At 37.4% G+C, this 235,183-nt stretch overlaps 5 protein-coding genes and 1 long non-coding RNA gene across 21 annotated transcripts; 3 read left to right on the top strand and 3 right to left on the bottom strand.

Moving 5' to 3' along the window:
- Window positions 1-59,650: 59,650 nt before the first annotated feature.
- Window positions 59,651-96,058, bottom strand: LOC132126078 (transcription factor EB-like). 3 transcript variants are annotated; one of them, XM_059537095.1, is made up of 10 exons: window positions 96,040-96,058; window positions 78,995-79,087; window positions 71,066-71,361; window positions 67,608-67,877; window positions 66,350-66,442; window positions 63,321-63,438; window positions 62,550-62,606; window positions 61,957-62,032; window positions 61,679-61,826; window positions 59,651-60,435 (listed from the first exon to the last, which is right to left on the bottom strand). In XM_059537095.1, exons 3-10 carry the CDS (start codon window positions 71,294-71,296, stop codon window positions 59,899-59,901), a joined length of 1,530 nt encoding a protein of 509 aa, XP_059393078.1. In that variant the 5' UTR covers window positions 71,297-71,361; window positions 78,995-79,087; window positions 96,040-96,058; the 3' UTR covers window positions 59,651-59,898. The 3 variants fall into 3 exon arrangements, with proteins under 3 accessions (XP_059393078.1, XP_059393077.1, XP_059393076.1); XM_059537094.1 differs by lacking the exon at window positions 96,040-96,058 and adding an exon at window positions 79,968-80,117 and having other exon boundaries at window positions 62,550-62,597; XM_059537093.1 differs by lacking the exon at window positions 96,040-96,058 and adding an exon at window positions 79,968-80,117.
- A 1,610-nt stretch (window positions 96,059-97,668) lies between these two features.
- LOC132126485 (transmembrane protein 183-like) lies at window positions 97,669-101,602 on the bottom strand. The gene is made up of 8 exons (XM_059537742.1): window positions 101,360-101,602; window positions 101,165-101,254; window positions 99,999-100,169; window positions 99,528-99,687; window positions 99,170-99,350; window positions 99,013-99,093; window positions 98,785-98,940; window positions 97,669-98,288 (listed from the first exon to the last, which is right to left on the bottom strand). The coding sequence occupies exons 1-8, from the start codon at window positions 101,421-101,423 to the stop codon at window positions 98,103-98,105; spliced, it is 1,089 nt and encodes a 362-aa protein (XP_059393725.1). The 5' UTR covers window positions 101,424-101,602; the 3' UTR covers window positions 97,669-98,102.
- Window positions 101,603-103,202: 1,600 nt separating this feature from the next.
- Window positions 103,203-205,394, top strand: LOC132126262 (liprin-alpha-2-like). 11 transcript variants are annotated; one of them, XM_059537392.1, is made up of 30 exons: window positions 103,204-104,171; window positions 166,616-166,717; window positions 169,764-169,928; window positions 170,833-170,907; window positions 173,699-173,782; window positions 177,445-177,666; window positions 179,637-179,783; window positions 181,153-181,287; window positions 182,700-182,783; window positions 184,578-184,709; window positions 185,188-185,250; window positions 189,105-189,196; window positions 189,325-189,457; window positions 189,742-189,968; window positions 192,209-192,437; window positions 192,573-192,608; window positions 192,823-192,953; window positions 195,504-195,622; window positions 195,884-195,965; window positions 196,644-196,725; window positions 196,922-197,122; window positions 197,872-197,934; window positions 198,293-198,319; window positions 199,121-199,296; window positions 199,384-199,481; window positions 200,204-200,379; window positions 200,523-200,591; window positions 201,597-201,777; window positions 202,047-202,143; window positions 203,459-205,394. In XM_059537392.1, exons 1-29 carry the CDS (start codon window positions 103,923-103,925, stop codon window positions 202,106-202,108), a joined length of 3,642 nt encoding a protein of 1,213 aa, XP_059393375.1. In that variant the 5' UTR covers window positions 103,204-103,922; the 3' UTR covers window positions 202,109-202,143; window positions 203,459-205,394. The 11 variants fall into 11 exon arrangements, with proteins under 11 accessions (XP_059393382.1, XP_059393383.1, XP_059393375.1 ...); XM_059537393.1 differs by having other exon boundaries at window positions 202,050-202,143; XM_059537398.1 differs by having other exon boundaries at window positions 189,763-189,968.
- A 153-nt stretch (window positions 205,395-205,547) lies between these two features.
- LOC132126634 (myogenin-like) lies at window positions 205,548-207,775 on the bottom strand. Its single transcript, XM_059538010.1, has 3 exons — window positions 207,074-207,775; window positions 206,344-206,449; window positions 205,548-206,191 (listed from the first exon to the last, which is right to left on the bottom strand). Exons 1-3 carry the CDS (start codon window positions 207,608-207,610, stop codon window positions 206,073-206,075), a joined length of 762 nt encoding a protein of 253 aa, XP_059393993.1. The 5' UTR covers window positions 207,611-207,775; the 3' UTR covers window positions 205,548-206,072.
- A 10,747-nt stretch (window positions 207,776-218,522) lies between these two features.
- LOC132126302 (calponin homology domain-containing protein DDB_G0272472-like) lies at window positions 218,523-233,378 on the top strand. 4 transcript variants are annotated; one of them, XM_059537486.1, is made up of 5 exons: window positions 218,630-218,874; window positions 229,172-229,608; window positions 229,724-229,788; window positions 232,210-232,326; window positions 232,826-233,378. In XM_059537486.1, the coding sequence occupies exons 1-5, from the start codon at window positions 218,694-218,696 to the stop codon at window positions 233,049-233,051; spliced, it is 1,026 nt and encodes a 341-aa protein (XP_059393469.1). In that variant the 5' UTR covers window positions 218,630-218,693; the 3' UTR covers window positions 233,052-233,378. The 4 variants fall into 4 exon arrangements, with proteins under 4 accessions (XP_059393466.1, XP_059393469.1, XP_059393468.1 ...); XM_059537485.1 differs by lacking the exon at window positions 218,630-218,874 and adding an exon at window positions 228,563-228,859; XM_059537483.1 differs by lacking the exons at window positions 229,172-229,608; window positions 229,724-229,788; window positions 232,210-232,326; window positions 232,826-233,378 and adding exons at window positions 219,176-219,626; window positions 219,741-219,794; window positions 222,236-223,803 and having other exon boundaries at window positions 218,523-218,874.
- Window positions 233,379-234,198: 820 nt separating this feature from the next.
- Window positions 234,199-234,982, top strand: LOC132126303 (uncharacterized). The gene is made up of 2 exons (XR_009427374.1): window positions 234,199-234,333; window positions 234,555-234,982. It is a non-coding gene; the product is annotated as an uncharacterized LOC132126303 (long non-coding RNA).
- Window positions 234,983-235,183: the final 201 nt, after the last annotated feature.

The following is a 235,183-nucleotide window of genomic DNA, read 5'->3' on the forward strand; positions in this document are numbered from 1 at the left end:
ACAAGGTTGAGAACCACTGATCTAAGGTCCTTTCATGCTGGAAAATACATTTGTTCTCTAAACAGCGTCTGCTTTATTTGCTCATAACTGAATCACATCATCCACACTGGCATCTTGTTAGCATTTGTTACGCATAATCCTCATATTTTCATCTTATTTTGCAATAGTTAAAGACTGCTGTTTGGACAGGCATCGCCTCCAACCTCATTTATGTTGCCCAAGAAAGTTCTGTGAGGCTTGGGCAACAGAAAACAGTGCGGTTTAATAGGCTCCTAAAGGGCTGCCAAAGTTGTTGAAGAGGAATGTCTGTTCGAGGCAACAGTGCATTGTGTGATAAGACCTTCTCTGTTACATCTCTTGTTCACTTTGCCTCTCTCTCTCTCTCTCTCTCTCTCTCCCTCTCTTTTTGTCTCTCTTTTAAGTCTATGGTCTATAAATATGGTCATAGCCGGTTGTGGGTGGTAGATTCTATCCCTGGTTGAGTCTTAACCACACACATCTATAGATAGGGACTTGACCGTTTTAACCTGGTGGTCAGAACAGTTCTGGTCTCTAAATGTTTGTGTGAACAGAGGGTCCATTCAGGCGAGGGGAGAGGTTAAACACATTCTCCAACATCTGCATCTGTTTTTAAGACTCCAGTGTCTTCATACACGATGCATCTGTGCAGTTTCTCATTTTCTCACAAGTGTATTCATACTCGGACACAAATCCCATCCAGATATTCTCACAATCCAGCAATAGAGGACAAGTGGCTTTTGAGTATTAACTGTGAAATTACAAAGAGCGCATTATAATGGAGGTGAAGAGGTCACAAGCTGTGATGGGAATCATGGATTAATAACCCTGACGTGAAAACACCACTGGCCTCAAGCTCTGATAAAATTTGACTTTTCTTTCCTTCCAGAAGTCACAACGAAGCCAAACAGAAGACATACTGTCTGTTTTATTAATGCAGAGGGCAACAGCGGCCATATTTAGATTGTTTTTCCAAGTAATCCAGTTCATGCATGCTGTTCTAGAAGAGTGAAAAAAACCCTTGGTGACTTTAAATAAGTCATAATAAAGGGAAAGCTTGCATGCTGTGCCTCTTTTTTAAAGAATTTAGAAAATCACACGCACTAAATTTGCAACTCTGATGTTTCTGATAAAAATGTAATTGCAATTTTTATTAATATTATTACTGAATAAAAGGATCAAGCATCAATAAATATTAATATTTGTATATTTAACTGTAATTTATTTGCTCATTTTATTTGATCAAAATATTAAAATATAATTCTAACCCAAAATCTAAAGTTACTGTGCCTCTTTGTAGGGCACAAAAATAACAGTAGTAATATTTATTCTGTTGAATATTCTGTTTTGTAGTAGTATTAGTAGTAGTAAAAATAAATAAATAATATTAAACAAATTAATAAATATAACCACTGTAATATTTTACTGTAATTATATATATATATATATATTATATTATATATATATACACACACACACACACACACACATAAGAAAATGGACAAGATAAATTTAGTAGCAGTAATAATAATAATAATAATTTATTAAGTAAAATTAAAAACAAAAAATTTTCCTTAAAACTGTCAAAAAACTTCAGGGAACCTAATAATAATAATAATAATAATTTTATTTTAGTTAACAGTAAAATTACAAAATATTGTCAGAAAACAAGGAGCCTAATAATAACACTAATAACTATAATTGTTTTAATTAATGTGCCGGATAATAAGCTGCTTATGTGTAAATGAACACAGTGCTGCAAATTTTACAACACGCAGTGCACATACAAGTACAGGCTTCGCAAGTTGATTATTGCATTATGTTGTAACTTGATTTCAGTTTTGTTTCGATTAATCGTGCAGCCCTAGTTTTGCATGTGTGTGAAGTGTTCAGAGGACACTGGAATGCTTACTTGCTTTCAAACAATGGTCTCCTTATTACTTGCACAGTTCATCCAAACCAAACTGGATAAGACAGAGGAATGATTGGTTTTACTTAATGTATCCGGCCTCGCTAATCAAACGAATTGCAAATGTATGTCTAAGAGACTAGAATAAACATTTTGCAGAGGGAGTGGGTATATTCTGAGTGTAATATAATATATTGGTCAGGTTCTTTTGGTTTTTCTTAATGAGGACGGCTCTCAATCGACCACATCTCTCTGTTTGGATTTCACTAATACCAAAAGGTTGAGCACTGCCCGTGGTTTTATGATCATTTTGTGGGATTTGTGCATATGTACTGTACATGCACAACCACAGTCACACATACCACCAACCCACCCACACACACATACACACACACACAGAGAGAGAGAGAGCGAGAGAGAGAGAGAGCAGAGGGATCAGTGCTGCAGAGGCCTGGTGAGTCACCAGATATGTGGGACCAGAGCCAGTTGCTTTCTCTACAGTGCAACATCTTGTCCTCCCACAGTAAAAGAGCTGGCTTACACACTCCAGTCACTCTGAAAACTGTCTTCAAGACATCACTGTATCGCTAACACACATAATAGCTCAAGTGCACTCATGAGATTTTGCACGCAACAGCAAACAGACTCAAATGCACAGTCATAACAACGTGTGTTGCACTCCTGAATACAGAAATATCAATGACATCAGTAAATGATTCCTTTATAAAAACGTGGAATATATGTGGCAATATATAATTTCAAAACCATTAATTGCTTCATAAAAGGTTGCATCACATCAAAAAAAAATGTTTGGTCATAAAAGAAAAGAAAAAGTGTATACTGTATAATATATCAGACAGATAGATAGATGTAATTATGCATTCCACAATAATACTATTAAATTCTTAAATAACAGAAGCTTCTTTTATTCCATGTCACATATGCGCACTTAACAACCTTGCAGATGATAATTAAAGCAACCAACATGAAAATAAGCATGAGCATCCTACATGTATTTTCAACCAAAATTGAAGCAGTCAGGAAATCACTGCTGTATGTGCAGGATGTGAGCGAGATTTCACCAAGTTCCTGGATCAACATCAACATTCAACATCAACATTCCAATCAACCAATCAGAATTGAGATATAACTTTTCAGGAAATATCTGTTTTAGGCTTAAAATCAGGGTTAGGTGCTTCTACACCCTTGTTAATCAGCTATCATTTCCCACTGATTTGAGGAATAAATTATGGGTATGGTTAGGCTTAGGTGTAGGGATTGGGATAAGTCTATATTTTTGGACAATAAAGTTGATCCAGGATCATCACAAGATGTTGATCCAGGAACATGTCTTACTTGGCAAAATCACGGTGACCATGTGCAGGATACATCACAGAGATCTGCTTAGAATTACTTTGCACAGAATGGAGCTTATTACAAGAAATTCATATGAGAAAAAAAATGATTTAAAATAAGAGGCCAATGTGTACTTTATTGTGTCTCCTTTAAAGCGGCACAGTCTGGCAGACGGTGATGGATTTGATTCGGTCTGGATTTGTTTAACTTGCACAATGAAGCTTGAACATAACATGTAGGACTGAAATGGCTCCTTAAGAAATCACTTCTGCGCTTGTGTTCAATTTACTTCCAATAACAGGTAAATTGACTTATGATGAAACTATTAAGTGGATGTCTGGACGTTGGGAAAGTGAAATCACTTCCTATTAAACCAAGTTCCAGTGTTGTCTGCACCGAAAAATGAATGACATTAAATCTAATTCCCACCAAAAATGTACTTATGGCTTTTTCTTTTTGTGGCCCTTTACCATGGTACTCAAAAATGTAGTACATTATTATTATTATTTTTTTTTAATTGTAAGATAAATGATTTTTCTTTCGTTCTCATTCAGAGCTCACCTCAGCAGAAAGGACAAGAGCGTTCAACAGCGTCATGAAGCAAAGTTTATGAAGGAATTTGCAAGGAAATCATAAGCTTTTGCGGCATGCCTCTCGCTCTTCCTCCCCTCCCTTCATGGTTCTGTCGCTCTCACTTTTTTGTCTCTGAAATTCTGCGGTACAGTACAGCAGTCCTGCGCTGCTCTGATGCTTTCATCAGAAACACATGTTGAGCACAATGCTTCCCTTTAGTCCTGGGAAACAATGAGGCTTCTCCGTCAGCAGAAACACAAGCTCTTCTGACCGTCTTCGTGTGGTCAGTCAAACACATATTTGGCACCGCAAAAACACTTAAATGTAATCAGAGATGGTAGGTTTTTGTGTTTCTCACCCTTTCGATTTGCTCTGAATTATGCTTGAAATGATTGCTCAACCCAATGTTTCTGATGCCTGCTGATGTTCTTTTTTTTTTTTTTGATATGTAGGCCTAATCATCATATATCTTTATAGATGCATGACGGAGAGATTAATCAACCTATCCAAATAACTATGATGGGAGACGGATTGCAGAATAATGAATCAGTTGATGAATGCCCAGATATATTCGTCCTCTTTTAATTGAAGTTTGGTAGTTGGACAATGGGGCTACGTGACTGCACAATAAGAGCAGGGGGATAACGGTGCTTTGAAGATGAAGGGGAAGATTATTTCCGGTGGACTGGAGCAACCCAACACTGCAAAGTTAAATTAAAGGCAGAATTTGCACAACAGATGAGGGGGGAGCAGCTCGGAGCGGAGGGGACCGGCTGGGTTTAATGACCTCTCCTCTGTGTTGATTCAGCTCTCGCACCAGCCCCATGCAATTAACAGCCATATCCATCCCTTCGGCTTTTTATTTAATCAAAAACCAGAGAGAGAGAGAGAGAGAGAGAGAGGGAAGGGGAAAAAATTAAGAAGTGGGGAAAAAATGAAAAGATGGATGAGATTACTGTAAGTGGCTTTAATAATGAACCTGCCATACATACAGTGAATATTAGAGATAATGCAACAATGAGAGAAGTGTTAGTAACGCCGCTCATGAGCTTATAGAGTTCAGTGGCGCTCACTTTTTTATGAGACGTTTCTCATAAACACCCTCTGAACAAGATTATTATTCCTAAATTAAAATCTAACATACATTTAAAAAAATTATAATTTTGTAATATGTATAACCAAATGTATTTTTTTTTTATATATTTGTGCTTCTTATAATCTCAGTGATGCTCTGTTCACTGATGTACCTTCAGACATTCCACATATAAACACCTTCAAATAAAATTGTGTGATAAAATGTATAATAAAATATATATTTTTAACATATGTCTCTCATATTATGGAGACCTACAAAATAACCATCTAGTGCAACAAACACAAAATGATTGCTTCTTAAATACAGTCTAATCTTTCCTTATGGTATTGCAATAAGAGCACTGTAATACCTGAGGTGTGGAGGATGCTTTAAAAAAGAACTGATGACGTGTATGAAATCCATTAGAAAATACCTCTCACTGAATTTTTTTTTATTATTATTACTTATGCATCAATTTCTACATCCGCAAAGAACTCAAGCCATTAAATATGAAGTATAGTGTATATGATACTGATACTGGAGTTTGTATGATAAGTCTGCTGATTTTAAGTTTGAATATGATGAAAACGCTTTTGTTTATTTTTTTTAGACGCTTTTTTCCAAAGCAACTTAAAATTGGCGAATACATAAAGCGATTCTTCTTAAAGGACCAAAACAAAATCTCCAGGTTCTCTTATGAGAACCAGGCTGAAAAAATTATGTGCACCCCTGTGTATATCTATGGTATTGCTCAATTTTAGGTTATGAAAAAGCAGACACTGGTGTGTAAAAACAGACATAACAGCAGGGTGGTGACTTTGATCTTGGTAGGTGGGTGTTCTGAGGTACGTCTACTGCACAAACTTCCGCTCTGCGTGCCGCTCCAGTGTGTCTGTCATTAGCAGACATGGAAGACTCTGGGACAAAAAAAGCAGTACAATATGCACCCTGCTGTTTTATGGCTAGAATGTTACGCAACCGCTGGTCCACAGCCAAAACCACTGCATCAGCAAATGTGTGCAGGAGCAGCTAAGCGTCTCAGGTGCACTGCCCTCTCAGTTGGACAGCCACATTAGATCAAATAAAACAATAAAACTACATATTAAAATATATGCATATATTTTAATTTACATGTTTGTTTATATATTTGTTCATTGAAAACAAACCTGAAAAACAATAACAATAAATGCAACTTTTGAAAAATGCGCATCACTGATATCACATGACATCTGTATAAATTATGTAAATATTGAAAATGAAATATTGAAATTGTTCCATTTAAAAAATGTCCATTAACTACGTTGCGTCCTTGCTTAAAATGATCATCAAAGACAAAGTCAATATGAAAGCATGAAAGTGGCATCAGCAAAGAAATGCAAAACTGCTTTTTACTGTAAAAGAACTAGTATTTTTGTCACCGTTCTGCAATCTCATACAGTATCGTTGAATCAGAAGTGTGCTTTGTGAGTATCTAAGCCCAAAAGAACACAGCATTTAATGTATCAGAGCTAAATGTCAAAGGGGTGCTTGGCAGAGCATGAAAAAACAGGCCCCTGTTTAACCCACAGTGACTCAGTGCAGCTTGCGCAAACAAGAAGCACAGACCATGGCTTGTAGGACGTTGCAGCCCTTCATGGAGGCTTGCCACAAGTAAACATTTTTCAGGGCTAACTGGCTCTCCGATTTCACCTTGAACTTCAGCTCATCTTAAACACATGGAGATTTTTGTCTTCTCCAATATTTACCCATGCTTGATTTGAAATATTTCACTGTGCAGAACGATCACCGGGCTTCAAAACGGCAAACTAAATGTACCAGGTGAGTCAAATTAGCATCTATCTGGCTCGTTTGACGCACGGTCCTGTACGTTGACCGGAGTGCTGGGTATTGATTCTGGAAGCGTGAGAATGAGTTCATTTCTTCCAGCCTTGAGGTCCCTAAATGGTCTCAAAAGAAGCATGTATTTGCACAGCTTGGTCAAGATGTGTCGCAGATCAGCAGCATCTGCAGGCCCAGTGTCCTGAGACTACGAAACTGCAGTACATTCCAGGTCTGAGAAGGGTACTCATAAGCGCCCTCTATTGTGGCGGCTATGTCCTCTAGTCTCTTTTCCTGAGCCTGCCTGATGTGAATTTCTCAGTGGACTATTACCCAAAATGTCATGAGGCATTAGTTTACCAAAGTGAGGCGGACCACAAGGCCTTGCTTTGAAGAAAACTACTGTATGATGAAGGGAGGTTTGAGAGCTGAAGTGCTTTTCAGGGTCTCCCTTAAAAGAAATCTCTACTTTATACCTTGCCCCCCAAAATACTGCTCCCTCCTCTCAGATTTAGAGGGCCACTGGGAGACCTGAAGTGTTTGGGTCATAACACATCTATTTCCAGGGAGACTACAGAGACTCATTCTCCAATCAGACGTTGCAATAGATTCTGAAGCCCACCCACCTGCTGACTCCCCATTGTTTTGCAACAGGCTATAAATATGAATAAATTATATGTTAAATATTAAAGAGAATTTAACTACATAGTTGCCTTTTCTTATATCTATTTGACATCTTAAAATATACTTCTGACGTGTTAATATTTAAATATGTTCTAGTTTAAGGAACTACTTGCAGCATAGTTTCAAACTGAATTCCACCCAGTGTCAGTCAAAGGGGATGTTGAATGGTAATATCAAATCTTTGGAGCACTTTGTTCATTTTGAAAGCATGATCAATGTCTCAACGGAAGATTTAGTGGGAAAATCAAATAGCTAATGGCAATATAGCACAGAGAGTGAGACTCTGGGTAACATTGGCCTAAATATCGCTCTTTCTGGGAACAAATGTAATAAAATAAGACCTTAATTTTATTAGGCATCTTAAATTTTAGAGTAGATGTTTGTGGAAAATGCTGATTGCTGGCATCTGTCCATCTGTCTGTGTGCATATAAATGAATGACAGCTGGAAAGTGGACGACGGGGCTAGAAAGATGGAAAAATGTCACTTGGTCTACTTAAGTTTACAAAAGAGAAATAAACACAAGTTTATTTCTCTTACCGTCACGTGTGTCAGGTTTCTGTATTTGGCATAATGCTGCCAGACTAAAAGTGCAGAATTGGCAAATGTCTCGGAAATTGGGTGCTGAATAGTATTACCGAAAACAGTTCAACATCTTGTTTAACAAGAAAACTTGTTGCGTCTGGACAGCATAGTCAGGGTTTTAGCCCATATTCTTGTAGATAATATTATCAAATGAATCAAACAATGGACCATTTTTACATTTGTTCTCTTCAATGATTGTAAATCCAAACTAAAAATGGACCACAACTCAATTCAGCAAGAGAAAATGTGACAGCCACAGTAAGAGATGGACAAACTGTCAAACACGAAAAGCAGTGACTAATGCATTTATCACTTGAACACTACAACGCTGGTTAACTTAATTATCTACTCTTAAAAGCTACCATCCCTCAAGGAAGTTCACAAAAGAGCAGTCCATATTTTGTTTGCTAACTCATCCCATAAGTTTGGTTGCTTAAAGTGAGCTGTTTTTTGGGAAACACACAAATTTGGGAAGAACTACTCATTTTGTAGGGCCATATGAGGACTAAGGAATTCCAGGCTCAGGATTTTTGGCTGCACTATACTATGTCGAAAGTATAACATAAAAAAATATATTGCAATTCAAAAATTACATTTTACATTGCCTTATAGAATTATGCAGGCAACTTTTAAATGACCACGGCCATAGTATTATGCGATTCTGATATAATTATGAGTATCCCATGTGCTGAAAATCGTTTACCTAGGTTCAAGTTTATTATAAGCCCAAAGGATGATTATTGGTGCAGCACAAATACAAGCAAAACAAATAACAACATTCTGACATCTTACAAATTTAAAAGCCTTACAGCAGTGGGAATAAAAGAATGTCTGTACCGATGTTTTAATGTTTAGGCATACTATACCTTATACTAGAAGGAAGCATTTTAAACTCATATGGAACAGTGGATGAATACCTAATTTGGTGTTCCCTTTTAAACATTGCTTGTAACTCTATCACCGCCAACCATAAGTCTTCAACCATAAAACCATAAACCTTTTTGTTTCCTTTTAATTATATATTTTGTTTGTTTTTGGAACTAACTGATCTCATTGATCTGGGCTTGTGCACCTTATTTGTGCTTATCATTTGGCCAATATTCACTCAAAATATTAAATATTCGGTAGTAGCACAGCATAAGGAAAAATGTATAAGCAATTTTTGCAGGCCAGTTATTTTTGACCGGGACAACAACAAGTGTGGCAAGGTGTAAAAAAAAAAGTACAAAAAATCCCCAAAAAGTACAAAATTGATCAACTTTTTTTTTCTTTTCTTTTTCTTTTTGGAGAAGTTATTATAATGTGAGATTTTCAGGGGAAAAGACAATCCTCTCTGGGTCAAAATGACCAGAACACAACTAAGGTCAACAGAGGTGCAAAATACATTCATAGCTTTTATATATCCAGCTATACCGCATAAAGATGGGCACCATCCCCCATTCTGAAAACTCTGGCAAAGTCTTCAAGGTTGTCCAGAGGAGGAATGAGTAATGACTGCCATTGTCCAACTTCACATTAGAAATGACTCTGGTATTCAGCACTATCTGGGGCAGGGCGAAGAACATGTCCAATCTGTCCCTTTGTCAGGTGGGAATTAGGCTTTTCTCACCTCATAGAGAAGAGCTCCAGAGAGCTGGAGGAGAGAGATAATTCACATACCTCCCCACCAGAAGCCCTGACCCATGATTGTCTCTCATACGGAAAGTTCGAATGGATAAAAAAATCATCCTTAATTAAATATATACCTGTTTTTAGAAGCCACATCTTAAATATAATCATTTACTTTTTGCATTTTAATTTGCCGACATGATTTAGCTGTTTGTGTGATGCGTCACTGATGCTGATAGCAAATTAGTTGCAGTGCGGTTGACCAGAGGTTTTAAATTGGCCAGCGAGGGCATATCCCTACCTTTTAATGAGGTCTATATTGTTGCGGATGTCAAGCTTCTTGAAAGGTATAAGCCACTTTGTGCCAAACCTCAGCCCTCCCCAGCCCCGCTCTCGTTGGTTCAGGCTGAATGGTTCTGTGATGTGCTGTGCTCTAGTGTAGTACAGAAGAATTACTTTGTCTTATCTTCCAGTGGACAGGGGTGACCTTGGTGAGAAATGAGAGAGGCAATTAATACGGCAATCACTTGTGCCGCTCAGTGAGTGCCTCGCCGAGTCCTCTCTGTTAACCTTTTGAGAGAACAGGTAAAAACACAGGAAAAACAGGGTTGACGAATGCTCACCTTCACACTAGTGGGTGAGATTTATGGGGGTGTGGTAGGTTTTATGGCGTTCAGTGATGGTGGTGTTGCGAGAGGTGTTAGCATGTTTTGCTAAATCGGGGTAATATGCATTTTTTTTTTTTTTATTAGTGCAAAAATTATTTTGTTCTGGAAAAAAAGAAAAAAAAATCCTTCAATCAAGATAAATTTACTGGAGCAAAATGTCATAAAGTTGACTTGTTTTGTAAGAATGCATATTGAATTAAAAGTATTTTTCTTACTCTATTGGTATAACTTTTTTGGTTTTAAACATAAATATAACTACATTGCTTAAGGGTATTTTTCTTAAGATAAAAAAAGTTAAAGTCAACTATTTATACATGTATTTAGTATTTTAAGTGTAAACAGCAATTCGATATTTTCTTAGCGATAGATTCTATTTAAACTAAGTTCAAATAGCGATGAATTCTATTTACACTATGTTAAAGGGGTAGTATGATGCGATTTTAATTTTTCCTTTCTCTTTGGAGTGTTACAAGCTCATGGTACATGAAGAAGATCTGTAAAGTTGCAAAGACTAAAGCCTCAAATCCAAAGAGATATTCTTTATCAAAGTTAAGACTCTGCCATGCCCCACTAAAACATCTCATTCAAACACACCCCCATGTCTACATCACTGTGTGGAAATATTTGCGTAATGCTGCCCAAATATTCACGCAAAGAAAGAAGGCGTGGTTTCGGTAACCGCAGTTAGTGTTGAAGCAGCCATGTCAGGGAGATGCTGTGTGTATCTAGGCGAAAGCAAAAGCATTTCCGAAAGTAGATGCATTTACAAATCTTTAAGATTACTTACAACAGACCAGCAATGCATTTTATCGACAACCGTTTTTTGAACCTAAGAGAGGAGGTAATTCTGACTTTGCTACGACAATCAGGCGCTTCTGTATGGGGTTAGAATTGTTGCTTTATTCCAAATAAATAGATTATGATCCACAAATAAATGTAACAAGATTCACAAAAATATATCAAATTCACAAATAAATGTACAGAGTTTCACAAAAAAATATAAAACTCACAAATAAATAAAATGAGATTTGCAAATAAAAATATATATATTTACAAATGTGTTTAATGTCACAAACACAACTCTACCTGGTATTTATTTGTGAACCGCTGTCTGTGCATTTGTAAATCACTGCACGCATTTGTGGATCGGTTCCTGTGCATTTGTGGATTTGAAACACTTCTAGCGTCGACGTGCAGATAAATCCACAAATAAGTGGACTCCACCCACCGTTTACTCAAGCCAATCAAATAACGGCCACATTGAGCTGACCAATCGTAGCACGTTATCGCTTCAACCAATCACGTTTTGGCTTAAATCCAGGGGGGGGGGGGGCGTCTTGCCTGATCGGCCATGTTGTGCGTACTTGTCTGTAACGTTACTTGTGGACTTGTGAAATGTCATCAGTCGCTGCCCAAGTACTGTTTCCCTTTTCAAAGTTCACATCTAGCCAAGTCCAGTTCAAATCCCCGGATGTGTTCTTGCTCCGCTCCTTTTACCGAGGATGCATGGAGAGGTGACTTGTGCGGACTTGATACGGGCCATAACCCAGAATTCAGCTCGAACCAGGTTAGCATCAATGGCGGAGGAGAAAACTCACAACTGTAAGTTATACATTTCGAAATACTATTGTTGTTTTATCACAAAATGTAACGTAGTTCTAAGAGTTTTTATGCCAGAATGTTGTTTAAACTTCAAAGCTACCGTCGAATTTTGAAAATTTGCTCAGACTATTTCGTTACGAGTTGAAAAGTAGCCTAACCCTCGGCAAGTCCTCCTAAAAAGTAGCTAGGCCCTGTAACATTTTGTAAAATATGGGGCTGCCTGTGTTGATTCTGTAGTGGATAAACATTTGATATATTTTGCTTTGGGTATATCTAATGGGCAATTGTTTTGCCTGAGGGAAAAGTTTCCTAACTAACGTTTGCCTAACGATACTTATATCAAATGCAAACCTTATTTTAGAGTGCTCTTGTCATTTTAACCAAAATAGTTTGCTTGTCTTTATTTAAATTTTTTTTACAAATTCTTTTATAATTGTATTATTTTTCATCAACTTAAATTAAGCATTATTTTTTATCAAGGGACTGCTGAGGAAACTCGGGCCTTGATAGAGTGGCGGGCGGCCAACGAAAGGCTTTTCACCGGGAGGCGCAATTCCTCCAAAAGTTGATGGGAGTGAGTATTCATTTTGAGTGCTTGTATAATTCCCTGCATGTCTGAAGGTTTGGAGCTAGATTTGGACAGTCTTCATCCATAAAAATGAATACGTTATTGAAGTGGAATCATGTAAATCTTTATGGTTTTGTTTTGCCTATAGGCATTTTGTTCCACTTCTGGTTTGGCCATAACTGCCAAACAGGCAAAGAAAAAATTGAATAACCTAAAAGATAAATACAAGGTAATCTGCCTGTTTCTCTACTTTCTGTTACTGAAAGAGGCTTACCAAGATGTGTGTAAAGACTTTCCGGTCATATTTGAAACCTAACATAGATGCATTGGCCCTTACATTTTATTTTGTAAAATGTAGTTTACTCCGTTTACATTGTTTACTCTGAGACTGTAAAAAAAATAGTTCACCCCAAAATGAACATTCTGCCATTCACCTACAATTTTAAGTTGTTTCACACCTGTATACACTATTTATTTATTCTTTTTTTTTTTTTTTTTGCTTTACACAAAGGAAGAATATTTGTAACCTAAGAGTTCTGGGGCACCACTGACATGTGTAATTTTTTGGTGCCTCAAACTGTTAGGTTACAAAAATTCTTAAGAATATCTTCCTCTGTGTAGAGCAAAAATAAAAAATGTCTAAAAGTGTGGAACAACGTGAGGTGAGAACATGACAGCATTTTGCTTTATTTCAGGAGCTTAGGGACCCACCCACAGGAAAAGGGGTAGAGGCCGGTAGTGTGACTGCTGCCACCTGGCAGTGGTACACTGCAATGGATGCTGCACTCCAGGGGCAGCACTCAGTTACTATGCCCGTAGTTGTTGCATCAAACCCACTGCCACTACAGGTGGCTCAGTCAGCACACCAGGTTCAGCCCCTTCTGTGGAAGCCAGGAGTAGCCAGCAGTCAAGAAAGAGGCGACGGGACAGCCAGGCTCTTCTTTAGTTTCTAAAAGAACAGGCAGAGAGGGAAGAGGAGAGGGAGAGAGAAGCATTGGCGAGAGAAGAGGAGAGAGAGAGGGCAGCAACAGCCAGAGCAGAGACATATGTCTCTTTTTGAAAAACTTAATAAATTCTAAATTAATGTTGTATTTAATGATAAATGATTTTATATAGATTATTTGAATAAAAAATAATAAAAATGAATGTTTCAATTTCAACCCTGGCAAATCATTGTTATAGCAACAGTGTATTCTTTATATTTACAACAAAAACACAAATAATATAAAATAATGTAATATCCAATGTCTATAGTGGTATACAATTATTTACAATAATGCAGTTAAATCTCAAGAAGAACATACCAACATTAAGAAAACGTATAAATGTATCTATACCCATCTACTTGCACATTTATTCATACCTATCTTTCTAATTAATGTCATAGCTATTTCAACTGTTTATGTTGCTCTTTTAATGAACATGACAACATCTGGAAAAGTTTACTGTCTAGATGTAGTACTGTTCAGTTAGACACCCAGGCAGTTCCACGGGAGAAGAAAGCTGAGCAGCCAGACGTCCTCTGAGATGGTTCCCTGATAGGTCCCTCTCACCCACTGCTGCATTCTCACCATCCTCGCTGTCTTCTTGTCCTTGGCTTTCTTCCTCCTCCTCCAAGAGATCACCTCCCATCACACAGATGTTGTGGAGGATACAACAGGCACCAATCACCTTTGGGGCGAACAGTGGCCTGATCTCTAGGGCCCGCAAGAAAATTGCACGCCAGTGAGTTTTTAACATCCCAAAAGTGCGCTCGATGATGTTCCGTGCTTGTGCATAATGCCTGTTGTATCGGGCTTCAACTTGGCCTGTTAATCAAAAATCGTGTAGAAAATGTGTAGTGTATTGCAAATTCATAACAGTAAAAATTTGGTTTATCGTGTGTGTGTGTCTGTCTGTCTGACATAAAAAAAGTGTTCTTACTTGCGACAGGCTGGCGGTATGGGGTCATGATTGCAATAGGATGCTGCAAGCAAGGGTATCCCCCATCTCCCAAAAGATAGTATCCAGCTGGTGAATACAGAGCCTGCTGGTACATTGGTGATCTGCGCAGCACAAGGGCATCCTGTACAGAGCCTGGATTGCCAATATACACATCTATAAATATGCCTTTAGCATCACAGGTGCCCTGTAGAATGATGGAAGGGAAGATCTTTCTATTTATGTAGCATCTTTTTTGTGGCATTGCAGGAGGAACAATCCTGATGTGGCACCAGCAGCACAGCGGAATGCCTCATGGCCAGCAAGGTGAGCAAAGCCACCCCCCACCTCATCCATTTCCTCTGCTTTTGGAAAATGAATAATTTTGTGGAGGATGGTCATCATCTCCTCCACAACATTGTGAACAGTCCTACAAACTGTTGAAAGTGGCATGCTGAAGTCATCTGATGTGACCCTGTAGGATGCTCAACAGGCAAGCCAATAAACCGTAACAAGTACTTCAATTTCACGGCTCCATCCATGGGCTTTTTGACGGGGCAGCATCTGTACCAGCATGTTGATGCTGTTCCTGGAGAGCCTGAAAGCTGGCTTTAAATCCTCTCCAGAAAAAAACTTGACCAGGATTGGTACCTGGTCATTGATCTGTGAATACCTGCGAGTGGGACTTTGTTCCTGTTAAAATATATAGATAATATATTAAGAATGTTTTTACTTTTGTTGTATTATGTATTTGTTATATGTATTGCTTTTAAAAAGTTGTTACTATATGTACTGTCGTTGCATTGTATTTATTATATTTTTGGATTTAATATAAGCTATATACTCAGTTGTTTTAAGGATTTTGTCTAAAATTTACTAAAATCTGCCATAATTAAATCTCCCTCTAACATTTGCTCTTTTCGTGAAGTATTTCTTTATACTCTATTTCGGTTTCATTCATTTATTGATAAGCTCTAGCACAACATTCATCCCAGAGTCTAAAAGTTGTAGCCTATATGATTATTATAGATATTAAATTGTCCTGTTTGTGTTAATGCAGTAATATGATGTGCACCTAGCTATATAAAGATGATAAACTATCAACTTATTTGAGCACCACAAAGACAAATAAAAGGTGTGTGAAGTGTAAGCTAGTTAATTTAAATGTTATCAACTGTCAAACCTATTGTACTTGTCAGTTTATTTGGTATACTGAAAAATCTAATGTTGTCTCATTACATCCCTGCAATAGTTTACATAACTTTTTGTGAGATAGTACTTTGTAGTCTGTTGATAGGGTGCCTATATGATACATTATAATAAATTTTTATTATGACTTTTCATTTGGATATACCTAACTAAGTCCACATAAGTATATGGGCAGTTTATGAAGAAAGAATAATTAGAAAAACGTACAATGCTAGAGAGACATGCTAATATGGCACGTCTCTTCGCCATCCTCCGCTGCATCCTGGCTTTTCTTTGAAGGATTCGTCTCCTCCGTTCGGCAGCCTCCTCTTCAGCATCTTGATAAATAGCAATTGCAATGGTAATCCTAAGATGTTCCATTTTGATTTACACTTATTTACAATTGATTTACACTTTTCAACCGTATTATTTAAATTGTAGCTGAGTGGGTTTATTGCTAGATTGTTCTTAATGAAAAGAGGCAGTTGTTTCCACATATTTTATTTATTTTGAACGACGTAAATATAATCACAGTATTAATGTTACCTGAACCACATATTAATGTTTAATAGTTTTTAAAATAAAAAAGAGACAGTCGTTTAATATTATATTCAATTTCATTATAAATATAAAGTGAAAATAATCAGAGTAGGTAAATATTAGTTTTTTAATACTAATATATTTAATATATTGAAAATAAAAAAGAAGTTAATTCAAGTAAAACATGCATGCTGAGTGAAGCTATCAAGTACGCTGCCGTTCCATTTGTAGAATGACTGGACTCGCGTCCTCCCGTCCTCGAGAGTTCGTTCTTCTGAGTCCAACTTGGCATGTCCAAACTCGGAAGGACGGAAGTCCAGACTCTGCGAACTTGGTATTGAGAAATGCCCTGACTGTCTGTTGTTGGTCTCAAGTTCCCCTGGCTGTAAGCCAAAACGTGATTGGTTGAAGCGATAACGTGCTACGATTGGTCAGCTCAATGTGGCCGTTATTTGATTGGCTTGAGTAAACGGTGGGTGGAGTCCACTTATTTGTGGATTTATCTGCACGTCGACGCTAGAAGTGTTTCAAATCCACAAATGCACAGGAACCGATCCACAAATGCGTGCAGTGATTTACAAATGCACAGACAGCGGTTCACAAATAAATACCAGGTAGAGTTGTGTTTGTGACATTAAACACATTTGTAAATATATTTTTTTTATTTGCAAATCTCATTTTATTTATTTGTGAGTTTTAAATTTTTTTGTGAAACTCTTTATATTCATTTGTGAATTTGATATATTTTTGTGAATCTCGTTACATTTATTTGTGGATCATAATCTATTTATTTGGAATAATGCAACAATTCTAACCCCATACTTCTGAATCAGCTAATGTAAGTATGTTTTGTTAATAGTATTTGCTATTGACTGTTCAAATGCAGAGTTTTGTGCATGTGCGCTCACGTGTGTGTGTGTGTGTGTGTGTGTGTGTGTGTGTGTGTGAGATGAGAGAGAGAGAGAGAAAGAGAGAGAGAGAGACGGGGTGACACAGTGGAGTCAGCCATCTTAACCGTCTGTAGCTTGTGTACTGCAAACACATACTAGCTTCATCACTGTATCTTTCACGCGACTCTTCCCCTTTCGGGCTTGAACTGATGGTAAAACAAAGGACATTATTAACGGTCTTTGCATTTATTTGGAGAGATGAATCTCACGATTATGGAAAGGTGTGTTACATTTCTGACGAGTGCTTGTGGTGTTCAGCCAATCACAATGCACTGGGTCAGTTGTCCAATCAGAGCAGAGTGCGCTTGTCAGAAGGAGGGACTTTGTAGAAAACGACGTGTTTGAGAGAGGCGGGGCATAGAGGACCAACAATAATGTACAGGATTTGAAAAATGAATGTGTTTTTTGAACATTAAAGTATTTCAACATATTCTATTCCACCAAATACACAAAATAATGATCTTTAAAAAAGCATCATAAGACCCCTTTAAAATCACAGGATTTTCTGCTATTAATACTTAATGCAAATAGTGGCAGTTATCTGCAACCCAGAATTGTAGTATAAAGCACGTATTGAGTGTAAATTATCATTTTAATTCAAATTATTAAATGGATGGCGCCTTATTGGGACAGTAACCCCCCCCCCCACGTTACTTTGTTTTCAACTTACTGTAAATATACACTCTGATTTTCAATATGAAGTAATTCTAATAGGTTCTTGTTTTAATATTTTTACTGCAAAAAAAGACAAAGGTACAGACAAACGGAGAAGCTGCGTGCCAACAGTGAATACTGAGTACCATAATGCAGTCATGGGAAAGTTGTAATTTTCCAGTTGCCAGATACACCAAATGCTGATTTAAATTACCATGATCCATGTAATCTGTCATGTTCTCCATCTCTAATGCTGTTCAATCTATGTTCCACTATACTCCCTAAAACAAACACACACTCTCATTCAACAGTCTCTAAGCGATACTCCACAACACTAATCTCCGATTGCAGACAACACAGATCAGGTATGCATCGGCAGACACTGAGATTACTCCCTGTGCACACAGATTCAGTCGATTCACTTCAAATAAGACACAATCACACCAAGGGGAGAGAAGATGAAATGTATGAGAATTGAGTAGGTGCAATCTACCTTTCACGGCAGATTAATAAACCACTGATTTTATATACTGCATTCTGTTGGTTGAGATCTATTTTAAGTGCTGGCTTTGCTGTAAATGTAAATCTCTAACAAGAGAAGATTTTACTAAATGCTAGATATTTAAAATGTACCTAAAGTATACTTGCAATCCACTGCAGCACCATCAATTATTCTTCAGTATATCTTTAGTTGGACTTCAGCACATCTTCTGCACAATTAACGTGGATTAAGTGCAAAAGTAGCTTCAATTTAGCAGACTTTAAGTATAACAGTTTAGTATACCAAAACTATATTTGCAGGGTATTTTTATTAAGCACCCAAATACGTAAATGTATTTGTAGTATACATAGCATGACATAAATGCATTTCAGTATATTTATTTTTCACTGGAGAAATGACCACTAATGCTTATAGTATGCATTAAATGTGAAAACACAGATAAGAGTGATAAAGTGAAAAGTCCCAGTGCTATAACACACACACACACACACACACACATACACACACATATATATGAACTCTCAGACCGATCAGATTTAAGGTCCAGCAATAATTGATATATTAGAGTGGATCAATGGTAGCATTTGAGTAAAAGGTATGATACAAATACTCAATACTTGTTTGAATCTCTGGAAGCAATACAAGGCTTTGCATGCTATTTAAAAATAAATAAATAAATATGAGTGTGCTTGATTTTATGAGACTGATACATTACAGCAAACATAAACATACTTCAGAATCTGCTTCAATAACAACTGGGGTTGTTCTCCTTCCCGTGTAGTAGCTGTTTGGCTATTACTTACCACCATCAACTAAATAAGCATTAAGTATAGATATTTGACTATGAATTCAGCACTCATTGCTAAATTGAGCACAATTAGGTCTTCAGACCTCACATAGGGTCTCCTAACCCAAAGGCCACGTAAAGCTGAGCGAGGAAAGCCAACTCTCATTAATCTTGGCCCGCTGAGTGCTGGCCTGCAAGCGGAAGTGAGCGTGAAACCTGGGTGTCGAAGAAACACACTCTGGCGCTTTTGCGTGACTGAGGAGAGCAAGAGACTCAAGCCAATTATCCAGTCCCCACACTGCCTTTAATTTTATGCAACGTATGGAGCCCATGAAACTGCATCTCCCTACCAGGCAGACACCCAGGGCCTGTCTAGATGATTGCAATTAAAGGCAATTCCACTACATTGCTGCTGTTAGGTGGAAATGCTGTTTTGGAAAGAGATGGCGGAAACGCTCAGGGTGGTCTTAATCACTGACCAGTGTGACGGCTATTTTTGACATGCTTTTTCACACGCTTTAATAAGCCTCTATGAAGGAGAGAGATAATTCAATGCGAAATCAAGGGAGGATGGTAGGTAATAATGCTGGATCTGCTGATGAAGACAGAAGTGCACAGTGGTTAGTGCATAGTGCCATTGTTCTCAAGTTTGAATTCACCATATGACATTTCTTGATTATATTCTTGCTCATCTGTTTCCAACATATTCGTAACTTCCATAGATACTAAGGTCATGTCTCTTCATTTGTTCCCATTATTGGTTGAGCAATATCTATCTATCTATCTATCTATCTATCTATCTATCTATCTATCTATCTATCTATCTATCTATCTATCTATCTATCTATCTATCTATCTATCTATATTTATTATAATTCTTCAGTCTACATACATATGCCTGTTAGTACTTCAAGTTAACAACAACAATATAAGCAATGAGGGCAGATTTCATATCAAACAATTTCAGCTTCTGAGATACTGCTATTGAGTTAAAAGGAAATAATAATGCACAGCTTTGCCCAATTATTTTATATACAGGTATCTGTTATATTAATAAAACTAGTCTGCATAAAATAAAATAAGGCAAATATAAAAAATGTAATGAAATAAAATAAAACATATACAACTAAAAGAACAAAAAACCTTAAAAGGATCTAAATGACCATCATTTTTCAACTATAGACCTTTAAAGGGATAATCCACCCAAATTTGAACATTTTGGCATCATTTACACACATCATGACATTCAAAACAGAACACAGAACGGGGACCAAAACTTTTTCTTTACCAGTATTTTCAGCCATTTGAGTCATAAAATGGCATGAAGTTGAGTAAATGATGGCAGAATTTTCATTTTTGGTTAAACCCCATTAAAAGTGTGTAGTTGATATGACCCATTTGGTTTGGTAAACAGAAAATGCTAATGAGAATCTAAAACCCTAAACTCTCACCTACTAAATCTCTGATATCTCTAAGCCTTCTGAAGTTTCCACCAAACCAAATCACTCTTCTCCAGTGCCATTCTGATCACCACAAGCAGAGATACTGCTCCCCCTGCTGAGGGAAATACTGACTGCAGAATAGAGAAGCAGAGATGGGAGAGAAGCTGGATGAGGGAGATGAAAAACTAAAGGTTGCCAAGCCCTGTTTCAATATTCCTTCAACACACTGCCCCAGCTGTTTCATAATTAACACTGGTGTAGGGAGATGCTCTTCATCTGCTTGATTAAATAATTAAATAATTAATTAACCAGGGGCTTACACAACCTCTTCAGATCTGTCTTGCTCTGTGGAGAGAAAGTAGCGGGCGGGAGAGAGAATGAGAGAAGGACAGATGAGCTTGCACTGAGTTTGCCTCCCATCTGGAGAGCCTCTCAATGGACAGCAAATCATGTCTTTCTCCGGCACCTCATCCTCACTTTTCCACACACCTTAGTTTATAATAGGCACATTTATATTTTATACGTCTTTCTATATTTAGCTCATTCACCAACAATTTTTATTTAATTATTTATTTATTTGGAACGTATAAAACACTTGTCTTTTAATCTGATGTGTTTTTACAATTGAAAACCTAAATATATATATATTTGCACAAAAGTGCAGTTTGCAACTGACAAAATTCCAACATGAGATTGTGATTTTTTATCTTTAACGATCAAATACACCGCTAAATGTTTTTGATTGCTATCATGAAGACGGCGTGTAAGAAATTTCTCAACTGTTTTGTTTTCACACACATCTTAGGCTGACATTTATGGTTTCGACGGAGGATGTGACCACCGTTAGTTCCCTAAAAAATAAATATCAAGGCATGACCAATCTTCAAACTGCCAGATGCTTCCTGTAACAGACTGTCAATGCGAGAAGACACATGGTATATTACATACCTCATTGTTTAATTAGGAATGAAAGGGTGAAAATCAGTTTTGAAAGAGAGAGGAAAAAGTAATAAAGTCAATGTTTCTGCCTGGTTGTCGGTCTGGAAGCCGAAAAGCAGTAAAAATTGTAATAATAATAAAGAAGCCCAAATGCGGATGTAATGGCCTGTATTTATGCGTTTCATTTTATCTTCAAAGACGGGCTGAAATTAAACAAACGTGCAAGTATAAAGGGCCATTTTAAAAATAGCCCCTTTTTTCCGAGAACAATCTCATCTCGGGTCCCACAGAGAATATTGCTACCGTCAGCACTAGCACACATTAAGGGATGAATCAGAACAGAAGGAGAGCGAGAGAGGGGCGAACAGTGACAAAAAGACATTTTAATCACCGTTATTTCCGCCTGCGCCCAGGCGAACGAGGGCCGTGCCAGGGGTTGCATGATTGAACAGCACCCTGCACCTTTAAACAAAGCCCACACAACTTCCTCACCGGCTTCATTTTAAAGACTCCTTTAGCCATAATCATTTTCATATAATTCACTTTCATACAATTCTTTCTCCTAATCATTATCAGGGCCACTAACGTCTTAATGACTTCATAAATTTAAGCTATAAAAAGTAATGGAGAAAGACAAATGAGATAATTAGGAATAAATCTTAGTGGAAGCCCATTTATCAAAACATCGAGAGCCACTGAATATTCAAAATCATTAGGCCCTGTGTGTAATTAACAAAGCCCCTCAGTTATGAAGGAAACCTGTTTCCAAAGATATTAAGATCCAAAAGACTCCATGTTATTAAATTGACCGATGAATCTACGGTGTATAATATGATGTGGATTATTAGGATCCTTTTTAATTAAAAAGTGCGTTCGTTCTCTCTCTCTCTCTCTCTCTCTCTCTCTTTTATTATTTAAATTTTTTAACACTTTAATGGTTAGTTGAATTCAGGTCTTTAGTTACAAGGCAGTAAGAGACTTATCTCTCTATCTTTTTTCTTCTCTCACCCTTTCCCTCCTTCTCTCTCCCTCATAAATAGGCTGGAGATGATATAATGGACAGAAGCCTAGCCCTCAGTCCCAATATTTTATTCTCCTCCAGTTCTGTTGCATAGCACATGGATGGAGAGCGTATTTTAATTTAACACACTCTGAATTCCTATTATCTTAAAAACTATGTGTAATGAAATTATTTGCCCTGATTAGCTAAAGTGAGAATCAGACTCATGTTAAGTGTCTGTGGAATTAAAAACAGATCTTTTTTCTTCCCTAAGTGTCTGAGGACAGACCGGGCTTAACAGCTACAGTACATTGTTTTAAAAGCAATTTCCAGAATTTGAGCTACTAGTACCGTCTTAATATGATTAATATGCATATATGTATACATTTTTAGTGGTGTGATATTACTATATTTATGTGACCAGAACCTATCATTATTATTACAATTTAAAACGCTTAATTGATATAAGTAGTGAAGAGCAGTCCATCAACTCTTATTCTGTTAAATGACTTAAGTAGGGTTTATACACACTAATGTCCAAAAATTTAGGGTCAGTGAGAATTTTTATTTTATTTTTTGTCTTAAAGACCTTGAGGGGATGTAACTATCCATCTTCTGGGGAAATTCATTTTTCTGGATCATCAATGTGACCAGAGATTTTCAGAACCATCGTTTAACATCGACAGATGTATGGAAGTTTCTGTGCTGTTTGCGTGTGCAGACGCATGTGGTCACTGGTCATAGGCAGACTCGTCCATCTGGCTCTATTTACCTTGGTCAGGTGTGAAATATTATTTCTTCTCGTGCCATTATCTCCCCATCAGCCCCCTTGACACATAGATTATACATGCTTATCAGCAGAATACACAACAGTTCGTCATTAGAACATTAATTGAAAAAGTGTAATTAATCTGCCTGGGTCCAGCTCCTGGACTCCTGCCAGCATCGTCTGGGTAGGACTGAACGAACAAGAGGGGACGGCCACACAAACAGAAGAAACCATTGTGACTCAATACTGCCCCCTGTTGTCCATAAGGCGCTCCATCCATTCACCAGGGAGAGGAGGCTCATTTGTTCATCGACGGCAGTGAGACGCCTGCGGCGCGCGAGCAGGCCTCAGTTGGGCAGACTGACACCGCAACGGGCTGCAATTACCCCACAGCAAAACTTATTGTCTGCGTGTCACCCCCTGATGAGCGCACACTGTAAGCAATCGTCTCTTTTCTCTCGTAGCATTTGTACAAATAGCTTCCAAAGACACTGAAAGACAGAGCAATTTGGTATTTTCTGTCCTTTGACAGGTGAATAGAGAATGCTGGCGGATACACTAACAGAATAATTTTGCGTCCGTTTAAAAGGACAACGGGAAAAAGAGAGCGGGAAAAAAGTATCGGTGGAGAAATTAGTGTTGCTAAAACAGCGGTTCAGAAGACTTCAGTCACATGGAAGGAAGCTGTGATTAGTTCAATTTGTCATTAGTGTCTCACTGACGGACCCATTAGCCTTGCCTCAGAGGAGTAAAAACGCTGCTCGGTGAGATCTTTACATCAAATACGTCACCCTTCATCACTGATTCAGGACTAGCATATGTATCCCCAGGGAAATTCATTAAGGAATAGTCCTAAAAATTCAAATCTCGTCATTTACTCACGTTCTAAACTCGTGCTTCTTACTTTCTTCCTTGGAACAAAAAAAGAGATATTTTGAAGAATGTGCCAGTCGCTCTTTTCAGTGCAGTTACAATGAATGAGGCCGGGGGCTTACAAGTTTCAGTAAAGACACAAAGGAAGGATCCAACGCTATCTCATGACAAATTCGTACGTATTTTACGAGGTGACTAATTCGTACAAGATTTTGTACGATTTGTCTAGACCCCAGTGACGGGTAGGTTTAGGGGCGGAGTTAGGTGTAGGTCATTCGTACGAATTCATACAAATTGTGTAACTCGTAAAATATGTACCATTTAGCACAAATCGTATGAGTTTGTACGAATGAGGTAGTACAAATTCATACAAATTAGCCACCTCATAAAATATGTACGAATTGCCGTGAGATCAGGCTGAAGGAATCATAAACGCGCTCCAAAATACTTCTGAAGCCATATACTCTGAATTTTAGAAATGGATATGAATTATGCACAGATTCAAGTCACGTTTTCTCCATTTTGTAAAAAAATCATTCAAATTGCTTTTATGAACCATATGAACTAAAAAAGAGGAAAAAAGGCATCACGTCAGTTTAAAAAATGTCACCAACATAGTGAGAAAAATTTAAATAAAGAAGGAAAAAATGTCTGCACTAATAGCTTTGTAGGCAGGCCACCAACATACAGAGCTGTTGTGCTTCAGGTGCCAACTTACACTTCACTTCCTGTCAGATCATAATGAAGGCAAAAATGCCACTGAAAAAAATAAATCTAAAGAAAAAGAACAAAAATGATAACAAATACATAGAAAGAAAAATAAAGAAGGGGAGAAAAATTAACAAAAATAAAATAAAAAAGTCCTTGTATCAGTTTAATAGTAAAAAATAAACAAAAAATGTATGATGCCTGGCAGCAGTTTATCTGAGAACATTTTTAAAAAAAGTCGACAAATTCAAATAAAAAAAAGTGCACTAACAGTAAAACTACACCAAATTTAAAAAAGGCCTCATATCAGTTTACAACTGATAAAAATCTAAATGAATAAAATGGTGTAAAAAAAAACGAACCTCAAATCAGTTTTAAAAATGTCACTACTAACAGCAATGGCAACCCTGTGTTTATGGGCCTCAGATTCACTTTCTGTCCGTTCAGTGTGACATCCTCCTGTCTCCCTGGAGAGCCCTTCCTTACAGACGCATATAGATGAGGCTGTAATTGGCTGACCCCGGGCATCTTTCCCCAGGCTTAATTAGTCTGCCAGTCTGTCCACAGATTGTCCCTATTCTCACCCGTCCTCAGTTTCAGAACTCTGAAAAGAGAAGCCGGGATGTGTGGGATTTGACGCCAATGAGGGCACATTTAGAATCATTCTTAATGTAAGAGCTGTTTTAAGATCTCTTTTGCAGCTTTAGCGCATGAAGACATGTATTATCATTAAACAGAGCAAGAGTAAGTTCATCTAGTTAAATGCTTAAATTCATATCCAGCGTGAATGAAGGATCCTGTAGATGAGTGGCAGTTTGATCAGGTGCGGTGATGAGGTGATGTCATGGCCAGTCTTTATGGATACTTGCTAATGAGGTGTCAAAAGTAATCTGACACTTGGCACAGTCCAGCGGTAAATGTACGCTCTCATGAACTTATTGCAATCTACCTGAAATGAACAAAGTGAATGATTCATTAAAACTCACATTAAAGGATTCAAACTTTTTACTACTATCAATCTTTGTAATAAATCTTTTTTTTTTTTTTTTTTTACAAAGTAAGTTTGTCTAGATGGTTTCAGTGCAATTATACAGCTTGTCAATCCTTAAATAGAATAGAATAAATCTTAAATGTTTAGAATACCATACCATACCATACCATACCATTTTATTTTATTTTTTGCACCTTCTTATAAAATCCTAAAAAGATGTTTTGGGCATGAAAATAATTAAAATAAATATTATTTAATTGTGTCATAACAATATTTTAAACATGAAAATGATCAAATAAATGTTACTTAATGTTTTCATAACTTTTCTTTGATTGCATATTTCAAATTCTTAATTTTAAACCTGAGAAATAAATAAAATACTTCTTCATGAAGTCTTTAAAATTTAATCTTTCAAAAAACGTTAACATAAACCTGAAAATAAACACTTAAAAAAATATTTCTTTAGTTTTAGGTCTTTCAAAATCTTAAAACGGTAATTAATCTTGATGATATATAACTAAAATAAATATTTGATGCCAAAATGTTTCTTTGTTTTGCACCTATATAATAATATAACATTTTGTTTTCAGGTTTCACTTGAAATACATGTAAAAATTCCCACTATTTCGGTAGTCTCTCAGACTTTAGAATGTAAAATTCTCTACAACGTAACAGTTAAAATTATCATTTTTTTAGATAGTAAAAAAAATAATGAACATTCTTAAGGGAGAGTTTTCATCTGTGATTTGAATTACAGAATGACAGACAGAGAGAAAGGCAGAGGGAGAGAGAGAAAAGAAACACAAGAAGTGTTCTTTAGCCAATGTTCTGGAGTTCCTTGAGAGTAAATTAGTGAAAGAGCAGTATGGCTTACTTTATTATTGTAATCCACAGTGCTAGCGCCGTGACCTTTAGCGAGATGATTGTTTCTCATTTATGAGTTTGAAGGTGCAATTTACAGAACGGTTTGATCCATAGGACCTGACCTTTGTAAATTGACTGTTAAGCATATCAGGACTCGACCAACCTGCCCCACACATGCTCCAGTGTGAACACAACATCCACCCTCACCACGTTCCCACACACACTCACAAAGTTCAACTCGCTGTTACAGAGGGCAGTTTCTTCATGCTATTTCCAGTTAATTTAATTAGCATGCACAATTAAAGGGATTGCTCATTCAATTTTGTAACAATTATTTTGGAGAAAAAATAAGCAACCACTATGAGTTAAAGCTTTGGATTCAAAGCTTCATTATTACTGTTTTTTCTTCAAGTTTTCATGAATAATGCTATTTGATTTTAAATGATTAATTCTGAGTCAGTGGTTCACCTGTATATGTGAAATTTAGATTAAAGCAGATCATTGAATGCTGTAGATGTTGCATTGAGTAATTCGAGGAAAAAGGTTTCATTATGCAAGAATGCAAAATTATCATTATGCAAATCCATCTAGATTTAAATGAGTGCTCTTTTACCAACACGCTGTGGAGCAGAACATTATCAAAGCTGGGGGCTACCCATTTAAAACACTGTAGTGAAATCATTTAACTGAGCAATAGATTCAATTAACATCTGAGTCTCATTCCCACCGATCCATTCGAGAGGATGCCAGTGTCGGACCACAATGAAATCTCATCCCGATCAAGGCGGAATGAAGGATGGTGACAGTTATCCTCTTCAACCGTCTCTTTCTACTCATCAAAGTGGCGACTTGTCAACACCAGAACTTTTTTGTGATCCACACACCCTCCAGACTGTCTCGGATCTCACCTAAAGCCGCCAGCTCGGCCATCGCCTGGGATAAAAAGACATTATTTTATTATGAATCCATGGGTGTCAGATTTCATTTCATGGCTTAAATTTCACAGATTAAGCTGTTAGAGATATTCCAGTGCATCTCATTAATATCTGAAAGCGTTAATGTGTAATTTGTGGCGGTAATCATTTAAATAATTTCTGTGAATGTATGCATCAGTACAATTCAGGCTTAGGACGCTGCGGGACCCTTCTATTTGACAATTAACTTATAATTCCAAACAGGGATTTGTCCTCTGTCCACGGTTATATATCTCAGACAGACAAGAGACCCACGCCCGTCGACTGGGAGGTACAGGGGTTTTCAAACGGGTCTGCAAAAAAAAAAAAAAAAAAATTAGGACTGTATTAATATGTTTAACAAATTAAATGAGTTTATTTATTTATTTAGTTTGGATTTTCATCTTAACAGGCATGATTTCTTAAAACATAAACATCAAAGTCTATACTGTAAGAAATGAATAGAACTTTACTGGACTGGATTTAATATATAGTAATATTTAGTGAAATGCTCTAAAGAAAAAATGGTCAGAAATCATTAGACAGTATGATTATTTTATTCTTTTTACAAGTAGTTTAATAAATAACTTCGGATATGGTATAATTTAAATATAAATCAAATGTTTTCCAGAGAGTATTTTAACAGTTTGATTTATTGCAATAGCAATATAAATTCAATTATTTAATATTGGAAACATTTATTGTCATCTATTAGTTTAAAGGGGGTTTTAAACATCAAAAAGTCCCTGGCATTAAAACTTTTAAATCCCCTGTTATAGCTTTCTCATTCTGTATTCGCTGACATTGTAAAACTGTTGTCCTCTGACCATGTATTTTTGTGACCACCCTAAAGAGACCCATATGAAGGAGAGACAGACACATCACTGAATGACACTCATCCAAACAAGGTACATTTGAATATTCACACACCGACATGAACAGCTGCAGGCACATATCAGATATCCTCCCCAGACAGACAGACCTTAGGACTTCACCCCCTCTGTGACGTGACCCTCGTTTGCAGCAGAGCAAATCTTTTTCTGATGGCATCCCAGACATGAAGGACAGATGAGAGATGGAGAGAGGGCAGGAGGCAGGCGAGAAGAGGCAGGGAGGTCGCTCACTTGCAGGTTGTCTATACAGAAGCAAAGGCACATGAAATTAAAGATGATCATCCCGCTGTCAGAAACAGAGCTCTGCTGGTGTATTTCGGCCCACTCTGAGTCCCCATAGAGACCTGTTATAAGGCATATGCCTCTTGCCAATCAGAGCAGCCCCGAGCTCTATGGGATCACTGATGAAATATGGACAATGGCGTGCAAGGTGGGCACAAGGGGAGGCAGGCAACTTAATGAGGCAATTTCTCAGATAATAAGATTGGAAGATATGCTAATATTTCTACCTTAAGGAGATAATTATGATGTAGAAGATAGAATATTTTATCTTAAAGCGACAGTGGTCCCAATCCTGATGCTATCATGCAATCTTTTTTTTTCCGGTTGATGTTTTCAACGTGTGCGCTGGGACAAGGGAAAAAACAATGCTAGCAAGGCCAGTTTTTTTCCCTCTTTGTGCTTTCTTTGATCATTTTGATAGGGACTTTGTATTGAACGTTCGCTTGGGACTTAGAAAAATATGAAGGCTTATAAATATTTATGTCATTTGGGGATTAAGTGAAGAATTATAGCAATACATAAATAGGCTCATATACATTGATATTTATTAATTAAATGAATAATGTACATATTTTGGAAATGTAAAATAAGTTAACTTCTCAAAAACTTTTTTCAAACCCATTGAGATATATACACTCATGTGAAAAAGAAAGGACACCCTATTGAATGCCCTGGTTTTCTGTACCAGGACATAATAAAAAAAATCCTCAGATTTGTTAGGTCTTAAAATTTGGTGACGAAGAAAGAAGTCATTTTGACAGCCACTGTGCAGGTTTCTCTTTGTGAGGTTTGATTAGCAGTGACTGAAACGCAGCTTTACACACAACTGCCAGTCTGCATGGAGATGTCTGCTGCTCAGCAGTGGCTTTTTTACAGCTGCCATTACAATACAGTTCATTTGTTTGACAGAAACTTTCCTTAACAAATCTTCATCTAACCAAGATCTTCTGTGCTCTAAATCACTCACAAATCTTTTGACGGTTCAATAATCTCTATTTGCTTTTAGCAAAATATTGTTTGTTTTGATGCCTTTTGCAAGACATTGCACTGTTTCATACTTTTTCATCTACAGAAAGATCTTTCTTCCTCACCATATTTCATTGAGACTGTGACTTGCTTAATAATGTGGAACAACCTCTTTAAGTAGGGTTTCCATTTACCTAAGAAGACCTGGCAAACTTTTGACCAAACCAGTCTGAGATTAATACCAGTTACCTGAAATGATGTGAAAAACAACAAACAAATATCTGACTCTTTATTGTACCAAAATCCTATTGATATGCAAGTGGCATCATAGCAGGAAGCACTATATATATATATATATATATATATATATATATATTAGGGATGGGACGATAACCGGTTTTATTGATAACCGTGATAAAATGTGCTGAAGGTTAGTAATATCGTTTAAAAATGAAATATCATTAAAACCGTGTTTGATTATCGCGGTTTTAAATTAATAACTCACTATTAAATCATGTCCAGCCAGCAACAGTCTGACGCAAGCGCAGCGCACAATGTTTTTTTTGTTTTTTTTCGAGAAGGAATGGCGAAAGTCAGTGACTTTTCTATGCTTCTACACTTTTCATTGTAAGGAAGGAAATGCCACAGAATTTAATCTTTCTTTAAATTAAGTGCATAGAGTTGCTTGTTTTATTAGTTGTTTGTTGATTATTAAATATAAAACTTGCTGAAATGTTTTCAGTGAGAGCATCAACTATTTTTGAACACTTTCATCTCGTTTCAACAAAACCGTGATAATATTGATAATTGTGATAATTTTAGTCACTATAATAGTGATATTAAATTTTCATACCGTCCCATCCCTAATATATATATATATATATAGTCATAGCAGGAAACAACATACATACACATATATATATGTAACCCCTATCTACCAACCATTTGCATAGGCTAGAGTTTTTGATAAGGACCTGAGTTCTTTTATTTGTCTATACGGTCTTCTAGTATAGATTAACCTCCAAGGAATCACTTTATACAAGCAGTCGATTTACTTCTAGCGTATGAGTTGTTTATAAATTACTTTTAAACTGCAATAACCCACACACTGTCACGGCTTATGCTGCTGGAAGGAACACGGAGCCGAGGGATAAACGAAACAAGGATTTATTAAATAAAACATAAACAAGGTAAGTCGTAAATAACAGGTGGCAAGAGGCAAGTGGCAAGTAACAGGTGACAAGTAGACAAGTTGACATTTAGACGAGTAGACCCGACAAAACAGAACTGAAAGGACAAGGCTTTTATAGAAGGGATAATTGGGGAAACACAGGTGGATGGCATGACTAAATTAACAGGGACATGGAACACATGGGGAAATGACTAGACACACCTGGGAACTAATCAAAACCACACACGGAAGACAGAAACTGGGTCACAGGGGAAAAAACACACAAAATAAGTCCAGGTGTGTGACAATACTCCCCCCTCCCGGTAGGTGAGTCCTCGCACCGTAGAAACAAAGGGAGGCGAGGGTGGGAACTTGGGAGGAGGTTCCGGTGGAGGACAGCCTCCCAGGAGGGGGCCAGCAGACAGGGACTACAGAGGAAGGAGCCAGGGAGGAGATGACGGAGGGAGGAGCCAGGGAGGAGACAGGAAGGATGTGAAGCAGGAGGTACCCAGCAGGACCCAGGCCACAGCCATAACGGCCCAAGGTGGGGCCGACGGTGGAAGGAGCCATGGAGGAGGAATGGTCACTGACTCCAGGGACTCGACCCACGGCAACGGAGCAAGTGGAGGAGGAGCCCGAGGCGGAGATGGAGAGCCGAAGAGCCAGGGTGACGGGGAGGAGCCGGAGGTCCTAGGCGGAACAGATGGCTCTGGTGACTGACGCGGCGATGTGGATCCGGAAGGCCGCGGTGAGGCCAGAGTGACCGAGGACTGAGGTGTAGCCGAGGGGATGAAGGAGCCTGACGGAGCCGGAGGGACGGAGGGATGAGGCGAAGCCGGAGGAGTGGAGTCCCGAGGCATAGGATGGACGACGCCAGACCAAGGCGGAGCCGGAGGGATGAGGGAGCCAGGCAGAGCCTGCGGACTGCCGGGCCACGGCGGAGAGGAAGGAGCTAGGAGCCATGGTGGAGCCGACGGGTCAACGGGCCGAGGCGAAGTCCAGGCCTCAGAGGCTGGAGGCGGAGGTGAGGGAGACGCCGACCAAGGCGTCGCTGGAGGATGGCGGTCCCGCTGAGCTCGCACCACAATGATGGTAGGCTGAGGGCGAGCAGAGGGGCAGCCAGACGACAGCGGAGGAGGAGGCAGGAGTGGGTGGGAGGGTGGGAATTTTGGAGGAGCAGGTATTGGAGTAAGCTCTGGGGCTGGAGCCCTTCCTGGGCTTAACGGAGGATCAGGAGCCCGTCCTGGGCTTAAAGGAGGATCAGGAGCCCGTCCTGGGCTTAACGGGGGAACAGGAGCCCGTCCTGGGCTTAACGGGGAATCAGGAGCCCTTCCTGGGCTTAACAGAGGATCAGGAGCCCGTCCTGGGCTTAACGGGGAATCAGGAGCCCTTCCTGGGCTTAACAGAGGATCAGGAGCCCGTCCTGGGCTTAACGGGGGATCAGGAGCCCGTCCTGGGCTTAACGGGGGATCAGGAGCCCGTCCTGGGCTTAACGGGGGATCAGGAGCCCGTCCTGGGCTTAACGGGGGATCAGGAGCCCGTCCTGGGCTTAACGGGGGATCAGGAGCCCGTCCTGGGCTTAACGGGGGATCAGGAGCCCGTCCTGGGCTTAACGGGGGATCAGGAGCCCGTCCTGGGCTTAACGGGGAATCAGGAGCCCGTCCTGGGCTTAACGGGGAATCAGGAGCCCATCCTGGGCTTACAGGAGGATCAGGAGCCCGTCCTGGGCTTAACGGAAGATCAGGAGCCCTTCCTGGGCTTAACAGAGGATCTGGCATAGGTGAATTGGAACCCCCCTCATTTTGACCCATTTGGCGCTCCATATTTTGCTCCCTCGTGGTGGGCAGTGTCGCCGGCTCTCGCACCTGGTCTGACGGGATGCTCTCTGGCTCTCCGTCATCGGTGGGCTCGGGCTTATGCCTCGTACCGTGGGGAGATTGTAGGCTGGGCTCTGGGTCCAGAGTGGACCTGGCGAGATCCTCCATTGGGCCGACCGTGAGAGGGGACCCATTTCTCACCAGATTCCACTCTATAAATGCGGCGAAATCCTCCCGAGGACCATCTTCGGGCGACAACGCTCTGCACCTAGGGTTCAGGCTGGCGTGATAAAAGGTGCAGAGCGCGTGGTCCGGGTAGCTGGTGGCATTAGCTAGCCAGAGAAACCGTCTGGTATGGTCCTCGAGAGACAGTCCCTCCTGCTCCAGCAGGAGGAGGAGGTATTCGGGGCGATAGAGGGGATCCATGAAACACTACGAAAAGAAAAAAGACTGTGAAAAAAAACGGAAAACAAAACGGAGGGAAAACACGCAGTTTTTAACTTTTTCAGGTCGGGTCTTCTGTCACGGCTTATGCTGCTGGAAGGAACACGGAGCCGAGGGATAAACGAAACAAGGATTTATTAAATAAAACATAAACAAGGTAAGTCGTAAATAACAGGTGGCAAGAGGCAAGTAACAGGTGACAAGTTGACATTTAGACGAGTAGACCCGACAAAACAGAACTGAAAGGACAAGGCTTTTATAGAAGGGATAATTGGGGAAACACAGGTGGATGGCATGACTAAATTAACAGGGACATGGAACACATGGGGAAATGACTAGACACACCTGGGAACTAATCAAAACCACACACGGAAGACAGAAACTGGGTCACAGGGGAAAAAACACACAAAATAAGTCCAGGTGTGTGACACACACTCACAAATAAACGTTTAAACCAATAAATATTGTATTAAATATCAATGAAATTTAAACTTTGTATTTAAATGAAACGAAATGTATCAAGAATTTGAATTTGACAATGTAAATGAAAACAAAACAAAAAAACAAATAAAATATGTCAAAACAACCCTCTGTGATTGCCTTCCTTTTAACAGTAACTAAACACCTTTTTTTACAGGATCACACCAGTACTGTCAATTGTATGTCACCTTTCAGAATGTTTTTAACTCACTTAAGTTAACCATAAAAGGCATAAACCTTTTCTAAGGCCTGTTTTAAACTATCGAATTAACTTATAACTTGGTATAACTCGTGTGAGCTCAAATAAATCTTTTAAGCTTTAACATATTCAAAATACACTCAAATGGAAAGAGGGAAAAAACCAATCACAATATCATTAGTGCATTCAAATGTTTACACACATCCCACCCCGTTGCAGGCCTGATACGGAGCTTGAGTGCGTAGTGGCCGGGAAAATGAAACTGGCCCCTTCGCTCCAGAGAGCAAACAAAAAGATTGTTTAGATGGTTACCTCAATTGGGTTGCTAGTATGCGTTGAAACACGTCCGCTTTAATCATGTTGAAATGGTCCCGAGTCGCAATGTCTCCGTGTACAACAGGTACGGTGGTTGTTTGCGCGTCGGATTCTCATAAAGTCACTCGACAACGATCGCCGACATTTTCATCCCGGGAAACAGAAGTCTGCGTTCTTTTTCCTGAAACTCTGCTCGGTTTAAAGATGCCATGTGTAAAAATTGAGGTAAAAATATCCAAAAATTACCTACATGCATCAAAAGAATGAGAAGAAATAAGGGCGATGATGTCATTAAAAAAATGTCAAGTTATAGTGCTGCAGAGATATCAACCTTAATTAGCATTAGCATTACTAGCCACGGCCCGACAGGTGTCGTAATACCAGTTTCGGCCATGGGAGGCGGTATGCGGGCAACATAACCACCAGCCAACCTGCAATACACGAATAACTCGCACGGCTTGTGGGCGTACTTGAACCTGATGTCATGTGGAAAGTACAGCCCACCCACTACTTCATTTCAGTTCAGGGAAGAGAGCGGAAGGATGACTTAAGCCCTTGGCAAGAGACCACCACCCGCTACAGGGAAACAACCACACTCGGAATCACAAATCAAATCCAATAAGAAAAGGAGCCGAACCAGAGTAAACATCGGCACTGATTTCCATCGCTGGAGACAACTGATGGACTTGAAAGAAATGAGGTTCGACTCCGAACTTGCAACATTTCTTTTGGATTGGTAAGTAAGATGCTGTTAGTATTTCGCTAGAAGTTTGTTTTATATGTTTGCGTATTTTTTTCGGAAAGTTATAACATAGAAATGTATCGAAGGCTGTTCGATAAACGTGCTAATGTTAGCGATGGCTAACCGTAGCTGCGTTTGTTACTATAGTAGAGATGATCGGTTCGGATCGGTTTTTCTGATTCAGATAATCAGCTTGTTAGAAATGAACTCCGTGCATGAACTGTGTTCCAATTGTTCATTGCTCCCTACTCCATCGTTGTTTTACTTCTGATTACAGGAAAGATTCTCGTGTTAAAATATTCAAAGACCTTGTTAAATTCACGTCTTTTCTCACTCTTCTTTTCTCTCGAACTTTCGTATTCCTGCGTAGGACCGCAACTCTTGGACCCCAGCTTTAGGACCCTAGTTTTTTTTTTAAAGCGCCACCTACCGTACTGGATCAACACTAATTAAAGATGGACGACGTGGACAGCAATCAGACGGTGAGTACCGATATTTAATTAAGTTTTATTTTATAACGTTAAAACGGTGCAAAGTTTATATAGTGAGAACTGATAAATATGAATTAATAATTAATTCCCACCAAATTAAGAATTTGTGAGCTAGTTTTATTAATTACTAAGACGTTAATTCGTGGCCATGATTTCATAAATCCTTGTTGAGTTTTAATGACGAAGTATTATAAGTTAATCTAGCCTGCACATTAAATAAACTTATCAGATGACAAGAGCATGGTTGATGTAAGGGTTTTAAGATTTACCTGCAGCTTAATGTATTAGTGTGAATACTGGCTTAATAGTCGTTGTTTTACTATATTTATGTATAAAATATCTTTCATAATTAAACTGCACTGACTGTCTAGTTGCAGTAAGTGTTAGCCTGTTGTTTTGGCATTGTTTTGCAATGATGAATGAGGCGTTTGGCAATTTTAATAGCTTGTTACAATTTGGCCTAATCTGCAGGTCTACTCCACATACAGTCCATTGATATCATGTGTTAGTTTCTGTCATGTTCTGCATGGCCAATATGAAGTGATTTTATGGATTTGGTTAGGCTCATTGTAGGACAAAATATTATAACAAGTAGGCTCTCAATATACTGTATAATTCAAGAGACTGAGACTTTTAAGGTTCTTCATTTTTTGTACAATTGTTCTAAAATTGATATACATCAATTTTACAAAATTGATATTTCATTTATATTTTTTGTAAATTCATGTTTAAATTTAAAATTGTGACTCAAAGCACACTTAGTAATTAACCTCTGCTGCATTTTGAATAAAAAAAATCACATTTAAAAACAAATACTACTGAGATTAATATATTGATGCTATATACAAAGTAACGTGACTGCAAACTAAACCAACAGGGTACTAGTACTGCGGTCCTGAAACTGCAGCCATCGCTATATCGTCCAGTACGGTAGGTGGCGCTGTCACGAAAAACTAGGGTCCTAGATCTGCGGTCCTGAATCTGCAGCCTCCGGTTGTGCAGGAAAATACTATTGGAACTTTCTCCTGTTCTCTCTCGAACTTTTTCCCGTCTCCCGCTCATAGGAAAATCTGATTGGCTCACAAACTTGTCAGTCTCTTAGTTGTCCAATGCACATCAACTCACAACCCAAAATGATGTTTGCCACGTTTTTCACCTGTACTCCCCAACCAAACTCTAATAAAGGAAAGGAAAAAAATAATACATATTAAACTGTACATGCACTCCCCCCACCCACAATTCCTGCCGGCCCGGGACTCAAACTCACAACCTTTCGATTGGGAGTCCGACTCTCTAACCATTAGGCCACGACTTCCCCTTGAATATATATATATATATATATATATTCAAGGGGAAGTCGTGGCCTAATGGTTAGAGAGTCTGCTATGTTTCCTGTTTCCTGCTATGATTCCACACTATGTAACAATTGCAATAAAATATACCTTGTGCATCAGTGAACCTGTCTTATGCATATTAACAGAGTGAAATGTCATTAATTGGTCATTGATCAGAGTGCCCGTGCTAATATATGTGAACAACATTTGCATTGCAAAGAGGTTGTTTGCCCATATTCATGCAAGACATAAGGTTGCTGTATGAGAAGAAGGGCCTTGGGCTTTGGAGTATCCCACAGTTTTCTTCTTATTTTATTGCTCACTCTCTCTCAGAGGATAGAGGCACCTCCAATTACAGCCCATAATGAGCTCCATCAGATAATTACGAGCTCAGCTGGCCTGAAAAACAAGCTGATACATATAGCAGACCGTGGCAGTCACAGAGGAAGTTTCAGTGTGAACTTGCAAAGTCTGAGTTTTGTCCCTAGACAGGGAAACTTGAGACCTGAACAGAGATGGTCATCAGGAAGTGTGTTTAACCACATGTCACTGCTGAACAAAAGTAGGACACATCTGGAGGCTTTAAGCAGACAATCTACAGAATCCACATTTTGGCTTTCTGAGGATGGAGTAGTGATGAACGCAATTTTCTGTTGTCACTTTTTGCTAAGACATTTGCCTCTTAACTTTCCTCTACTGTTACCAATGAAGATTCAGCCAGAGATAGTATAAGGGGAGGAGAAAGACCACTTGGAAGAAGTCCTAACATTAAATAATATAATAAAATAGTTCTAGACCGATACGTCCAACATGAGGATTTTTAGCAGTTCCAATTACAAACAAAAAAATTGCATTATTTTCAACTGGCGCTAAGGCGTAACCTGTGTGTTAAAATTGTGTTTCTTTGTATCTCTAAAAGTATTTTACAAAATACATTTAACATAAACTGAGTGAAAATGGCACGCAACACTACACAGTTTAATAATACAAGAAAAAAATGATTTGGAATTTGTTTATTTATTATTTTTTTGAAAAAAAACAACAAATCTCATTCAGAAAAGTATTTGCCATTTTTAGCCTTCTTTTTTTAAATCCACTTGGTTATTCAGCCAAGAATGTGGTTAAAATGTATAATGTGCATGTTAGCTCCCTCTTTAGCATACTGGTTAATCTATGCCCAGTGTGGGCGTCATGGACCATATGAATGCTGGGTAAATACCATCTCTGGGCGGGCGTGAGTCTTTGTGATATTGCTTCTCTCTGTCAAATAGAATTCATGTATATTTTGCAATCTTTGCATCCTATTATGTGCAATAAACTAGGTACTTTATCCATGACAGCACCTGGCTGGCGGTGAAAATATGCAGAAGCCAATCTGCCAAACACACCCTTTCAAAATCAAATTTATTTAGTTAGAAACGGTCTCAAAGACACTCTTGTAAGCTATCATGTAACATTGTGATTAGAATACAGACAAGCAGAAATTTAATTCATTTCAAATTCAGACCTGCTCCACTTCCTATTATGCCGCTGTATCAGTAAATTGTAAACCCTCCGTTGCGGCATTACAATTCAAACAAGGTTAGTTTTCAAACACCTGATTTGAATACACTGAAAAAAGGGAAAGGAAAATGAAGGAAGAACTGCTTCGGCAGCCTTTGTGTCGATGCACGGCGAGAGATGAAGAAGTGAAGGCATGCGGGCAGAAGAGAGGCACTTTTGGATGTGATGGCTGAGCGATAACGCCCGAGGAAGTGTCAGCTAATTTCAATGCAGCACCTACAGCACAATTATTATTATTATCACCAAATCATGGAAATAAATTAAAAGAGCGAGATCCGAAAATAGCACATCTGGCCTTACACTTCACAGGTACACCCAGTGGGGATTCGGAAGGAGATGACTTTGCCTCATTATGTGCTTGGGTGGCGCGTGTGTGTGTGCGTGTGAAGGGAGATGGTGGACTTGCTGTAATGCCAGATCTCAACAGATGAGATAGGGGCTGTAATTTGAATGCCAGTGGGAGGCAATTTAAACACATGGCAGTCAGAGAACACGACACTCTGATCAGCAGCAAGGCTGTCCGGGGCTCGCCAAGGTCAGTCAGAGACTGTTTAGGCCTCCTCTGAGAACACTTTGTTGGTCAAAGAAGGAAAGACTTTGACAGGCTTTATAAACTGGCTTGAACTCTGACAGAAATTACACTTCTACATTTCCTCATAAATTATTTCAGCACTTGAAAGAATACCAAATGCATCGTAAAACGAGTTCATTGTGTCATCGCGGACAAATCAAGCTGAACAAACCGCAGGAAATGTGGAAAGTGTTGCGTTAGCCAAACTGTGCAAACAAAAACGATATCCCAGTTTATAATGTTACTCCCCGAATCATCTGCCAGGAAACCAGAGTGACAGGATCTTCCTGTAACTTTTGTGAGGAAATAAACCAAGTATCTGGCATGACACGGCGCGGGTTCCTTCCTTCCCTCTGAAACAATGCATATCTCAATCAGTATCAATAAAAGCTGATTAGAACATCACGAGTGCTACAGTCATATCCAAATGCAGATGATAACCAAAGTACAGTCATTTCCACCAAATGAGAAGCAGAACAAAAATCAAGTTCTTAATCAAATATGCTCAACGACCGACGACTGGAGAGGTGCAGTGGGGGCCCTCGTTCTTCTCCGTTCGGGAAAGCCAGTGACTCATCGTTCACTCTTTCCAGCCCTCCTCCTGTCCTGTGATTCATGGGCTCAGGAGGGGCCCCCATCTCCCTGGAGAAATTAACAGTGATTTTAATTGCGTAGACGTCTCCAATTCATTACTGCCCACTCGCACAAATTTTCACCCTCTCAGGTGTCAAATGGCACTTAACATCTCTGCCAATCACGGCAGCACTAGAGGAGAGCTGAAGGAGATGGGAAGCGAGTGGCGGGTGCATGAGGCCCCCCGGTGTGGAGTCGACATGGAGGACCCCTCTTATCCCCTCAGTTTAACTCTTGCAACCCTGCACACGTACACACAGTCAGAATGGTCATTGCTCCAGGTGTGTGTTCATGGTGTTTGTTCACTGCTGTGTGTGTGCACTTTGGATGGGTTAAATGCAGAGCACGAATTCTGAGTATGGGTCATCATACTTGGCCGTATGTCACGTCACTCATATGCATTGAATCAAAAGACACGGTGTGCGGTGCCTACTGTAGCATTTCTTTCAATTACATAAATGATTAAAGCTGTAAAAGAAGATGATGACATTAATTTTATTTTCAGTCATGAGGCAGACACGTGACTCCCTCGCACCCTTATTATCAAGATTCTGTCAGATCGTAATATCCAAAACTGAATATGAAAATGATGCGGGGCAGTCAGCTTCATGCAGTGAAAATCCCTGATGTGCTCGTGAGTCTATACAGCAGGCTGCCCTCAGGGCTTTGATTAATTTCAGATAATCAGCAGCAGCTCCTTGACCTTGGAGTTCAGTATGAATGCTCCTCATATTCTGCTTTACAGACAATACTTCCACAAAACACCACTGGATAATGCTAGTTTTTCAGGTGGTTGCATGCAAAGTTAAGATATCTATCATCACAATGACATGTAATGAGATGTTACATAGAACAAAAACATAAACATTGTAATATAAAACAGAAATTTCATGACACCTCAGCTGATGCGACTGTGGAGTAGAAAGAGATCAGTGGCCTAATTTAATTAATTTAATTTGCTGTAATGGGAGAAATATGTCACAAGAAAAAATGGCTGTCGACTGCTTTTTCTCATTTAAATGTAATTTTTTTTAGACCTCCAACCCCACCCCCACCCCATCCTCAGTTTGCCTTTCACACATATATATATATATATATATATATATATATATATATATATATATATATATATATATATATATATATATATTGTCTCAGTCATATTTTGAGTTACAACTAAAGTTTGGAACTGTTGATTAACAGCAAATAATTTTTTTAAGACATACTAAGTAGCTGTAATGTAAATGTTGCCATCTAAACAACTCAACCATCAAAGATGACTTATAAAAACCAGCTTTGTCCAGTCTTGTTCACAATATGCCTGTGAAAAACACTGAATCTCTCAACAAAATAGCAGCTGGATAAACAGAGCCACTCCCCGGGGCGATTTTTAACTCTTCTGACCTTCTGCAACCTTTAACTAGCAAACAGAATTTGCATCAAACTGAATACAAACAATCTATCTATTATTATTATTATTTTTTGTTGAATAAATGGGAGCATGCAAGACTGCAGAAGCAGAAGAAGAATGAGTGAACTTTCACTGTGGTCTCAACCACCTCAAAAGCAGAGGAAAATACACTTCTCTAGGGTGGCTTTGAAAGGTCATGAGGCATTTGTCTTGGAGACGATTTTATTATTTCCTTAGGAGGGTGAAGTATATTTGAGGTTCTCAAGTTAAACCTTCAGTTCTAATGGACAGAGATGATTCTTATACAGTTTAAATGCCTTTCATTTAAACAATACCGATTACCCTTTTTAAAGAAATTTAGTTTTCAAGAAACTTAAAATACAAATAAAAAGGGAAAAAGATATACACACATTCTGGATCTTGCCTAGTAAATAAGCATGCTATTGTCTGTCTATAGATGGTTCCTTTACAAACAACAGTACTTTAGTGGGGGATAATGAAAGATATGAGATCTCCTCAGTGGGAGGTAAACAGTAATAACTGGTGCAGCCAGGGCAGTGCAAGGGCATGCTGGGACTCATGAGCATATGGTGGTAAGTTTCATTATAACTTAATTGGTCTTTATTCATAGTTAAAGGAGTCTAGTAAAACATTTGTTTATTACATTTATTTTATTTTGAAATCTACTTTTAATTTGAATTATATATTTGAATAATTTTGAAATGAAACAATTGAAATGCTGCTTTAGACCCTGTAAAGTATCATGCATCCATAGAAAATGCGCTCTTGGATCATTATGACAACTATGCAGTCTGAATTTTAATCAAAGTACACAACAGCATCATTTCTGTCTCTCATTTCATTATCACTCTAGTCTGAACAAAGCGTGGGGACACGGCTGATTGTGCTATGCATTTATATGGCACTTCCCATTTGCCCTTCTAACCCAGTTACTGCCAGTCAATTACCGCATATGTGAATCCATTTACCCCTGAACCTCAGATGGCCTGCGTGTACATGACACATCAGTGTTCCTTAAAGAGGACCTTGAGGATTCTCTGATGGTGACCTCCCATGGGCTTAGCAGCTAAAATGTCAGACAATCTCACTCATGCCCCAAATGAGAAATGGCACCCCTCACCACAGCACGCACTGAGGGAGGAGCGCGAGAAGGAAGGCCTCTAAAGTCCACCAAGGTACATCACTGACAACAGACGGCGGCTAATTAACCATTGTGCGGCACTTTTACAATTAATTAGCCCCTTAAGCTGCTTTTGTCAAAAGCGGTAAACAAGGCATAGTGAAGTTAATGACTTACTCAGATCAAAGGATGACTTATTGTCTTTATTTTTCGGCAGTACCTGTGGGAGGTTCAGTTGCGCTCCAGCAACATGGAGATGTTTCCTTTCATCAGTTCGTCATCAGGGGCAGCGGAGCCACTTCTGGGGGACAGGGATGCTGGATGGAGAGATTTCCAGAGAGAGAGAAGGAACCAGATTTGAGATCAAGCTCAAGGGAGGATTTATGAAATCTTATTTTTCTCTTCAATCTAACTGTATCAATTCCCATGGGCATTCTTCAAGAGTGAGTTAATGATATGATGCAAATCATTTTTGATCGGTTCAAGTGAACGCACAAACAACAGCAAGGACACGCTGGCACATTTTCGGCAGAGAGTTCCTGAGGGCCGAGAATTTTTAATTCCAATGAGAGCAAATCCAAGGTCAGACTCTGAACTTCCTGGCCATTAAGAGATCACAAAGACTAGCAGTGAGAGTGCATAATATCCACACAGCTATTTTTGGCCTCAAATTAAAATATATGACATGTTGAAATGACTGCAATGTGCAAGAGAGGTATTCAAACTAGACACTAATGATGCTTATTAATGGCGTGAATGAAGTCTTGACAGGTCGTGTGTCATTTTCCAAGGAATGCTTCACTGGCATAATGGCTAATGTAAGTGGGTGTAATTATATATATTATACCCTGTCCTATTGTATTTTGGCAGCGGTTTGAGGGAGTCAGACAGTTAGGATGAAAATCAAAGCTGTTATGCGGACGGAACAGGAGAGCTGGAGGAATTGAAGGCCGTTGCCAATTTGCTCAGGTGGACTGGACCATGTTTAAACCAATAGCATCCAAAAGTGGTCAATTGGCGAGACTGGCAGTAGAGTTTTCACATATATACATGCATATAATTACATAGCATGTTGCAATATTAGTGGAAACTAAACAACACAGATTAATCTTCTCCAACAGAGAGAATACCACAAAAAAAGATCTCTAATTGGAGGCCCAGAGGTAAAGCCTTTCATTAATCATTAAGCTTTACAGTCTTGATAACAGATCTGGGAAGCGCCAACACCTCTCTCATTTATTTTTTATTTACATATTTCCTCTCTCTCTCTCTCTCTCTCTCTCTCTCTCTCTCACACACAAATTTTTTTATTAAAAGGGAACGAGGTAGGTGTATGGAAAACCCGTCAAAAGAACAGACAGGGAAAAGGATCAGAAAATGGTAACTTATGCTCACTGGGAATTACCAAAGCACTTAGTAATTAAATCTAAATTGACATTCTAGTAATTAGCCCCTTAATTACGAGGAATAACACAATTAGCCACTGAGTCTGTGCTAATTGTTAATTAGCCCAGGCAAAGTTATTGTGTGTGTGGCAGAAAAAGCCAGGCAACAGAACAAATGTTAATTTGTCTCATTCAACATCCCTTTTTTACTCTGTTCATTCACATATTCCATTTAAGTAGTGATAGAAAAATTATTATCATGACCAACATTAACACTTTTCATGTGTGTGTGTGTGTGTGTGTGTGTGTGAATATGTGTGTGTGAATATGTTTGTATATACACAAACATATATATAACAATCATAATGTAGATATACCTGTACATTTGTGGGTAGACTTTGGCACAGCACCACTATACCAGCATCCCATTGCAGACCCTGAGGTTCATTTTAAAGTGGTCTCAAAGAGTGGATTCAGCCCTATGCCTCATGGTTGAAGCAGTATTGGCAGTGCAGCGGATTTATCCAAATGCTGTTATCACCGGGTTCAGCATGCACACAACCTCCTGCCCTCCATGACTCCAGTATCCTTCCTTTCCAGTGGCGGCTTCAAAGATAAGTGTATGTACTCAGGCACAGATTACCCTGCCAACTCACAACAAATATTTGGCTGGCGGATGAGCCATCTTAGAATCCAACCGAACATGAAATTAAGCAGTGTGCAGACAGGCAGGGGTGCAGAGCAACCGAAAACACGATTTAGGCCTCGGTAAACACAACAGAGCAGAGGTCGAAGGTGTCATACACTCAGTAACACTGCAGTGGACTGACTACTGTAATATGTCATTTCCCCCTTTTTTTTAAGGCTTTAAAATAAAAATAGTTTTGTATCATAAAAATGCATTTCAAAGGACACTGGAGCACATTGTGCAAAACTAAGTGATTCTACTTCTTTATCTCACTTGCCCTCACCGCAGTCAAAGTGCAGTGCAAATCTAAAGCCCCCACTGCTCTTTTCCTACTGTGTCTTTAATTGGATCCTTATTACCATTCCAGCTCCCTGAGAATGATGAATTTGTATGTGTGAGAATTTCATTAATCATTCTTATTCACAGTCCACCCAGACGAGAAAAGAGACGGAGAGAGTGAGAGGAGATAGAGAAGGAAAAAATTAATAATTTTTTGAGACTGGGACAGATTTTGTAATGAATATTCATGCCTGTAGGATATTTGGGGTCAGCCATAATCAGGCAGGTAATTTGTAATTTGCAGTGTTTCACCCAGGACCTGCTGCATAGGTTAATATACAGCTATTTGAACAGAACTAGGGGGGTATTGAAGTACAACTACCTCACCTTACCTGGGCTTGTTATTTATTTATAATTTATAATGCAATTATGAACAATTCAATAACTCGTCATTTGACGTTTTCACGGAGCAAAAAAGAAAATCAAGAGAGGTTGCAACAACTGGACAGGTTTATATGTTGAAATGGCACAGAATTGCTTATTGTACAAAATCCATGATCCATTTTTCCATTATTTAGGCATAAATCTCCATAAACAGTATATTAACATAATGTTGCAGAAGATAACAGGATTTGGATATATTTTATATCTATCTATCTATCATCTATCATGTTTTTATAGTTTTTGTGACATTGAAGACTAGAGTAATGGCTTCTGAAAATTAAGCTTTGTCATCACAGGCATAAATAACATTTCAAAATATATCAAAAGAAAATAGCTATTTTAAAATTTAATAACATTAAATTGCAAAATCTTTTATTGTGTTGTCTGTATTAAATAAATGCAGCCTTGATGAGTATAAAAGACGTCTTTCAAAAACATCAATGAAAAAAATAATACCAGCCCCAAACTTTTGAACAGTAGTGTGTAGATATATATTTTTAAATAAAAATTACTAGAAAAATAAGTTTTTTAAACACTTTTTGTAAACACTTTAAAAAAAAATTATTAATGGAAAAACTCTAATAGACATTTTACGGCTTTTAGAAAAAGAACAAAGAGCTTTCTTTTATTTAAGCTTCAACAGTTCAAATGTAGATTTTAAGGACACCTTTAACTAATTGGGGGCAAAATCTGCTATCACGCATTTCATTGGGGGGGGGGGGGGGGGGGGGGCTAATGTAAGTACTCATTTCAGACAAGATTACTTTCAGACAGGTTCCCATATTCACATATTGGCTCTCAGTAGCACCTGTTAAATAGTACAACTCTGTCATTTAAAGCAAGTGCACTCAATTTTAAATATATCTCAGGGGCTGAAAGCGAAGAACTGGCGCTCCGTGCAAACAAGCCGAAAAAATATCTATAGTTAGTCTCTTCTGTCCAAACATGACCAAAGACCCACTTTAGGGAGGAAAAAAGTGTTTTGAACATGAAAGAAACCAAACTGCCAACACTTGGCTCATAAATTCACAGCGCCTGTACTTTAAAGTCTTCACCCCCAAAAGGATTTTTCCAATTCTTTTTGAAATTATACCCACCTGGCATCACTTAAAGTTACTTAATTAATAATTAATCGATACATTTTGGGATGATTAAAATTCATGATGAGAAAGTGTTTTTAAAATAACCCCCCTCCCCCCCCAGGGAGGCTAATCATTTTGAAACAGTCGCTAGATCTCGCTGAAATAATTAATTGCACCTGAATGTTTAGCAAGGTCAGAGAATGGTAGCACAATGCCTGAGGTATAGAGGGATGTTTATAACATCACTTGATTGTGCTAAACCAACATTTTCATCTGGAAATTAATTCAGGAACCGAAGCTAGAGGCAGCCGCATTGCCCCCTGCCCCCCTCCTGTGTGAAACGAGCATCGTTTTAATACGACTTTGATCATTACCGGTGGAAGAAACCTGAATTGTCAGATTTGGAAGGGGGAAGCGAGGATGTGTGAGGAGGATTTAAGAGCACACTCCCAACCATTTTCTACAAATGCTCATTAAAAGGAGAGCAGGTTACAAGACCGGGACATTAACCCCTGAACTTGGCGAGAGGATGTTTTAGAAAAATCACTATGTGTGACGTCATACAAACATCCTTCGCTCAGCAAAATACGGTTTCCTGTTTCAGCCCTTGGATCTGAGAACATTTTGGATAAACAAGTTACCAGAGATCAACAAAAAAAGCCCTGTAAATGATAAAGGTGGGCATGCCTCTAACCTTTTGCACCCAGCACAAATAAAATCCTGCATGACAACCAACAGAGAGATCAAGCTCAAAAAGAACGCCATGATGAGATGCCAACAGAATTTCGAACCGAACAATGATACTTTGTGATGGTTCTGTAAATTTGCAGAGCTGTAAAAAAAAAAAAAAAAAAAAAAAGAAGCCAAGCATGATTTCAAAAGCAACTGCTTGATTGACATATCAGTGGGTAGGGAGTGACTGACACATTTGCCAGTCTGAGAGGGAATGAGCGACGTTATTTTCCTGCTGGACATGACGCATTATGAGGGGTTGATATGGGACTGTTGGCAGCAGGTTAAGGAAGCTGTCATGTTGCAGGTCTTTGTGTAGCTCTCCCAGAGGCAAAGCAATTGACAGGAAAGGGGACCTGGGACAACACAGACTCCTGAAAACAGAGGGGAAAGAAATGGGGGTTTGTAGGTCGGAAAGATGGAAACATGAAAGCAACATCAAGGAGAATGCCGCATCTTTTTTTATTGAATGTGCCAGGCAGGAATAAATACATAGGCTAGAACAGTCTAGAATATTAAGTTTGATTATGAAATGGGTGATGAGTTTGACACTTTACCAACTGAATGCTAGATTTTTACAGATCGTTCCCAAAAGTCTATATAGGTAAGATATATAAAAATTTACAACATACTGTATGAAACTATTGACTAATTTGTTACTTTCTAAATTATTATCTGTTGATAACTGTATTGTTTAGTGATGAATTTACATAATAATAAAAGTATTTAATATTATTTCATTATATTTTTAATAATAATATTATTAATTATCTTTATTATAACGATTTTTCTTAACGAAAGTTGGAATTATGAGCCAAATATATTTTACATTTGATAATTAAGTTCTACAATTATTGTCAGTACAAAAAGAATAGTGTAATGTGGCCTGTCCACAATTTATATTAAGGGAATAAATGAATAAATGAAGGAACAATTTCCTAATTCATGGGAACAAACATAGGATCATTTTTGTTCGCATGTCGTGTGCGTTAGTTGTGTGATGAAAGTTATTATATAAGTTATGAACGCATTCCTAAACAATTCTGTCGGTCTCAGGTTCCTGTCCTAGAAAAGTATTTATTTAAGCATACTGATATAGAAACAAATTAATGATCAAGGAACTGTAAGTTTGTTCAGATGAAGCTGAAAGAGAGTTAATGGAGCAAAAGAGATTCGTACGAATAATTGTAGCATCTCTCGGATGAAAGTAAGATCACATTTATGTATATTATTTTAGGCTCATGCATTATATATAAATATATCCTACACACACTGGGTTCAAAGGCACAACACTCATGAGGGCTGAGGACTCTTTTAAAGATATGTGCTCGCTTAATCACTCAAGAAAGAGCCCCCATGAGTGAGCCTAATATTACAATTAATTAATTCAGCAAAAAAGGGTATTAAATTTCCTCCCTCTAAGGATATTATCTGAATTCATTGACCTTTTTGGAAATCACCCTCTAATTGTAACCAGGTTCCATTGCATTTACAGACTAACTTGTTTCCCTTCCTTGCTCTCTCTCCATATCTCCTCCTTTCTTTTTTCAAGAGCTGTAATAATAGTTGAGAAGAGCTTCTTGGTGCCTTATGTGGTGTTAAGATCTCTCCATCTCAAAGTCATTCCAGGGCTTTATCTCCAGTGAGCGGCACAGACGAAAGAAGAAACTTTTCTTATTACCTGGAAAGTGAAAATGGAATCCAACTTTAAGTCGCCACATATCTCAGAGGAAGACTGGGTCCAAACCAACACTTTCGGTACACACCGACTCTGACTGAAGTTCTGGAGGTTTGGGTTCTCGGCTCCTCGGCAAAGAGAGAGGGGTTTAAGTGGGATCCCAGCAATGGCAGCATTGTCCAAGACTTTAAATCGTCAGAAATAAGAAAGGGATTATGTAGGTGACTGTATTATTCTTCATTTTCTTCAAGGATTGGTACTCAAATAAGTGAGATTTATGACTGTAGGCCAACCTCAGATTCCAGTGCTAGTATCTAGGCTGAATGGTGTATTGACCTCTAAGAGTGTTCATTCTAAAAAAAAAAAAGGATTATATGAAATTACATTACATTATTGTGGAAAGCCAGTGAAGCATTGAACAGCTATTACAAAAAGTGGCTTGAAATATATACACATTTCAAGCAATACGAGCAAGAGGCCATTCGCACAGAACAAGTTTTTGCTTTTAAAAATGCCAGAGGAAGGCAAGAGAACAGAGAAAACACAAGGTATGGAGACCAGTAAAAGTTTAACTTATTTTAACTTGAGGACGGCGTTGGACGGATCGATCCTTAGCTATCGATACTTTCGATCAAGCCTCACATAAAAAATATAGCTTCTAAAGTGCATTTTTTTAACCATTAATTGTATTTATTGTTCAAGAACTTTGGTGCATAAAATAAGTTTCTAACTGGAAGAATAGACTATATTAGTGAATAATTGTGTTGGAAAGAACCATTTCTCCTGCTCATCAGAACATCGGAAAACAGAAACAATCAATTTGCTGCTAACGCATGGCTCACAGTGTTCATTCAAATAGCGCTGCATTTCCCAAAATCATCAGAAGCATAAGTAAATCTTAAGAAACTATGGCATTACATAACATTACATAACATTGTTACTATATATAAAATAAATTCTGAAAAATATATCACGGTTTCCACACAAATATGAAGCTGCAGTAATAATACATTTTTATTATTTAAGTTTCTTGAGTAGCAAATTATATTAGAATTATTTCTGAAGGATCATGTGACACCGAAGACTGGAGTAATGATGCTGCAAATTCAGCTTTTGCTCCAGATTCGAAATGAATGAAATAAGTGAAATAATTTATTTGTCGCCACCTACTGGCCTAACGATGTAACCTGCGTATCGTTTGTAACAGGTTTTTTTTTTCTTTTTCTTTTTTTACATGAACATGGCCATGGGCACAATTAATTGAATATTTTTTAATCCTTCATGCTAAATTAACATGTTTAATTGACAGCCCTAATAATTTAATATTTGTGTACGTGTTCCATGATAATCTCTCTCTCTGTGTTTGACAGTCATGAATTTAGTTCAGTTTGGACAGCTGTTTCTCTGTTCCATTATATTATGGCATATTAAGTAGTGTAAACAGTGATTATTACACAAGGCTTTTGCAACAGTATAACCGTGAAAGACATTTTGTGTGTTGGTGTTGTAGTTGGCAGAGGCATATTGTGTGATCATTTTCTTGCATTCTTCATGCAGTGAGGTCAAGCACCAATTAAATACATTTGTGCACTCTCTTTTTTCTTTCTGCTATTCTATCAATCCAACTTCGGGGTCAATCACATTTTGCATGTGCTCAATTGAGTTTTTATAGTTCTATATACATTTCAGTTCAATAAGATTCAAATGAAAATATTTAATGAAAACCTTTTTAAGTTTGTATCTTAGAGACCTTCTGTGACTAACATTTGTTTTGATTTATATTACAGAATCGAGGTCTCTGGCACCCCAAGCATACAGAAACTGAAGTCAGCATCAACAGAGCCTGAAATGTAAGTGTGTTTGTTTTCACCCAACATAAAACATTAAATAATATGCACAGAACAATATACAGGACACGATCTTTGCTATCAGACTGCAATATGCATTCAGACATCATATACTGACCGTGAAGACCTGGTGAAGTGCGGACTACTGCTTCCCCCTGTTGGTTCACTGGGTGCTGGTTTCTGTAATGTCTTCTGCATGGTTCCTATGATGGTGTTTTTAATCTCTAATCTGCATATTGATGTCCAGGTGAGGAGGTCTTTTAGCAAGGCCCACAGGGAGGAATTCGGGTCTTAATCAGACTCTGCTCTGGTTTATTTAGTTTGGAGATTCATTTAACTAGAAAGGGACCCAGGAAAACACAGCTGGAGGCTCACTGGAGTTTACACAAACATCTATCATGAAACATTTAAACACATGAGCAAGCAAACAGATGCACAGAAAAACAAAGTCAGGCACACTAGACTGTAAAAATTAAATAAATATATATATTTTTAAATAAATTATCATAAATATAAAAAGAATCCAAAATTAAAGACCACATTAAAGAGTCCTGATCTAATGTAAACATATTAAATACATTTCAAAATAAATCTTAAATGTATAGCATTACACCAAAAAAACAAAAAATAATAATAATAATAAAAAATTGATTGGTTGATTATTTCATTACAATAAATAAATACATACATTTTCAATATGGCATCCTCAGGCTTTTAGAGTTGCTTTATTTTCATTTATGACACAGGAACTTTTATTTGGAATTTTATATAAATATATATATATTTTTAAATCACTAAAACACATTTTCAATCTTAGAATATGTAAGGAAATATTCTTGTCCAAAAATATAAATTGCATTCTCTAGTCATATTAGAGCCAGCATTTTCCACAAATCTGTTGGGATGGACAAGTACCAATTCAAGTTTGATATCTGGCCAGTTCTTCCAGACAGATTTTGTACAAGTCGGTCACATGGTGCGGGTTTCAAATGATGGCTCAGACTCTCAGTTCTGTTTTACTGAAGTGTTCGCTGATTTTCAAAAACTCGATTTGAAGCAGAAAAGTCCTTTCATTATGCATGCACTTTAAAAACTTTCAGCCCCCCTCCTGTAAACGATACAGTGACACAGAGGTTGATCAGCGCGGGAGCTCACAGAGCAGAAGAGCCCCAGCCGGAGCTGCCATGGGCCTCAAAGGAAGCTCAGATCCATCCTTGAGGCGACCTAGATTGGTTACAATGGGACAGAGTGGAGTCTGCATGGGGGTCTAATCTTCAAGGTCATTCAGTGGTTTCAGATGACCTTCTGACTAATCCTTTATGGCACTAGTACTAAAAGAGGCCCTCGGCAGCAGAATCCCATCTTTTATTCTCACTCATTCCCTTGTTAATTGCCAGCGAGTTGATTTGATCTCTCCATTCTATAAGTTGTAAATTGACCTCTTATTTCCTGATTTTCAATCCCAGCTTACTTAATTAAGTCTATATGAAAAGAAGAAAGAACCTTGTGAGACATCAGCAGGTCACAGGCGGCGTCGCAAGGGAGAATTGCGATCTGTGCCGGATTAAAGAGCGACGGCATTCCCAAGGCTGAACAATGTCATTTTCCTACCTTCTCTCACCTATGCTCCTTTGGCCTCTACTCGCGTTCTCCAGACGCGAAAGGGCAATCCATCTCCCAACCATGTTAATGCAGAAGAGAATTATTCACCTTCTTTTCTCACCCCTGCCAATTTGGGCCTCCGTCTGATGGTGGATTGAAATAAGTCAGGAAAAAGTATTAAATATGTAGTGGAGTCTGCAGTGAGGGAAGAGAGAAAGATGACAGGGTAACTACCTGAGAGGAAGCTGTCACCGAACATAATTGACCTTTCGAGGAGGAAAAAAGAGCCCCCATTTACTTCTCTGACACAATCCTCCATGTGTCGATTGTCCAACTTTATTATTCTCTTTTTGAGGCTCTTCTCTCAGGACACAGAGTTTGGTCTCGGCTCCCTCATTAAAATAGGCCGCTGCAGACAGGCAGAGGTTACAATTGATCATCGCACCATAAAGAATACATAACCTTCAATTTAGCTCCAAATCCACACGTTTGGCTCTTTGTGTCACAGCAGAGAAAATGAGCTGTCAATTTCTCAAGACAAGCTCATAAAAAAGCCCCTGATGAATGGTGTGGTAATGGATAAGTGTAGGATCAATAAGCAATATCAGAAGTTTTAAAACAAGGCAGTATGCATAAACCTTTACGAACTTCACAATGTCACTTTGTGTTCATAAAAGTTTTTTTACTGTCTTGTGAACAAAATGTAATAAATTTATCCCAATCTGTCAGGTTTTACAGCCTCCAGCACCTTCCTCCTTACTAATCTTGACACATGACTATTAAAAAGACAGTGCTGCCTTCAGTGCACATGCATCATGGGGCTAAATTACCTCAGTCAGCAGATTTTTGCCCTCTGCTCTCTGCGCTTAAACGCTGATGATACACTCTTCTGCTGACGGTAGTCAGGGTTCAAGAGAAACCCTTGAAGGACCAGTTCAAGCCAAGATGTATGTGAGAAGAAAGAAGACAAGAGGCCATCCAGTGGATGTAAGAGTCAAAAGAAGAAAGCAAGAATGTTTTAAAGCAGCAAAACAACCCGGGGTAGTAGTTTGGTAAGATTTTATAAAAGGATGGGTGAATGTATCTGATCTTTTCAGCTATCTAATTTCATCAGCATGTTAATATAAAGGGGTCATAACATGAGAAATCAAATTTGTCTTGATCTTTTGGCATATAAGAGATATTTGTACCATTAAACATCCTGCAAGTTTCATAGCTTTAAAACATCCTCCTCATTATAAACAAAGCGTTCATTTAATCAAGCTTCAGAAACAGCTTGTTTTGGATCTGAGGTGTGTTCGCCTCTTCTTCTTGCTTTACGGCAGATCCAGGATTATAGGTGTATTACTGCTACCTATCTCTCCAGTGGACCATTGACACTTTATCCACAATCTCAATTAGGAGTATCAATGGTTCATTTGAGAGATAGATGGCGGTAATGCACTTATGAGTCTGCAATCTGACGTAAAGTGAGATGAAGAAGAAGAAGAAGAAGACGCATCTCACACACTGCATGAAGATGTAAACACGCTCAGGACAGTTCGGACATTGCGGTGAATCAGAGGTAAAAAACGATATGAATACTGTTGAGTTATTGCACTGATCTTTTCATGTCTTTACACATCAGTGTATCATTACAGGCCGCAGGGTTTAATTTGGTTCTGTTTGTGCATGTTTTTTTTTTTTTTTTTTTTTTAACTCTCAAAACCGTGTTTCCCATCCACTTCCATTATATGACTGACAGACTGCAACGGTTTAAATGATTTATGGAGTTAAAATTCTTTGTTGTTGTTCTACTGAAGAAACAAAGTCACCTACATCTTGGATGCCCTGAGGGCATTTTTGGGTGAACTATCCCTTTAAACAGATGACATTCCACTCAGAGCAGAATGTATGTGTTACTTGCCAAGTCAATTTTCCACCCACTATAATGATTAAAAAAAAAAGGCTGCCAACACTGATTTAGAAAAGAAAAGTGTAAGGAAGCTGCCCAAATAAAAGTTTGGAAGGTACTGAGGATAAACTAATCTGACGCAGTGTACAGCTCAGCAGCACATTTCCTTACATGAATGGATTCCCTTGTTACTTGTTTTTTTTTAGGGATGGAGGGATGAAAGCAATAAAATGACCAGTTTGATTATTTTCCTTTTGCGTGTTTACATACATGTTATTCTACTAAAGCCCACTTCCGCAGGCCATCCGAAAGCTCGACCAGAGCACCAAAAGAGGCTTTTCTTCCAAGCACCAGAGCAGGCAGGAAATTTACAGCCCGCCCAGGCCACCTCCAGGGCAGACATGCTTTAGCAGTGCTAAAACCTTGTGGCGTAACACAAGCCCTCCTGCACCTTAATTTATGTTTTCAAGTTTGATTTTTCTCTTCCTCACACCTACAAGGTTTTTCACCAAGAAACCACCAGGAAGTATGTGCTGGTCAGGCATTTTCACGTGTTTTGAGGAGCAGCGGGAGCAAAATGAGTCGTGGGATGAATGAAAAAGTATAAAGTGTATGTGTGTTGAGGGGGGTCGGAGGGGGGATTCCAACAAGCGAGCCATAACATCTCCACATTTCAAATCTACAGGGATTTATTAGATATGGAAGTCTATTAGCATCATAAAGAACAGGCAGAAAATGGCATTTTGCCAGGCTGGGGCCTGAGGAGGCTTAAAGATACATGGACGTCTGAATCTGAATAAGCTGATTTGTCTTGATTTAAGCCCGCGAATGGCTGTTTAACTCAGATATGCATCTTCAGCACTCACAGTCTGAAGGAAGGTGAATAATCATGGGGCAGGACTTAAGAGAAGCGAGACCACCAACAGTCCAGACTCGCACGGCACTTTCTTCATGCCAGTGTCCAATTTGATGCAGATGGCGGCTAGAGGAAAATGTGTGAGTTTGAACATTCGTCCATGTGCACAGCAGGAGCAAATATTTTTAAGTTTTAAGGATACAGTCTCCAAAAACTTCTAATTTTACAGATGAAGAATAGACCATACTTTCACATATCTAGACCTTTTAGTGAGAAGAAAACTTCATGCAAGCTCCACATTCAGTACAATGAGCCTTTTCCAACTCCATTCTCACTTTAAAGAGCTACTCTTTTACTTTTTTTCTTCCTTTTTTTAGGGGGGCATTGTAGACCACACTCCACAGGAATTTGGACAAACCGTGAGATTGCTGGGGTATGCCATTAGATTTTATTCTCATCATCAGATTTTTTATTGCTTAAGCCTGTAAAACTTACAGAATCGTTTCTGATATTTGAACTATGCATTTAAATAAGACATAACAATAAGACATATCATTGGGGATCTAATGTTATAAAAATATCATTGATTTACATTATAGGCTATCAGACTATAATTTTAACTTTTATATATACAGTAAATATCAACATCACCAAATTGCATATTTTTGTTTAGTTGGCTCTAAGTTTTTTTTCAGTTTATGTCCATATTCACACTATACCACTATGTGAACCAGAAAAGCCACAATGCCTGAAAACACATATGAAAAACCTTTACAAAAATATTTGGTTCAGTAAACTATTAAATATTAGTACTTTTTTTTTTTTGGTCAGGCTTTAAAGCTAATGGTCTTCAACCTTTTACAAACCTTCTCCACCTTTAATATAGTTAAAACAACCTTTTATCAATGTTTTTTTTTAAACAATAGTAATATTGAATACATTTTATTTAATATGTAGTATATAATAAAGAGCACAAATGAATAATAATAATAATAATAATAAGCTATAAATGCATTAGACAAGTCATTCAAGAGACAAGAGTGTGAATACAGTGTGTATTTGTATTCACTTAGCTTGTTAACCTCGGTCTAGATCAAGGCCTGCACCACTATATAGTGATAATTGGATGTGATTGTTTTCTTATATAAGCTCTGAGTCATGTTTATCTTTGATACGTGCTTAATTCTTGTTTGTTTTCTTTTGATGACATATCAAGAGGTCAGTTTAATTGACGCTGTACATTAAGAGAAAATTAATTCTCCGTCTCTGTTTACAGTTCAGTCATTTTAATGAAGCAACACAGTTCTCAGCCAGAGCGTTTCACATGCGTGGCAAGATGACTGCAAGCTAATTATTCCTCACCTCGTCCTATTTTAAGCCTCTCTTTATCTGGGATAAACTGCCCTAATAAAATTGTATTTAAAAATAGGTTAATTGCATCGCAGTGCTGTTTCTGTAATTGTTACAGGAAATAAATGAGGTTGCACTTAGGGAGTTTTATGGTTCTCTGGGGCCCCCTAGAGGATACAGCCTTTTTTTTGTGACTGCTTTTTTTTTTCTTTTTTTTTGTCATACTTCCTTCCCACTGAAGATAATCTATTGAATCATGAGTATTAAGTGTATGGGAAAATTAAGTGGTTATGGCAGATTAGTCAAAATTGATGCTTGAATTAAATAATGAGTCAATGTTCATAATCTTTTTATACCCCTAAAAAAATAGTAATTTGTGCCAGACCAAATGTTGTGCTTAAGATATCAACCTGCTGTTGATAATAAGAAATCAGGTTTAATATAAGGAAGTGGGTGGGTATTGTTGTAAGGCAAAAAAATAAAATAAATAATAATAAAATAAAAAAGTAGAGGTCAACTCATGAAAAACGATTTGCTCTAATATTTCATTTGTATAAGACCTCAAAGTTGTTTGCCAGGGTATATTTTTATTTCTTCCTCCTTTTGTTGTGCATTGTTCCTCTCAAAATCTATTTAAATTGTGTTCAGTATCATTTTTAAATAAAATAAATTATTGGCCTATGAAAAACCTAGAAATTATCTAGAAATAATAATAAATCCTATAATAATATATCAATAATGCCAAAGTAAGAATGTTATCTACTCCATTTGCTAAACATCTCAGTATCTATTTCTTGACTCATTTGATTGTTCTGCCAGAAGCTAATTTGGAAACAATCTGTATATAAAAAAAAATCATAATACTTTGAAATAAAATTACTATTTACTAAATGAATTAAACATGCAATGTGATACGATCATTTGACAATGTATCAAAACGCAATATAATGAGACTATGTGACAATGTTTTATTTGAATTTTTTTATCATAATGCGTTATAGTTAACTTACTATTTTTTATTAGTATGCAGTATACAGTCTATACTGTTCCAAATTCAGCCAGCATTAACAAAATAGTATTCCATTCCTAACATGGTTAGTCATTTACCTGTTTTAATTCAGTATGCTGGTGTAGAGCTCCCTCTCATGGCACCGTAGAGAATCGCTCACATCCTGACCATGAAAGCCCATTATAAGTGCACAAAACACACAAGCCATATACCATCAACTAAAATACATTTAATGTGCGGTGTCATTTTTTTTCTCCCAGAGATTAATGAAAGAGCACATAAACATGACACATCCACAGTACTAAAACATTCTCAAGGCCTTCAGGGGGTTTTGGTAAAACACATTCTCCTCGTATTTTCTTTCAGCATGCTGTAAAATGAAATGCCAAAGTTTTGTATTTTTTTCCCCTCTTTTTCTTTTTAATCATCAAGATATTTAACCAAACATACTCTTTACATCAAAAGATTTATCTCATTACCTTCTCATTCCTGGTGCATTGCTAAAAACAAGAAAAGTCACACAAGCAAAATTAGAAGCCCCTTCATGCTATGCTATGCAAAATGCCCTTGCTTATTTTGCTACACTATGCCTATTCTAGCTAACCAAGTCAAAGATTTGCATAGAGTAACCAAGTCTCAACAAGAGTTGTCGGCTGGTTTTAACTTGGCATGATCCAGGCAGTTTGTTATATACCTGTAATAATAATAATAATGCATAAAATACACATGTGGCATCTTTATTTTCAAAGCTAATTCATGAGGTTTAAACTCTGCCATTTCTACACCTATGAACCGTGCCTTTAAAACAACAAAGCAGTAAAACCGGGAGAGGTGGTTAGGCAATAAGACACTGGAGGTGCATCATATCGCTTCTGAGGACAGCGCATTGCTTCTATTAAAGCTCATGTTCAACACAGGCAGTTTACAAGCCACCTTGATTTAACTGTACAATAAAATTCACATTCTCAACATTTTAATTAAAATTGAATGAACAATGAATCATCACTCAACAGTATCACGTCTCCTCAAATGTCTTTTTCTTAAAAAAAAGGAATAAAATCAATACAAAAACAACATTACATATGTTCTTTTAATCTCATAAAGCCTAATGTGTTTTAACGATTTTGTACAAAAAAAGAAAAAAAGAAAAGAAAAGAAAAATATGGCTCTGCACTCATAATATAATGGCAAAAATATTTTTATATTTCAATGGCTCGGCAGTGATGTAGTAAAAATAGTTTTTTGAAAAAAATAAAATAAAAAAAGAGCAGATAAAGTACATTTAAGTGGCTTAGTGGCATAAAACATTTGAAATTAAACTCACTTCATAAAATCTTTATAATATCAATATTTTTTTTCCAGTGCTTTGGGAAGAGAAAAAAGCCTATAATAATACACATATTTTTTTCTACATATTCGACCACCTTCACTGTACAGCTCAAAAGATTTCAGGCTTCCTGAAAGGCACCTTGAGCTGTATGAACTTCACTTTGGCAAATGGGGCTCACAGCTGTCAGCTTTATTTTACCAAGTGCCAGCTTGGGCATTTGAGCCTGTGCTTCTAGAAGAATCTGGCCTTGGCTTTAAGGCATCTTAGTAGCAGTGTGTATGGCAACAGGACTAATTTATGGTTAATTCATACTTCATTCTGCTCCTCTGTACACTGAACATACTGTCACACTGGCACCTGGTCTGGCCTGTTATACCAACAGAAGCCTGGCATCATTGTTTTCTCTTTAACAATCACAACAGCAGCCACATAAAAAAATATGGGTAAAGTTAATGCTAGGGTGATATGTTAGATTCCTTTTGATACATTTCTTTCCAAGTCTCTCCATTTTGGTGAAGAGTCATACCTGAGTATGGCCTAAACCGACCTTGTAATATTTTTCATGGACATCACAGGGCACTTTCAGAGAGACCAGTTTTCCAGGACCTCAGTGTGATTAATGGATGAAAACTTTTAAAAATCATTAAAATTCAGACTGATTTGCAGATTAATCATTCAGACTGTTTTGTGAATCTTTTTGGCTGATACAAAAAAATAAAATAAAAAATCACAACTGACTAAAAGTCACATGACTTTTAATTAAGATTGTATTAATTTATTAATCTAAATTAAGAAAACAATATCTTGATATTTCCAGGTTTTCCATGGCTGTGGGAACCATTTCCTTCTTGATTTTTTGATAAACTATCTAAGGATAAGCTGCCTTTGCATATTGCTCTGATACAGCAAGCAGTGTGATGTGGCGGTAGCCTATATTTCAAGTGAAAAAAATAATCCTCCAAAAATTTAGAGGACAGTCTCACATGTGGGAAATGGCTGACATGTTAAAGCAGAAAAAAATATTATTCTGCAGATAAAGAATGTGAGAGCATAAGGATGTAGATGTTCACAGCCTTTAAAGGGATAGTTCACCCAAAATCAAACACTCGTCCTCATGTTGTTATAAACGAAAGAAGATATTTTGAAGGATGCTGAGAACCAAACAGTTGCTGGTAGCCATTTTTTTCATACTATGGAAGGTTGGGTAACCAACATTCTTCAAAATATCTACTTTTGTGTTCAACAGAAGAAATAAATTCATATAGGTTTGTAAGAGCATGAAGCTGAGAAAAATGGCAAAATATATTTTTTGTGTGAACTATGGCTTTATGTCAATCTGTATGCCTAATTTATTTATACAAAACATTCAATATGGGGCCATTCTCTGTGATAGAATTCAAGCATCCCAGTTCTGTTTGTTCAGTTAGTCTATATTGCATTTACCAACAAATGCATATTTTTATTTCTGTGACAAGTGTTGCATGATTTCACTAAAACCATGTTTCTTGTTTCGCATGTCAGATTTAAAAGATAAAAAGTAGCTAAACTCTCATTTCAGTGTGAGAGGGGGCATCAATATCATATCTCTCCCCATTTACAGTGTGCCAGACTAAATGCAACATCTGTGTGTGTGTGTGTGTGTGTGTGTGTGTGTGTGTGTGTGTGTGTGCATGTGTACATGTCGCATCATGTGCACGTCGTGCAGCGACACCTAAGGCTGTCCAGGTCACAGTATGTCTGAGTCCTCAATGCTAAAGCTGCTACGACGGCTGCTGTCCACAGAAGCTTCGGGGGACATGGCGGACAGCAGTGGGTCTCCCCCCAGCGGCGATAGGACCTCTTCCATCAGCAAGAAGCCCAGATCGCTCTTCTTTCCCATGGGTGCGACACCTCCGCCCAACGAGCTGAGATCCCCAATGCCCCCCATGCCATCTTGATATCCTGGGATGCCGCCATCACACAAGTCCAGGGATTGGGCATAGTCAAAGTGCTGGGAGCTCCCCACGGCCGGGTATTGCAGCGGGGGCTGGGGGTGAAGGTGTTGGTGTTGGTGCTGGTGGAGCTGAGTGTGGGGCCGGGGCTGCGGCTGACCCTGGTGCTGCTGATGCTGGGGGTAGTGAGGAGGGAGATGAGGCTGGTGTGACAGGTGGTTCTCCTCAGGGCTGTTCTCCTGCTTGATGAAGTGGTTTAGAAGCTCAGTGTTGTTCAGACCGGATGGAGAGTTGCTGGGGAGGCCGTGCATCTGGGCCTGCCTCTCAAGCTCCTGAAGAATGAACACAATAAAATGAAATAAAATAAAATGATCAGTTTACTATACCTCAAAATATCAGTTCTCATTTGTATGTATTTTAGTATAATTGAGATACTACTATAATATTCTTAATAGTTTGAATCAGTTTTTATTTAGTATTTTCCATTTAAATTTTCTATTATTTTTATTTCAGTTTTAGTTTTCGTTATTTTAGTATATCAGGTTAAACTAAATAAATATGTGAACTGCTGCCTTGGCATCTAGCTAAAATAAGTAGTTTATTTTATTTCTGAAAATGAAATGAATGATTGAAATGACTGATTTTAATTTTAAGTGTTTTCATTTTATTGACCATAACATAAAAGGAATGAACAGCCTAACACTTTCAGATTTAATTTTAATATTACGCATCCCCAATAATGCGCAAGAAATGTTTCTTATTATTGTTGAAAGCAGTTTTTTTTCAGTATTTTGTGATGAAGAGAAAGTTTAAAAGAAATACAGCATTCTGGCATGAAACTCTAGATGGCACAGTCCGATAGGTTTATCTCAATCTGACCAATTGATATCATCACATGGCACAGCTGATTGATTCTCTCCATTATCGGTAGCCAATGAACTCGCTGCTCAACACTCAAATATATGACTAGTGCTTGCAGTAGCAGTTTGCAGCATGCTTCAGAAACCCTTCACCCTCCCCAGCTCCACCTGTATAGATCTGCTATGAGTTGATTCATGTATGCTATATGGGGGTTATTTCATATGTATTATATTTGCAGCAGCAGTATTTCTTACATGCTCACAGCAGCATGTTGTGGAGTAGTGACAATAGCAAGTCTTGATACTTTCTCTGCAGCAGCAGATCTATTCCGCCAAGACCAAATACATTAACACTGTCATGTACATTACCATGCCAATCCATCCGAGAGTTGTCATGACAGAACAGCATTTATTTGAAACAGAAATCTTTTGTAACATTACAAATGTCTTTACTGTCACTTTTGACACATTCTTGTTGAAAAAACATTAATTTTATGGGGAGAAAACTGATCCAAAACTTGCATAAACATGAAAACAAAATAGAAAGAGCTAGGGAAAAAAAAGGAGAAAAGCCTTACACTAAAGACATGTTAAATTATCATCTTGTTGCTAGGTCAAATGTTTTCCATGCTGTAACAGACTATTATTCTTAGCGGATGCTCTAGGTTTTATTGTGTGATAATGGGTGTCACATAAATGCTGAATGAATGTTCACCTGAATGCGGAGCCACAGCTGTTTGTTGGCCATCTCCATTCTCCTGAAGTTGTTCTCCACCTCTCTGGTTCTCTGGATGTCCTTCTGCATGCGTTTAATATACTCCACGGAGGCCCTTAGAATAGTGCCTTTATTCCAGCGCACATCCCTGAACACAAGATATTCGAGACAGTAAAGTGTTTATCGATGAATGTCTTCAAACAGAACTGTCTTGCAAAATTAAAATCTGGCTAGAATTAAATGACAACATTTATTTGTTCAAATGAACAAAAACTTACAGGTCATTGGTTTTGGGGATCATGGTGCCCAGCTCCTTAATTCGATCATTGATGTTAAACCTTCTTCTCCTTTCAACTAAGGAATAAAAAAAAGAGGTTGTTAGTATGGTTATACTAATGATTAGTAGTATTAGGAGACTTTCAATTCTGCAGCATGATTGCTTCCATTTTGTCTGACCTTGACCATTATGTTTTTTATTTGTTTTCGGACTCAATCTTTAAATAATGATGGGAAATAAGGTAGCCGGTACTGCCTCTGCATGTAAACTGTTTATGATGCTTAAGATATGGCACTATATACCATTTTAACCCAAAGTATTTGGGAACAGGCCAAGCTTAGCAAAGCTTTGCAGAATTACTGTCTTATTGTACAACTCCAATGCTTGTGAAATGTCACAGGCAATTACATTTTAATGCCACGGCAGCAGGATCTGTCCTAGTTAACGATAGACCAAAGTGTAGTGCGCCGTCAGCTGAATTTGCCCGGAGGTGGTGGTGACAGGGGGTGTCAATGGCAGGGCACTAGCAGAGCAAGTGTACTTTAAACTGTGGACGGTTATAAACTGAAAGAAATGGGGGGAGCGCATACTCACTCTGGTTATGGTTGTCTTTCTTCTGCCTCTCTTTAGCCACTGCACGAGCTTCAGCATCTTGCCAAAAACAAAAGGCAGTACTGTCAACAAATATGATCAACAAGTTTTGCAATAAATGTAAATGCTAAATTTCTGATCTTTTGTAATAGTGGCAATCAGGGATATTTCCTTGGAACGGTGAAACTTTGCTTAAATTTTTACCCAGCAGAGTTATGTAATAATGTTTCTCTCATGTCTTACAATTCTAAAGCAATGTTGTTTACAGTAGCCTCTGCTCAATTTTCTGTTGTTTTTATTAGGTTAATGTGTCAACACATTGTAATTATTATAAAAATGATAAAGATATGAACCATAAAAACAACATTGAAATTTTTAAGTATGATCTTTCTAACTAATATCAGGTTTGCTTCCCATAATTCATGTCAGTCACATCACTCACAGTACAAACACTGTTAATGGGTATATAGTAGCAAGTAAACATATAGAGTATATTTAGGTACTCTAAATGTGTTTTTCATGTTATATACCATTAATAAAGATAAGATATTTATAATTTAACCCTCTCAAGGCAGGCGTTGCTGATTTGCAACAGTTAAAAACTAAAAACCTTATTACTCCAGATACATATGTTATGTATCTGGAGTACTAAAAACTTTACTAAATGTTACTAAAGTTACTAAGTTACTAAAACTTAATTTGAGCCTGAGAGGGTTAATAGTGTTTGTATATGCAGAAGTCCTCCAGTTTGTATGAATCTAGAGATTGTTCTACCTGACAACTCTCTCTTGATGGCCAGGTTGGCAGGGCAGGAGTTGCTGGTCATGGCGATAGCTGATCCAGACATACCTGGCCCCATGTACACATCCAAATGGCTGCTGGACAGTGGAAGCTAGAGTGCACAACAAGAGATATATGTGAGTCTTGGTGAGTTAGAAGACCTAATTTTCTTGACATTACACAACAACATCATGAGCACAGTGGGTTTTCAACTATTCTGACCAACATATTACCCTGTATTTGAAGACTATGCTGCATGTCCTTACTGCAAACTGCATTCATTGCTGCACAAGATACAATTAGTTTGTCTTGCAAATGGTATTTTTATGAAGCTGTATTCAGCGTAACTCTGGTAAATCATCACAATCACTATATACCCAATAAACACTCAGCTTATCTCTAAAGCAAAGCCATAAACACTGGAGATACCAGAGATGGGACACAAAAAATATCACACTCCACTATTGCTTCTGGGTGAGAGAAATGATTGACTATGTTCTTTCTTATCTAAGTCTTTATGGTTTTATACCAGTTGTATCTTTTATTCCATCTTAGTGTCTTAGTATAATTGTAAGCAAGCTGTCTCTGAGCTCCTAATGAGCCGTGACTGCTCAGATATCTTATCACAGAGGCTACTGTGAAGCACGAATCCAAACAAACACAAATCAACAGTAAAAAGTCTAAGAAGGAAGCCCGTTATGCAAAGTGAAGCTGTTACTTCTGGTCAAACGCATGTCTATCATCACCTTACACCTTGTGTTTTTCAATACTTCAGTGAAGCAGGCCATGCTGACACATTGAGAAAACAGAAATGGCTTTTTAAACATTTCCAATGTGATAAACGAAGAGGAAAGTGTATAAGAGAGGGTGTGAACTTGTGAACACCGCTTCCTGACAAACAATGGCGATGATTCAAAATATGTGTATGCACAATGCAAAGTGTCTGACAAAGTGTCTGAGGAATTTCATCTCTAGAGCCTTTAATCACTGATCAAAGAAACAGTGATCAAAGGAGTGACATGGTCAACAGGGTCAGAGGCGGCCTTTGCAGCCTCATTAGGAGTCTGAACCCCCATGTCTCTTTAAAAGGGATTTTAGGGATTAAGGAATTTTGACCTTTAAAATCCCTAATGTCCCTCTGAAAAAAATATAGTTTGAACATTAAATATTGAGCAAAGTGGCCAATGTCCCGTATATACACCAAACCTGAGATAATTTGTCACCATTATCCACAAGGATTAGGGATTTAATTGTTCTGTGGATACGCTTAATAAGGCCATTTTTCAATGAAAATTTTTGCATACAGAAAAGTTGGTAGGGAAAAATGGCAACATACAGGACTAATTCAGGTAAATATGCTTCTGGCAAAACAACAGCAGCATTTACTCATGCATAATGATTTCTATATTCGGAGACCAAATCAGAGAGTCTGGAACCAAAGATCAATCATTACAATGGAAAACAGATCCGCAAGAACGCTGATCAATCGGAAAATCAATCAGATGCACTTACTCCATACTGTAAAATCAATACTATTAAAAAGGCAATATAATAGAACTATAACAACAACAACAACAACAACAAGGACCTATGCTGTCTAATAAATGACAATTTTATCATCAATTACTTGTCTTCCTTTTTTGGAACACCTAATTTGAAGATAACAGACATACTTTTTTCTATATAATGAAAATCAGTGGGTTCCAAAACAACTTTGAACCCCACTGACTTCCATTGTGTGGATAGGCTTGGAATGCCATTTGGGTGAGTAAATGATGACAGAATTTTCATTTATGAGTGAACCATGGCTTTAACAGTTGAAACAGTTGCACTCAGTTGCTCTCCTGCAGGTCCGCATTAACAACAGCCATAAACAACGAGTCGTTTACCGATATATGAGCAAAGCATGCTACAAGCCTACGGCTAAATGTGTGTGGCAAGGTTACAGGTGTCCTTAAAGTCCCCAAGGCATGTGCTCTTTCTTTCTAGTCACTCTAGTTTCCAGGAATGCAATGCACAGAATGCAAGACTAAACAACCCCCTCCCACGCCACTTCCTACCCAATATCAGCCTGAAAGAAGGAGAGTGATGGGCCTTACCAGCTGAATCTTCTCTCCATCGATAACCTCTACGATGGCATAACTTTTATTTGTGTCTTTCATATTGGCCTCTGAATCTCTCATAGCTGCACACTCTTGTCGTTCACCCTCGACCTCCCCGGGGAGACTAACCTGAGCTGCACCAGGATCTTCTCTCTTCTACTTTCTCTTAACAACTAAACACTGAACTTTCCCCTATCTGGACTTTCAGCCTCCCCTCCCCAGGCCTCTCTCTCTCTCTCTCTCCCAAACCTCCCCCCTGCTTCCCCACCTTCACGAAATGCCTTGTAAACAAGTTGAACTCTAACTGAGAACGACTTAATTGTTAATGTCGGGCAGTTACTTTAAATACAAAGCACAGTGCTCCCACTTTCCTGATTCCCAACGCAATGTCTTTCCTTGAGTGAATCAGGCCACAATTTTAAGTCAATTATGCACTTTAAATACTTAAAAACATTTCCCCCGGGACATGCTGAAGGAAGCTGGCAAGGTCCTAATATCGGTTATCCAATAAATTGAGCACAGAAAATTCAGCTGGCAAAATTCTCGATGAGTCTAAACAGAAAAGAAGTCGCTTTGAGGCTGCATGAGAGAAAAACAGTTGCATCATTTTTCTGAAACGGTGCTTTGCTATAATTAGACGTGACTTTTGGTAATCAGACAAAGATGCTTTTCATCTCTATAACTCTGATAAAAAGCAGCACAACAAATGGATCCAGTATAATTCCTCCATTGTTAATGTACAAGGTTGCTGGGGTTTCAAAAATAGACCTATTCAGCGGCAATGAGACGCAGTCTGTACATCATAAACAGGAATTATTCACTCAATTTTCTACTTACCTCCTGGGATTCAGCAATCTGTATTAGTCACAGGCGGTAATGTCAATGGCTAAAAGGCCTGAACTGAGTGAAGCAGTTACTTACTGTGTTTGGCATCTGGACCATGGGGTCAATATAAGCCTGGATGTCATCATAACTGGACTGCAGGCTTAAGATGTCATCAAAAACCTCATCCATCTTGTCAAAAACAAACCCATAAGGATAATTTTAGACACCTTGTACATTTGCATTCTACAAAGTAAACTTTTCATTTGATTACTAAAGACTTTCTCTCTAAATTCTTCAAAATAAGACAATATCCAAAGGAAAAATTACCAATGAAAGATGTATTCCTCTTAACAGCCCTACAGACATTATCCTTGTGTAGTCTAGCTCACAAAGGTCGTTAGTATGCCACAAGCACACATTCACTTAGGATCCCATAGGATTTGGTGGCATTGGGAGCAGAGGTAGGAAGGAAGGACCAAAGTCTGCTCTGTTCCAAAGGGCCGTCCTGCCTAGGGTTCCCTGTCACTCTTTAATCCTAAATTATACCTCCACGGCCATAATTGGCCACTTAAACTCCAATGACAATGAAGTTAAGTTAGTTAACACCTTGACCTTTGTGTTCACTTAAGCAAATAACACCCACCAAAAAATCATAAATGGCATGTTGTATGAGAGATGAGCAAGACTTTGTCATTTACTAAACGTAAAATTTCTGTGAACTCAAAGAGGAACCATGGTGCTAAGTATAAAACTGCTAAATATATACTTAATGTAAATTAAAGGGGTGGTTGATTGCGATGTCACTTTTTTAACGTTAGTTAGTGTGTAATTTTGCTGTTTGAGCATAAACAATATCTGCAAAGTTGCAGCACAAAAAGTTCAATGCCAATGGAGATATCGTCTTTTAAAACTTAATCAGGCTTAAATTGATAAGCAATATAGAGGACGTAATTTGCTACAATACAACCAGAGCACATTCTGAGCTTGAGGGGCGAATCACAACACACTGAGCCACCTGACCAATCTCAGCCCATCGCGTATTTCTGTGGGAGGGGCTTCATAAAAACAGGAAATAATCGAGGTGTTTCTCAGAGAAAAGACAGATCGGTGTGGAATAAAGGTAAATTATGTGAAAAATAATGCTTTTTTTTTTTTAAACAAAGCATGAACACTTTAGACTGCACCTCATAAACAAAATCAAGCCTTGAAAAATAACTGTCAACAACCCCTTTAAACATCAAAAAACTGAATCATGATGAATGTAAGGACATGTTATGGGAAAAGTGTTCATATCAAACATGCCTAGACATGATTACAACCACAACCGTGTGAAACTGAAGAAACGCTGAACTACCTCATTCTCATGGCTAGAGCCGATGTTTAGCATGGCCATGGGACTGTTGGGTGCACTGTTCCCAGCAGAGTTTAAGAGCTGGGAGGACATGGATGGTGGGGCGGATCCTGTCTGACCATGGGGCATGCTGGGAGGAGAGGGCTGTACTAAGCTTGTGGCCGCATGTACAGCCTGCTTGGTGTTGCATGTGGTGGACAGGTAGTCCTTGAGCTGCTGCCGCTTAGTATGTATAATGTGGTAGTCTGTGGGGTTCTCAAGACTGGAGTCCACCTGTAAACATGACATAACATAACATAAACATCACATAATATAATACAATTCTATCCAAAAGTTTGGGGTCAGTATGATTTGTTTATTGGTTTATTTATACTTTTATTCAGCAAGCACACATTCAAATGATCAAAAGTGGTTGCTGAAAAAGCAGCTCTCACAGGAATGAATTACATTTAAATATATGTTAAATAAAGTTCTTATGAAATTTTAATAAAATTGTTGTTTTGCTGTTGTTTTTTGATCAAACAAATGCAGCCCTTGGGTGAGCATAAGATTTTATTTTTTCATAAAAAATGAAAATATTATACTGACTCCAAACTTCTGAATGGTAGTGAAAATATATTTTGACTGATATAAAAACTGTAAGAATCCAATGACTTGCATTTTCTAAACCCACACATTGAATATTAAACACAGAAGTAAAAAAAAAAAAAATGTGTGCACCACCTGGCACTTCATGTCTCATGATTTACTCTTCCAGTGGAAAGAACAATGTTTTAATGTCACCATTACACATTACAAATAAAATCAAGCCAAAGCCTCCAGGCTCAGCCAGCTATGTTTCAAAGCCACCGTTATAGATTGTTATGTAATTGTGGGGTTTAAATCTAGGCATGTACGGGGCACACAGGTGCCAGAAAGAGCCTCCAGAAGTTCACTGAATCATACAGGCACCTGCAGATGGAGGTTCAGAATGTTTACGAGTTATGTCTGACCGGACTGGCCTCATTCTTTCACTTCAAAGCAAGACTGACTTTCCGAGTGATTCAGGACACAAAACTGTGATTTGAAATGTGCAACAGATGTGCACTGATGAAAGGAAAATGGATTTAAGAGTTAATAAAACAACATATTGCCCTGTGCACGTATGTATGACTGTGCTCACATTCTAGCAAGCATGCATATCAACAAAACTGTGTCTGTATGCTGACGCAAAAATATTAGCCATAATACAACATTCCTGAATGAAGCCAAGACTCAGGATTAGTGGATGAAAGCCTTTACACTTTAGCTCCCATATTATTCACTCTCAGTTCAAGCACTTTCACTTTAAGATTTACACATATGTTGGAGCAAGTAAAACTTTTATGGGCAGTTTAAGTGAAGGATACAGGACTCCAATTTACACACACAAGCTGTAAAGTGGGGACACTGCCTGTGAAGACTTTTCCCTGGTGTTAAAGCCCTCTATGAACGCTATGTAAAGGCATTTCAAACAGGGCCAGTTGCTCTAAACTCTCAGAGGTGAAATTACAGAAGGTTAGTTGTGGTTAGAAGTTCATCTCACATGGAGCCCTTCATTACATACTTTTATTCCATCTCGGAACGGTGGGGGTAAATGTCCAGTTTAATGATATGGCACTGTGTGAAACAGGAGCTGCTGTTGCTCAATTCTGAGGTGACACATGGTTGGCTGCATGGGAGGGCAGCAACAACATGCTAGTGGAACAATTTATTGCCATTTACACTCAAGGGACATAACAGTGTAGCTATACATGCATTATTTCTATTGAAATAAAATTGATCACTACCATTAATACATTTGGTGTTAGTAACATTAATATTTTTTTTTCAGCAATGATGCAGTGAATTGATCAATAACAAGACATTTATGCTAGTCAAGATTTCGATTTTAAATAAATTGTTGTTATTTTGAACTTTCTAAACAAAGAATCCTGAAAAAATGTATCAACCACAATAAGAAGCTTAACTGTTTTACCAAGAAAAGTTGCTTGAGCACCAAATAAGCATATTAGGATGATTTCTGAAGGATTCAGCTGTACCATCACATGAATAAATTACATTTAAAACAGATTTAAATAGAAAACAGATATATTCAAATTGTATTTATATTTCAGACATATTTTATCAAATCAATGCATCCTTGGTGAGACTTGTTTTAATGATGTCTTACTGGCTTAATTTCTGATCCTAAATGATCTTAAAGTATAACAATAACAACATGCATTCTATATATTATTATTAATTATATTAGTATTACTTTTACCATTGTTTATGAACTAATCAAATTAAGTTGAAAATTCTAAATAACGATACAAAATGCCAGTCAAAATGATTGTCAGTCTCTTTCACTAATGTCAACACTTCTTAAATCTGAAGTTCAGTTTGAATGACTCAGTTAATTTGTCAGAGATAAATGTTTTGGAGGAAGTTGAACAAACCTTAACAATGTTTCTGGTTGTACAAACAAAGTTGTTGAGCAAGTAACTTGATTGAGAACAGAGACTGTTTCTGTCTATTCAAAGGAGCACAAGACGCTTTACCATTCCAAAAAACTGCGGGGCTTTTTCTCAGGCTTTGAAATCAGCTTTGAAATAAATCTGAAAAAAAATGTATGTAGGTGCAACACAAAGTTTCATAACATCACACAAACCCGAACTAAAAAAAATTCCACGTGTGCACGCTGAGCACAAAATTGCTTTCTTTAAACTAACTGATAACAATCTAGAAAAACTATGACAGAATCATACAGAAGTATGTCACCTGTAAGAATGTCTTCCTGTGTGTTATCTCTAAATAAGTTATGCAACACCAGCCCCTCTTTTCTGTCTTTTTCCTCTTACCTGGTTGCTGTTCCACCGCATTGTTCTACAAATATTCCTTGCTTTGTTTTTGATCTTAGTTTTAATGTAATCCAGCACACTAAAGCCGTAGTCAGTCCTGCATGACCCGCTGACTTCTGGACTTTGCCCACTACTCTTTCACCGCAACACGAGAGGAGATTACTGGAGGACCTAATCTTGCCTAATTTGGTCTTCGTGCACTCCTTAAAACCCATTCATCCTGTTGGGACCACTAGGGTGGCCAGACCGCTAGACTACCCAATGGAAGGCAAGATTAGAGTCTCATGGGGAAGCTCATTCATTCCCCGGAACAGAGAACCACATGATGATTAGAGGGACTTTGGCAAGATATTAGGGAGAGGGCACATCCCACTAATGATCAGTCTTAGCAAAGTATTTCCACAAAAAATAGAAAATCTCTTGCACTCATGATAGGTTTCGATGGATGACTAATACTGGTCACATGACCTGGCATTGTTGCTGGCTCTTTGATGATTTGTTTTCTTCCCCTTTTTTCTAATTTGTTTTAGATAAAAGTATCTGCTAAATGCATATATGTAAATGTGAGATACAGTCACATAAGCTGATGGATATGCATACCTTTAACACTTCGACAGGCACCTGCATGGGCGACTGGAACTGTGTTGGTGCACTGATGGCAGGCGAGGGTGCTGGTGGGCCTGGCATGTGATGCTGCATGTAATGCATGGATGCTGCCTGTTGCTGCTGCCGCCGCTGCAGCTCCCGCTCCCGCTGCTGCCGCTCCCGCTGCTCCTCCTGCTGCGCTTGGTCCCGCATGAGCTGCATGCGCAGGCCAATGCGTGACGACATGGCTGGGGGACGCGGGGGGCGGGCTGCTGTCACCGTGCAGTCCAGGCCGAAGAGTGGTGGGGTGTCTGCAAAGGAAATGGTTAGACGAAGTGAATATGAAGTAAATGGATTTCTAACAAATGTGGGGTTTTTCACTTTCTATTCACCAAAGAATCCTGAAAAAAGCAGTTTCCATCATCATATTATCCAGCAAAGGTATATTAGAAAGATTTCCGAAAATTCTGCTTTCCAGAAAAGGAATAAATTACATTTTAAAATAAATACAAATACAGAAAATTAAATTTTTACTGTATTTTATTATTACTTTTTTTTTTTTTTTTTTTTTACTGTTTACTGATATTTTACTGTATTTTTATCAAATAAATGCAGCCTTGATGAGCATAAAAAACGTATTTCAGAAACATCTTAGTAAAATATATTATAATATAAAAAAACAACTATTTAAAAATGATAACATTTCACAATATTAATGTTTTCTTTCTTTCAAAAGTTTTAAGTTTGTTTAGCAACACCAGCAGGGCTGTCCTTAGCTGACGCTCTGTCTGTTCACAGTTATGTTCACCACCGGGCCCCCTCAAAGCACTGGCCTGGTGCGACCGCACCAGTTGCACCGCCCAAATGATTAAACAACAATAAATGTATTTATATGACAAGAAATATTATAATTAATAAGTGAATTTATAGACTGTGGCTAGGGTTAGCCATTTAGGCATGTAATATTATATTCAAATGTGATATTTGACCACCAAATGATGCATTAAAATTTTCATTTGTATGTCCTCAAATTGCTCATAAGATTATCAACAACCTATGGCATTTTTCATTATATCTGGGCTCCATTCTACAAGAAGACTGATGGCTCTAAATAACTACATTCTCAGAAGTAACGATGAGTGTGATGGGGAAGTCATGTGAGGGTCAGGTGATGTTTTTCTTTTTTTATTGAAGCTCATGTGAGTAGCCTTTTCAATTTGGAAATGCCTCCAAAACCTCCTCACCCCACAAAACAGAAAGGCCCACACCCTAATTCTTCTGCGGTCCTGGGGAGTCCCTAAGTGAAGGAGTTCCTCTTTTTGGGGTGCTACAGAAGGCCAATATGCAAACAAGCATGACTTTGCTGTTATTGCAGACATTGCTGTTAAGATACAAAAAGGAACTTGAATTTAAGCGTACTTATTGAAAAAGATGGGGTGCTGAGTATGCACGCTATGTAAGACAAAGCCATCTGAGGCCTGTCTGGTGGATCTCAGTAGAACCACATCACAAACTATACTGTGGAAAGGGACTGGGCTGCCTATGGAGAAAAGCTTATTGTACTAGAGGTACAATAAGCAAAGCAGCTCCTATTGAGATGTCACTGAAGCAGTATTTAGCCCACAGTGTACATTTCAGCGGTGGAGGGGGCACGCACACTACAAGCTTTGTGGTTCACACTGGTCAGTGAACACTTTCAGGCTTTGTCACCAGGGCAGTTGCCAGAGATTGACTCAGTTCCAGGAGAGCAGAGCTTTGGGACGGACTGTCTCGCAAACGGATGGACTGATGTGCAACATAACCGGACCACCAGGGTGGTTGATAACCTGCTGGTATTTGATATCAAACTTAAATAGGCAAGATAAGATATGGATGTAGCACCAGAGCTATTTATTATTTTTCTAAAAACACTCTAATGCCAAATTTTCACTGCAAAGATGGCACAGAATCACAGTTCTGTTATGACAACTTGGAGAGTTCAGCATATTAATATACATGACAATGTTAATGTGTTTGGTCTTGTTGGAACAGGTTTGATGCTGCTGCTGCTGGTGCTGTGGCAGAGCAAGAACTGAGACCTGCTACTGACAAAACATACACAGACATGCTGCTGTGAGCATGTAAGAAAAAACTGCTGCTGCACATAAAACATATATTAAATAACCCCCATTATAACATGAATGAAATCACCCTGTAGTAGACCTATACAGGTGGAGCTGGGGAAGGTGGAGGGTTTCTGAAATGCACAGCAACTGCTACAGTGAGCACTAGCCGAGTATTTGAATGTTAAGCAGCAAGCTCATTGGCTGCTGATATGAAAATAACCAATCATCTGTGCCATGTGAAGAATGATGTCATTATGATTTGATTTGAACGTATCGAACTGCGCCATCTAGTATTTGTGAAGTGACATTCAGCCAAGTATGGTGACCCATACTCAGAATTTGTGCTCTGTATTTAACCCATCCGAAATGCACACACACAGAGCAGTGAACACACACACACACTGTGAGCACACACCCGGAGCAGTGGGCAGCCATTTATGCTGCGGCGCCCGGGGAGCAGTTGGGGGTTCGATGCCTTGCTCAAGGGCACCTAAGTCGTGGTATTGAAGGTGGAGGGAGAACTGTACATGCACTCCCCCCACCCACAATTCCTGCCGGCCCGGGACTCGAACTCACAACCTTTCGATTGGGAGTCCGACTCTCTAACCATTAGGCCACGACTTCCCCTTTTCATGACAGACCTTTGGATTTATCACAATTGTGTGTTTTACTCTGGCTTTTATCCAGCATTGCATCTTTACGCTGAATTTTGATCAGGTACAGAGCAGCTTTAACTCAGCTATGTACAGATGCACTTAAATATTCCCATTTATAGACATGACTTGTGTAAAGGTGTGGTGGTCACATTTACTGTTGTTTGGTGAATTTTCATTGAATGATCAGGAATTTTCTTTTCCCACAACAGGTCCAAGTTAGTCACACATATTCGCTGCATTGATTGACAATGGATCTTGTATTTTGATTTTTGCCTGAGGAACTTTATTAAAATTTCACTAATGTGACCACACCTTAAGAGTGTGGAAAAAAATTTACTCATGCAAGTCTGACTTAAAAAAATAAAATAAAAAATGGGTTAGACAGCTAGTCCTGCCCCCCAAACTCATACCATTGGTTGAGTCAGTGTTGTTGTGTCAAGCTTGGGTAAGTTTCCCAAAAGCAACTATGGTTGCAAGTTCCGTTGTAACCAATAGAGTTCAATTAAACTTGCAACCATAGTTAGCTTACAATGCTTTTGGGAAACACATCCCTGATTGGGATTCTCAAACAAACCGAGCAATGTTTTGACTTGATATTCACCGAGCCACAGTATTTCCACATTTGCTCTCTAATAGTACAGAACATGTGATAATTATTTTTATTATGATCTATAATAGTCAAATATTAAAAGTATGAAAAATATTTTATTTTGAGATCCTGCTAAAGAGTACATTTAACAGTGTCATTATATTAATATAAATGTAAAATATTAAATACTGACCAAAACCAATAACTTATCTCTAATATCTCTATACCATTATCTCTTATATCAGCCAGTAACTTATATGGTACCAGAATATTGGAATCAGACCATCAATGGCTTACATTTATTCATCTCTACTTAACTGAGAAAGGAATTGCAAATTTTTGTCACTTTGGTTTTAAATATGAGCAATAAATTTAGCAAACACCACTAATGAGTAACTGGTCAAATAACTGGTAAACATTTCTCAGCTCTTCCAGTGAAGAAACAAGCTGATAGCGTGGCTGTTTCTCAGAAGTACACTGAACAGTCAGAGTTAGGCATTCTTGTATCACTATTGTATCAACAGAGGATTTGAGGCTCAGCCCTGTACATAGTGACGTATTTACTCGGCATATACTGATGCTGCTCTGTGCATATGCCATCTCCTCCTGTGACGTTGCTCTCCCACACCGCCCATCGGCGAATGCCAGGCATACACTGCCCCGATGGAGATGCATCCAAACAAAGCCAGCAATCAAAGTGCCCTATTGTCACAGTAGCCATTGAATTCATGGCATATCTACATCAAAGGATGAAGAAAAAATAGAAAAAGTGGGCCACAAAGCTTATACACACATACAAACACACCTGCATGCTTACAAAGCCTTACAGCATTCAATATATCACTATACTTGTGTGTCTTCTTTTATATGTAAAACTATGTAAAAGTAAATGTAAAGGTTTGTACTATATTACAGTATCTACTTAGTAAATGAAATGAAATTATGAAATTAAATAAAATTTAAAAAAATGTAAAAGTAAATGAAATTATAAAATTATAAAATGTATTTAAATTATATGACAGAAATACGACAGAATGTCCATGTAATATTGCAAATTAAAAACCTAATTAATTGTATTACATTTTTGTAAATAAGAAAATTCTATAAATGAAATAAATGTGTTTTCCGGAAAATTTTACATGTATGCCAAGCAGACAGAAATAGTCCATTGTTGTTTTCTGAGATTTTCACATATTTTATTCCAGCCATTTAGAAGCTGTGACTGCAAATATTTATTTGCATAGTTGAAAAGTACATGCATTATTCTTCCTTAATTCAAAAAGATTGTGATAAAGGAGAAAGGAAACAACAGAGTGGGTACAGAATCAGGAAATTACAAGTACTCAAACTCACAATGCCTGCACGAGCACCATTGTGCAATGTGCTAGAGCACATGCACTAACCACCAGGCCAATACTCCAACAAATATCCTAAACACAACTATTCCAGGAAACATGCAAATCTGACTACTAATACACCTCATGGGTCAAAATTTGCCAATTAACTAGTACTAGGCTGTAGATAGACCAAAAAGCATCTTTATGCATTAAAGGCCATTCAAAAGTGTATTCAGACCAGAGTTATTAAATTTTACAAAAACTAAAACCACTTCCTATAATAAAACTAGCATTAGCCAAAGAAGCTAGAAGAGGAAACAATTGATTAGTTTGCCTCATTCAGAGGCATTTCAGACATGAGCTCATTCACTAATTTAGTGAAAAACTGCTCATATGCAAATATGAATATAGCTCTTGGGTTTCGGCGAAGGTTTGAAAACTGGACGGGTAGGCAGGGGTCTGGCAAAGAACCATATTATGCTGCCCACCCTTGATTTACCACCCACCCTGTCTAGCTAGGCAGTGAGGCAAGCGGAACCAAAAATAACCCCCACACTTTCTGTTCCTGTTTGCAGAGACACCCTGTTCCCTCGGGGGAACATGACTGCCGGTGTGTAAATTCTATGCCTCTGCAGCACACAGTGAACTTTCCATGCTGCAGTGAACTGGCCATCTTATCTGGCATGTTCTAAGGATTCACACAGTCGCTGGGATAACAATCGGTGGGATGGGCAAGGGAAGGACAGTTCTCAAATAGGAGGATGAACCTTCTGGCAGTGTCTTCACAGCACCCTTTTCCTTCCTCTTTTGCTTCAAGATAAGCAAGCGTGTCAGTTCTAGGAAAAGCTGCTCTTATTTGGGTTTTGATTTGGTACAAACCAGGTGACAAACATTACAAGGAATTCAACTGCAGCTGATAATGACAAATGGCAGATATTAAAAGTCTATTCTATTGCTGAAATCAATTAAAAAGAAAATAGTAAAAAGGGCTAAATGAAAAATGGCAAATGAACTTATGAATTACATGGAAGTTTATTTTTTTAGCTTAATGGCAAGATATAAACTAAATGTCCTCAGAATTGCAAGAAAAGTCACAATTGTGAGATAAAAATTTAAAATTACTTTTATATTTTTTTTATATCCTGGTGGAAATAAACATCTATAGCATTATAATGTATAGCATGAAATATTTATATTCATATTGAGATTTACATTTAACAGTTTTTTTAAATGAGAAAAAAAAACTTATTAAAGGGATACTTCACCCAAAAATGAATATTTTGTCATTAATTACTCACCCTCATGTAATTCCAAACCCTTAAAGGGATAGTTCACCCAAAAATGAAAATCCTGTAATTAATTACTTACCCTCATGTACTTCCAAACCTGTAAGACCTCTGTTCATCTTCAGAACACAAATTAAGATATTCTTGATGAATCTAAGAGCCCTCTGACTCTCCATAGACAGCAAGGATACTTCCACGATCAAGGCACAGAAACATACCAAGCATTGGTAAAATAGTCTATGTGACATCAGGGGTTCAACCATAAGTTAACAAAGCAGCGAGAATACTTTTTGTGTGCAAAGAAAACTATAATAACATAATTTATTCAACAATACTTCTCCCCAAGGTACCTTCTTCTACCATTTTGGAGAATACCCCAGAACATAATCAACATAATCAGCGTTGTTTACGTTCAAGCATGCATGCACTTTCTAATGAACGTAAGCAACACTGATTACATTGATTACGTTCTGGGGTAATCTCCAAAATGGCAGAAGACGGTAAACTTACTTTGTAAACTTTCATTGTAAATTTGAACCCCTGATGTCACATGGATTATTTTACTGATGTCCTTGTTACATTTTTGTGCCTTGATCATGGTAGTATCCTTGCTGTCTATGAAGGGTATGAGAGCTCTCAGATTTCATCAAAAATATCTTATCTTGTGTCCCAAAAGATGAACGAAGGTCTTACGGGTTTGGAACAACATGAGGATGAGTGATCAATGACAGAATTTTCTGAATTTCCCCTTTAAATATGACTTAATATTTAAATTAAAAAATATGATAAATGATACTGTACCGATATATTGTGCATCGTTTTGTTAATAAATACCTTACGATAAATTACAAAGATGACTGAGAAATCTTTTAAACGCTGTAGAGGACTTCAATTAAATCACTGAATATCATCTGGGGTCCCATGATTTCAAGAAAAAAAAATCCCCAAATGATGCTTGAGTCATGTGCAGTGTGGTCATGCTTCTTGTGCTCTCATCAAAACAGCGATTACCTCACTCTCAAACTCTTGCAATCAAGTAAATAAACATCACTCGAACTTCTGCTTTTACAGTCATTGATTCTGCTGTCCTCATTCCAAAAGTGATATATGCGGTTTTATTTAACCATGGACTGACAAGAAGAATGTAGAAAATGGCAATTCATTAATTATCAAAAGAGAACAACCACTTTTTTTGTTTTCCAGCTTTCACATGAACAAGACACATTCATGACCTTCCTTACTTTAAACTTAATCCTGTCACAACTGTCACAATACATTTTAGTTGTTTTCTTATTAGAACCGGTTTTTACTGTTTTTACTGATGTAACTTGACTATATAGTCTAACTTGATTATTTATCTCTCTTATCTAGTAAACACAATGACCCGTGGGTGACTTGTTTCAAAATGTTCAAAACACGCATAACACAAAACTACTTCATTTCTGCTGTCTTTGCCATGCCAATTACTGTCTGACCTCTTGGCTCTGAAGCAAAGGAAAATATATTTGTTTATTATTATTGGACAATGCTGCTATTGAGAAGTTTGTAAAAAGAATATATCACAAATGCTGTGGTGTGCAGTAAGAGCCACGTGCAAAGATTTTCATGGATTTGGAAGGACCATGAATAGTTTTAAGTCCTATGCCATACCCAGTATGATATAAAAACAGTGTCAGATATGCTTTTTATGCAGATTTTCTTTATATAAACCATTTTATACTGAGAGGGCACTTATTTACTCAACCCTTGTAACTGATTACTCACTCGTTCAACAGGAAATCACAACCTCATAACGATGAACTAATGCAACTTCCAATTTTGACGACGCTTACGGGAAAAATGTATAAATGACCCAATGGATTTTCTTAACAGACGGGCCCAGTTGCATTCAGGCACACACTGAATAGTGAATTCTCCATGGCTTTCTGTGCTTTTATTCATTTCTCTCTGTGAGAAATATCTCACAATTACCTCTTTGTGTAGAAAGTGCTGAAAGTGATCTGGGTGTCCTCCACGCGCTGCTCTCTACATGACTGGGTGCCTGCTCATGAGTGGGCTGAAAAACTGGAAAAGAGACACAGAGATTTGTATTAGTAACCATCCTTTGCCTGGTGAGTAACATGAAGAGGTTTCTGGTTGTGGCTGGATGAACTGGAGTAATGACAATGTTGCAGATAGCTGTGGTTGCGCTGTTTCTAGCGGTCAAAGTAACAAGGCAACAGGTGCATCATGGATATATCTATTTATGTGTACATCTGATATCTGGCTTAAACTGTGAGAATTAGACTTGTATAGTGCATTCATATTTACAGACCCAACAACCGAGTAAAGATTTCCTTCACATTGAGATGACTATCCATGCTAATGCTAATGAAAAAAAGCTACATTAATATATCCAAACACAATCATTCTATCCAATGTATCCAGTGAACTTCGAGCAACCACCTACATTACAGGAAATACATGCACGTTATGTTCATCTATAAATGAAGCGTATATTTTAGTTAATACTGCTAATATTTTACTGCCAATATTTTTTTCTCTCTTAATACAATAAAATATATAACATTTTACTAGATTTAAACCCAAGCTGCATATTTTTACTCTAAAATCAGCACAGAAAATGCCACAAAAGTCCACTTATTCCATCCAGGTTGGTTTATGGATGTCTGCCACTGATTTCTCCCACAATAATAGAGCATCCTAATAAAAGCTAGTCCAAATCAACTTATAATCTCCTTTAATTAGCTATACAACCATGTTAACCAAACATGCTTAACACGGGCCTACAATGACAAGCCAAGTAGATCCCAGCTAAGTGTGAGACTTTCAATAAAACTCATTCCCCAACCACTGAATATGTGCATCCAACAAAGTGAATATTCGTTATCTGTCGTTGAAATCAAATTATATATAAATCTCGGTTATGATTCACTCTCCATACCTTTCATGCAGTTGTAGACAGGCAGTGCAAACAAAGAAGGCCGGTCAATGATTATCTCGTCTTGTTCATCACAAACACAATCCCCATATAATTCCAAACCCCAGTGGTGTCCTAACAGAATACTGAGCCTTCATGTAGAAGCATTGGTCTTATACTAGAGGCTTTGCTGGCTGACAGCACCGCCACTCGTGACCAATAGCCACAGAGAAAAAGAGAGGGAGACCAATCAGCAGTCACAGGGAAGTCCTTAGTCATGATAAAGTCTTACAGTACAGTGTCCACAACTTCTCCTCTTCTGTCTGTATTACCCCTTCAGTTCCCCTAAATGACCCAAACCCTGTAAGCTTCCGTGAGAGAGGAACAAGGGGACTTCATTGTCCCTCTTCTCTTTCCTCGAGTCATCTTCTGTCTCATCTGACTGCCACTGAATGTAATGAGTCTGGAGGAGTGTGGTGAATCATTGGTTAGGCTGGGTCAGCAAAACACTCATGTGGACATGTGTAAACATGCTTTACACGCCATGTATTGATGCTTTTGGATTACTGTAAATTTTAATTGAATGCCCCCGAAAGCTGAAGCATGAAGATGCACATGAATGTCACATGAATGTCTAGGATTATATGCAGAGGCTTGCTTTCAAGGTACTTTTTTAACCTGGGAATTAATCCAGTGTCCCTTGATTTGCTATGGGACATGGTGCTCTGACATAGTCACTTGATGACAATGATGATAATGATGGTGGTCAAGCATTCAAAAGTTTGCTCACTAAGGCTGCATTCATTTGGAAAAAAAATACAATCAAAACAGTAATATTTATGCAAAATGAGAGTGGGTACATAATATATTCTGGCAAATATGCAGACCTTGAATGCAGTTTTGGATTAAAGTGTGTGCTAAACTGCAAATGCTTTGTTTTTGTCATTTAGGGGGTGTAATGGAAGGTGCATTGCTGGAAAGCAGGAAACATGATACACTGAGAGCTTTCCTAAAATGTAAGATCAAGCCAAAGTCCTTAGAAAATGTTACATGAAACTGGTGCTTTCAGAATAACAGCTGTGACATCGTCTCCCCCTAGTGATCATAAAAATAGACATTAAATATTATGTTTATATTCTGTAAAATGTTCCAAGTGCACTGGGTAAAGGGCAGATATATTTTAAGGAATGGCACCATTATTTGCCCTCAAGAAATAGTAAAATATGCATTCAGTAGGCCAGCGTTTCCACCGCTGTGCAGTGGCACACTAGTGTGCTGTGAGAGGTTGTCAGGCGTGTTGTGGAAAATGATAAAAAAAAACTTCCTTATCTCTATTATAATTAGTTATTATTATTATTATAAATCAGTGCTATTGGTAATCATTATGTCTGTTTGTGGGTTTTTTACAAATATTAAACCAATGCAAAGCTTTCAAAAGAGCTAGTGACTAAACCTCGTAACGCCATTTGATTCTCAAATTGTCAGTCAAACCTCATAACTCCACCACTCCTCCATTCAGAATGAAGTTCAGTGCCACACAGTTTGAACACAGAAGTCTATTTCTTCACAATGCAAGGGTAAATAAAGAACTGGGGCCTGTTGCATAAACATAGCCACCATGTTAATACTGTCTCTTAAAGGAGCACTCCACTTTTTTGAAAATAGTCTCAGGAACTTTGCTGCCATACCATGGGTGCAGCAGATGGAGTGATATTATGCAGTGCCTGAAAATAGTCCCCAGCAACTCTGCTATTGCTGCAACTACACAAACTAGCTCGGGACTATTTTCAGGTGCTGTGTAATATCATTGGGCCTGCTGCACCCATGGTAAGTTCTAATGCCAGACCTGGAGATTGGCTGAATGGATTCGAAAACGGTAAAACTCAACTGTTTAACTCCAGGGGAGTTGGAAAATGAGCCTTTTTTTTTTTTTTAAGGTGGAGTGTTTCTTTAAAAACTAGTTTGACCACCTAGCAGTTGTCAGGCTTACTTTTCCAGTAAAAATAAGAACAATCTACCTTTTTAAAATTAAAAAAGTTATAACCAGGTTTGAAGAAAAATATTACATAACTTTTTATGACTAGCCTAAACAGTTTATGCAACCAGACCCTGATGTTTGAATAAAAACAGCGTTTCCTTTTCCCTAAACCTTCAAAGAAATGATGTTTAGTGGTCAGTGTTTGATGACAGTCATTCGGTAATCAAAAACTTTGTTTACTCCATTTTAATATGATTTTCAGAAATTAAGCGCAAGGGTGTGATTATATTTAACGCAAAAATACCAACTTTATTTTTTTTTTATAAAAGCTTAGTGGTGTGTCTTGGGATTCTATATATATATCAAAACTGTGCTGCGGCAGATTAAAAGGTTGGGAAACACTGCAGTAGGCCATCAATTTGCTAACTGCAAATAATGAATTACAATCATCAGACAAAACAGAGACTGATGGAAGGGTAAGTTAAGAGGAAGTGAAATGTTAGTTACAAGAAATGAGTATTGCATTATGACTGAATAATTCCCACCTCTGCTTTAGATCATGTGTGCATAAAAAAAGCAATGATTTCTGCATTATGGGGTTCTGTGACCTTTACAGGATCAAACTTTATACCGATATTTAAACACTTACAGTTAACGAAGAAGAAAAATGTAACACCAATTTAAGGTGCAAAAAATCCTTAGAGAAACTGCAATATGTTAAATTAAAAATCACTTTCACAGATCTTTTCCTGGACCATTCCCTATCTCAATTTGAACAGCTGAGTCTTTCCACGTTTTCAAAATAACATCTAAAAGACATCTTTTTCGTCAGCACCTGACCAATTAATACTAGCACTTACCTATTCTATTCTATTCTATTCTATTCTATTCTATTCTATTCTATTCTATTCTATTCTAATCTATTCTATTCTAAACTGCTTGATTTATTTAAAAAAAAAACTTGTTTTGTGTACTGTGCTAAACTAACTGAGACTTATACTGTTGCTCTCTCATTGGCCTGATTGCTTTTATTGCTCTCCTCATTTGTAAGTTGCTTCGGATAAAAGCATCTGCTTAATGATTAAATGTTTAATTCAATTACTATGAACAATACTGTACCATTTTAGTATATTTTGTAAAGATGAATAAATTGATCAAAAGTGACAGTAAAGACTTTTATAATGTTACAAAAGATTTCTATTTCTAATAAATGTTGTTCTTTAAATATATATATATGTATGTATATATATATATATATATATATATATATATATATATATATATATATATATATATATATACACACACACACACACACACACACACATATATCACAAAAACTTTTATTTTGGATGTGTTTAATTGTTTGACAGAACTGAACAAAAGGTTTGTCGACCACCACCCAAATGATTTCTGAAGGATCATGTGAGACTGAAGACTGTAATAATGGTTGCTGAAAATTCAGTTTTGGGATCACAGCAATAAATTAGGCTACATTTTCAATATAAATATAAAAAAGTTATTTTACTGTTTTTGCTCAAATAAATACAGCCTTGGTGACTGTAAGAGACTTTCAAAAATTTCACAGACCCAAACTTTTTGAATAGTAATATCAGTAATATGCAGGCAGATTATCATAGCTTAAGTTAAATAGGAAATCTGAAAAAAATTTAAATGCATTAACAACAGAGGAGATGTGTTATTTACACACCTACACAAAAAAGGAAATGGCAGCAGTTGAGAACCACTGTTTATATACCATAGTTATGACAAAATAATTCCAGTATGTCGGTAATATGTGGGTAATTTCCAGGAAAAACATATTCTTAAGCACTGCTGAACATACCAAACAAAGAACTGCTTTGTAATTTTATGTTCGCATTACTTTCTAAAGGTTAAACATCAGTTCAGGGAAAAGAATTAAATTACATGCAAAACAGATTGGTTCAGCGTGGCCACAAAGTTACCAACATTACAATGAGAGCAAAACGTCTGTGGGCATTTATAGAAGTGTACAGATTGTGTTTCACCAAACTAATGTGAAGCTGCCTATCACAGCTCAGCTGAAGCTTTAATAATGAAGAACCAAAACAAACAGTTTATTTTCAAAAGCCCATCTCATTTATTCTCCCCTGTATATAAGATTAGCTTCTCGGCAGAGTTTTGCGATCAATTCAAAGCTCAGTTTTTTTTCTTCTATAGCTTTGTTTGGAAGGTGCATGATGGGTAATAAAAGCCTGGGCACCATGCATTTCCATTCAGGTGCTGTGACCTCTGAAAAGTACTCAAACCACCAGTGACCTTTCCTCCAAAAAGACCTCACTGGGGGGCTTTTGAAATGATAAACACGGACAGAAAGGGTTACACAGATGCAAAGTGTAGCAAAGTGTATTAAACAGCTTGGTGACATTCAACATGCCAGACAAAATCAGCTTTGTGTGCACACATTCAAGCAATTTAATAAACCAAATACAGACAACAATGTATTTACAGTAGTATTTTGGACCATAGAAGGAGCGCCAGAGACAAAACTGCATTTCATTGGTCCGAACAGCTGTGGCCTTTTGCAATGTGTAGGAGGCCATGTTTATGACCAAGAAACTGTTGTGTTCCTGACAATAGCCTATGGAAAGGAGGATATTTCTAGAACCTGACTATGTCTAAACAAGCTGGTGTGGCATTTCTATTATTTTCCATTAGCTTTTCTGATACTGAGCGAACTAAAAACTTGCCCATGCATTTTGCAATGACATTAAGATGTATGAGGGGAAACCCAAAGTTACATATCCCAGGTCTGCTTGTTAAAGAGTGGTTATGTAATAATGCAGAGGTTGCTTTAGCGAGACTACAGAGAGAGAGAAAAAATATCACCTCCATTCCTTAACCCTCTGGTGGTCTTTGGTCATTTTAGACCAGAATTATTTTTTTCCCCTTTATTTTTTATTTTATTTTATTGAAATGGTGACTTTTTTGTAACTTGCTATATGACCTTAGCAATGCATTATCAGTAAAGGCCAAGCTGTCTTAAAAATAATACATTTTGTGATGTTTGTATAGGAAATTAATGGAAAATACAGAGCATTTTTTTTTTACAATCTACAAATCAGCCAGGATTAAGTAGTCTTTGATATTGTCTAAAAATATTTATTAACCTTATATAAATAAGCAGAGGTGGGTAGAGTACCCAAAAACTATACTCAAGTAAAACTAAAAATACTTACAGAAATATTTACTCAAGTGAAAGTAAAAGTAATTATCTGAATAGTTACTTGAGCAAGAGTAAAAAAGTACTGGATTAAATAAAAAATAAAAAACACTTACTCATGTAGTTATTTACTAGTTACTTTGACACACACACACATCTCTCTCTCTCTCTCTCTCTATATATATATATATACACACACACACACACACACACACACACACAGCCGTTAATAAGATTTTTAATGTTTTATTAATGTAATTTATTTCAGTGATGCGAATTAGAATTTTCATCAGCCTTTACTTCAGTCTTCAGTGTCACATAATCCTTCAGAAATCATTCAATTCCAATATATAACTATATATATAACTACATATAACTGTATATAACTAATATATATATATATATATAATTTATTTCTGTGATGCAAAGCTGAACCAAATCAAAATCAAAATTAATAAAAACTGTGTAGACAATAGTAACCATTTTCTCTGGATTTATAGTTAAATATTAAAATGTTAATTTTCGTAAGGGTTGTGTTGTTGTCTGTCGTAGCTCCCCCTAAACCTAAAAAAAATCGGATTTTTTTTTCAGATAAATTACTACTGTAACATTACAACTGATAATAATGATGTCCTTTATATAGTATTTTGAGTGATGACTGATGAGTAACCTGCTGCTGCTGCTTGATTATAAAAACAAAGACAAAAAAGCATCTTTACAGATGAAACTGACCTGAAACCCTGAACAGTAGTTCTGCTTCTCTGCTCCAGCAGTCCACTCTATTCTCTCTCTCTCTCTCTCTCTCTCTCTCGCATTGATTACTCGGAGTCTGATCCAAACCGTTTGGCGGAGGCGCGGAGAGCGCGCGAGTCATGACTAATAACAATTCATGACTTATTAGAGATTTAATTATCAAATGGCGGATTCGCAAATGATCTTTTTTATTACATTCGGCAGGCAATTATACAATAATGATATTAAATAGTGTGGCAAAATCGGCTGCCAGGCCACCGGGAATTGTCCCGGTTCTCCCGGTGTCCAGTCCGCGCCTGATTTCCACAGACACGCAGAATGTGCAAGTCATAGCCTATATTGCATTTTTGGGGCTTAATATTCACAGACACTAGTCGATGTCATGTTTTGATTCAAGTGTACTGACCTACTTTTGATTTAGTCATCCAAAATGTGGCATATTCTGTCCACGTTAGGCATTCCGTTTTTATTCTACGAACCAGACTGTATTTCCGCATCCCGGAAATTATTAGGGCGTATTTCTCAGAATAGTCAGTGCAATTTGGGAAAGAAATCAGTTAAATCTGTATGTGGATGTGTGTAAATATTCAAATGTAATCCCCTTTGTAATCATTAAAAATTTCATAAGTAACTGTAATTTAATTACTCATTTTTTCGTAGTAACTGTAACTAATTACAGTTACAATAATTTTGTAATTAAATTACGTAACGCCGTTACATGTAACTAGTTACTCCCCAACACTGTGCATGGTAGTGGTCATGCGAGGAGTTTTCACTCTTCTCTGTGTCAGAGGTTTTATATATATATATATATATATATATATATATATATATATATATATATATATATATATACATATATATATATATATATATAGATATATCACAGGGTTAAAAAAAAAAAAAAAAGCAGTACAACAGTTTCCAGCACTGATAATAAATCAGCATATTAAAATGATTTCTGAAGGGTCATGTGACACTTCATACCGAAGTAATGAAGTAATGAGAATTCAGCTTTGCATCACAGGAATAAAGTAGATTTTAATGTATATTAAAATAGAGAAATTTTATTTTACATACTAATAATATTTCACAGTATATATATATATAAAAAATAAATCCTGTATTTTTTAAGCCTATATATAAACACTGTGACCCCAATAGTTACTCTTGTGAGGAATACAAGAGTGTTAATTTGGCTTAAACAAGAATGCCTGGAGATCAGCCATGGCCAAAGAGCTCTTTAGGAGATATGTTATGAGATTAGGAGCGTTGGTAGTAGCAGAACACAGTTTGCAATTGTCAGCGCTACTTCTGCTGCATTACAACTCAAGATCAACCTCCCTCTCTCCCCACTCAAATCTAGCAGTGTTCACTCGACGGTATGGCAACTATGCCTGCCTTTGGCCTATCTGGCATGTGTGTGCAGAGAGAAACGTTGAGAAAGAGAGGCAGGATGCTTTGGGACCTTAGTCAGAGTGTAAAGAAAGCAGCCATGTCCATGTTTAGACGTGTAAGATTTACAGGGTGATGCTGACATAAACATTGCAAATATTAGTGACTGACAATTTGGGGATGAGAACAAACACGTCTTTTCATTTGTTATTATTACACAGTATGTTAACTCATAGAGGACAAATGCATACTCTCACAAAAAAAAAATAATAATAATAAGGCACAAAAGCTGTCACTGGGGCAGTACCCTTTGAAAGAATGTTCCTGAAAAGGGTGCATATTAGAACCTAAAGTATACATATTAGCAACAAACTGGCCCAAACACAGTTTTGTTTTGCAAAATAGACTGGAACTCAAGATTAACCAACACTTCCCATTTCTGTATGCAATATGCATCAGACAAAGTAAGCAGACATATGAGTCATATCATGAGACTAGACTCTTTCTATCGCACTCTCTCTCTCTCTCTCTATGTATATATATATTAGTGCTGTCAAACGATTAATCGCATCCAAAATAAAAGTTTTTGTTTACAAATATGTGTGTGTTTACTGTGTACATTTATTATGTATATATAAATACACACCCAGTATTTACATATTTAAGAAAAATGTGTTATGCTTATATATTAAATACATTTCTATATATCAATTATATGAATTAAAATATTTACTTGTAAATAAATGTAAATATTTGTAAATTATATACTGTATAAGTGTGTATTTATATATAAATAAATGTACACAGTACACACAGATTTATTATTAAATATTATTCGATTTTATTATTAAATAAAAATATATATTTGATGTGATTAATCGTTTGACAGCACTAATATATAAAATATATAAAACACACACACATAAAATATATCTTAAATTGTTATATTCCACAATATTCCAATTCATTTATTATTTTTAGCTCACAAATAACATTTTCTACCCCACACATATTTTTTAGCATGGCATAAACAGATTAATAAAATAAATATAAATTATATTAACATTTTTAATAATAAAAATTATATTCATAATGCAAATGTGATTTATAAATGCATAAAAATTAGGCTTCCTCATATCCAAGTTTTCCAAGACCATGATAATTCTGTTTTTTTAATAAAAATTACATTTGAATTTAAAAGAAACTATTTAAAATTATGGGTTTATTACTTTTTTAGTTGTTTATTTTAATACAGTTTTGTATTTATTTTTTTATAAATTATTTCAAGTTATCTTGAGGTCTTCTTGTGGGCCCTGAATCCTTGCCCGAGAACAACTGGACTAGACATCACCTTGATAGCACCACTGCTATACAAAATCTTGAATTACTATATTTATGATGTATTATGTGCCTCCTTTAATCTTGCAGAGGATTATTCATGTAATGATACGTCTACAGATTTCTCTAATGTCTCTGCTCGGCTTTGCATATATTCCACATCCATTTGATATCACAAAATGACTTTTTTTTTGTTCTTTAGCATTAACTTTGTGTGTGTTCTAGGAGGATATGATACTGACTAGAAAATTTGTAGAGCAGCATGAAGAGGAAATTATTGGTCTGCTGGATAAAGACATTATGTAAGCTTACAATACATTTGTATCACTGCTGCCCTCTTTTAACTGTCCCAGAGCCAGAAAGGGGCAAGTACAAGATCAGGACTTTCTGTCCCTGTGTTATTCTGCACATTCTGACCTTCACCTTCACCAGTAAATTAAGTACACTTCACCCCTTACTGTTTGCTCACTCCATATACCTTTCATTTGTATCTTGAGGACTAAAAGACTAACTTAAAGAGCCTCCAAGCAGGGCAACCATTAAGCTCACTACCTGCTAATGCATACAGTGAAGATGAAGCCAGAGTTAAACAGGATTATGCCTGTATACATAAGAACAGGACCGCCTGGACTGGTTTCAGGTTGGATTGCACACCAACAGGTGAATGGAACTATTATGCAACTTGCACATTAATTACATAATAGATCAAATATGGTGCTTTTGAAGCATTTCGATCATTGTGCCAGCTTTTAATAGATGTTTCAAAGATAGTTCACTCAAAAATGAACATTGTGAAGTGTGGCCGAGTATGGTGACCCATACTCGGAATTTGTGCTCTGCATTTAACCCATCCAAGTGCACACAGTAGTGAACATACACAGACTGTGAACACACACCTGGAGCAGTGGCCAGCCAATGCTAGGGCGCCCGAGGAGCAACGGGGGGGTTAGATGCCTTGTTCAAGGGTCTCACCTCAGTCATGGTATTGAGGGAGGAAAAAAGGTCTGGTTATTCACTCCCCCCACCTACAATCCCTGCCAGACCTGAGACTCGAACCCATGACCTTCGGGGTAGTCAGAATCTCTATCTATTAGGCAACGACTGTCCTGTCGTTCTTAGCTTGTATGACCAACCCCCTTTCTTCTGTGGGACATAAAAGATGGACCCCACTGGACCCTACTCACTTTTATTTTATGGACAAAAAAATTATTGTGCTTGATATAAGGAAAAAGTCATACAGGTTTGGAACAACATGAGGGTGAGTAAATGATAACAATGCTTAATTTTTGGGTGAACAACTCATTAAAGACAACTACACATGGTCCAGCTCTGTCACCTTAAGCAGGTGTGCTTTTAATCCTTTATGATTTTTGCTTAATAGATTGCATGACATTAGCAGCCTGTAAAAAAGCAGGACTGGATAAGAGAAAATACAATGATGATTAATAATGATGAAATAAACTCTAAATAACTATTTTTACTTCATATTCAATAAATAACTCTTTCTACTTCATATATAAAAAATATGTTTACTTCTTTACTGTATTAAGTACAAATTTCAAGTATTAGTAGTTTTATTTTGGAAACATTTTACTTCATTCCAAACTAGGGGTGTGCACGGATAGTCGAACATTCGAATATTCGTTCTGCTCTAATTATTCGATAAATAAAAATGATATTCGAATTTCGCAAAAAAAAAAGTTCTCAATTAAACCGAATTTGGTCACTTTCTGTGATTCTCCACGGCATATTTGAAGATGTATGCAAGCAAAAAATAATTAATGAATGAATAAGGGCCCGTTCACATATCGCGCCTAAAAATGCATGGAAAACGCTAGGCGCGCCGCTTTCTCCTTCTTTCCAAAGCGCTCGGGCAGAAGCGCTCCTGAGGCGTCTGTCATTGCTAAGCAACAATGACGCGCTCTCTCCATGAAGATGCAGAAATTTCAGCAAAGGATAAATGGATTAGCAGCACAAAAAATCGTTTTCAGTAGGTCTGCTACTAAATTTATTTCAAAATGACAATCCATATACAGATATAATCAGCTGTTCCTTCATCTTGGCTGAGCTTTCAACGTTGTTAAGGGAAAGGATGAAGCTGATTGGTTAGTTCTTGTCACATGACCCGCGGTTTGCTTGCGGCTCTTTGAAAAGTTGAGATGTTTTTAACTCGATGCGGTGCGGACGCGCTCGGAAAAAACGGGTGCGTCGCACCGCGTGCGCATTGCGACCGCGTCGCTTCCATTATGAGCGCGCATACCGCGCGCCTACATTGGAAATAACGAACTTGAGACGCGATATGTGAACGGCCCCTAAGAACTGCGGTCTTCCTACTTCAAATATGCCGTGGAGAATCACAGAAAGTGACCGAATTCAAGAACATTGTTGCAGTATCTCTCAAGCAACGAATAAACACCGCTAACTTGGAGAATGCAGTGAAAACTCCTCTTCTCGCGTCTGCCCTAGACCCTCGGCACAAACATCTCAGGTTACTCGATGAAAACATGAGAGAAGTGAGTCCCGCCAACGTCTGTGCCGTCAAAGTGCTTTTTCTCCGCGGCCGGCCTTATTGTTAACAGACTAAGGAGCCGACTTTCCTCCGATCATGTTTGCATGCCTGTGTTTCTTAACAAGAACATGTAAAACAATAGAAAAAAAAAGCAAAAAAGATTTGCTTACAGTTTAAGTTTCAAAGTTAAGTGTAGGCTACGTTCTACAATAGCCTAATTGCTGCAGGCTGCTTTACGTTTTTTCTTTAACTTTTTCTTTTTTCTTTGTTAACTTTTTTTTTTTTTTTGCTTTTAATCTGTACTTTTGTTTGTTTGCACGCATTGATAAAGGTTTTCAGCTACAAAACACGATGTGTGATGTTAAAGCTTATTGTGTGTATGCTTGTTCAAAATGACGGAAACAATAAATGTTGCTGAAAAATAACGTCTGTCTCATTAAACTTAATTTAAATAAACGAATATTCGTTTTTTGTGAGCTCAAATATTCGAATGTGATATTTGCGGAAAACGCCCATCCCTATTCCAAACCACAATATTGTAATTTTACTCTAGTACATTTCATAAAAACACGTTGTTCCTTGTTATTTGGAAAAGCAGATTAAAAAAACGAAATTGCATTGATTAATTGTTCATCACAAGACTAGTCATGTGCGCTAACAAAGTAAACAATGTCATTTTTAAATTAATGCAGACTTTAAGGGCAAGATTAGATGCAAAAGGCAAGAAAACTTGACCATGTCATAAGCTGACCAAGATTTTTTTCACAACCACCAATGAAATCACCAATTCCTGAAATTGGTCTCAGAATGCAAACCCAAAGCCCAAATCTGTGCACTGAACTTTAGAGACCGAACAGGAAGCTGTATTTGTACATGTCCGTAATAGTAATGCCTCTGTCATTGTTGAGAACAGCTGTTGCATTAAATGGCCCACTGCTCTTTCCCTCTCTCTCTCTCTCCACGCTCCATCAGCTTCAAAGTATCGCCTCAGAGCAGCGTTGTGAAAAAAAGCAGAGAGGAACAAAATTTAGTTTCATATTTAAAGGAAAGGGTTACGGGCTTTTGGTGCATGATTTGGTGCAAGAGCTGGCTAAAAAGGCACATCTTGGCCTTTTTGTGTGTGTGGCCTGAACATAGTGTGCTGGGTATTCAACCAAACAATAGGCTACTGAATTACATCAAGTGTTGATACTAACAGTCAATTTTATTTTACTTTTCACGGTTACATCACATCCATTACGTGAAAAAGAGAATGAATTCAAACCATCATTCATTTGTGTACACCGACGTATTGTTTAGTGCTTCAGCAGCAGCTCATTTTCAGTCAGGATGACGGGGTCATGTCTAGAATTAATGCAAGTGTAGTTTATATTCAACTAAAATGCTCGACTCGAAGGCAGTGTAATGGAAACAAAGTAACAGCAAGCCAACCCAAACACCAGTGCGCAGCAACAAATGTGTTTACCGTTGTCCTCGCTGCTGGGTGTTTCTGTGTCCACGGGTGTATGGGAGAGGTGAGTGTTCTGGAGTTACCTTTTATCAGCCATACTGTCTTCCTTTCTGTTTATATCTGATTCAAGTCACTATTGCATGAAAACAAACACATAACTGCCTCCAAATGCCCTGACTTCGATTGGATTACACACCGGTCAAACGTGTCGACGCGTGTGATGGACAAAGCTGGGGTGCCACACCTGTGATAGGACCGTTTGTTTATCTCTTACCATCAGAGAGCAGAGATAAAACCTCCAGCTCTCGGCTGCTTTCTGATATAACCCGTGGGTGAACTTGATTTTCTGGCATGTCTGAGAATTTGTCTTATGGATGATTCAGCTGAACTATATAAGCAGCAGCAGAGACAACAAGTGGACAGGCCCATACAAAAAACACAAAGCACAATCCAGAAATTTCCACTTCTGTGGAAGTCAACAAGCATTATTAGCGTGGTTAGTCATTGTACAGAGCACTACTCAAAGTTTAATGCAACCATCCTTATGTTTAATTTTCATAACACGGATATTTTTATGAAAAGATTCAGATAAAACTGTGAATTTATAATATATATATATATACACACACACATGCATACATATGTTAGTGCTGTCAAACGATTAATCGCGATGAATAGCACCCAAAATACTTTTGTTTTGTTTTGTTTAAATAATGTATGTACTGTGCATTTATATTTATTTATATATGGGTGGGAGACATAACATGCAATTCTACCCGTCCATGATGTCATAACCTAATAAAAATGAGCATTTGTTAAAAATATATATCTTCATGTTGTTCCTCTGACAAGATATGATTACAGCATACCATAGCTGTAGTTGGTGTTTAAAGACCTCTACTTCAAATTTTTATCTAAACATCAAAATTGTCATGTGGTGTGACTGTCCGGGATATGTGTGACCTTACTAATATGAGAATATATATCAGCAAAGTATAAATAATTGATAGATTTACAGTTTAAGTAACAGAATTAGGAAAAGTGTTGATGTCTGTGTATGATTTTAAAGCAAGTTATGGCCAAATACATTTTGTCCGTAAAATGGGCATCATTTGGTGTGACACTGAAATCTATATTTTGAACGGCAATAATTTGGACATCATTATGATAAAGAGGTCCACACTCAACCAGGAAGTTGCAGTGTCATCTCTGGAGTGGTTTGCAAGGTCAAGAGGTGAGTTCTGGCTTTTTAATTTTTAATTAAAAAGCTCTGTATCTGATATGCTCACTAGTGGTCAATGTTTTGTGTCTTATGGTGTGACATTTTTTACATAAAATGAAACACTTTTATACAAATTTTACTTATTAATTCTTAAAAATCATTCCTGCCATGTGGCAATTTACATGCTAAGTATAAGCTAGCTGTTTTTAGTTAACGAGATTAGCTTAACTGAACAAAACGTCATATGGTGTGACACTGTATCATATGGTGTAACTGTTTTTCTAAGTCACACCATATGATATATTTGTCACACAATATTACATAGACTTTTTTTAAATGATTAATAAATAACTATTCAAAACATATTCAATGAATGTAATAGTGAACATTAAATTTCCTATACAATTAATGTATTTCTTTTAAATTTTATACTTAATTTAACAATGTTACACCATATTTGCAATGCTTTGTCTATTAAAAGATGCAATGTTTTGTCTGTCAGGCAGAAATGTAAAGAGAGGACAAAAAAATACAGGGAAAGACTCAATGCTGACCATGCAACTAGAGAGGAGGTCTGAAGATTCATTGGATAATTCATATGCACTATATAATTTGGTGTGACATTCAGAATTGTACCAGTAAAAATACTTTCTTAACTATAAATCATAAAGAAGTCAATGGGACAGAAGAGAAATAGTATCAGCAAGAGTCACAAGCATTTTCATAGATTTATAACCAGGTTTAAAATAATCTAAAATATCTGGAAAGGCTGAGAAGAGATGACTTACTTTGCATGATGATTTAGAAAAACAATACAAAATCTAATGAATCTGCACAAAATAAATGTTTAATCTTAAGATAGTAATGATAACGATTTATGTTCAAGTTAGTTTCTTAGGCAGAGTATGTTCCATTTTCATTTTATGTAGAATAACTTTTATATCACACCATATGACAATTTTTGGCACAAATGCAACAAATTGGTGAATAAATCCAATTTCAAATACAAAATCTAAAAGACCACATATATTTGGGGAAATGCAAGAGTCAGTACAACACAACTCAATATTTTTTATGCCTAATATTTGAAGTAAAAAATAAAAACTTTTTTCAGGCCTATATGTCTCCCACCGAGATATATATATATATATACACACACACACATACATGTCTGTATGCAATATACTGTATATGGGTATTTAATATACATATTAAATATACACAGCACACACACACACATTATGTACACAAAAACTCTTGGATGTAATGAATCATGATTAATCGTTTGACATCAGTATTTTCCATTTATCACAGCCTCAGTACTTAAATGTTTCTCATTTTCCTCAGTCAGGGTTTGTGTACTTGGATGACAGAAGGGAAAGACACACAACAACAAACAAACAAGGGATTCGCTTGATACTATCAGTTTCATTGAGCCAAAAACCTCCATACATTGTTCACTTCTTCGCTTGACTAAATCGGAATACAGGATTATACCATAACCATGTACCAGTTTCTATTGTCTGGGTTATCGGATTCTTGAATAAACTAAACCAATTAATGCTATCTAGCTACTACACCTCTCAAAAAGAGCATAATAATAACTGTGGTCAGAAAACAGTGACAGAATTAAGCACAGTAATTAGTGTGTAACATATTGAAATTGACTACTTTGTTCAGTATGTGATTTTTATTCGTAATATATTTTCAGTTCAGGCTAATATAATATATTAACATCAGGCTTAATGACACCTGAATGTTCTCTTTAATATTGATATGTATACATAGTCATACCCAAGTTGTCAGTTTGACTAGGAAGTACATTCACAGGCATTACTTATGCTGCCTATAATTATCTTGCGCGCTATATTTGTACATTATGTGTAAATAGCCAACACATTTATATGGGACACGTATGTGAGGGTTTGCGTTGCGCTGTTCGCATTACATAAGACGTATCGCTAACGCTGTTTATACATATTTAGAGTTTATGCATATCGGGTGTCCGTAAAACAGAAGTATATGGCTGTGCTCCAACAATAAAATAACATTCAACTAGAAAAAACGTCAAACTATAAATAAACTGACCTCGTGAACAGCAACGAAAATGTATTCAATATCAAAGACTACTGAACTTGAGAATGCATGATGATTTCAAGCATAACTGAGTTTATCATTATACAGTTTGAGTCACTTCTCTCTCCTAACAATTCAATGACTTTCAAAAAAAGTAAAAGCATACGCACCAACCGGAGCTCTGTTTTCTGTTAACAAGTAGACTATGCATGTAAATACTGTCGCTATGGAATAAGCTGGAAATGAATGCAACTCAAGCAGAGGCAGACTTATTTAGACACAAGACTGGAGCGCAATGGGCTGTATCACTTACCCGCTGAAGGTCAAAAGGAAAAAGTTGGGGCGTAGTTTTTGGAAAGGAGCTACAACTGTGCAGTCTTAAAATCAACCTGGTATCAGTTCCCTCTACAGTCTTATGGAAGCGAAACTGCAAAAGAGCACCGTTTACAACTTCTCGATAATTTTAACAGAACTCACTCCCCTATGTGATGTGCGGTTTGTTTTCTGACTGCGCTGTGTGATGTGACAGCGCTGTACACCAGTCACCTGTAGGCACTTGTGACAGCCGAAGCCACCAATCACAGCGCTCCTAAGAGCATTGTGGGAAATGTAGTTCGGCTTCCATGGTTTAAGAATTAAAAAAAAGGTCTATTTTTATAAAAGCTATAGATTTTTCAAATAGATTCTAACAGTTTTAATAAGTTCCATAGAGTTTTTACCTTGTCAGAAGGTATACACTTGTAGACAATTTTTTATGAGCTTTTTGTATTTAATTAACTTTTATGTGCAGTTACATTAAGCTATTTTATAACAATAAACATAAAATTAAATAATTATCCTAAGTTTAACTAGTTTAAGGTCAAATGTTTTTATTATAATCTTATTTCCAAAATTGATGGATAATATAAAATCAATCGGTTACTACTGCAAAATAAATCGTTGTGTAAAAAGCTGAAGCAAATGCGCCGCTGACTATATTATGTGACCATGCACCACTAAACCATAAGGGTTATAAGGGTTAATTTTCTGAAATTGAGATTTATACATCACATTAAAGCCGAATAAATAAACTTTCAATCGATGTATTAAAAAAATAAATAAATAAGAAAACTCATAAAAATAAAGTGAAGCAATGCATACATGTATTGGATATTGTGGGGGGGGGGGTTAATTTTTTTAGAGACAGTGAATTGGTGGGTTTTTGTTAAATGTGAGCCAAAATCATCACAATTAAAAGTACCAAAAGACTTAAACTACTTCAGTCTGTGTGCATTGAATTTATTTAATACACGAGTTTAACAATTTGAGGTGAATTAATGAAAAAAATTAACTTTTCCACAATATTCTCATTCATTGAGCTGCACCAGTTTTATCTCAACAATTGCACAGATCTCTTGAACACTGATTGGTCAGTCACAATATTCGGTGGTTAAGTATTCCTTTTATGCAATGCGGTTCTTTATTCCAATAAGTATATAATCATACATGTGTATTTTTAATAAATAAGCTCAGTGGCATTACAACCAAAGACATTCTACATAAACTGAAATAAAAAATTATAAAAATCAATTGCATTTGCAGATTTTTAGTGGTTGGATTCAGTCGTTTAAGATTGGCCCACAGGGTGTCAGTATTGATCCTATTCTTTCCCATACAGGAAAGAACCAGTAATAAAAAAATAAAAATAAAAACAACACACACTGATTATGGCCTGTATATATTATTAAAGTGAAACATCAGTGCCTTCGTTTTCCATTCTAAAACAAAAGGCAAACTTCAAAATAAAAAGAAACAAAAAAGTATACCATGTTCTAGGGTAAATGCCATACTTAATTTGAAAGGACTTTTGCTATAAAAACTGAGGGTGGCAAGCAGAGTCTGTTCAGAGGGCGCATTCTTGTGAATTAGGAATTTGACCATTAAGGAAGAGAGGGGAAAAAATAGGTGGACAATGGCATCATGACATTGAACTGCCTTCTAATTTGTGTACTTCTATCGTGAAAACTACCACTTTTTTTTTTTTTTTTATTAAATTAAATATGGCAAGTACCCAATTGCCATATACATTTTCAGTTTGGACTACAGATCAGCACACTATAAAAAGCAGCATACTAAGTGCAACGAGTAAAATTCTGCAGAAAATAAAAAACCTGCAAAGCCAGGGCTTTAGGGTTGGTTGAAACAGGCCTCAACTGTCTTCTCCAATGTTTTTGTGAGAAGATTGGAGTTCAGTCTAATTATATGAGGATGTGGGGTACTGTGGGTGCCACCAGTCCATGAGGCGCACGCTGTGGACAGGGTCCAGCACTACCTGCACCCCTTGTTCACCCCTAAACTTCTTCCCTCGCATGACTGGTGAATCCTGGAAATCCAGGCGCACTCGGTGGTGCCTCATGTCTGTGCTCACATTAATGGTGAACTGAAAGACAAGGAGCGAATGATTCATTGGCATTTATGACATCAGCATGACTTGCACTTTCACTGGAAGTAAAACCTTCAACAAAAAGAAATGTGGAAACCAGTTTGGTCTAGACCAAAAGGCAACATCATTAGATGACTTCCACCTTCTCAAATGTCCACCTTCTCTTTTGAAATCTGGAGAGATTTTCGAACACTAGGCATCATACATTTGCTCACTTTGTAAACAGTTACAGAGGAAAAAATGGGTGTCATAAACTAAACAACATAGCATGACATTCTGTTAGACTTGAAATCTGCAGACTCAAATTTTTGGTAACTACTGTCATCTCTTCCAGAAAGAAAATCAGGGTAAATATTTGGGCAAAAGTCAAGTAGTGTATTCCAGCTTTAAAGACCTGATTATTAGAAATCCAGCAGCAGGATTACACGATATACTCCTCCTGTAATTCAACAATGTAAAAATATTATGTGAAATGGATTCTCTCATCACTCACCAAAGTTAACGTCATGCCCATCACAACAGAAGTGAAAATGAAATTGAGGGTAGTGACCCGCAGCAGATAACAGTCCGAGTCTGGATTAGCGTGAACATCTTTATACTGCTTGGGCAGCTGAAGACTCAAACCACATCCGTTTTTGCCCTTGGTTGGCTGAAAAAGAAAATCCCACAGAATTAAAGCAATTAAATCTCATATAAGTTTATGCCCATGTAGTGAACATACCAGTTTCACAAACTTAAAGTTGAACTCCCACATCAGCTCTGACCTACTTCCAGACACTTTGTTGACCCAAAACAGCAAACACTGTGGGAACAAGAGAGGCATCAACACAAATATCTTCACATTAAACACATTTAAATAAGAGAGTATGTCTACAAACCTTGGAATTGAGCAGTGTGGTAGGTGTAGATTCAGGCAGAAGAGGATTTTTCGACACCCACAAGCTAAAGGGCTCATATAAGTGAAAAAGCGAGCGTATAACACGTGCACGAAGACAACGCATCTTTGCAATAGAATCAGGTTGAAGGCGATCGGGGAGGTCTGCATCAAGATTATAGTGCCTGGGGAAAAGAAAAGATAATACAAAATAAACAACATAAAAATATATAATGAAGAGGACTACTGTCAAGCATAAATACCCTTATTTAACACAGGGATGTCCAGTGGAGTTCAACAGTGCCTGCCCACTGTTATAAGAAGCCCCACAATACATTTAATACCAAATTTTGGCTGCCAACCTTTTGTAGAGTCGTGTCCAAAATACAGCTGTGCACGTGGCAGTCCAAGCATTCTTGCAGATCAAAGAGAATCTGCAGACGTCTTCTGGCCGAATATATGCAGCAAGCAGAAGCCAAATATCAATGGGATACTCCTCTCCATCTATGCTCTCACTGTTTTCTGGCATTCATAATGACAGGAGAAAAACAGTAACATCAGCTCACATCAGAACAGAGATTCCAAAACGTTTCAGTCAGCCAAAACCCTTTGACCTAAAATATTTACTTCAGTTCAAGTTAACACTTCAATATAACACATTTGCACATTCAGTGATATTGGTCAAATGGCATGCCGGTAAACAAATAAAATGTACTTTTTTAGAAAATGTTTTGCTTGTATTTTAATAAAATTTTTCTTCAGTTCTCTCATGAACCCCAGTTTTGGGAAATCTTGCATTAGAAAACTTACTGGGCTTAATGCTCTGCAGTTACCTTTGCCTCTTTTGTTTTTCTTTTTCTTTTTGCGGGACCCTTTGATTTCATCCCCTTCCTCCGAGTCCAGTTCATCACTGCTCTCACGGGCTGCATTACTCACACCAGCTGCAGAGGAGAGTACTTCCTGCACAGGACCCTGGGATGCCTCAAGCCCACAGAGTAATTTCACTGGAACAGAATAAAGATGAATAATTATTTTATTATTATTTTCAAGTGTCAAATGTCTTAAAAGAAACTTATTCTCAACATACCGGTTAAAATGATCCTCTAAATCGACTGAACCAAGGCCTGTTCATGCCTGCTTATGGAGATTTATGTTTAATTAAACACACCTAAATCAGCTAATTAAATGTGGTTGGGGTCATTGGAAAGTAGTGATGCACAGTCTGATTTGATCACGGGTCCTTTATGTCAGATACGACTCTCTGACTAATACTGACTGCCTACAACTTAAGATTCCTAAAAGTTTCACATCTACAGCACACATTACAGACATTGATGCACAAACGCAGATATACATGTCTACAGTATAAAGAATGAATAAACCAGTCTTATAAACTCCTTGATTTTGCAGGTTCTAATAAAATGTAAATTAATTTAACAGTCATAATAAGCATATTTCTAGTACGCGCTCAGGCTTGCACAGTATCGTCAACTCGCTCATCGGAATCTCCGGTAATCCTCGGGAAACTTCGCCAAGTCTATTCGGTTCTTGTTGAGATTTAGGTAATCCTCGGCAAACTTCGACCGGCTCAGCCGGTTCTTTTTTTTAGTTGGACGTGCTACTTCGGTTGTGCGTCCTGCGTCATCAACCCGGCACTAAAGTTCGATTCAGTTCGATTTGTGAACCGGCTAACGTTAGTCCGGTTACTTCCTGAGAACCGCCTCAAAAGAGCGATTCGTTCAAGAACCCAAAATCACTATTGTAAAGTACACGCAAGAGTCTGAGAGCGGAACTGAATTGAGGAGCTCCAGACGCCGGAATGAACATCTGCAGTCTAATTCAGGGTTTCATATAATTTCACATGAGAAGTTACACTTATGACAAAAAGGCTTAACTCATGGTTATGATTCAATATGGTCTAATTACCACGATATTACAATATTTCTTTCGTTATTATGGGTCGGAAATTAGCATTCATACATCATATTTCTGATTTTACCTTCTTTTTCAATTGCATTAACAACAGCCTTTTTAACTCTTCCCGACTTTACGATGGCGGGATCGGCGTTGGCATAGTCAGCCACGGTTACTGTAAAAAAATATAAAGGAACACAAGAAAACAAGAGAATGGATTTTGGCTATCATCCGCATCACACACACATCATAACATCAGCCCGCCTCACTCTGTTGTTACCTGACTCCGAGCAAACATCCTCGGCTCTAAATTTCAGCCGTTCTCGGTTCCCTTTCTTGGGCATGACGACAGCGGGGGTCTATGGCCGTTTATCGAGGCTGTGTGCCCTGCCATCTTTCCTGCAGAGGTAACGAAAAAACGATAAAAATGAGGGTGAAATTAAAGAAAGCTCCTCCAGGATCTTCAGCCATCATGGAACTGACTATGAAGGTCGCGTACATTCTCGCGAGATGAAACGACTCATCAGACTGGACGCTAATTGGACGCAGAAATCATATGTGAGCAGAATTGTCCAATCAGACGGTGTATATTCATAAACCCAGAGGCAAGTTCAAGCTCAAACCGGCTCAAACCCAGAGCCTGTCTACGGAGAGCCTTACCACTCCCTATTAAGTCCTATTGTACCGAATTTTGGTTGCAGTACCACCAGAGTTCCACTGGGGGCGATCGCCATGAATGCAAAATGAATGGGAGTCTATGGGGCTAGACGGCTAAATTTGTCCCTTTCACCCGATTGCCGTTGAGAAATCTCAGATCTGATTGTAGGTTTTGCAAGTTCAGCATGGGTTATAGGTCGAAAGTTGAATGAACGAGTACTTATGTCCTTTCGATTTCTTACATGTTGAACACGCTAGCATTCTGTTAATAAATGTGAATGTGTATGACGTCATTGACATTTTAAAAGACTTTTTAAAGCAAATAAGTGACTCTAAAAAATCTAACACCCAGCAATGTGTAATTTCTTTGCATCCCCTTTCGAATACAACATTCAAATTACTAGACAAAAAACTATATCTTGAGAAAAGTGGATTTTGAGGGGTATACCGCCATTGACCTCCACTCATTCTGCACTCGTCCTGTGAGCGCCCTCATATGGATTCAGAGTGGAACTGCAACCAGTTCAGAAGCCGGAAGTGTAGTGAGAGTGAAACTTCTCGCCATATTAGACATTCTCTGCTCAAACCGGTGTGCGCCGTTTTGCTACGGTTTCCGGTTTGAACGACATATTTCCTGGTAACGGTGTGCAGCCGTGTGCAACCCTACTATCTATGTGTGCAACGGGGTTTGAGATGCGTTTTCTCTTGTTTGGTGGGTGTGTCAAACAATCAGCGGCAACATGTATATAAACCACGCAGACAGCTCGCACAATGTTTTCACGTTTATTTACATTAAAGGCAAAATTACTAATATAATAAGAGTACAAGTATAGAAGTATAAGTCTGTCTAAATATCATTTAGTAATTGCAATGTCTTCTGATCCTTTCCTTTGGAAGGTGTGCTAAATACTGATTAATGTAACATAAAAATACTATACATATTTACTATTACTATTGTATAGTAGAGTGACATTTTCATAAACTTTTTTATACCTCTCTGATTGTATAATGGTAAATTTACAATAACATAGCACAACAATAGTGATCAGCAATAATGATAAGCCACAATAATGATACTCACAATAAAAATAATAAAGTCATATAGATCATAACACAGTCTCGGAGGCAATAAGTGTATTATACTTCATCTGAAATCTTTGTCTTTCATCCTGAAATGCGAGGCAAATGTTGTATCACAATAATTAGGAACCACATATATACTGTATAAGATGTGTGAAGTGATATATATACTCCTAGGGCCCGGCGAGGGAGAGGGGTCCCGGAACGCGATTTTTTTTTTTTTTACCGAGGGGGCAGAAATGTGAGATTTTCTGCAAAAAGTTAATGAGATTTCCTAATAATGAGATAAATTTCGTTTTCATAAAAATATGTAGGCACCTAATGATAGGTCCGTGGGTTCTATGAACCTGCCTGCCGCAGGAGGGCGCTGCGCGTGACACGATTTCTCACACTGGCGTCTCGTGCATGACAGTCATGTAGTCGCGTGGTGCTGATGTGAGGAACTCCGATTTTACGCTATTTGAAGAGCTTTACAGAGCCACGCCGGGTGGATACGCTTTTCTCTGACGACGAGAGAGACGTTTAACCTTCACGTAAACCAAAGCTTCGGTGCATTTATATTTTAAAGCATTGCCGAATGTTTGTGGAGATAGCGGAATCGCGGTGTTTCAAGCGGGAATGAGCTCGTAGAAGGAGGAGTGCTTCGCTCGGCTCGCCGTTCAAGGAGATGATGATGATGATGATGGTGGTGGTGGTGGTGGCAGAGGGATCTGGAGGATGCGGCAGACGCGAATGTCACCGTTTTCTGAAAGGTTAATGGCAACTGGTGGATGTTAAATCGAAGGGCGCCGAGGTTCAATCAGCTGAAATCGGAAAATGCGTGCGGCGAGCGCTGTAATGAGCTTCAAGCGAAATGCATTGAGTTCCAAGTCAAACTAGGTGGATAATGTCAGAGCGGAAAAGGCCGACAATCATGGACCAGAGAGGTCAAGGTGTGTTAAGAATCTAGATGCAATTAGTGAAATTAGAGGATGTATATGCATTTTAAATTACATGGACATGTGTAATGTGCATATGAATGGCATTAAATATTAGTAGTGCACCTCAAACCTGGAAAAAAAAAGCAATTTCTAATTTGACTTAGACTTTATAGAACACCGAGCAATATGATGTGTGAAGTGATGCCAACCATAAACGAGGGGGACTCGGTGAGTTCCCAGAGAGGCTCTCAGAACGGCACGGATGCCGAGTCTAATTTTGAACAGCTGATGGTGAATATGTTGGATGAGAGAGATAAGCTGCTGGAGTCTTTACGGGAGACACAGGAGACGCTCATCCAGTCGCAGACCAAACTCCAGGATGTGCTTCACGAGAGAGATGTGCTTCAGAGGCAGCTCAACTCCGCGCTACCGCAGGTAAACTCGCACACCTGACACAGGTACAGGGGAAGTTGCGTCATGTTTACGATAAAATGGCCTTTTCCCTGTAAACCCGTAGAAAATAACTGTTAGAAACAGTGCTAGAATCTAATTCAATGCCCCTAAAAATAACAGTTTAAGTCTGACAGTAGATTAAGCTCCCTAACTGTGAATGTGGTTTAAGTTATTTTCAGCCAATTTATTTGTTCAAAGACCATGGAAAGACATGACATCACATTAGAAGTGTTTTCTTTCTTTATGTGTCTATCTTTATGTTGATGTATTTCCTGGGAAAACGGGAAATTGGGGCCAGAAGGATGGAACCATTTTTTGTTTTGCTACCCAATTGAGTGCTGTGCAAACACACTCGTCTTCCTTGGTTGTGGAAGTATTATTATTATTTTTTAAATTATAAGACAAACATAACACATGAGGTGAATCACATTTCTACAAACTTTGAAGCTGGAAAAATTCCCATTAAGTAGGCCTATTTTGAATGGTGTAATCATTGCATGCATATCACATCTAAGTCGTTGACAGTGCTTTATCAGAATGGATGGGCACAGTTTGTTAATTGGTGGGCATTTCTTTGCAGAATCTTGTGTAATGTAGTTAATGTAGTGAAATGCAGGCTGATGGATGTAACAATGTACACACCATCGAATTACAACCTCGTAGCTCTCAGTTAGTCTGTCTTCACCAGTTTGTTATTGTCATATCCCCTAAAATGATTTACTTCTAGAACCTGACTGTGAACTTGAAAAGCGAATGAGTGAGTGAATTTAATGTGTGTGGTTAAAATGACTTGTAAATTTTGAAGCCGCTGTGTTTTTTGCAAAAAAACAAAAACAAAAAAAACAATTGTTGCGAAAGGTTTCACTGTAGCAAACTGGATATGGCAATAAGAAAACCGAAGGCTTTAATGTTTTCTCATTGTTTATGACTTAAGTAACCATTAATATGGTATTATGTGGAGGAAATGTCTTGCAGATGTGTAGTTATATAAACCAATTGTCCTCAGCAGAAATGTTTCCGGATTTGCCGTTTTGGCAAAAGAGCTAAAACTGATCTATGATTTATTTTGGGTTTAATAGTTTCTAAGACCTAGACCCCTGATAAAAAAGAGAGCAAGCCGAAGGAAGAGAGAGAGAGAGAGTTTCTAAGACCCACTCAATTATAAGGGATGCATTGTGAAGCTGCTGTTGCCGGGTAAACACTTGTTTTCACAAAGGTTCATCATTTACTGGAACTTCCTGTGTCCCAGAAACGTCAGGGGTGGTAATTGTGCTTGCATCCCAGTCAAATAATGGCAACAAGGTTACAATTTAAAGAAAAGTCTTACATTTTTGCAAAATGCATATCAAAATTATTTACTTTTTTTCCTAGTGAGGTATATGCACTGTAGGCACACTCAGTGGTAGGTTAAGCTTCAGTTCAAAAAACAGTCTAGTGTATTTTCTTCTGTAGCATGTTGCTCTTTTTGGTCTTTCGCCAAGGACACAAGTGATATTTATCGATTCATCTGAGTATCCCACCCTCATCCTTCCCCCTGTCTCCCTCCCTCCAATTTTATCTTCTGCACAAGTGATGCAAAAGAAGCTTACTTCTCAGTTTATGTCACCCAGCTCATCCAGACAGTTAATAGGTGGGATAATATGAATCTTCAAGAACTCTATTCCTGTGGGAGAATTTTAAGTCTGTTGCCTGCAAACTAGTTTTAAAGGGAGGTGACTGAACCCTGGAAACTAGCTTTTGTAGTTAAGAGATGCCTTATTCTTCTGTCGCTAGAGTAAATTGGACTTCCTCTCTCGCTTGCATGTGTATGACTGTTCAAAGCAAAATGCCTCCTTTCATCTGATGCTCTGAAGCATGTGAGACTGTTGCTAAGAGGCCAATTAATCTAGTTTACAGCCAGCGTTTACATTTAAAAACCCCTGATTTAACTTATTGCCTGTATGGTCTTATCCTCAGTTGACACAGAACCCCAGACCTCAGACTGGTAGCACTTCCTTGACCTGGCAAGCTCTAATCTTATTGGCTGTCTCTAAAATAAGTGAAATATGTTCTGCTAGGATGCATTAAACTGATGACACTAAGGACATTTAGAATAATATATATATATAAGTAAATGTATTATAGTTTCCATAAAAAATATTAAGCAACAGTTTTGTAACATTGGTAATAATAAATTTTTCTTGAGCATCAAATTAGCATAGAATCATTTCTGAAGTATCATGTGACACTGAAGACAGGAATAAATTGCATAAAAAAAGCAATCATATTTCACATACTATTGTTACTGTTTTTAATTAAACAAATGCAGCCTTATATAAATAATTTTAATTTTTTTTATTATTTAATTTATTTATTTAGTTTGACTGACCACAAACTTTTGAAGAGTAGAGGCCTATATCTTAATTATCTGTAGTTATTATTCTTGGATCGATTGAAATTCTTATCACAAAGTCTCACTTTTTAAAAATTGATTTAATTATGTTTTATTAACAATATTCTGGAGGAGCGCGTAAGATACTTAGCCTAATTAACACAGGTGGAGCGCACTTAAGAGAAACAACACTATGGTATAAATACAGCTGACTTACCTCTATCCTTTTGACGGTTTATCAGCATCCCCACTCAACCCCATCTCCTCCACTTAGAGTTCATTTTACACTTTTATATGGGGGGTACTCTAGGTTCGGGCCATTCCCGAGCTCGGAGCCCTTCCCTGAACAGCACGCTAAATAAGCATTATAATACTTCAGCTAATTTTTTGTAAGCATGAACTCGTGCAACACAACCAAACCAACCTATTACTGTAGTTTAATTCAGTTCTTGACTGTAGAATCAGGTCACATAGAAAATTATACAAATTCTGTCAGTTCAGTCTCTTGAGGATTCAGTTAATAATTCCCCATTTGCATTGTGTTGTGGTTCCATAGACCGCTGTAGGTGCAGTAGACTGTTTCACAAAAACCTTTTTTTTTGTTCATAATGTTTGAAGCTAATTATACCTTGCCATGGTTGATCACTTCTGTTTTGGTGGTCTGCAAATGCTGTCTGGCAGCTAATGCTGGTAGGTTTGCAAACACAAAGCTGTGCTTTAAATCCTTAAGTTAGGTCCTGGAAATTTACCTGCACTGTGTTATTGATTATGAGTGTATTATTAACGCAGAGCATGATGACAGTATTGATGATGGTGATGATACATGAACACTATAAAAGACTTGATTCTGCAGAGTCATCTTAAAGACAACTGGCGAGGACAGCTGACTGAAATATTTGTCCTGTGCACTCATGGGGTTTACCACAGTGCAGAGTTAGCATCCTCCGCTCGTTCTCACTTTTGAATTATAGTCTATCAGGGATGTTGGTTTCTCAGCAGTGTTGTCAATCAAACGTGTTTGTCCATTCAGGGAGAACTGGAGTGCAGATGAGGGCTGGTGAACTGGCCGAATGCCATTTACTGAGCGGGGAGAAATGCCAGACTGTCTCTGTCTACTGTAGGGAGGAGCTCTGTACCCTGTTTATCTGTGTGATATTCAGAGCAACTGGCATGTGGAGATGGTTCTTGAGTTGAGCAGTTAAATCCTGAGTCATCTGCCCGTTCATGTAGAATGGAGGTCAAGTGTGGAATTGTTTTATTTGTCCACCAAACCAAGCGGTTGTTTCAAGAAGTCCTTGAATGATAAGCAGAAGCAAAACGGATCCGTTTGATCACCATAGCACTGTGTGTGATCTGTGGTGGGGTGGATTCTGCAGCAGTGTATGTCTAAAAGACGAGAATACTCTTGTCAAATCCTGCCCGGGAGAGTTGAGACCAGCTATTCAGCGTGTCGGCTTTTTTGTGCTTTGGAATCTGATGAATACTACTTTTGATGTCTTTTCCCTTGTAAATTAGATAAAAATTGTAATTACAGTAGTGCCATTTTCAGCTTTTTGGTGAAATTTGATGTTTCATCTGATGGTTTAATGAACCAGCATTTTAAACAAACAGCCTATTAAATGTTTAATGTAAGAAGCAAAATACAGTAAAAATGTGGTTAAAATAGTGCATTTTCCCTCCATTTTTTCAAATGAAAATCCAGTAAAAAATATTTTATTTATTATTTAACTTGAATAATATCACAGCAGGCACAGTGATATTACGCAGCGCCTGAAAATAGTCCCCAGCAACTTTGGTATTGCTGCAACTACACAAACTAGCTCGGGACTATTTTCAGGTGCTGCGTAATATCACTCCGCCTGCTGCACCCATGGTACAGCAGCAAAGTTCCTGACACCAGAATGAGCGTATAGTTCCTAGTCATATCAGCCTAGAAAATTACAACTTTTCATTTTACATTGGTCTTAGTACACGATGTAAATACAGAAGAGTGAAGTTTTAAATAGGAAAAATATAGAAACTCTTTGGTCATTTTTGAGTGAGATGCTAATGGTATAATCAGATTCAATGATCTATGCTAAGATAAGCTAAAAGTGTTACCGCCAGACCTGGAGATCGAATGAATGGATTTGAAAACGGTAAAACTCAACTGTTTAACTCTAGGGGAATTGGAAAATGAGGCTATTTTCAAAAAAAGTGGAGTGTTCCTTTAAATTTTACATATGACCTAAAGTGATTATATTAGTACATTTTGAAAGGGTGAAGATTTTGTACCTTAGTATCTTAATAATCCTTACAAAAATTTATACTTTTATGATAAGAGACCCCCATGGAATATCATTAGCTGTACTGACAACACAACTGCACTTCCTCTCGCGTCATTGAGCGACTCAGCATTCCCCAGCTCAGTGATAGATGAGCCTGATCAATAGATGCTATTTTCTCATCACTGCCTCATTGGAGGATGTCTCAGTTTTGCAGAGTCTCTGAAAATGTACACTCTACCCACAGAGAACAGTGTGATCCAGCAGACAATTTAATTTTAGGCAGCTGGGCCAATATTATAGCGATAACATGATGCAGAAAATACCACTGCTGTTTCTCACACAGTGATAATTATGTTTCATCAAATGTCATCAAAATCTCAGTTTATGTTTGTTTATAATATGAGAAAGAAACCGTACTGGCTTTGTTTTCTTAAATGAAAGTATCCTCACACCATTGCAGACTGGTACCGTGCCAACACAGGTGTGAAAACAGCATCACATGTCTTTTGGCAGCTGCCGTAATATCCAGTATGACACCTCTGAGCCGCCGGACTCTTCCCAGCAGCTGCGGGCGATTTGTTGATTTAACCTCACACATGCAAACATTTCACTCTGTTTGAACAAAAGGATGTTCTTAAACTTTATTGATTTCTATTTACTGTAATTCCACAGCACTGTCAAGCATACATCAATCGATTTATGTGTTTTTTTTTTTTTTTAATGGTTTGGCTACCTTCTTCTTTTCTATGTGGACCACCTTGACATTATAGTATGTCAGGCATCTAGGACTGGAAGTCTTTTGGGTCAGCTGGTTCATGGTTTCTAATGCAGCTGGTTGAAAGCAAATTAAATTTGGATCCGCCCCTTCACATTTTTCTTCTGCTGTGAAATCATACAGATTTTGTATTTATTTTTTATTTTTTTGTGCATGTAATTAAATTAAAATGGAGCACCCTGAAGCATGTGGCCGGCTTCTGTCTGAAGTCATTTGTGCACTCGAGCTTGTAGTGCACAGCTGACTGTACAGAAGTGGCGGAGAAAAGGACAATATTCTCAAATGATCTCTAACAACACTTTCACATTAAGGTCTTTTACCCAGACGGCTTTACAAGTGCAATTAAGTTAGTAGAACCATGCTCCTGTGTTCCTAGACAAAATAACTTGTCAAGCTGATTTAATCAAGTCTAACTATGCACTCTTAAAAATAATGGTTACAAAAGGGCTTTTTTTTTGGGTTCCCCAAAAAGCTTTTTAACAGTTCTTGAAAAAAAATTCCACCGAAATTGCCTGGAAGATTTGTACCAGGAACTTTTTTTCCCAGGAACTTTTTCCCCCCAGACCTGTTGCTTTCTGCGTTTCCACCGCGGTGTAAAGTACCCGGAAGATTATGCAAATAGACTGGTGACAGGTCTGCGCGCGTTTCTCAATACAAAGTAAGCTGATTTTGGACGTGCATCCTCGGTAGTTCAGACTTTGCTCATTCGACTCAGGAGTGTGATGTCCGCGACGTCGCAAATCTGGTAATTCAGCAAACAGCAGCGTACTTGATAACTTCAGTTAGTTCGCCTTGGCTACTGCAAATTTCCTCTCTGTATATTTACAATAAAACGAAATAGGATATCAAATACCACTGCCTCCTTTCGTTTTCATTTAAGCATAATAACAGCTGCAGAAATGTACTTAGTTCAGGGATATGTGTATATATATACAGCCATTACAATGAAACGAAATATTATATAAATTTGCCTTTTTTATTTTCATTTTAACATATAGATAAATTAAATACAGACCAAAGATAACCTGTTAGAATTACCCAAAACAAATGATATCTTATGTTTAACCACTAAAGAGACATCAAAGCCAGCGGCACACATCAGAAGGTCTAGCCGAGGGGAGGCTGCTCTCGGTGGGTACATGAGCACTGCTGATCGCGTAAAGCTCACTGTCTCCGAGATCGGCGAAACACATTTTTAAATAGGCGCTGTCTTTATAAATAAACCACAGATTTGAGTTTTAAACAACTACATTCTCGCCTGAAATACTTTTAAAATTACATTTCATGACACAATAACAGTAATATTTTGAAAATGATCCGAATAAATGGTGGTTGAACTCAACCAATGCTGCGTGAACTCAACCAATCAGCATGTTTAGCGCCCAAGTCCTGCCCCCGAAAGTTCTGGAACTCGCCAGCAGGGACTTTCTGAGGGGCATTTTTTTAACCAGAACTTTATTTAGTTCCTGGTTCCTGCGGTGGAAACACACCGAGTACCAGGCCAAAGTCCCTAGTTCCTGGGTAAAGTTCCTGCGGTGGAAACGCGGCATATGATATCCCTCCTCCCACTGTTTCCTTCTGTGTATTGGAAAGGTTCCATGAAGATTTGTTCACCGTTTTTTCTTTATTAGAACAGATCTGGAAAAAGTAAGCATTACATCACTTGCTCACCAACTGTTTTGGACTGGTTTTATCTTGATATGTATATATTTCTCTCCTGATTCAGATGAATTTTTACTGGAGAAAGCCATATTATGGTTAAAAGGTTTGTTTGAAGTAAAAAAGCAAAAATTATGATGGATTTGTGAAGTGCTGCATGTTTGTAAAAAACAAGGCATTAATTAATGGACTGGCGTCATGTTGTATATTATTTTGATGTATTCATCAGCTGTTTGGACTCATTCTGATGGCACCCATTCACTGCAAAGGATCCACTGATGAGACAAGCCATCTAACTCTTGGATGGCCTGAAGATGAGTAAATCTTCTGCAAATTTTAATTTGAGAGTGAGCTATTCCTTTAAAAAAAAAAAGCCAATAAACCTTTACTTCTAAGAGTGTATATGTAAGGTATTATTTGTTGACTATAGAGCGCACCAAATGCAATAATGGCTGTTTCAGGCAGGTTTCCCAAAGGAAAGATAGAAAGGAAAAAGGGCTGTTACATGTAATACAAGATGGCTTTTCTTTGTCATGTTTGAGGATGAAAGTCATTTTGCTATCTATAGCTTTATATTAACATCAGCTGTGAGAAGAGACGAGAGCCCTTGATATAATAGAGGGGAATTGATTTGCAATTTCTCAAGGACCTTTTTCTTCAAGATTTTAACAGCCAAGGGCAGAGTCTGAGGGTTTCTTGTAGGGCATTATGAGATCTAGGGTTGTAGAACCAACCATATAAAAATCAGGAAGGTGACTGTGACGGTGGTCTGGGTTTATGATTGTCATGCCAAAGTTTGTCATGTACAGACCCATAGGGAGTTATAAGTGAAACTGGTCTGTAATCTTTGGTGTGTTTTCCTCCAGGCGTGATATGAGCGTAATGCCACTCAGATGCTGTGGCAGGGGATTAGGAAGAGAGATTTGGTGACTTGACAAATAGTGAAAGAGTGTAGCAAAGTGAGAGGAAGAGAGTCACAGAGCAAGCTAGAGAGTTTTGAGTATCTTAAGGGATTAGTCTGAGGACAGTTACTGTGTGCAAAGGGAAAAAAAACTGTGAAATGTTGGAGACAAGGTGAGAATTACAGAGGTTGGGAAAAAGTGCAGTTTGACAGCTTTTTCTAGGTCACGCTAAAATTTTGACTTGTGTCACGGGCTAAAAATGAAAGCGTTTATGTATATTTTAAGGAGACTTGTGCTGTATGGGCGAGAAGGGAGGAGAACGTGAGGAGTGCAGCCTCGCATGATTTGCTTCTATTTTTATTTTTCAGGATGCTGTGACTTTCTTGTGTGACTCATTTTATGCCAGCTTTTGTATAGATAGGTTTGAATAATATTGGTAATGATAATAAATGATAGTTCATGGAATAAACATTTAGGAAAATAATCCTGTTGATTTGATATATATATACACATTCTTTTCTAAAGAAAAAAAATAAAATCAAAGAACTTTAATCTATACACAACCAGTGTTTCCAACAGACCAAAACTCTATGTGTGGCGGCACTTCCCCTGGTGGAAATATATATATGTATATAATGTAAATATAAAATAGCAGACGGGCTTATTGAAAGTGCTAATTCATTCTCTGCCAGCAGGAGGCACTTTAAGAGCAGCAGAAACAGCGGTTTCCCTGGTAATGGCTGTAATCAAAACAGTTTTGCGCTTATGAATGCTGCTTTAACAGGCATTAAAGGAAAGGTTAAATGAAAATTACATCAAAACGTTTCTGAAGACAACCGGTTCCCTTCAAAAAAGATACATTTATATAAAAACACCCATGCCGTGTTTTGATTTTGAAATGTGCAGTGCTGGTTTATTCAATGGAGTCAAAGCATTTTTGAAAATCTATTTGTGGCGGTCAGTGTTGATATTGTGGTAGGCCGCCACAAATAACTCAGTGTATGAGAATCCCTGACAACTGTTTTCAGAATTGACTGAATGATTTCTGAATATTATGTGACATTGAAGACTGGAGTAGTGATGCAAAAAATTCAGCTTTGCCATCACAGGAATAAATGACATGTTAACATGTATGAAATGTATATAGTCTGATCATGTAGGAAAGTAACAGCAAAAACCTCTCTTCATCAAACCCAGTGGTTTAGGGTCAATACCAGTGAAGTTTTCATGGTTCTTAATAGGAATTTCAATGCTACAAAAAAAGCTATTGAAAACAGCACAAATTAAGATTTATAAAAAAAAAAATACAAACTATACAAGGATGCAAATATTATAAACTATCTTTTAGTTTTTTATATTTTAGGATCAGCTTCTTATCAAAGTACCAGTACTCCACACATCCCCATTTTGAGGGATGATTCATGTCTATAACACAAACAGTGCTGGCTGAGTTAGTCGCCAAGGTTTAATAGGAAAGGTTAAAGTGGTTCTTTGTTTTCTGTGCCGCTCTGCCACTACTGTAGCTCACTGCCACACTCACGGCTGGTGCCTTGTGATGTCCTCGCTGTGCCATGTATAACCCTGGCCAGAGTTTACTCCTTTGTGCGTTCACCTAAATATAAGACTCTTGAACACTAATCAAAATATTGCTGTGAGTGCTTTCACACAGCTTGATGCCATGTCTTAGCCTCTGTAGGTTTGCCAAACCATCTGCCACCAAAGGCTCTCAGCGCGATTAGCACACCGAGATGCCAATTTGTCCCTTCTTGCCATCAGATTGGTGAATATTAGTGACAACATGGAAGCTGTCACACTTGAATGAGGGTTTTTAATAAATTAGCACTTTGCATAATTTTTTAAGCACCCGGTTCGGCCTATTTAGCTTTAACAAAACATTGAATTTCTATTTCTTCATACAGATTTTCCCAAGCATGAATGAATGCAGACCTGTGGTGACTAATGCTTCGAGATAAAACTCCATCGCACTCCTGACACAGTGAAGATCCATTCATGACGCTTTCATCACTCAGCACTCACCGTTAATATAAAATAGTACCTGGATTTCTAGTAAAACCAATTTTCTTTTAAGAAGGGAAATATGCTGTGTCATTGTATGCCACTTTGCCTTCTGAGCTTGCGGTGTATGATCTGTCAGTAGAAGTGTCCAGCTCTATATTACAGAAACACATGTCAGGCGTGTTGATTTATGTGCAGTACATTAACTTCAGCTGTCTGTCACTCAGGCCAAAAACAAGAAAGAGTTTCCACTCAAGAGCTTAACTGTCAGTGCGACAGCCCGTCTCGAACCTTCTGCAAAGCTTCCGCAACATCAGTGGAGTGCCGAACCCTTCTGAGGCCCAGGACTCTTTAAAAAGTCATAGTGGTAGCATTAGTACATGATGAGGAGGCGGTATGTGGGGTATTTAAGGATAAGATGTATAATTAATGCTTATTTGATTTAGTATGAGTGTTTCTGAGAGATGAATAGAGAAATCAGATGAGGATATTGGGGAAATGCACACTGAGCTTTTCAGAGAGGTGGATTTTCTCATGTGCTTGCTCTTATAATCTCCTGTTTGCTAGGGAAGAGATACCTCAGAAATCTCATCTCACCTTGTCTCAATATACTGTATCAGTTCTTATCTTCCAATTTCTTGCTTCTTCCCATTTCACTAATTTCTCATTTTGTCTCTGTTGTTTTCTTGTCTTATGTCGTTCTCTTTTCTTCTCTTCTCTTCTCTTCTCTTCTCTTCTCTCTTCTCTTTTTTGTTTTAAATGTCTTTTATCATTTTTTTTCTTCTAATTTCATTTGGAAAAAACATTGTAAATACCTTTCAAAATTGTAATGGGTAAGTAAATCTCTTCATCAAACCTCGCCACGCAAACTGCCGCAAATGAAACTGAAAGTAAGTTGCAGATGCTTAAAACATAATCATCTTCATGAAAAGTAGTAAGACTAACTTATCTTTCCAGTGTTGATTCCACTCACTCGCTCTCCTGTTGTGGTCTTTGATCTTGAAATTAGCTAAAAATGTTTAAAATGCAAGGCTTATCTGTTGCTTTCTTTGACGGGAACTCCATAAAATTTGCAAATAGCACGGGAATTGAAGATCAGATTTATATCCGTTTTGCGGAAACACATTTATGTGGGCTAGTGTAAATGAAACCATTTAAACAAATCAGATAGATATCCGATCAGAAAAAATGCATGATGTGACCAAGTGTAAATGGGCCCAAATATGTTAGGCTGGATTTAATCTTCTTATCCCAAGATCTCAGCGATTTCTAAGATAGGATTGGCTTTGTTCAGATGTTAGACCCTGTGAGTTAATGTTGTGGAAATAGATGTGATCTATTTCTCCCCACATCTTTCTCTCCAGCTCTATTGTCTTCCAAACTGTCACGTATCATCTTATTGTAGAGCATAATTCTCCTGAAGCACAGATTCCATATCCTGGACTCTGTGATGTCTCTTTGGAGAGACACATCTGCCTTAAGCTCCACATTGTCTATTGCATTATTTATAATCTCAGATGATTACTCAGGATATTCACCCCACATGCCACATCAGACCCAGGCCTCTGGAGAAAAGTCAAGACAATGCACTGTATCTTTTGGATGATATCTGCTGCTGTGTTGTACTCGTATTTCAAGGCCAGCTAGAGGTGTATATTGACATTCTAATAATAGTAACTCAATCAATAGCTTATCAATACCTTTTGTGGTCTACAGTGTCATTCAGACACCAGTCAGTCCATTAATGTATTTTTTCTTCTAGACAAATTAGAGCACAGTAATTTGTGTACTGTAATCAAAACACCCAATTCAAAAGCAGAATCTGTCATTGTTTGTTTGCTGCTGCATGTGCACATAGTAAAACTGTTTCAGTGTTTGACAGGACTGTGATTAATCACTCAGTAGTCATTGAGGCAGTCAATTTGGAGTCCAGTTACAGTAATATCATCGGCCCTCACACCCGCCCCCACGGCTAAACCAAACATGGATGTGATAGCCTCATTTCATTGAGGAGCCAATGAGAGCATCCCCATTTGTTTCTGGACTGAGGCAAGGTGACAAGAATGATTTCATGCACAAGATAGACCATTTGAAGTTGCTTCGGATCCTTTTAGGGGCTCAAGCGTGACTCATAGTGGGATCTATTTTAAAACCAGATCAGTGAAGAGTGGGTCAAGGCCAAAAGGGGTTAGTGGGGATTGGGGAAAGATGTGTCAGTGTGTAAGCACCCCTAAATTTTGCAAACTGTGCACTTTTTTTTTTGTCAAATGACCGTTTGTATAGAAAAGGGCCCAAAATATATATCTAAATGAGATACTGTATGACAAAAGTGACATCATTTTGTTGTTAGTAGATTAATTTGTTTTTTACATGACAAATTAGTTTTATATGAAAGCGAATGTAGAAAGATTTAAAAGTATACATCTTAAATGCCAAAATGGGTATTGGGAATTTGTTTATTAATTATTTAATTAAATTAATTTAGGGAAGTATTTTTTATGGTCCTATGTTATAGATATTATCTTCTAATTTCAGTTGATGACAGACATCCTGAAATATCATTTGGATTATTTCTTTAACCTCTGTTTAATGTCTGTATCATTTCTCATTGCTTGGTGGACAACTTGAACACAACTCAAGACTTAAGCCCTATTCGCACGGGATTAGTATTACCTGGTGACCTCCAGTCATTTGTAATAATTGCGGAGGTTGTCTGTGATCTTAATCCTGTGTGAACCGGCCATGTCTGTAATTTGTAAAGTAAAAATTCCCCTGCAAATGACCTACCATATTTCACAGAACACAGAGGTGCTGTGATAATATTAGTCCCGTGCGAATTGACATCTCTGTGATTTGGCCTGGATTTGGTGGGTCGTATATAATTTTTCGAAGTTTTTGTTTCCTGTGCGCCTTTTTATCCATCTTTCGCGAAGAATTGAGCTGTGTTGGAGTGTTGGATAGTATTTTAGGTGCTGTCATCATATCGATAAACCAATTAATTTGCAGAAAGAGAAAGTTGAAAAGGTTTTGAGGTTAATGTATTACAAATAAATCAAGCATAAAGCTTGAGATGTTATTTTAACCTGGTGAAATATAAATGACACGGCGCAGGAAACTATATTATTTCTTTTTTTTAAATCCATATGGACCATAGAATGGGACTCTCAAAGCCTTGACATCCGGGTTTGAGTAATTTGAGTAAAATCACAGGCTTCGCTTATCCCGGGCGAATGCACCACACGAAATTCAGAATTTCTAAATTAGAAAAGATCCCTAGATGATACTAACCCTAATCATAATACTAATCCCGTGCGAATATGGCTTTACATACCAATTTTTGTTTGTTTGTTTATCAAGCATACTTTACTGAACTGTAATACTTTTACTCCTTTGAGGAACCGTTTTTTTCTGCTGATACTATAAATAAATAAAAAATGAAATGAAACCTGACTCTCACCATGAATGTAGCCATAATCTAGTATGGAATTAAAAATAAAATGCAACTTGGATGGCACACTTCACCCCTCTCTCTCCCCTAATACTCAGGCAGGCAGATCTCTTGTTAAGTTTCTTTTCTAGATAGCATCTGTGTTATTTTCTTGCACGTTAACAACCCCTCTCTACGACAAGCTTGTGTTTGTGTGTGTTTGCGAGTTGGTATTATCTCCCACCAGTCTGTCCTTTCACAGAGCTGGTTTACTGCGGCATGTCGTGGAAGACACAACAATTATAGGCAGCCACAGCTGAATATTCAATTAGTCGCTGTCTTATTTCCTTCATGACTTTCACGGGGAAAATAATCCAACTTAATTGCGTTAAGATGAGCTCCTTTTTTCAACTGTCATACACATTGTTTTGCTCACGCATGCAGTGGGAAACACGTTCACTTAATAATATTCAAGTGTTTGAAAGCATTTCCAAATCCTCGACTAATACACGGAGCTCTGGCATATCCTTGAAAACAACCTCAGAGACATCAAGACGCACGCGCATTGCCAAGAAGGTGCCAAGCTGGACTCAAAAATCAATGGAGAGGAAAATATCTCAAGGAGGTTCAAATAAATTTCACCTATGTCATGCTAAATAGGTCATCCACTGAGCAAGACGGCTCAATTTTAGCATGCCCAAAAGGTATAGTAAGAAATGAGGAGAATATGACTAGTCAGACAATCTCTGTTTGAGTAACAACTCGGTTTAGCGTAGCACTCGTGTGGACCATTATGTGGTAACATGGGAAGCTTGGAGCATGGCCTAAGATGTTCGATTATAATTGTTGAATAATTAAATTCTTTAAAGTCAGGCTAAAGAAATCAACTGAGGCAGGCGAGACTTTTAATGAAGTCCTAACTAAGTTAATGATTCCCGGTGTTAAAGAATACGTAGAGATGTTACCACTTCTGAAAAACTTTGAAAGCGGTTTTGCATAACTTTTGTTTTATTGTATTATGTTGAATCTTTGGCCTCAAAAATAACTTTGTGCTACCACATCATGCAGCATCTTCCCGGAGCACCCAGTGCCGCTTTTGCACTTATTGGCAAGAAAATGCTTCCCTTGCAGCCAGAGCCAGTAACACGCTGCTGACCCACCAAAGCTTCAACCTCCAACTGTCCTCGAGAAAAAAAAAGCACTTGGCAAAATGTAATGCTAGTTTTTCCACAATAAGTTACTTTCTCACAATTCTCTCACACGCACAATGATGGATGCTTCTGTTCATGCCAAGCAGTTCCCTGCGAAAAGAACTGCCAAAGTCCAACTTTGAGCTTTGCGATTTTCCTACTCACTTTTCTTTGAGCTCCGTCATCTCCTCTTCCTCATACTGTCTCTGGTATCACTCACCAAGTGGATAAAGACAAAGTCCTTTTTTAAGCAAGTTGTAACGATATATAAACTTCATAATCATCGGGAAGAAGGAGGTGGGAACCGGCGGACAATCAAATTACATTTTAATGAGAAAATAAAGACAAAACAGCGAGTCAGCCCCTCACGGACGACTGACGCGCACAAATAAAAACCAAACACAACTAAAATCCAGGCCTGGTCCTCTTTCATCCCTCACTGTCATCGCTCCGGTTTTATATCCCTCCATCTCCTCCGTGGGACTCGAGACCGGTGGGTCGAGCAGGTGTCGCTCATTTCCAATCACTCCACCGGCCTCGCTCCTGTTCCCACGTCTCTCGGCCCTGCCCCACTCGTCACACAAGTCATTCCACCCAGTGGCCATGGTAACGCTCTCAAGCAGCTATTTCCATTCATAGAAACAGTACAGCTGCTATATTGGGTTCTTGAATCGGCTGAAATCTGTTTCTGTTGAAACCGTTTTCTGAGCTTGTAATATGCAAGATGATTCGTCAGATGACAAAACCCCAATAAAATGCACCGTAGTTATTAATGTTTAATTTTAATTAATTAATTATATATTTTTGCGTACAAGCAAAGGCAAATAATTTCTCTTGATATTCTTCTTAAGTTTTCAATTTCTACATTGTTTTTATGTATACACGACACAAAAGTTTGGTTTCGGTAAGATTTTTGTTGAGGAAATGAATACTTCAAATATTCAGCAGTTATTGATGAAACGTGACGGTAAAGACATTTATATGTTACAAAAATTACTATTTCAATTTTTTTACTTTCTATTCATTGAAGAAACAAAGAAAAAATTTATTTAATATTTTAAAATATTAAGTATGATCACTTTTTTTACTTTAATAAAAAAAAAATGGTTCACTGTGACACTGAAGACTGGAGTAATGGCTGCTGAAAATTCAGCTTTGCCATCAAGAATAAATAACAGTACATAAAGTATATTTAAATAGAAAACTGTAACATTTTTATTAACATTTTACAATACTGGTTTTACTGATCAAATAAATTAAACTCATGTGGGTTCAAGGCCCTCAGGGAATCAAGCATACATAACAAGAAACTAAGAAATCAACTTAGCTAATGAAACTGTTAACCTGTTTCACTAAAGTCCATGAAATAAGCCATGTGATTCATTTAATTAGGGCTGGAATTGGGAGGTGCAGTGTCCTTTGCTGTGCTAGCAAGACTCACTGAATGTGCCCAGCACAGGGCTTGTCAAGAAAGACACTCTCAGTAAACAGTGAGTCAGGCCAAGTCATGTGCAATGGGAATTCAATTTGCTGCAATGAATCTAAGGGCTTTTTTTTTTTGGTCATAATTTGACATGCAGATATTATAAAGATTTAATAATAATAATAATTTAGATTAATCTAATAAAATTAACACCATAATTTCCCCCTCCATTGCTTGTTTTGTTGAGATACTGTATACCATGCAACCCCAGTCTGGACGTAAGCCATAAGCTTGTAAGCCATATTTACATGTAACTTTTATGAGATGTTTATTTTGGGTCTTCTCCATCAGTATGCTATTTTGGACCTCCAGGCATGCCCAGAAGATCAATACAAACCCATTCATTCACTGTCCGGCTTTGACGGGTCAATATAGGTCTTTTTACTTGGCTCCAGTCCTCGATGCGAGAGAGGGAGGCCAATACAGCCGTGAAGGAGATTAAAAGGTGGGAAGTAACATAATGGCATGCATTTCATAAATAACAAATTTTAGCCCTTGAATATTTACAGTAATCCCCTCATGTGACAGTTTCCCTGTCCTGTAGCCATGAATGTCAATGCTGTTTTCCACCGTGTCTCAGTCACCCGAGACGCTGGGCCCCTGTTTTTTATTTCTCAACCACCCAACACTCTTTTTAACTACCTCTTCAGATGTTTTGCTTTTAATAGAGGCACAAACATGACTGCTCCTGCTCGTGGTTACACTGTGGTCTCCGTTGGAAAGCACGCTTCAAACATTCTCTGAAATGTCATTATCATAATAATCATTAGTATGCTGCTTAATTGATAGTAAGTATCTATGAGGCCTTGTCCTCTTCTCATGGGCCTGTATATCTTCAAGCCATTGTCTAAGGTGAAACAAAAATCTTTTAAACTAACAAGCTAATAGTTATTAAAATCAAGAAATTTAAGGAAAATATTGAATGCAATCATTTCTCTATTATTATTTTTTTAAAATACACACTATGGAGACAAATTCCTAAGGGGCCCATAGGATGACTTTGTGAATTATATTATATTATATTATATTATATTATATTATATTACACAAAATTAACTTTGGTTAATTTACCTATGAAAACACAATGTAATAATGTGTTATATCGATTTATACTGTAGGTTACAGTACATGTGTACAGGTGAAATGGGTTGTTTAACCTGTGTGTGTGTAGTGCATTGAGTCAAAAATAACCTTAAGCTGTAGAATAGTGGTTCTTCAAAAAATTTAATGAATAAAATAACATTAAAATGATAAATTATAGAAATTTATTGAAATTAACAAAGAAAATAATTCAGTTTACGTATTGTATGCATTGTAGTAGCAGTTTAAAAGTTATATTACTATATATATATTTTTTATATAATGTGTAAATAATATATATATATATATTTTAATAATATATATATAATATTTTTTTTATAATATATATATTAATTTTTTTTTATAGTCATCCTGTGCTTAGTCTTGTGTAGCCAGACCTTAATAATAACAGCAGAAGGTCTGGGAACCTAGGCTGCTTTGAATGGTTAAGGCCCGCCCAAGAGGGCATATGTTTTAAATACCTGAAAAGTTCGGAAGGCTGTTATTGATGCAGATTATTCAGGGAAATATATAAAATGTCTGACCTCTACTGAAGACTGATATGGTTCAGGGTGCAATGCAGCAAGTTCTTGCCAATGGAAGGTTGTGAATCTGACTCTGACTCTGCCTTTAGATTTATTACATAAAAGTCACAGGAAATTCCTCTGTCTGCCAGCAATACCTGCACATGCGCACACAAGAACTTGTCATTCTTTTATTTCTTTTAGCTCTTTTACATTCAAAATTTTTTTTTCCCTCTGGCCATCAGGTTACATCCTCACACATACACACAGGGTAGTGCTCTTTAATTGTTCCAAATTGGATGCGGTCACTGGCATGTAAACTAAAGACACTGGCAAGGCGCAGGGAGGAATTGAAGCGTACCACTGATCAGTGCCATTCCTTTCCGCTCAGATTGCCCATCTTAATTGGCATTCATAAAACTCACGTAGCATGTGTGTGTGTGGTCCTATAACCCTTACAGTTGAGACTGAAATAGATGTGTTCTAATCTAAGCATATGTCTGTGTCTTTTTGCCCATTTACATATTCAAAAAAAAAAAAGACACCATCTATGGAATTTTAGTCTGGCCTGTACAAATAAACTTGGCACATTGACTGTTTGGCATAAGCACCTTTGCTCTTTTGTTAAAAATAGATCACTGTCTGATCCTCGCAATGCCAAACTGTTTCCATGGTAGCCATCTTAGGTTTAATATGGCTCCGGGCGCTCTACATGTCTTTTTTAAAACTAGGCTAAGAGTGACTACGAGATGCTTAGCACTTGTTGGCCCTTTTGCCTTCTGTCTGCGGTCCAGCTCACCCCTAAATCATCTCGATGGGGTTCAGGTGGGGTGATTGTGGAGGCCAGGTCATCTGGCGCAGCACCCCATCACTCTCCTTCTTGGTCAAATAGCCCTTGATGCCTTCAGTGTGACTCTACAATTTTCATAGTCATGAAAATAAATAAATGTGTTCAAACTTTTGGTCTGTACTGTATATATATATATATATATATATATATATATATATATATATATATATATAATCTGTGTGTGTATGTGTTACGATATAACGAGGTCATATTCAGAAACCAATGAAACGGAAACCTAGTACCGTTGAAACAGGAAGTGAAGTAAACAGAAGAGAATGACAAAATAACGATCCATATAACAGCACATAAACTTGACGATAAGATCGTTAGGCTATTGTTAGCCTATATGTTTAACAGTTCATTCTGATCCTCGAACACCTGCACGCTTTCTAGACATAAACCGCTTATTCAACTACACGTTCAAAAATGCTGATTTATTCAAAGAGAGACGTAATGAAACACACTGTTATAATCATTTTAACTTTAAGTGCCATGTTAGAAGATGCAGCTGACCAGCAGTGTGCTTATGCTAAGACAGAGATTTGGATTCCCTTGGACATGACTATCTATTTTCACAAATATATATGACTCGCAAGTAATCAAACATGCTCAGTTAATTTATTTCTCATTCGCTGTCTGTTTAGGCATGTTAGGTGCAAATCTATGGAGCCTCTGTACAAATCAGCATGGTAGTCCTACACATTATGTTATCATTACTAACTTATTTAATATTCAGTACACATCCATGAAGTGTAAAACAAGAAGGGCAAAACCCTATGAGTATTCTTCTGCAGTTTGCTCGTCAATAGCGCAGTGTTGCGATATTGTGGTTATCGAGGCAACCCCAGTTCCAAACCCGTAAGACCTTTGTTTCATCATCGCAACACAAATTAAAATTATTTTTTTTATTAAATCCAAAAGCTTTCTGACCCTGCATAGACAGCAACACAATTACCACATTTAAGGCCCAGAAACATAGTGAGGACATCGTTAAAATTGTCAATGTGCAATGTTGAGAAGGTTACTTTGGAAATGTAATAGGTTACAAATTACGTATTTACCTATAAATAACCCTATCGAAAATGTAATATGTAGTGTAACTATTTCAATTACTTTATTAATGTAACTGATTACATTTGATTACTTTTTGATCAATTCTTCTGAATTTCTAATGTTTTCAACTGTTAATCCTTTTCAAACATTTAAAGCAAGTAGGATTAAATCTTACAGTAGTGTTTAAATCTTACAGTAGTTGATTACTGTCACTTTTGAAATCCTTCATCACTTGGATTAAGATTATAATAATTTAATTTTAAAGCACCACAATGTCAGACTGTAGTAAGTTCGTGAGAGGAAAGGAAGAGGACAAAGGAGTCGGCTGGAATGCTGACGCATTTATTAACTCAAATTCAAACTTAAACTTTATAAACACCAATGGTGACTTTTACTCTGACATCAACACAGACACGATCGCACAACACTTCCGGGTTACTCGTTCTGGTTCCGTTTCTGGTTCGCGTCAGCAGTCCGTCTCTCTCTCGACTGCTTCTGTCTCTCCTGGCATTTTATACTCTCTCCGCGCCAATTACTGAAACAAGAGACAGGTGTTGATAGTTTTTGCCCAAACCACTCACTTACCGCTCGTCTCCTGATTCTCTCTCCCGCTGCAGACTTCGCTAAACCCCCCCATTTCTGGAGAGGAAGTTGGCCACCGCCATCTTAACACCCGGCCTGTCGATCACCTTGAACTTAAAAGGCTGAAGAGCCAGATACCAACGAGTGATACGCGCGTTGGTATCCTTGATGCGGTGGAGCCACTGCAGCGGAGCGTGGTCCGAACAGAGGGTGAACTCCCGTCCTAGGAGATAATAGCGGAGGGTGAGGACGGCCCATCTGATGGCAAGGCACTCTTTCTATATGGTGCTGTACTTAGCCTCTCTCTTCGAGAGCTTCCGGCTAATGTACAGCACCGGCCGTTCCTCCCCCTCTATCTCCTGTGACAGGACTGCACCCAGCCCCCTGTCCGACGCGTCTGAGAGTGTAACAACGGCCGCCACACAGGGCAGCCTTGACCTGGGTAAAGGCCTACTGACACGGCTCCGTCCACTGGACCGTATCTGGCACCTCCTTTTTAGTAAGGTCAGTCAAAGGGCTGGTGAGGTCCGAATAATTAGGAATAAACCGTCTATGATATCCCGCCAGCCCCAAGAACTGCCTTACCTCCTTTTTGGTCTTGGGACGTGGGCAGGTCGCAATAGCGGGTGTTTTGTCAATTTGGGGACGCACCTGTCCATGCCCCAAGTGAAAGCCCAGATACCTTACTTCCACACGCCCAATCGCACATTTCTTTGGGTTGGCCGTGAGTCCCGCCCCCCTCAGCGATCTCAGGACACCCCTCAGATGCTGCATATGCCGCTGCCAATCATTACTAAATATAATGATATCATCCAGGTAGGCAGCCGCATATGCAGCATGGGACCGCAGAATCTTATCCATGAGGCGCTGAAAGGTAGCCGGTGCCCCGAACAACCCTAATGGAAGGGTAACAAACTGGTGTAATCCAATAAAAGCTATATTTTCTTTGGATAATGGAGAGAAGGGGATCTGCCAATAACCCTTTGTTAAGTCCAATGTCGAATAAAAACGAGCCGTGTCTAGCTGATCATCAACTCGTCAACCCGCGGCATTGGATACACGTCGAATTTCGACACAGCATTCACCTTGCGGTAATCCACACAGAACCGGACTGAGCCGTACGTTTTCGGAACTAAAACTATCGGGCTCGCCCAGTTACTATTGGATTTTTCTATTACCCCCATGTCAAGCATTGCACCTAATTCAGCCTGAACTAACTTTTTCTTGTGCTCAGGTAAGCGATACGGCCGGCTGCGAACTACCACGCCCGGCTCGGTCTCGATATGGTGCTGAATCAGGTTAGTACGGCCCGATAGGGGCGAGAAGACGTCGGCAAACTCTGCCTGTAATTTCGTTAAATCAGTGAGTTTGGACGGCAAGAGGTGATCTCCCCCTGGGGCCAGGGCGAGGGATTGTGGTTTGACATTCGCCTCTGGTCCGAGATCATCCTCCCCGCCAATCACCATTGCCAACATCACTGATTCCGCCTCATTCCATTTTTTTTGGAGGTTGAGGTGATAGATCTGACGGGCCCCGTTCCTATCGGACCGTATTACCTCATAATTGAGATCTCCGACTTGTCGTGCGACCTCAAACGGTCCCTGCCACTTAGCCATTAATTTAGAGCTCGACGTTGGGAGTAATACAAGTACTTTCTCTCCCGGTGCAAATTTGCGTAATCTAGTTCCCCTGTTATACAGCTGGCTCTGGCGGTCCTGGGCTTGTAACAAATTCTCCATTGATAGCCGCCCCAACGTGTGGAGTTTTATTCTCAAGTCCAGCACATACTGAATTTAGTTTTTGCCCTGAGATGGCCCCTCCTCCCAAGTTTCTCTCAGTACATCCAGCACCCCTCGGGGCTGGCGTCCATAGAGAAGCTCAAAGGGGGACAACCCCGTGGAGGCTTGTGGGACCTCTCGCACAGCGAATAACAAGGGCTCTAACCACCTATCCCAATTCTTGGCGTCTTCTTGAACGAATTTACGGATCATGGATTTAAGTGTGCGATTAAACCATTCGACCAGGCCGTCGGTCTGTGGGTGATAGATGCTAGTTCAAATCGATTTAATGCCCAATAATCTGTACAGTTCGTGTAGCGTACGTGACATAAATGCCGTGCCCTGATTGGTGAGGATTTCTTTCGGAACCCCCACCCAGGAGATATAAAACGAAACAGGACATCCGCAACACTCTTAGCGGAAATGTTGCGGAGGGCCACTGCTTCAGGATATCGTGTTGCATAATCAACTATGACTAATGCAAAGCGATGTCCCTGTCGTGAATGCCCGGCCAAAAGAAACGGGTCATTAGGCGATTCAGTGTTGCTGCCTGTCCCAAATGGCCCACCATAGGATTAGAATGAGCCGCATTGAAAAGCATTTCGCTGCGGCTCTTCGGAATCAACAACTGGGTTGTATTCACTTTTGTCCGAGCGTCTTGGGTCACTCAATACAACTGATCTCTTAAAATGGCAAAATACGGATAGGTGAGCGGGTGGGCAGGTTGGAGAGGCTGGCCATCGATGGAGCGGACCTGTTGAAACGCGTGTTTTAATGTCTCATCTTGAGACTGCTCCAGAGGAAAGTCATCACGCTCCGAGAGAATAAGTCTCCCGATTTCACTCGGTTCCTCTGAAGCAGAACCCAGTGGTCCTGGCTCAGTTTCTCCCACCTGCACCCGCGCGGCCTCCTTCCGTACCTTATTTCCCCAAGAGGCATCCGCACATAACAACCCCAATAAAACCGTAAACGCGGGCCAATTCGTTCCCAAAATTATCGGATGCCGCACTATGCTTTTGTCCCCGGAATTAAATAACAATTGGGACCACCGGATACTCCACCACATCCCCGTGTACGCACCGCACCTTAACCACGCGGCTTGTATCCAATGCCCCCGGTTGAATCAGGCTTTGATGGATTGAGGTTTGGTTACATCCTGAATCCACCAAGGCCAGATATGTACCCCCCTTGATACTCACAGGTATTGTATGATACGCTAGCCTGACCGGGGGTGGCCTGTGGGACATCCGGGACCCAGATCATCGTCCCCACCTCCATCACTGGACACCTGTCCACGAAATGCTCCGGGTCCCCGCAACGCCAACAGGCCAGCCCAGACCTCCCCGCCGCCCCAGTGGCAGGGAGTGGATTGGAGAATTGGCGCGGAGAGAGCGGAGAAACAGAAGCGCTGGGGTGGGACACGAGGAGGGACGGGTGGACGGGACCTTGGGAGAGGGACAGATCGAGAGAGAGAAGGGGAGGAGAGAGAGGGAGAGGGAGAGAGAGATGTTAAGGGTTCGCCGACCCCTGGGCACGCCACCATTTGGTCCTCTGCTAGATGGATGGCCGAGTCCAGTGACGTGGGACGGTGGCACTGGACACACTCGCTGGTTTTCTTCAGTAGCCGAGCGATGAATTGCTCCAGCACCACGAGGTCAATGATGGGTTCCACGTCACTCCCCTCGGCCAGTAGCCACTTGCGGCTTTTTTTGTTATAAATAATGATTTCATGCATTATTTGCATTAAAGTTTTTGCATTATGATTACAATCAAACCTGAACATAACACGCGCATGTTCGTGTGTGTGTGTGTGATCATTTAGAGTGTCATACCTTAACTGCTGTTAGATTTTTCTGCATTATGACTAAATTATTGAATGGATTTCACATTCTCAAAACTTTGCTCTGTGTTACAGACACAGTAGTTCATAGGTGTCTATGTGAAATTATGTGTGTGTGTGTGTGCATCTGTGTGTGATTGGATGTGTCAATATCAGACTCTTGATGTTTAATAGTGTCATGCCTTAACAACTGTGCACCTTTTTCAGTTTTGTGATTGATTTGTAGATTGTGTACACAAATATTCTCTGAATTGTTGTGTTTTTATCTATATCCCATTCATTTCCTATGGCCGGTCATTTTTGACCGAAGACCCTGAGTGTTACTATTTTTTTTAAGCCCACTTAGACTGTTCGAATCATGCCCTCAATTTTTCTGTGTATTCACACCCCAAATGTCATAACAACACCAAATTTCATGTCATTCCGATGAAGCTGTGATTTTTAAAAATTTAAAATGTAAGATATTCCAGTCAGAAATGACCGAAGACCCCACAAGGTGTTAAATACATCAATATCACATGTTATTATTTGCCAGGCTTAAAATGCAGCACTCAGTTTTGTATAATACACTCAGTTGCTTCACCAAGGGGTCTATATATAAAAATAAATAAAAAAGTGTGAGAGCCCTAGGGTATGAATTACGTATACTTTATACACTATAAAAAGTGAAATTAATTGTTTTGTAGTTGGTGCTTTCCCTCCATTTCCCCTCCAGTTTGTTTTACCATTGAAGTTGTTAGTCACCTGAAAATTGTTGCTCTAAATCCTCCATGTTGCCCAATTAAACGGTTAAATACAGTCAGTTCTCTCGCTCTGCCTCTTCCTCTTCCATTCCTTCTTTCCCCAGATCTCTGTGACTAATGTTCTTTTACCACACAACAGTAATCTCCATTGTTGGTGTAATGGGCTCTTGTTGTGTATAACTGATAGTGGGTGTGCATCGGTGTGCCAGACAGGGACGGGCTGTAATTAAAAAAGGGGGCATGTGTGGCACCACAGGCTTTTCTGGAAAGGCCGTGGCTGTCTAGGTCGGTGCTCACTAGGACTCGATGACAGGGTCATGTCATTCGTGCTGCTTCTTGGAAATAGTGCAGGAGGTTAGGATGACGGCATTGCTCTGCCAGGGGCGTTTTCGGAGGAGGTTTTGGCTGGGAATTCAAATGTAGGCCGAGTAAAGAGTCATTAAAATTGGAAGCAGTTGTTGGTTTTGAAATAGCGAGGTGCATATATAGTCTAATGTTTTCTCTTGAGGAAAGCATTGTATTGTTTTGATGGAACAGTTGAGCACTGCCCTTATGTGCTATTTAAAGCTCAGGACAAAGAGGGGCTCATCTATTTAAGCGCACACAGTATGTAAACACGACCGGTATAGCTTGCTCGTGTTGACTCTGTGTATATTGGTTACGTATGCTGACTGTTTTACCATTCAGATGTCATATTCGGTAACTTGTGCCTTGCCTCTTTGCTCTCTGCACATTTGTCTCTCTCTTTCCTTGTTTTTTTCAAATGGCTTGTGTCCAGGGGCCCTGAAAAACCCGTCTCCTTGGAAACAGCGAGACGTGGTGGCAGCTGAAGTCAACTTTGCATCTCCCATCTACCCCAAGAGGTGTAAACAGTCAGTGACTTCCTTTCACAGATGCACAAACGAAAACACCACCTCACCAGATTTTACGATTGATAGGTTTGTTACATGTCACGTTGTTGAGCCTGATTCAGTTTTTTTTCTCATAGGGGCATACATAATTTCGATATTTACAGGGGTTAGTATATTATTTTTTTTGCTTTTGAAATCACAATGCCATTGTTTTCCCCCACCACCTGTATAAAAATCCATGGCCGAATTTCCTACAGTTTTTTCACAAACACAATTTAATTGCCACATCTTTTAGTTTAAAAGATGAAATCTATTCAAAATTCACTGTTTTATTCCTTTTTTGACCACTGCTGAACACTGTACAATAGCTGTAATTTGTATGGATTTTTAATACTGAAATGCTAATGAAAGTATTTACAAGAACATTATTTAATTACTGCTCCGCCACACCAAGTAGGAGCTGTTAAGAACAAAAAGAAGAAAAGCACGAAAACATTTAAAATTTGTTATTATTATTAAAATATGTATTCCATACAATTATATACATATAAATATAAACAAAGCAGTTTTATGTTTACCCTATGTAAATGAGAGGTTGCATTAACTTTCTGCGACTCTCCACATTTTTAATGACATCCATCATTTTGAGAGAAAATGCAAATTTCAAAAACCATTTCATTTCAAATACTCATATTTTTCATGCAGCTCTTTCCATACAACATCTAGGGACTGTCAAGCTCCAAAAACAAAAAGACCATAAAATGCCAAAAACAGTACAAGTACTCCATTCAACTTGTGGACTATTTCATGTCTTATCAAGCCATATGATAAGTTTTGTCTGAGGAACAAACTGAAATATCTGCATGCTTACTATAGAGAGCTTTCATAAAATAGACTGCGGTTTCTCATTCTATTTGATCAGTTTTTTCAAACACTGAAATTCAAACTCATCTCTGCTCATTCATTTTTCATCATTAAAGGTGAGTAAATAAAATCATTTTTATTTTTGATAAAGATTAGTTTTTTTGTTTTTTATATGTGTAAATGTCAAGTTTTAAGGCAATTCTGCATTATACAGGCAAAGTGAATTACATCATTCACTTCGTGTCATTGTCTGACTTGATCCTCAGCCAAATTCTGAGTGCATTTTTGGGACATGGTCGAAGTGAATTGCTCATAAAATATGAATGCTGCAGAAGAATATAGTTAAAGATGCATGAAATGTTTGATTCACACGTCCCAAATTGAATGCTTAACTTGGAGGGGCTCTCATGAATTATTCAAAGCTTAATTATTTATACTGTAAGACATTTTGCTCAAAGCTTTTTACAGCTAATGCCAAGAGTGTGTCGCATGCTTTTATGTACGTACTATGTTTAAAAAAATGTGTCGTTATAGCCCTGTTAGCCTAAGGGGCACAATTCTACATTTACATACAAACAGGAAAAAAAGCAAATACGAGACCATCTTTTTTGGATCCGTCTTACAATTAGGCAGACTCCACTTGTTATGCAGCATGCCGTTTGTGAGCATGTTATATAAGACCCGTTCTTTAAGTGGGATTAGTTTTTTTGCCATCCTATATGGGTAGTGGATCAATTCTGTTTTTATAGCTGTCCTGTCTGGACTGATATAGTCAGTCATGCATGAGTTGGGTGTGGTGTCTCTAGTTTCAGACACAAAGAGACAACACCGACTGCCAACTGCAGTGCCATGCCAGTCCATTAGGGAGTGACACAGTGTTCACATGTGCTCTGACCACACCTCTGTATCTCAGTGTGGTCTTGCTCCCAAACAGAGAAGAGAGTTGTTAGACTGAATTTTTGCCAGTGGATATTAGATGAAGAGATGCTTGAAGTTGCCACTCATTGATATTCCAAAAACAGCCTTTGTAGTTCCGATTTACATTATGTTGGAAATTTGGAAAGTAAACTGGACCAGATCAGGGCTGACAGAGGGAAATGTTCCTTCCAGCCTTGTGAAATGAAGACAACGTGGTACATAGTAAAAAAATACTGCTCCAGAAGCATTACATCATACTAATGCTAATCCACAGTCTGGCTGAGTACCACGTCTTTTCATTATTCATGGAGTGAGTGCAAGAGGCGCTAGAGCTGTGCTCATGGCTGTGCTGTCAGTACAAGCTATACCAATCCTGGGCCAAAAATACCATCCAGATGTCTCAGTAAAGACCTTGAAAATAGAAAGGAGCACACATTTATGACAGTGACTCAAAGATGAGATTCATAAGAGTTTCCATATCTGTTCTGTAATGGAGAGATTCTAACAGTTAATTATGTCATAATTTTAAATTGCACGAGGATTGCGTTTGCATATTAGATGTTTGTGACGAGTGGGGTGGGGCCGAGGGATGTGGGAACATGAGTGAGGCCGGTGGAGTGATTGGGAAATCAGCGACACCTGCGACCCACCACCGGTCTCGAGTCCCACAGAGGAGATGGAAGGATATAAAACTGGAGCGACGACAGTGAAGGACGAGAGAGGACCAGGCCTGGGCGTTATTTTAGGTTTTGGTTTTATTTTGTGCGCATCAGTCGTCCGTGAGGGGCTGGTGCGCTGTTTTGTGTTTATTTTGTTATTAAAGCTTCATTTTGATTGTCTGCCGGTTCCCGCCTCCTTCTTCTGGATGAATATGAAGGTTTAACTCATTACAATGTTGTTTTGAATTCATTCACTCTTAGCTTTCCCATTTTGGTTAAAGTGAACAGGAAATTAAAACTTAATTGACTCTATATTTACTTTCTAAATGTCCATACTTGGACTTATTGATTGTTGTTGATAAGATATTATCGAATATTTTTCTAAATTAGTGTTATTTTAGTGTTTAGTTTCACAGAATAAACCAGGATTAGGCCATAGATCAATTAGGACATTTAAGTAATATTTTATAAACGTGCCTTACATTACTGGTGTGCATCTTGAGACAAAACAAAGGCACTGATATTTTTAGAGATCAATCAATGCAAGTTATTTTGTTGAAACAGCTCAGACTTGCATTTTAGTCTGGGACTAGGCTTAAGCCTTGTCTCTGAAACTGGGGGTATGTGTATTTTTTTTCTTAATTAAAAAACAATTTTATTTGTTTTTCTATAAAGTCTATCGTTCTGTCGTTCTATCCATCTATGGATCTATCATTACAACATGATGAATATATCTGATGTATATTCATTTAAAGAGATAGAAAGGGAAAGAAAAATGTTTGATAATTGAACACCGTGTCATCAGGGTTGGTATTGTGGATTTATCAGACACTTGCACTTAACATTTTATGAAAATCAAGCTCTAGTGGAGGTTTTTGAGCAGAGAATGACAGAGAGTGTTTGTCTGTAATTGGAACGGCTGTATCTGAGTAGCATTGCATTTTTAAAATGTTTATTGTAGCTATATGGGTGCTTGTTTTTTCTTGTTTAATACAGTTGCCCATGATATAAATGATGAAGTGTTATGGGCACAGGATAATTAAAATGTACAAAAGTATATTGGCTACAACTGTACAGAAAATGCTTAGACTTTTCACTGCTCTTCAAACACACAAAAAACATTAGCCTTTACAGACATAAGTCATAAGTGTTTGAATAAAGAAAACACTGTACTTGTTCAAACATCAGTTATTTTTTTACCTTTGCAGTGCGAACAAGTGGAGATATGTCTCCAGGCTGTGCGCAGTGTGTCAATCTGAATGGAGGCGGGATGAAGCTATTAGATTTCGCTGACAGTTTGAGGATCCAGTGGCGTAACAAAGTTTTACTGACAAAGTCTTTTGAATGCTTTTCATTGGTTCAATATTTGTAAAACCCTCAAACAGGACCAATAGTACTGATTTAAAATAATAAAAGGGAAATATAATAGATATATGAAGTTTGGATTATTTTCCGTGGCACACTTGACTGGGCTAAGGTATGCAACTGCCAAATGGAAACACTGCCTCTGGTTATCAGCTATAATTTTTTCAGCCATGATTTTAATATCAGTGTGTCCCAATTCGTAATCTTAAATCTGCCCTCTAGTTTTGTTTTTCTCACTGGATATCCTGTTTCACTCTCAAATCCCAAAGTACAATTGTTATATTTAGACTATTTAGTTTTGAGGACATCTACATGTATAATAAAAACTGAACTGTACCTTAAAAATAGGAGATGTTACACAAATGTTTTATGATATGAACTTTTTATATTATTATTATTATTTAACTTGTAAATATAGTCTGTCAGTAATGAAGGGTGTTTTGACTAGACAGCCCTCAAGGTCTCTTCAACTCATCACCTGTCTTGAATGGAGAACTTCTCAGAGTCCCAGCTGCACCACTTGGCCGTCCACCAGAACGGTCCTGTAACAGTGTAAGGGTTTACAGGATCACATTGCACAAGTTCACATTCATATATGCTGTCATGAATGCAGAAATACATGCACACAAGCTCATTATGATCATTTTCTCTCCCCCATCGCTTCACTCCCACCCAGACTACTCCATCTGCCTCCCCCATCCTCCTTCCCTCTCCTTGGACAGACACAGAGAGAGCTGCAGTGCTTTAAATACAGCTCTGAAGTCATATGTCTCAGATGTCTCTGGGTGGCCGTGGTGGATCTCAGCAGCACGGCTGTGGCTCTCTCCCTCTCGGGGAGCGAGTCTGATTTATTTATGAAATGTGATTTTTCTCTTCCGGCTGGGGAACTGAAGCTCCTCGCAGGTTAACGCTGTTGTCTAAAGGCTGTCCGGTGTGAATGCCATTAAATCAAATAGACTGAGGTATGACGGGTGCTGTGAAACAGGAAATAGCCAGACTGTTATGGCCAGTGGTTTTATTCCCAGCTCTTTTCCTCACAAGTTACAGTTAGCAAGAGGGCCATTAATATTCTGCGCGCATCAACGTAACCGCTTTTTATTGATGTAAGAAAAATGATATGGGTTTTAATGAAGCAATTTTTTGACAAATGATACAGCTTTTTGTGTTCTAATAGCTTACAAAAAAATATGCCTGACTCAATGAGTAGGACGCCACAGTCACTGAAATAAATGAACCTTGTTCAAGCACATGCATTTTGCACTGCATTTACCATAAGTCAAGAGATTAAAGTGATAGTTCACCCAAAATATATGCCTACTTGTTCTTTCTATCTTTGGCTCATTCTTCACTTTTTTTATTGCTTGCTTTGTTTTTATAAAATCTGCTTTATGTATGTCTGTCTCACTTTGAATTTGAGTGAACATGAATGTGAATTGAGAACTTCAATTGGGGGAAACAAATTTTCAGGCATTAATTTTATATATATATATATATATTATTTTTTAGAATAGCTATAGATTCACCATGTCTGCACCACTGCATCGGAATAGCCTAAGCTACTCTTTCCAATCCATTTGTTGTTCATGTCAGAAGTGTCATAAATGGAACAGGGCAGCAGTATACTGTCGAAAAGATCACTGATCATAATAAGCTCTAGTGGCTTTTTTTGTGTTGTGTTGTGTCGCTTGCATCCAGTATAGACATGCTTTGGAGTGATGTTTGGCAGGTACAGTAAGATGGTGATGAATAAGTGTGGTCGTATAGTCATGACAGGACCAGAACATAGACAGAGATTGGAACCGAGGATGAGCAGGACCATGCTAGTGCTGCAATGTCCTAGAAAGGACACTCGGTCATCTAGGATGTCTCTTAGGGTTTTATTGAGGCGATGACTGAATTACTTTCAACCAAGATGGAAAGAGCATGAGAGGGGGATGTCTTGGCTGGGATGTAGAGGAGCTTAGTCTTGTCAAGGATAATCGTGAGGTGATGAGTAGTCATCCAGGTCAATATGTCAGGATGGCATGCCAAGATCGCCTCTGAGAATGTAGAGGAAGGAAATGAGATGCACAGTATCATCAGCTTAGCGTTGATAAGAGAATCCATACAGCTTGATAACAGTGCTAAGAGATTTAGCAGAGTGAGCCTTTCCAGTTAAGTGTGATCTGAACTAGTCAATAAACCAGGAAAAGGCAGATTCAGTTATACCCTGTAAGCTCTGAGTTCAACAGTTAATAATTGTGGATAGTGAAACGATCCAAATAAAGCACTACATTAAATTAAATTCTTAAGGGGCTAGTTCACTCAAAACAATTACAATTCTGTTGTTTAATTACTCACCCTCATGTTGTTCCAAACCCATAAAACCTTCGTTCATCTTGAAACACAAATTAAAATATTTTTGATTAAATCTGAGAGCTTTATGACTCTGCATAGACAGCAATGTAACTACCATGTTCAAGGCCTAGAAAGGTAGTAAGGTGTGCAAAGGAAACAAAAATAAAGACTTTATTCAACAGTTTCTTCTCTTCCTTGTAGTGTTGCCAAAAGAACCAACTGCAATACCATTTGATACTTAAATTATAAAAATGTTCATGTTCCTCTAGTAGCATTTGAGTGCTGTTGAGCAGATCCTCAAACAGCCCTGACTGTTCATTGTGTACACACGCTCAACAGGCATGACTGTGATTGGCTACAGTGATCATCGCTTCACCCTCTTCACCGAGCTCTCACACAGAAGCACAGAGGAGTGTTTGAAAGCTGTGTCTATCAGCAGGTCCGTCACTATCAGCGGATCTCTAACAGGGCTGTGCCAATAGACGATAGTATCATGTATCAACGATAGTCAGAGATATTGCCTGTGGCTGATGCCTTTGACGATAGCAAGACAATTATTATTAATTATTATAAAGCCTTACTTATTTGAACCAGAATATACAGTTGATGAATATAAGAGAGATGTATGTAAGAATGCCCGCTCCTGCTTAAGCAGCACCATACGCATGCATGGTTGTACTCTCGTGAGCGTGCAACAGAGACTGACATGGAGGAGAAGAAATTGTTTAATAAAGTCATTGTTTTTGTTTTTATTTGCACAAAAAAAAATATTCCCGTAGGTTCTTAAAATTAAGGTTTAACCACTGATGTCACTTGGACTATTTTAACAATGTCCTTACTACCTTTCTGGGCCTTGAATGTGTCAGTTGCGTTGCTGTCTATGGAGGGTCAGAAAGCTCCGGATTTCATCAAAAATATCTTAATTTGTGTTCCGAAGATCAGTAAAAGATCTTAAAAAGACTTAAGAAGTCTTACAGGTTTGGAACAACATTTTCATTTCATTTATACAAACTTTCATTTTTGGGTGAACTATTCCTTTATTTTATTATTTATTTTATTTTTAAGGAATACAGTATTGTTTATTATGAATGATTTATTCATTCACTTTTCTTTATTCATGTGTAATTTGTATCAAAACCTTAATATCCCCCTCCCTCTTATGATGATGAATCTGATGACAATTGCAAATCAGGAAATCCTCCCATCCAACAAGCTTTCACTCACATGACATTGCAGAAATGAGCAACTATCAGATCTAATATCAAGAACAATCCAATCAATCTACAATGGACAAAATGAAGACTCACCCAACTTTTTTTGTTTTGTTTAGTTTTTTTTCACCAGAGAGGCCATTTCACACTAATATACCTAAAAATATGGAAGAAAAGAGGGGAATTGTGATTGATAGTGGTCAGGATAGTGTTTTTAACAAAGGTTGGCATTTAGTTGAAAGCAGCATATTCCAAAGTTTGGACAGACTATCTAGCAGACCTTGATAATGAGGGAATCTAATTTGGGCTTCTTCGGCTTAAAATGTCATTCCATTAATAAAAAAAATCAACAGAAGGGTGGAATACCTGATTACATTAATGCAGCACATTTTAAGTGTTTGGAAGTGTCTCAAATACATTTAAGTCCTGTAGTCTACCGTTGTTCGATTGGACGTTATGTCATAAACAATAGGTAGAAGAGAATTTGAGTATAATTTTTTACAGTATATAGAGCTAAGTATAATTTAAGTGTTTTTTGTTTTTTTTAAGCAAAACATCTGGTCAGCTTTACCTCTGAGTTAATCATGCAAAGTAATAACCAATAAATCGACAATGTTAAAATTCTGTAATATTTTAGCTATATAAAATCTAACTTAAAATAATACATATTTTTAAATAATACAGGTGAATGTAGTAAGGCAAATGTGATTTACTAAGTAATACATTTTACAGTGTTGTTGAATTATTACTGATTATTGAAAGATTAAAATGAGTGGGTTATGCCAGGCTCAATGTAGAATGAGAATGTATGTAGTGTTGTTGTTGTTGTTTTGTAAGATATTATTACTTTTATTAATAAATGTCCGGTATATAAATGACAGTAAAGACTTTTAAAAATAAAAATAAACTATTTCAAATAAATTCTATTACTTTTCTATTCATTAAAATATCCTAGGAAAAAAAATAGGATAAACAGCGTAACTCTTTTAAAATAAATATTTTTTGAGCACCAAGTCAGCACATTTCTGAAGGATCAGAAGACTGAAGTAATGGCAAAACATACAAAAGATGGAGAATGTGTAGAATTTTGTAAATGACAGGATTTCCTAATCTGTGTAGTGCTTTTGGATGCAGATTGCATGTGATCCTTTCAATGAGGGGAAAAATGAATGAAACGTTATAGACCTCAAAAAGCATAAATGGGCATCTCGAATGCATTCCTTCACTCAGAGACTGTTAATGACGTGGACAAGCTCTTGAAATGGAAGGGGTGTCTTTGTGGTGTCATCTTGTCCACTGATAGCTTCTCCAGCATTGTTGTTGGCTTTTCAATGATAAAAAGGCAAAATTTTCCTATTTAGCTTTGGAAACAGATGAAAAAGATTCAGAGAAGGAAAGGAAAACACACATTAACACACCATTGATAGCTTTAATGTCTTGGCCATGTACATGAAAGCCTCTTTTTAACAGTTGACACAGTATATATCTATATATATATATAAAGAAAACAAAGCAGCCTGTGTAGAAATCGCTGGGCAGGTATAAGACGGTAAGAGAGAATGTGCACAGAAGGGGATGCACATGATGGCATGACAGCAGAGAGACGGTTGAACCGACTCTTGTGATAATTGCATGTGACAGCTGGATAGGAGGGAATATGTCATTTGCTTGGATGTGTCTGAGCCATTTTGACTTATATAGTTCATTGTGTGTAAACGTGTTTATATGTTACAGTATATGTATTCACCATTTGTATTAGTGGTTGGTGAATATACATTTATTGTTTAGTGATGGTATTGTAAATTCTGAGACTATGAGTAAATGTTTTTTTTTTTAAATAAAACTCTAATAGAACTTTTGGGAGTAATAGCTGCTAAAAATATATAGTTTGGCTACTACACTTTTTTTAGTGCAGATATCTACAGTATCATTATGGTAAAGTTTGTAACTACAAGTAAAAAAGCTAATCTGTTTTTGTAATTTAATAGAATTTTACTTTTGGAGTGATAACTGCTGAGTATTCAGATTTGGCAATGATACATATTGGTTGGCAGATATACATTATATATTTACTAATGTTCAATGCTAATATCTACATAATCTTTATCGTAAAGTCTAAGATTACACGTAAAAAAACTATTTGTAATTTAATACAATACATTTTTTTATTATTTAACAATTATGTTTCAAAGTGTCACCATTATGGGTTATGAAAGGTTCATATGTTAGTTTTAAGAGTACCCAACAATAAGGTTGACATGCATGCAAGGTCAAAAAACAATTTAATTGTCTTATAATAAGCCTATGCATTTATTTTTACCTTCTTTGCTCAACGACTCCCAAATGATTCAATCAACGTTTCATTTTTCCAAATGCCTCCTTTGCGTGATGCTAATCTGCAGTGATTGTTCCGATTGTTCGATTTCATTTCCATTTCATCATGCCTGTAATGCCTAATAAAACCTAACTTGTGAGCGCAGTGCTGCTTTGAGTAAAGCCGTTACCAGAAACTGCTATTTTGCCACTCCAAAAGCAGCACCTTGTGGCAAAGAATGAATTTGCATTTTCATTCAGACCAATACGAAAATCGAAAGATGGTCATATTTTCCTTGGTCTGCTTGTGCAATAAGTGGGCATTCAATATGCTAATGTTTCATGTTGACATCAACATGAAACGGCTTGGGATTAGTTTTAAAAACAACTCATTTCAATAATTCAAAGTCTACTCTTTTTTTATTTTTTTGTTTTGTTTTTTTTGAGAAAGAGACAGTAACTTTATACATAGTGCACTTTCAGATTTAAAACTTTGCAATATGTATTCATTCACTTAAAGCTGTGTTACACACTGCATGAAAGGTACATTTCAAAAATCCATAATAAGGTCACTTGAACATAGGGCTACATTTACATACAGTACAAGTTAAATGTAATTTTTAAATATTTATTTCAGAACATTTTAGTATTTGGATTATCTCCGTTTTGCTTTAATAACATCATAGACACCCAATAACCTTCTTGTGCTGAAATAAAATAACTCTCTCACATCCTGTTCACAGCACTATGGACTATGAGTGATTAATGGTTTGCTTATGCCATTTTGCAATGATGGATGGGAGCTGTTACTCAGCATCAGGTTAACCAGCATCTTTTCTGACAGACGTGATGCACAGAAATCATTATGAGAAGGTATAGAGCTTGAGTAGTCCCTGAAATCCCAGGGATAAGTGGGTTTTTTGGAGGTGAACTGACCTGACCAGAGCCATCTCAGGGTGTGGCTGCAGTTATTATGCGCCTGTAGTTTTATATGCGGCTGAGTCTCAGTTTTTGTGCTGATGCCGACAACCGGGCGTTAACATGCACATGCATGTACAGTATGTTCCTTGAGAACCGTGCTGAGCTGTAAAATGTCTTCCCAGTCATGCAGTCATCGAGTCCAGCATAAGCAGATTATCTGAAGAGGTGCTTTAAGAAAAGCCACGGGAGAGAAAGATGCGTGGTGAGGGGTAAAAGAGATGAGAAAGGGTGGGAACAGATGAGCGAAAGCTTTTTGCTGGAGCTACTGACATCATGCTGCCTCATGGGAAACTCTGTCTTTCTATCAGAAATGTGTCTCTTTCTTCACCTTATGATGACGAGACAGGAGTGAAGGGATTCTCACCAATGTTAATGCGACTAAAGCACTTACTAAAAATATATGTAAAATGGCAGTTAATTGGACCTTTTTTATCATTATGTGTGTTAGAAGTTGCGTTACAGATGCTGTATAATATTTTATCAAGACCAGTTGTCTTTCCTGTGCTGATGTTTTTCTTCTGAAACTGGATGTTTAGGCAGGATGTTTTTACAGCCCTTTTTTAATATTTAGTAACATATTACTTACCCCACCCACCCTTCCTGAAAATGTAAGACTTGTTTATCTACTACAAATAATTTTTTGTCAATGTTGAAGTGCACAAGTGTTTTCAAACTGTTTACTATTAATGGTTTGAAGTTATATAAAAATACATTTGAATAATTTTTTATAAGATTTTTTCAATGATGTTTTGGCTTTGGTACAATGACAACATAAATGCCAATTATTTAAATATATAATATAATATAATATAATAAATCATTTAATTGCTATTTTTATAATTTCACACTAAATATTTGTCTCACAAAAGTATTTTAGCAAGAGTGTCATTTTCTAAAGGGATCATATCCATAACCTTGGGAGAAAAAGCATATACATATAAAGGCCTCAAAACACCAACAAACAATGGACTTAAAGTCTTTTCTTTTAAGTCAGTATTTTTAAGGGCGTGGTTTAATTTTAATTTAATTTAATTTTTTATTTTTTTTGCTCTATGTCAAGCTCTTACTGAAAAATGCCTGTTTTAGAGCATCATGGGAAGTGCAGTCAGAAACGGTCCCTCTCTAGGTCAGCACTTGCACCTCCTAGTCACAAGGGGGCCTAGTTTCATCACAAATGATGAAGCAGGTCTCCAACAGTGGCTGTAGGTGACAGGCATAACTTGAGGGGAGGTTTTATATTTTTTTACTTTTACTCCACTGTTTTACAAAGTGAGGTCATGTTGATGTTCTCCACTCACCCATTGTCTTTGAGTGCATTACTGTACTGTGAGTGCCAGAGCCTCCAGCATTGGCCCAGTCTGGCCTCCAGCCCGAACATGCTGTTGTTGTTTCTCATTAGATAAGTTGCTTCACTAAAAGCTCTGCTTAGAATCTGTGGTTAAGAGTGCCTTATTCAAGCTCAATTATTTCTTCAGTGACTTTCTAGAGCTCCCACAAGAAATGCAGGATAAAGTTGCTCATTTAGCTTGGTACGTTCATTGTGTGGATTTTAATAGAGTCTGTAGCACTGCTCTCCTGTAATCTCCTCTTCTCAGAACCAGTTTCTTACCTAGCATAGTTTTTTTACTGTTTCCTTGACAACTGCATTTAAGTGCAATGTGTTTGAACCGACTCAACCAGCCAGGACATTCAGAGAATATAAGATTGGTAATTAGGTCTGTGTTGAACTAAAACAACCTTTTAGATTAGATTTGGCTCTTTCATATTGCTGCTTGTGCTGTGATCTTTTTTTCCCCCTAATTGTTTGAACATGTTTAGACTAGTTCCAAGTCATCATGCATCCGGATTGAAAGTACTATAATTTTGTGAGTGTAGAGCTATTTGTGAATTATTTATTTATAACACTTTCCATGTGGTAAATCAGTCAGACAGGCCTTCTTAAGGGGAAGTCGTGGCCTAATGGTTAGAGAGTCGGACTCCCAATCGAAAGGTTGTGAGTTCGAGTCCCGGGCTGGCAGGAATTGTGGGTGGGGGGAGTGCATGTACAGTTCTCTCTCCACCCTCAATACCATGACTTAGGTGCCCTTGAGCAAGGCACTGAACCCCAAACTGCTCCCCGGGCGCTGCAGCATAAATGGCTGCCCACTGCTCCGGGTGTGTGCTCACAGTGTGTGTGTGTGTTCACTGCTCTGTGTGTGTGCATTTCGGATGGGTTAAATGCAGAGCACAAATTCTGAGTATGGGTCACCATACTTGGCTGAATGTCACTTCACTTCACTTCACACTTAATTGAGTTCCGTCCCGATTCGTTATGTTACCTTACAATGCGTTACTTTAGGTAACATTAAGTTATGTTACGTTACATTGCAACACGTTGTGTTATGTTAAGTTGCGTTACGTTATTCATTTCTATCATATAAGTCTCAGATTTTTCATAACATTTTTGAGGAGACATAGATTATACAGATGTATGTCTATAAAATTAAACAATATAAAGTTAATATTAATGGGTCAGTTCACTCAAAAATGAAAATTCTGTCACGACTCACCCTTGTGTCATTCTAAATACGTAAGACCTTCGTTCATCTTTGGAACACAAATTAAGATATTTTTGATGAAATTAGAGTGCTTTCTGACCCTTTTTAGACAGCAACGCAACTGAAACATTCAAGCCCCAGAAAGGTAGTAAGGACATTGTTAAAATAGTCCATGTGACATCAGCGGTTCAGCCTTAAAGGACTGAATATTGTAATATTGGTCTTGGGTGTCCCTAGAATGTTTTTGTGAAGTTTCAGCCAATAGAACATTTATTATGTCAGCTGGAAAATTTAGTTTTTGGGGTGTTTCTAAAAAAGAGCTGTTTTGGAGTGTATCGCTTTAAATGCAAATGAGCTGCATATTCCCTGCCTGTCTCCAGAAGAGGGCGTTGCGTATATGTCTCTGCATTGCATATCTACAGCAATAAACAGCTGTTGGAAGCAACATTACTGAGAGTGAGAGAACAAGTGTTTAGCTGTACATATGGGAAGCCAAATCACTGAAAGTGGAACGAAACAGCACAATGTTATGCGCCGCCCTGTCATCGGCACAGATCAAGCACACTACCAAACGAATCTCACACTATGAATGGCACAAACTAATACTAATACAGTAAGGAAACTATAGCAATGCAGGCCCGTTCCTATACAATGTGACATCACACTTTATGAGAATCAAAACAGCAGGCCCAGTGAGACTTACTTGGTTTAAAGGGGATTAAAAAATTAGGAGCGGGTGGATTTTTATCATTGTAGGGTGGTTGTGTCCACTCGCTGCCAACACATATTTATATCCAAACACCATCTAAAAATGGATTTTGCATTATAGGTTCCCTTTAAAGTTATGAAGCTACAAGAATACTTTTTGTGTACAAAGAAAGCAAAAATAACAACTTTATTCAACAATTGCCTTTCTTCCTTGACAGTCAACGCATGTTCACAATGCTTGTGTGTGGTGCTTCTGATGCAGGAGCTGGCATAATGCAGAGATGGATCTTAGCTGGTATAAGGATTGCTCTTTTCTTGATGTGGATCTCCAAACTGGGAACTGTTGAGGCTGGGCTGGGACCCCCTTAAACTACTTTGGCTTTTCTCAATTGATCAGGTTCTAAGTGCTTGTTCTTGTATTGTCATGATTAGAATCTTTGTGCTTCTTTTTCTACCAGCCATTACCAGCCACATGTGGGATTCTCCAGGGTCAACCACCTGTAATAGCCAGTGCTTGTGCATCCCATTGGGTGTTTTGTTTTGCCATTACACTTCCTGTTCTTCTTCCTCTTCATCCAGTCTTCTCCACAGCGCATCTCTTAGGCTAATCATGTCTCCCACACGGTCCCAGCAGACGTCTGTCATTCTTCATCTTTTTTTTTCTAACATAACATACTGTTCCCAGATCAGTTTAGCCTTTTAGCACATGTAAGTCTGTGAATCTTCTCCTTACTTTTCCTTAAATATGCAGACTGTTCCTATTAATTTCAAAATGCTAATCAACTGCACAAAATATGGAATTCCAGTTCTTGACAGTGAGAAGAAAAACAGTAGAAAAAGTAGAAATGACACCGAAATTAAGGACTTATTTTCTGCAGGGTGAGATCTGCTTCAGTATCCATTCCATTCAGTATCCTTGGGACATGTTTTTTTTATTTATTTTTTTTTATTTTTTTTTTCTCTGTCATTGAAATCTTGTTCTTGGTAAGTCACTTTTACTCTAAAAAAAAGTCTTTGAGCTGTGTGTTGTGAGCTGAACAGTGTCTGTATGTCTAACCCAGAAACTGAAGAATATTATGCTTATCCATTTCCCTTTAAAGCAGCCTCTGTTTTTGTTTGGAAAAAAGTTACATTGTATTATTGGCTTGTATATCAGTATATCAGTATATGTATCCTATAGATCTACTGCATTACACCTTTTGAGGTTTTTATTACAGCAATTTAGTGTTGTGCATGTTTAGTTTCACTTAAGCTAGCGAACGATCTCAGCTTCAGCGTGGAAATTGAGGAACTTACTGATCTCTGCTTCATTAAAGTTTGCACATATTTGTTTTGTCGCAAACTTGGGTTGTGCTGATAGACGATAGTATCTTGTATCGACGATAGTCAAAGATATCGATGTAAGCAGATGTCTCTGTCAATAGCCAAGATGATATTAAGCTCATTCTCCTATTAATGTATTAAATAATAATAATAATGACTATTATTATTTTTATTTTTATTAGGCGGCCTATTATAATTCGGCTATCAAACTGCCCAGCTATTTCACTTTAGCACTGCATTTCACACACACACACACACACACACGTGTGCGCGCAGAGGATTAGAGCATGTAGTCGGTGAAGTTGTAACGCTTTGACTCGGATAACTCATTAACCCTCTGAAGTCGATTAACGCGGATACGCGTTATGAGTCATTTTCTCCTGATAACCCCGAAAAGAACTTAAATTACACTTTCAGTTTTGATCATACAGATGAGAGCAATACATCAATCGAATCTGTAAAGGGTCTACTTTTTTTGGGATACAGACATAATAACAACAAAACTTTGTGCACTTATAAAATAAAGATAACAAACAAGGTGTGCTGTCTGCAGCCTTTGTCTGCACTGATCTTCATTTACAAACACGTCATTTAAAATGAACTGTAACTCAGTGAATACTCAACGAAGAGACATGAGAGAGATATCTATAGAAAGATTGACATGTCTGCTTTTAAACTAAATAAGTGCTGCCGAGAACAGATAATCTGTGATAAAGTAATCCATATGAAAACAACGCGATGTCCGTTTTTCATGTCTCCCTTCATTATATCTAATGTGACCACGTCCCCGCGCTGAACGCGCTATTCAGATTCAAACTGAAGCGCGCGGCTTGAATACGCCCATAACAGAAGAAAAAGCAGCGAGTCTGTTCTTCAAGTTTTTATTTGACTGTTTGCTTCTTAATGAAAGGAATAAGACATAATTAACCCCGAAAAGATGTGATGTGGTTGAGGATTTGAGAAATGGATTTCCTCAGAAAAAAAAGAATGAAGTACTTTATTCAGCAGAGATCATAAACATGAGTAAGTCTCTTTTTACTGATTTATATACTTGTACTAGTTTCCACATAACGTGTAAACATTTTACTAGTTAGACTTTTTCCAAAGACTTTTTCCAAGTCCTGACTAAATGTATAATCAAGTGAAACATTATAAAGTTTCAATAACAATATACAATACTATACCATTCAAAAGCTTGATGTAAATAATATAAATGTAACAAATAAATGTAACTGTAACAAATGTAACAAAAAATGGTGTTCTTTTAATTTATTCCCCCTAAAAAACCTGAAAAAATATTCTCAGCTCTTTTCAACATTAATAATAATAATAATAATAATAATGATAATAATAATAACAATACATTTTTTTGTAGAAAATAAGATTGTTAAAAGGATTTCTGAAGGATTGTGTGACTGGAGTAATGATGCAAAAAATTAGTTTGAAAGTCAGCTTTGATTGTTCCTAATAAACTGTTTAACTGCTCCCCCAAGTGGATATTAAATTATGTTGTGGGATAATTAAATATATTCAAAATAAACTACAAACATAAAATTATATTGTCACACACCTGGACTCATTTTGTGTGTTTTTGCCCCTGTGACCCAGTTTCTGTCTCTATGTGGTTTGATTAGTTCCCAGGTGTGTCTAGTCATTTCCGCATGTGTTCCATGTCCCTGTTAATTTAGTCATTCCATCCACCTGTGTTTTCCCTATTATCCCTTGTTTAAAAGCCTTGTCCTTTCAGTTCTGTTTGGTCGGGTCTACTCGTCTACTTGTTTCTTGTCAACTTGTTACCTGTTACTTGCCAACTTGTTACCTGTTACTTGCCACCTGTTATTTGCTACTTACCTTGCCTATGTTTGATTTAATAAATCCTTGTTTCGTTTATCCCTCGGCTCCGTGTTCCTTCCAGCAGCGTAAGCCGTGACAGAAGACCCGACCTAAAAAGTTAGAAACTGCGTGTTTTCCCTCCGTTTTGTTTTCCGTTTTTTCACAGTCTTTTTCTTTCCGTAGTGTGTAATGGATCCCCTCTATCGCCCCGAATACCTCCTCCTCCTGCTGGAGCAGGAGGGACTTTCTCTCGAGGACCATACTAGACGGTTTCTCTTCCTAGCTAATGCCACCAGCTACCCGGACCACGCGCTCTGCACCTTTTATCACGCCAGCCTGAACTCCAGGTGCAGAGCGTTGTCGCCCGAAGATGGTCCTCGGGAGGATTTCGCCGCATTCATAGAGTGGAATCTGGTGAGAAATGGGTCACCTCTCACGGTCGGCCCAATGGAGGATCTCGTCAGGTCCACTCTGGACCCAGAGCCCAGCCTACAATCTCCCCACGGTACGAGGCATAAGCCCGAGCCCACCGATGACGGAGAGCCAGAGAGCAACCCGTCAGTCCAGGTGCGAGAGCCGGCGACACTGCCCACCACGAGGGAGCAAAATGTGGAGCGCCAAATGGGTCAAAATGAGGGGGTTTCCAATTCACCTATGTCAGTTTCTCAGTTAAGCCCAGGACGGGCTCCTGATCCTCTGTTAAGCCCAGGAAGGGCTCCTGATCTTCCGTTAAGCCCAGGAAGGGCTCCTGATCTTCCGTTAAGCCCAAGGCGGCTCCTGATCCTCCTTTAAGCCCAGGACGGGCTCCTGAACCCCCGTTAAGCCCAGGACGGGCTCCTGAACCCCCGTTAAGCCCAGGACGGGCTCCTGAACCCCCTTTAAGCCCAGGACGGGCTCCTGATCCTCCGTTAAGCCCAGGAAGGGCTCCAGCCCCAGAGCTTACTCCAATGCCTGCTCCTCCAAAATTCCCACCCACTCCTGCCTCCTCCTCCGCTGTCGTCTGGCTGCCCCTCTGCTCGCCCTCAGCCTACCATCATTGTGGTGCGAGCTCAGCGGGACCGCCATCCTCCAGCGACGCCTTGGTCGGCGTCTCCCTCACCTCCGCCTCCAGCCTCTTAGGCCTGGACTCCGCCTCGGCCCGTTGACCCGTCGGCTCCACCATGGCTCCTAGCTCCTTCCTCTCCGCCGTGGCCCGGCAGTCCACATGCTCTGCCTGGCTCCCTCGTCCCTCCGGCTCCGCCTTGGTCTGGCGTCGTCCATCCTATGCCTCGGGACTCCACTCCTCCGGCTTCGCCTCATCCCTCCGTCCCTCCGGCACCGTCAGGCTCCTTCATCCCCTCGGCTACACCTCAGTCCTCGGTCACTCTGGCCTCACCGCGGCCTTCCGGATCCACATCGCCGCGTCAGTCACCAGAGCCATCAGTTCCGCCTAGGACCTCCGGCTCCTCCCCGTCACCCTGGCTCTTCGGCTCTCCGTCTCCGCCTTGGGCTCCTCCTCCACTCCACTGCACTGCCGTGGGTCGAGTTCCTGGAGTCCGTGACCATTCCTCCTCCATGGCTCCTTCCACCGTCGGCCCCACCTTGGGCCGTTATGGCTGTGGCCTGGGTCCTGCTGGGTACCTCCTGCTTCAGATCCTTCCTGTCTCCTCCCTGGCTCCTCCCTCCGTCATCTCCTCCCTGGCTCCTTCCTCTGTAGTCCCTGTCTGCTGGCCCCCTCCTGGGAGGCTGTCCTCCACCGGAACCTCCTCCCAAGTTCCCACCCACGCCTCCCTTTGTTGTTTCTACGGTGCGAGGACGCACCTACCGGGAGGGGGGAGTACTGTCACACACCTGGACTCATTTTGTGTGTTTTTGCCCCTGTGACCCAGTTTCTGTCTCTATGTGGTTTGATTAGTTCCCAGGTGTGTCTAGTCATTTCCGCATGTGTTCCATGTCCCTGTTAATTTAGTCATTCCATCCACCTGTGTTTTCCCTATTATCCCTTGTATAAAAGCCTTGTCCTTTCAGTTCTGTTTGGTCGGGTCTACTCGTCTACTCGTCCACTTGTTACCTGCCACCTGTTATTTGCTACTTACCTTGCCTATGTTTGATTTAATAAATCCTTGTTTCGTTTATCTCTCGGCTCCGTGTTCCTTCCAGCAGCGTAAGCCGTGACATATATACATTTATTTTGTCTTCACATTCTTTCTTGTAATTCCTTCCTCTCAGTGGCACAGATGACTGAAAGGCTCATTATGCGGGCCTTTGTCTTCTCAGGTGTAAATCACAATGTTATTTATGATAGTTGATGCCTACTCGCATATGACTTTTACCAACAAAAAGTGTCTTAGAAAATTTAAATCAATATATTGTTTTCTGTTAGGGAGTAAACATGATGATTTTCACATAATTTAGAAAGAAAAATTCTAGGCTACAAGCTCCAGTTCTCAAAAATCCCGGGAACCATTGTTCTTTATGTGTTTTTTTGCCTTATTCAAGTGTTTTAACATTTTTAGTTTTTCACTAACCACGTATAAAAAATTTTTTTCTCAAAAACACAATCATGTACGTACAATAGTTTCACATATTATTACAGCCCAGTTTGTGCTGATTACAGTGAGATTAGACTTTACCCATTTATATATTTATAAGAAACTGAAAAAAGCACAAATGTCAGGGCATGACAAAACTTCTCCAGGCCCCAAAAATACCCTTAGACTCCAGAGGGTTAAATCCATGAAATGAAAGAGATAGAAAACGAGGAGTTGGTGTCTCACACATTTAATGGCTGGTACACGACAACATGCTCTTCTCATACATGAGAGATTAACTCTTTCTTGGCGTTACAAATGAAATAAAGACAAAATAATAACAAGGCGGCAGAGAAATATTACGTGAGAATGACTATGGATGATAAGTTCGCTCTGCCGCCTTATTATTTTCATGCACACTGCACTATAATGTGATGCATGCAAAATACATAGTTTTGGCCGTTATCAAACAGATGTACATTGTCTGCTGATATAAGGTATTTCATTGCACTGATGCATCAGTTCAATTCAACTTTACTCCAAATATATGGACTTACTTGTTTTGAATACTTTATATTTAACGTGTTAGTTTATGTCTAATATTAGTGTTAAACTGTTGGAGTTTAAATTAAATTTACTATTGATTTTCACCGTTGACTGATTTTGCAGAACATTTAGACTGATAACTTCTGTGTGCAGATGCGGCAAATTTGTCACAGGACACGCGATATGACAGTTGCGTCCGACTATGTATGAACTAGCTGTTTTAATACAGTATTTTTATGTTCAACTTTAGTTTATCAGAATGTTTGTAAGTATATTTTTTAGATTATTGGTGATTCCATATGCTCTCTCTCACGCACATGCGCGGTTTAAAACACCAAATAGTTATGCTATGACAAGAAAAAGAAATCTCTCTCTTGCTCCACCCATGCACGATAATATTGTTTATCGGCGATCTCACGGGCTGACAATATGACGATTTGAAAAGTGACCATATCACCCAACACTATCGCGAACGTTGATCTGCCTTCAAAACACTTGTTAAAAAAGTTGCGCGATAACGTGTGTCATCACTACGACACACCCTTTACGGCATTAGTTCTGGCTTTTGTTCACACAGTGCTTGTTCCGGGACTAAACCCGGCAATGTTACCAGGTCCCCGACCCTTGATCAATCCCGGCATCAATCCTGGGACGTGTTTGCTTTCACACAGAAGGCGACCCGCCAATGTTCCGGCAATTTCTGGGTCCAACGTGCAGTGTGAATGGGGCTCATGTTATCTTAAGGGTTTTTCCATTGTTTTAGTTTTAGTATATCTTTACAATACCATTCATATTTTTACTTTTTTATAATTCCGTCCAATTTTCAAGAAATCAATCCAATGTATAGTTGACATTTGAGGCTAAATACTATAGAAAAGCACTAAAGGTTTTTAATTTAGAGTGTTTTCTGCATGTTTATTTTCATATAAAAGTACAGCATGCAGTTAGACCATGTAAATATTGTGGTTCATTAAAACGGATAGTTTAGGCTTGCTCCAACCTCTCATGTATATTTTTTTTTCTTTCACAAAGTTTAGATGTCCATCACAGGAGGCTCTTTCTGTCTCCACGTGGCCTCACATGCCAGTAAATGTTCAAAACTGTGTCCCTCTCATCTTTATTCTCTGCTGCCTCTCTCTCCTCTGACACATCTTTATCTTTATCCCGTCCCTCACTGTATTTGCCTCCCCGTTTGCACTGTGTAGCATCCTTTTTCTCTGCTCCACTCCCTGTCCTACCCCATTTACTCACCCCCCCTCCATCTCTCACTCTCTCTCAGTCTCTTTTTCTCTTTTTCATGTGGATCTTAGTCCAGAGTTGTGTGCCGCTGTCTACTAAGCAGAGCCGGCATCGAAGACTTTAATTTGTTCTCTAGCTTACTGTCATCCATCAGGGATTTAGAGACAGAGGGAGAGTTCTGTTCTCTCTTAGTCTCTCTCTCTTTCTCTTTTCCCCCCTCCCCTTCTCTCCTCGCTGCGGGGGGCTCGCAGATCCAAACCAGGTTCTGATATGATTCTTGCGAGATGAACCTCACCTCTCCGAAGATCCAACTACACAATGGGATCTACTTTAGCACATACATGTATCAGGTAGGTGAGGGACGGTGACCCACCCTGCCATTGGCTGGCTGCGTGCAAGTTGCTTTCGAACGGTGTGTCAGATGTCCAAGGTGTTCTTCGTTTAATGTCTTTTTCCTAAATGGAAATTCTTGTGCGGAGTCGTTCCGAAAATAAATCGCAGAAGGGAACGCAGACTAAGTGGCTGTTTGACTTGCTTACATTGCAGGTTTAGGGAGCATTATTTAACTCAGAGCAGGGAAACAGGCCACTTTCAGTGGCGTATTTAAACTTTAGTGTGTGTGTGTGTGTGGGTACGTGGAAGCATATATATGTGTGTGTTGCTTAATTCCATTTTTTTGTGTGAGGTCTTCATTTTGTATTGTTACCCAGTAAAGATTTAATATATAAACAACATAAATTAACTTTAGAGGATAATAAATCTTGTATTCAGAGGATCTTCTTTTTTTTTTTATTGGATTGTTTGCCTAACCTCATAACTACATTTTTTTTCAAGATTTATAATTGAAATGGACATAATATGATATATGATATATACAGTATTCTTCTGAATGTCTATATATATTATGCAATTCTCTTTTTCAAGTGCATTTATTTTTAAGGATGCTAATCGAACAATACTGAGTAAAACAAAAAAAATTCAATTACACAAGATTTATACTGATAGGCTGCTGCCTGAACACACACACACACACCAACATCATCATCATCATCATCATCACTGCACTAATAAATGAAATATAATTAATTTATTATTATCTCCTCTATTATCTTAATTTTTAAGGGAATAAATACATTAAAATAATTATATGAACATTTATACATACACATCCCGTGTGTATGTGTGAGTGTGTGTGTGTGTGTGTGTATATATATATATATATATATATATATATATATATAATTTTTTTTTTTTAGTTTTTAATTGCTTCCATTGTCTAAATTTCCATTGTCTTCCTAATTTGTAAGTTGCAAAGCATCTGCTAAATGTAAATGTATGTATATATGTGTGTGTGTGTGTGTGCATGTGTGTGTGTGTGTGTGTATATATATATATATATATATATATATATATATATACAGTACAGACCAAAAGTTTGGACACACCTTCTCATTCAAAGAGTTTTCTTTATTTTCATGACTATGAAAATTGTAGAGTCACACTGAAGGCATCAAGGGCTATTTGACCAAGAAGGAGAGTGATGGGGTGCTGCGCCAGATGACCTGGCCTCCACAGTCACCGGACCTGAACCCAATCGAGATGGTTTAGGGGTGAGCTGGACCGCAGACAGAAGGCAAAAGGGCCAACAAGTGCTAAGCATCTCTCAGGGAACTCCTTCAAGACTGTTGGAAGAGCATTTCAGGTGACTACCTCTTGAAGCTCATCAAGAAATGCCAAGAGTGTGCAAAGCAGTAATCAAAGCAAAAGGTGGCTACTTTGAAGAACCTAGAATATGATATATTTTCACTTGTTTCACATTTTTTTGTTATGTATATAATTCCATATATAATTCCACATGTGTTAATTCATAGTTTTGATGCCTTTAGTGTGAATCTACAATTTTCATAGTCATGAAAATAAAGAAAACTCAATATATATATATATATATATATATATATATATTTATTATTGCTTCCTTTGTCCTAATTTGTAAGTTGCAAAACATCTCTGTGTGTGTGTGTGTGTGTGTGTGTGTGTATATAAAATGCCTTCTTGTGTATCTGTATTTATTTGTAATATTTATCACAGTGCCAGATCAACGTTTAGGCCCAGTTCATTGCCATCTTTCAGCATCCAGCATGCGTTATTGGTAATTATTGCTAATTAAAGACAAGCTGTTTTCTTCGGTGCTGTGCTTCTAAATGATAGCTGTCTGTCTGTGATGGTGATTGTTTGTAGGCTTGTTACAGTGCTTGTAAGACAATTAGCAGTTGGTCTTTTCTTTCTTAACCTTCTGTACCCAACCTTGCAAACTTCTGTTGTTGCATTATTTGTCATGCACAATTAAAACACGATGTACACTAATGAGTGTCATGTCAGTAGCAATGGATGCAGCATTTCACTTACGTAAAGCCAAAGCCTAATATTAGATTTATATAAAACTTGCTGGCTGACATGATGGTTTTTTGGAGATACTGATCCAGTACATACTGATATGTATTGTTGTGGGAATAAAAAAATCCCCCATAATTGCATTTTCTTTTTTTCAACTGAAGGTGCCCAAATTGTTCTACAAAAATATCACAGAAAGATTTTGATTTGGGACATTAACTGTGTCTTTTTCTTTGTCTTAAACCATTTAAAAATCTAAGAAACATTACTTACGGTTGAAGGTAGTTTTGCATTATGCTCTGACTCTAATCGGCTAAGCCACAAATGTCATTAATGTCTAGCGATGCCCCTGATTGTATAATTATGGATATGCTTGTATATAATGTTATACTGTAGCTATATTAAAAATAGTTTGACCATAAACCTTTATGCTGCATATTTTTCTGTACAAAGAGATGCAGTGTCCCGGTGTGAGACTCATTCTGAAACCACACTTGCCGCAGTGAACTTTTTGAGCTTTTTCTGTCACTTGGATCCCCAGAAAGAGAGATTTGGAGAGACTCCAAGATAGGATTATTGAGACAGAAACATTCGTTTTGTTGTTTAATAATGAGGAATACATGAATGGAGCTATTTTGGGTTGAGTCAGAGAACAAAAGGAACGATAGATGAGGTGAGCTGATGTGAAAGTAGTTGGAGAGAACTGACGTTGATTCTGTTAGGAGTTGTGCCTACACTGTCTTTTGTGTTCTCCAGAGTATCTGATGATGGATATTCTCTCAGTATTTCACCAAAGGCACTTTTAAACTTGTCAAAAAACAGAACGTCTGTGATGCATGAAAGAGCAAAACTCCAGACAATTCTGATGATGTTCCCTTGGTCATGTTGTGTCACATCACCTGATAGATTGTCTTTCAGCATTGGGGGCTCAGTTCTAGTCTTGTTACATCTTTTCCTGTAATCCTCTCAAGCAGAGTAGCTGTATGAGTTTGGTCCTGTTCTCGATGATCCTGATGACTGTGCTGGACGTTACTGGAGTTCATCGATGAGAACAACATCTGTCAGAACCTCCACAGCATCTGCCTTGTAACTGACAGATTTTGGTCTGATGAGAGATCTGTCCATTTTTGAACTCTGTGTTTCTCCTTCTCCGCCTTGTTTCTCTGTCTCACTGTCTATCTCACTCACTACATTTTCACAGCACAGATCCAATATTTTGACAAATATCCAAATTCATTCAATCTGTTTACACTCGTTTAAGTCTTAGGTATGCAAATTCATGGCTGAAAGCGAATTTCTTTACGCAATTGGATAAAACCAAAAGTGCTTATTTTTATTTGGCAAACTTTAAATTTTTTTTTTTTTTGTATTATATAAAAAAAATTACATTTACAAGAAAAAGAAGCTATGTAAAAGTTTTTAGCATCATCTTTTATCAATTTAATTGATTTATTATATTTAGATAGGGATGGTACAAAAATCTTGATTCCACTAGAAGAAGCTGAAAAATATGCATTGTACATAGAGTATAGCATATGCTAATTTGCATCTTCAAAGACTTTTCTTTAAAAAAAATATATAATACTAAATAAATATTATTATTATTATTAATAATAATAATAATAATGCAAATTACAATAACAATAAATGTATTACCTGTTGCAGGGTTACTCCCAGCCATGGCAACATATATTTAGAAAGAAAATCAAACAGTTATTTCAAATTTGTTAAGTATGCGTACAGCTCTGATTTATTTTAAGCCAGCACTTAAACATCATTGTAAAACACTTTTAAATGCATCCTTTCTGATTCAAGTATTCATCAAAAATATATAAGTAAATAAACAAACAAACAGATAACCCAACACACTGACCTCAAAATAACACTCAAACTCTTTATATATATATATATATATATATATATATATATATATATATATATATATAACACGAATATGTCTGTGCTCTACAATATATTGCATGAGCGGTTGTGTTAATTTCTGGCTGTACTGTACATATAATGCATTGGGAGATTAGGATATTTAGGTAATGCTTTGTGCAAAAACAGGAAACATTATTTATTATACCACCAAGATGGTCTAGCTTGAAAAAGGAAAATATTTGTAATATTAAGTAATCTGGTTATGTCAGATTCTAATTTAGATTTAGTCAGATAAGATCTGACCTCTGCCATATTTAGATTAAACTCTTGTTGTTTGACAGTGTGGCCTCTTTGGCCTATACGTGGTTTTCTGTTCTTATCCTCTCTCTCTAACACTATCTGTTTGTTTCTGTAATCTCTGCTTTGGGCTGGAGGATCAGGAACGGTCCCGCTGAGCCGTGTCCCCATGTCTGTGATACACTTCAGTAAATGTGCATCCTGGCACTTTGTCAACTCAGCTTTTGGTGCCTTTGCTCCTAATTAAATTTGTGTAAAACTGATTCATACACTGTAAAAAAAAAAAAAAAAAAACACCCCAAAAAAGGTGAGAAAACTCGCTAGTTTAAGGCAACCAGCTTCAGCATGTCTTTGCGTTTTTTCAAATTTTATTCACTTTATACTGCAAAAATCTCCTACAAAAGTAAGTTGAGAACTCAAAAATCTGCTGAAGCTGGTTGTCTAAACTTAAGTTTTCTCAACTTTTAATTTTTTACAGTGTACTTGAGGCCTGTGCCAAAATAGTAAAAAAAAAAATTATTTATTTATTTTATTATTACATTTCTTGGCAGAGCTGTAAAGGAATTCATTGACACGGCAAGCAAAGTTATGTGATGGGGAAGGGCTTGACCAGAATATTCGATTACTCGAATATTCGTTTGGTGGGTTGGCATTCGATTTTCAAATTTTTGAGTTTCGAATATTCTTTTCTTTTTTTTTCTCGAACACCTGGCATACCACGTGAAACAGTTCTCATTTGACCTTGAATATGAATCGCCCATGAGTGAAGATCCAGTGATCAGAATCTCCTTTTAGTACCTCAGTCCAGACTAAAACGTAGAGAGATCAAGCTTTTTTTGTGGTTGGGCATCGGTTATGGAACAATCTGCAGCTTGAGATTAGAGTGGCAACTTCCCTATCCATTTTGAAGTCCCTTTTAAAAATACAGCTGTTTGATCTGGCCTACTAATATCCCATTCTTATTACAATTTATTACAGTGCCTTGTTTATCTATCATTCCTTTGGTTTTAAATTAATATGTTTTATTCTTTCTGTTTTATGTGTTTATGGTTTGACTTTAATGTACAGCACTTTTGTCAGTCTTGTGGCTGCTTTTAACACTGCTTTATATATAAATGAACTTGAACTAAACCTTAAATTAACTTCTGTATTATGCAATTTTTATTTGTTGTTGAACAAATGAGACATGGGATGAGCGTTGCATCATCATTTGATGACTGCTTAGGGAAACTCCTGTTTAGTCTATTACTGAAGATTAATTGGTTAAAGTTTGTGTAGCTGCACAAACGAAAGGTGCTCGAGCCCGCCAGAAGGGGCGGAGCCAACAGCTATATAACTCGGCTGGGAGCACCCTCTCATCAGAATCATATGACTGAAGCGGTGCGGTGTGGGTGGGTGGGTTTTGGAATAAGCATAAGGCGGGTAAGACATGCGCTTGTAGGGCAGGGATGTCCAAATTGTACAATCTAAGAAAGGTAGATGCGACGACCTGCCGGTAGATGCAAAAATCTCCATTCAGAATTGAATGTTCTAAAGAGCCTGTTATATTTGATTTTGTAAATTATCTTTTTGGTAGATGTTTCATTGATGAACTGTGGCATCTGCTGACTCTCTAAGCTCAGTTGTATGTGTTAGGAAGTAGTTTAGTTATCTCTGTTTCTAACACAGAGAGTTCAGGGAGGAGTCACTCTCTGTCGCATTGGCGAGGCTAATATTAGCGGATGTGTTCAAGCCACCGTTACCATGGTACTGATACCACACCTCAGAGGGAAGTGGAGGTGCTGAAAACACTCATTTGTATTTACATATGCATCCTGTTTTCTGATCAGTTGAGTCTCTGTATTAGATCAGCAGTATCATGGTAAATATCTGATCTAAGACCAGCACTAGGATTCTCTTTGTTATCTAATACTTCATTTCATGGTAAACTGGAGGCCTATATTTGATATTATATATTAAATGTCAACAAGCATGTTAGATATGTGATGTTGTTATGGTCCATACACGTTTCAGACATGTAAAGCCGTGCATTCGTTTGCACAAGTTACAGAGAATTAGAGGCATTTAACCCTTAAAAAATCAATAAAATACTATTCCAGGTAACTTGCATGCGAAAAGTAATTTTTATTTATTTATTTAAATATACTGCTAGTATAAAATTGATGTTTCCCTAGGGGGCACATTGGGGAATGCCACCAGCATGACTGGTATCTGAAGCACGTGTGAAACAACGGCAATCCTATTTGTCCACATGGCCCATGACATCATAGGCAGGGTGCTCGCAAGTATAATAGGGCATCCGCTGAATATATCACCAGCTTTTGTTGTCTTCAGGCACACTTGTGTTTGAAGTGCGTGTGAGAGACCAAAGCCCCTTTCACACTGCCATTCCGGCAAATACAGGGGTAAAGTGTTCCGGCAATTGTTCCCGGTTCGCTAGATTTTGCACTTTCACACTGCCAGTGATTACCCGAGATATGTGCGTGCTTTCACACACAACCCGTAAAGATCCCGTAACGACACGTGACATCAGGGCGTGACGTGTAATGTACGAGTCAAAAACGTTAGGCACGTTATACTTTCACTGAAGCAAGTGAACGATCTCTGCGTCAGCGCGGAAAGTGAGGAACTAACTGATCTCTGCTTCATTACAGTTTGCACATATTTTTTCGTCGCGAACGTTGATCTTACTTCAAAACAGCTGGTAAAAGAGTCGCGCGATAACGTGCGTCATCACTTCGACACGGCATTAGATCTGGCTTTTGTTCACACAGCGCTCGTCCCGGGTCGAACCCGGCAATGTTACTAGGTCCCCGACCCGGGTTCAAAGCCGGAATCAATCCCGGGACGTGGTTGCGTTCACACAGAAGGCGACCGGGCAATGTTCCGGCAATATGCCGGGTCCGAAGTGCAGTGTGAAATGGGCTCAAGGCAGGTGAGCACTGTGGAAAATGTGTGCCTCTGTGCCCGAGGTTTCTGACACTTGAGGACACACACAAGGACTCAGATCGTGGGATTCGCATGTTTGGATTCTAGCGCTCGAGCATATTCTACTTTAGGGTTTGTCTCTGCAAAGAGCACACACATTCAGAGTTACACGCTCATAGCAGCTCTGTGGGAAGGCTACCTAGTATTTATTGTTATTCTGGTCTTCAAGCCTTCAGAAGATCTTTAGGACATAGCTAAATTACATTATATTGGTCCTATATTGTCATTAATATAGCCTACATACTACATACTTCAACTTGGGCCACTAAATAAATAGACTGCTATTGTTATGTAAGTATAAGAGTTAGATTATTTAGTGTACAGGTGGAAAAAATTTTTTTTTATTGCATCACACCTCCTGACTGCATTATTATTTGTAAAAAAAGGGGCTTTATGGAGTGTGTTTACATGGTTATAAGTATAACAGTTAATATTTCATTAATTTAGAGAAATAAACAAGTGTCTTAGCCCTCACGGGACTACTTGGCCAACCAGCTTATTCCTGCTTGAAAAGCAAAATGTAATAGAGTGTAAAAAACAACAACCTTTATTAAGTTGACAGTAAGTAATAAATAGTATTGAGCATTGAGTAGTTGAGTATTGTGCCTTTTTCCTTACCACTATTTTTTTTAATAGTTGTTTAATGATTTTAATGGAACCGGAACTGTAAGGGAGATCCCGAAACCGAAAAAAATGACCCTAGTGCAGCATCTCGTTCCCTCTCAGGGAACCATTGTTACATGTGTAACCCAAGCTAATTTATTTGTATTAATTTTTTTTTTTTTTATGGTTAACTATAATCACTGTGTAATCACTTGATTTATTCAGTTCTTTGGTGACATTTTGTAGTTTTCCTGCAGGTTTGATGTTACTTCATATTTTCACCCAGAGGACTCCCTGTTGCCAGTGATTAATAACTTTTCTGTGACCCTGACCTGAACAGAAGTCTTTGCGTCAGGTCAGGGTTATCATTAGCCCACATTTCACTGATCAAGGAGGAAAGTGACATTTCCTGTGCGTATTTTGCATGTTTTACTTTATATACTGCAGTGATGAGTGACTGGTGTGATTTTCACATCAGTTTGTCAGTGAAACCATCTGTGCTGCCAGCAGTCGATTGAGCATTAACTGCTCTGCCTTTACTCACGCCTTTTCTTTTCACATTTCACATTTGCGCCATGTCATGACTGAGCTGGCATGAGTTTACTTTCCATTTGTCAATGACTGTGGCACAAACTAGACATTTTTGTGATTTAGTTTGATTTTTATAAAGGCTGAGAATAAAATCCCTTTAGGAAATGATGGTGAAGTGAATAATGAATTTGCAGGATGTCTGAAAATTATTTTTAAAGGCTCTTGATCATCTGAAATAAATGCTATACGAGTATGGACCCACTGCAGTGTCATTCAGAATTCATTGGGACTAAGATGAGCTCATTAAATGCCATTCTAAAAGTCTAGCCCCTCGCCTTTACTTCACCTGTTCCAGTGCCCAGAGGCATCCTGCCAGCGTTTAGGCCACTGGTGTCCAAACCTCGCATGCCTTTCTCTGTGCTCTTCCCGATTCCAGCCCTTTAGTGCATGGCCCTAATCCAGTCTGATCCCATGGAGATGCCGTGTTTTAGAGGAATCAATCCATCAGCGGCTAATTAAGCACCAGGTTCTGCGTATTTTCCAACAATTCCCTCTTTGCACTGGGCCAAGGGGAAGATGAGCCAAAGACAGCAGCTGTGGTATGAAATAAACCAACATCAGACCTTACTAACCCGTCAACACCGAGCCAACAGATTCAGTCTGCTTTTTGTTCTATAGAATGCCCACTGGACCAACAAGATGTTTAAAACGATATTTCCAAAATATATTCAAAGTAATTCTAATGAAATTAGTCAAAATTAAGAGTACTGCAATGATTTTTATGTCATTGATGACTCCTTTTAATTGTGAAGATGCTTCAGTAGTGCCTTTGATTTAAACTTTAGTTATTAAAGTGTTGTTTTATTTGGGAAATTTGATTGATTTCCATGAATCAGTTTAATCTGTTTTAGTGAACTGATTCAGTTGATTCAGATACAGCAATCAAGCTATATCGCCCTATTTAATTACACACGTTTCTAACAAGGTCTACACTGAATGGATAGACCATGTGTTTTAGACACCTGCGCTATTACAGAATGATTTATCATATTTCACAGGCTTTCCAGTATGTAAACAAGCTAATTGAAGTAGATGCCCACTGAGCAAAATGAAGATGGAGTAGATTGCTAGTATGAGCTGACCGTCTGTGCATTGTGCCAGATAGCCATCTCACTGATAGTCTGAGAAGATTAATTAAAGCTAATAGCAATTTTCCCTCACATCTCCAGACATATTCACTTATTCAGTTAGTCTGCTGTTAGATGTTGGATTATTTTCTTTATTAAAAGAAATCATGATGAGTTTTTTTTTATATCCAGTTATTTGCTGGATATAAGAAAACGTTTTCTCAATATTTATAGGTCAGTTGACCTGTTGACTAGTTATGTAAACTAAATTTATAATTGGAGAAAAAATTGCATTGTGATTCTATTTACCGTATTTTCCGGACTATAAGTCGCACTTGTTTGGCTGGTCCTGCAACTTATAGTCAGGTGCGACTTATTTATCAAAATTAATTTGACATGAACCGAGAGAAATGAACCAAGAGAAAACATTACCGTCTACAGCCACCAGAGGACGCTCTATTCTGCTCAGTGCTCCTGTAGTCTACCACTGAGCAGAATAGAGCGCCCTCTCGCGGATGTAGACGGTAATGTTTTCTCTTGGTTCTAAATAAATCCGACTTATAGTCCGGTGCGTCTTATATATGTTTTTTTCCTCATCATGACGTATTTTTGGACTGATGCGACTTATACTCAGGTGCGACTTATAGTCCGAAAAATACGGTAGTTTGAAACACTTCATATATTGACATTTAATTTAATTATGTGATGTAGGTTGTGACGTTCTTGATTCCAGTTTAATGTATTAATTTAACGTATTAATTTAATTATATTAAATTATTATATTAACAATTTTTTTACTTAATTTTTTTATTAATTAAGTGCATTTACACACATTTAAATTTACATTTTACACTGGTTATGGTTAAGCCAACATTATATTATTTTATTGTAGAAAGATCATAAATAATGTACTAAAAACCCAGTGGACACATTTGTTGCTCATTTTCCTGATTTAGCTTTGTATTTAGCCTTATTACATATGCTGACATTTGATTATGACATCAAGACTGGAGCAATCTTGCATTGTTGGCTCAGTTAATTTCTATGTAAATAAAATAAAATGAGGTTGTTATAATGAGCTGATTTTTGTAAGTGATTAGCTTTTTGTTGCACATGTAAATGTGCTCAGTGAGCAAGAAGACTTGACTGATCTGTCTCAGTCGGCAACAGAGAGAGGCTAAAGACGAACAGATGTTTGCTGTTAGTTGTGAGGCCTTTCTTCTCAGTCCTTGATTTCTTCATTCAAAACCCATTTAATATAAGACAACAGCATTGTTATGGATTTGGGGTAGACTATTGAGAAATCAGCTTACTGTAAGCATGTCTGGAGGAGGTATGGAAATAGTTTAAAGCTGTTTGTGGCAGGTCAGGATGAGCATCTGTGGAGTGTTTATAGAGAACATGGTGAAGTTTGCAGACAACACTAAGTACTGGATTTTTGTTGTTAATATTACAGTATATTTTGCATGCCAAGTCTTTAATATTTCAGTTATGCATGTGCTCCACTGTCATATGACTTATTTAAGAAGCATAAATCACTTATCTACTAATTTTGTTTGGTGTCAAATCATGCAACAGTTTCTAAACAGGTATGAGGGTTTGAGTCTCGGGCTAGCAATACCATGACTGAGGTGCATATAAGCAAGGCACTGAACCCCCAACTGCTCCTTTGGCGCCGCAGCATAAATGGCTGCCCACTGCTCCGGGTGTGTGTTCACGGTGTGTGTGTTCACTGCTGTGTGTGCGCTTTGGATGGGTTAAATGCAGAGCACAAATTCTGAGTATGGGTCACCATACTTGGCTGAATGTCACGTCACTTTTTTTTTTTTTTACTCACTTTTACTTTACTTTTTTTTTTTACTTTACTTTTTTTCCTCTTTACATTTTATACCGTTAATTCTGTAGTATACTATGGAAATCATTTGTGGCATATTGAATAGTCTCTATAATATGTGTTTGAGTGTTGTCTGTTGGTGCTTGTAGTAAAGACTGCAGTATGACTTAATCCTGCGCTCAGAAACACTGCTGTATTTGGCAATATTCCTTCCATTCCTTAATCCCTAGACTTTTACCAACCAAACACAGAGAAATCCCTGGAGCTGTCTGAGCTCAACACTGCTCACCTGCCGACAGCCGACATCCTCCTCACAAGGTCACACTGCTGGCCAACACTTTGTGGATTTTTCTTTCTTTTATCAGTACCTCACATTTTGCCGGTTGTTTGACATTTTAGAAACCCCATAGTGTGTTAGTCTTGATTTGAATTCGTATTTTTTTGCCCTAGAAATGTTTTAAATAATTCAGGAAGGTGGTGTACAGCCTTCAAAACTAATAGATTTAACAGAAGAAAAAAAGATCACGTTTGTATCCAGTATTTTAAGAGCTAATTGCTAGCAGTGTTGGGGCTAACGCATTACAAGTAATGCGAGTTACATAATCAGATTACTTTTTTCAAGTAAATAGTAAAGTAACGTATTGCTCCTTAATTTACAAGAAAATATCTGAGTTACTTTTTCTAAAAAGTAACGCCAGTTACTTTGTTTTCCCATTTATCGCAAGTACAGAGGCGTTGTGTGCACTGTGTGATCATGATGTAGTTGTAGACTAAATGTAAATGTGAATTAATACACCATTCACAAAAAAACAGATTTGGTATCAAATTAATTAAAACCGTGAAATGCAAACTCAGAATATGACGCAAACTTGCAATAATTAAATGTTAAATAACACAAATGTATCTAGTCCCATTTTATTAACTTATGTCTTTGCTGCTGTCCTTTGATGATCCAGTTCAACCATACTAATAAGCAAAAATGACTTTAGATAAACTAACTTCGTGCTTCGTGTTTGCTGAAGAGTGTTGAACCTTCCTCTCCTGTGTTCTACTGTACAGATGTGAATTTACTTTTCCTTCAGCCTGAGGTTTATTCATTACACTTTAGTGTGAAGGGGCTTTTATATTTGCTATAAATATAACTTTTTATATTAAAAACAATCAAGTTTTTAATCAAGCCCTGCTCATATTTAAAAAGTAACGCGAAAGTAATGTAAAAGTAACTTAATTAGTTACTTTTTTTTACGTATTGTAAAATATTGCAGTAATTACAATTTTGTAATTACTTTTAAAAGTCACTTTCCCCAACACTGATTGCTAGAAATAGTGTTCTCATGAGACTAAAACATACAGAAAAGCATGCAGGATTCCAGACTGCAACCATTTTTTCTGCATGTGTGATTAAATTCTGTGTGCAGTGGCACTGGCGCGACCACCGCGTTGTTCTACAGGCATTTCATTAAGCACTGTATTACTGTATTTCCCCAATTTTTACAATGAGATTTCCTTTCCATTTTTTAACACTCATTTAAAGTTCATCTTTAATAGCACTAATAATTTAGTAACAGCATTAAATATAATCCTTAGGCACAATGGTGTAGAATGTTACTGTTGTTTATTTATTTGTTATTTAATCCCACATTTACACAGTATGAACATTTGTGGATTATTAGTAGAATCATATATAAGTGTTTATTACCGGATATCATAAATGTAACGAATTAAGAACCACTTAAAGTACCCAAAATCTGATTTCCTATCTATCTGTGCCACATTGTAGTTTAAAATGGCATTCTTGCAAAGATTTGTTGGGCTGAGCCGAAAAGTTTGTTGCAACCACATTTTATGTCAAGCCAAAAGTTCTAGATGAGAAAGTAAGTCAAATACTAACTGGGGGGATTTCAGCTTTTCACGCTCTCAAGTCACAATACAAATATAATCCTGGGTTTTAAATGCAAAACCTCAGCACAGAAAATCCTCTTGTGTTACTTCTAGAGTTGGGACACAGTTTACCTTTGAATTAAGCACTGAAACAGCAATCTCTGATGACAAACACCAAATACATGTTTTCAATTCCTTTTTGTATATTCTCAAGCATTTATTGAAGACCCATGGCAGATTGAAATAGAATAGCTTTTTTTGATACAACATGTTTTTAGTTTTAGTTTTTAGTCTTTTCCCAGCCATGTTCTGCTATATTAAAAAACATGTTTCAAAAGAGGTGGAAAGATTCAACATCTGTTTGTGGATTTGAACTTGCTTTGTGCCTATTCCTCCACTCCTGTGAAAAAAATCAAATGAACGCACTGACCCATTTTCCTTTTCCTCTTCCCCCTCCCGGTCCTTTCTGCCTCTACGTTTCAGTCAAGCAGCATTATTCAAAAAGCAGAAAAACAGCACACTAACACAATGTGTGACCTCGAAGGTTTTCATTTAGCATGGGAATCATAACTGACCCAATAGCCTGAATACAGTTTATTAATATAAACTAAGTGTTAGTGTGGTCATCAAAAATCGAGAGTCATTAAGACAGGTTAAAGAAGTGAGGCTTCCTTATGGAAGATGTGACATTTTATTAAAGACAATGATGATGATTTTTGTCATCATCTACTCATGTCATTCAAAACCTGTAAGTTTTTTTTTTTTCAAGTAATTTGAATGTTTTCTGTGTTTTTGTCCACATAATGAAAGTCAGTGGGGTAAATGATGACAGAATTTTCATTTTTGCATGAACTATCCCTTTAAGAATACATTTATCACATGTGTAGAATACATGTGATCCTGGGTCGTACATTTTCAGAGCTAATGTATTTTATTTAAGACATTATAAGATTTAAAACACGCCCACATGCATCCTCAGATTGTTAATACTCCACCATCGCAAAAGAATTTCATATCCCCTTGTTGCCGCTGCATAGACGACATTATTCTGTCCATTTCACCATCTGTGGAAAATCTTTTTTTTTTCAGCCCCTAGTATTTTGTGCACTTGAATTATAGAACATATGAATGCATGTATGCTGAAACAGGAGGGGGTGTTAACATGCGTCAACAGTGCCCTGAAAGTTTCCCAAAAGACTGTGATGAACAGCTGGGTTAACTGGGACTAGTGCCAGAGGCCCGGCCGGGGCACTTCAGAGAACAGAGCAATTGAGCCACGCAAGACTGCAGCCCGGATGCCAGCGGGACTGAGAGGCAGAACGCCGAAATAAGAGTGTCTCTCCCTTCATGCTGCTAGAGAAATGTGCATTGTTAATATTAGTTGGATGTAATGCGTAAAGTGGCTGATGTACCGTAATAGCTTCATGTCATTGATTTGAAGTCTTAGGCTAGTTACAAGGTTTTTATTAAAGGGATAGTTCACTCAAAAACAAAAATTGTCATCAATCAAGTTGTTTCAGAACTGTATCAGTTTTTTTTCTTTCTTTCTTTTTTCTGTTGAGCACAAAATATGTTTTTGTGAAGAATGATGGTTGAAAAAATTAAAATTAAAAACATGGCTTCTGTCAACTTTTTTGGTCACCAACATTTTTCAAAACATCTTTTTGTTAAGAGAAGAAAGAAACTTGGGTGAGTAAATGATGGCAGATTTTCTGTTCTGTTTTCTTGGTGTTTGTGCTGGCTGACCGAGGCGTATACTGTAAGAATCTGAAAATGAAGAATATCCATTTGTGTGGTCCTTTGTTCAAAATGTGTGTCCTGGTCAACAAAAGACCAGAAATTGTGGGAACAGGATTGTGAAGCTTTAGTACCTCTGGCACTCTATGGGCAGTGACTGTTCATTATTGTTGTCTCTTGGACCATTTAAGGGAGAGAGACTGTAAAGATGAATCAGAAAAAATAACATACAGTATGGATGAGTTATTCTCATTATGTGAGCAGATCCGTATAGAATTGAATAGTTCTGAATAAAAATAAACTTGTCAAACCACATTAAGAGTGTTGTGTGTTAGTTTGCCGTAACCATACCATATTAATGTGCATCATTATTATTATGTCAAATAAATGAATTCATCTCCTTTCTTCTCTCTTCTCTCAGGAGTTTGCTACCCTGACTAAGGAACTGAATTTGTGTCGAGAGCAGCTTCTAGAAAAAGAGGAGGAGATATCTGAGCTTAAAGCAGAGAGGAATAATACCAGGGTGAGTATGTGTTTGTGTGTTAAAGTGACAGGACATCTCAATAAAATCAGTACAGTCAAGACAGCTGTTTCCTTTCCCCAGTATTTTGTTTGGATTGCTAAAAGTGAAGATTTAAAATTGAAAATCACACTTTTTCTGTCATGGAAAAAGTAGCTGCAGAGCAATGTGAAAATTCTTAACAGTAAATATTATCATTAGCATAAATCAGCTTTAGTTAGGATTATGTCCACTACTGTTCAAAAGTTGCAGGTCAGTTTTGGGACATTTAGCAAAGTTCTGTCATTGATTTCTCCCCCTTATGTTCCGGACCCTTAAGACCTTCTTTCATCTTTGGAACTCAGAAGAAGCTTTCTGATCTTCCGTAGATAGCAATGGAACATCCATGTTCAAGGTCCTGAAAGGTACATTAGTAAGGTCATTGTTAAAATAGTCCATGTGACTCTTGTGAATGTCGAAGACACGGAAGAGAAGAAATTGTTGAGTAAAGTCATTATTTTTATTTTCTTGTAGCGCCATAAAATTAAAGGGCCAGTTCACCCAAACATGAAAATTAGACTGTGTTTTACTTACCCTTGAAGCATCCTAGGTGTATATGACTTTCTTTAAGACGAATCCAGTCGAAGGTCTATTAAAAATTGTCCTGGCTATTCCAAGCTCTATTGTTACAGTCAGCGAATGTTGCAGTTGAACAGTCCACAAGTCGTCAAATAAAGCTTGCGTATTCATAATAAAAAGTGCCGCAGATGGCTATTCATATTTCAAACGTAATAAACACTTTACTCTCACTTCCGCTGGCTGTCATACACTGAAGCACTTACGGCGGATCGTTCGAACCACTGATATCACAGACTAATTTTATTGATGTCCTCACTACAGAGCTCCAGACTGCAACCATTTTTTTCTGCTGGTGTGAGTAAATTTTGTGAGCGGTCACACCTAGCGCAACCACCACGTTCTTCAAGATATCGTGTTGCCATATCTGTTGCATATTAGAAACATCAAATGGCAAACATTTGAATTTGAATTGAAAGCATCTGAATTTGTCGCAGAATGAGTGAAGATTGCTGTGAGATCTACTAAGAAGCATTCAGATTCTACACAGAATTTTCTATTATAAACAGATCAAACGGCACTGATGTAGAAAACCACAAGCAGTAACGCTAACTGAAACCATGGTGTTGTGGCAGAAATAGTCAAATGGTATTACATTATACATTTCAGGTTTGTACAGACTTTTGAGAGAGGAATTTTCAATAACTGACCAGCATTTCACACTTTAAAGCTCCTAAATTTGATTTTTTTTTTCAATGGGATGACCAAAATATACTGTGGCAAACACAGTAATTTTACTTCTGTAAAATTATAAAATACATCAAATCACCATTATAACCTGTAGATGGCAGCAGATGAGCACTTATAGGCTTATTAGTCATTCATTTATACTTTTTCATTGATATTTTGTAATTATCTGTTAAGTTATTGGTCAGTTTCATATAGGACTATAGAAGGATAATGGTACATTTATTAAGAGCACAATATATACCTTTTCTACATAAAAAATAGATTTTGCACATGTTACTGTTGCTAATAAAATACATTCTGTAAGCTTCCCAACTCAAGCTTAGTGCTTTACTGTCAAATCTGTATAAAAATTACATAAACAAGAAATTAACATTTAATATTATTAGTAACTGCACTTCTTAATGCAAAACAATAGCAATTTTAATTTCCCTCTGAAATTAAAAGAATTTTGAATATTGTAATTTCTCTGAGTTAAGTATATTTATTATCAAAACATTTGTCAGTAATACAGTTAAAATGGGGAAAATATGTGAACGAATGCATTGCAGGCAGAATTAAGGTGTGCCCCTTAATTTTCTGCTTGTGCTCCTAAATATGTTCAGTCAGGGGCTACAGTGCTTCAGTGCTCTAAGTAAAAATAGTTAGTCTGGAGCCCTACCTTACTACCTTTCTGGACCTTGAATGTGACATGTGACAGTTGCATTCCTGTCTATGGAAAGTCAGAATGCTCTCAGATTTTTGTCTTAAGGGTATGGAACGACATGAGGGTGAGCAGAATTTTCATTTTTGGTTGAACTTTCCCTTAAAATGAACATTTATAATGTTGCTAAATATTTCTATTTCAAACGAATGCTGTTCTTTTGAATTTTCTATTCATCAGTGAATCCTGAGCATATGATGCCACGGCTGCTGAAAATTCAGCTTTGCCAACACAGGAATAAATTACATTTGAAAATAAATAGAAACTAAATAGAAAACAGTTGTTTAAATTGTAATTATATTCCATAAAATGACTTTTTTCATTATTATTATTATTTTTTTTTTATAAATTCTGCCTGAGTGAGCATAAGAGACTTTCAAATGCATAAAAAAAAATTAATTAACCAAACCCATACTTTTGAATGGTAAAGTGTGTTCTAGGAAAAGACTACTCATTTTTAATAGTCAGCAAGTAGTTCTCACGAAAATTAGTATGTGGGTAAATGTTTATGTAAATGCCTCGCCATACATTGTGCCGCATCAGCAGTCTTTATGTTTCTGGCAAGGCCGATGCTGCAAGATTGTGTGAATGGAGTGGATGTTCACACAGCTGAGATGCTGCGGGTGAGAAATGAAAGTGAGCATATCTCCATTGCTAGATTCATGCTGCCGCATTGTCATGAACATCGCAAAAGATGTTGATTCGCTTGTAGATTCTCTCAGCCCCTAGGCCACACTTGACAACCTTCAGGGGGATTTGCAAGAATTTGGGCTTTTACGGTATGAGAGCAGCCCAGAAGAACTCAGACCATCTATTGTCGCAGTGCCAGTTTGTTTCGCTTACAACATGCTTTTCCACTGTAAAGCACCCAAGGTTGACTCTTTTGAGTGATTCTAAAAAGATACTGGGCCATTACATGTTACTATGCAGAGCTAGTAATCAGTAGCAGTAATCACAACTGAACAAGCACAATTGAAATCATGTTATCCAGAATGATAGTCGATAAATGTTAACATTTGCTTGTTTGTTTCTGTTGTTCTTTAGCTTCTTTTGGAACACTTGGAGTGTCTGGTGTCACGTCACGAGCGTTCGCTGAGGATGACTGTGGTGAAGAGGCAGGCTCCTCCGCCATCTGGGGTTTCCAGTGAGGTGGAGGTGCTCAAGGCTCTGAAATCTCTCTTCGAGCATCATAAGGCTCTGGATGAAAAAGTGAGTTTTTTTTATCTTTTATTTTTTTTGTCTTGTAATCAGGGCTGCATTATATTGTAAAAAAAAAAGTGACATTCGGTGTATTTTGTTTTCCTGTGATATATATTGCGATACGATAAATACATTAATTTTCACCAGATGACTTAAATAGTTGAATCATTACTTAAATGATTTTGTTGGAGAGGGAATCTGCATAGAAAATTTTTTATAATAATTGTGTTCATACTTTGATTCCACATTCTCACTGTTTTTGACCAATTCAATATGACTAAAATTAGGGATGCTCCGATCACGATCGGCCGATCGTTAATGCGCATCTCATCAGTAAAGCCGGTTCGCTAATCAGCGGTAAATTCCCTCAGGTGCGTGGTTTCACATTAAGCAGCTGTTACTACACAGAGCCGTTGTTAAATGAGAAGATGCGCAAATAAACGCTGAAAATGAACGTGGATTTGCGCAGCTTCTCAGTTAACAATGGTTCTGTGTAGTAACAGCTGCTCTATGTGAAACCACGCACCTGATGGAATTTACAGCTGATTAGAGAACCGGCTTTACTGACAAGATGCGCATAACGATCGGCCGATCGTGATCGGAGCACCCCTAACTAAAATAATTCTTATTATAAAATAATAATCAACAAAATAAGACATATATTTCATGTATACATATCAAATATACATTTAATGAAATCACAGCCATTGCGATTTGACAGTTGCAATAAGCTATACTGCAATATATTATATATTAATATATTTTATTTTAATATATCTCGCAACCCTACTTGTTGTGACTATGTAACATTACCGGTTAACCACATGACTGGAATTGGAATGAATGCTGACAGGGTTTTGTTTGCTCATGTACATTCAGCTATTAAAGTATTTTTGGGTTTTAATTTGCACAGGTGCGTGAAAGGTTACGGGTGGCTCTAGAAAGGGTGACTACATTAGAAGGACAGCTTTCAGCCGCCACTCAGGAGGTATCGCCGTTTTGTGTGTGTGTGTGTGTGTGTGTGTGTGTGTGCATGTGTTTAGGTATGCATGCAAACTGGTATGGATTTGCTGATCTCATTAACATCTGTCCAATGAGCACCTGCCCCCCGCTGTCAACCCATACAGGAAATGCACACTGCCTGTTTCCATCACTCACATGCTGCTGAGAGTTCAAGATAAGCCAATGCACTTGACAGGCTTTAGATTTACATGCTTTCAAAACTTCACCGGAACAAAAACCGAGAGATTTGAAATGACAATTTAGAGTCAAACAGGCAAATTTAAAATATTATTTTATATGTTTAACACAAACAGTTTACAAAATAGAATTAAAGTTTACAGTATGGCAATAAAGTTACATTTTAAAGGGATAATTCACCCGGAAATTAAAATTAATTATTTACACTTCTATTTTGTACCAAATCCAAAAGACTTTCATTCATCTTCAGGAAACAAATAAATATATTTTAAATGTTCTCTCATAATTTTTCCATCCATTGAAAATCTATTCAGCTGCAGTGTCTGCAAATAGCAACTCAAATATATTCTCATTTTAAATAAAGAAGAAACTAGTGTTAAAACTGGATGATGAGCATTCTGTAAAAATAAATAAATAAAAAGGTCATTTGTTTACTGTAATGTTATAATGTAAGTTACAAATAATATATATTTTTCCACAAATGTTACATTAATTCAGTTAGCAAAATAAAGTTAACAAGTGTACGTATATATATATATATATATATATATATTATTTATTTATTTATTATTGTTTATCCACATCAACTCTGGGGACCCACCGGTGGGTCCAATATTGCATATGCCTAATTCTCAAAAAATCAAAATAACAGCTGAAGTGGTTATGAATAAATAATACAAAAATTGAGGCTACATAGGCAAGGCAAGTTTACAGTATTTATATACCGCATTCCATACAAAATGTTAATTCAGAGTGCTTAAAATGAAAAAAATAATAATAATAATCATAAAAAATAATCACAAAAATAAAAAAAAAATGTAAACTTAAAAAAATTATTTAAAGGGGTCATATGAAGCTGCTAAAAAGAACATTATATGATGTATATGTTGTAATGAATGTTTATGCAGTTTAAGGTTCAACACATTATTTTCCACATACTCCACATTATTGTTTCTCCTCTATGCCCCGCCTTCTGAAACGTGTCGATTTTTACAAGGCTCATCGTTCTGAAAAGCGAGGTGTGTTCTGATTGGCCAGCTATCCAGTGCGTTGTGACTGGGCGAATACCTCAAGCGTGTGATGGAAATATTACGCCCCTTAACATATTTTGATGCCCTGTCCGGCCGGAGCGACGCGACATAAACATAAAGCCCATTATAAACGTGACAAAGAACATGGTTTCTAGTCGTGTCCTCTTTTGGAAGGCCAAACAAAGTAGTTCGCTTTCTCAGCGAAACAGTGTCACACACCTTGAGTGATCTCTTTTGGAAAACCAAACAAAGTAGTATCACTTTCACAGTGAAACACACAGTTTCTATACGACATGGCGGCGGCAACAACAATACTACAACTGTAATAAAAGGTACGCCGCCTTTCTTTGCGTGAACATCTGGGCGACATTATGCAAATTCTCCCACATAGTGATGTAGAGAAGTGGGGGCGTGTTAGAACGAGCCATTTTAGGGAGGTGTGGATGAGTCGTTAACTTTCATAAAGAATATCTCTTTTGGATTTGAGACTTTAGTCTTTGCAACTTCTTTATGCACCAAGAGCTTGTAACACTCCAAAGAGAAAAGAAAAATTGAAATCGCATCATATGACCCCATTAAACTACACAGAGGCAAATCAAGGCATAAAATTATCCCATGAATTGTGATACACAAAAAAAAAAAATAAGTGATTCCGTAGAATGAATGTGACTCTCCAGTGCTACACTATTTAGGATGATCTAGTTGACTGCAATGAATAAAGTGTTCAAATCAGACCATTTAGGTGAGCATGATTTATCCCACAGCTCAGATACTAAAACAGAGATATAGCATTTGGTTGCATTACTCAAACCAAATTGGCCCTTGTGGTGGATTGTGTGTCATAAATGTCTTGAAACACAATCTTCCCTTCCTTCCAAACCTGATTGTATTGTCCTCTTACTGGAGATAAAGAGACAGTAACGCTGCGGATTCTTCACTATTTTTTGTAGCTGTATTGAATGTTGCACTCATGCAGTAAAATATTTTGAGGGATTCTTATGAAGTGTTGTCTCGTCAGCCTCCTCTAATGCTCTAATACAAACGATCTAGTGTATAAAAAGAGAGCCTTGCGAATATGTAAATCACAACCCTTCATCCAAATACTGGCATGCAAATGAATGTGTACATATTTTAATTGTCTTTCTCCAATTTTCACATTCAGTGGGTCTGATATGCAAGGATTCAAATGCAAATGGCCCACCAGTATTTCATTAATACCTTAATAACATGCAGCTTTTAAGCACAATGATAAGTTAATTCCTCAAAATGGGTAGTTCGTATAATCTCATCTCCCACAAGACTCCTAGCCTGCCTTAAGAAGACAGGAACAGCGCTCAAATGCTATTAGAAGGAACACTTAAAGTCCACTATCACCCAAAATGTACATCTTCATAATGTGCAATTGGAAAAAAATTCAAGTGCATCATTGCCTCTGCTGTGCTTCGTGAACAGTAATCATGTGCTATGCCACATTTAATGTAGCATGAATGTTGTATGGTACTGTAGTTTACTTTATAGAGTGACTTTGGTGTGTTTTTGTTTATCTAGGTGGTCATGTTGAGACAGAGAAAGGATGGACAGGCGGATGGGGAAGCTGTGGACAGAATGGACAGCTCTAAACCAACATGGAAGGTACATGTACTGTAGTGGGATTAGCCTTAGTTACATTGTGTACTAAGACTGACGGAAAATGAAAAGTTGCAATTTTCTAGGCCGAAATAGCTGGGAACTATACTGTCATTTCCGGCGTAACAAGGAACTTTGCTGTAGTACAATGGGTGCAGCAGGCGGAGTGATATTACGCAGCGCCTGAAAATAGTCCCAGGCAACTCTGCTACGGCTGCAACTACACAAACTAGCTGGGGACTATCTATTCCTAGCCATATCGGCTTAGAAAATCGCAATTTAGTGTATGGTTTTATTATTACTTACACCTTGCAGCAGTTTATATCTGAGGCACTGGTCCAAAAGGGATCCCTCCTGCTCTAATACCTCTCTCACAGATGGTATTTTCTTGGCTACTGAGAAATAAACTGCATTGATTATGCGCCAAGTGCTTTTGCCCTTCAACCTTCAACACAGGCTGCTAAATTGTCTCCTGTCTCTGGGTGTGACTCACTTTAAGCAGTCAGCAAGCCATCAGGAGTCTGGTCAATAGGAGAATTGTGAATTGCTCTCAGTCTTTGATACTGTGGTTCATTGTTTAAATATCACCTTATCTTTTATGTATGTATGTGAAATGCAATTTATTGATTTTCTGTAGTAAGAAATTTTTTTTCAATGCAGCAATATCGATTTGCTCATTAGTACACAAAATAAGTTTGGGAGCAGATATTAGATTGTGGTTTCATTATAAAAGTCTATACCCTATTTCTGTTTCTATCTTTTCTAAATGCTTGTTATAGAGCTTATTTTGAGTGAAAAATTGACCTTGTAATTTTGTGATCAGATATGCTGCTATTTTTGCTTTTGCTTTTTATGTTAACGTATTTCCTATTGAAACAGGAGGTTGTGACAGGATTTAAAGGTATTGCATTTGTACATTTAAGATATGACATATTTGTGTTATCTTTTAGGAGTGCTCTAGAATATAGATTAGGTTATACTTAACAAAATCAAAATAATAAAACACCACATTTGATTTCTTGGCTCTTTAAGGAGCTGATTGTTGATTGTCAGACAGTCATCGTTGTGTGTGTCAGCATTTTTCTGAAAGGTGACTGAATCTGAGACGGTAGCTAAAACTGCTCCTAATGAGGAAGAACATTGCCCTGCTGACTGTTTGATACTGCACACTGTCTGTTTCAGTGTCTCTTCAGCAGTCTGTGCGCGTGTGGGTGTGTGTGTGTGTGTGTGTGTGTGTGTGTGTGTGTGCGTACATGTGCATGTGAAGCTCTTTAATTTCTCAACTTGTGCAATTTATTAGTAGAGCTCTTCCAGATGTCATTCATGTTCTGGCTTTTCAGAGTTTATTTTAGATCATCACTGTCAGATATTATATATAAGTAGTCAGAAGGAAATCCGGACTGAGAAATATTTGTATATTTTTTTCTCAAAATGTAAGGGAAGAATAACTCTGGTGACTACTATTATAATTTCTATAATTGTATTTTAATAGAACAAGAGCAAAATATGTTTTGGTGGGTTTCTCCTGGATGTTGTTTTAGCACCTGAAAGGTTACGTTCCGTAATATCACACCTTTAGAGGAAGATAATGAAAATGCTTGCAGGATTTACCCAGACATACTTTTTTGGTGAAATGTGCAAGTTTTTAACAGAAGTGTCTTACATTTATGTACATGTACCGTTGAATTCAAACTGCATGTGTGATTAGTAAAAATGAATCATATAGAGAAGATGAGGCAGACAGACGTGGGCCAGACTGTGTGTGTCTCTGGAGAGCTGGCTCAAGCCTCCCTGGAGGGCAGAAATATGGATTATAGTCCCTGTGCTTCATGGCTTCAAAGGCCGACATGGGTTTCTCTATGGACTCCCAGTAGAGTGACTGAGAGGGTTCTGCAAAATTTCTTATCAAGCTATGAAAGTCAAAGATCATAGAATATGAGGACGTTTTGAAGAATGGGGACTTTGCACCATGTGGACTTTTCATATGGGAGTAAAACTCCCATGAAGCAAATTTTTCTGCGTAATTTCCACCACGTTTCAAATTATGTATTGCATTTAATAGCATTCCCTGGTAAAAGGTGGTTGAATTGACACATTGTGTCATAAATAAAGGCATCCTAGGTCTTGCTAAGTATAATTTAGTATCTGGCAATTTATATGTCCATAATACACACATAAATACGTACATGTATTTATTTGGGAATATGATTTTGAAAATAAATCTGATGAAGAGAGGGTTTATTCAAAGGTTTTAAATATGTTAATTATTCTCTTTAACTTTTTTCCAGTTTATCTTTATTATAAGCAAAATTGTTTGATACTGCTGGGTAAAACAATTAAATCAATCCATACAGACATTTGAAAATTTTTACAGCCACTTGAAGCACAAATAAACATTAAAATGATAGACAAAGGTCTGGTTGTTAGGTCTGAGTCTGTTTTATATATATATATATATATATAGAGAGAGAGAGAGAGAGAGAGAGCGAGAGAGAGAGAGAGAGAGAGAGAGAGAGAGAGAGAGAGATAGATAGATAGATAGATAGATAGATAGATAGATAGATAGATAGATAGATAGATAGATAGATAGATAGATAGATAGATAGATAGATAGATTAGATAGATAGATAGATAGATAGATAGATAGATAGATTTATTAGATAGATAGATAGATAGATAGATAGATAGATAGATAGATAGATAGATAGATAGATAGATAGATAGATAGATAGATAGATAGATAGATAGATAGATAGATAGGTATCTAAGCTATCTAAGGTAAGTGAAATCTAATTGTTTTAATAAAATGTGGTTTGTAGTTCAAGATAGCCTGCTAATGAAATAGTAGAATTATTATGATTTTAATGATGGGGAATTTAAGTGGCACTGAATTAAATTAGTATATTTTGAGCAAATTGCAAATGTAGATATAAGGGGTAAATGTTATAAAATGTGAGAGACAAGAAATTATAAACGAGTTGTCTTTGGCGGACTGCCTGCTGTGCTTCTGAATCTCTGAGCTCTCTCTGAAGAATTATTTAATTAACAGCATGTAATTCAGTTTAATGCTGAGAAGCACATCAGTGCCAATCAGCATTACTGACATCCACAAACAAATATGGCCAAAAACATTTCAGAAAGGCCTCTGTAAAAATCCTTTTGTCAGCTTTACAGTAGTGATGTAGAGTCAAGCACCCCCATGTGCCCTCATTAAATGTGCCTCTATGGAATTCTCCTGTCAGCCCTGAACTGGACGTTTCAGTTTTTAGAAAGCAGACAGTTTGGGGGGGAAAGATGCATCTAATCCAGGTTGTATTTTTGTTTCCAGCCTTGAATTTCAAGGCCTGCAAAATCACTAGTGTGGAGGTTTTATTTTGCTCTGCTGTATGAAGTAGGTGGATGAAATGCACGGTAACGATATGATGCATGCGGGAGAACCTCTGAACTCATGAGGCCATAATTGCAGTCAAGCTGTTTAACTTGCTGACTGTGTACGTCAGACTCTGACTCAGCATATTTTGCTTCTCTGAGAATTATTTAGAAGTTTATTTTGGCATTCTGAATCTCATTTAGGAACCTAAGTAGAAATCAGGGGACCGATAAACAAGTTTTAAAGTTCCCGACTAGGTCTCCATTGCATCACTAACATATCTTTGTGTTTGTGACAGAGGCTTCCCAATGGCTCCATCGATGTCCATGATGACACCAGCAGGTGTCTGGAGCTTCAGGAACTCCTGGATAAGGCCAATAAGGAGTTGGGCCAAAACAGAGAGCGGATCAGCAGCCTGACCAGTCGCATGTCTGAGCTTGAGACAGAACTGGCTACTGCACGCAAAGACCTACTGAAGAGCGAGGAGTTGAGCACCAAACACCAGAGGGACATACGCGAGGTTAGATTGATTGGGGAGAGAGGAAAGGGACAGAATGGGGACAGAGAGATGAGGGCTTGTCTCAGGGAACATCAGGCAGTGAGGACATTTTCTCAACAGCTTTATTTTTGCTGAGAAACAGAAGGTTGCAAATAATGCAATTATGACTAATTCCTTGGCAAGGTCTAAAGATTTAGGGTATTTAAAGGAGCTGTTCTCCCCAAAATAGTTTACTTTGCAAACTACTGTTAGTTATTCTGCCTGTGTATATTTACATGTATATGTATATGTGTATGTGTATATTATGTATATGTGACCCTGGACCTTTTTTTTTTATTGAGAATAAATTTTCTTCCCATTGATGTATGGTTTGTTAGGATAGGACATTATTTGGTCGAGATACAACTATTTGAAATTCTTGAATCAAGGGTGTCAAAAATCTAAATATTGAGAAAATCACCTTTAAAGTTGTCTAAATTAAGTTCTTAGCAATGTATATTACTAATCAAAAATGAAGTTTTGATCTATTTACGATAGGAAATTTACAAAATATCTTCATGAAACATGATCTTTACTTGATAAAAATGATAATGTTTACCCATACAATGTATCGTTGGCTATTGCTACAAATATACCTGTGTGACTTAAGATTGGTTTTGTGGTCCAGGGTCACAAATGTGTGTGTGTGTGTGTGTGTGTGTTTGTGTGTTTGTGTGTGTGAGAGAGAGAGAGAGAGAGAGAGAGAGAGAGGGCGTTGCCTCCTCATTTCAGGACACCACTGCACATTGCTTAGGCCTGTCATTCGAGTTATGACTTTCTGAAATATATATATTAAACATTCACAGGTGAAGCATTCACAATAGGATCAATAAGATGTATTAGGAAAATAGACTCTAAGGGTGCCTTCACACTAGGGCTTGCATAGACTAGTCGAGTGGTCGAGTGATCGATTACTTCAACCACTAGTTGGCGCTGTCGGAAACAATCGACTAGTCGAGCATGCATTAACCATAATGCGTACAAAAAGTTTGCAAATACCACATGAATTTTAGGATTACAAAATTGCATGTAGCTGTTACTTTCTATGACCTGATCTATGTTGCATGTAAAATTCAAATATGTAATGTAATAATTAGGGGTGTGCCTGAAGCGGAATTCCTTATTCGGAATGGCACGGATAATGGCTTCAAAAATTTATAACAGACAAATAAATTCAGAATAACTTTGCCTGAATACTCAGCTGAAGCTGACACAGTCTGGTGTTTGCTAGATAACAGTTGAGTCAGGGGATCAGCGCAATATTATACACAGACCTCTAAAGTCACGAGTGTGAAGTGAATGAATGTAAACTTTATGAGTGAAAAGAGTGCAAATCAAACATTGCATTGCTGTTGTCTCCGTATTGAAAATGTGTGCATTGAATGGATTCAGTCTTGTTCAAATGATCACTAAACGTTTGTCATGACATCTTTCTGCTTGCATGATAAATATTATTTTAGAAAGTAATAATTATTTTTAATTTAACACGACATAGCCTACTTGTTCAGTGATAACTATGAAAAAAAAAGATAACGGCCATAACGGTCTTATCAACATTGTATCCGAATGCAGATAGAATTGGACAATGTGAATGCTGTTTTCTGATCTCACATTCTTTTGAATCTTTAGAATCATTACAGTCACAACAATATAGACACATGAGCTGTTAAGTGTTTACACTTTACAAACAAATCTTAGTTTTCAAGACCCAAAGTACTAAAGTGAAGCGAGCAAGCATCCATTAATTTTGCCTACTTCTGCATAAACGCTGCATTAGAGATAAACAGTTGACACTTTGGTGACACAAATGTACTCTGGTACAGAACCAAAAAACTACTGTGTGAACCAGTGGTAATGGTTTCATTGTTTAGATTACTTTTCAATAAGTTGTTGTAGGGTTTTCAAACTTCCCAAGGGTTTTTGTTTTCTCTTACTATGTGCCTGTTTGACAGGCGATGGCACAGAAGGAGGACATGGAGGAGCGAATTACAACATTAGAAAAGCGTTACCTGGCCGCCCAGAGAGAAACCACCTCAATCCATGACCTGAACGACAAGCTAGAGAACGAGCTGGCCACCAAGGACTCACTTTACCGACAGGTATGCCAACCTTGAATCAGGCCTGTGCTGATTTGAAGTTCATTTCAAGTATGAGCGTTGTAGGTCTGTGCTGGTTGATATCCCATAATGCAGTTGAGATGTTCTGCGAGTCATGTTCCATCTGTGCCTGTGCGTATGAAGGGCCCATGTTAGTCAGAGGGGAATTAATTAGCCCTAAAGCAGCAGACTCATGCTGGAATCCTTCAGAATCCACACTGAGAAGAGGCATGCTGGGAGGAAGCAGGTACTGCCCAACTGTTTTAATATCCAGATCCATCAGCTGGAGAAAGAAAGAGGATTCCCAACTGCATTGTTCTTGGTGCCAATTTGGACAGAGTGTTTGTTAAGAATGCAGTGGGTATAAATATCTCAAAAGAGATGGTTAAATCAAGACATCTGCTCTTGTATAGACAGCATGTGTTTTGTGCTTTTACGCTCAAGGCAGGGATGTCGTCGGGGGGACAACCAGAAACCTTGCTTGGGTCCTAGCCCACTTATTGAGCCCAGGAAGAATTGGGCAGACCTAAAAAATATATATATATATATATATATTGTCCAGTGAACCTGTTTAAGCATATGAGAAAAACTGCATTACATCACATTGATTTTACAGTGATAGATGTAAACTACCCTTAAAAAGTTTGGGGTCAGTAGAATAGTTTTTTGGCTTTGAAAACATTCATAATGTTACAAACAATTTCTACTTCAATTAAATGCTGGTCTTTTGAACTTTCTGTTCATCAGAGAATTAATATAAAAAATATTATAACAGTTTCCAGAAAAATATTAAGCAGTACAACTGTTTTCAATATTGTTAATAGTAAGAACTATTTCTTGCGCAACAAATCAGCATATTAAAATGATTTCTATAGGATCATGTGACGCTGCAGACTGCATTAACAGATGCAGAAAATTAAGCTTTGCCTTCACAGAAATGAATTCCATTTTAAAATACATTAACACAGAAAGCAATTGTTTTCATTTGTAAAAATATTTCACGATATTACTATCAAATAAATGCAACCTTGGTGAGCACTTGGTGAAATATCTTAACGACCCCAAACTTTCGAACAGCATCATATAATAAAGATTTTGACTTTGAAACTTTATCATGTGTATGTACTTTGTGTGTTTGTACACTGGTGGTTTGTTTTTATGTGCACTTATTTATTTTGTGTTGTATGTGTGCTTCCTTTTTTTTAAATGTATGGTATGTTTTCGTTCACGTGTGTGTTTTGTAACCTCGTGTGAGTCTTACCTTTGTATCTCAATATCTGTGTGTTATTTTAAAATGGGGGTGTCTACGTGATCATACACCCTCTGTGTGTCTCATTTCTGTGCGGTTTGCATGCACATGTCTTTTTATCAGAGTGAGGAGAAGGTGCGACACCTCCAGGAATTACTGGAATTGGCAGAACAACGGCTACAGCAAACTATGAGGAAGGCGGAGACTCTGCCCGAGGTGGAGGCTGAACTGGCCCAGAGAGTGGCCGCCCTCACCAAGGCGAGTACTCAGTCACTTCTCCAGACAACAGCAGTAGAGAGAGTCAGTTCATAAGATTATTTTCTGTCAAGATAATGCCCTCTGAGATGGTGATGAAACAAGTGATAAGGTGAAGAAGGGCGTAAACTAACATGAAAATATAACACAGCAGGATTAGATATGATATGAACAACATAAGCTGTTCAAAAGACTTTTTAACCCACTGAGACATGATTTTTAGGTTGCTGGTATGTGCAAAATATATCCATATTAGGCAAATGCCAACACTGTTTAACCAAAGTATGTGTGGTACAATAAATACACCCCATATAACATTAAATATCATGCTATTTTAGTTTTGAACTTAAATTCGGTTTGATTCCAAGGCAATAGTTTTTATTTTGTTTCAGTTAATGAAAATGTCGTTGAACAAATTTAGTTTTAATTGAGACTGAAATTTGCTCAATAGGTAAATCACATTTGTGCTTTTGTTAATACAATGTTAATGATCTTTAATATTTTGCACCTATAGAGTTCATGGTACTGTAATTAAGATTGTTGTTTTCAATTTTGGTGGCTCTTTTCAGTGTTGGGTTTCCACTTGATTTCCAAAGTAAAATTAAGATCTTGAAGCAAAACCAGTTTAGGATCGCTTAAAAAAAAAGGGCAGAACTGAGGCCTAGTGTCAGGCATATGATGCTCATCTAAGTTTGAGTCTGGCATTATTTTTCATCCTGTTTCAACACTTTTCCCATCAGTTGTGTCCTTTCGCTTGTTATAAGTGTCAAAAAAGACTAAAAAATACAGCTGTACTGTATATAATAAAGCACTCCATTGCATCAGCCATCAGACATCCCCAGGTAGAGCTGATATTTCTCTTCTACAGGCTTCCATCTCCTTCTCTTGCCAGTTTAGATAATCCTCACTCTGTAGCAGTCACGTTTCAGCTGAACATCAGCTGGAATTGTGGATGACAGTGTTTTTCAGAGGCAGCCAAATGTCTTGTCAGAATGGCAAAGAGGCAGTGGGGTTTTGTTTATAGTCTTGCTAATGTAGTTAATAAAAAAATACATCTTTCGTCATTCTCAGTCAGTGGCATCCTGTCATACACCTCATACTTCAAATAACACAGATCAATGGCTGACCTTAAACCAGACTTTCTCCAGATCCTATTTATATGCCATCACTGGGCTAAAGAGAAACTGAATAATACAACAACATGCACTAAAAAAAACCCTATATTTTGATTTCTCATAGCCTTATTTACATTTTAAATATGGTTTTTGAAAACCGATTTGACAAGCACGTTCCTGTGACCGATAAAATGCAAGCAATTAAATCTAAATCTCTTTCTTGTTAAATGTGAAGTGTCTAATCTGTGAAGGGTTTAGTCCTGCTGTTGCTCTTTATACTAATGTCAGTGTTTCCTGTAGGCGGAGGAGAGACATGGCAACATCGAGGAGCGTTTGCGCCAACTGGAGGCCCAGCTGGAAGAGAAGAACCAAGAGCTGGGCAGGGTGAGGACTGGGTTGGGGTCATGACACCAAAAGAAAAAGGGTTGCTGGGTTTGTCACTGAATGAGTGAATGTTGGATAGAGGAAAGATGATTTATGAGGGAGTGTGAGAGTGGCTTTGGTTCATTATGCTGTGTGTGTGTGTGTGAGAGAATGCGACTTTGATTTAAGTGCACATAAGAATGAACACTATAACCAGTGTTTTTTTCATTGTTTGTTTTTTGTTTTTGTGAGTGTGTAAGAAAGTTCATATGCTTGGCCACAATGTCAACACGAAACATGCAATAACCCACATCAGATGGTTTCTGTTAGGGAAAAGTAAATATCAAAATGAAAACATAAAACGTTAAATGATTTGGCTCAGTATAATGTTTGTTTAGCCATATTGTCCCTAGCAGTTTGTATTACACACTCACACTACACAATAGTTACATTTGTTAACATTAGTTAACTACGTTATATTAATTTACGTATATTAATTTCAACATTTACTGGTACATTATTATTTCTTTTTTTTTAAGTGTAATATTTAATGGACCTTTATTAACTAACATTAACAAATATTAAAATATATATTTATATATTGTGTTACCATAATGGATTTTAAATATGTTTTTTTTTATAATATAATATAATATAATTATACATAAAATATATTTGAATACATCATATTTAATATACACTTTTGACAATAGAATAGAAATCAATGGACATGTATAACCATAATTTAACGACAATGTACTTCTATTGAAAAAACGTTTTCTTTTTTTATTTGGGTTTCAAGGTTACTCAGTAGTTATTTTGATTAGATGTAAATAAAAATGATAAAATTATACAGTCTGAATTTGGTAATAAATGTGTGTTTCTGTGTGTGTGTTAAGGAAGAAGTGTTAGCTGTTGCACAATAGGTCTTGAGCAGGCCTGCAGGCAGTGTGTTCGACCTCACTGTGGGGACTCTGTGGCCTGACCGCTTTGATTAGCCTGTGCTGCTTTGTGTCGTCTTCTGTTTCTTTGCACACACAACAGAGGCAAATAAAGATGGATAGGCTAGCACTCCTGTACTAACACACTCACACACACACACACACACACACATGCTGCTGCTCTGAGAATATGGGACATTTTTTCGCTCATCTTGCAGCTGAACTTCCCCACCCCCAGTGAGAGCAGAGCTGTAATTGGCTGCTTTATTTGGATTTTGAATAATTCATGCATGGTTAATTTCCTTCTGAGTGTGAGCTGATGGTTGTAATGACTTAAAGCAGTCAAAGAGAGTCCTTATCCTCCTTCAGCCTTAATTAAACCTTGATACTTACACCTCAGACCGTTCTTTCCGGACAGTCATAATGCTCTGTGTTGACTACATTTTAAAGACCGTTGCCACCAAAAGAAAATTAAGATTTTGTTGCCAGGCAACTGAGTGCCCATATCCCACCGCAACTGTGTTTAAAAGTCATCACCCCTACATTCAGCTACAAGGACTGTCATTATTCATTTTCTTGTGGGATTATCACAAAAATGCACACCAAACAACCATAGAAACGTGTGAGAAATTAGTTGTAAATGCTGAAGCAAAATGTGAACTCTCAAAATCAGCTGTGTGTTTTAATATCATGAACCTGACTTAAAAATCAGACATCGAATGCTTCAGGGTGTAATACTGCCCTCTATTGGTTCTACAGTACGTAGACTATCAGATAAACAGATTCCAGTCTAGTTGTACTCTTAAAATAAAGGATGTTGTTTCATACTTCCCTTTTTTTTTTTATCTTCTCTGCTCGCTGTCACTCTTTTTAGGCTCGGCAGAGGGAGAAGATGAATGAGGAGCATAACAAACGTCTGTCTGACACTGTGGACCGGCTTCTCACAGAGTCCAATGAACGGCTTCAGCTGCACCTGAAGGAGCGCATGGCTGCGCTGGAGGACAAGGTACAGATTGTACAATACCCACCTGCACATACTACTGTACCCACTTGACCATCTGATCAGCCGATCCTTAAAGAGTAATTAGGCAAACTCAGAACACACTGACACAAATTAAAATAAATAATTAAATAATTTACAGCTGTTTTTTTTTAATGTTTTTTAACATTTAATTTTCAACATTTAAAAAGAGCGTGCATGGCCATATTCTGTAAATCGCTTGTAAAAAACAAAGGTATAAAGGTTTCCTGTTCAGCTTGAATAAATAGGACCCAGTCCTTTCCTCTTTTGAGCTGTAAACTGAGATGACAGATGTGGCCAGTTATGTAGGGACAGGCTGAAGCACCACACATAGAGAAAGAGAGAGAGAGAAAATATACAGAGAATGTGCAAGTGCATGTGCATCTTTGGCACAACATGCTGCTTAAATCTTATTCTTAACTTTGTTTCGTTTGTTTTTTTGTTTTTCCATTCCCCCATCAAGAATGCACTAATCCATGACCTGGAGAATTCTCAAAAACAACTGGAAGAGTTCCATCACAACAAGGTACAGTAGCACTGCGCATTAATATCCCACAGATCTGCAGAACATGAGCAACGGCCAGGAGTGTTGCAGTTTCAAGAGATAACCAAAGACCATAACATGTCCATGGACTTTTCTTAACTAACATCAAGTGTTGAAGTTAGGATATTTCTATGAACGTATAAAGAAGTGTGTAAGTGTTTATCCTATAGATCAGGGGTCAGCAAGTAAGTTTGGCATCAGGCCAAAAAAAAAAAAGTCAAACATAGTCATAGTCAAAGGATAATTTAAGAAATTAATTGATGAAAAATGCAACTAGATTTGCCTGTGACAGACTGTTATAGTTTCTTTTGTAACTGGTAGTGAGCTGTTACTCTGTTAAATCCTGTATTTGGACAGTCATTAACAAAAAGCCCCATTTCATTCCAGGTTTCCACATTATGCACATTCATGTAGCCTACTTCTGTTTACTCTGTCGTTTCAGGAGTATAAGCATATGCACCCCCAGCTGTTCTGCATCCATGATCAAGAATTTTTATTTTGCTGATTGTCTTGTCAATCTTTTTGATAAAAAAGTAGCTGAATTAGCTTTGTTATTGTTCATGTGTTGGTGCTGAGGCCCAGCGTTATAAGGAAAGGTTTCAATGGTTCACTGTTAGTTTTTTATACCACACATTTCATGGAGGCTATTTTAGAGTGATTGTCTTTCAGAACTTTTCAAATTAAAAGCTCTCAGTTCATCTCAAAATAAAACATTGCTGCAAAAACGTTCTTGTACATTTATTTTGAAGGCAAAATCACTAAGGACGAAGTGATTGTGAGTAACTGTTGCTGTCAAAACAGATCTGTTTTAGAACCAGCCGCTATCAAAATAATCTGGCGGCGGGCGCGGACTAGAATTTATTGCTGGAAATTATTTTCTTTTCTTTTCGTTTTTTTTTTCCTTTTTTTTTTTTATTATTTTTGTTTTGGCTTTTGTATGTTCATTTTATAGAGTCCTGAAACATGAAAATGTAAATTCTAAAAGTGTAAATATTTATATTATATATTATATATTATATATTCTATATATATATATATATATATATATATATATATATATATACAGTACAGACCAAAAGTTTGGAAACATTACTATTTTTAATGTTTTTGAAAGAAGTTTCTTCTGCTCATCAAGCCTGCATTTATTTGATCAAAAATACAGAAAAAATGTAATATTGTGATATATTATTACAATTTAAAATAATTGTTTTTAAATTTATTATACTTTGTTATTATTTATTTCTGTGATGCAAAGCTGAATTTTTAGGATCATTATCACATGATCCTTTAGAAATTATTCTAATATGATGATTCATTATCAAAGTTGGAAACAGTTCTGCTGCTTAATATTTTTTCAGAACATGTGATTCTTTTTTAGGATACTTTGATGAATAAAAAGTAAAAAAAAAAATAAAAAAAGAAGCTATGTTTTTAAAATATAAATATTTTGTAATAACAATATACACTACTGGGGTGCGTTCTCCGAAACTACCTTAACGCTACGTCGTTCTTAAGTTGTACCTTAAGAAGTACCTTATCGTTAATACGTGGTTTCCGAAACCTTCTTAGTTAAGTATACCTTCTGTAAGTCATGCGTTCGTAAGGTTGGTCTGGAGCGCTCTTAGCTATACCTTATCGCTGCTTACGGTTCATACCGCTAGTGGCCACCACTACGCAAAAAGATTTTTTACATCGCAGTTTAATTACACATAGAAAATTTTATATGAACTTTTAATATAAAATCTGATTTAGAATTAAAATTACATTTTTACTTTACTTTAAAATTATACACATAAAATACTTAAGTTGTTATAGCCTACACCCAGTGTATGGAAGTGTTTTCATTAATAAAGTTTCCATACACTAATGGTTGTTAGCTTTTTTAATTACTATCCTAAGGCACATCAGCTGGCGAACCATTTGACAGAAAAGGCTTAGGAGTCTATATAAAAAAAGATGAGTTTACACAAACTTTATAGCTATGGCAGCGAGACTTGTTTTAAATCAAAGACGGCGGCGTCCGCGGAGCCAGTTAGTGTATGTCAACTACTTTATAAGAGAACATTTTAGTCCACTGACTACCATGTCAGAAGAGACCATTGTAAAAAAAATTTGCCTGCCACGGGAGCAAATTCTGCAGCTCTTGCATCTTGTTGGCCCAGATTTGTCAAGACAAACTCGACGGAGCTACCCCCTCAGCCCCGAAATTCAGCTGCTGGCGGCTCTTCGTTTTTATGCTGTGGGGAGTTTTCTGGAGGTTGTTGGGGATGGATATGGGCTGAGTAAGACCTCAGTGTGGCTGGGCGATCTCTTTTTGCGGACTTTTTTCCCCGACATAGTGAATGTAGGTATGTCTCTCATGTTTGCGCTTTTATTGAGGAAATCATCCAATTACACAAATGAGCGATTTACGCCTATAATGTGATACGGCTGGTGGATAATCAGCATACGTTGTGGAGAACATTAACACACTTATGGCCGTGAGGGTTTGGGATTGTACACTTGCTAAATTATAAACACATACTCATATTTATTTCTTCATGTACGTATTTCAATAAGCCCCGATAAATGCAGTTTGTACTATTTCTAAAACGCTTCTTTATAAAGAACATTGTTTTCTCAATACTTTACCTATACCGCTGTGAAGGAAAGAGCGCACAATCGATCATCGAGGCGTCGATATCAACCTATTCAGCGCCTCCACCATGGACAGCAACTGCTAAGGTCGAACTTAAGAAGGTTTACCTTAAGCTACATCCTAAGGTATAGTTCGGAGAACACACGTAGCAAAGGTATACCTGTAGTTAAGGTGTAACTTTTGAGTATTCGTAGCGCGCTAAGAGACAACGTTATCGGAGAACGCACCCCTGGTCAGTAATTTGGGGTCAGTAATTTTTTTTCTTTCTTTTTTTAAATAAAATAAATACTTTTATTCACTTGTTAAATTGATAAAAATTTATAGTAAAGAAAATATATTATTAGAATATATATTATTAGAATTTATATTTTGAATAAATGCATTTCTTTTTAAACTTTTATTCATCAAATATATTAGACAGCAGAACTGTTTCCAACCCTCATAATAAATCTGAATATTAGAATGATTTCTAAATGATCATGTGATAGACTGGATGTTACATGTGACACTGAAGGCTGGAGTACTGATGCTGAAAATTCAGCTTTGCATCACAGGAATAAATTATTTTTTTAAAGTATATTCAAATAGAAAAGTATTATTTTAAGTTGTAATAATATTTCACAATATTACTGTTTTTTTCTGTATTTTTGATCAAATAAATGCAGGCTTGATGAGCAGAAGAAACTTCTTTCAAAAACATTAAAAATAGTAATGTTTCCAAACTTTTGGTCTGTACTGTACTTTACTGTACTGTGTGTGTATATATATATATATATATATATATATATATATATATATATATATATATATATATATATATATATATATATAGTTTTGTATTTTAATATATAGTTTTGTATTTTAATATATAGTTTTAAATGTAGTGTATTCCTGTGATGGTAAAGCTGAGTTTTCAGCAGCTAAAGAAGCATTTGTGTGTTAACATTTTTTAGAATTCTTTGATAAAAAGAAAGTTCCAAAGAACAATCTTCATTCAAAACAGAATTCTTTTGTAGCATTATAGAAGTCTGTACTGTAACTTTGATCAGTTGAATGCATCTTTGAGGAATAAAGTGTTCATTTATTTTTAAAGACCTATTATAAAATTATTATTTTGATCTTAATTCATTCGCGTTCATAAAAGTGGTTTGCATAATAATGAAAGAATTAACTAATCAAGTGTTTTTTGGTTGTTTAGGAGAGGCTTATTGGGGAGATTGAGAAGTTACGGGCTGAACTGGATCATCTGAAGCGCAGGAGCGCTGCGTTTGGAGACGGAACACATCCTAGGTGACATCCAGATTTAAGATGTTTCTAGTACTCTGTTATATAAAGAGCCCTATATTTATTCGCTCATTAAAAGTGATGTGCTAAGTAAGCCTCTTTATCTGCCTCTCTCTCTTTTGACCTGATCCTAGGTCTCATGTTGGCAGTGCCACAGACCTGCGCTTCTCAGTCGTGGAAGGTCAGGGAGATCACTACTCCTCCACAGGGGTCATACGACGGGCTCAGAAAGGTCGACTGGTGGCACTCAGGGATGAGCCCACCAAGGTCTCAATGTCACACCTACTGTACATCTCCATCTGTTACTGTCATAAACTTGTAATATGTACTGTACTGTTATAACTGTAGTCACTGACAGACCTTGGTCTTGTGAACTAATTTCTCCATATTCTTTTCTTTTGCCTCGTTGGATGTGTTTATTGTAAGTTCCGGGTTCTCTAATCCATTTTACAAATGATTAAAGCAAATCAGATCTTACTGAAACATTAATATCTGGAAGCCTGATTTTGTAAACGCCACAAAGTAACCCTGATCCATGTGTTTATTTCCAGATCCTGCCGATGGTGGAGCAGGATTGGGATCGCTCTCAGCCCTCCAGCTTGCGAGCCAGCCGTACTCACCTGATGGGAAGCGACACTGAGCTGTCTGACCTGGACGATGAAGACCGTGAGACCATATTCAGCTCAGCCGATATGCTGTCTCCCAGCGGGCACTCAGACGCCCAGACGCTTGCCCTCATGCTGCAAGAACAGCTGGATGCCATCAACGAGGAGATCAGGTTGGGATACAGACTTTTAAAAGTGACAATATGGAAATCTTGTTTTGTGTTCTTGTTTTTTTTTTTTTGAACAGCTGCACAGCAACAGCCTGACACTGAGTTCTGCATGAGCTAGTGCCACTTACAGTTTGTTCAAAAAGATTTTTAAAACCGTTGAAGCATAAAGTTTATGACTCAGGCTAACTTAGCAGCATAAATGGGTCGTTCAGAGTGCATCAGTTCTGATGTCAGAACTATCAACAAATTAACATGTGGCTGTCTGTATTTATTTATCATCAACTGTTTGGTATTCATCATTATGATGGGGGCGTTGTTACTCATTTAACTTGTGAAGGCATTAGCCAATCAACAGAAGTCATTTATGTAAGTCTTAAAAATACAGTAGCTAAAATAGGCTGTTTAATTCGTTTTTGGTAGACGAAACATTGACTAACATTTTAAGGAATTTATAATTAGTATTACATAAAGACTCTTTAACTTACTGCCAGCTTAAAGACCCCCTTAAAAGAGTAGAAAAGCACTTTAACAGTTCAGGGTTACACTTTACAATATTTGCTTTAGTATATGAATGCTTTAAATCTGACATATCTTGTGACTTGTGTGAAATCTAAGCATTTGCCTCGAGTATATCATCTTAAATTCTTAAAAAGTCATGTTCATTTGTCTTATTGATCCAAGCTTGTGCTCTAAACTCATGCTTAATTGAACAGTCTTCAGACGGGTGGCCAGTTACATCCAGAGTCAACTTTCTTCTCAAACTCAATGACCTTTTTTCGATTTCAGAATGCATTGACCCTGCAGGCAGACTAAAAGAGCACCTGTGTGTCTCCGTGTTCTGGCGGCCCACAGATATAAAAAGAACAGTAACAGAAACTGTCAGGCAGGCCAAAAACTTCATTTTAAATCCAAACAGTACTCTGAAGCTTGTCCTGATACTGAGCTGTCTGGAATCCTTTCAGCAGCACAAAGCGCTGGAGGTGGACCATCTGTCATATATGACAATATTTGTGAGTCTGTAAGTTGAATCTGCCCATCACACAGATAGATTCTGAGTTGTGGATGAAAATAAATGCCAGACAGTAGCAGAGCTATCACCTGAAATGTGCTGCAGTGTGCAGATAGCAGTGACTCGTGACCTGAGCTGTGGCTTAAACTCATGAGGGTTCAACAGACTTCCAGGGCATGAATATTAACATATGTGTGTATATATATATATATATATATATATATATATACAGTAAGACATTTTCTTTGAAGGCTGAATACATAATGCCTCATAAAGCTGTTAGTAGTGCATTTTATGGTTTCACAATGAATTCTAACCACTGGTATAATGTATTATATGTGCAGTATAGAATATACACACGGGTGCACATAAGTGGTATACAGGTGCGTGACCAAAATAAAAGTGCACTGTTTAAATAAGTTCTGACCACTAATTTGCCTACCGACATGGTTGACAGCTGTTTATGCACAATCACTGTTTTAGATCAACAAACTTTAATACTGTATAAGGTGTCAATTCGAATTTAAAAAATTAATCTAAACTACGCACTGCTGGTTTCAACTTTGCAGCACTAAAACCGGCAGTACATATACATATTTCCTGGCAACCCGACAAAATAAAAGCTTGCCGATTTTAGATTTGAAAATGTTGAAAAATTGATATAAAATGAAAAAAGTAATAAAGAAAAAAAATGAAAACTTAAATATTAGCATTGTTTTTAAAGTGTACGATACAATTTTGAATATAATAGTATTATTGCACTGCCTTTATGCATTTAAAAGTGCAATAACACTATAATTATTATTATTAGTTATTTTTATTTTTTTATAGTTATATTTAATGGGTCACATTGGTCAGGTGCAATGTGAGCACCAAATCAAATCTCCAGGTGCCCTCATGAGAACACAGCCATTCTTGGCTTCAGATTATCCACTTATAATTTATTAGAAGATTTATGATAAGGCATAACATTTAGTGTTTTATAGGTCTTAATGCAGTATATCATTTAAAAGTATAACTATAAATATGGATTAATGGGTAGCCAACATTAAAGCCATCATTAAATAGATAATTAAAATAGATTAAAAACATCAAAAAGTCTCTTCAGACACACTTATGATTTGAGTTCGGCTTTGGTTTGCAGTTTATTCTTCAGAGAGCACAGTTTGGGGATGTTTGTGTCTGTTTTATATAGGACTTTTTTTTTTTTCATCTCTTTCTCTTTCTGTTCTAGAATGATCCAGGTAGAGAGGGAGTCAGCAGAGCTCCGGGCGGATGAGATCGAGAGTCGAGTAAACAGCGGCAGCATGGACGGCCTGAATGTGACACTGCGGCCACGCTCCTCCATCCCCACCTCCGTCACCGCCCTCTCTCTGGCCAGTTCATCACCCCCCGTTAGCGGCAGATCCACACCTAAACTGACGTCCGGTTCAGCAGCCCACGAGTTGGGCGTCATGACCCTGGTGAACCTTGCTTCACATTGCAATGCTTTTATTTTGTGTTAACCCCATTAAATCACCTTTTCCTAACACTGATGCCACTTAATCATCTGTCACCTTGCATCTTCCTTTGTCTCTTTCTTCCTGCTAACACTTCAGCCTAGTGATTTAAGGAAACATCGCAGACAAGTGGCTGTAAGTGTGTCTTCATCTCTAAATGACTAAACTGAAGACTGGATTGCTTGTGCTTATTAAGTGTGTGTGCATTAGATGAGGATGGGAATGTGAGTATGTGTGTTAATTTATAGATGACTTTGTGTTCAGCGTGTGTGGGAAATGTCATTGTTGTTTTTTTGTTTTTTGCGAGAGGCGATGTCATGATGATTTTGTTTGTGTGTTTTTGTCCCAGTCTCCTGTGGAGGCCCGAGAAGACAAGGCCACCATCAAGTGTGAGACGTCGCCCCCTTCCTCCCCCCGCAGTCTCAGACTAGACCAAATGAACTTCGCTCAGCTAACAGGAAGCCTTGAGGATGGCCGAGGGTAAATGCACACACAAATCCACAGACGATCACGTCTCAGGTGTTAATAGATCCTTCTCTGATTGAACTGGATGAGACATAATTTTCCTAGCAGGTACAATTGAGGACAGATGGGAGTTTGCTATAGGCAGAGATTCTCTCACAAACGCTCAACTGCTCTTGAGACTATGGGTCTATAAACTAGTTAATTACTGTCAGCTTGCTTTTGTTTAAGTCATGTGCGATTGTTCTTGATTTGTGAGACAAGTAGATAACTTAAATCTTTGAAAATAAGCGGATTATTGTAGGTTAAAAAAAATGGTCTAAAACTAATTTAATCTCTTCTGTTACCTTCTGCAGATATTTGCTTTAAAATAAAATTTGTGTCATAATTTACCTGTGTTCTTTTTAAACTTGTATATTTTATATATAGTGGAACAAAACTTCAAAAATGCTGTTTTCCATAGAGCTTATCCAAAAATGCTGCTGTTTTGAATTTTCTATTCGTCAAATAATCCTGAACAAATGTATCCCGAAAATATTAAGAAGCACATCTGTTTTCAACATTAATAAGAAGAAGAAATAAGAAATGTTTCTTGAGTACCTAATCAAATTGATTCAGCTTTGGCATCATGGGAATAAATGACATTTTAAAATATTTTTAAATAAAACTTTTTCTGTTCGTTTAATCAAATAAACTTTAATTTGCATAGGAAACTTGCATCTCTAAAACTTTTGAACATTAGTATATCATTTATTTCATAAATAATTGAATACTTTATATAGACAATAGATAATATATTTTTTAGAATATTATGTATATAATTTATCATATGTTATTTCAGGATTTGAACCTAGGACCACTTTTAATGCTAAATAAAATCACTGTACACTTACTTATACAGATAATTTCTAAACTATTTTCTGGTGGGCAGCATCATATTTAGCTATCATGCTGTGTTTTTAATTATGTTGCTCCCAATGTTCTCTCTAGAGCGTCATCTACTATTTAAGCTTTGTGAGGATTTAGCTGGTGTGATGTTTTTATATGGCTAAATTTAATGATGAACTACCATGGGTATTGTGGAGAGCAAATCACACTTTTGTAGAATTTCAGAAGGTGTCCTGCAGACTCAGACTAGTACACATTGATTAGAACCAAAGCAAGAAATCACACCAGATGTGCATTTCTCCTACTCCCACATCACTGCTGGGGAGTTATTCTGCATCTCAGAGCCGTCCAGCTCTATTACCATTAAATGTTTCGCGCAGATTTATGGTGATGTTAGGGGAGGAGTGATTTCATTACGATTGAATTGGCTTCGATAGAACCAAATAAGAGTTTTTCTCAGCAGGGCAGGCAGTTAGCCTGATTAAAAGATTGCAAACAGAAGTGATCCTGCATATTATATAGTGTGAAGCGTTGTTCACACAGGAAAGGTTTCTGTGTTCGGTCTTATATACACATACTTCAGATAAATGTCTTTATCATTTGTGTCAGGTCTCACTGTTTTTAAAGCATTTCCCCTTTTATTAAGGGCAAAATTCCTATAATCCTAAAATCTTATTGTCTTATTGCCTAAAATCTAAATTGACTGCCGTTTCTGCCTCCATATTGCTGCACTTCTCAGTTGCATTAGGTTAAACTTAGCTCAACCTAGTTTTGCTATTGGTAATTGTTTCTAATTCCACCACAAATGATAAAGAATTAATGATTTCAAATTTTTTTTTCAAATTAATGAATTAAAATGCTGTTATCATTTACTCATTTACATTTACATATTAACTCACTCTCATGTCTATGACGGCGTTTTAGTGCTACGTTGAAAAAAAATAAAAATCTAAGATTACGAGAATAAAGTCGAAATGTTTTGAGATTAAAGTCTAAATATTATGAGAGTAAAGTCAAAATACTTTGAGAATAAAGTACTAATACTACGAGAATAAATTTGAAATATTTAGAAAATAAAGACTTAATGCTACGAGAATAAAGTCGAAATATTACAAGAATAAAGTCGAAATGCTATGAGAATTTAGTGGAAATGTTTAAAAGTAAGCCTTTATTGCGCATGTAAATGTCCCGGATTGAGAGCACCGGGAGAAGTTGCAGGCCTCAGGGATTGGTTTGAATATTACAACTTTATTCTCGAAACATTTCAACTTTATTCTCGTAATATTTCGACTCTATTCTCATAATCTTAAGAATTTTTTATTTTTTCAACATGGCACTAAAACGCCGTCGTACATATCAATCCAAATCTGTAACGTTTTTTTTTTTGTGGAATACAAAATAATATATTTTGAAGAATGTTGGTAAGCAAACAGTTTTGGTTCTTTTTCAGTGAATTCAATTGCAATTTTTGCACATTTAATGGAAGTCAGTGGGAACCAAAACTGTTTGTCAACTAACATTCTTCCGCAGAAGAGAGAAAGTCACACAGGTTTGGAATGTCATGAGTGAGTAAATGCTGACAGACTGTTCATTTCTGCGTGGACTATCCCTTTAAATGCTTTACTGTAAGTCACACAGTGACTCTCTATTTCCTCACTTTCTCTTTCTCTCTCTGCTTAGGGGCAACAAAAAGAAGGGCATAAAGTCCTCTATTGGCCGTCTCTTTGGTAAGAAGGAGAAATCGCGTTTAGATCAGCCTTTGAGCAAGGATGGCCAGGTGACACCACCTGTCATTCCAGGTAGTGTGAAACAAAAACGCATACATTACATGCAGGAAATGTCATGTTTTTATTACTACTACAGAGTATCACTTAAAAAGCCTTAAATTCAGTTTTATCAAATTTTAGGCCATAAAAAGTTTTAAATACTTCATATGGTATAAGTAAAGTCTTTGGTTTATCTGTCTTAAACAAGTAATTAAATTAGATTTTTCATACCGTGTAGTGAGTGAAGATTGTATACTCCTTAACTAACTATTTTAATATGTTGTTACACTTCAGATTTCGAGATGGGCATTGGAGATACCATGACCTTGAGCAAACTGGGCACACAGGCAGAGCGAGACCGCAGGATGAAGAAGAAGTAGATGTTCTCTGCTTTATATATAACTCACACAGCTCCCTTCACCCTGACGCCCATTAAATCACCCTGGAACATTCACTAATCTGACCTAATCCTTATTACCTCATTACACAGCTCAATTAAAGCAAATGACCAATCAGTTGGATGGCAAAGTGCCATTTCCTGCAGATAAACAAGTTACAAGTAACGCTTAATAGTAGACTAATAACATGGCCTCATTTGAGTGTACTTTACCATCTCCTAGAGTCTATCCTCATCTCCACATCTTATCTCTATCCCCTCACCATTAGTGTGACAAAAAATAGGTTTCCTAATTAGCACCTGCCATATGGATAAATTTGTGTGTGTGTGTCCATTCTTCGGCACTGTGCTAAGAACAAAACGTGCTTCTTGCTTGGGTGTTAGATGAGAAAAATAATGGGATAGCCTTTGCATTCTAATGAAATAAAGGATGTTAGAAGAATAGCCTAGTGCTGTTCTCTAATAGAATGAAAATCTGATTCAGATAAGTTAATATTGAAAATCATATTATATTTTAGCCAGAATAAATGAAATGAAGATTGCTGTTAAAATCCCCATATCATTTAACCAATACACTGTCTGCTTCATATGTTCAGACTGATGTGACTCTAGGGTTGTGTTTCCTCTAAGCTCTGACCTTTCTTTGTCTTGTATCAGACATGAGCTGCTGGAGGGTGCTAGGAGGAAAGGGCTTCCTTTTGCTCATTGGGACGGCCCAACTGTGGTCTCCTGGCTCGAGGTACAAAGATATTAGCCACCATCCCTCCCACAGAGCAGTAATGAGCACAGCACTCATGATCTCCATGATTATAATCACACAAATCATATGGGGGTGGGATACGGATGACAATAATTACGATAATTACTTACTCGCTCTGATGATGATGGAGATAACAAAGATGCATCTTGACGGACTTCTCTCTGGCATCCTCCAGCTGTGGGTGGGCATGCCAGCTTGGTACGTGGCAGCGTGTCGTGCCAACGTAAAGAGCGGCGCCATCATGTCGGCACTGTCGGACACAGAGATTCAGCGAGAGATCGGCATCAGTAACCCGCTGCATCGGTTGAAGCTGAGGCTGGCCATTCAAGAAATGGTGTCACTGACGAGTCCGTCAGCTCCTCTCACCTCACGCACAGTAAGAGCCTGACTGTAAACTGCTCACACAAATTGATTTTATTTTATTATAATAATTAATATTAGTAATTCATATTTTATTAAAATAATTAATAGTGAGTTATAGTAATTTCATTTAATTCTTATTTTATAAGTGAAAGTTTTCATAATAACAATTTATGTAAAAAAAAAAAATAATATTCAATATCTTTTTATGAATTAATTAGTTAATAATTAATTATGATAATTAATACAATTATAGTATTTTTTATTTTTTTAATCATTGTTTAAATACAATAATTACATAAATCTGGTTATAATTGTATAAATGAAAATCTTTATAATAATTTGTGAACAAAATATTTAATATATTGTTATAAAATATATTTTTATTTTATTTAAAACTATTAATTTACAAATGTTTCATTATTTATAATTATGTTTATTTATAATAATTTGGTAAATACATTATAATTGTATGCATAATACTGCATTCTATTTTTATTTAATTATTATTTTTAATGTATATATTATTTTTTTATTTATTTTTTTATATAAAATTAGTTTTATTCAAGCCCAAATAAAATATTGGTGATTTTGGTCCAGTTTAGATTAAAATAGGCATCATAGAAAATAATTGTCAGGGGTGTTAGTAACATGACTGCCAACTGTACAGACTTGCCTCAAAGGGACTTTACTAAAAAGGTAGATATGAGGACTATCCCATGTGAGATCATTTATCTGTGTGTGTGTCTGTTTTTCTCTGTTCAGTCTTCCGGAAATGTGTGGGTGACTCACGAGGAGATGGAAAACTTGGCAACCTCGGCCAAAATGGTTAGTCCATCTGGGTGACTCCCTTGTGCCCGTGGTGCCATGCATATGCCACGCTTCCGCAGCCCTCACAACCCCCAGCCTGCTGCCCCTGAATCCACCCCCATCTCCCTCTGCCCTGCAAACTACCCAAAGAGTGCGCTTATTAAACCTTTTGCATGTTTCTGTGTGATTGCTGTCCTGTTGCTTTGCAAAACTATGCCATATTTAACTGAATTTGCAGTAACTTAGTAAAAAACACAGCTGCTTGGTGTGCACTTCATCTGCTCTGACTGGACTGAACTTATTTAGCTGGAAGAGAGCATTGTTAACACTCTCCTCTGTGCTCTAACACGCTGGCGCTCTGGCCTTTGACTGACAGGAGAATGAGGAAGGAAGCTGGGCTCAGGTGAGAGAGCAACCGAGAGCCTTCCAATGGCCTCTTTTATGTGGTCTTCATTTTCCATTTTAAAAGTCTGTCAGTAGTATTTATGGAGTATGAAAGAAATGAAGTGTAGTTTCACTTAAATGTAGTTTCAAGTAAAAATTTGCAACTATATGTAAGGAATGCAATAGGAACTTTGTTACTTTTATCTAAAAATTAAAAGTATTTTTATGTGCCAAAGTGCACTTTTATATTATTATATTCTTAGAATATGGTTTATATATTTATAATTAATATATATATATATATATATATATATATATATATATATATATATATATATATATATATATATATATATATATATAAGCATAAATGATTTATATTTTAACATAAATTAATTATTTTAAATCAAACATAATATATATATATATATAAAAACATAAATTTTTAATATGTTTAAAATTATATTAAAATGTAGTATTAATTTATTATATTATTAAACAATGGAAATGTATATGTTGTAACTATAAAAAATACAGTGTATATATATATATATATGTGTGTGTGTGTGTGTGTGTGTGTGTGATTTAATTTTTTTAATACATAATTAAATATTATATTATAATTTTTTTTAACAAAATGTTGGTGTGTGTGTATTTATTAATCTATATATATATTTATTTATTTTGTAATTCTTTTTTTTTATTTTTTTTATTTTACATTTATGGATCTCTGTATAGGATCTAAATAAAAATGACTGCACTAAACCCATGTAAGATCCAGTTGTCATACACATGGAAAAATATCTTTTTTCTTTCTCAGACGCTAGCCTATGGTGACATGAACCATGAGTGGATTGGGAACGAGTGGCTGCCCAGTCTCGGCCTGCCTCAGTACCGCAGCTACTTAATGGAGTGCTTGGTGGACGCTCGTATGCTGGACCACCTTACTAAGAAAGACCTGCGGACGCATCTCAAGATGGTTGACAGCTTCCACCGGTAAACAATAGGATTTACTTTTTTAATAACTACTCATTTTAATACCCAGACTTTGTATGGAATGGTATATGCATTATATCCTTTCAGGGCTAGTTTGCACTATGGCATCATGTGCTTAAAAAGGCTGAACTATGACAGGAAGGAGCTGGAGCGAAGAAGAGAGGATTTTCAACACGATATCAAAGGTATGAATAAATTAACTATGATTAACACTCTCTGGATTCCTTACTTTACTTAAGTTATGAAGGGAAGAGCACTATCTAGTGGCCGTACCTGTTATCTGCATTTTGGTGGCAGGAATGTGTGAGGTCAACAGCTGAGCTTTTAAGTGTCAAATTCATTTAAAGGGACGGCGCCCAGCTGAACTTCAGCATAACACATGAACTTGACACAGCTGTCACAGCTTTTTAAAATCGTTCATCTTCATCGCTAAAGACACACGCACCAACTGCTTAAGACACACACACTTAAGCACATTACGCACGGGATTGTACAAACAGAAAGCAGGCTAGCCAGCTGTGCAAAATGATCATGCTCCACATATACTGTTACCTAAACACAGATATTTCCAGTACTGTTATAAACACAGACCCCTTCGAAGATTCGCTTTATTAATGTTTACTGCATGGGTTAGAGGTGGTCTTTTCATTCTGTTATCACAGTATATCACGGAAACTGTATATCACAATACACAAGTTGTTTCAATAGTTGTATGCGTTTTAACATATGAAATATATTACTTTTTGTCGGCCAAACTCCTAGACATAAAATATTTCATTGAAGTATCACCGTTTGACTTTAAGGTGTATATAATGGAAGTCATTTGAGTCAGTTTAATATGAAACCAATGAACCATTTTGTGTCAAGCAGAGGTAATAGCAAATGCATGTATTGTTGTCGCTCCCAGATACCCTGGTGTGGACCAATGATCATGTGATGCAGTGGGTTCAGAACATCGGTTTGAAAGAGTACTGTAATAACCTGCTGGAAAGCGGTGTGCATGGAGCTCTCATTGCCCTAGATGAGACGTTTGACTTCAGCAGCTTGGCCCTCATTCTACAGATCCCCATGCAGAACACTCAGGTGAGGAACACACATGATGTTTAACAGCAGTTTAAAGACACTAGCTGGCCCATTCTGTTCTAGCATAGAAAACTAACTAAGTTGATATAGTGGTTCAACATGTTTGTGGTCTTTCCAAAGTCCTGTATCTCTGTGTCTTCCAGGCCAGGCAGATTCTGGAGAGGGAATTTAACAACCTCTTAGCATTGGGAACAGATCGGCGCCTGGAAGAGGTTGGTAAACATTTGGATTCTTTTTGAATATTTTTTTTTTAATGTATATTTTTTGTCATTTGTCATATGCCCACTTTGCAGTCTACTTATGTTTATTGAATGTTTAATGAAGCCAAAAGCCTGTAGCTAAAGAATGTAATAAATAAGTTTTTTTTGTTGTTGTTGTTGTTGTTTTTGTCTTCTGAATGGGGCAATAATGAATAACCTGCAGGATATAGACTAGATTTTTTTAATGTACGGATGTCTACAGTGAAAAAACATCTCGAGATTTGAATGCAGCTTTTCAAAGCAAAGTTTTTAAAATGAAACAGAAATGTAAAATAGAGAAAAAAAAAATATTTGAATGTTAAATGAGACAGGAAATAAAAATGTATTCATTTATTTATGTTGTCTTTGTAACAGCTTTTTTAAAGTGAAACAGAAACATAAAATACAAATATTTTAATATTTTAATTTAATGAGACCGAAAGTAAATATAATATATAATATTTATTTATTTTGTTTATTTTGTCTTTGTAACAGCTTTTTTAAAGTGAAACAGAAACATAAAATACAAGTGTTTATTTGTTTATTCTGTATACAAGGTAACAGATTATTCTAAATGAAACAGAACTAGAACAGCTATAATATTTATTGATTATTTTATCTATTTTATTTCGAATCTATTTTATATCTGTTTAACAGTTTGTTTATTTGGTTGTTGTTGTTTTTTTCAAATTAAACAGAAACATAAACTAGAATATTTGCGTTATTCTTGTTTTAAAATGGCCATTTTGGGACACAGCAATGAGTCTGCAGCCAGACTCTCCTGACGAAGCAGCCAGGATTTCACTGATCATCATTAATGTTGACATTTGTTCCCTTCTAGAACTAGGAAATTATCATTGTGCTGTGATACTCGCTTCTCTGTTACCATATACGAAATAACACGAATGAGATGTTGGCACAGTCATGGTTTTGAACAGTATCTGAACTCAGTTGTTGTGATGTCATTCCTTTCAACAGAGTGATGACAAGTCTTTCCGAAGGTCTCCATCGTGGCGTAAGCGCTTCAGGCCGAGGGACGGCCAGGGCCTGGGTATGATGCCAGGGTCCATAGAGACTCTGCCCGCTGGCTTCCGCCTCAACACCATGTCCATTCCCCCCTCGATGGCTGCTGTGCCCAAGAAACAGCTGCAACCAGAAGGTAGAAAGGGGGGGCAGGGTGTTTTCCAAGGGTGAAGTGAGTTCAGCATTGCCATTAACACATTGCTCTTTAGTGGTTGCAGTACAGTACTAACAAGTAGGGCCTTCTCTAACTCTTTTACAGTTTATTTTACAGTACTAATTGCAAAACATGAATGCATTTGACTATGAAAGCATGTGTTGAAAGTAACTAATATTAATGGCACAGGACAGGGTCATTCAGCTTGTGTCACTGCATGTTTTTTTCCCCTCTGTGTCTCTGTGGTTCAGCAGCCGGTCCCCCGGCCCCGCAGAGACTAGACCCCTCAGCTGTCAGGACTTACTCCTGCTAACTTGCTTTTACTAATCACTGCACTCACACTAACAGGTAAGCTGGTCACTGCAGCCTCTCTGCTCAGATAGAGATGTTCAGAGATGCTCAGTTTCGTTTTTGTTTGGTACATGAATGGTCAGTTATAGCTTAAGTAGCTTAAACTAATATAAAACAGAGAATTGAATGAAAGTTCATATAATCCACTAGGAACCACCTAGTAACCAATCAGAACATGCAGCAACTGTATAGTAACTGATTGCATTATTGCACTCCATTATTTGATTTAAATTTTCAGTGTCCTTTCATGTATATTTATTCAGTTTCGTGGATTATATGAACGTGAGCTCCGTTTTTCTCTTTACATAATTTATTCAGTTAGATATTTTGTGTAATTATGAGATAATTAAATGTCACATTTTAGAATTATGTCAGTGTTCTTTTGGGTTTGTTGGTACAAGTTAAGCACAATCATTAGAATTTGTAGCATAATGTCGGTTAACACAAAGAACTATTAACTAAAGTAGAAATTGCAGTTACACAAATTGGCCATTCACACAGGAAGCATCTTTTCATTATAATTCTTTTAGGGAAACATACTCTAAACCAGCCTGTTTGACAGTTGCAGTTGCATCTTCTGCATGACACAGCATTCTAAAAACACAGTGCTCAAGTTAAAAGAAATTAAACTTTTAAAAATGCATCTGTAGAGCTTTATCTATTCTTTTTTCATTCTACTGCCCTGTGTTTTAGTGCAAAAACACATTCTGTCTGAAACACACTTATAAGTTGTTTACACAGGCGTTCTGCTTCTAAGTTGTTTTCTATGCAAACGTGGTAGATATCTGGTGTCTTTTGCAGTAATCTAGATTGACTTAGCTTTTTTTCTTTCTTTTTTTTCCACTGCTCAACATTTCACATATACACATGCGCTACATGGGCATATTTGCATTGAGCTCTTGCATCTTTTGCATTGTTCTGCTTATAAAACGGCACTCTAAAACATTTAAAGAAGCCCAACTTTTAAAAAAACCAATTGCATTTTTTTTTATTCGACTGCCCTCTGTATGGCATTTTTAAAGGCAAAAATGCATTCTTTGTGTATGGCTCATTACACCAGACATACATACCAGCATCTAGACAGTTTAAAGGCTGAATGTTAAGCTCTTAATTTTATTAAAGCATGAATTCCTATATAAAAAAGCATGATGATTTGTAGGTGTTGCCATGAGGTTAAGAAGTAGTAGACAGCTTGTGTTTACACTGTCCTGACTTACATTAACTTGTATCGAACCCTGAATATGCTTCTTTTATTTTCTTTTTTTTAAATAAATATAATTATGTTTCTGTTATCTTCTCATTTTCCTGCTAGTGCATTCCCACTACCTGTACGGACACATGCTTGCGGCCTTTCGAGAATGAAATATGCCAAAATCTGGGGACACCTTGAAAGGATGAGGGAAGGGTTAACCTCCACCCCTCCCCTGTCCTCAACAACACCAGAGCTTTCTTGGACACCGTGCAATAGAGGGGGCCAGAAAGGTGAATTTTGAACTCTGAACGTGTGGAACGCATAGCAGAGAAACCTCGTCCTATCAGTCGTTTCCCAGTAATCCCAGTTCTATAGTCTTTGTGGTGGTCGTACTTAACTGGTGTACTTGGCCCTGTAGTCTGTCAGTGCTATAGTCTGCTCCTTTGGGTGTGCCATTGGCATTTTACTATATAAGGCTTTCTCTCCTTTGGTTATGCAAAGTATTAATCAATGTCTCTGTATATATGAAAAACAGAAAATTATGCTCTTATGTTTTTTATGGAAATATATATCAGACTTGTATATGGAGATGAATATATCATATGAATTTTAAAGTCTCGGTTGTGACTGTTTCCTGTCGGTTAGACAGCTCCGTCTGTTAGGACGGTGTTGTATAGTGGTGACTGGAGAAACGTGAGTTTGTGTTCACATCAGCAGTGCTTATCCACGTAATACACTTCCAGGACTCCGAGATCGTATAAAGCCATGATGCTAAATATTGTCGAGCATCAGGGAAAGCAATAGACTTCAGTTCACTTAGCATCAGGAGAGGAAAAAAGAAATAAAGAAAAGTAGGACCTGTGAACAAATGTGATCTTCGCCACTTGAAATTCAGCATTACAATGGGAACAAATGATTCTCGATCAACCTGCCTACCAAACTGGTTCAGAGCGCGTGTCAGTCTGTTGGGCATTTCTTGTTTTTCTTTCTTTTCTTTTTTTTAAGACCGTATTTTCTGTAATTCACAGGATGTATCGTGCTATTGTGGCAGCTACTGTACTGTGTGGAAATGTGTGTATGTGTATTATAAGTGTTACACAATCCTGACAAATCATGTTCTTTAAAAAGTGCTCTCTATTTAAAAAAAGCGAAAAAAAAGTATAAGTATTAATGTGACTTTTTTTTCTTTTTTTATACACAAAAAAATTAATAAAAAATCATCGTCATTCTTAAAATAATTCTGTCTTATTAAATGAATGATTGATGATCAAGTCTTGTTTGTGCTGTGTGGGTCACTGTTGGCATTGGGGCGTCCGGTGGAGCATGCATGCCACTAAACTTGACAATCACTGTAGCATCTTTTGCCTCTTTCTCGCTCTCAGTCATCATTACCACAGATCTGAAGGAATATATCACCAGTCAAACACTTGAACTTGAAATCCTGTGGTGTGCTGCTCTTTTTTAAGCCTCGATCTGCCAATTGTGCCTAGCCTTTCACAGCCAGTTTAGTTGGTTCTGCGTTTTTTTTTTTTTTTTTTTTTTTATGTTCGGCGTGCTGGCTGAATATCTGTTAGATTTTTAGTGGCTTGCTAAAAAAAATGCCTTGATGAGGACCAAGCGTTTCCCTGATGCGACAGTGGTGGAGTAACTGAAGCCTCTTGCTTTGCAGCGTGTTCTTCTGTGATGGTCATTTTTACGCTGATTTGTTTCTGTAGCTCTTGACAGTAATGTGAACTGTGAAACAGGTGCAGGTCTCTCTCTCTCTCTCTCTCTCTCTCTCTCTCTAGCCCCCTCGCAAGCTCTTTCTCTTTTGTGTGCATGTAAGGTTTAATGTGTGTGTGTAAATAGCTGATTTATGTATATAATTCTGTAGAGTAGATGCCGATTCCACATAAAGCATGTGGTTGAACAAGTGAGATTTTTCTTTGAATGTGATGTTTGTTTAGTACCGCTCAGCTGCTGAGGTTTTTTTTTTCACTTTACATGTAAAAAGCTGTCACAAATAAATAATTATATATGAATATATAAAATAAATATTTACCTTATGTATTATAAATCATTTCATGGACTTTTATTTGTGTGTTTGGTGCTTTCTTGCACACAAGACTAAAACCAAAGCCATGTTTTAGAGAATGCTGGGGAAAAAAAACACCAACTATAAATTAGATGATCAAATCATTAAGTAAAAAAAAAAATTAATAATAATATATACAAATACACAACAATCTTTATTATAAAAGTCAAATAAATTATTCCAAACACACCGAAAAATACAAAATAAAATAACAAAACCACTCTGTAGAAAATAGGAACATATTTACATGACTGGCATTCAGAGCTAGTTTAAATTAAGCAGAAATTGGTCAAAACTAAAAGTAAAACATTGGACCCACAAATGTGTTTTTTGTTTTTGTTGGTAAGCATAAAACACACACAAACAGAATGAAAAAAAAAATAGGAATCAAGAGAGAAAAAGGACAAACTATGAACTTATGAATCGGCCTGTCTGAAGTTTAAGCAGGAATTAGGCTGATCTGAAATTCATTCTTATTCCTACAGAGATAAGAAACATTTGGAAATATAATCATATGGACCTCAAGACTTGTCTGGAAATTAAGCTCCCAAGGCTTTTATGACATTTAAAAGCTACTTCATTCACCTTGGGTGTTACAGATAGTGCTGTTATGGTCAGTGAAAGCTGGTCTGAACATAACGGTGGTGTCACCCTCCTCATTTATTTGCTTATGTCCACTGAATAAGAGACCGGAGTCACTTCTGTTCCTGTAATGCTGTCCACAATAGACGTCAGAGACCTCAGGTTGGTTTGCTCTGAGGACTCGCCATTCAGGAGATCTGAGGAAATTGGAGAACTCTGTCACATGTTTGCATGGCAAGTCCTTCAGACCTCACTTTTTTATGCAAATTCCAAAAAGAATTAAATTTTTTTGTGGCTCAATGGAAGATTTCAATAGTCAGGCTAGTTAGTGTAGATGTGGTAGTCTTACCCCCGTGGGTGGAGCTGTAGGCGTTGGTGCAGTGCTCAGACGCACTGCTCCACTCCGGACTGCTACAGCAGGTGCTGCCAGAGCCCTGGTCGCTAGAGGACGACATCTGTTACACACAAACACACACACTACTGTCAGTCACATCACCAGCCATGAATCATGCTCTGCACACGGCAACCTATTATCCTTCACACATTCGGTTTGATTGATTTTATATGGGCAGTCTAATGTTTTTAAAAACGTTTTTTCTGACTTTTGTCAAATATTCTCACTTAATGAATGAGGAAATCAAATTTGATCATATTTAAATTGAATTTTGATTTTAAAAAGTCCTTTTTTCTCACAAAGTATTCTGCATTAAGGCTTAAATTTCTGATTTTACCAAGAAATAAAATCAGTTATTACAAATATGACAAAATAATTTTATTAAACATATTCAGTTTTTCAGTGCATTCGGTCATCTTGTCATTGAGTGAATGACAAAATATAGCTGAATGTTTTTGTTGTTGTTGTTGTTTGTGAATATTTGTGAATAGGTTGATTTTCAATAGAAATATTAGTCAATTAAGCAACCACAAAATTACATTATGTCAAAGAACGTCTGCTTAATAAATGTAAAGCACTTTCCAATGACCTTGACCTGTTAAAAAGTACAGTCCTGTTTGACAGCGTGTATGTCACATTTAAAGCCCATCGTACACCTGCCCTTGATTTCCCAAGCTTCACTCACCCCTTGAGGAGCTGCGGCTCTGTAATGCATGTTTCCCTGCTCGTGCTCCTGCTGGTTGAGAGAGCTGACCAGCGCCTGGAGTCTCTCAATGTACTGGATGGCGCTGCGCAGGATTTCCACCTTAGGCAGCCTCTGGTTGGGATTCATGAGCGTGCTCCTCTTAAGAGCCTCAAAGGCCTCGTTGACTTTCTTCAACCTCCTCTTCTCCCTCAAAGTGGCGGCTTTCCGTCGATCCATGGTGACCGACTTGCGCTTACACACCTTGCAGGCCCAGGGCAGACACTGACCCGGACAGTGCTGCTGCTCTTGGTGAGGGGACATGGACAGACCGAGGCTAGGAGATGGAGACGGTTTGTCCTCCAACCCCACTCCGTTTGACAGCAGCCTTCCATCACCACACAAGCCCACCATGGAGCTTCGATCCTGATATCCTGCTTGGTCGAAGCCTCCGTTCAGCCTCGACTGGAAGAAGTTATCACCGCCTTCGTAAAAACGCTGGTCTGCGAAGAAGTAGGGGTTGGTCTCGAAAAGCTCCATGTCTTGCTGGAATTAGAGTCCACCGGCTCTGCTCTGTCTTCTCTGAAAGCGTTATAGGTCCTTTGCGGTTCTTGCGAGTGTGTGTGGGTGTTTCCCCCCGGAGCTGAGCTCGTGCTGAAGAAGATCTGTGGACGACAACTGCTCCACACCAACTGCAGTGGTGGCATTTAAACTCTCTGCCTGGTGTTAGATCTGTAGGTTAAATATAGCCAGGGCTCTGTGAAACCTGACCCTGCGTTTAGCTGTTGCCACACATCTAAACTTTACATCTCTTTTCATTCCCCAATCTTCTGGGGATTTGGGACCAGTTTGCTTTCGAGAATGGCGACAGGCTGCTGTTGAAAGTCCAGGAACATGATCTGAGTGCCATGGAAATCAAACAGACTACAGCAGATATGAAAGATCCACTACGGCTCCTTAATTAACTGCTCTAAATCCTTGTCAGACAGTATCACCTTCTCTTCCAAAGCAGAAAAATGTGGCACACTTACTATCAACAGTTCGATGTTTCTATAACTTGGCTGGAGCAATTCATTGAGGGTGTCTGTTTGAAAAAAAAAAAAAAGATTAAGATATTTTTTAAACTTTAGTTAACACTTTTATACTTTATGAATATATATATATATATATATATATATATATATATATATATATATATATATATATATATATATATATATATATATATACATACACACAAGGTTCAGAAAAAGACTGGCTTAACAAAAGCTGAAATATATAATATCATGCATTATGTTAATAATAATAATAATAATGCATTTTATAATAAAACAATATAGTATTACAGTAAATAACAATAATAAAATATGAATACAAGTGTTTGATAATGTAAAAACAATAATAATAATAATAATTATTATTATTATAAATGCATTAATAACTCAATCTTATATTTTGTGAATATAATAAATATAAAAGTAAAATTATTGTATATATTATGTATAATATTATATATTTCAGCTTTTGTTATGCCAGTCTTTTTCTGAACCTTTCTCAGTCATTTGCTTTTTTTGTAATAATTTGCTGTTAATAATAATAGTAATGCATTTGTATTACAAAAATACAATAATACAGTATATAAATTATTAATAATAATATATTAATATAAATGTTTAATAATGTAATACCAAAAAGAACCATTATAAAATTATCAACTCAATCTTATAATGTGTTGGGAGTATAATAATCACATTTTAATATAAAACATAATATAGAACATTCTAAATTGGTCACTTTGTGGAATGTCCATCATTGGTTCAGTAAGTCCCTGACCCCAAAAAGTGAGGTAGGCTCTCCGGACGCTGGAAATCCCTGATGGGCTCGTCTGGGCTCATTGCTCACATGCTAATTCAGAGGAGCTTCCGCTATGTCCCATAATGAATCCACGGGCTTATTTATGGTTACTGACACTACCACAGCTATTCAAGGTTCATGTAGTAGATGGCGAAGGGGGTTTTTCACCATGATATTTTCCTAAGTGACAGTATGCTGAACACTTCTACTGTTATATGTGAAAGTGTCCCTTAAAAACTGTGACTTTTTAGCTTACAGGCGTAGAATTGGGGGACCTATTTCAGAACTCAAGGTACCTTCTGTCCAGTACTGGTCCGAAATGGGATGCCCCGCAGTGCTCTCGTCATGGTAACCCAAGCTTCCATCCTTGGCAGGATTAGGAGGCTGTGCAGTTGGCTGTCAGGTTAAAATGTGATGGATGATCACTGATGGTTGAGGAGCACAATGGGGCCTCTGTGGCTGTCCAGGCTGCAGGAGAGCAGTGTGTCCGAGTCACTCACCCCGGACCTACCCTCAGCCTACTGTCAGCAGAAACAGAGGATGGCAGGGTGACAGGTCCATGCAACCACACACACACACACACACACACACCACCCAGGAACTCTTCCTGAAGAGGAAAGCACTTTCTCAGCATTTTTGGTAAAGAGGTCAGGTTGCTAATGATATAACACAGTTGTCTTGCTCAAAAGGTGTGTCCCAAATAAGAATGTCTGTGATAAAATCTTTTGTAAAAAAATAAAAAAATCTGAGAAATGTACATCTTTGTATTCACATTGGTTTCATATAATTCTGAATAGTTCTGAATAACATTATACAGTAAAAAATAAAAGTTTCTGTGACGTTTTAACAATAATAATCTTAACTAATACTTCATAAATTTTGGTTAGTCACACCAAATAACATTTTATCATATATATTTTTTTTATTATTATTATTAGTAGTAGTAGTTTTGTTAACATATACAGTGGTACATTTAAGAAATACCAGTAAAATATTCATAGACTATTTGATGATGTTTTAATGAATCTTAAAGTTGAATCTTCGAAATGTATAATTGATAAATCTTAATAATAATTTTAAGAAATTGTATTACACATTTTCAAAGTAAAATAGTTTTAACAAAAATTATAATAATAATGATCACAACTAATCCTTCATAAAATACACCACATGACACCACATAACATTCTTTTTAAATATTTTATTTATTTATTTATTTATTTATTTTTTAGGTAGGGAGGGAGGGAAGCAGTTTTGTTAACATATAGTAAAACTATTTAAGAAATGTCAATAAAAGATTCCAGAGAATTTGATGTTATTTTCCCCTCCATTTCTTACTTCTTAAATTCAAGAAGAAAAAAAAGAACACAAATCATATCTAGGAACCAGACCATAATATATTTACCATTGCTCTTGTCAGAAGAAGACAAACAGAGCAGCATAGCAATGCTCTGCCAAACACCAGCAATATCTTGGCATCATGATTCATGACATTTAAAAAAAAAATCACTCAAATGGTAGAACCTGTTGCTGTTCCAGATCACAGTCCACTTTTTATGTGAATCAACTAAATCATTAACATTTCATTCACAATATTTTTAGCTTTAAAACTCTTACATGAGGTACCAATCACTACGCAATCAATAGTTTTCATCAACTTCACCTACTTAAAGTCACAATGAGCTGTATCAAGTTCAAGTGTGCCTGACTACCGGCAAGCACACTAGAAACACAGGTTTATCACGGGGGATTGAGTAGATCCTGGGCCAGACAGATGATATCTGTCTATTTGAGTGGGTCTTAGGTGTAAGGCGACATGGTGTGCTGCCCTGTCACTGAAAACAGTTCGCCACTTCTCTTCACTGACAAGCAGCAGCACATTGCAGGACAGCTGGCAGAAAGGGAGGGTGGAGAGAGGGGGAATTGGCTTCTTGTGAAGAAATGCCCAGAAAGTGGCTGCATTAGCCATGGGGTGCTCACTCTTCACTCATATTTGGCCCTCGAACCCTAAAGATATTACTGTATGGCCTTCGTTATTGCTTTTAGGAGAGTGAGTAGTGACTGGAACAGATGCTTGGATCCTCTGGAGCGCAGCGCAGAGCTGGTCTAGCAACAGGTTCAGGGGTGTTTGTCAGGGACTCTCTTTTCAAGCACTTCTAAGCACGCCTCGTCAAATACAGTAGCCCCACAGTGTTTGGACACTTGAGACGCACTTTAAAATGTATGATTGTGATTATGTAAGATCAAAAGTGAAAGGAAATGCCATTTATTTCACAGAAGGACAAAAAAAGCGAAATGTAGTATAACATGTTTGCAAATGCTGCTTGGTTTTAATATTTTATCATCTATGGATTTATACATTTTGAAATGTTTTTGTGTCCAAATATTTTGGGGGCCGGTACTGAAAAAGGCACTAGAAACTGAGCGGGGTCTGTTTATCTGTCTGCCCCTCCGTCAAAAATATTTGTAAGTCTGTGCTGTGTTCTCATCAGTTTGTCTTTTACAATGCAAAATAAAAAAAAAATTATATATATATATATATATATATATATATATATATATATTCATTAGTTGAAAAGGCTGAAATAAAATACAATATTACATGAAAAACTTACAAATTTTAATTCAACAATCTAAAAAAAAATTATAATAATAAATTGAAGTACTAAAATGACTGAAATTAAGATAAATATAAATTTTTAATACAAAAAAATGCAAAATTACTTAAACTTAAATGAAATGAATCTTTTTATATATATATGAGTCATATTTAAATAAATAAAATAAACTAATAAAACTTAATACTATAATAGTATAAAAATAATACTCAAATAACACTGACCAGTACCTGTGTTTGTACTGTCTTTAGGGCTCTCAGTCAGAAAGAAACAGTAGTGGACAGGGCCTTACAATACGATAGTCACTGGTCTCTTTTATCAGGTTATAATCCTCTACAACAAACAGAATGGAAAGCATGTGCGTGTGCAGCTGTCGGTGTCTTAGTGCAAGTGGTGTCATGTTAAGTCACAGGAATGGTCCTGGCTCTCTGAGCACCATGACTGCCTCACCCCTCGGTGGCACGCTACTCACTGTTAGTAAATGCCTCTCTCCAAGAGACCACAAACAAATAGGCCCCACTGTAGGAACGGAAAGAAGAATACCTTCATATTTTGTTTGACCGTTCTGCTTTAATGCATGATGCAAAAAAATATATACAGTAGGCTAACCTTAAAAAAAAAAAAAGAAAACATAATTAAACATTGCTTGCTTGGGTTCTCATAAGATAAGAAAAATTGGAAACAAATAAAACTACATGTAAAAATAAAATATAACAATAGTTATTTCCTTTAGATATTTCCTAATAAAAATATAGAGTTCAAATCTCAGGGTAGTCAATAACAGATGAAGAGAAAGCCTCTGTTAGTATCCACTGATAGCATTCGAGAAGATCTGAAATAGTGATGCTCGATTCTTCAATGAATCATTCTTTTGAGCCGGGGTTCTGACGATTTATGCTACCCACTCAGATTGTGCTACCTCCCATTACAAAAAAAGGTAGCACAAATTAAAAGCAAAAAAATGCTACCTATCAGATTGTGCTACCAGCATCTTATTCATGTGATTTGAGGCTTTTTTTATGGTGGCCAAGAGAGCTCAATGAGCCGTAACATCAGAAAACACATGCAAACAGAAAAGCACCAGCAAATCAAAAAAACATCTTCAGTTTGACAGCAGGTGCTGCAAATGCTCCCAAGGCAAACAAATAAAGAAATGCACTGCAAATGCTCACAACTAAATTTTATTTGCAGCACGTTTCTGGTCATGTTGTGAGCATTTGCAGTGTGTTTCTTAATTTGGTTGAGTTGTGAGCATTTGCAGTGTTTTTTTTTATTGGTTGTGTTGTGAGCATTTGCATGTGTGTTAAATTGATGAAGTTGTTTAATTAATTTACTTGTGTGTTTTTCTATTTGCATTGTGTTTATTTCGTTGTGTTGAGCTCTCTCAGCCACTGTATTTTTTTCATGTCCATACCTACCCCTACTCGTCCACACCTATACCCTTAAAACAATGCAAATATATTTTTGGTAGCACAAACAGATAGATAGCATGTTTTGTCTACATCGGCACACAACCCACGCAAGGAAGATAATTCCACAAACAACTGCAATTGCAGGTTTTCAAACAGAGATGGCAACAAAGAGGCAAAACTTAAAGACTGCAGCTTTAAGTGAATGAAAGGCAATAATCAGCAAATAACTTTTTGTTTGAATGTTTCAGTGTTGTTATGCATAGAGACATCATTGCTTAATAACACCAGGACCTGATTAATCTGCTATTTGAACTGGTTCAATGAGTCGAACTGTCCGAAAAGAAACGGTTCACGGAAATGAATCGAACTTTGCATCACTTGTCTGAAATGAATAAACTTTGTCACCACCTTATTTTCTGCTTTTAATATGTGTTGACTTCACCTCTTTTTCAAATACACGAGTCACTTAGTCAAGTGTGTAACGATCATTTAGCGTTCTGCTTGTGTTTTCTGCTCGATGTAATGGGTAAAGTCATGTGATCCCTGGACACTTCAGAGGTCTCATTTATAACTGTTGCGTATGCACAAAACGGCACTTTAAAAAACAAACTTGACAGTAAAATTTGTGAATCTTCAAGCAAACTCTGACCCATGCGCATTGCATACTGACCTTTATTGCTGGAGAGAGAGAAGTAATGAAGGAAACTGTTTTGATTTCATCATACACTTGTGTATTAAATATTCCACTCTCATTAATGGAGATTACATAAACTCATTATGCAGAAGTTAAACCAAAATAATATGAATTTAGACATAGCCTATTAGTAATGGATGCGCTTGATTACTTTTCCTGTGGAATGTTATGTTTTAATGGCTGCGAGGAGTACACAATAATTTATATTTAAACTAAACTGCAACATGAGGGTGAATAAATAATGAAAGGATTTTCCTTTTTGGGTTAACTAGAAATGGTATTCAGATGACTGGTTATGCATAGTAAAACTAGGCATTGTAAATTATTGTAAATTAGTGATTTCTGGGAGGAGTCGATGTGGAGATCCACGTATGCACAATCTTCCCTTAATGGGATTTATAAAGGGATTTTTGCAGTTTCTGGCGTGGTTTTATGAATCTGAAAAACTTTGTGCATATGCAAAATCTAGCTTTTGTGCCTATGTACACTTTTTGTCGTGGTTCATGAATTCACTGTCTCTCTCTCGTCTAGTGTGCTGTTGTGTGTGTCTGTGGGCGTGGTCACCTATCAGCGGTAATCAGTGGCGCCAGCTGGTTTCTATTGTTTGTTCCCTTTATAGTTCAGTAACCTTTGTCTCATGTTGTCAGATCGTTGTGCTTCCCGGTGTGTTCCTGTACCTGTACCTGTACCTGTACCTGTACCTGTACCTGTACCTGTACCTGTACCTGTACCTGTTCCTGTTCCTGTGTCTGTCTAGTTGGAGTGGATTCCCTGTGTCGTCGTTGTGTTCTTCCCCGTATTTATTCTCAGCCCTCATTCATCGAGCACCGCCACGAGGGTTACTTCACTACCGGTATACCATTCAAGGGATCATCACTTGACTGAGCACCTTCACCAGTTGTCCACCGAAGTCCCTGCGTCACAGTCCCATCCTGCGTGGTGTCCGCCTGCCTGTTCTGCTGTGCTGTGATCTTCATTAAGCCTTATTCTGACCATTGTGCAGAGTACTAATAAACAGCTTTATTGCAATTACATCCTGTTTCTGTCTTACGTAACACTTTTAACTTTGCTAGATAAGTCAACTACACTTTGGATTCGACTCAATTCTCAACACCTCAGAATTTTAGAAGTGATTTGTTTTTGTTTTTTGCAATGTCATATATTCAACAGGGCTTCATTTATTTGATTAAAAATATAAATACAGTAGTATTCTTAAATATAATTACAGACATAATTTATAATATAATCGACATTTAAAATAACTACATTTTATTTAAATAGCTTATGTTGTGTACTGATTTGGTACTCAAGAAATATTTCTTAAAGGTGCTGTATGTAGGATTGACACTGATTAGTTGGACTAGGTATTACAGTCCAAATTCAAAATATTGGAGAGGGTTTTTTTCACCCGGCCCCTCCTCTTCAGATTTGACGGACACGCAGGTTGCCAGATTGATGACACAAACAGGAATTAAATGAATTCAATGAAGTACGCTTTGGTTTCCGCCAACTGGCAACCCGGGGTGCCGAAATACAATTGGGTAAACTGTCAGTGGGTGGGGTTCACAAACTAAAACAAAGACTGACATTCCAGCCCAAACGCACATTTTTAATGGAGAATAACTGACTGTCAATGTTAAAAACAGTTGTGCAGGAATATTTTTGTGGAAACTGAGACAGTTGTTTAGGATTTTAATTTAATGCTTTCTTGCTGAATATAAGTTTGACTTTAAACTGTATAATATTTCATTTGAACTGTAGTTTGGTATGTCCTAATGGAAACTAATATATTTACAGATGATTCCTTTCATTTTTATGAAATTAGAAACGTCATCCTTTCGTTCAGCTCATTCAGAGATAAATTATTTCCTTAAGTAATACAGTGTCAAATTAGCATGTTATTCTACAACAGTACCAAAGTCATATGGCTAACTATTAATCACCTTCTTGAACTCTGGCAATGTGACTGTGGCCTCTCATGGGTCAGTTAAATAGACCAGACAAGCCGTTAACGATACATCACTTTCTAAGAGCACCATCACGGCGGCTGTCCATGTAGGAAGCTGGTGGAAACACCTCTTGACAAGAGCATAATAGAACAGCTGACAGCCCCATTAAACCGTGTAACAGTCTGCAATTCCCTTCAAGAGACTTTATGGAAAAAAAGAACTCTGCATTTTCTCGTAGTGTAGGCTAATTAATGCTAAAAATGGATCACCTTTGACCTCCCTATCAATCGTTTGCAGTGCCAGTCAAGATCAAGTTTGGAAGTCTATTCTGTGTTTTCCACATAACAGGGTGTGTGTTCCAGCGGAATTCCATTTGATTATCACCCACAGACCTACAGTGATGCCTCAATGCCATAAACATCCTGGAATAGCATCCTTTAAAACATTTCTCTACAGTGAATGTACCTAATATTAGTCTTTGGAATTTGAAATATAGATTTCAAAGGCATGCATCCTCCTCATTCCAGTATATCGGAGGATATTTTTCATTCTCAGCAGTTAATGGTGATCATTCCATAGATGAATGCATAGAAATCAAGACGCTTTTTGATATAAACATTTGTTATCATTATTTGCATATGACATTCGTTTGAAAAGGTGGGGCAGGGATGGGAGCGCATTCAAATGTTTTCTGTGGAAACTATCCCGGCAATGGTCCTAATTTTGTTTGTCTTCCATGTCTGGATTCCAGTTGGGACGTTAAGGAAAGTTGAGCCTCGTCCCAGGCTTTATCAGTGAGTAAAAATATGGCCTACAAGCTTCTCTGTTTGTCCCTCACTGTTTATATCTGACTCTGGGCTCCAGTGACCTTCTCCCATGTCAACAGGAGCACAAATTTAGCACTCTGGTTTCTGGAGAGACCAAATAGTTAGACAACATTGAAGACGGGGTGAGAATACCCATGATGCAGATACGGTTACTCTTACATGAAGAGACATAAACAGGATCTAGTGTAAACATCCCAGTCACTGGAATGCAAATCTAGGAAAGTGACACAGATACCAGGCATATCCCGGACTTCAATAACTTGATGAACAAAGACAGGTTCCAGTCAAGGAGGCTACTTACAAAGTCATAACACAAACTTCATACTCATTGTTTCAAAGCATGAAGGCTTGTTTATGACAGAACTGAGTTTTATGAGTCACCAGTCAGAGTGGCATGCTCCAGAGTATTTTTGTGGGGCGTTGGGATGACACAGAATGACAGTTATGTGGTAGTTGTGCTGACATGTCTGTGACATGTTCATGCCAGCACAGTGGCATCTGATGTGTCACTGATCAGACACTAAGCGGTTTTTTTTGTCCACCAGTCTTGCTTGGATCATTGTGTTTTAAATAACCCAAAGAGTTCTGACTGATTTGCAGTGCTGATGCAACACATAATTGAAAACAACCCTCTGATATTTTTTCATGATACATTCTTAGAAATGTATTTTATGCTCTTTCATAAAATAGATTAAAATGTTTAGATAATTTTTTTTAATGCATGTTTTTATTTATTTATTAAACAAAATTTTCTATACTGCCTCTCACACACACAACCTTCTGAATTCTCATATGCTCAACAAGGCTGCACAGTAAAATGGTAATAATGTGAAAGTATTATTACTATTCAAAATATCTGTTTATTTATTTATTTACTTGCTTACTTCACAAACATGATTTTTCAGTAGCCATTACTCCAGGCTTCAGTGTCACATCATCCTTCAGAAATCATTCTAAAAAGCTGATTTGGTTCTCAAGGGACAATTTGTGAAACTGTGTCAAATTTAAGACTGAAATTGTTCTTAACATTATACATGTCTGTACTGTCACTTCACTTTTGATCATTTGAATGCACCCTGGCTTAATAAAAGTATTCAATTGTTTCAAAAATATAAAATATGAATAAAAGTATAAATAAAATATATAAAAAATAAACTTTATTGACATTACATTTTTGAACGATAGTATTCTTTAAGTCATTATATATAGTTCTTTGAGAATTATTCAAGACCAACTGACTACTTTTTTTTTTTAAAGAATAATACAAAATGGCAATTATCAGTACAGTAATGTGTTTGGTACTAATCTGAGGTGGTCTGAAGAGAGAGTTTGTGACCATAGTTGGAGAATAGTAGGCAGGTGGCTAGGCAAGGCCTGTCGTGAGGAAGAGTGGAGTGGACAGCTGGCCCTGTCAAACAATGACTTATTCTTCACCATCCACTGCACTATAAACCTGCTCTCAACTGCACACACACTCCAGGAACCCCTGTGTGTTTCAGTGCATGTGGAATTGTACCATTTCTCTCCCCTAACATGGCATAAACTCTTGCTATTCAAGTGTCAATATTTTAGAGTATCTAAGGCAATTTCTAAAATTTGAACTCCTTTTATGTGATTTTTAAAAAAGGTTTTATAAACGTGCTTCTAAAGACGGTTGAAAGAATAGCTCACTTGATTTGGTTGTCATCTAAATCTAATGGCCCTTAATAAACAAATAGTACAGTAGGCCCACACAACTGTGATTATGGTATTTTGGTGGAAATTTTGTACAGTAGATTCATGCTAAATCATATATAAAGAAGATTAAGAAAATCCTTTTTATTACAGCCATTATACTTCCTAAATATGTTTAAAAAAACAACAACAAAAAAACATAAATGTACTAATAGATATTCTATTACATTCATGTTTCCGTGATAACAGAAAGCGACAGGGAGAGGAAGAAAAAGGGAGTTGTTTTAAAGGTGAAGGCTGTGAATTGAGGGGAGAGAGAGAGAGAGAGATTATGAGGTGTATATATTTGTTCCTCAAACCTTGAACTCTTGAATCAAAATTATATGTCCAGGTAAGGATTTGTCCAGTGTGTTAAAAGAAGATTTTGATTTATAGTTTGTATTGGACCGAAGGGCAGATGAACAGTGACCATATGTTCAGCGCACATCCAGACCAGCAGGTGGCGCTCATTATCAACAAGCTACAGCAGAATCAACGCAGACAATGTTGAAGTAAGAGGTGGATAGACTCTTCAGTGGCATTTCATCAACGCACAATGTCTAAACTGCAGGTTTTAAGTCTTTTTCTCACAGAAAGATTAACATTAGCTGCGCAGGAGATATTTAAGGCTGTGGAAGACGTATTTTCAGAGTATAATGAGGAGATTTGTCGCTCCAGACTGGAGATTGAGCTGCTCAAGAGGAGACTGCAGCAGACAGGAGTTCAGATGGAGTCTGGTTAGTCAGTACACCCTAAATCTCATTCTAATACTTATTATTGGCATATTATGGTTTTCATAAACACAAATAATTAAGACTTAAATGATTTTACCCCAGCCCTTAATATTAGATTATTGAGATGTTTAGATCATGCCAAAAGAGCCAATGAAGAACACTTTGCCATTTTTTTATTGTAAATGTAGCGTTCTTTGTTATTCACGTATCAGTTTGACTAATTTACGTTTGCCATACCTGAAATCTTCCACTTATAATCTTTAAGAACTGAGTGTTTGTTTATTTATTATGTTTATTCATGTAGTAACGCAGCTTTGCGCCTCTGAGACTCAAGGACAGAAATACAACCAGACATTTTCAGAGGAATGGAAATCTGACCATGACTTGAAAGATACAGCAATGCATATGATCCTAGATATTTGTACAAAGGAGGAGGAGAATGAAGAGGACATGTCTGTGTGCGGTGAATCAGCATCTTTATCACCATGTGTGGAAATTTATCATGATCAGACGCCCAGCAAAGACACTGAAACCCAAGTGATGGACAGTAGTGAGAATAATTGTCACTTTATTGAACAAGCAGCTCGGATTAAGAATGAGCCAGAAACATACATCACCTGTCAAATTCAGCATAACATCACAAATCATGGCTCAGATGATTCAGGCGTCAGTGATGTTTCCACTGACATCAACAAAGTCAAAGTTAGCCACATAGGCTCACCCAGACATGAGACACAAACATTTAATGTAAGTCTGTCTATAAGTGCAAAATAAATGTCTCTTAAAGTGAAGTACTACTATTTTTGTTGTATTTTAAGACACTTTTATCCATAAATGTGAGATGTCATTGTTTTACAGCTGCCCCTCAGAAATCAAGAGATTTTGTCGCAGCATCGGAGGGAGCTGGCCCAGATAAGAGAGAGGTACTTGAATAAATTTTTTACTGTTTCATCTGTGCCTATCTGAGTTGACATTTTGTAGTTAAGACAAATTCTGCTAAGGATTAATAATGGAACAACAGTAAAAAAAAAAAAACATAAAAAAAGTGATTTTCACCATTATTTACAACAGGATGTGCATCTTCATTGGTTTAAATAAAATATTTTTGTTATAAGATACTACTTTGTGCATCAAAACCACTCCTTTCCTGATAAAAATAAAATTAAATAAAATTAGACATCAGCCTAATGTGGCATTTTTGACAGCATGTCAGTCTCTAAGTAACATTTTTTTTCTTTTATTTGTATTTAAGCAAGTGAATGTATTTTTGTAAATAGACTTAATTCCGTAAAATAAGCGTAATTAACTATGCATCACTCATTTCACATGTCTATGGCACTTTTTATAATTCTGTATCCAAAATTCAAACATAGTTCATGTATGATTTCATGTCTGTCAAAAGCTTAGACTGGCTGCTGGTTGGAATATTAGAACTTAAAACATCAACATAACACTCTCACGGGCATCAATCTCATCACTGAATACTTGAGTCTAAAAATAATGAAAGCACATTCACTCTCTGACAGCAGATGGCGCTAAACTGCAGAAAATTCAGCCCGAAAATTTGATACCGGCATATGCCTAGTCATCGCTTTCTGAAAAGAAAGAGAACATGCAGGCCTGAGTGGCTTCAATATGTTGTCTGTCAGACATAATAACGTATCTAACACATATCGCATGTTATTTATAAACAGGGTTCCCGCGGGGTCTTAAGTCTTAAATTTAGTTATATCAAATTTAAGTCCTTAAATAGTCTTAAATTGTACAAGAATGTATTAATTATGATTTCAAGCGGTCTTTAAATTTGGGGACTGAAAGACTAGAATTGTGATATTGCTGAATGTGACGATTAAAATTCAGAAGGCTAACGTTTTGATCTCATTGAATAATCATGAGCGCTGCACATTTAAAGTCAAGTGCTGCGCTGCTTTGTGTTCTGCTGTTACCAAGGAAAGTTATATTTCTACCAAATGCTCCACTTGCTTTAATACAACTGTTGTTTTGTTCAGAGTTCAGAACAATGCGATAATCGACGTAATGTATTTACCCAGCAAACACGCAGAGCTTAAAATGTGAACCGGTGGATCGATAAGAAGACAATGCATTATAAAAATTTAAACATATGGTGTGCAATATGTATGGCCTGCGATAATATCTATATATATATATATATATATATATATATATACATATAGATAGATATATGTATATATATATCTCAGTTGGTAGAGCAATGCGTTATCAAGCGCAAGGTTGGGGGTTCGATTCCCCGGGAACACATGATAGGTTAAAATTGATAGCCTGAATGCACTGTAAGTCGCTTTGGATAAAAGCGTCTGCTAAATGCATAAAAAAAAAAAAATATATATATATATATATATATATATATATATATATTAATTTCAAACACAGCCACAATGATTCGGTTCAATCATAATGACTCACTTACTAACAGTAACTTACTGCCACTACTGGCAGTTTTAATTTCACATTTAAGGTATCTTTTAATTTTTTTAATAATTTCAAACATTAGTTTTCAATATTTTATGTTTAAAATATAAAAATAATATTCATGCATTTGTAACTGCAGGTTAATGTATTCCATGTCCCTCTGAGCTGCATTAAAATGTTACTGCTGTGAACTGATCACACAGAATATGAAGAATATCAAAAAATTCAGCAGTCGGTTGTCCACGATAGTCCTTAAGATATCAGCACAATAATATTTTGAGTATTTTGGAATTTTTTAAATCAATATTGCACACCCCTAATTTGTTATTTAATTGATATAATAATTTATTGATAACAATTGTTTCAAGTAATATATTAATTAATACTATTTTACTTTAAAGGCTGAAATGTAACGTTTTATAAAACTTTGTTTTTGTGAAAACTTGTATCTCAACTGTAAATGATGTCATTTTATGGTATTTTATGGTACATTATATGGTACTATAGACATTGCCCTACCGCGATCTTATGATATTAATTTTATGTGTTCAGTTCTTAAAAAAAGGTTTAGAAAAGTCTTAAATTTGAGCTTAAAAATCCTGCAGAAACCCTGATAAATTTGTTCTTCACTCTCTGTAACTGAATGGGCAGGAAACTGAGTGAAGTGCTTTACACTGCATGCTAAAGAGAATAAATGTCAATCCCATTAAAAACTACGCATTCAGGTTCTGTTTCCAACATTCTTGATTTTGATGAATAATTCTATTCTTTTTCTTCTCATAATTTTAGCAGTAGATGGATTGTTATGTAATGTATGATCTTGACATGAATCCCTGTGTTCGTTCAAATTGTCTGTGATATGATGTAATATATATTATATAATTCCTATATATAATATATCATTTTATTTCAGAATGTCTTTGAAAATCCTGCCCTGTGACTCTGACTGTAAAATTAAGAAAAGTGAACCGACTGTCTGTCAGGATGAAGTGTCAAAATCTGGCAAGCAGAAACCCGACAATGCAAGATATAGTCAGGCCTGGAGGGAACGTCTGGAAAAAAACCCTGAAAAATTTGTTGAGTTCAGGGCTTTTGAAGCTGAAAGAGAGTATAGAAGAAAGAGGACTGCTACTTCTGTAGAAATCGATAAGAATAATAATCGTGAGAGACAGAGAAGATTCAGAACCAATAAGAAGTTACAACATCATTGTAAAGCTGATGATAACCCTCAGCCACCTAAAAAAACGAAAGTCTTAACAGAAGAAGAGAGGATGAAGAAACGAGAGTATGATAGGATAAAGAAAAGAGAAGAGCGAGAGAGGATGGGAGACGAGAAGAAAAGACAAATTCGTGAAAGAGATGCATCGCAAAAGAGGGAAAAAAGAAACAAGACAAAATTTCTTACCGGCGCTCCACATACAAATTTTGGCTCTAAATTGTACAGCTGGAACTAAATCTGCAAAACGGATGGCAGTGTTACAGATGAGAGAAAAAAATCTGGCTGATGCAGAAAAGTTGGACGTTGTAACAGACTTCATCCATTGTTGTACTCCACATTAACAAGCAACTTTAGAAGCTAGTGGTCTGGAAAAAGCTAGACGGTGAATAGATTTTGATGGTCCACTTCTAAAAGAACTTCAATCCACTTTTGAAGCTCTATAGAAGGAAACTGGATCCTTAGAGAAGCAGCGCCTGATTGCCACTAGTTTATTGGTTGCCAAAAAGTACAGAATGCAACACATTTAAGCAAAGACGCTTTAATCTTCTTCCAAGCACATCTCACTAAATTATCAAAGTCCTCATCCAGTGAAAGTTTATGTAAAAAACGAAGGTCTGATGTCACTTGCATGGATGTTGTGAACAATTTAGTTGCTTCCTAATGAATCCTAAGGTATCACAAGAACTTCCTTACTGAGGACTGTAAAGAAACAGTAACAAAGATTCCTCATGAAGATCTCTCTACATAAGGCCTATGAAGTCGCTTAGGACGCTTGATGTAGGCGGCAGTACCGACAGTGTTTACAAATGTGGAGAAAGAGGACTGTTCAAAAGTTGTTGTATGTTCAATGACACATATTCAAATTTTTAAAAGAAACGACATTTGACTTAGTCTTTGCACGTTTGACTTGTAAACAGAGTCAGTACTTCCGCCTACATCAAGGGTGACCTTTTCAATGTAATAACGTATTATGTGAAGTCATGGACACGCATCGCAGAGCAGTGCAAGGCAGACATTTCTGTTTATAAAGCATATAATTAATTTATTTAATTTTTTTAGAAAATGACAGATCGTTTCACTAAATAAAACCCTTATTCCTCGTCTGGTATCATGTAGAGCCCTTTGAAGCTGCACTGAAACTGTAATCTTGACTTTCAACCGTTTGCTAGCCGTTGAAGTACACTATAAGGAGAATAATCCAGAATTGTTTTCATCAAAAACCATAATTTATTTTCGACTGAAGAAAGAAAGATGTAAACATCTTGAATCAGGGTATCTTCCGTCCATTCCAAATCCGTTTTCAATTACAAAAACAAAAAAAACAAAAGACTCAAGAGGATTCAAGTGAGAGAACATGAATTCAATAACGAGAAATGGAAAAATGGCTCGTTTATTCGTTATTCCATCTAGTTTAACAAACGGAAAATTAGTTTTTGACTTGATTTCTCATTTTGTTGTTCGGGGTTTAAAAAACGGTTTATGGCTTCAGTATTTCATTCGCACTTGTGGGCTGAGCTGAAACGCTCCTTTCATCTGATTGGTCGAATCGCTCCGCCTTCAGCTCGGTCTCTTCATTCTTTCAGGCAGAATAAGAGTCTTATAGGAGTAATGTGTGAAACCAACGCTCACTGTTAATTAACATAATATTTGAGTCAGATGTAGCTGGACACATAATTCTTGTTGCTGTGACTTGCAAGTTACCCCTTTAAATTATTTCTAGGTTATAGTATTGTATGAATATTGTCCCACTGTAAATACAGTGCAAATAGTTCTGTCTCCTTGGATAAAAGTGAAGTGGAAATAAAAATCTATAATAGACTGAACAGTTCCATGATAATATGTCTGTAACATTTACCACTCTCGTCTTTTAAGTCAAAAGGCACTAGGTAGGTGTGTGTGACATTAATAATTAATTGTGGAAATTAATATAGTTAAATTTATTAAGTAAATTAGAATTATTAGTTTTATTACATACAAAATTGAATGATGTTTCTTTTTTAATCTTCTTTGTTGGCCTTGAGAAAGCCAACATATATTTGAACATAATTATTATTATTTATTATGAGAGTAATTGAAAACGACTAAAACTTTAACGTTTCACCAAATTCAGCTCAGATCTTCAGACTCGTCTGACTCGTTGCTGTAACTGGTCAGACTTTTTCCTTCTCAAAAAATCCTAGTGACTTTCATTATCTGAGCAATGAAGGTCTTACACTTAATGTCCACTAGAGGGGGAGACAGGATTTCTATTTACGTAAGTTTAAATTACATTAATTTCATAAGTACTACCATTAATACGCCATATCTGTGTACAAGAATAAACTTCACACTTCAAGCTGTACTTAAAACTTCCCATTCTGGCTTTTTCAACCTACCTCCAAATTTATTTTAAGATATATTTTTTTTCACACTGGTTTATGCATTTAATGTTTGTCCATCTGGAACTTTTATTTTTCATGAGCTGTACATTTTAAGATGTACTCGGTGTTGATAAATCACATGCACTGAATGTAAAGAGCTAATGTCAGGACTCTCAGTCCTCCTCCTGGATGGCCAGTGCCCTGCAAAGTTTAGCTACCCCAAATAAACACACCTAAGCTAAGCAAGGTCTTCAGGATCAGTAGCAATGTCCAAGCAAGTGTGTTGGAGCTGAACTCTGCAGAACATGGTTCTCCCGGTTCAGGACTGGGTTTTAAATCTATAAATGAATTTGTACAGTTGGGTTTCTTCATGCAGAGGTGTACTTCAGTAAGTACAATGTAAACTGTAATCCATAAAGACAAAATCTTTAGATCAGCATTTAGGCCACTGCCTTGAGGTCTCCATCCATTGGTCAAAACAGACCTCGCACCCCACCACACTCCTGCTAGCTGTCAACAGACAGAACTATTTGCACTGTATTTACAGTGTGACAATATTCATACAATACTATAACCTAGAAATAATTTAAAGGGGTCACTTGCAAGTCAGAGCAGCACGAATTATGTGCCCAGCCACATCTGTTTCAAATAGTATGCTAATTAACAGTGAGTGGTGGTCTCAGACATTACTCCTATAAGACTCTTATTCTGAAAGAATGAAAGACTGAGTTGAAGGTGGAGCGATTCAACCAATCAGATGAAAGCAGCGTTTCAGCGCCGCCCACAAGTGCGAATTAAATATTGAAGCTATAAACCTATTTGTAAACCCCAAACGACAAAATGAGAAATCGAGCCAAAAACTCATTTTCCGTTTGTTAAACTTAATGGAATAACGAATAAACGAGACATTTTTCAATTTCTCGTTATTGAATTCATGTTCTCTCACTTGAATCCCCTTGAGTCTTTCGTTTTCTGTTTTTTAAATTGAAAACGGATTTGGAATGTACGGAAGATACCCTGATTATCTTGGATGACAAGGGGGTGAGTAAATTATCAGGAAATTTTAATTTGAAATTGAACTAATCATAACTAAAAAGGTTAATTTAACATGAAGCAAGCATTATGAAAACGGGGCTGGGACAGTGGGCTGGGAGCTTGTGAATTTTATTGGAATGGTGTCCAGCTTTTAAAAGAATATGGCAATAATAAAGCGGACAATAATAAAAAAATTATATTTATTCATCTATTTCTACCCCTTTCTCTAGTGTGGTGTAATTTAAGTAAAAGTAATTGAAATGTTCATTTAATTTATGTTTTATAAAATATGTCTGTCGGAAATAACATGCATTGGTTGTGCTCAGTTGATTTGGTTGCCATCAAAGTATATTGGCCCTTGTTAAAATTAATAACATTTTACCATTGCATTCAGTACAGTAACACAAACTAATGATAATGATACTTTAGATTGATGGTAAATAATTTATAGGAGAAATAAGACAACCCCTTTTTATCACAGTCATTATAGTTTCAACGTGTTTAGGTTACTATTTTTCAACAACTACCATAAATGTGTTATAAGAGAAGCAATTAGATTCATGTTTCCATGGTAACAGAAAGCAAAGAAAGAATAAAATGATGTGAGATGTTATTTTGAAGTCAAAGGATGTTAATTGGTTTGCTGAGGAGAGAGAGAGAGAGAGAGATTATGTGGCAGATATTATTTCCTAAAATCTTAAATTCTTGGATCAAAAGGGCATGGTCTGGTCACTGTGTTATCCAATTATAGCTTGTAATGCACCAAAAGGGCTTTTTAACATAGATGAACAGTCATTAAAGGAAAACATTATTTTACAGCCCTCTGGAAATATTAATTCTGCCTGGTAAATCGAAATATTCAACAGTAAGATATTTTTATTTTATTTATTTTTGTGTGGCAAAACTGTAATAAATTTATTAATTAAACACTGGTAATTTGCCATTAGTAACTGATAATATATATAAATAATTATGCATTTTGTTAGTATCAGAATTGTTTTGCTACAGGTGCTGGTCATAATTAGAAAATCATCAAAAAGTTGATTTCACTAATTCCATTCAAAAAGTGAAATTTGTATATTATATTCATTCATTACACACAGATTGATATATTTCAAATGTTTATTTCTTTTAATTTTTATGATTATAACTGACAACTAAGTAAAAGCCCACATTCAGTATCTCAGAAAATTAGAATATTGTGAAAAGGTTCAATATTGAAGACACCTGGTGCCAGACTCTAATCAACTAATTAACTCAAAACACCTGCAAAGCCTTTAAATGGTCTCTCAGTCTAGTTCTGTAGGCTACGCAATCATGGGGAAGACTGCTGACTTGACAGTTGTCCAAAAGACGGCCATTGGCACCTTGTACAAGGAGGGCAAGACACAACAGGTCATTGCAAAAGAGGCTGGCTGTTCACAGAGCTCTGAGTAAAGGCACATTAATAGAGAGGCGAAGGGAGGGAAAAGATGTGCTAGAAAAAAAAGAGTACAAGGAATAGGAATAACCGCACCCTGGAGAGGATTGTGAAACAAAACCCATTCAAAAATGTGGGGGAAATTCACAAAGAGTGGACTGCAGCTGGAGTCAGTGCTTCAAGAACCAATACGCACAGACATATGCAAGACATGGGTTTCAGCTGTCGCATTCTTTGTGTAAACTCACTCATGAACAACAGACAGCATCAGAAGCGTCTCGCTTCAAAAAGGACTGGACTGCTGTTGAGTGGTCCACAGTTATGTTCTCTGATGAAAGTAAATTTTGCATTTCCTTTGGATATCAGGGTCCCAGAGTCTGAAAGAAGAGAGGAGAGGTGCAAAATCAACGTTGCTTGAGGTTTAGTGTAAAATTTCCACAGTCAGTGATGGTTTGCGGTGCCATGTCATCTGCTGGTGTTGGTCCACTGTGTTTTCTGAGGTCCAAGGTCAACACAGCCATATACCAGGAAGTTTTAGAGCACTTCATGCTTCCTGCAGCTGACCAACTTTATGGAGATGCTTATTTCATTCCAACAGGACTTCCAGTTCCTGGTTTAAGGACCATGGTATCCCTGTTCTTAATTGGCCAGCAAACTCGCCTGACCTTAACCCCATAGAAAATCTATGGGGTATTGGTAAGAGGAAGATGTGATATGCCAGACCTAAGAATGCAAAAGAGCTGAAGGCCACTATCAGATCAACCTGGGCTCTCATAACACCTGAGCAGTGCCACAGAATGATCAACTCCATGCCACGCCACATTGCTGCAGTAATTCAGGCAAAAGGAGCCCCAACTAAGTATCGAGTGCTGTACATGCTCATACTTTTCATTTTTAATAATATACAAGTTTCAGTTTTGAATGGAATTAGTGAAATCAACTTTTTGATGATATTCTAATTATATGACCAGCACCTGTATATGTGACCCTTTCTGTGAAATCAAGGCTAACGTCTCAAAATTTTATCATGAGATAAACAAGCATCAAAGTTTGATTTCAACCATTTATGTAACTATAATTTAAATCTTTTGTCATGGTCTTACTAAAGATAGCTGATTTTATGTAGAAAACAGTAAAGTCTGTGTGTGTGTGTGTGTGTGTGTGTGTGTGTACAAAAGCAGAGATGCACATCCAGACCAGCAGGTGGCACTGATTGTTAACGAGCTACAGCAGGATGAGCGCAGACAAAACAAAAGATGAAACGTTATGGATGTGGAAGTAAGAGGTGGATAGACTCTTCAGTGACATTTCATCAACGCACAATGTCTAAACTGCAGGTTTTAAGTGTTTTTCTGACAGAGAGATTAACATTAGCTGCGCAGGAGATATTTAAGGCTGTGGAAGACGTATTTTCAGAGTATAATGAGGATATTTGTCGCTCCAGACTGGAGATTGAGCTGCTCAAGAGAAGACTGCAGCAGACAGGAGTTCAGATGGACTCTGGTTAGTCAGTACACCCTAAATCTCATTCTAATACTTATTATTGGCATATTATGGTTTTCATAAACACAAATAATGAAGGTTTTAATGTGTTACCTAAACATTTTAAATCAGCCACACGTCTTTAAGTAGTTTACAGCTCACTGAGATGTAAACTCATTGAGGTTTAGATAATGCCAACAACAATACTTCGCCATTTATTTTATGCATCGTTCTTTTTTTACACACCTATCGGTTTTGCTAATCTACTCTTGTCATATATACAGTACACACCTAACATTTACCTATGGTTATTTACTGTTTTTATTCGTATAGAAACGCAGTCTCGCTCCTCTGAGACTCAAGGACAGAAATGCACCCAGACATTTTCAGAGGACTCGAAAGATACAGAGATGCAGTTGAAACTAGAAGTTTATACACAGCCCGAGGAGAATGAAGTGGACATGCCTGTGTGCGGTGAATCAGCATCTTTATCACCTTGTGTGGACATTTATCATGATCAGACGCCCAGCAAAGACACTGAAACCCAAGTGATGGACAGTAGTGAGAGTAATTGTCACTTTATTGAACAAGCAGCTCGGATTAAGAATGAGCCAGAAACTAAAACTGAAACAGGTACTACCTGTCAAATACAGCAGAACATCACAAAACAAGATTTCGATAATTCAGAGGCCAGTAATGCTTCCAGTGACGTCAACAAAGTCAAAGTTAGCCACATTGGCTCGCCCAGACATGAGACACAAACATTTAATGTAAGTCTGTCTATATGTAGAAAATGCCTCTTAAAGTGAAATATTATTATTCTCATTGTGTTATAAAACAACCTTGGTACAAAAATGTGAGTTGGTGGATGTCATTGTTTTACAGCTGCCCCTTAGAAATCAAGAGATGTTGACGAAGCATCGGATGGAGCTGGCCCAGATAAGAGACAGGTACTCAAAAATACTCTTCACTGTTTCATCTGTGCCGATCAGAGTTGACATTTTGTAGTGAAATCAAACATGCACTAGCTAGACTACACAAATCCTTCGCCTGTCAAAAATGTAAGTGTTGAGTCAAAATCTGCCAAAGAGTAATAATGGAAAAACAGTGCTTTTTCACTATTTACTACAGGGTCTTTATTTTTATGGGTTTGAATAAAAAAAAGTCATGAGACGATAAAAAAAACTTTAAAAACTGTTATAAAAATCCCGAAAAAACTTGATATTCAAAATCAATAAGTTTGACATCTGAATATAAATTTTTTGGTAAAACATGTAATGTGATTTATTTAAGCCACAAAATAAACTTCATTCTGTTGTTAGGTATAATGAACATTGTTCACCACTCGTGCATGTTATCTCAATTGCAAAAACAAAGGTTGAAATATTACAGCTAAAAACATCGACGTAACACACTCATGGGCTCTTCACTGAATATTTGCTGGCTAATAAATAAATAATTTTTACCTTACCATTCATCTGTTTTCAAAATCACATCATTTGAATTTCACTGCATCCTCATATGTCTGTCAAAACATAATGTACAAATTACACAGTACTATTTACAAGAAGCAGAAATCCAGGTAATTTACTGAAAGGTGATTGTTGAAAAATGTCTGATCACTAGTTTGAACACTGTATTCTTAGTTGTTTAAAAGATTAAGGCAATTTATCAAAGTTATATAAACTTTTACACATGATTTGTTAATTTAATTACCGATTATAAAATTATAAAAATCATTTTTTAAATATGATTTCGTTTCTCTTTCAGTCTGTCTGCATTGTTATAAAAACATTAAAAACTATCTCAAAAAAAAAAGGGGGAAAAAGGTCAGCTGTCATGGAAGGGTTTTTGATGCTTTTGTTTTGTGCTGCTCATCCTGGGTGATTCTCACAGACACAACAAAACATTTCTAGATCAAGTACACCACAGACATGTTACTTTACTGTTAGTTATATTACTGTCATTATTGCTTCTAATTGCAGTCTGTGACTTTCTTTACTGTTGCACATATTTCTCAATCATTTCTCCATCTCAACATACTTTTAAACTGGAATCTGAGCACTGGATAACATCAATGAGAGCTTAATGTTTAAGTATAATTAATATTAATACTTTTACCTAAACGTTATTAAATAAATTAAACAAAAATTGGGGGTCCATAAGTTTTATCTAAAATGCAGTCAAAACACTTAAGTTGTAAAATAGTGTTACAATTTGAAATGACTGTTTTCTATTTTTATATATTTTAGAATGTAATTTATTAGAATTTTCAGCAGCCATAACTCCAGTCTTCAGTGAAACTTTCTAATATGCGGATTTGCAATTATTTGATTAAAATAAATTCCTTTGTTTGAAATCAAATCTTTTGTAACATTATAAATGTACCATCACTGTTGATCAGTTTAATGCTTCCTTGCTGGATGAAAGTATTGATAAAAAAAAATCTTGAATGTTATTATTCATTTAAGCAATAAGTTACAATATTGTAATTAATAGTCAGAGCTAAGGCCCTGTCATAGACGGGGCTTAGCCTAAACCAGGATTAGGCCATAGTTCAATTAGGACATTTAAGTAATTTTTATAAACATTCCTTCGAAAAAAGTATTACTGGTGTGCATCTTAAGACAAAATAAAGGCACTGACATGTTTTAAGATCAGTCGGTGCAAGTTTCTTTTCGATAAAACAGCTCAGATTTACATTTTAGTCTAGGACTAGGCTTAAGCCTTGTCTGTGAAACCGGGGGTAAAAGGCAGTTGTGCTAAACCGCACAATCCTTTTAAGTATTAAGCATGCGGATGCAGGGGCTGGCATCCCACTAGCCAGTTTTTCAGCAAGTTTCCAGGTATTTTGATGTGTGTGTGATTCCACATTCCTCAGAAGGTGGGTACTAATAGCCTCAGTGACTCAACATCCTACGGAGTTAATGACCCTGCTTAGTCTCTGACAATATCCAGCATGTCTGATTTTATCTCTCAGTTGGACATTCGTGGCCTAGGAAGTGACCAGTGGAAAAAATCCTGTTTGGATCTGGCAATTTTTTCCCCAGCAAGACTAAATGTTTTTCCATTGTGATTGTGTAGCGACACGTTTTAAGAAGTATTCCTACAGTGCATCTACGATAAGACCTGGATGGATTAATGAAATCTCACTCATTAACAGGGCAAAGGAAGTCAGAGGCAGTGATGTAGCCTGTTAACCACCTTCTCTTCTTAACCTGTGCATGTGAGAGAGCTCTTACAGAAAAGAGTGAGATTTTAGCTAATATAGTCTGTAGATGTGACATGGAGTTGGCTAGTGGGACACCTCCATAAAGAGGCAAATGCTTACAATAGTTTAATTTTAAGGCCAGATTTTTCTTGTTGTTTAGATTGGCAGATGAAGAGCGAAAGAAGGCTGCAGCAAAAGCTAGATCCCTAAAGCACAAGCAGAAAGTATACAGGAATCCTGAGCTTCGTGAGGCATACAGGAAAAAGGAGAGAGAGAGGTATACTGCAGCTTACATGAGGAAATCCTGACTGTAGGTTAGGTACATATGCATTCTATTACGTCTTAGTAACAACAGATGTATACTTAAGTACACTTAAACATTTGAGATCAATAAAATTTCATTTTCTTTTTTTATTTATTATTAATACTTTATTTTGCAGGGATCCGTTAAATGGTTAAGAAATGAATTTAAAGCCATTTAGTAATGTTACACTTTACTATTTCATAGAAACTTTCTATTATTCCAAATGTAATCCAAATGTATCATGGTTACCAGAAAGAGCAGCACAAGAATCACATTAATTATATTTTAAAATATATTCAAATAAAAGTTATTTTAAATTAAAACTCTGTGAGCATGAGAGACTTTCTAAAAATCTTATAGACACCAAACTAATATACACACTTATATGTGGTCTTAATGTGAAAATCAGTTTTAGATTGAGCTTTTTAGAATCAGCTTAACACTGACTCTCTGATATTTCTAATTTTTGTAGATATCAAAGACGAAAATCGCAGGGGAAAGTGAAATCCGCTAAAGATCTGAACCCAATAGAACTGAGAAGGCAGCAGAAAAAGTGGAGGGACAATTCAGCCTCTTACAGGAGAAAGCAAACATTTCAGGAGGTTTTAGTCAACACTAAAGAAGACATTAATCAAGTCATTCCAGTGCCAGCTACCACCTCCTCTGCTCAACATTATGCTGTTTTTAATATTAACTGAGATATGCGCAAAAATATTATTGTATTCCTGTTATTCAGCTGGAAGATTATGTTTGTCGCTAGCTAGTGCCAAGGTCATTGGTACGATTCCCAGACAATACACTTGATGATAAAATCAGTGTATTTAATGTGCTTTACAACATCTGCCAAATGCATGAATGTAAATATTCCATTAAAAAAGTAACCTGCATGCAGTTTCTAACAGAAATACTAGCACATTCACATTCATTCCATGTGTTCAGTGTAAAAACTTCCTTGACATTTACTTTAGAGTACATAAATGACCAAGTTTTGGAATCAAATTTTGAAATAAAATGGGAATGATGCAGTGTGTTTGTGTTTTTCATTTTTAGCTGTGAGTGCAATGCATCAAATGCATTCACTTTTACTTTAAATTTTCATCTCTAACAATGGGGTCTTCATTACTGTAATGGGGGGGGGTTGTCCATACAGCAACTTATTTTGTATTTGCTACATATTTTTTTTAATAATATGCAATGCATTTTTAGCACAGAACTTCAACTGACAAAAGTTTAACCATTTAGATTATTTGGACATTTGTTTGTGAGAATCACCCAATGAAAAGAGAAGCCTTTTTCCCAATAAATATCATCAATACATCTGTTTTAAGTTCTGGTCTTTCCGAAGTAACATATTTCTTTTCTCTTTTTCAAAGTAAATTACAATCACAGCAGGAAAGGAACAAGAGGAATAAGAGTGAAAATGAGGAAATTCGCAGAGTAAAGAAGATCAGGGACTTTGAAGAAGTGACACTTGATAAAGAACAACAAACACGTGAGGGCATTTTAATGAACAGTCTACTTAAAAATTAATTGATTAATAAAAAAATAAAAAAAAGGATTTGTCAGATATTGTTTCACCTGTCTTTTAGACACACAGGATAAATAAAAAGTCTAATTTTGTCACTTCTTAGAGTCCAAGACAAACCTGGCTGACATTTGTTTGGAGGACGTTCAGCATGAAGAGGAACTGTCTGAAAGCTACCCGACACATCATGATGTTCACGGAAATCCACGCGGTACAGGAGAGTATTTGTGTGTCGTGTGCCGCAAAAGATTCAACACGCCAGGACTGCTGAAAATTCATCTGCGAGTTCACTCTGGAGAGAAACCCTACCACTGCAACTTTTGTGGGAAAAACTTCAGACAGTCCAGTCACCTGAACACACATGTCAGGATCCACACGGGAGAGAGACCTCACATCTGTCAGAACTGTGGGAAGACGTTTATTGACTCCAGCGCAAGAAACAGACACTTCAAAAAGTGCGTTCTTATCTCTCTGCAAGCACCATGAAATCATAAAGAGCACCTGTTGTTTTCTGTAGCTCACTGAATTGGAAACGTGATGGTAAATATTTTCACGGCTAAAATGACAGCAGATGATTTTTTACAATAGTTATGTTTAAATCGAAAGGTCCGATCCAGTGTCATTAAAAACACAACCACTAGAAAAGTGAAGTTTTACTTTTTTTTTTTTTGCACAGAAATTTTACCTGAACTCCTTAAAACACTTTCAATGGTACATTTTCCACAGCAGAACTAACTGAGTTTCTCGAATCATCTGAACTGAGGTATGGCTCACATTTTGACCATGCAATGTTTTATTTAATGAACAAATTTTTAATCTTTTTTTTCTGCTTGAAAAAAAGCTTTTTATCTTGTTTCTTCTACTTAATATTAAATTCGTATTAGCTAGCATATTTATGAGAAAATGTACTAATTTATTTATTACTCTTTTTTTAAGCAAACAAAATATTGCATTTCATTTTCATACATTTCCTTGGTCTTATTTTTTAAGCTGGTAGTATAGAATGTATAAACATTACTGCAGTTTATAATAATAATTATTATTTTTTTAATGGTTAAATTTTGTTTGTGAAGTTTTATGAATAAAAGATCATGTTTTTTACAATCTTATTTAATTTTGTTTATATCTTCGCTTTCTAAGCATTTACTTTTACTACTGAAAAAAAAAAGTAAAATTTTTTAGGATTATGGAGTTCAGTTCATGGGCAGCAATTTATTAAATTCAGCATATTAGTTCAACTGAAAGGTTCAATCATATCACAGTGTCATAATGTAATCTAAAAAAAATTCTGTCCATAAAGCATAT

Source organism: Carassius carassius, chromosome 44 (genome assembly GCF_963082965.1).
Source record: "Carassius carassius chromosome 44, fCarCar2.1, whole genome shotgun sequence".
Classification (NCBI taxonomy): domain Eukaryota; kingdom Metazoa; phylum Chordata; class Actinopteri; order Cypriniformes; family Cyprinidae; genus Carassius; species Carassius carassius.

Bases quoted from the DNA above. Each gene is read 5' to 3' on its own strand.
- LOC132126078 (XM_059537093.1), bottom strand. The intron at 71,362-78,994 runs GTAATTGTGAGA...TTTCCTTTGCAG, and splicing joins AGCACTTTCTACACAAAGAG to ACACCCCACCACTCTTCGGC. The intron at 66,443-67,607 runs GTAGTTCAGCGT...GTTTTTGACAAG, and splicing joins GCTCTAGCCATGAGAATGAG to ATGGATGAGGTTTTTGATGA.
- LOC132126485 (XM_059537742.1), bottom strand. From the start codon at position 101,423: ATGCCCAAGAAAGGGAACCGAGAACGGCTGAAATTTAGAGCCGAGGAT. The intron at 101,255-101,359 runs GTAACAACAGAG...ATTTTTTTACAG, and splicing joins GGATGTTTGCTCGGAGTCAG to TAACCGTGGCTGACTATGCC. The intron at 99,351-99,527 runs GTTGGCAGCCAA...TCTTTTCCCCAG, and splicing joins TGGACACGACTCTACAAAAG to GCACTATAATCTTGATGCAG.
- LOC132126262 (XM_059537392.1), top strand. From the start codon at position 103,923: ATGATGTGTGAAGTGATGCCAACCATAAACGAGGGGGACTCGGTGAGT. The intron at 184,710-185,187 runs GTACAGATTGTA...TCCCCCATCAAG, and splicing joins TGGCTGCGCTGGAGGACAAG to AATGCACTAATCCATGACCT. The intron at 197,935-198,292 runs GTTAGTCCATCT...TTTGACTGACAG, and splicing joins TGGCAACCTCGGCCAAAATG to GAGAATGAGGAAGGAAGCTG.
- LOC132126634 (XM_059538010.1), bottom strand. From the start codon at position 207,610: ATGGAGCTTTTCGAGACCAACCCCTACTTCTTCGCAGACCAGCGTTTT. The intron at 206,450-207,073 runs GTGAGTGAAGCT...TGTGTGTAACAG, and splicing joins GAGCCGCAGCTCCTCAAGGG to ATGTCGTCCTCTAGCGACCA. The intron at 206,192-206,343 runs GTAAGACTACCA...CAATTTCCTCAG, and splicing joins CTACAGCTCCACCCACGGGG to ATCTCCTGAATGGCGAGTCC.
- LOC132126302 (XM_059537483.1), top strand. From the start codon at position 218,694: ATGTCTAAACTGCAGGTTTTAAGTCTTTTTCTCACAGAAAGATTAACA. The intron at 218,875-219,175 runs GTTAGTCAGTAC...TTATTCATGTAG, and splicing joins AGGAGTTCAGATGGAGTCTG to TAACGCAGCTTTGCGCCTCT. The intron at 219,627-219,740 runs GTCTATAAGTGC...GCTGCCCCTCAG, and splicing joins CAAACATTTAATGTAAGTCT to AAATCAAGAGATTTTGTCGC.